The sequence below is a fragment of the Ambystoma mexicanum genome, chromosome 4q (genome assembly GCF_040938575.1).
Source record: "Ambystoma mexicanum isolate Mex_15411 chromosome 4q, UKY_AmexF1_1, whole genome shotgun sequence".
Taxonomy (NCBI): Eukaryota; Metazoa; Chordata; class Amphibia; order Caudata; family Ambystomatidae; genus Ambystoma; species Ambystoma mexicanum.
Window position 1 is genome coordinate 349,015,064 of NC_090928.1, and position 288,358 is coordinate 349,303,421.

The following is a 288,358-nucleotide window of genomic DNA, read 5'->3' on the forward strand; positions in this document are numbered from 1 at the left end:
CAGAGTAAGTATATATTTCCTTGCCTTCACCTGCTGTCTCCTCCTTGGCTACCTTGCCCTTTCCTCCTTCATCTTCTGCCCCCCCCCCCCGCCGGCCTTCATCTATGCCTCTGCAGGGCGTACCTCTGATTTGTACTCCTCCCCAGAAGTCTCCATATTGCCACTCTAAACTCTCGATCAGCTGTGGATGTCCTCGGGCTCACCAAGAGATGGTTCACGGCCAGCTCTGTCTCAAGCTTTGACACTCTCCTCCCTGATGGCTACAAGATCCTCTCTGCGCCCAGATCCAGCCATACCAGAGTGGGTGTAGACCTGATCTTCCCTGAGTGGATTCCTGCCTCTCTCATTCCTACGCAGGCCTACTCCTCTTTTAAATGCCTCGTCTGCAGGCTCTCTCTCTCTCCTGGCCATTCCCTTACTGTGGCTACCATTTATCGGCCACCTGGTCAGATCTCCTCCTACCTCTCTGAGTGGGTGGATCTCTCTTTTTCCATCCTGGTCTCAACCACTCAACTTCTCCTTTTTGGAGACTTCAACATCCACCTGGATGCTACCTGTCCTTCCACTGGACTCTTTCATGACCTCTGTGACTCTCTCTCACTCTCTATTCACCCCTATAGCCTCACTCACTCTGCAGGGAACACCCTGGATATTCTGATCTCTTCAGACCTTACCCTTTCGATCCCTCTAATGACTCCTCTCTCCTGGAGTGATCACTTTCTCATTTCCTCCCATATCACCCTCTCTACCCCTTAAGCCAAGCCAACTCCAGCACTACCACCTACCTTCTCAGTTATCCGACCCATGAAGCGTGTGTCAGTTGAGGCTTTCGCCACCACTCCCCCCCCCTTGGCTGACTCACACCATGACAAGGCAATACCTGCTCTCCGTTGCAACCAAGAAGAGAGCATCTCTGCGGCATCTAACAACCCGGCTGAACTGTTTAAAATCTACAAGAAGCTGGCCAATCCTGCTGCAATCGCTACCTCGCCTGTCACCTCTGCACGGCCCTGGCTTCTCATTTCATCTCTAAAGCTCAGGACATCCTGTCCTCTCTCACTTCCTCTCCCTCTCCTCCCTCTACTCCCTGATCATCCTCTGTCCCTTCTTCATCCAGTCTCCTCCCTCCTTCTCTTCTTTTCCCCTGTTCTCCACAGACAGGGTTTCTAGACAAGTCTGATCTATGAAAGTCTTGCTGAAACAGATACATCCCCGTTCCTCCAAAACCATCAAGGACCAAATTGACACCTTGGCTTCTGCTCTGGTGGATTTCTGCAACCACTCCTTCGACACTGGAGTTTTCCCCTCCCCCTGAAGCACTCCCTTGTGCACCCTCTTCTTAAGAAACTCTCTGCCGACCCTCCCTGCCCGGCTAACTATCATCCAGTCTCTATCACTCCTTTCCTGGGCAAACTCCTGGAACAGCTGGCCATCTCCAAGCTTAATCTTCACTCTGAATCTATTGGCTGTCTCCATGACCATCAGGCTGGCTTTAGAGCTGCCAGAAGCATGGAAACTGCTCTGCTGAACATCCGTGAAGGCCTGATCTCTAAACTTGACTGCAACACCCCCTGTGTCCTCATCTTACTTGATCTCTCTTCTGCTTTTTACATGGTCAACCATCCCATCCTGCTCAACCGTCTACGTGATAACCTGGGTATCACCGATCAGGCCCTGACTTGGTTGGCCTCCTTCCTCTCCAATCGACCCTCCCAGGTCCAACTTGGGCTTTTCCTCTCCTCTATCTCTATCACAACCTGTTGTATTCCCCGTGGGTCTGACCTCTGTCTCTGGCTGTTCAGCCAATATATGGCACTTCTTGGCCACTGCACTGCTGCTCTCTGCCCTTTCAGTGCTATGCAGATGACACTCATTTTCAGGCTACCTTCTGCCACTTCTTCTCCTTCTCTCATCTCTCACTGTCTGTCCGTCATCCAGGAGTTTTGCACCGCCAATGATCTCTGCCTTAAGACTGAGATTCTCCTCATTGACACACCTGTTCCCTCGCTTCCTGTCACTCTTTGGCCAGCCTATCTTGGCTCTCTTCCTGCTCCCGCCTATGAGGCTAAAAACCTCAGGGTCATCTTTGACTCCACACTTTCCTTCTCACCTCACATATCTGACGTCTCTAAGAAGTCACACTACCATCTGCACATCCTCAAAGGTATTCTTCCCTTCCTCTCCTTCCCCCAGAAGCTCACTGTCTCCAGAGCTCTGGCTGTCACTAGGCTGGGTTACTGCAACAGCCTCTTTCTAAATCTGCCCGCCTCTACTCTCCGATCTCTGCAACTCACCCAAAACAGAACTGCAAGACTTGTCCTTGGCCTCAAGCCCAGGGAATCGTATCTCTCCAGGACTGAAATCTCTGCACTGGCTCCCAGTGGCAGCAATGATTAAGTCCAAACCCCTCTGCATTGTCCACAAGGCCTTCTGGGGTCTGGGACCCCAATACCTTCAACTCTCTCTTCCTAAATATCTTCCTTCTCGAGCTCTTCGCTCACAGAAGGTGGATCACCATCCCCCATCAAACTCATGGCGTCAGAGGAGACCTGCAGCAACGTACTCCATTTGGAGAGTATTGAAGGGGTGGGAGACATGGAGACGGGAGCAGCAACATCGGATGATGATGGTGAGTGTCCCTTACCATAGTCCCAAAGTCACACCACACAACTCCATCCACAATGCCAATGGCGAAGTCCAAATGTCAAGTAGGTGGTGCCAGATTCCTGCTGCATTTGCACCCACCGAAAGCCACCTTCCACACAAGTACAATGTAACTTGCACAAACACAATCAACAAACCCCACTGACACACTCCACATGTCCCCTGTATTGCCGACACAAGTACCATCTGCATGTGCACACACACATCACTGTCCAACTGCTGCCATCAACACAGTGCCACCTCATGGCAAGATGCACACATCAACAGAACCAGTTACATACCTGTCAAACCCAGCATGTCCATACATGCAGAGTAAACATAAATGCATTAAAATACAGATGGGAACACATCAGTTCCGCAATGAAACACCACATGGCACACAGTCCCTGTGGCATGGCCACAACACCCAAACCCCTACACACCGGTACCCCATCTAACAGACACTGTGCACAGCATGGTCGCACCAGAAGTATGCTCCGACACTGCACCCCCCCCACACACATTCTTGTGTGCACCATGCCAGGCCATCCAACATGTCCATGACAATGCACATGACTTGGAATGTACTAGCATCAATGTATGTCAGATGGAAGAATAAGACCCTATGTTCCTCTCCTACCGATACAAAGTAAAATCCTGGATATTCTCAAAAGCCAACTAATTATTGCTTGGCACTTTTATCACTCCTGTAGCTCTCATGTACATTCCTGTATATTACCTATGTCACTATTGTATATGTAGTTGCCTGTATATTACCTATGTCAATATTGTATTTCTTGTATACTTCTTGTTTGTACATTATCTTGCTCATTAATGTAATTCCTATTGTATGTATTCTGTAACCACAATGTTACTCAAGCAAAGCACCCAGATACCCACGGGTTCGGTGCACTGTATAAGCAAACTAAACAAAACAAAAAAACAAATAATGCCCTGCCTCACTGTCCCCAACAGGGACAGACAGCGAGGCAGAACATGCCACCACACCCTGGACAGCCGCTGCACATCAGCGCAGCCGCAAAGACACCGCCTCCAGCCAGGAGCCGGCCACCTCCACTGCAAGACACAAGCATGCCACACCATCTACGGCTGTGGGGTTAGTGGAAGAGGGGGTGTGGGGGCAAATCAAGGGGACAGTATTGTTTGGTAAAGAATGCACATCTGTACATAGTTTTTCCTTTTTGAATACACTTGGTGTAGCACAAAGAAATGACTGGACATTGCTTCTTGAGTGTGTGTCCCTTTAATCATGTAAAGTGTCCAGTGTGACCCATCCCTAGTGCTGTGTATGCTACAGTCCATCAAAAGTAGTGGTCAATTAAATCTTGCCATGATGCATGTCCATCATTGACATTGTGGCGCTGAGGGATTCCGGCATCTCCCTCACCCTCATCCTCATACTCAGGTGTCATCATGTCCATGTCAGGGGGCAGGGGGTTGTTGCAGCATGGCACATACTAGAACAATTTTGCCCACCTTCTCAGGTCCGTAAATCAGGGCATCCCTGACCTGCTGAGGCAGCAGAACTGGGCCTTCAACAGGCCAAATGTCTGTTCGATTGTGACACGGGTGCGTGTATGTGCACGGTTGTATGCCTCTTCGTGCCTGTTGTGTGGTTGCATGATGGGGGTCATGAGCCAACCGATCATGGGATACCTGGCATCGCCTGCATGGGAGCAAGAGAAAGGATACTTGTGAATTATTTGGTCATTCCATGTTGGCACTTGCTGTACATTGTACATATGAAATGCAAATGAGCACAGGGATTCAAAACTGTACATGGCATGTGTCATTCTGCATGGGCCGGTAAGTTAATTTAGGGCTGATCCATGGGTGGGTGCGTCGGTGGGTGCAGTTGCTGTCACACGGCCCTTTGAATGTGGACACCCACAAATCAAGTGCAACAGACCACAATGGTGTCAGATTTAATTGATGTGTTACCTATGCAAATGGACTGTGCATATACAGTGAGAACTCACAAATATGCCTAATTTGGTTCATTTAATACAGTGATATGCCCACTATGCATTCTACATATACATGTCTCCATGAACACATCCATCGACACCTTCCCCCATTTGACTAGGTCAGATGTCTATTGGTGGTATGTTTCACGAGTGAAGGGTTGCGTTACTGTAATACGGCTGGGTGGGTGTCAGCATGGTGGAACAGAGCTACATTGGATGAGTCCTGCACCTCTGATTCATATCCTGGTGGTAGTCAATCATGGTAGATTTTTCAATGTTCATTCTTGGCCCATTGTACTTGGAGGTGTCCATTAGGGTGTCATGACAGGCATACGGATCTGCGGTGTATCTGTATATTGAGTGCAGTGACTGATTTTGTCTGGGTTGCAGATGGTATTCTCCCTGGCAGGGCCGCATGACTTGTGAATAGCTTTGCTGAGATCATGTATTTCATGCATTCACACTACAGAGCGGTGCACTGTGGTACATGTGGTTCATGTTTTGTGATGTCCCTGATACATGTGCCGGTGTGTGCACTGTGTATGTTGATTGCATGTAGACACTGCTGTGAAGGCCTTACAGGCATGCATCAGTTGTGTTGCAAATTCTGTTTCATTTACAATGGTCACAGTTGAAGGCACCCAGTACGTTGTGTATGGTGTAGTGCCATTGAATTTGTGTGGTTTCATGCTGTGCTCTTTGTGAATGATGTGGTTACTCATCCGACTAAGCCTTCTGTCGCCCTACCCAGTTGTCTCTCTGCAATTCATTGCATACCTGGTAATGTTCCCAGTTTATTTAAGGAGTTATGATGGATGTATGCATGCAGTGTGCACTTGTGGTCATCATTAATGCAATCCTATGCTATGCTCCGACAACCCTCATGGCCCTGTGGTCAGACCCACCGAGCAGACAGGTTGCCTATTATGTTGACAGCCCCCCATCAATCTACACCCCTCATGACTCACCCAGCAGACAGGTTGCCTGTTCTGTTCACAGCCCCCCCAATCAACACCCCTCATGGGCCACGCAGTGACAGGTTGCCTATGCTGTTGATAGCCCTCCCAATCAACACCCCCATGGACCACCCAGCAGACAGGTTTACTATGCTGCTGGCAGCCCCCCCCCCAATCAACACCCCTCATGGCCCACCCAGCAGACAGGTTGCCTATGCTGTTGACAGCTCTGCCTCAATCATCACCCCTATGGCCCACCCAGCAGACAGGTTGCCTATGTTGTTGAAAGCCCCCACCCCAATTAACACCCTTCATGGGCCACCCAGCAGACAGGTTGCCTATGCTGTTGACAGCCCCCCCCAATCAACACCCTTCATGCCCCACCCAATAGACAGGTTGTCTATGCTGTTAACAGCCCTTAACCCCCAATAAACACCCATCATGCCCCTGTGGTTAGATTCACCCAACAGCCAGGTACGAAGTCCAGCATTTCGTGCCATGTAGCAGGGCAGCATGGAGTTCCGCAGCACCATGGAGTCATGTGTGGAGCCAGGGAATCTTGCACAGCAATGGGTAATAATTTTGAGTGCATCACACACTATCTGGACATTCAGGGATTGGTACAGCTTCCTGTTGCAGCACACTACCTTCACAGCCTGCCGGACAAACAGCTCAACATGTGTACAGTCAAGCGCACCAATGATGTTGGGCATGCCTGCAAGTGCATAGAATGTTACTTTGGTGGCATTCACCTCCTATGCAGTCCGTGGCAGGCTTATGTAGTCACGTTCATGGGACAGGAGTGCATCTAGCACCTGGGAGAGCACATAGGAGAAACATGGTCTGAAATTTCCATGTAGCTGCCCCACTGTGTGCTGTTAGGTGCCTGTGGCAAGGAAGTGTAGCAAACATACTACCTTCAGCAAGGAGGGGATGGCTGTCTAGATGTTGATTAAGCTCACCAGGTCATCATGTATAAGATCCACTACTGAGGTGATGGTGTCCCTGTCCAGCCAGTGAAGGGTGTGGATCTGGGCAGGGGTTAGGTTTAATGGGCTGGCCTTTAGGCAAGAGATTGGTGGCTGCCTGCGGGGTACAACTGCCTGCACATTTGGTATGTGCTGGCCCATTGTCGCCCTCCTTGTCCTGTTGCGCATCCGCTGCATGCTCTGACTCACTGCCTCCTCCAGGAGTAGCTGTGCAGGATTGTCCTCCAGCTCCAGTACTGCTAGTGCTAATGGTAGTATCTTGCATTTGGGAGGAGTGTGGTGTGTGGGAGTGCTCCTTTCGTGCTGTGCCAGACTCCATTGCCTCCACCAATGCTGATTGTGACCACCAGTGACAGGTTTGTACACACCAGATCCCCATTAATGGTTGCTATGCAATGCCGGTGTTTACGGCATCATTATTACCTATGCCGGTAATGTCATGTCCCTGCACCTCTTGATGTGGCCCTAATTGCTGCATGCCGGTGTCACTGGCAGGGCTGCCGCGTGTCAATGCTGTTAGCGGTAACAGGGTACCCGGCCACTGCGGATCCCTGCCAATGCCGGTAACACCGGCATCACGTGTTGGAATACTCCAGTCGGGTAAAGGATGCTGGTAGAGTAATACCGGCATCGATTTTACCGGACAGGCAACCTTGTAATGAGGCCCAAGGTAATTGTGCATGGTACAGAGGAAGTTGACATTAAATGGCAGTATGTATTATGCATTGACCCAGAACAGCACCTGACAGACTTGACTTACGAGCAGCTTTTTACAGACGATGATGATATTGGGGAGATGGTGTTTCAGATAAGCATACCATGTCAGCATACCATGTCAGCTGGTTGTAGAACAGAGACCGTCACCCAGATGTACTTCCAACTAGAACACTATCAGCACACTTACAAGAGGATTTCAATAATGACTAAAGAAATATGGACCAGTGGTCCCCATGATGTGGTTCTTTTAAAAGGAATAGGAGCTGCTCACATCACACTGAAACCAGGGGCAATATTGCCCCAGGTCAAACAATACCCTTTGTCACAGGAAGCAGATGAGGGAATATATGAAACAATTGTAGACTTGTGGCGACAGGGCCTTATCCAGCCCTCACAATCCCCATGTAACACAGCCATATACCCAGTGAAAAAAGCAAAAGGGGGATCTTGGAGGATGGCTCAAGACCTCTCCCCGTTAAACAACATGGAAGCAGAATTTCCAATGGTGCAAAATCCAGTCACTATTATGTGTAATATACCCACAGAAGCAACTTATTTCACAGTAGTTGACTTGAAGAACACATTCTTTTCCATTCCATTACACCCAAATCCATAGAACCTTTCTGCGTTTATCAACTGTGGATAAAGGTTCCAACACAGTTCGTTACCAAAAGGGTATTGTGAATCACCAAGCATTTTCAAAAGAGTGCTACAAATGGACCTAGGCAACTTGCAAATACAGAGTATAGTTATACAATATGTAGATGGTGTCTTGGTGTGTAGTACCTAAGCAGAGCAATGTAGAAATGATTCAGTGACACTCTTGACATTATTGGCAGATAAAGGGTACAAGGTTGACTGCAGTATTGCCAGACAGATGTAGTGTACATAGGGCAGATAATATCATCAGCAGGGAGAAGGGCTACCACATAAAGAGCAGCAGTGGTGTAAAGCTCACCATAGCCAAACACTGTGAATAGGATGCAGATGTTCCTGTGCTTGTACAATTACTGCCGGGCATGGATTTCTGATTATTCTACTTACACTGAGCCCCTCTTACAGGGGTTGAAGGAAGCACAGAAATTGAAGGGCCCCATTATTTGGACACCTGAAATTATTAAATCATTCAAATAATTAAGGAATGCTCTCAGTAACATACATGTTTTAGTGACACCAATTTATAATAAACAATGTATTCACATTCCAATTGCAAATATGATGGTTGTCCGCCCTATTACAGTGGTCATTTAGATACTGTCATGCAAGTACATTTTCTGTGTGAAGAAGCACTGACAACAGCAGCAGCATTTGCCATCCAAAAATCATCCACCATTACTATAGATTGCCCAGTGACACTATATGTGGAGCAGACAGTGTTTGCTATTCTAGAAAAATCCAAATCTACACTTACCATTCAAGTTTCTGGATATGAAGTCATTAAGACCACTCCCTCTATTCACATAGTGAGGTGTCACATTGTTAAACCAGCAACATTTCGTACAAACCCAGTGCAGCCAGGTAATCATGTGCATGACACATTAGATGACCTGACTCATATTAAGGAAGACTCCTTAGAGGAAGGAGAGATACTCTTCGTTGTTGGTCATCAACGATCAATCAGAACACAGGCTGCAGACACACTGGGGCAGCAGTGGTACGATATGAGAATGGGCAGTTCGAGGTCATGTCAACAATGACACTTCCAAAACACTATTCAGCACATGCCACATACATTGTGGCATTAGTAACAGCAGTAGAAATGGGTGTTATGTCACCATTTATTCAGATTCAGCCTATGGTACATCCACAGTGCACTGAGGGTTGTCCAGATGGAAGAGGAGGGGGTTTAAACAATCACACCTGTGCAACATGCAGATTTACATTCCAAATGTATTGAGACACAACCCCTTCCTTCAGCATTAGCAGTAGTGAAGTGAAGTGTGCAGCCAGGTTCTATGTGATTTTACCAAATTAAATTACATTGAATGATTTTACAACAAAACTTTAATAACGAAAAAATATATTTGTTTTATTTTTTATTTGGGGATAGCCCCCAATACCCTGTTTCCCTATGATTTTAAACCCACTTCAACCCCCTCCCAACCCATTTTAACCCCTTACCCCACACCATATATATTTTTTTTATTCTATATTTTTTGTTATTATTGTTTCATTATTATTATTCTATGTTTTTATTCATTAACCCCACTGGATGCCATGTAGCCCACACAGCATATACATGCTTAACATCTCAGGGCAATGATGTAGCAGACCCAACAGTAAAAGAGGCATCACATTTACCATACATTACAGATAATGCTCACTTGTTCACTAACCTTCCACAACAGCAAGTACAAAGTGCTGAATGTTACAATGCCCTACCCGTGGCACAAATTATATAGTTGCAGGGACATGATCCTCAGCAAGTGCAAGCACTATGGACAAGGAGAGTGTGTACTTTATCCCCCACTGACTTAATATGGAGACACAACATTTTAGGTAAACCTGTTATGACACAGGAGTTACTTAAAATTGGTCTTCACCAAGTGCATTATCAGCCCACACATCCAAAGAGGATATTGCGGCCAATCGACAGCAAGATTGGTTTGTCCCAAATTTGCAGGAACTGAAGGCATAGTTTATTACCAATTGTGAAACCTAACGGCCCCCTCAGGGCCAACTGGGGTCTGTCCTCTCTTCTATCTCTCTCTCTCTCTAATTGGGGTCCATCTGTGGTGTCATCTTTGCTAAAAAGAACTTGTGTCAGTCTGAAGGTACAGCATGTACTACATTTTGAAATGCATTAGAATTGGAGTGCTTGCTGAACATGCAAAGTAAAACTTGAAAAAAAAGATTAATGAATTAGCTGTCTATACAAAACACAATTGCCCCTGATGCAATGCATTTATTAAATAAGCAAAATCAAAAACGCATGTGCGTAATGCCAACCTTTTCAAACTGTGACCAATTTCCCAAAACAATTCTGAAAAAAGAGATGCAATGCTTAGTCCACATCAACTGCACAGACAAACTAGAAGTGATGGCATGGCACTCGCTATGCATAAACAAGCTAGAGCACGACTAAAACACCTAGAAAAATCTATCCCAAAAACAGCTGTCATGGAAAAATTATTCACTCTCTGCCTAAACTAGAAAGTGATAATAAAACACAACCTTGACAAGAAACATGGTTTAGTAAATGGAACAATTGGAACAGCTGTTGGCTTCCAAACATATTCAAACAAAAACAATATCCAGTTTGTCATAATACATTTTCACAAACTTGAGCAAACCAAGCATGTTTCTTTCTTTTGAAAATTATGCATGTATTCAGAGAACAATTAGCTCTGTCTACTGTATATGCACTGCACAAGGCCCAACTCTCAACCACACACTTCTAGATATTGGCAGTACAGTCTTCAAAGAAGCCATGAGCTACATAGCACTTTCACGTGATTATACACTCATTGGTGTATTCTTAGTTAGATACAAACAAAATGAACTCTGACATTCCTTGCAACCTAGAATTCAACAGCCTGTGTGCACTGTAGACTCCACATGTCGATATGTACCTTTTACATTAAAAAAGAAAACAGTTAAAAGGCAAATAGTACAAACAGAAACCATAGCAGATATCCAAATAATTCTGGTTAAAAAAGAAAAACAAATGCAGACCTTCAAAATAAAGAGAGAACAAATTATCTGTCCTTTTAAATTCAGCAACATAACAGGAGTAAATTGCTATGCAAATGTAGCAATCAATCTTCTATTCCAATTGCCACCAATTGCGGAAAATATTTACTTACATGGCTCAGAACAGTTGTGTTTACAAATCCACACTCTGCATAGAAATGCCACTAACAACCCTTACACTAGCTAAAGTGTTGCATAGATAAGACAGGAATTGGGCAACTGTGCCCCAATTGTTCAATTCACCAGAAACACAAAGGATGATCCACAAGATTTTCTTATGTACTTTTGTAATCTTGGGAACATTACATGAAGTCTCTGCAAACATGTTCCACAAGAGCATGTACCCAATGAACAATGTTTGTATGTATAAATACCAATTTGTAATTACATTTGATTCCAACAACTTCTCCAACATGCAAATCATGACATAATATGCTAATTGTTCAATTCAGACAATCTTTTAAACATATAAATAGATTTGAATGCCCAACATGTAATATTAATGTTTTTAAGATGCATTGCAGATGGCACTAACAATAACTGTTAACTCACTAACTTCACACATGGCCATGTATCTCTTGGCAAGAAAACATTCACTATAGGCATAATATACCATGCTTGTGCCACAACCACTTTAGTCCACTACACTACAAATGTGAAAAAAGAACTTTGTGGCTACAGGCCATATCTAGAATAGTTGGACATGGTAACAAGGGAACATTGTTTGGGGCATGGTTGCATGGATGGTGATTATAATAGTAGTAGTAATTATAACAAAGAAATGGTTGTGGTCATGGCCAGTGGCCACAATAGTATGTTTACTTTGGGTTGAATACCTGCAACAATGTTGCTATTGTCCATGGCTAAAATAGTGCTCAACAATACATATTGTTGTAGCCCGACCATGCCCCTAACATTGAGGCCACTGCCAATGGCCACAATAGGATGTTTACTTTGAGTTGAATGCCGGAAAACATGTGGCTACCGGCCATGGCTAAAATAGTTATTTTAGTCGTACATGATTGGACATGGTAACAAGACAACATCTGTGTTTCTTTTTCTGTAAAGAAAAGAAAATATAGTTAGTTATATAAAGGGGCAGGAAAGATATACATGCTTAAGGTTTTACACATACGTTTTTGACCCGTATAAGTAGTACATTGTATGCACTATGTTTGTTTGTCTACATCATATGTGTATTATACACTATTGTTATATTAACATATTATAATCATTGGATCATGGGGAAAAATCCAAGGTGCATTGAACAAACCCATTTTATACATTTACTGTTAATAAAATGTCCCACTTGTTAAAACGTTTCTACATTTTTTCAGACTATGAAGTTTATGAAAGGCGATACACATTTTGTATTTCTAGAAAGTAGTATTGTGGGAGATTGGGTGTATTATGTAATTACATACATAATAGCGTGTTTTAAGAGCAATGTAATCAAGACATTTGCATTTTGTGTGTTTGTTTATATTTAAAGTAGTTAGATGCCCAGTGGAGTATTCTAACTGTATAGTATTTTAATTGTGAATATAACGAGTAATGTAATGAAAATAATTGGGTTTATGGAATATTAAATAGGAATCTGTTAGATGTTCTTATAACTTATGTTTTTGAGTAACAGAAGTGTTGTTACATTCAATCCAACCACTTCTTTATTTGACGTTATGTTATGATAAAGGTTGTTTTACCACACAGTATCACAACATGCGTTGTTCCCATGGCACTCTGGTTGATCTGAAAAAGAACAGGGTAAGGTCTGAAGGATACATTAGTAGAACTGAGCGCTATAAAAGTGCAAGAGAACTGTTTGCTTTCGCTGAGCATAGGTGGGAATTTTTGGTCGTTAGCCATCATTTGTTGTTGTGCAAGGCTTTGTGTGGTTTGTTTCATTGTTGCAGTGTTGTGAAGTGTGTAAGATTTGTTGTGCTGTAGATATATGGTGGTGTTTAGTTCAGAATTTAAGAGCTGTATGCAGAGGGATGATTTATTTTTATGTTATAATGGGTTGGTTAGTGTAGTTACCTTATCGTACTCCCTCAGTTTTGGCCCCCTGTGGGACATATCCCTTTCAATGTCATACATTGTGGTTCCCACTCCTATCACCTGTGCAGAGGTGTGCGTCATTAACAGGGTCATTTTAGTGGTGGTACCCTCTCCACCCCCCCTCCCCTGTTCAGAGTAATGGATGTTAACATCACTTTATCCCGTAGCACATCCTGGTGTACAGCAACCATCGCCTCCATGGGACCCTTTAGGGGCACATATGCAATATAGTGATCTCAAAGTGGTTGTGGCAATAGTGTGTTCGATTATGCCTGCTGTTGTGAATGTTTATTTGCCAAGAGATACTTGCCATGTGTAAAGCTAGTGAGCTTACAGTTATTTTTAGTACCATCTGTATTGTATTTTAGGAGCATTAGCATCACATATTAGCCATGTGAATTTATTTGTATGATGGAGCGATTGTCTTAATTGCAAAAAGAACATAATATGCCATGATTTGCATTATGCAGAAGCTGGTGAAATGGAACACATTCAGAATTTGGTATGAATACATATACAAAATGTTCATTATGGATGTACTCTTTTGTAAACGGTGGTGTTTTGTACCTCAGTCATTGCTAATTTTTTTAATTTTAATTTTACATTTATAAAGCGCTCACACAGCCCGCAGGCATCGAGGCGCTGTTACAGGAATTGTTTATTTTTCTTATCTGCGTAATTGTGTTTTTTTTTTTTTGTCTTAGTTACGTATTTATAACGCGCTTAAACACTCCGAGGTTTCTAAGCGCGGACCCGGGGATCGAACCTGTTGTTGCTCCGTGTCGTCTTGCTTCCAAGACGCGCACGCTGCCGCTGTGCTATCCTCCCGAGACAATTCTGCATCATTTTGAATGAGTGGTTCTGCAAGTGGTTTGTGACTTCCTATAAGAGAAGGGAGACTGCCTTCATGTCACAGGTAATGCATTTTTGCACACATTGCAAACCAGTGGCATCACTTTCAAACACATGTTTGGGAGCATGTTTTATGCACAGAACCATGTGGATGTGTGGTGCTCCTCTGGATAGATATTCTTCTCTCCAAAAGACGTGTTCTACTTCTATGAGTGGAGGGGTAGTTTTATTGCAGATGAAGTGCAGCATGGCAATGATGCGAAGGTGGAAGTATCTTGAAACATTGACAGGGTAAAAAGAACAGAGTCCTCTTGGTGTTTTTATGTCTATTCCCTGTATATTTTGGTTTGTAGTATATAAGAAATCATGCAAGTAATCCCATGCATATTCTGCACAACTTAAAGTAACAAACCATGGGGGTGGGCATAGGTTTCTTAGCGTACAATGTACATCATGTGACATTGGAACCAGTATTCTTTTTCACCATGCATGTTTGCCAAGAGATTTGTCATACTTGACTGCAAAACCTAATCTTTGTCTTTCATATTTTGAAGCAGTTGGGTAGCTGACATGTTTATGAAATGAGAGCCTGTTTTTAGTATGTTTGCAACTCCATAACATAGAGTTCCTAGTTCACTGTATTTATGTATTTATTTATTTATTTGAACATTTACATAGCGCACAAAACCCAGAGGTATCCAGGTGCTTAATCTTATGAGATTGGTTACAGGCATAAAATTCAGCTTAATCAATGAAAGGTTAGATAGGCAGGTTGGAATCCTGAGGTGAAGGTTACCATCTTATCTTACATTGTTATCATACAATATCTTACATTATCATACACTATTTATAGAATTTACACAATTTACACAATTTACACACATTACACAGATAAGCAAGGCCTGATTTGTTGCAGGATTTACAGGAATTCCTTGATTCTGCATGTGGAATCCTATGCTAAGTGAGGGGTCCTAAGATAAGTGATGGTTAGTTTGCATCTTGTTTGAACAGCAATGTTTTAAGGCGTTTTCGGACGCACCACAACAATGTCTTAGTTCTCAAAGATGATGGCAAGGTGTTCCAGAGTTTGGCAGCGATCACTGGTAAGCTAGAACCGCCAGCTTTCTGTCTCTTAAATCTCGGTGTAGAGATTAGGCTGTTGTAAGAGGACTGGATGGGTCTGTTGAATTGCGATTTGGCAATTTGATTGCTGAGGTATGATGGGGCATTATTCGAGAGGCATTTGTGAGTCAGTGAAAAGACTTTGAATTTGATTCTGTCTTGTACTGGGAGTCAATGGATGTTGCCTCTGGTAGATGAGATGTGTTCATGTTTGGGTATGTCAAGTGCTGCTCTGATTGCATTGTTTTACACAACTTGAAGTTTGCAAATGTTTCTTATTCGGATCTTGAAACAAGTGAGTTGCAATAATCGTTCCTAGAGAGGATCAATGCTCTTGCCAGGGTAACGCAGTTGTCAGATGAGAGGAGGGGTCTGCTGGCTCTAATTAATTTGGATGTATATGCTGGAGAAGAGACAATGGAATTGACCTGCCTTGTTAAGGTAAGTGTTGAGTCGATGTATACACCTTTTTATCTCTTTGACAATGTTAATAGTATTGCCATCAATGTTGAAGGATTTATAGAGGTGTTGTAAATTATTTAGTGTAGATGTGCTACCTATGATGAGTAATTCAGTTTTCCCATCATTGAGACATAACTCATTTTGTGCCATCCAGGCCTGGATGGTGAGGTAGATTTTATTGATGGTGTTTGAGTCAGTGTCGTAAGAGCCTGTTTCCGTACTGTGACCCGGACGGAAGTCACACTGTCTGAGGCCTAAGAGATTGTTAGATTACAGAAACTTTTGAATCTGTAGATTTTTAATAGAAATGGCACTGTGGTGATGGAGGAAAAATGATTTGGATGTTGAGATACAACGTTGGTTTTTTTAGGAAATGTAGTACCCAGGCTCCTTTTAGCTCGTCAGGTACTTTACAAGGAGCAAATGAGCTGTTGATAAGTGAGGGGATGAAGGGATGAAGTCTTTAATGAAGGTGTCAGGACAAGTGTCTCCTTTACATCTTGATCGTTTAAGTCCTTTAATAATTCTGATAGTTTCTGGTGCAGTCAGAGGTGTGAACGCAAATGTGTGTGTGGTTTGAAGCTCTAAGGTGGGGGCATCTGCTGGGGTCAAGTCATGGTTAAGTATAGTTTTCTTGACTTCAATTTTATTTTGAAGGAGCGTAATTGTGTTGGCCAAGGGGTTTGGACGTTGAAGCACCATTGCTGGTCCTTGATACAATGGTCAAGGGTGCGGGCAGGTGATTCCAACTCACCAAAGAGCAAGTGGAAACTATATTCTACATTTTGTCTGAAATGTGGGTCTTCAGAATACATTTGTAAAGAACAATATTCTGATGCACTAATTTGTGTGGCTCTTTCATCATATTTTCCTCCCTTTCTTGTATGAAAGAGTAGAGGAAAAGAACATGCTTGGCTTGAGGCATTTGATATGTTTCTAATGCATCCTCTGTGGTGTATTTAGAGTAACCTGGGTGAACTGAATACTGGTATAAAATGTTGGCTGCAGTAACAGGATCTACATGTTCAAATTTTCCAGTTGCTGGTGAATATTACATTATTTGGGTGGTATCTCTTAAGTTTTCTTCTTTTCTTTAAGATATTGTAGGGCTTGTCTAACTTTTTTTCAGCCACATTTGTTTGTCTTTTTTTGGTACCTCATTGACTAGTAAAATCAAAGATTGCTCTATTGAAAGTCCCACTCCTAGAGTTTGTACATTTTCTTTAAGATCTAATTGTAAATATAGCACTTTGATATATGATATGATATGCCATTTATTATGCACCTGTACACAAGTGTTTCTAGGTGTGACAAGACATGGAGGGGGAAGCAAAGGAAGGACAAAACAACAATCTGACTAGGGCTTGTGTCATTCAGATCATGCAAGTGCAGGGAAGAGGGAGGGGGGAAGTGCCAGGGGGAAGGGGAAGGGGAAAGTGCAGGCAACACAATAAGTGCAGCCAGCGGGTGGCTCATAAATGCATAGAAAAGGGACTGTAGGGTTGCAGGTACAGACCCTTAAGTTCCGGGGAGCCCGGAGACAGTGAAAGGGCAACTGGACATGCAGGAGCATAGGCCCAATTTCAGAGAGTAGCCAGGTGACCAGTGCACAGAGCAGTCAGTGACATCAGCAGGGGAGCTGAAGAGAGAAAGCGGAAGTGAAAGAGAAGGTCTTGAGTTGCTTCCGGAACCAGAAGTGGTTCTGCTCAAGTTTGAGAGAGGCAGCGAGGCTGTTCCAGAGGGAGGCCCCAGCTGAGAGAGATCTACCCCACTCTCTGTTTTCAGAAGAGTCTGACCCTCAGAGAGTTGGAGGTGGATGAGCGAAGAGCTTGAGAAGGAAGATATTTAGGAATAGTAAATTGGAGGTAGTGCAGTCCCAGGCTCCAGAAAGGCTTTTGGAGGATGGAAAGGGTCTTGAACTTGATCCTTGCAGCCACAGGGAGCCAATAAAGAGATTTCATGGCATAGTGATACGATCCCTGGGCTTGAAGCCGAGGACAAGTCTCATAGGCCTGTTCTGGATAAGTTGTAAAGGTCGAAGAGTAGAGGCAGGTAGTCTTAGAAAGATGCAGTTGCAGTAGTCCAGCCTAGAGAGGACCAGAGCTCTGGAGAAAGCGAGTTACTGGAGGAAAGTGAGAAAAGGAAGTAGACCTCTGAGGAGGTGCAGTTGATAGTTTGACATTTCCTGGAGATGTCAGAGATATGAGGAGGGAAGGAGAGGGTAGAGTCAATGATGACACCACAGTTCATATCCACAAAGGAAGGAGCAGGAAGACAGCCCATACTGGGCAGCCAGAGAGAGAGAGGAAAGGAAGGAACAGGTGTACCAATGAGGATGTTCTCAGTCTTACCAGCATTAAGGGAGAGATCATTGGCAGGACACCAGTCTTGAATTGCGGCCAGTGAGTCTGGTATGAGTGTAGGAGCAGAAGTGGCTGAGGGGAGCCTGAAGGAGAGCTGGGCACCATCGGCATAGCACTGGAAGTTGGAGCAGAAAGTAGCGATCCCACGGGCAAGAGGTGCCAGGAAGCAGGGATCCACTCTGGGAAAATCAAGGCTATACTCCCACCAGGACGGTTTGGTTCTGGGTACGGAGAGGATCTTGCAGCCAAATCAAGCTCTTCCAGGAGATAGAAGATGTCAGAGGAATGTTTGAAAGCTGGGCAAGAGTAGTGATGTGGAGCAGGTTGCCACATTTGAAGGACTTCTGTGGAGGGGTACAGGCCAGTGTTATTCCCTGCAGAAGTGTTGGAGGTGCCCTAGGATGGGCAGAGGAGGGGGGAAGAGAAGGCAGGGTAGACAGAGAGGAACACGAGAGTTCCAGAGGGGTGGTAGAGGAAGAAGGCAACAGGGTGGCCAGAGAAGCAGAAAGGGGTGCCAAAGAGGTGGCTGAGGAAGGAGGCAGTGAAGAAGCTAGAGAGGGGCAAGAATGAATAGCAGGAGAGGAAAGTAAATTGATAAGGCATGGGAAGCGTCTGTGAAAAAGGAGGAGATTGGACTGAGGGCCCTGGGACAATACTTTACCATTTAAGTAGACATTGATGATGGTCTCGGAGGAGTGTAAGTGGGCCAGGAGGGCCACCCACCAGGTGCCACCATCAATGGTGGAAAGAGAACGGAGACCATATGGGGGTTCCGTAGGCCTGTACAGGGAATGACAAAGAGAATCTCGGTAACGGTCTGTCTGGAGGAAGGGAGGAAGCGCTGCTGTAGGTATCAGTGATAGGGGGGCCTGGGCTGGAGACCAGGATGTCCCTTTTGAACTTCTTCCTTCCAGACTTAGTGAGAAGTATATGATAGGAGATAGAGTAGCAGAAGATGGCAGGAACAGCAAGCACTGTAGAGGGTGTGAGGAGGAAGGAGACTGGCCTGAAGGAAGGGAGAGAGATACACAGCTTAGTGACACACAACTCGGGATGCACAGTGTGGGGACGGGGTCACAACAAAGGAAGACACTGCAGGAGATCAAGTAATTCACAACAGAGACCGGCAAGCCTTGAGGGGGGGATCTAGGCTAAGAGGGAGCCCAAAGCGACCCAGTAACAGTGTCACAGTTCCCACAATGCAAAACACCCAGATTCACTTTCCTAGAGGAAGAAAAAGGCTCTGTTTTTAACACAGCACAATGCAGAACACCCAGATTCAATTTACCTGGAGACTTGCAGCAGGTTGACGGCTGTAGGCCTCATGCTACCATGGCAAACACTGACAGACACCATCAAGAGCTTCTCCATTGGAACAGGGTGGCTACGAGCAAAAACAGCAAAAAATAACTTTACATTCAGTTGGGGTATGCAGCTCTTACAACTTTAAAGGCAAACATGGACAATATATTCCCCAGCTCTCATGAGCAGAAACGCTCCAGCAAGACTCACTGTGTGTTTCAGCCAGCTAATGGCAAATGCTGGGCTGGAGCCATGGACCGTCGAGGAGGCATCTGGGTGCTACGGGCCAATGCCCAATCAGGGCCGGGGCAGGGAGGAGGAGGAGGAGGGATGAGGGGAAGGCGAAAGAAGGGAAATGATGGCTTGAGGCGGCTACAAGAAAAAACTGCCCAAAATAACTTTACATTAAGTCGGGGTATGCAGCTCTTACAATTTTAAGGCAAACATGGACAATATATTCCGCAGCTCACACAGGCAGAAACACTCCAGCAAGACTCACCATGTGCTTCAGCCAGCGATTGCAAAAATGAGCCACAAATGCCTTTGAGTAGCGCGGATGGAGGCAACTCGGATGGAGGCACTCAGACTACCTTGGATGGAGGCAATTTGGCAGTTTTGGTTTGAAGGTTTATTATGGTTTAAAATGGGTATACTGGTTGAATTATGATGCTCTCAAACAAGATATGTTGTTGGCAAGCTTTTGGAAGTGGGAAGATGTATAATTTATTAGTGATAGCTCATGATGGTATTTTGTTATTGTCAAGCTTGGTATTGCAGTATGAGCAAACTATTTAGGGGTCAGTTATTTTGTACTTATTTTCTACTATTAGATATAAAGCTGATTGGAACCATTGGGATTCCTCATTGACATGTATTTTGCAGGCCATATCGACTATTTCTGTACCTTTTTATGAAAAGTTCTGTGACAACAGACACACAATTTGTTTGGTATTTCAGCAGATGTGTTTTGAAGCTTTGGTATTTCTTTTTTTTTTGTAAGAAGGTTGGTGTTTGTGAGGGGTTTACTGTTTTCTAGAGTAACTGAATTTTCTACGTAAATTTCAGTTCCAAAATATTTACTTTGGATGTGTTCCATTTGTCGAAGGAGTTATTTGGCTGCTCAATGTAGGAGAATGTTATTTAATGTTTGCACTTCTAGAGCAGAACTTCTTACATAACACAATCTATGGACAAGGTTTCGCATAGCTGTATGATGTGTTGCTAACATTTTCATCTGTTGTAAGGTGCATTTGCAACCATTTCCAGAAATGCATGCGAATGAATGTCCTCGCAGTCCAGTGTGGATGGGTACTTGGCAGGAGTCAATGGTTTGGAAAGATGTAATTCTACTTTTGTCTTTTCGTTTTTTACATCGTGATTGAGGAAAAGGTTGTGAACATTTGAATACTTTTTGATGCACATTAGATATTGAGCTGCAGGTCCATTTGCACACTGGACGACTTGTTTGGACAAAAGAAACATTTGGTTGTAAGTTTGTTGGGGAAGATTTTTCTATAACGTTTTCTTTTGCCATAATGGTGTCAGCTACCACTTCACAACCTCACACATTATTGTCTATGGCAATTGGGTATATTTGTTCTTGTGTATAAGCCTCTTCTTTGAAATATGTTTCTGTGCTGCTTGTGTTAAACCATTCACCTTCACAGAAGTAGTTTTCTTATGTATTGTTGAATTTTTTGATTAGTGGTTTCATTCTGTTTGAAATCAATATAAAGAACTTTTTCATTGGTTTAAATGAACTGTCAATGAGAGCTTCAAGGATTATTTTTCTGTGGTCGTGTTTAGGTGTAGAAGGTGACTTCTTAGATTTCTTTACAGTGGGACATTTTTTGTAAAATTAACTTTTTTTAATTTTGTAATGTTTTATGTGGCTACGTTAAAGTTGCTAGATATAGTTTTAAGTTCATTTTTAGGTCTAGTTTCGTTTTCCAATTGTTTTTACTTTTATTTTTTTAAAAGGGGCTTATTTTTTTAGTTCTGACTAGTTTAGTTTCATTGAGTGAGGTTACAAGCTCTTCTGTCGGAATGTTTTGTATACAATGTTTTAGTGGTCGATGACTACATGGCTTAGTCTTATTTTTATCTGCTGTATATATAAAAAAAAAAATTCCAATGGAGTTGGTTTTTAGTTGCCAAAAAGTGTGTGGTTGAATGTTGTGGAATGTTTATGCATGTGTTATTGTATAAAAATAAAGGGTGTGTGGGTCTGATTGTAAAGGATGAAAAAGAGTGCTGTGTGATTGTATAGTGGGATGATAGGTGTGGTTGAGAGTAGGATGTTGTATAGGTGTGATGGGTTTGGGTAAATATGACATTGAACTTGTGTGGTGTTGTATAAAATAAGTATATTTCTGTGATGGGAATGGGTGATAAATGATTGATTGTACTATGTTTTGAACAATGCTGCTGTTAGTGAGTCATTGGGGGTAATTCATAGAATTTAACGCACAGAGTGCGCGTGTGGCAGTCTGCGCCAGCCGTATGCGCCAAAACAAATTTTAGAGCACAGGGTATTCATGGATACTTACATCCATTACCAACCGTGCCGCAGAGTGGCACAGCGACCCTGCAGCAGCACCAATTACGCCCCCAAGCCCGCCCCATGTGCCAAAAACATCGCAAAAATCCAAATACATGGCACAAAGGCCAGTGGACCAGCATACAGCCCCCCAACCACAAAAATACATGGAAAACTCCTCAGGCACCCCTCGGAATATGCATACCCTGCTCGCGCCAGTAAAATCGCGTGTAAAACACCCCGCGTACCCCACTCGCACCAGCGAAATCGCGTGTAAAACACCCCACGCACACCTCGGAATACGCATACCACGCTCGCGCCAGCAAAAAAGTGTGCAAAACTCCCCGTGCACCCCTTGGAATACTCGTGCCCCACTCGCGCCAACGAAATCGTGTGGAAAACACCCTGCGCACCCCTCGGAATATGCATACCCAGCTCGTGCCAGGTAAATCACATGTAAAACTCCCCACGCACCCCTCGGAATATGCGTGCCCCACTCGTGCCAGCGAAATCGTGTGGAAAACACCCTGTGCACCCCTCGGAATATGCATACCCCACTCGTGCCAGCGAAATCACATGTAAAACACCCCGCGCACCCCTCGGAATACGCGTAACCCGCTCGTGCCAGCGAAAACGCATGGAAAAAGTCCCCCCTGTGGTGTGGGTTGCCTGCGGAAGATGCCCACGGTAGATGGGCTCCCTGCGGGGCATGGTCAGGGTGGATAGGCGGCCGATGGGGCATGGTCAGGGTGGATGGGATGCCTGTGGGAGTTTTACACGTGATTTTGCTTGCGCAAGCGGAGTACGCGTATTCCGAGGGGTGCGCAGAGAGTTTTACATGTGATTTCGCTGGCGCAAGCAGAGTATGCGTATTCCGGGGGGTGCGCGGGGTGTTTTTACTGTGATTTTGCTGGCATGAGTAGGGTACGCGTATTCCAAGGGGTGCGCGGGCAGTTTTACACGCATTTTCGCTGGCGAGAGCGGGGTATGCGTATTCTGAGGGGTGCATGGAGTGTTTTATACGCGATTTCGCTGGTGCGAGCATAGTATGCGTATTCCAATTGGTGCGCGGGGAGTTTTCCACGCGTTTTCGCTGGCGTGAGTGGTGCACGTGTAATTCGAGGGGTGTGTGGGGAGTTTTACACACAATTTGGCAGTGTGGGCCTTCCCCATGCCCCGCAGGCAGCCCTTCTCCCATGACCATGCCCTGTAGCAGGCCACATGTCACCATGTACTTGGGAGGCCCGACTCATGTAACCCTGGCCCCCCCACCCACCCTCATTGACGGGCACCTGCCAGCAGGCCCTGACTCAAGTCCCCCCAGCCCCTCAGACACCCCCATTGATGGGCACCTGCCAGCAGGCCCGACTCATGTCCCATCACCCTCCCACCAACCCCCATTGACGGGCACATGCCAGCAGGCCCCGAATCATGTACCCCCACACCCCCACCCACCCCCCATTGATGGGCACCTGTCAGCAGGCCCAGACACATGGGCCACCAAACAACATGTCCTAACAAAACAAACTCATGGCTCTAATACCAACCCAAATCCCCCCTGTCCCCTAGTACAAGCACGCAGCCATCCACTGCACCCACTCCCAAATTACACATGCCATGAGAGTATTAAAAGAACCAGCATTGCCATGCATAAATGCACAACAGAGCCATACAGTGGCAACACATGACTGAGGCAATGTTAATTGAGACATGCACAAAACCAATGATAGTACACAACACCAATCATGAAGTAAAACGAAATGTATTAAAAAACATAATGAAATAACATAATGAAAATCAAACTTGCAAATTAAGAAATAATGAAAGCAATTCCAAAAAAAGTAAAATCCAATGAAAAACAAAAATACACGACATGAAAAAAGAAAAGTGTTCCATCGCCAATGTCAATATGAATTAAATAATCAGAAAAAAGAAAACCATTGATCCATGGGAATTGTAAAAAAAGAAAGTATGTACAAGTCTTGAACTATATACAATGCAAGTCCAAAGGGTCCATGATCCCAAAACAAAAGAAAACCTACAAAAAAGTCCTATGAATAAAAAAACTATATACATAAAGTGGAGCAAAGTCCATGAACTCCAAAAAAAAATATAAAACAAAGGAAACCTAAGCCTAAAGAACTATGTACAATGGCGGCGGGCAAGTCCTACGGCTCACTTTTTGATGTTCCGGGACAGGACATCATCAAACTCCACGTCGATGTTCTAGAGGCGGGCCTCTTCCCTGGCCACGAGGTTTCACAGGGATGAATCCATGGCCTCCTCCAAATCCTGCGAGTTCCCTCGAGGTACTCAGCCCGCCTCAATGCCCTGTGCATCCAGTTCTCCGCCCTGATCATAGTGAGCCGTGCCCTCTCCGCTCGTTGCCTCTCTGCATCAATTTGCTGGCCCAACCGCTGCCACACAGAAGACACTCCCAGTCCGGGGTCCTCCTGCCCCTCGGCCGATGCCTGCCCCTGGGGCGTTGATGGCCCCGAGCCATGATGCCTCCCATGCTGAGCCTGCTGCTGCCTCTGAGTCAACTGCCTCTGCCACCACTTCGGCCTCCAGGCTGATGGAATCCTCCGCCACCGTTGTTGCATATGCCCTGCTTGATGATGCCGGCACATCCTCCATCTGCTGGGGTCCAGTTGGTGTAGTGGCCACCCCCGCTGGACCTCCGACTCCCGACTGTGTCACGGGTGGGATCTCCACCAGGCTGGCTGCGTTGGTTGGGGCAGGTCCAGAGAGGGCACTGGTGGCATCTGGGCAGGAGGACGGCACGCAGAACAACTGGCGTATAGTGTGCGCAGAGGAGAAGAGGGCCGCAAGACTAGCCGACACATGGAGGATACCCCCGACCATGGTCCCTCCCAACTTGGCCACGTTGGCACAAAGCTCTTCGTGATGACATGCGTGGTTCCCCCAGGAAGCACACACGTCATCACGAATGTCACGTGTGCGCAATGTACACCAATCAGGACGGACTCAATCCGGTCATGGGTCCCCACGTCCGCAGGTAGAGGAGTGCCAGATGATGTGGACCTCCCCCCTACCTGTAGACGGGCCTGAGACGGAGCATCCCTGCTGGTGCATGGTGATGCAGTCACAGTGTCAGGGACAGTGACATGCACAGGCCCCTCCGTGGTGACCTGTGCTGCCTCCTGACCCTGCCCCTGGACTGCACCACTTGCACCAGTGGTGCCAGCCCCACCAGGCCCCACGTGCGGCTCTGTAGCAGCCTCCTCCGTACACACCACCAACCTGGATGGCTCTGTACCGTCTTCCCCCATTGCAATCCCCTGTGGGGGCTCACCCGCCCCTTCCACTGCAGCCGTAGTGGCAGACCCGGCACCAGTCCACTCGCTCCCGGATGATGGAATGTCCTGGGAGGATGACTGGGCCTTGCGTCGCCGGCAGGTGGAGGCATCCCTGCCGCTTTCCTCTACAGCGCCGTCTCCGCCCTCTTCCGCACTCACCGCTGTATAAAGGGAGACATTGAACACAGGCATCAGGGTACTGTACAATAGTCCCCTACACACAAAGCAATAGCACATGAGTGGCACTGTCAAATGTCACTTCCATCATGTCCCTCCACAACACATGAGTCAGTCCAGGCAACACACATGCAGGAACAGGAATGGCACATGCAACAAACATTTGCATCCATGTCCAAGGTACCGCAGAAACATCCAGTGGTGGGCTGAAACTCACATGCATCATGGGACATGCTGATCACATGCACACACATCACCGGAGGGTCATGCATTTGGCCCGTATACCCCAAGACACAGTGGATACAAGAATGACTAGGCTGAATCCGTGAATAAACACATCACGGACATGTGTCATGCATCCATGGCATTTACCAGTCACTCACACACTACTCAGACTCACGGACATGTACACCATGCATGTCCATGACAGCAGCACCTATCTCTCATACCCAAACATGTCCAAGTACAAACATAGGCATGCATACACACGTACATTTGGCATGCTGCTCCGCATCATGCATTGTGACACATACACCATCCATGTGGGTCATGCCTGACTGCACTCAAAAGCAGCACCATCATTTTCCTGCACACACACATCCATACATGACCCATGTCACACACACAGCCAAGTAGCTAACTACCACCACACTGCAACATGCACTGTTTTAAACAGGAATGCATGGGAACTTACCGCTCGACTCCAGACAGGACTGCATCCTGAGGATCTGATGGTGAAGCACTGGGCGAATGCGCTCCAGTACCCTCATCTGCTGGGTGGTAAGCTGGCCAAGCGCCCCACTGCATCTGCTGCGTCTAAGAGGCGCCGGGCCTTCTTGAGGGTCTTGGACATGTAGTCCACCCAGCGCTTCTGGACATGTTTGATGTTGCGGGTTGCCACCCCCTCCGTGTTGATGGCACCCACTATGTCCGTCAAGTTCCTCCTCCGTCCTTCCTTGTCGGCGCGCGATGGTGTGAAGATAGCATCACAATGCCCCAGGACTTGCTCCACCAGGATGCCAACTTCATTGGCAGTGAAGCTGGCAGCCCTCTGACTCTCTGCTGGGGGGTTGCCACTGGTGCCAGATGGTGTTGCTTCGGACATGGCAACCCCTGAGGCAGGTGTGGGTGGGCAACTGGGTCCTGGGGCTGGGCTGTGGAGTAATGGAACACCAGTCGGCAGTCTTCTGTTCCAGCAAGGGTGGTCACAGCAACTGGACCCCTGCAAATGGCAGATGTGCAGGCACCAAATGGCAGGGCACGGTGGCAGCAGGCAAGCAGGCAGCAGCAGATGGCTCGTGGGAGGCAGCTTGCGGCTCTGGGGGCAGTAATTCAGCCTTCTGGGCAGGAGCGTGGTCTTCCGTGTGTTGTCGCGTGGCCAGCTTGATATGGAGTGATTTGGCACATGAAAAACTGCACGTTTGCGTGAATTCCGAGGAAAGGCCCTTAGCGCGTAAGCGTGTAGGTGATGTAATGTGCGCGTGGGCGTTTCCCTTGGCACGGGCTAAAGGTCCCACGTGGGTTTCCATCGCTCTGTATGTGCTTTTGGTGGAGAGCGGTGCATGTGTTTTCCAGATGTTGGGGTTCACACATGATTACTTCACAGCGGCTACAGTGCATACTTCATCTTTTGCTGTGGGTGTTGGCTACGTGTTCTTCTTCTATGCGCAAGGCAGACGGTGAGTCACACACACTATTTTTCCAAATGCGGGTGTGCCTGTTTGTCGCATACCCCTTTTTTCGGGTATACTAGCCTGCATGTTGATCATGTACGCATTTTTTGTGTTCCCGGCTGCCACAGCATACTGCGTGTGTTTTTTTACATGCACGTGGGCTACAGGGGTCACGTATCTCTTTTTCTTGCTTTTTTGGGATGCCTGAGCGTTGCGTGACCTGTCATTTTTCCTAAGGGGCCACAGGCAGCCTTGCAGGAGCACAAGGTTGCTGTTTGCATCATGTACTTTGCCCCGCTCACCCAAGTTGCCCAGGATAATTGTGTGCACATCCCATTGGTACTAGTACATCTGTGCCATGGTTGGGAGGCCACAAAAGGTGAGGGGCGCCTCAGTTGGGCAGCCTCCTTGTGCCCATTCCCCTCCCATGCGCAGCACCTGTGTGTGTGGTTGGGGATGTGGGGGCACCATTATGTCCCTCATGATCCTGCACACTACTCGGCGTGCATAGAGTAGCTGACCGCCAGAGCTGTCAAGGGTGCAGAAGTGTGACTTGAGCACTCCAAATGTGCGCTCCACTATGGCCCAGGTTGCAATATGGGCTGCGTTGTATCTTACCTGTGGTGGGGTGGTGGGGTTCCGTATTGGCGTCATCATGTGGGAGCTCAGGGTGTAGGCACTGTCCCCTGGGGAGGTGATAATGGTTGTCATTAGTTTGGTATGTGTATTTGTCTGTGTGTGACATGCATGCATGTACACAGGCATTTGTACTCGCCAATGGTCCATGTGTTGGCATGCTTCCCAGCTTACAGGTCCCGACTCAGGGCAGACATTCTGTATATGAAACTGTCATGAGTGGACCGTGGATAGTTAGCATTGACAGAGGTGATGATCCCCTGTGCATTGCATATTACCTGCACGTTGATGATATGCTAGTGCTTGCGGTTGTGGTGGATATTCTCTGTGGCCCTAGGTGGACGTAGGGCAACACGGGTGAAATCTAGGGCACCGGGCACTTTGGGGAAGTGTGCCACCCTGTAAAAGTCCTGGACAATGGCCTGCCTTTCTGAGGGTGTTCTGGGCATGTATATGTGCCTGCAGACTTGTTAGAACTGATATAATATTGTTTCGTCCTCATTGTATATGTTGGCCTATGCCCAGTCTCTTTGCGAGGAAATCCGTATTTCAAGGTCGTGACCTCAAGTCAATCAAGCCTCCATTTTAGGTTAGACCCGCCATTTTAGCTTATTGTACAAAGTCACCCTGTAGTCTAAAATGGCTGTTTCGTGTGCTCTTGTTCTTGCCTTAACCTCTTCAACCTCTGTAGGAGGGTTAATGTCCAACCTGCATTCAGGCTACATGTTAGGGTCATGTAGACCTTGTCCTTCGTTGACCTCGGGATCAGGGGATTACTTGAATCAGCAATGTTAACCTACAAGTATACAAGAACAATAATGCTAACCAAATACGACATGCGAAACATTTGTCTAATCTGTATTAAAGCAATGTGTAAAGAGTGTAACGTTAAATTAGAGAATAATAATTTTTGTTGGTAAATGTATTTAAAAGTAAACCGCATGCACGAGATATGTAAATTAGGAAATCTGGCGCGACCCTAGTCCAGTGTATAATTAACTAGTAAGAGGCTGGACATCATTATAACAAACTGTATAAATATGCTGATGTCCAGCTAGCAAATTCTGCTCACTGCTCAAATTGAACCACTGCTCATTGTCTCTGTGATTTATTGACAACCAAATAGCTATTTGTGTACTTTGTTCGATACTGTTCAGTTTTGTAATAAAGATTCTGGGATTCTTTACAAGCCCGTGTCGGAGTATTTTCCTTTGCATGGTGTAAAAGCCTTAATATTGTATTTTTATGATTCCACAGATGGCGCCCGAATAGGGACCTTCAAGATCGACTTCGTCTCATTGAAGGTTGGCTCGGCTAACGGACCGGGATCGGACGGTGCCAAAAGAAACAGCCACTCTAGACGAGAAGCGAATTCCTCGACAAAACTGCACGATCCGATCCCTGAACGGTGAGCTGTAGCCCGAGACGACGTCTTGACGAGGGTCCATATATCGAGGTGGGTAAATTTGCCGAAAATCACCAGATACGTGGGTCCTTAGCATTGTCCTTAGTAACCCGATCGGGCTCCCAGTCCTTTGGTCAGGTGAATCGTGTCCCAATTCTTAATTTAACCCTGACAATTCGAAATTGGCGCATTGTACTCGCAAGCACTATTACTTGACCAGGTAACACCAGAACTTTGATATGCCTGGGAAATTGCCTGCCTGCTTTAGGGCATTATTCCACAGCGACAGACAATCTTTGAAGATAGCCGTCCCACACCACAGGAGGGGTCGCCGGCATGTACTATGTACTGTAAGAAAGGCTTTGGTAGTTAGCATTTAATGACATTTGGCACAGACAGACCAGACATAATTCTAATCTTTGGTGGCCAACCAATGGTAGTTTCGAAATCCCTCGTATAGAATATCTAGAGTCAGTATTAGTAAAGAAAAAGGCTAGACGTGCAGCATTTGACGCATTGCATAGTTGGAAAACAGAAGCTTTGCAGCAACAAAAGAGTAGAGAGAAACATATGCGTAGACATATGACAAGTGTCGAAAAGGCACGGTTATATGATCAAAATAAACAGCTGGAGTCAGTTAGGAATACAGACAGGGCGTTTCAATTAGGCAATCAGAAAATCTACCTTTCAAAAGATTTTCATACGTCAGATGAACTGATTAATAAACTTTTGCATGAACGAAAAACCGATGCCTCCGCGCCACCTCCGTACGTCCCTCCTCCTGGTGCTTTGCCCCTTCCCGTTGTTATTCCCCCTCCTATAGTTCCTCCGGTCCTCCCTGCTGTTTTTCCTGTTCTTCCGGCCGTCGCTCCTTTGCCTGCCCCCTTGCCTCCACCTGTCGACATTCAGAATGTGCCTACTCTTCTTCTTCCAAATGATTCTGCATCGCTTGTAGTAGACCAGGGAGCGTGACTAAGGGTTGTGACTCGTAATACTGTTCCCCAGACAAAAAGAATGAATTGATTGCTTGGGCTAAACATTGTATGGAGAAAGGTGAACAAGCTGATGTTTTTTCCACACTCGAAAATTTAAAAGGTATTCCTGAGAAAAATGTTTTTATTGAAGGATTAGGGACTCATTTGAGTATAATGTGGAATATATTAAACAATGTAGATTTCCCATAGGGGTTACAGGATTTGAACGCCTTAGCGTTGTCCAGAGATACTACGGAGAAGGTATATGAGCATGTTGAGAGGATTTTTGAGTATAGGAAGGAGTTGGAAGTGTTACAGAACGAGGAAGTATATGACACATATAGTCAGTATACATTAGAAATGCAAAAGAAGGTGATACAGGTGATGGTAGAGTACCTGCAGAATGAGTGTGTAAAAAGAAAGATTTGTTGTCCCGCAGAATTGTTGAGTGTTTATGAGAGAGCCTTTTCGATTGATACTTCTTCGACTGCCTTAGCGCTTGATTTGGCTCGGTTGCTTAGTAAGCTTTCAGAGCTGCCTACTTCTCAGTTGCCTATGAGAGAGGTCCCTCCGACATTTGTCCCGAAAGTTGAGATTGCGGCCGATGCTGGACGAGGAATACTTGCAGGAGAAATTCCTGCACATTAGGTATCACAGTTTGTTCACGTCCCGTTTTCAAGACAGGAAGTGAACACCATGAAGCAATCTATTCCCGATATAAGAAAGAATCCGACCAGGTTCTATAAAGAAATAGAGTCGGTCTTACAGTCGTCGGTATTCACCTTAATTGATATTGATTTATTATTTCCCGTACTCCTGCCATTCCATTTGTGGAAACAGATTAGGACTATAGATGACATACCTGGGTTGGGAGATACATGGGATAACATGGTTAGGCTAGATAGAGAAAGACCAGCTGGCGAACGGCCACCTCAAGCGATATTAACTTTGCCTGATAGAATTATTGTAAAATTGAAAACTATAGTTCCTGAAAAAAGAATCATTTGGGACAAGCTTACAGCCTGTGTCCAAGGAAAGTCTGAGGGTGCTACCGATTTCTTCAATCGGTTCGAGCAGGTATTTTCAGATTTCAGTGGACAAGACTCAGGCACAGAGTCAGGGAAAAGGCTGTTTGTCGACAAATTTGTACGTGGATTGCTGCCTGACATCCAGTTACAGATTATGTCTTCTGAAAGTGCTTGGCAGGTGAAGTCTCAATCAGAAGTACTGCATATGGCTCAGTACTATGAAAATCGTGTAAATACTGAAAAGGAAAAACTTGAGAAAAAAAAGGGTGACCTGAAAACAAAACTTTTATTACAACAGATTGTTAGAAGCCCTAGAGGGGTAATCAATTTAGAGGTCAGTACATTCCACAGGGAAGTGCGCCCTTGGCTCAGGTAACCATTAACCAGTGTGCCTATTGTCGGCAGGAGGGCCACTGGCACGCACAGTGTCCGACCTTGCAGCAAAGGTCATTTGGGAACATGGGTAGATGATCCAGAGGTCGCCCAGGTGCAGGGGGCCCTGGCAGAGGTCAGTTTGCACCAGAATCACAGCAATATCCTTCACAAGATAAGCAAGTTTCGAATGTGGATAATAGAAACATTTTTGATCACCCTTCTACCGCGTACCTCTCTGAAGAGCTTCCTTTTGATAATATTCTGTTTCGCTAGGATTGCCCGAAGCAGGATTTGGAACATACGCCTATTCCCGTTCATCAGAAAGGCCCCTACGTTGAGATGGCGGTGGGAAATAGGAAGCATCTATTTTTAGTAGATACGGGAGCACAGAAATGTTCCATTGATCATTCACGGGTTCCAAATATTCCCCTGTCAGGGCAGTCCAACGTTTCCGTAGGGTTTTCAGGCACACCTGTAGTTTGTCCGGTCTCTTTGCCGGTACCGATAACACTGGGTCCCTTCACGGAACAGTGTCCATTTCTACTTACCACAAACTGTGGGGAGAACTTGCTGGGGCTAAAATTGTTTGCATGTAGTAATACATTGTTCTCCGGACGGAGTTCGATTAACAATTTCTCCTCAGCAACCACTCGCCTCTCAGTTTTTGACTCGACCTTTACCGCCAGAATTCAGTAATGTTCTAGAATGCTTATGGGCAATTGATGATAATGATGTGGGCATTCTTCAAATTGAACCTGTTAAAATTATTTTTAAAGATGGAGTAAAATTGCCTCATATCCCGCAATATAAGATCTCAGTTGAAGGCGAGCAGGCTTCGAAATGTATAGTTTCTGATTTTGTACATCGTGGAGTAATTGAGGAAATTACGGGTAGCCTATGCAACAGCCCTATTTTGCCAGTATACAAAAAAGGTGATAATGCGATTCCCTTTCGGTTTATAATTGATTTACGCGCTATTAACAAAATTGTGGCTCCTCAATTTCCTATTGTACCTGATGTTACAACGATACTAACCATGGTTCTGGCTTCTGCCACTCATTTTAGCGTTGTTGATCTTAAAAACGCGTTTTTCAGTATTCCCATACACCAGGATAGCAGGTATTTGTTCGCGTTTACCCTAGGTGGACGCTTGTTTACATTCACTTGTGCACCACAAGGGTACACTGAGAGTCCAAGTATTTATAGTAGGGCATTGAAAGAGCAGCTCGATACACTCGAGTTGCCTACTACTTGCACATTACTACATTAAGTAGATGATCTCTCTTGGCTGCTGATTCTCAGAGCGCCTGTAAAGAAGGCACCGTGTGATTGCTTTGTCATCTAGCCAGACATGGCCACAAAGCTTCACTTAAAAAATTCCAATATTGATGTCAGGAGGTCGCCTATTTAGGCTACCTCCTGTCAAAGGAGGGAAGATGGTTGACACCTGAACGAATAAAGACTATTTCTGGCATGTCTATCCCAAATACCCAGAAGGAAGTTAGAGCCCTGATAGGTATGGCTTCTTACTGTAGATTGTGGATCCCTAACTTTTCGTTAACGAATAAACAAATGCTGGCTTTGACAAAGAAGGGCATTTCTTTGCCATTGCCATGGACTTTGGAACACCAGACAGCATTTGATTTGCTCAAATCTGCGCTGTGTTCAGCGCCGGTTTTAGGAACTCCGAATTATGACAAGGCATTTGCATTGTTTGTGCATGAACGTGATTGATGTGCTTTGGTTGTATTAACGCAGGAGCATGGAGGGAAGAATAGGCCGTGTGGGTACTATTCCTCCGCCCTTGATCCTGTAGCATGCGTTTTGCCAAGATGTTTGCGCGCTGTCGCTGCTGCTGCTGCGTCTGTAAAACAGAGTGAGGGTATGGTCCTGGGACATGCGTTAACTCTAATGGTACCTCACTCTGTGGATATTTTATTGAATAGAACTCAAACGCAACACCTCACTTCTGCACGATTGACAAGACATGAACTAATCTTGTTTTCCCCCCACATTCAAATTCAGAGGTGTTGTGTATTAAATCCGGCTGAACTTTTACCTGTCCCGCAAGATACTGTTGATGGTGATGAAACGTCACACGATTGCCTTTATGTGACAGAAAGAGAGACTACAGGCAGAATCAATCTGAGAGACACGCCTTTGAATAGCCCACAAGGAGAGCTATTTTGTGATGGCTCTTGTTTTAAACTTCCGAATGGTACATCCACGGCTGCTTATGCCGTTACTACTTTAAGCACGATTGTGGAAACCAAAAGAATTATGCATAATTCCGCGCAGGCCGCAGAAATTATAGCGTTAACTCGAGCTTGTGACCTCTCTGAAGGGCTTACCGTAAATATATATACCGATAGTCAGTATGCCTTTGGGATGGTCCACAACTTCGGTAGACTTTGGAAAGAACAAGGTTTCTTGACCTCGCACGGAACAAAAATTCAGCATGGCACTTTAATAGTGCGATTACTTTCAGCACTCGCACTCCCTGTTCAGTTAGCTATTATAAAATGTTCAGCGCATCAAAAGGTTACAGATGATGTAGGAAAAGGGAATGCTTTCGCTGATCAGATAGCTAAACAAACTGCCACTGATTGCAGTTCAGAAATGTATGCTGTAAGAGAAACTGTAAATATTTGCACTTTGGGTGAAAGTATTGATTCTGTAAAAGACATTCAAGCAGATCCTACCATAGAGGAAACTAAGAGATGGATTGAGGGTGCAGGGAGACTGGATGATGATGGGTGTTGGGTGGACAATATTGAAGGAAAATGGTTACTCCCTGACGCCTACATTACAATGATGTTTATTATGGCTCACGGTCCGACACATGTTTGTGCGCGTAAATTGACTAAAATGCTACACAGTGTATGGGCCAATGATAAGATTTTCAAAACTGCAGAGCGTTTTGTCCAAGGGTGCATGGTCTGCTTGCAGCACAATGTAGGAAAAGGTACCTCGACTCCTAGAGGAAGTTTCGCTCCACCTTCTGTCCCGTTTGAGGTTATTCACTTTGATTTTATTGAAATGGAACGTTGTAACAATCTTAAATATGTGTTGGTTGTCATTTGTGCCTTTAGTAAGTGGGTTGAGGTCTTCCCGGTTAGAGATGCAATGGCCATAACCACGGCAAAAACTCTGTTGAAAGAGTTTTTTCCTAGGTTCGGGCTGCCGAGAGTCATCTGGTCGGATAATGGGCCACACTTTATCGCTACTGTAATCTCGATGAGAACAACCCCTCAAACTAAGACTGGGCTCTCTCCCTTTGAGGTGGTAATGGGGAGACCTGCTAATATTTGGGGTTTGCCAAAAAGCAGTTCTTTACGGGATATAGAAAATGTGCTTCTTTCAGATTACTGTAACCAGTTGACTAAAAATCTCATTACCTGTACGTTACGAGGGTCCCGGTCACAGTCTACGACCGGGGGACTGGATCCTCACAAAGGTTTTTGAGAGGTCATCTTGCCTTGTACCTCGGTGGAGGGGTCCCTACCAAATCCTGCTAGTCACTCAGACTGCTGTGCGGGTAGCTGGCCATAAGAACTGGATCCATGCAACGCACACCAAACGGATTCTGCAGCCCGTGCCATACGATACAGAAGACACAGAATCCCTTCCCACTGCTGTAACGAACGTGCCTGAAACAGTAACAACCGACAAGAGAGTATCAGAGACCGTTCCAGAATTTGCAAGGCCAGACAAAACGGCCATCTTGTCTCCGCATTCTCCAACAGTGGAACTTCCAGATCAATCCTTTTCTGATCCCATTTCCGTTCACTCGCTTCCTCCAGGAGGAAGTGACGACACTTTGTTCTCACCAGAAACTGTGAAATATAATTTGCGTCCAAGGAAATAGACGTACAGCACGGTCTGACCGTGCGATTGTGAAAATCATTTGAGGGCTTTCTTGTCTTTAGGCCCGACTGTACAGACGGATTCTGTTGGCTAAGGGTTGTGGGAAAGACATTAAGAAGACACGCGACTGGAGTCACCAGCAAACAAACAATTGGTGTTTTTCGATTGAAGACTACAATGCCTGCACCCGCTACCGCTTGTACCAAACTTTTAGATAAAAATATGACTAGCAGAGACAATGATCAAGCATGTAAGGGGACCCCCAAAGTGTATTGTCGCCTTTTTGTAATAATAACTGGATTTTTAGTAACTGTTGGTTTTGGGTTATGGTATCTGGAGGAAGCATATCCGCTAGAGGACTTTTTACCTATTGAAAATGTATCTGTTATCCCCACTCCTTCCGGGCAATTGCATACTTTATCGCCTAGAGATTCTTCGCATAGACGGAACTATCAGAATAATACCCTTTTGTTAATTATGAATGCCACTCATGCAATTTTAAATAGAACCAATTGTTTGATCTGTTCACATCTACCGCAACATGGGGATAAGGGGTGTAGGGTATTTTGTGGAGATTTGGGGCCTGACGGTATTTTCTTACCGCCGAAAAATAACTTAGCAACAATCACTCCTTGTATTCAGATTGGGCCACGTACAACAATAATACAGTGGACATGCATTATTTCAGCACACAGACATGCGTATTTGGTATGCGTGGTTGGTATGCGTGGTTGGTATGCGTGGTTGGTGGTATTTTGGTGAGCATAATTCCCTTGTTTTATTTGTGGCCCCAATATCCAGAACCCCTTATTTTTGTTTAGATTTTTCGTGTAATCACTAGAGAGACCTCAGGCTTGCATTTCAAGAACACCACATTTTCATTTTCAGTGTGCTGCCATGGGCAATTTCTCTCTGTCTCATCTACGGCAGCGAGCTATCATGTGGTATTTTCACTATCTTATATAGGGTAGTGAACTATGTCCCGGGCCTCCCTTTTTTGCCGACTCATAGACCTCCGACAAACTACAACACACACAGTTAGTTATAATTGCTCATACTGAATTACATTGTGCACACGGCTGCCGCCAAATTTGATGTTTAGCTACCTTGAAAATGACAATTGCACTGTCTAAACATCTCCCCACATCATCAGCACTGTATTGGTAAATATAAAACACACCACCCGTCTGCTTTCAAATATTTTTGTGTATTATAAAAGTTGCATTTAAACACGATCTCACTTTTTACAGAAATAAATAAAATAGCACAGTAACAGCATTGTCTGTGATACACTGAAAAGAGAGTGGCGGAGACAAGAACTCAATTTGCAACATTAAACATGTGAGTAAAGCACAGGAATCTCTTTTCCTACACTGACTGAATATTCTCGTACACACTCAGCCCCCACACTTCTGTAATTACCTTATCTGTTCAGCATGAGTTTTCTCCAGCTGTTCCCTTTCTGAATTTGGCTCCCTTGAAGATTAACCCCAGTGAAAACAAGCGTCTTTTGTTCTCAAACCGGGGTTATTGCCTGGAATTCTCAGCTTTTGCAGCAGGAAATCTTCAGCCAGGAAACAGGTCCTTCTCCCAGCTCTGCCAAATCTCGATTGTCCTCCCCCTCTCCTCAAGCTCCCCCAGCAAAACTCTAATCACTGCCTCTAGCATGATACTTGCTATGACGCTGCTCCAATCAGAATCAATCATGCCATCTCCTCCCTCACTACACAATGGCTCATTTCTACAGTAACCATTTGTAACCAACTGATTTCCTGTTCCTTCGAGCCCTTTGCTTCCTGTAGATATGTGGACAGAGCAGCAGAGAAAAAGAAAAAAAAATGAATGTGCGTTTAAAAGTTCACTTTCAGAGTAGGCCTAATTCTGCAGTGGAGACACATTTTTATTAGTGGGTTATGTTAAATGCAGTTTTATTAGTCAGGTTAGTTATTAATAAGGTTAGTTATTAATTTTCAAATGTGTCTCTTGCACCATAGGCATTTCAGGTGAAAAATAGTGTGCATTTAACTGTAAAAATAGATTTGCATCTTATATGTTAAAATCGTTTTTGACTGAATAGCCTGTCTTTACTTATATGTCCATGTTAATCTGGCAACACATATAGCAATGCACCACACCCATGTGGTGGTGCTGCATCAAAAAAAAAATTGCTACCTGTGCAGTAGTGCTGTACTCTGTGCTGTAACACGCCAAATATCCTTACATACCCTCCTTTTGTTTTTAGAACTTGGCTACGCTCCAAGCCAATTCCTAAAAACAACTTGTTCTTTTTTTTTTTCTTTTAAAATGCATGTGTATTGGGATATCTTTCTCTTACTGACGTAGCTAGTAAAATCAGTAACATTTTCATTTTTACTGATAGCACAATCAACCATCCACCCATGATTAGCACCAGGACAGCCAAACCCACTATTGAGCGTTCCCCCCAGGTTCCCCAATTAAATCTTTCCACTTCTATTATCCCCAGATTACTAATTGTAATATTGTTTTTTCTCAAATTCATTTTTATAACATGTCTTTCTTTGTGATTCAATAAATATTCCACATCCGGATCTATTGGAAAAGTATCCCTTTGAAAAAAATCGATATTTTCCACTTGGCTTTCCCAAACATCATTTGTTACATGAAACAATGTTAACCCCCCAATTGACACAATTGTACCTTTGGAACCTGTAAATAAAAAACATTATATTTCACCTGTTTAACCACGTATGTTCCAGGGTTTAAATGTACTACCGTCATGTTCTTTAAACAGATGCTGACCAACCATTTACCTCTGACCATCTTAGCCTGTGCCATTTCTTCACTCCCCATATTGCTAATAATCACTTCACATCCTTCTGATATACTTGGGTCAGATTTCAAACCACAAATAGCTTCTGTGGCATCAGGGACAAACGGTTTACCTGGACACATATCATTTTGTTCTTTAAATTTTACACATGTTTCCAGGTTTGGTATTAAATAAACTTCAGGTTCCCATGACTGAAATGCCACCACTTCTGGAGTCTTAATCTTAATAAATTTGTCCTCTTGCCAAAATCCCACGTTGTGTACCCACTTCGTTTGATAAATAAGTTCAGGGGCTACATATGGGATGCATAGCAAAAATCCGATCTCTAGTCTTTCCAAGTCCACATATAACGCATTGCATTACCCATTTCGAATGCAATTTTTACCTGTATTATATCAATTTCCCTCCTGGTCAATCTTTCTATCATTTGACGAATAATATCCTGCGAAACAAAATACAAGGGGATATGTCCTTGAATCAATTGTGAAACTGCAGTTTGAACTTCTCTCATATAATTCGTTAATAGTCTATCAACAGGACTCATTATGTTCAATATTTCATTTAAAGTCCTGTCATGCTTAAGTATTATTTCAGTCGCCCGTTGCATTACATCCGCTTGTTCATTTAGAACGATTACAGTTTCATTTATGAATCTTACTTGTTCATCCAGTCCCCCTCTAATTCCATCTAATGTTTTTTTTATTATTTCTAGGTCAATACTCAGTTGTTGTGCTTTAGTACTCAGTGTTCCTACCGAAATAGAATTGGCTGTTGATATTGTGGTACCTATTATGGCTCCAATTATAGACATTACCAATGATATCGCGAGCATCACCGCACCTCTCTTTCCTCTCCTCTTCTTAATGTCTGCTGAATTCACGAATGTTTTTTCCAATTGCATTAATATATCTCTTATTGACTGCTTAGTGTCCTCTTTTCTTATTTCCAGCCACTCTTTAGTCAGTTCAATCTTAATTCCGGTATTGTTCAAGTGTTTTTCAATCAAAATCTCAGGATTCAATGGTATGTATATATTTTGGAAAATCATCCTTCTATCACTCATGATGAATCCTGGTGCCTCTTCCACCGCGATACCAGATGCTGGTCCAGGTTCAATGACAACCTGTGCTTCTGAATTCTTGAAGATCCCTCCAAATATCATCATCATTACCCATATCATCGGTATCATCTTCAATGCTGATCGCTTTGCAGCCTTGGTCTTCACCCCTCTTTGGGGCTTTCCCGGAATCCGTCCACGTGGGCTCCAGGACTCCATCGTCTCCCGTGGGCTCTGATCCCGGAACCTCGGACCAAATAATGTTAATTTTCTAAATCAAATAGAAAATAAACAAATTAAGTACATAGCACAAAACCAACTTCACCCTTTTGCCAAAAATAAAACATGCTTGGTAAAAATATTTCGTTTTTTTTTTTTTTTCTGAAATTAAACACAAGTTAAAAAGAAAACAAGCACATATAAAACAGCATTCAATATTTAATACATTTTCTCTCTGCACACCAACCATGAGCTTCCATTATATATATTTATTTATTTATTATATATTTTTACATATATTACAGTGTTTATGTGCCATTATAACAATCAACTTTTTAACTTCTTTGTCACTGCCTCCTGATTGTACCCATTAATTTTCTCTTTTTGTGTTCAAGGGACTTTATCTGTTTCTACATGCTCAAGCTGCCTGATCTCATGCCTGGGATGGCATGGTTTGATTTGATTTACATGGACAAACTGCTCTATTGCCGTTTCACCTTCATTTTTCAAAATTTTATAAACTACAGGAGAGACCTTATCTATAATTCGAAATGGCCCCTGCCAGGCTGCTAGAAATTTAGAATTTTTCTGTTTACTTTTTCCAAAATGAAACTTGTACACCTGATCCCCTACACTGTATTCCTTTACTGATGTCTTTTTGTCATAATAAGACTTTGTACTGTCAGCAGCTCTTTCCAGATTTCTCTGCACAAAAGCAAATGCATGTTGCAAATGCCTCCTCAGTTCATCAATATATTCATGAACTGTGGATACACTCACAAGTGTCTGCTCATGTGTTCTGTATAGTAGGTGTTCTGGTAAAACCATTTTCCTACCTGTCAAGACCTCATGGGGGCTAACACCTGTTGCTTTGGCAGGAGTTGATCTAATTGCCATCAAAACCAATGGTAAACGTAAATCCCAGCTGGAACCTGCTTCTGCCACAAATTTCTTTAAAATATCCACAACAGACCTATTGCTTCTTTCAACTGTACCTGAAGACGCTGCCCGATATGCGATATGTAGTTTCCTTTTCACACCTAGTATTTGCCATACCTTACTCATTAGAGTACTTGTGAAATGACTTCCTCTGTCTGACTCAATTCTTTGTGGCAACCCAAACCTTGAGAACACATGGTTCACCAGCAATGTGGTTGCTGTTTGCGCACTACAATCTGGTGCAGGAATGCATTCAATCCACTTCGACATCAAACATACCACACTCAAAATATAACGGTTTCCCCTGCTCGACCTTTTTAAAGGACCTACATAGTCTATTTGCAAATCTGACCATGGGAGAGTTAGGCCTCTTTTCATCAATGGTGCTCTATGCATTGGTGAAGCAGGTTTAAATTGGGCGCATACTAGACATCCTCTAGTATATAATTCCACATCTTGGGACATATGTGGCCAGTAAGCATAACCTTTTAGTATTTCTAATGTTTTTTGTGAACCTCTATGGCCTGCAGTTATGGCATCATGTGCATGGTGTAGCATTAGTCCTCTGAATGAAAGGGGTACTACCCACTGTATTTGTCCTGTTATGGACTCTCTAATCATGAGTCCATCCTGTAATCTAATTCGTGTTTTGTTCTTTAATAGCACCCTCAACTCTTCTTTTCCCATACAATCATTTTCTGTTAAAGAATTTTGTTCGGGATCTATCAACTGATTATAATAGATTCCCAAAATTCGATCATTCTTTTGTGCCTCAATCAAATCTTGGTCTGGCGTGTCATGACTCCACTGCACCACCGGTTGAACTACCTTATTTGGTGCTTTAGAACGTGTGACTGCATCAATTTGTATTTCACCCATTAAATAATCAATAGGTAGCAATTCTCCCATCACAGCCCCAATCTTAGCCAAGTGGTCTGCCTTATCATTTCCCTCCTTATCCTCTCCTGGTGTTTTTAAATGCCCACGAATTTTTCTCCAGTATATTGTTAAATTATTCTCTGACACCAATTTGTTTATGTAACCATGCCTCTTGCTTTCCAACGAGGCAAATACTCCACAAAGCTATTCCGTGCATAGTCAGAATCAGTCACCAGGACAATTTCACTGAACTTTTTATCAACTGCAGTAGCAATTGCTTTATAAATGGCTGCCAATTCCGCCACCTGACTGCTCCTATCTCCAATCCTCATCCCTATACTGGGGACGCCTTCACATTTCAACCAGACATTTCCTATTCCTGCCACCAACTGTTTATTACTATCATTTTCAATGTGAAAAGCACAACCATCCACATATACAGTTGGCAAATCCTTGCATGTTTTTTCATCAAAAGCTTTGTGTGGTGATTGTTCAAATTCCTGCAAACTAGTTTCCACTTCCATTTCATTTGGTATTTGTTCAGCTGCACAGTCATGTAAGTCAGCTAACCCTTGAGCAATTGGGTTCTTTTTATTTTGTCCATATCTCACTTCTACGGGAAAACCTTGTAATGCCAGCGTCCATGAAGTGATTCTGGATTGCGCTAGATTACCTGATCTAATTCTTCTACTCTCTAAAAATTGCAAAGGTTGATGATTTGTTTCAATAATCACCTTTTCTCCCTGAACAATGGGGCGGAAATGTTGTAGCGCCCACACAGTGGTTAATAGGGCCTTTTCACATTCATTAAATTTCATTTCAACTTGGGAAAATGCCTTACTTGCATAGGCAATGGTTTTGTGATTCAAATCGTGTTTTTGTGATAACACTGCTGACATACAATGTTCAGAAAAACCTATTTCTATAAAGAAATCCCTGTCCTTTATGGGGTATGCTAAACATGGTGCCTTTACAAGACATTCCTTTAATTTAGCCACTGCATCATACTGCTCTTTTTCCCATTTCCAGGGAGTATTCAGTTTAAGCAGTTTAGTCAATGGTTTAGTGATTTCTGCATAATTTTCAATGAACTTTCTGTTATAGCCTGTCATCCCTAATACACGTTTTACTCCTTTCACATTTTTAGGATCTTTTAATCTTTGTATGACCTCTATTTTCTTCTTTTGTGGATTTAGCCCATGTTCAGTCACTTCATGCCCTAGAAAGTTCACTTTTTTCTTGCACCATTGTGCTTTTTGCAAAGATACTTTGGCGCCTGCTTTCTGCAATTGGCCAATTACATGTCTTATTTCATCAAAATGGCTTTTCATGCTTTCATTTTTTATCAGGACATCGTCCACATAAACTATTGTTCCTCTTTCCGCTGCATCCGGCATGGCCTTTCTCAAAAATATGCCAAATTCACTCCCACTATTGATGTACCCGAACGGAGCTCTAAGCCAGGCATATTGAGACCTGTCAAATGTAAAAGAAAATAAATGTTGTATCTCCTCTGCCAATGGCACGCACCAATATCCAGAGGTGAGATCTAATGTGGTAAATACATTTGAGCCATGTACCTGAGCTAGGCCCTGATCAATGAATGGCAGTGGCCATCTAGATACTGGTACTCTTTTATTTAACTCTCTCAAGTCTGCACATAGCCGCCATTGACCATTTGGCTTTAACACACCTAAAATAGGTGTATTGGATGTGCTATGAATGGGCCTGATGATTCCCCGCGATTCCAAATTTTTAATTATCTCTGCCAATGATTCTAAACATGCCAGCTTTAGTCTATACTGGCGTACAAACACTGGATTTCTGCTACACCCTTCTGGTAGTGTGGCCACATGTAAATCAGTTAAACCACAATCATAAGCATCTTTTGCAAATACATCCTTAAACTCCATAAATATCTCCCTCAGATTGTCCCTATCCTCATTGCTTTCACACGCATCCGTTAAGGAGATCTGCTCTTCTACCATTTTGGAAAATTCTGGAAAATCTTCTGGTAAGGGAATATCGGCGCTTTCCTCTGTGTGGCTGTGTCTTTTTGTAAAGCTGCCACTTTTAAATATTTTGGCATATCAGCTTCCACTTCAATGGGCTGATTTTCTGTTTCATTTTCATTTAAATTAAATATTATGCAATCCTCTCGATGGCAGCACACTGTCTCATTTGAATCATAAGGATACACAGAATGAATTTTAAATATTCCTTTGGGCTGAGAGTCCAGGTGTTCTGGCAACTCACCCTTGGCATCTACATACTTTTCAGGAATATTTCCAATCACCATGTTATTTAAATCTGCCGTATAATGTGATTTTTGTATGGCCATTCCTAATGGGGAGTTTTCCTCTAAATGAATATCCTGACAACCTTTATTATTTACCATAATTTTTACAGATCCTTCACCAATGTCTACCAATGGAATGTATTCATAATACAGGCCTTGCTGTTTTATAGATTCATTCAGGCAACAAATGCATCAGAGCCTTTCATCTGCTGTCCATTTTTACATTTCAGTGTTATTGCAAACTGTTTTGTAAATGCAGGAATAATAGTATCTTTCCTCATTTGTAATTCGATTGCATAAGGAACCAGTTGTGCACAATGATAAGCCCTTCTTTTGTCTTCAAATTCAGGTGCCGGACCACCTAGGCGTGGCCACATTTTTTGATTAAGGAAATCTAACACCATACACATTCTGTGCATTATGTCATTGCCCATGTAAAATTCATTTTGTGCTCCACTCACTATCCATACATTATGGTAAATTGTTTTCTGCCCAATGCTAATTTTAAGCATGCATCTGCCTGCAATTCGGTTTTCAAAGTCTGGACTGTCCAACCCAGAAACATATTGGTTTTTAATCCTAAATCTCGGGATTTCTTCCCTCTCCATTATTTTTGCAACAATTTCTCATTAATGAAACTCCTTTCATGTCCAAGCGCTAAAGTGGCTTTTATTGTTTTAAAATAGTCATTTATACCAACATGAACCCATGGTTGCTCATCTTCCATGTGTATTTCTGCCAGAGTGGTAATGTGTTTTTCTGAATCTGTTTTAGGAGCAATATTCTGTTTGCATGTTTTCTCTTTTAAATAAAAACGTAATGTGTGCTCATCTATGGCAGTCTGCCAATTTTTCCTTGGGTCCAAGTATATTTGTACAGGTAGTTTTTCATTGTCGCTCTGCATTTTGTCTTGACACATTAATATAACAGTGAAACTAGGTATGCAGCTATTCTGGAGATATACCTCCACAGCATCATTTGTTTTGGCAACGGTGTGACATTCATTTATATTGCTGTTTTGTAATTTTAGTTTCTTAGGCCTCAATGGTTTTTTGGTTAAGACCACAGCACTCCATTCACCCCATCTATTAGAGGAGACCATCTTTTCAGGCAATCTGTCCCCATCAGAAATGGAATTTCACAAATAGATGTGATCAATACCTCTTGTTTCATTCTGTGCTTTCCTATTTTTATGTCAACCTCAGTTACACCTATGATGGGCACCTCCTCCCCATTAAAGTTATGCAATGGGCCTTGATTTTCCTTCACTGTGATCTGACTTTGTGGGGGTCTCCCTTCATTGATATTCTTTACCAGCTCCTTGGACATAAGTGTGGCCTGTGCGCCAGTGTCAATCATAGCAAAGGTGTGGCATTTTTCTTCTACAGTGATGGGTGCATAATATCTGTCCTCAACTTCCTCTAATACACATAAGAAATGTGAATTCTTACTGATTTCAGGGCTCACCTTTCTCAGGTCTTTTTCACTTTTGGCTAAACACATTGGTAAATGGAAAGACATTTTTCCCTCCTTTTTACCCATTTCTGCGCGAGAGACTTTATTAATTTCTCCATGATCAGAGGTTTTTTGGAGTGTGGCCACTGTTCGCCCATCCATCTGGGTAACATCAGAGACCACATTACAACCTTCCAACTGAACATGTGTAACAACATCATTCAGCAATTTGTCATTTTTCAATTCTGTGCATTTGTGATCATTTAGTGTGATACCAGCCCTTTCAGCCTCTTCAAAAATATGTGGCTCAAAGAATTCTTCAGGTGATTGACTTGTACCCTCCTTTTGAGTATTTCCTTTTTCTGTCTGTGTTTGGTCATTGTTTTGCTTGCCCAGGGAAGGAGCTATAGCATCCCCACTTACTCCCTGTCCACTGGTATTCCCCATGCATGAGTCATTTTTCTTAAATCTGTCCCTTTGTTCTTTTGGAATTCCTAATGTTTCTTTTTCATTTGTACAAATCTTTACTGTTTTATTTAGCTCTAGGTTAAACCGTACCTCTTTTTTAGAAGTATTTGCACTTTCTGTCACAAGTTCATTTACTGGCACTTTCACATTTAATCCATTAGGCATCTCAGAGTCGTTATGCAAAATTATATCAGAGCAATCTGTCATTTTGGCACTGAAGTTATCATGAGTACTTAGTCACTTTTCGGAAGCCCCCCCGGTCATTGCTATGGCCATCAGCCCCCTCTTTGGAAGGTTGTTTTTGCGCTGTACAGAGCTTTCCTATTTGCTCAGCTAACATTTTCACTTGGGCCTCAAGGCACTGGAACCTTTCCATCTCTCTAGGATCCTCTTTCTGTGGCCTAGGTCGATATTGGTTGTTTTCCCCCTGATTGGATCTATTCTGATACCTCTCAGGTGATTGATGTCGGTTGGGATGGTTTCTGAACTCTTGATTCATTTGTGGAGGGGAGCGGGTTGCACCCATCCTTTGATTATAGTCCCCTGGTGGGGAATCATTGTACTGACGTGGATTGTAGTTCACGTTTTGCCTCATGTCCTGTCTCTCAGATTGTGGGTACTGGCACCTAGGTTGATTTCCATTATCAGTAAATCGATCCACATATCGGGGCCTATCCTGATTACCATATATCATGGTGTTGGGATCAAATCTGCTCTGTGTCCCCAATGACTGGTAGGGACCATCATTTCTTTGATCTTGATTTTGTCTCTGGTTATTGTTCATACCTGCCATATCAGGCCGATATCCTACCCGGGGTCTGTCCCCTAAATACCTAGGGCTGATGTAGCTCTCTCTATTACTAGGATCATGTGATTGGAACATTGGTACAGGAAATGGCGATCTTTGTTGATTACCCCTTTGTTCAGGTGTCACATTATTTTTACCTTGGCTTTGAGCAGACTCAAGGGACATTTTGGCTGACCTGATTTCCATTACTGTGGCTGAGGGTTCTTTAGATTTAGGTCTAGTATCTTTCATTTTATCACTTTCTCTACCCTGGCAATAGAGTACCTAATATAGTTTTGTGCTTTGATGTACAATCCAATCAAGGGACTTGTCACGGTCAAATTCACGGACCAATTGGGATATGATGTCTTTCTGTAGCCCATAGAAGTATGCAGTTTTAAACTCATTGGAATTTGAATCAAAAGATACATCAATGCGAGAAAATGCTCTTTTTAAGTCTTGTAAAAATTGGCGAGGGGATGTATTAGGTCCAGCAGTAATTGTGTAAGCGACTTTCTTTGCCTCCTGCAATGACTGAAAAGGAGAAAAATGGTGCCTAATTTCTTTTTCAAACTCCAACCAGGTCATATTCTGCTGTTCATTTAATCCCCTTATGATGCTGGCCGTCGGGGCATCTAAAGTTAAATGAAAATATTGTCTGTACTGTTCCTTAGGTATCTGGAGTGCTTTAAAAATGTCATGCACCGCTTCTAAGTGATCCTCAATGCAGCATTCACCTCCCTTTTTAAATGGTTTGATCAGGGCTTTAATGGATTTCATTATTTTTATGGGGCTACTTGTTGCAGTGCATGGAATTGCACTATTTTGTGATTCAATCCTGTTTTCAGGTGTATGAGATTGGTGGCTGCCCCCAATGGGAGTATCAAATCCCCCAAGGGCGCTGCAACCAAGTTCAGTCACCGGCCCAGTCACTGGAGCACTAGCTCTTTGGGCAGAGCTAGAATTCACCTCCACTCCATTGAATGTGGTACCCTGCCGCCTCTCCTGGGACCTGGGAATGCACATTTGCTGTTCTAAGTCCTTACACTTTTTAAGGAGTCTGTTTGCTTCATTTTGCAAATAGTTGTTTTCATCACTCATCTTATTAATCACCTCCTGTATGTCGCACATTTGCATTTGGCATTCATTGAACTCTTTATTTCTCTTGTCTCTTTCTTGAATCATTTTAATCATTTCTTGTTCTGCACTCTGGAGATCACATTCTTTTTCACAATGATCTTTTTGTAAAATCTGCATTTCTGAAAAAACCTCATCTTTATCCTGTCTAATGTGGTCCTCTAAGGCTTTTAAGTGTACCAATTCTTGCTCACTATCCTCAAATTGTTTCTTGCTTTTGGATAACTGAGCATCAAAGTCACTGCATTTTAATTGCATGTCTTTTTGGCATACATCCAATTCTGCTCTTAACATTTCCTGATTTTTTCTTGCCCCATCTAATTCAGTCTTTAACCTGTTAATTAGCTGAGTATCATTCTCCTGCATTCGCAGGGATTTATTCAAAATAAACCATATTTTGCCGCATAGCCGTATTAAACAGTCTTTCTCTGCACTTTTATCGGCTGCATTCAATAATCTTGTAAGGCAGACCTGAATTATGCTGCCTTCTGCAAAAACATTGTCTAGTTTTTCTTTCTGCACCTCACCCTGAATGCGTTCATGCCATTCTAACGTGCTATTCGACGACCAAGTCCCATGTGCAAACAACTTTGCCTCTAAATATTGCACTAGGTCTGAGAATGTGGTTTCCCTTTGTGACATTCTGAAATTCGTTTTTAGTGGCACACTGCTATTATAAAATGGGTTCCCTTTAATGTGCAAATGGCAGTGTGAGACACGCTTGCCACGCCCAGTAGGTACTCTATGATCACTTTCCCGGCCTGCAACGCATCATAAATATGTAGGGTATTTTGTGGAGATTTGGGGCCTGACGGTATTTTCTTACCGCCGAAAAATAACTTAGCAACAATCACTCCTTGTATTCAGATTGGGCCACGTACAACAATAATACAGTGGACATGCATTATTTCAGCACACAGACATGCGTATTTGGTATGCGTGGTTGGTATGCGTGGTTGGTATGCGTGGTTGGTGGTATTTTGGTGAGCATAATTCCCTTGTTTTATTTGTGGCCCCAATATCCAGAACCCCTTATTTTTGTTTAGACTTTTCGTGTAATCACTAGAGAGACCTCAGGCTTGCATTTCAAGAACACCACATTTTCATTTTTAGTGTGCCACCATGGGCAATTTCTCTCTGTCTTATCTACGGCAGCAAGCTATCATGTGGTATTTTCACTATCTTATATACGGTAGTGAACTATGTCCCGGGCCTCCCTTTTTTGCCGACTCATAGACCTCCGATAAACTACAACACACACAGTTAGTTATAATTGCTCATACTGAATTACATTGTGCACACGGCTGCCACCAAATTTGATGTTTAGCTACCTTGAAAATGACAATTGCACTGTCTAAACATCTCCCCACATCATCAGCACTGTATTGGTAAATATAAAACACACCACCCGTCTGCTTTCAAATATTTTTGTGTATTATAAAAGTTGCATTTAAACACGATCTCACTTTTTACAGAAATAAATAAAATAGCACAGTAACAGCATTGTCTGTGATACACTGAAAAGAGAGTGGCGGAGACAAGAACTCAATTTGCAACATTAAACATGTGAGTAAAGCACAGGAATCTCTTTTCCTACACTGACTGAATATTCTCGTACACACTCAGCCCCCACACTTCTGTAATTACCTTATCTGTTCAGCATGAGTTTTATCCAGCTGTTCCCTTTCTGAATTTGGCTCCCTTGAAGATTAACCCCAGTGAAAACAAGCGTCTTTCGTTCTCAAACCGGGGTTATTGCCTGGAATTCTCAGCTTTTGCAGCAGGAAATCTTCAGCCAGGAAACAGGTCCTTCTCCCAGCTCTGCCAAATCTCGATTGTCCTCCCCCTCTCCTCAAGCTCCCCCAGCAAAACTCTAATCACTGCCTCTAGCATGATACTTGCTATGACGCTGCTCCAATCAGAATCAATCATGCCATCTCCTCCCTCTCTACACAATGGCTCATTTCTACAGTAACCATTTGTAACCAACTGATTTCCTGTTCCTTCGAGCCCTTTGCTTCCTGTGGTTATGTGGACAGAGCAGCAGAGAAAAAGAAAAAAAATGAATGTGCGTTTAAAAGTTCACTTTCAGAGTAGGCCTAATTCTGCAGTGGAGACACATTTTTATTAGTGGGTTATGTTAAATGCAGTTTTATTAGTCAGGTTAGTTATTAATAAGGTTAGTTATTAATTTTCAAATGTGTCTCTTGCACCATAGGCATTTCAGGTGAAAAATAGTGTGCATTTTTGAATGTGCACGTGTGCTCTTAACTGTAAAAATAGATTTGCATCTTATATGTTAAAATCGTTTTTGACTGAATAGCCTGTCTTTACTTATATGTCCATGTTAATCTGGCAACACATATAGCAATGCACCACACCCATGTGGTGGTGCTGCATCAAAAAAAAAATTGCTACCTGTGCAGTAGTGCTGTACTCTGTGCTGTAACACGCCAAATATCATTACAGGGCTAGGTTGGTATATTCATCCTTTACATTTGACAACTGCCTGTTACGCTTCTCTTAGAGCACTATTCTTTGGCCGATGGAATGACAGCATCTTAGGGAACTTTGATGGTACAAATTTAAATAGTTTTGAAAAACATGTGTTGCGCGCAAGCAACAAGTGTATTAGGGCATAAAATATACGCCCCAGAGAAGGTTTCCAAAGAGTATGTGTTAAAAGAAACTCTGGTGTCTGATCTAATGGCAATTCATATGTCAGACAATGATTCGGGATGTATAGATGTTGAAATGTTGAGTTAGTCGCAAAGTGATTGAAGGTAGTTTAGCGCTTGGCATAGGCCAAAAGAAGGGTTTGTTAGAACTGATATAATATTGTTTCGTCCTCATTGTATATGTTGGCCTATGCCCAGTCGCTTTGCGAGGAAATCCGTATTTCAAGGGCATGACCTCAAGTGAATCAAGCCTCCATTTTAGGTTAGAGCCGCCATTTTAGCTTATTGTACAAAGTCACCCTGTAGTTTAAAATGGCTGTCTCGTGTGCTCTTGTTCTTGCCTTAACCTCTTCAACCTCTGTAGGAGGGTTAATGTCCAACCTGCCTTCTGGCTACATGTTAGGGTCATGTAGACCTTGTCCTTCGTTGACCTCGGGATCAGGGGATTACTTGAATCAGCAATGTTAACCTACAAGTATACAAGAACAATAATGCTATCCAAATACGACATCCGAAAAATTTGTCTGATCTGTATTAAAGCAATGTGTAAAGAGTGTAACGTTAAATTAGAGAATAATAATGTTTGTTGGTAAATGTATTTAAAAGTAAACCGCATGCACGAGATATGTAAATTAGGAAACGAACCTGGTGCGACCCTAGCCCAGGGTATAATTAACTAGTAAGAGGCTGGACATCATTATAACAAACTATATAAATACGCTGCTGTCCAGCAGCAAATTCTGCTCACTGCTCACATTGAACCCTGCTGGTGGTCTCTGTGATGTATTGACAGCCAAATAGCTATTTGTGTACTTTGTTCGATACTGTTCAGTTTTGTAATAAAGATTCTGGGAATCTTTACAAGCCTGTGTCAGTGTATTTTCCTTTGCATGGTGTAAAAGCCTTAATATTGTATTTTTATGATTCCACAGACTGAGGGTGGCGCAGTCATGATTGTCAACAGCTGGTGTAGGCAGCGTGACTGCGTGCGCTGTGAGACCCCCCCCACTATGGCAGTAGTCTGCTGAAATGACCCAGTGGCCATGAAATGCAGTACATTGAGCACCCTTTCCAAGGGGCTCAGTGCTTGGGAGCACAAGGTGGGTGATATGAAGTGGAAATCTATACCTGCCATAGACCTGGTCATCACACATCCCAAAGAGGCTGTTCCTGGGCAAAAATATGTGGGGCCTGGCTATTCTCCTCCTCCTGCGGTGTCCCAGGATCAGTGCTGCGAGAAATGGGACATTCAGTGTAGCTGTATGTACGTGTTTGTTGTTTGCAAGCATTTTTATACTGCGTGGGGACGCTTCCGCCTGCTTTCGTGTGGCAGACGTGTTTAGGCCTGTGCGTGTCTTTTGGCGTGCACGGGTTTCCCCTATTCAATACCATGAATACGTGTAGTTCGCGTGCATGTGGGTGTTCCGTGTACTTCCCTGCAGTACTTCCCCAGTTATGCCCTTATTTTCACGCATTGTTCCCCATTCCACCTGTTCTGCCCCGTGTTCCGTCCCTTTTTTGGTTTGTGTGCTAACATTGTTCACTTTCGCTGTGCTCCCGTGTGCACCTCCCGCGGATTTGGTGCACATCCCGGGGAAAACATGTGCACCATTGAGTGGTGTTTTTCTTTAGCAAGTAGGATATTATGCTCTGTTGAGGAGAACTATGGTTGCTGTAATGTTGTGATTTAGTGTACAGGTATGAAGGTATGTAGGTGTAATTTAAAGGGGTGAGGAAGTGTGAATGGGCGGTAATGTGTGTTAGCCATTTGGAATGCAATGAGTGTGATAATTTTGGGGTTTGAATGGAGGACATGAGGTGGATAGGAGTATGGAAGAATACAGACACAGGATTGTTGTATACAAGTTTATGAGGAACAATTGTGTTGCTAGGCAATACGGAATTGGCGGTGTACTGAATAAAGAGCCATGTTGAGATATAATTAGTAATAGTGTGACTGTTGCAAAGAATGAGTCAGAGTGAAATACAATATTGTTGTGTAGAAAATAATGATTTAATATAGGGAAATTACGTTATTTCAATTAGAGCGACATACATGCAATATTAATATACTTACTTTGTAGGACGTGAATAGTTCTCTTTGTTCAGTATCCGTGTTTGTGAATCTTCTTTTCTCCTGTATTTGCAAAAGAAAGTTAGTTGTTATATGTGGTAATAGTTAAGTAGCATTAGCTGCAAAGCTTAATATATATTCAAGTAGGAGCAGTTATTGGAACAAGGAGTGAATACAGTTCAGTTATGTGTGTAGTCATAAAACGTGTTCACTATGTTGTTAGAATATGGGGTGAGAAATGTTTTATTTTGCACTAGGGCTATTTCGATTCTGGTGCTTTTAATATGAAAACTGTACTTGCTGTGGTGCAATGGATTTGTAATGTGGTCCAGTGTTTTTTAAAAATAGAGCAAACTGTGGCCAAGTGTTAATACCGTGCAACTTTGCAGTTGCAGCAGTGAATGTTGTCTGTATATGCTGTGTTATATTAGTGGTTGGAAATTACAACTTTTTAATTTAAGCAAAAGTGTTGTGTTTAGGATTGTCTTTTTTTAGTAGGACTGTATTGAAAGGCTAACAATGTACAGATTCATTGGCACTTCCACTATGATTCTTTGTGCCACTATGTTAAATGTGGTAGTACTGGGTTTAAAACGCTGTACATTTATATGTATGGAAAGCTGATGCGGTTTAGTAATGCCAGTTTTCATTTGTATTTTAATAAGAAATGTAAAGGTGTGTAGGTACAGCAATAGTACGAAAATGTTCATTTTTTTTTGTAAAGGAAAAGAAAGGAAATGCAGTTGGTAAAGACCTATATGGTACTATTAAGTGGTAGTTGATGTGAGCAGGTGGAGAATTGTGGCACTATAAGGGATGTGGTAGCAAATGTTGGAAAAGGTTCAATTTATACATAATGAAATATGCTGCAGTTTTTTTAAAAAACGCTCTTTTTAGGAGCATTTTATTGAAAACAAAAAAATCCATATGTGCATTTAGAGCTGCACCATTTGTAAGGGAAATGCCATTGCAAAAAATAGCAGAACACTCTTAAGAGGCAGTTGCTGTGAGGAAGTTCAATATGTTGGCAGTACATGTAAGTAACTGACACTTCATGTGAGCAGGTGGAGAAGGTTGCAATATATGGCATTTGATATCAGTGGTTTAAAAAGAGATCCTGTATATATATATTTTTAAAGGAGTGAAAAATATAACTTTAATACATTCAGCATACCTGTACATAGGGCCTAATTGCAAGTCTGTTGGTATGGAAATAAGTGTGCTGGTAGCAGCATACCAGCATCCTTTCCGGACCGCCAGACTATAAGTATGCCTGCAGGGGCCCTTGCGCCTTGTAAATCTGACCTGCCGGGGCACCAGCCCCTGCAGGCATGGTTTTCGCAGAGGTACCCGCATTGTTAGCAACAGGCCCGGTGCTTCTGTGACCCGATTCACATGGAGTTCTATCGGACTCCATGGGAATGGGGACTTACACTTTCCACCGCCTCACATCCCTGGACTTGTAATGTCCCGATGGCACTGGGATATCTGGTGATGGAAAAGTGTTACGGGTTCAGTGGCAACCCTTACCACCAAACTTGTAATGAGGCCCTATTTCTTGTTAGATGCAAATATTGTTTAAATATGCACATAGAAATCTGGCAGGAGGCTCTGAATGACAGGAGACATGTACTCAGAGAGTTGAAATGTACAACTGAAGTGTTGAACTGAGATGACAGGGTTACATTTAGAGTTGTTGGATGTGTTTGGTGGATGCATGTCTGACTGTTTGAAAGTAGCCAATGAGGGAATATTATACAGATGCAAGTAAAAAGGGTTGAAGGGTTGCCCTGTGCGACGGTGTCTGCCGATGTCTATGATAGTCTGCGTGCCCACACGTGCCATCTGGGACTTTTAAGGATGTCCTGCATGGGACAAGGACTGTGGACACCACAGTCAGTCGCATCCGTTGACATTGGGGATTGGCCAATTGGATTTCATGGTTGTGGGGGAGAAGTTGAAGTGTACAGGAGCATGGGGTGGCAAGAGTTTTCTTTGTTGTATGACCGTTTGTAATGTGAAGTAGTGGACGGATTGGATATGGCTATAAACAAGCAGAGAGTTTGGATTGTGGGAGATTCATGGATGCACTGGTTGAATGTTTACGAAGAGCAGCTTGACATCTCTGATAATGTTGGATTAGAAGAATTAGAGGTGTCATGGCATGGAGTGCATGGATTAAACTGGAAGGGATTATTAGAATTGTGCCAGAACATGATTTGGTTTAAACATCCAGACATCATTATAGTACATTGTGGAAGCAACAGTTTGTGGTATATGAGTGGAATATCCTTGCAATTTTCCATGAAGGATTAGTTCAAAAGGTTAATGGAACTGTTTCCAGCTACGGAGATAATTATTTCACAGATAATTCACAGGCAAATGTGGAAAGGTTCAAACTTATTTTGTTTCCAAATTGAAAAAGGCAGGCAGAATGTAAATAAAAGCTGTATATCCTTTTTTTACAAGATGCCATGGCATCTTTCAACATGGAAAATATAAAGATTTATGGAGAGAACATTTTTCTCACAGATGGAGTACATTTATCAGATGTTGGAAATTAAAGTTTGACCAATGTTCAGAATGCCTTCAAATAGTTTTTGTGAACACAATTAAAACGTAACATGTACAATAGCGAGTTAAGCATCTGCTAGAAGGTATAGTATATAAAAAATAAAAACACAAAAAAGTGTGGTGTGCTTTTTGTAAAACCTATAAAAAACAAGAAGTACAGTACACCATTTGTTAGTATAGTACATACAATCAAAAACACCAAAAAGGATGGTTCTTTTAAGAGCCACCACTGTACAAAAAGAAAGTAAATTGAGTTTAAACCCCCACCCCCTTCATTCTCTGAGATGTCTGCAGAGCGTAAAAGGGGCCGCGGTCCATATGCTGTAGAAAAGGGGGTGAGTAATTTTTTGATGGTAGTGTAATAAGAGTGGGAAGTGTGCAAGCCATAAATAATGGCTGAACACGTCCTATGCATGTTTTCTTTCTTGGCAGAGTTACAGAGGGAGGAAAGCAGGGAGGAATGGAGGGAATGGTAGCAACCACCAAAAGGGTTGGACAGGTGGACAAAGGAAGATGTAGGTCCTGCAAAAATAATAAGGTAGATGTAATCCTTTAATGTGCCTTCATAGCCGCCTCAAAGGTGCTTCGGATTCCCTCCCGCCTGCAGATGATTGTGTCACAGTACATACAACGTACTGTTAAACGTGCAAGTGATGGTTCAACAGCCTCCTGTTTGCCCTGTGAGACATCAGGAGGAATCCTCTGGCCCACTGCAATGTCCTGAGTGGTCTCAGGATTGGTCGAGGAGGGTGTAGTGGCCGAAGTAATCCTACTTTCTTAGTAGGGAATCTCCTTTCACAGGGCAGCCGGGTGGAAGGTGCGGGTGTGGTGGCACACCTGACGTAGGAAGCACTTCATCCACTACATTACATGTGTCCGCTTCTTCCTGCATGTCATCTACTGCAGGGCTCCTGTTCTCTTGGTGAGGTCGTCCTCCATCTGGTGTTGGTGGTGGCCCCTGGGATGAGGGATGGCTATTGCAGATGCAATTGTAAAGTTTTTGATGCTCTCAAGATAAAGAGGTCATCTCTGATGGTGTGCAAGATTGATAATGACTAACAGAAATGGATGGGTCCCTTCAGAGGAATTGCCTGATGAAATACTGTGCTGTCCATGAACTTCAGCACCCAAATAAGACCTTGAAAAGTTGTGAAAAGCTTAGGAATGAGTAAGAATGGAACTAGGACCAGTGGATGGGCAGGGTTTTAACTTGGAAGTTCCTAGAGTGGCTGAAAATCAAATTTAAAGATGTTTGTGAAGTGCAAATACTGATCACGTACATATCATTGTGATCCGCAGGCACTGTCACATGATCACATCTGTGGTCACATCATGACGTCTGTGAAACTTCCACTTGACCTATGGCGTAGTGTATACACAGTATATCATCCTCACCCAGACAGTGACGTTAACAAAAAAAATAAATGTATGTAGTTTGCTCCACGCACTAGGCGGTGTGTTCACGGACACTGAAACATCCATACTGCATATTGGTATCTAAATATGCACACACAAATTGGTGCTTTAAAAAAACTTGTTTAGAAACATTGCAACATTATATTTTTGTATTTACATTAAATACTTACAAAGAAAAATATTTCTGGGACTATCATAGAGATTACATTTATAATTATTTATTTAAACAAAGGGCTGGCGAATTAGAGCTGGATATAGGGGAATTTGGAGGTTGAACATTTTTATGATTAGGCGAATTGGGGGTACACATTTCATCAACCAAACGTTTATCATAATAGCGTTCTGGCAATGATTGGGCTGATTGTTCAGGAAAAGCGTCAGAGGTACATGTGGGGCAATGACAATCAATTTTACGGATCACACCATTCTTTATGTGATTAAACAGTTCAGCAACTTGATTTTTTAAATCAGACATCTCAGTGCATCATTTATTAATTTATCTTTCAACAGTTTCTATTTGTCCCTCGTTGGCATTTAGAAATCCTTCTTCATGTTTACTGTCTTTTTTTTCTTCTTGGATTTTGTGTAGAATACATTATATGAAAAAGATGTCATTTAATAACTGATTGTAAACATTATTTCAGTGCACTCTAATATATATTGCCTATTTACCATTATTAGATTGATCATTGCTCATGTCATCTTTAGGGAAGTACTCTCCCAGCCATTCAAGTGTGCTTGTCAATTCTGTAGAAATAGACAATGGGCCTCATTATGAGGTTGGAGGTAAGTAACGGTCCTTACCGGCATGGAGCAATTACCGTGTCTGTGTAGTAAAGAGCCCGCTAATAGTGGGCCATTACGAGTTCGCAGGCACAAGCTTTGCGCCATGCCGATAAGGACATTACCGCCATGCCGCTAAAGACCCAAAAATGGCCCTTAGCGGCACCAAGGGAAGCTCTGATAGCACTACCGCCATCCATGGATCCGGCATTAGCTGTGACTGCTATTAGCGGCCACCGCTAATAGCGGTGACTGTAAATAAGCGGATCCGGAAATAGCGTCATCGCCCAGGAACGAGAAAGAGCATGGCGGCCATCTTTAAAAACACAATCCATCGCCATCCTCAGCATCCAGGACCTGCATCAGCACTACAGCTGCCCCAACTTCACCCAACACCATATCAGAATGCCCAAGGCCCTGAAGAAAGGCGCTGCGCACAAGCGCAAGTTCCGCTTCTCGGTGGAGGAGCTAAGTATGCTCGCCGACACTCTAGCTGCAAATGCAAAGGTTGTGTTTGTGAAAGACATGCGGCGTCCGCCCAGATAAGAAAGAAGGAGATCTGGGAGGAGGTGGCACGCAAAGTCAGTGCGGTGGTTACCACCCCCCGCACTGCAAAGGACGTTGCAAGCGCTGGGATGACCTGCGCCTACATGTCCGGAGTATACTCGCAGCCAATCGGAGCCAGGACATGAGAACAGGTGGCGGAGGAGGGTCCCCGATCAAGATAACACACTGGGAGGAGACATGGGCCAGCACAATAGGCATAGAGACAATTGAGAAAGTGGGTGAAATGGAGCGTGGTTTGCCGTCATCGGCTGATGGAGGTGAGTGTCCACACAAAACACTGTAATGCAAAGCATGACGATGTTCCCCAAATGTGACACTGAAATGAGCCAATGCATGTGGCATCACACACATGTAGACAACCTTGCCCATAGGCTGTCCACATCCACATCACATCCCCATGCATGCAGCCCCTCATACATGTCTCACCCAGACGTATGCCTGTATGACCCACCTATATGGCAAGCAACCTGTATGTCACAACTCAGAGTCCAAATGCATAGAACTGCAGCAATACCAACATATGCATGATGCACGTAGAACCATCACCAATGCTGTCCCTCCCTTGGTCCCCCACAGGCTCACAATCTGACAGTGAGGACCAGGACTCTGCAGCACAGGCCACAACCCCAATGAAGAAGGCCAGGGGCATGGAAGGAGGCAACAGGCCTAGTACATCAAGGGACACTGACAAACCAGGAATGCTGCAGAAGGCGAAAGCCACACAGGATGATACGTCAACAAGGCGTGAAAGAGGTACTGACAATGCAATAGCACCCACACCTGTCGCACCCAAAACACTGGAGCGAGTGGCAGAAGGCTCACTGCCTGCTGCCAACAGTTCAGTTGGAGAAGCAGCTGCCACGGCACCCCTCCCGGATGTAGAGGGAACATGCCAAACACCCATAGGACAGGGCACACCCAGCCCGCAACTGTCACCCCACCTCAGCCCACGCCCCACATCCATTGCCAGCAGCCATGAGCTGTCTGGTGGAGAGTCATTGAAAGGGAGATAGAGCCCCAGGGAGAGCTCACCTGATGGCGGACCCATGTCGGAAGCTGTGCCAACATCAACCAAAGGCAGGGACAGAGACCAGAGAATCAGCCTCATCCAACAGCACCAGGAGGAGCTCACTATGCTGGTTGGGCAGCATGTGAGCGATGGTGCCCGGGCGAGGGAGGAGTGGCATGAATACGCTACGGGCATAAAACTGGCAATTGAAGCCAGTAGAACACGCATTTGCAATGAGTTGGCAGCTGTGAGGCAGGTCCTCAGCTGCATTGCAGATGCAATGAAGAGCCAGCATCCCGCACAGGAACAGGAGCAAATAGGTACCTCCTCCTCTGCCAGCTCCAGGCAGACCAGCTCCCTGCGCAGGTCCGCACGGACCTTGCGCGGCCAGACATGCAACCACCCAATGCTGGAAGAGGACATGGCAAGTAGGGGCAGACTGTTATTGTTGACTCTTGAAGACAAATGCTGCACTGAAGTGCACACCATGTGCAGGGGAGTTGTGGCGGGAGGGGGGAGAGGGTGTTTGGGGAAGTTGTGGCGGGAGAGGGGAGAGGGTGTTTGGGGGAGTTGTGACTGGAGGGGGGAGAGGGTGTTTGGGGGAGTTGTGGCGGGAGGGGAGAGAGGGTGTTTGAGGGAGTTGTGGCAGGATGGTGGAGAGGGTGTTTGGGGGAGTTGTGGCGGGAGGGGGAGAGGGTTTTTGGCATAGAGGGTTCATGCACTTCCTATTCACTTTATGGTTAATACACCCGTTGTGTCAAGAACAATCACATGACTGGACATTGGTTATTATGAATGTGTGCTTTATTGGTGAAGAGTGCACATTGTCCATGTCCCCCCAACACCCAGTGCCCTGAGTCCCACATCCATTGCAACCTCCGCATCCATGTGTATTAGAAATATTGGTCTATCAGATTCTGGCGCACAGCACGTCCCTCCTGTGCATCGGCACCTGCCTGACGTGCAACCCCATCTTCTTCTTCCTCCTCAGCCTCACCAGGCAGTTGCAGTTCAATGTCAGGGGGTTGAGGCACATTCCGTCTGATGCACATGCTGTGCAGAATGACACATGCCCTGATGACCTTGGCCTTCTTCTCATGCCCGTACAGGAGTGCCCCACCCGACCTGCTGAGGCATCGAAACCATGCCTTTAAAAGGCCAAAGGTCTGCTCAATCACCACTCGGGTATGCATATGTGCACGATTGTAGTCCTCTTTGTGCCTGTTCTGGGGGTTACGGACAGGGGTAAGGAGCCACCTCGTCAAGGGATAGCCAGCATCACCTACATGGGTGCAAAAATTGTTCTGTGTAAGTGATCTCATCAAATGTAACCTGTACTTATCACACACAAGCCTGCATTGCTTTCTTGCTCACATCCACAGATCCCTGCAAGAATGGAGATATTCAAGGTAACGGCAATGTGTGAATTCACATTATCCACAGGTGTGCGTCGCATTGTCTAGTTGATGCAGGAGTGTCCTATTCCTTTCTAGTGTTCATGCACTGTGGTTGCCTACGGCAGTTGTTGACATTATCTAAGTGATGTGTAGTCAATCGTATGCTTTGATCCTGTCACCGTTGGTAACAGACTCTTGATGATCTGTCATTTCGCGCTAGATGTCCACATGCTGGCATGCTGCACTTATGTGGTGGTGTGCACGTGCCATTCTATGTATTGGCTTCATGTGATTTCTTTGTACGCACTCATGGACACATGTCCGTTGTGATGCTATTCAGTGGTCATTTACATTGGGCATACTGTCATGTCACTGCATTGCATTGCAGAGGGCATGGTCTGATTATGTGCAGGGTACATGCGGATGGATATGGTATGGGTGCTGTACTGGCTTGTTGTTATTGATGTGTAGCTTACTTCTTGCATATTGGTTTCAGGTGTCAGGTACAGTCTGGGCTGGCTTGGTCACAGTGTATTACAGTATGGGCATTGTTCAGTCTCACAACTAATGCCACCCAGGTGAAATATGCATCTCCCCCCCCAATCTCACCCAGGTGAAGTATGCATCTCCCCCCCCCAATCTCACCCAGGTGAAGTATGCATCTCTCCCCCCCAATCTCACCCAGCTGAAGTATGCATCTCCCCCCCAATCTCACCCATGTGAAGCACGCATCTCTCCCCTTCACACTGCCATATGCTTGCCCTGCAACTCACCAAGTAGCCAGGAACGTTGTCCGGCATGTTGCTCCATGTAGCGTGGTATCGTGGAGTTCGGCAGGACCATTGAATCATGGGTTGATCTGGGATATCGGGCACAACAATGTGTAATGATCTTGTTTGAGTCACATACCATTTGCACGTTGATGGAGTGGTATAGCTTACGGTTGCGGTACACTACCTCCATGGCATGTGGGACCACCCATTCCACATCGGTGCAGTCGAGGGCACCAATGCAATTTGGGATGCCTGCCAGTGAATGGAAGGCAATTTTGGTGTTGGAGACCTCCTGGGCTGTCCGTGGTAGGTATATGTGGTTGCTTTTGTGCTTGAGGAGGGCATCGAGCACTTGGTTCAGCGTGCATGAGAATAATGGTTGTGATATGCCATGCATCTGCCCCACCGTGTGGTGGTAGGTGCCTGTGGCCAGGAAGTGGAGCACAGACACCACCTTCAGTAGAGAGGGGATGGCGGTACGGATGTCTATGAGGCTGGCAATGTCATTGTGTATCATGTCCACAATGGTGGTGATGGTGTCCCGGTCCAGACGGTACTGGGTGTGGATCTGCTCAGGGGTTAGGTTGAATGGACTGGCTCTGATGCGAGGGATTGGGGGCTACCTGCATGGTACAACTGCCTGCACAGGTGGGGCATGCTGTGCCTGTCTCACCCTCCTTCTCCTCCTGCGTCTCCTCTGTGCTGCCTGTTGTTGTTGTTGTTGCTGTTGTAGCAATGCCAGCATGTCCTCCAGCCCCAGTATAGCTACTAGTATTGGAATCATTTTGGTGTGGGAAGGGGTGTGGGAAGGGGTGTAGTGTGCTCCTTTTGTGCTGGCCCAGTGTACATTGACTCCACCTGTTCTGATTGTGTGCACCTGTGGCAGTTGAGAACACTGCACATGGCAGTTTACGGGTGGTTCGCGATGCCGGCATTGCCGCCATACAGGTATCCACTTTTAGCGCCTTCTTCATGCCGGTATTAGCATGCCCGCCTGACTTGTGATGTCCTCCTGTTTACGCCATGCCGGTATTGCCGGCATTAAGGGTCGCGTGCCCGCACCCATGCCGCTATTAGAGGCACCATTATTTACGGTATGATATGATATGATATGATATGGCATTTGTAACGCACCTATACACAAGTGTTTCAAGGCGCGACGAGGCAGGGAGGGGGGAACCAACGATCCTACTAGGCCAGGTGTCATTCAGATCGCACAAGTGCAGGGGTAGGGGGAAGAGAAGAAGTGCAGGGGGAAGGGGAGGGGGGAAGTGCAGTACAAAGTAAGTAGAATAAAATAAATAAATAGGGCCAGCTGGTGGCAAGTGCAAGGTAAGTGCAGACAAGCTGGGAAGGGGGTGCTGTATGGATACAGAGACAGTCCCGGAGTGCAGGGGTTTCCAGGGAGGCAGTGCAAGTGGAGAGTGGCTGGGCCCAGGACCAAGGTCGCTGAGAGTGGCCCAGTTGCAGATTCAGTGTAGTTTCAGTGAAAAATTTAGCAGGGGAGAGGGAGAGAGAAATCAGAAGCAAAGAGGAAGGTTTTGAGGTGCTTCCGGAACCGGAGATGGTTCTCCTCAAGTGTCAGGGAGGCAGGAAGGCTGTTCCAGAGGGAGGCCCCTGCCGCGGAGAGAGATCTACCCCCAGCTAATAGCGGCTTGCCAGGTCAGAATGGCCTGGAGCATTAAGCGATGCCGGTAATCCTTTACCGGCATCTTTTTTCCCTTACCTCCAACCTCGAAATGAGGCCCAATGTGTCATTTCAGTTATTAATACATTAGTATTAATGTATTTAGTTCCTATGGTAAACATATTATATGATAAAAGGCCATATGTATGTTTGTCTGAAGCCGCCCTGCCCGCTTTGCCTGTTATTAAGTTCATCTTCGAGGAAAACAAAATGTGAATTTCAACAATAATATACAATTTGCTGCAAAAAAGGCCCAATACAGGGATACCACTTTAACAGCATACCTCAAGTTGTCTACACTAAGAAAATATATACATTTTTTAAAAAAACAACTAAATATAAATTCATTTGATTAAGCACTATTTCTATAACAAAATAAAGTTCAAAAAAGTCAATGTACTTATGTATTATGTCATTATTCATTGTAATATTTCTTTGTATGTATTATTATATCAATAATATTCTTAATGTAAGTTTTAAAATTAATTTACATTCAATTTAATTCATTTCATAATCTCATATCTACTTCAATTCATGCTGCATGTGAATTGTATCACCCTGACATCCCTCAACATTATATATTTGAGTCTAAAATCTGCAAGTGGAATCCAAGACAATGAGGAGCAGATACAATAATTGGCTGTATGTGCTATGTTGAACAGTCAACGGATCCTGTGAGATTTTGTTTGTGGTTGCTACTGCTCCTCATAAAAGGAGCAAAATCCTTTACAATTTCTATTAAAATAACTTATGTTAAACTTATATAACCATTTCTAGTCCCTGTTTCATTAATGCCCATTCTTTCTCATTACTGGCATATATTATTAAGGTTGCATTTCTTTAAAATGGCATGAATTTATAATCCAGCCTCGTATCAACATACCACTGAATAATTAGGTGAGAACCCACTTTATTTCATTTTACATCTGTTAAACACCACTATTAACTTTTGGATTAGGTTCTTTAATGACACCACCTGCACTACACACCGTTTTTATCCATAGCTTCATTGTCCCTGCGCATAATTCACCTAGTATTGCATTATCACACCAAAACAACACATTTTGGGTGCTATAGTAATAGTTCTCTATTACATATTTTTAACAGTACAAATCAGTGTGACACACACTGGTTCTAGCATATGTCAATTTATATTACTGCAACAATCCACCCAATGCCAAAAGGTGTCAACCTAGTGTTTTATCAATAGGGATATGCAATATGCAACAAAATATTGCTCATTATGTTTTCTCTCTTCTGTTTGCCTCTGACCTGCCCCTGTGTCCACAACCAACTCCAGCAATAATTGGGTATGTGATTGACAACATACTTTTAATTTGATGTATGTGTATATTTACAAAATCTGACTGTTACTTTCCTATTGCACATGTATTCTCTTTGCATAACAATGTTTCCTTTGTGCACTTAATGTCAGCTTGGGAAAGACTTTTAGTCGAAACACGTGTTGGCTGACTTTTCGTGGATTTTCTCAGTAAATCTTTACTTAAACCTTACTGCTGTTCAAACTTTGGACATTATATATTAGAATATCTGAGTGGAATCTGGGAAGAGTGTGGCTGTTCAAATTATCTATTTTTCCAGGCAACTAGTGGGTACCTGACCTGACATTTGCAACGCAGCTCAATCTTATCACTAAAGCCGAGTGTGCAGAGCACATGCATAAGCTTTTACTCACTACCTACACTGTTTATATGTTAAAATACACCACATAATATATTTACACCATGAACATGTCTTCGTTGGTGCACATTAGTTTGTGTACACAAGCTTTTCCACAGGTTTACAATAAAAGGGAACGGAATATTTACTTACTAAGTTCAAAGAGTTTGTTTTCTTGTGCTGTGTTCTTGTGATTCAGTTCAGGTTTTTTGAAGTACATTGTTTGCATAAGGAGTACAGTTATGGTTCCAATTACTTACTAGTACTACTGTTACTTAGCTGCGCATGTTTGTTCTACTAATTGTCTATTCAAAATGTTTCACTGTTTATTTTAGACATTCCTGCTCCTCCAAATGCTTACTCAATTTGCATCACTGTTCACTATGCACTGTTTAGATATTTACGCTTGCTTGGAACAATGATCCACACTCACTCCTTTAATGCAATGTTAAAAATGAAACTTATTACCTGCTTATTATATTACATAGTCCTGTATACCAGTGACTTCGTGAACTCCATCCCACGATCTCCATCGACCATGACCCCCCACAGGACAGCCATAATTTGCTCCAAATGGCTTGTATATCCATTTAGGCACAGGCCTGGCCTGCATTGGGTGTCCTAGACACGATCCTCACCCTTGCCCCACACCCTTTCTGCCTCAATCAACAGCCTTCTCCTCCTCAGCCAACTTCACTTCCACTAACGCACAGTCTTCTCCCAAATACATAGTAACCTCAGAATCTATGCACTCTTCCTGCCCCCCAACTTAGCAAGTTGCACCATCCTTTCTTCCATTAACAGATCAGCCACCCCATGCCTAGGACCCACGCGTCCGATGCACCTTAGCTCTCAAACACAAATGCATACCTCCTCATTCACTAGTCACATACTGGGAGATTTCAGGAGACATAGACTGTCTGCACGTACTTACCAGCACCTATCCTTTATACAGAAGCTGAGCAGCTCACCTTCCACTCCCTTACCTCCCCCAACGACAACACACTCCATCAAAATAAAACAACACACTCCTTCAAACCAAACCCCTCACCCATAAGCAAACCTCCATCTCTAACTCGTGTCAATGCAAACCACAGAACTCCCACTACAAATTACAGCTTGTCGGCATAGCCACCTAGATCTCCGCCATCACAACCCACACCGCAAAACTCCCCACAACATGTTCTGCAAAGGTGCACTTCTCAATGTGCGATCTTTAGGTGCACATGCCATCGATACACATGACCTAATCCTAGAACACCATCTAGATTTCTTAGTCACGACCGAAACCTGGCACCACCCTGCCCCAGGTCCCCTACTTGACACTAGCTATCCCTCAGGATTACACCATCTTGAGAATCGACCGTCTAGATACTACAGGAGGAGGAGTAGCCATTATTACTAAAACCTCATTACAGCTCAGAGTTTGTAAAACAGACCAAATAGACAGATACAAGCTTCTGGCCTTCAAACTCTCCACTGACCCTAAAACTACCATCAATTTCCTGATAGTCTTTAGAGCATCCAATTCCACCAATCATCCTGATATAGACATTGGGCCTCATTATGAGTCTGGTGGTAGCCGTGCCGGTAAATACCAGCACAGCTGCCGCCGCAGTCATTTTTTTCCAGCGCCTGGCAATGGGGACTTATAGGGGCATTACAGCCCCGACAGTCCTGTTAATCCACTATTGCTGGGCGCTGGAAAAAATTACTCCCCATTCCCATTCGAGTGCCATTGGACTCAATGGGAATGAGGAGGACGGAAACACCGGCACCATTCATGAATGGTGCCGGTGCATCCGTCAAGGTCTACAAGTGGGTGCCGTTCCACCCGCCAGGTCAGACCTCAGAGTATGCCGGTCTGGTAACAACGGTAGCTTACCTGCACCTTTGTTACTGGACCGGCACACTTGTAATGAGGCCCATTCCCTTACTCATCAATCCTCTACTTAAACCTAAAACCAAATTTATTCTACTAGGGATATAATGATGAGCGTGACCACAAAGCTACAGTCTTCCATACTGCAGTACAAGAAATGCAGTTCTCCCAAATTGTCAATGCTCCAACTCATGATAAAGGCAGAATCCTGGATTGGATTCTCTCCCTCAATAACAAAATATCCCTTGAAGACATCACTAAAATTTCCTGGTCTAAACATTTATTAGTTTGCTTTAATGTCGAAACTACAGAAGCCCACGATTCACCCATGCTAACACCCATTCCTACTATGGGGAGAAATACTCGTAATCTCACCTCAGACAACCTGGCTCCTGTCCTCACCAAATTACTTGGAGTACAGCCTATTTTGGATACATACCCTGACACTATTGCCCTTTTCTATCACACCAGCCTAAAATCAGCTATTGATGAAATAGCCCCACTCAAGGCAAAATTAGTCAGACCCGATAAACAAAGTAACTCTTGGTTCAATGAGGACCTGATCAACCTTAGAAGAAACAAAAGAGCACTAGAACACTTAACTAGAAAAAACCCTTCCACAAAGTTGAAAGACGAGCTACGGGCAATCACTAAAAAACACAAAATCGCATTCATTACCCACAGAGCCAACACTTTGAATCTACGTATCACGAATGCTGCCTCCAACAGTAAAGAACTGTTTCGGATTTTCAGAGATTTGGAAACACCCATCCCCTCTCCTAGCCACTCTATCACCAGTAAAGCATGGTGCACCACCATCCAGAACGCTCTCGCATCCAAAATCAACTCCCTCCAAGACAAAATTTCAACTAAAAGAAAACTATTGCCTAACTCCTCGGAGACCCCCCCAAATATATGACTGACAATATAGCTACATCAATCCAGTTCAACTTCACGCTGGTTACCCAAGACCACATACTCCCCTACTGAAAAAACACACACTCGACCCAACACTACCTACCAATTGCAAGCCCATTACCACGGTTCCCTTCCTTCTCAAAATAATCGATAAAATTGCATACACTCAGGTATAAGCACACCTTGAAAACAATCACCTATTAGGCGATATACAATATGGCTTTCACCCTAAACACAGAACTGAGATAGCACTACTAGATATAAATAATCAGATGGATGCCATCAGAGATTCAGGGAAACGTTTCATCCTTCTACTACTCGATGTGTCCGCCACGTTTGACCTAGTCGACCATGACAAACTTTGCTTAGCTTTATCAAAATAAAAATCAGTTTTCAAATTAATCAACCTCCTGGATTAAATCCTTCTTATCGGAGCACACTTCTAGAGTAGCCATTGGTGAGGTAGCGGCCGCCCCTTTTCCAGTTCCTCTAGGTTTACCCCAAGGATGGTGGCTCTCCCCTACTCTATATAATGCCTACACAAAACTTCTCTTTGCAGCATTAAATTATATGGGTGTAATGTATATAAACTTTGGAGATGATACACAGATACTCATCCCGATCATCGGCAACCAAGACCAGGATTCCACCCTCATTAATAAAATCTACTCTCTCATTCAAAATTGGATGGCAACTTACAGCCTATGCCTTAACAGCGAAACGACAGAGATTCTCATTGTAGGCTATCCAGCTCGATTGCAAACATTACAGCTGGACTACACTTCTATTACTATAAACGGTACTCCTATTATTATTTTAAACCAAGTCAAAACCTTAGGGGTGTACCTGGACTCAAACCTCACCATGAGCAAGCTTGTCAACTCGCTAGCCTCTTCAACGGCCTCTACAGCTAAACTCATTGCTCTCAGTCGACAATTTCCAATCCTCAGAACTGCATTACCCTAGCAAGAGCACTCATTCTGACTAAGTTAGATTATTGTAATGAACTATTGCTAGGTACCCCCAAAAAGAACTTGGCGAAACTGCAATTACTGCAAAATAAAGCTCTCAGAGCCATATCTTACAGACTAGGAGAGAAGTACACTGGCTACATATACAAGCTAGAATAATACACAAAACGCTCACCACCACACACAAATGCATCTCCCAAAATGCCTCTACCTATCTTAATCATTGCCTCACTCGAAAAACCTCAGCCAGATACCTTAGATCAAATTCCAGCACTCACCTACTCATACCTCACTTCAAGACATCAAGGACAGGAGGTTCCAGTCTTCCTGTAGCAGCTCCTAGAATCTGGAACTCCCTTCCACTGAACATAAGCAATGAGCCTTCTCACACTCACTTCAAGAAATTGCTAAATACTTGGCCATTCAACACATTCTAATCTGTTTAATTATCAAATACATTCATAAGTGCCCCGTTCAGGACTTTAGTGTAACTATGGTAACCCCATTCTTTCCGTCATTATGTACTTGCACCGTAATGTTGCAAATGTAGTTATGCTCATCTGTTTTTGCTTCCAATGTAACCAGAAAGCTTTATAGTAACTTTTTTACCTACACCGTGATACCTTCGGGTTTGGGCGTATTACCAAATGCAATAAATAAATAAATAGAAAAATCCATAATATTGTGGAATGTGTACAAAACATAATGTTTACATTTGGAGACATACAATTGTGTGTAAATGTATGTTTCAGTTGTATTAATTGTTTGTAATATTGGTGAATGTATATTATTTGTGTGAAAAGGAATCACAAAAATGTAATTTTTGGGTTGGGTCATGCCACCTGCTTCCAGGTATGTCCGTGAACAACATAGATAGTCTGCAGCCTTTTAAACTGCTCGATTGTGGGTAGAATAATTGTTTAATGTAAAGGATGTTTGCAATACTTTAATATATGTTCAAAGAGGAGATGTTAATAACTTCCACTCACTGCTGTAACATTATGAAATATTTTGATTTATAAAAACCATTGAAATTCAATGAAATCACTTTGTTAAAGGAGCATTATGGTTAAATTGCATGAATAAAAATTCAGTGAAAAGAATTTGATAAAAGGATGTTATAGTTAATCTGCACTAATAAAAACCTATGAAATTCAGACAAACAACTTTGTCAAAGGACTATGTAGCCATAACTCACACCTCTACCATGAACTGTTAAGACTAACACCCAGGACATCAAAGATCACACGGAAACAAACTCTCAACCACATTGAGCTAATTCGCATCAGCAACACACTGAGATTTATTCATTTTTACAGCCTTTCTTTCTTTACTGGCCCGCATAAGGTGCCTGTGCGAGATTTTCTCCACGACACCCAGTAGGGGGACTTGGGTTTCCCACAGCAGGGACGATGAAGTATAGTTATGCTACCATTTGAATGATGTGAGGAGCAGGGGAAGATAGGAATACCTATCCATGACCCATTGGAGGCGCTGTTCAGTTGAGCAACTGTTCAGAGCCAACGTGACCGATGCACTTTTGAAAGCAATTAACACCAGCAGCCAGTAATGATGAACACATTAATAGATTAAGGGAATTGTTGAAACTAGGAAGGAGGAGAACGTAAAATACCCTTCTAAAGAGCTCCATAAAATATTACAAGACCATTTATTCTTGTTATACAATTGTCTCAAATAGTAGATTGTGGATTTAACAAACAGTGGCTTGAACCAATTCTGTCATATCCATGTACATATGTGTCCACTCTGGTGGTTCAGCATTGTTTTCTGCCACTGATTGAGACTGTGGCATATCTATGTAAATGATTTTCCACTTAGGTGGTTTAGTACTGTCTTTTGCCACGGATTGAGGGTGATTCTGTTTTTTGCACATTAGGTTTTTAGGGCCATTGTTTGGGAAATTCTTCATATGGTACTTTTTGCACATTGCAGTTTATGAGAATTGTTCATATGTATATTGTCAAGGTGGTTGTATCTGTATGATTGTGTCCACAATGTGTTGCTGTTAAATCAAGAGTCAGCTGAGGTAGCTTTTTATATAGAATATGTTTAAATAAATTAAATGTTTCTATTGACATTGTATCCTCGTTCCACAATTGTTTTTTTATGTACAAATATTGGCCATATCTTTAATAGAGTATGAGAATCTAGATATCTCTTTTTTTCCAAATTGAATTTCAGTGAATTTTTTTAAGGCATGTCACAATTTCACATTTTCAGTCAAATCAGAAGTGGATTGAACAGCAAAATGGATGATATTCAGATTACAGGAGGAAATAACATGGCCATAGACTTACCAGAGCACTTCAAGCACTGTCCAAGGACAGTAATACTCTCAGGAAGCAGGAATTTCACTGTTGAGAAGAGTCCATAGATTATTTTGGTAGACAGGCTGAGCACAAAAGGGCTAAAGCCAAAAAGGGAATTGGTGGCTGCCATCTTGGATGTGGAACCACCCTATGATAGGCAGGCGGTCATGTAATTTCTAGGGATTGTAGAATATTACCCAAAGTTTGCCGACAGAAGAGTGTCAGAGTTGTGTAAGAAAGGTGTTCCCTAAGGAATTTTATGATTTTTGGCAAGTCATTGTGACTTTGCGAAAATTTGACACGAAGCGTGAACCATCTGTCATGACCGATGCCAGCGATTCTGGAATGGGTTCCATTCAAGTGCAAAGGCAGGGAGGGTGCAAAATGGTGATTGCTTTTTCATCCAGAGTTTTAAGGTTGACTGAAGTATTCCACTCTGTAATTGAGAAGGAGGCCTTCAGTGAGGTATGTCGGTCACAACAATGAAGACCTTTCTACCGGGAAGGGCATTCAAGATTTACACTGATCATAAACCTTTGGTGAGTGAGATCATGAGTAAGGGGATTGATGGTGTTTTTCAAGAGGCTTGACAGGTGGGTGACATCAATTCAGGGACATGAGTATGGTGTTCAGCACCTTCCGGGGAAGGAAAATCTGTTGGCAGATTATCTGTCCCAATCTGGGCACAGGAGTCATAATAGTGAGGTGGAGAGCGAGAATGTGAGGCAGAACAACTATTTCTTGTGTGTGAGGATGCTATATCAGAGCACAAATGGAGGGAAGCAGTCATGATTTTAATAGAGTGATGGTGTGTGTGGGCGAGAGTTGGAGGGGATGGACTGGTGATGATGGGCTTAATGTGTTCCATAAGATTAGGGATTACTTTATTTTGGAGGGTGAGTTTCTTTTCGAAGTGGGGTGTCTAGTACCAGCAGTAGGTGTCAGAGCCAGATTGTTGCAGGTGTGTCATGATGGACACCTTCAAATGATGAAAACCAAAGAGAGGCTCAGAGGCAATTATTGGTGGCCAGGGTGTAATGCAGAGGTAAAAATGATGCTTAAGTAGTGTGGGGTATGTGTAGAACTGATTGAACACCCAGAAACTACACTCAACCAATTACACCTCTTGAGTTATCCGTTATGCCATGAGAATATGTTGCCCTAGCTATTCCGTGGCTGGTGGTGGGAGAAAGGGGGAGAAGAAAATACATTATTGTTCTCATTGATTTATATTTCAAATTGGTGGAGCTGGAGATAGTTCTCGAGGCAGACTCAAAGGCTGTGATGAACTTTCTTGATAGGGTGGTCCAGAGGGAGGGCTCTCCCAAGAAGGTGCTTATGGGCAATGGTGTCCATTTGATATCTAGGGTTATCGAGGCTTTCTTGTGGGGTATGGTGGTGGCTCATCACAAAACAGCTCTTTACCACCCATAAACGAATGGGGTGGTTGAACGCTTCAACCACATCCTTATGGAAGGCATCAGTATGTCTTGCGAGGCAGCAATCTGCTGAGAAGATACTCTTGAGAAGAGGGTTGTGCATATAGGTTAGGCCTGCATGCCACTACAGGATTGGTTCCATTTGAAGTGCTGAGGAGAAGGAAGAATCACACTGTATTCTATCTGCCGTGGCTGTGTAGGGCACATTTTACAGACTTGCATGAACATAGGTTGAGGATGGTAGTAGCAAAGAAGGGCAAAAGGATGAAGCAGAGGTATGATCAGCTTCATTGTATTGTAAAATGGATCTGGTGGATGGTGACTGTGTGCGATTTAGAAGATGTGGTATAATAAGGAAAGGACAATGCCAGTTCAGGAAGTCACAAGTTGTAAGGAGTGTGATGGATAATGGGAGAGTGTGGAATAAAGGGAGCAAGGACTGGAAAAGGAGGTAGGCTGTAGGTGAGTGTCCAATGTTGTATGTGTGTGTGTTTGATGAATGAGGGGAGATGTGTAATGGTCTATGTTGACCATGGTGTACATTTTGTATATAGTTAACTGCTGTTTGTGTTCTGTTCTGGAACGATGCTGGCACTGAAGAATGTTCAGTGTTTTTGATGTTGGAAAGTGTCAGTTACAAGTGTGCACTGTGAGAAACCTGAAGCTGTCTCCCTAGCTATCTAGCTACCTGGATGACAGATCCCCAGGGATCTGTCATCCAGGTGACCAGGACATGGCCATCGCTATTGGATCCAGTTGCTGGGGGTGGAGCAGTGATGGAGGATCTCCTGGATGGGGGTCCTTGGGAAGTGGGAGTAGGACACCGATGGGTGAGATGCAGTATCCCCCTTCTTTCAACACCCTTTCCCCATCCTATCACGTAGGATATTCCAAACCACTGCCCCCCCCTTTCCGACACAAATACTTTCGCAAAACATGAAAGACAACAGACTAACACCAGAGCCGTTTACCTGAAATGTCCTGATACAAGGGTAAGTCAAAGACAGGCAATTGAGCAGAATTTCACACACCTGACAGCCCTTTCCCTTCCCCACAGGGAGAAAAGGTGGAGCACAAGAGCACAGCATGGCAGTTCAAGAGTAGGTGAAAGACGGCAAATACCGAGAGGGTGACAAGGAGAGAAGTGACCTTGTCCTTTCCGACCAAGGCCTGTGCAACCTCCGCAGACAGAAATATAAGTCTGCAAACAATAGCCAGCCCGTGTTGCAGCAGATGTCTACGGTACATGAGATCCTCCTCCGCTGATAACCAAGCCAGAGAGAGACGCGGGTCTCTGAGGTACCAACCTTGACTCGAAGGAGAAGAAAGGAAGGAGAAGAAAGCCAAGCAGTCCTCATAGCCATTGAGTTGAGGGCTAAATTGAACTTTAAAAAATGAAAAGAGGGGGGAAACCAGCAACAGAGGGGTTCAATATAACGTGACTGCTGAGGCAGGATTACTCTGGGCGATTACCCAATGGTAGAAAGACTACCCTAACAAGAGGTCATTGGGAAGAGATGAAGAGAGGTCAAAGTGATCATACAGTGGTCTTGTAAAATCCTCTGTACCGTTGAAAATCATTGACTGGCAGATGATTACGAAAGCTAAGGGAATTGTATCCTGCATGGTGAACATTAGTATTTGAACATTTTGTTGTAAAGGTTGGCAAGAGTGAACCCAGCAGAGGGAAGCCAATAAAGTTGTGAAGTCCATAAGAACTGTTTAAAAAGACATGAAGATTTGTGAAAGTAAGAAAGGGGTCCGAGCCTGAAAGAGGGAGAACCGGGATGCCAAGTTGACACCCAAAGTGCATTGAAATGGAACTGTTGAATATGATTTTGTGAAGGGTCTATGCCCGGAATAGGGGGACCGAGGGGTGAAACCATCACCCAAGGTATACGTGAAGCAGAACTTTATGTTTGTTTGTTTGTTGGATAGATCAGGCCTCGAAGGCAAGAGACTTTTCATTGAAAAGAGACTTGGCCCTCAAAGAACCCGACAGCTGATGCAGAACTGTTGACTCATGCTGAGAAAGCTGAAGCGCATGCTGTGCTCCAAGGTCCCACCTTGTCCTGTGCTGAAAACCAGGCAATTATATCCTGATTTGTGATTTGAGAACACTTCTTTCTTTATGGGAACCTTAGCCCACACTGTTTCTGTAAGGATTGGCAATAGTTTTTTTTGGTATAGGCCCTTTTATGTGACACAACACCACTAGGACTGCCCTTTTTATCTTTTGATGGTCGACGGTTGCTCCCATCTTAGATGTAGGTTTAGGTTAGGCGTTTTTCCACCCTGCATTCATTGTTCAATAAACACCCTTGAACTGTGATCACTTGTGTCTGTCTTTACTGGTGCCACCATGAGTTCTTTACAGTACATAGAAATGAAAAAGAGAGGTTAAATTAATTTACATGAAAGAGATTATCCAACCAGTTTGAAATAAGTAAACAAGTCTAGAGTTTTTTTTGTTCAAAGTTAGAATATCTTTTATGTTAGGTGGGCATGTTTCGTGGTACATTTAAGCTGTTCTACTTAAAACTGCTTTGTATTTCCTTCTGATCTGTTCTTAGTAAATGAATAGATTAAGTATTTTATTATTATTTATTACTTGATTTAATCGGATTAGCGATTTTTACAAGAAAACGTAACTGTTGCAAGTAAAATGATTTCTCAGATAAAAGATGAGTCCAAATTGTACCTATGTGTTGCTTCCGCTTAGAATTTGTCTCAAAATCTGTGCAGTTGCTATTACCCATGTGTTTTTTTCCCCCGCCAATTAGTCTTTCCCACCACAAGGATTCTTTCCGGATGTGTGCGGAAGCCCAAAGCGGCTGCAGGTACTTTACTCTTGTGGTTTGAGTTCTAGGGCAAGTCAAAAGCAGGTGCCTTAACGTTTCAATCTGATCGACCCTTTTACAGAAACTGCATTTGTTCATACTTGCCAAGCCTCTGACCGCTAGGATCATGTTGGATTCTAAGAGATTGAGACGGGCTCTCAGAAAAATGTTCCTTAGTGGCTTGTTCGCCAACTTTCTTGGGTAGTTCTGAGCACAATTTAATTTCCTAATTTGCGCCAGTAGGTGAGCTGTCGATTTGAAGTGTGTGGCAGAGTCCATGGTATTGATCCAGTCCAGTTGTTCCATTTTCTTTTTTATCGTTGTGGGGTTTTGAATCAGCTCTTCCTCACCGTCTTGTATTTCTTTCAACTTCTTTTTGCAGCCTTGTTCACATGATTTAAGCATGCTGCACCTTGTTCTTGTCATTTCCAGTCTGATCACGTTAAGTATGCGGGGACAGTCGTTCAACAAGGTTTTCCTATATAGCATAATGCTATTTCTTTCAATTGTGGCTTGAAGATATAGGAGGCTTAGTATGTGTCTAATTAGTACCATGGATGACGATATTGGTAGATTTAGCACACTCTAGAAGTACCCTTCCAACCGTGGCCATATTTTTTCCAATGTTTGGGGCATGGCTTCCATGCCATATGTTATGGATGGCACGACCTTGGATCTGAAGAAGCTGATCACTCGGACTAAGGAGAAGAAACCACATTTTTTGTCCATTGCTCTCGCTTGCGCGGTCAAGTTTCTTATTTTGTCTAAAAGAGCTTGTTGCATAGCCATATTTGTTTTTGAAGAGTCAAGGGTCACACCAAGGTACTTGAATTTGTAAACCTTTTCTATTTCGGTGCCTTCTAGGAATCATTTCAATCTTTCTTTTTTTGTTGAGATTTTTCCACAGACATGATCTTTGTTTTGCCTATGTTGATTTCCAGGTTGTTTGAGCATATATAGCAGGCCAAGTTGTCAAGCTGGAGCTGCAGGCCGATAGGTGTATGGTCCATTAATATCATATCATCCGCATACAAAAGGCGAGTGGTTTTTATCGTTCCCATTGTGGGAGGAAAGGATCTTATTTTTATCTCGGAGTCTTTAAAGTCGCCTATGTGTGTAATGAAACAAGCTGGCGCCAAAGGGCAGCCCTGTTTGACTCCTCTCGATGATGGTATTTCTTCAGAAAGCCAGCCCTGTTGGCTCAAGCACACCCTCATTTTGGTGTTGTCGTGGAGTGCGCGGATGGGTTGTAGGATTGCGGGCGGACATTGCCACAGTCTTAATTTGTCTCATAGCCTTTCACTTTTGACCTGGTCAAAGGCTTGAGCCAGCTCAATAAAAGCCATGAAGACTTGTGCGGCCCCTTCTAGGATCTTACTCTTCAGGGCGCTCATAAACATGATGTTGGTACTTGTCCCAATGGTTTTTGTGAATCCTGTTTGAAAGGGATCTGCACACAGCGCAGTACTAGCCCAGAGGTGGAAGCGCTTCAAAAGCAGCGTGCCAAAGACCTTGCCTATCACATCTAGCAGCGCAACGGGGCGATAATTTCTCAGGTCCTCTCTGCATCCCTTTTTAAAAATAGGGACCACGATAGATGAGATCCAAGATGTTGGTATAGATTTCGCCTCCGTACATGTCATGAAAACCACGCTAATAAAGACGGCCCATTCCTCTGCGTGCTTTTTGAGGTCAATGTTTGTAATGCCATCTGGTCCCGGGGCTCTTGATGGTTTCAACTTACAGATGGCTTCTATGATTTTGTCTTTGTCTCCTAAGTCGGCCCATTGTTTGTTTGCTTCTTCCTGCTCAATGATGGGACTGGGTGATGTCCTGTGGAAGAGTGTTTTAAAGAACTTCACCCACGACTCCTCCTCAATGTTGTTCAGCATGCCCTCCTCCACTGTGGAGTCCACAGATCTGATTAAGGCCCAGAATTCACGTGGGTTATGGCCACTCACTTTTCTTAGTATTTCCTCAGAGTCCTGTTGGTATAGTGTTAGGCAGTGGTTTTTAACCCACGAATTGTACTTCTTTTTGGCTATGAGCAGGCGATCCTTATTTAGTGTGGAATTTTGTTATTGATCCAAGCGCTTAAGTTTCCGGAGTTCCCGTCTTTTTTTCTACAAGGATCTTACTGTAGGTGCGACTTAAGGGAATCTTTGATTTGTTGGCGCTGGCCTTGTAGGTAACAAAGAGTGGTTGGTCATCCGGAGCTGATAAATTGCCTGTGACGTAGTTGTCACCTCACCCCTTGATGTAATTTTTTGTAAGATCCGTGATAATTCTAACAGTCAGTTTGGGACAGTTTCTTTGGGAGTTACATTCCATTTCATTTTTCATTTGGAGTTTCTGGATTGAGCAGGATTTCCATGTGAGAGACAAGAGGTTGTGATCGCTTGCATTAGTCTTAATGACATTAAACGAGACTATTTGAGGTGCCAACACCCTTGTTGCAAAGATGTAATCAATGTTTGCATGGGATGTATCTCTTTCCCAAGTTGGGACACGTTTCACTTGTGAAAATATGTCTCCTTCGTTCAAAATGTCTCTCAAGGACATAAGGTCAGTCCACTTGTCCCCTCTCTCTTCCTGTTGGGATTTGGGAGAGCTCTGCTTTACCATTTCTTCCTGACTGTGGCAAATTGCGTTTAGATCCCCACAGATGATCACTTGGGAGACCTGATGTTCGATGTAAGCTTCTTATTATCCATGGCTTGTGGGTTTCAATATGTGTTCATGATGATCATGGGAGTTGATAGCACCTTGTTGGATGTGCCCATGTGTTGATCCCATCGTACTAAAATGACCAGTAAATATGAATTGGTGATCAGTGTTTCTTGTAGGTGAAACCCACTACCTGCACGTATCGCTGAAATTAAGCCTGAGCCCCTTTTTTGCAGGGACAAAAGTTAAATCGTAGCCGTCCATGAAAGGCTTTTCCATCATCCAAGACTCTTGTAAGCACAGTATGTCAAAAGTGCCCAAATTTATACGGCCCTCTATCACCAGATGGCGAAAGCCCCGCGTGTTCCAAGACCTTAACCTCAACACCCTGTACAAGGAGTTTTGTAGTTTTTTAAGTTCCTCCTTTTCAAACGGGTGCAGAGGCCCGTCGCATTGCTACTTTCTCCGATTTGAGGTTAGAGCTTTCGGAATCCAAGACCAGAGCTGTTGAAGAGGTGTGTGCTTTAAGTTTTCTTGAGTTGGAGCCCGGTCGCTTAGGGGGACTTGGGCAATGGTTTGTTGGATCCTCTCTAAGGGCACCAGCGGGAATCTGCCTACCCCTAAGGGGTTGTTGTAGATTGTGCTCTCCACCATCAGCTAAAGGTTCTGTTAAGAAGCTGTCGACCACGTATGATGCTTAGCTAGAACTTTACTGTAAGAAATAAACCTCATAGGACCCCCCAGCCCAGCCAGATTACCCAGAGGCACAAGTCAAGATTCAACTGAAACTAGTGGAACATAAACAAGGACACTCTGAAATGCTTAGAACCTCGATCCAAGAACAACTCCATGTGAAATCATATCATTCCGCTCAATTCACATTACAACACATCTTCCCCCTTTTAATGTACACAACCACACACATGACACCTTACACCTGCCCAATCACAATATTACGCACCACACCTTCTCACCACAGCAATTCTGTCCTTGTTCCAAACTTGACCACCCATAACTTGTACCGCTCCCTTCTAAACGGCAACAACCATCACAGGATCTGAATACAAGGAGTCTCCTTTTCTCTTTACCACACTCTTTTTGATCTTTACCCAATCACCACATTCGACTCACAACTCCTTCTTGCCTCTCTTCATATTCTCACGCATTACCCAATTCTCTTTCTGTTTCTTCAACTTCATTCTCACCTCATCCACTACCAAATCTGACTCTCTAATCACACCCAACCATGGAGAACTCACCATTGAATTTGGTTTGTGACCTCTCATTAACTCAAAAGGGCACAAGCCGGTGGTGTAATGAGGTGCCATGCGCAAAGCCCACATCTTATTCTGTAACGCTACTTTCTTATCATATCCACATTCCTGCGCCATCCGAATACTCTCCGTTACATTGCTGTTCATTCTCTCGACCACCCCATTAGTCTCAGGATGGCACAATGCTGATCTCTTATGTTTTACTCCACACTTCTTCAAGTATTTGGTGAAACAACCTCCAGTAAATTGTGTGCCATTATCAGTCAGGACACTTTCCAGGATACCTTCAATTGCAAATATCCCCTGAAGCACACTGACCATACTCTCAACCAAAATTTTTCTTACGATCCTAAAATCACACCATCTAGAAAATAAATCCATGACGACTACGACGAACTTGCCTCTACCATATCCCAATTCAACAGGCCCAAGAATGTCCATGGCCACATCACGCCACACCGCTTACAGTACACTGGCATCTATTAGGGTTGTTTCCTTGCTTCACAAATCTTACCCACTTTATCACACATGAGACACTATTCAATCGTCTCTCAACATCCCTGTCGAAACCCGGCCACCAGTAATCACATCTCAAAATACCTTTCGTTTTAGAAATCCCAATATGGCCAATATGAGCTAAATCAATTACTTTAGCTCTAATACCTTCAAGGACCACTGCTCAACCCCACCTAAATAAGATTCCACCAGTAACAGACAACTCATCTCTCACCTCCCAATATGGTTTCTCCCTTTCCAACAATTCAATCCTTTTGGGCCACACCGATGTCACTACATACAATATCACACGGTTCATAACTAAATCGTTATCTACTTCTTCCAACCACTTAGACACAATACCATCAGAATTTACAAACACCATCTCTATGTTGTCTTTGTCAACCACATCATACGACGACACCTTAAGTCTTGACAAACTGTCCGAAAAAACATTCTCCCTTCCCGGAATCACTTCCATTTTGAACCGATGACATTGCATCCTAGTGACCCATCCAGCCACCCTACGTGACACTCTGTCTAATCCCTTATTCTCAAAAATCACTTTGGGAGGTTTGTGGTCTGTCCGAATGATAAAGTCCGATCCTCACACAAAGCTTTTGAACCTCTCAACCGCACAAGAGCATGCTAAGGCCTCTTTCTCTAATACGGAGTATCGCACCTCTGCACCCCTCAATCCTCTAGATGCATGTGCAAATATTTCTTCAGATCTATCTTCACGTATTTGTGAGAAGACTGCACCCACACCAGCTTCACTTGCATCCACAGTAATTGCACTGGTCCTCATAGTGTTGAAACACCCTAAAAGCTGAGACATGTTTATCTCATCCATTATCCTTTGAAATTCCAATTCACAACCCTCACTCCATACAAACTCAGCCCCTTTCTTCAATAGCTTTCTCATCACCACCTTGAGGGCATAATTCTCCACAAACTTTTGATATAACTCGGTTATGCCAAGGAATGACCGTAACCCAACCTTATTTGTAGGTCTATTCACATCCTTAATTGAGTTTACTAAGCTCGCTTTTGGTTTCACCCCATCTCCGGACACTTCGTGATCCAAATACTCTACTTTGGAAACTCCAAGCTCACACTTTTCCTCTTTCAAGGTGATAGCTCTCTCTTCAAATATTCTCAATACAATATCCAACACCTTATTATGTTCCTCTCTTGTTTCGCCACATATTAAAACGTCATCTTGAAAGCTGAAATCCCCTATCATGTCTTTCAACAATCAGTCCATCACCTTTTGAAAAACTGATGAGGCAGACGCCAACCCAAATGGCATCTTTCTGAATTGCAATACCCCTTCATGGGTGATGAATGCCGTCAGTTTTCTACATCCTTCCTCCACTCTACTTGGTGTTACGCAGACGCCATGTCCAATTTCGTAAATACCTTGCCCCGCGCCACACTCGTCAACATCTCTCCCATATTTGGAAAGGGGTGTCTGTCAACTAAGACACACTTGTTAAGTTCACGTAAATCGATACACAATCTCAGCTCAACAGACCCTTTTTTATCAACCACTACAGGTGAAGTTCACTCCACCCCTCCTGCCCTTTCAATCCCTCCCAACTGCAACAATATTTCTAATTATTTCTTAACACCATCCCTCAAAAACAAAGGAACAGGTCTTAATTTGGCAACAATGGGAACACTATCCTTTTTTATTAGTATCTGATGCTGAACTCCTTTTACCTTACCCAAACTTTCCTAAAGACTTTAGGATGGTTTACACTAGGTGTATAATCCACCTGTAATACTTGCTCTTCCCCATTGGGATCAAGCCTAATCCTCAAATTCTTCTGCTCTCTCCAACCCAGCAAAGTGAGGCCCTTTTTGGTGATATATAGCTTTCCTTCACACCAACGTCCTTTGAAGTCAAATTTTCTTACAACATAACCTAACAACACTATCCTGTCCTGGTTATAACCTCCAGGATTAATGTCTGGCTTCAATAACCCATGCATATCACCCTTCAACTCCTTTTCAAATAAATCCCTTGACATCAATGTCATTTTAGAACCTGAATCCACCATCATGCAAACATAATGCCCAGTCACTCTCAGAGTAGCAAACGGATGCTCACACTCATCCACATTATTCCACACAACATTTATGGTATTAACAATGACATTCTGTAATGTTGGTTCAACATCATCATCCAACGATCTCACTTCATCTTCCTCATTGAGGTACAGGACTCTCCTTTGATTAAATTGACCCATCAGATAGTTCTTGCAACAGTTTGAAAAGTGCCCCTTTTTCTTGCATTTTGCACAAATAGTTCTTCGCCCTGGGCACACCACCGAAACTGCAAAATAACCGCTGCTCGCACATCGGAAGCATAGTTTATCATCCTTTTTCTCTGTTCTCTGAAAACTACCTTGTCTTCTTTTATCCTTATAATCATCCATGCTTCCACGTGTAAATTTCTTCTCCTTTCCTTTCTTCTTATTTTTAGCATCAACTACTATTAGAATTTCCCCTTTTCCTTCCTTTGATTCATTGGTTTCTTTTTTGGCTAATCTCGCCACGCAGGATAACAAATGTTCCACACGTCTTGCGATGTCCAATACCTCGTCAAGGGTGGGCTCATCCCTCAACCATAGCTCTTCCCGGATTTTGTTCAAGCTGCAATGGGTCATAAATTGGTCTCGAATGTGCTCATCAAATGACTCTTGGAACATACACGACAGAGCAAGATGCCGTAAAGCAGTCACATACTCCTCTACCGATTCCCCTTGTTCCTGCATTCGCATCCGAAAGTTGAAACGCTCCAATATGGTGCTTGTCTTGGGATTAAAATGTAAACCCAATTTGAGAAGGGCCACTTCAAATTAATTCACAGAATCACCACTTCCGTCAGCGGTGGGTTGTGGGAGAGTTTCAAAAATTCTTTGCCCATCATATTCCAAAAAATGTAGTAAGAGTGCCAACTTTCTTTCATTGGAGTAAGAATTACCACCAGCCGCCGTAAGGTAATGCATGAATCCTTTGCACCACTGAGCCCATAATATTTTTACGAGACCCGGTGTGGGCATAAAAATTGGAGGGCCCGCTATGCCCGGTAAGGCCATTTTGCTCCAGCCACACAAAGCTTAGTGAACAATGACCGACTGTCTCTTTCCTTCTTGGTAGGCTGGTGTCGCCTTGACACTTAGGAACCCTGGATGAACTCCAAGAAAGAATAATGTCCAATCCACAGGAGCTCCTTCTTATTATCAAATATTATCAAATATTGGCTTAAAGTCTCTGGCTCTAGTTTATATATATAGCTCCTTATAACTATTTTTGTACGCACTGTGCATTAACACAGAGAGGTTGCACCAACCCTTTTGAAAACTGCTTCTCCCTGGACCAGCTTGAATGGATGCAACTTAAATGTGCCCCCTTTTGAGTGTGCCTCTCCCTTTCCTTTCTTGTCTTCTTCTTAAGCAACTTAATTGCTTGGTTGGCTGCTTGGGTGAAGTGCAGCACTATTAACTGCTGCGTCTAGGAGGCGTATACCCCGATCCGTGTGCACCTCATGACAGCTTAATATGGTAAAGGCCCGGCACTTTTCATTTACCTTGTGTGCAGTCTTGCGTGTCGCATAATTGATGCAGCTATGGGGCATTATATGTGCGCCTCTATATCACGAGGTACGGTAAAGCCTGGCACATGCTTGCAATGCTGATTCAGTGGTCGTGGCTGCCCTCAAACGCTGCTATTGTTATTCAAGGAGTTCTCGTATCGGGTTAAGGAGTTAAGGAGGGAGGGGCCAGGGGAGCACTTACATCTGTGGCGATGTGTTAGTAAACAACACTCGCTGCCCGATCCAACGTCGGCCGCTACAACGCCTGTCTCATGCGGAGCGGCTTTACTGCTGCTGGGGGTCCCTTTCTTCTGACATCCTCGTCATAATGTTAAGAAGCTGTCGACCACGTATGATGCTTAGCTAGAACATTATTGTAAGAAATAAACCTCATAGGACCCCCAGCACAGCCAGAGTACCCAGAGGCACAACAAGTCAAGATCAACTGAAACTAGTGGAACATAAAAAAGGACACTCTGAAATGCTTAGGACCTTGATCCAAGAACAACTCCATGTGACATCATATCATTCCACTCAAGTCACATTACAACAGGTTGTTTGTTGTTGAGGGGGGAGGGCCCAATCGCAAACTGGTTGTCTGCTATTTCCAGCAGGTCGAACCTCAGTCTCAAAACATTTTCCAAAGTGTCTCCAATCATAGTTTTCATGACTGGAGAAGTTATGTGTAGTTATGCAGTCGCTTTGGATCCCTCCTGGGCTGGTTCAACAAGTTCAAGGTCCTCTGTTCTCAAGAAGCACAAATTTGGAATACTTTTGCACAGGTTGAGAACTGATCTCCTGTTCAGGATAAGGTATTCCTAATTGTAAAAATGCTGTTCCAAGTTGAAGATGTGTTTTGTTTTGACTCGATTGGTCCTACTAGGTTTCTCAAGGTTTGGCTTGGACCTTAAGTGATGGGTGCTCATTTTAGAATAGTGGTATCTGGACTGGGGATAAGTCGACCAAGAGCAGCGAGAGCCGGACATGGATCCGCCACAGTATTTCTCGCTCTTTTCAGTGTGCCCGGGCGAACGATTTCGCTTTGCCAAGTGTCTTCCACAAGACAGAAGAATTACTTGAGGACGAGTTCCTTGCTTCTGGCCTTTCCCTTCTCGAGTCTCATTGAGGGGTCGCAATACTCTCAGCCAAGCCCTAGGTAGATTTGGCGATTCGTTTTTTGCAGTGATCCTCCAAGGCCTGGAACTGCACTGTCTTCGGGCCTGCATTTGGCAGTGGAAATGGTTCTAGAAAGTCTAGGTGGTTTGTCACCCTGGTTGATAACCCCTCTGTCTTCTACCTCCGTTTGAGGGTCTTGCTCTTCTTCCTCACAATGGAGGTGTTCACTTAGATTTATCAGATCGTCAGCGGCCATGAAATCGTCCACAGTTCTTGGAGATTGTGGAGGGCACTTCTTTTTCTCACAGTCTTTTGGGGTGTTTAGCGTTTCTCCTTTGTCTAAGGCATGGCCAGGGCCTGATGTTCTTTGTGTTGATTCTGGCAGCGGAAGCCAGATTTTGAGCCCCAATTCCATACTGGGGTGCTCCCTATCTAGTGGGGGTGGGGGGGGCTGGCAGTTTACTGTCAGTTCTTTGGATTTTATAGCATCGAAGACAGCAAAATCTTTGTTGATAAATTCTTTGGGAGCTAGGTCCACACTTTGTGTGTTGGACGAGAATGGCAAAATAAGGATGACATCATCATTAATTGCCCCTTCAGTGCGACCTCCCGCTGGATTTTTTTTTCTCGCAATGTCTTTTTTTTTATGGGACTGCTCTCCCGGGAGCTGAACCCCTTGTTCAGTGGAAGTCTGGGTGCTTGTTTCATAGGTTATAAGATGTCTTTTTCCTGGTAAACCCAAAGAGTTCACTGCTTCTTCTTGGATATTCCCTTTGGAAAGGGCTTGAGTGCACCTCCCTTCATTTTCTAGACGTTTATACATGGCACTTATATGCCCTTCCAGGTATATTAGTTTTCTGTGCATCAAAGTTGAATCGGATGTGTGGTCCTTCAGAGTGTCATTGAGGGACTTGTAGAGATTGAAAAAAGGGGCTAAGGCAATTGTTATCGCTGACATCACAGAAAGGAGATCAGATATCTTTGACTTCGATATATTGGATGTAATTTGCTGAAGCGTCTGTTCATAGGAGAAGAGAGTGGCAAAGATGCTCTGGGGTTTCTCGGTTCCTGGGAATGGCCCGTGCCCCAGAACAGCATCACAGCCGGTTGATCCGCCGAACGAAGAAGGGCATCTTAGAGTTCTCACAGCGATGGCGGGGGAGTGCCCTAATAAGTTTGCCAAAAGTGGGGATTCTCCAATTTGTGAGTCGGTGCTTCTCTTTTTGGGTTGCGTGCGTACCGGCATCGGGGAGTCCCTGATTTCATTTGCTGCTGCCTTGAAAGGTGGCTCTGAGTGAAGTGGCCTTCTTATTTCTTTGTCAACCGACCCCATTCCTATCAATTGAACCTCCCTGCCTGCCCCTGAACTCACTGAGACCAGCCAGGGGGCCAACCGGGGGACAGGCGCGTTAGATGGATGGCTTGAGGGAATAGCATCTTGTGATGTTCTTTCCATGACTGGAGTCAGAGATGCCCCCCCCCCCGGCTTGTTTTGTTCTCCCATTTCCAAATCAACCGGCAAGGTTTTTTTTCGACCAACTCGAAAGCCTTTGAAGTGGGTCGATGCAATCCAAAATGCCACCTGATCGAAGGAGAGTGTAAATCCAGTACCTGGTTCTTTTGGACCGAGATGGGCATTTCATCTGCACCCTGTGAGATGTCGTCTATTTTGCATTGTGTTAGAGAGGTCTGATCTTGGACCGCATTCAACATTTACACATCTGATAGTTCACCAGTTTTTGTGAGCGTTCTTTCTGAATGTTTAGAGAAGAAATTCACAACAGATGATGCCTGTAGAGAGCTTGGAGCGTCCCCTTTCATTGAGGACTCCCTTTTTTCCTTCTTCTTATTTAGAAACAAGTCCGGTCTTCTTGGGATCATACAGGGAGGCGTTTTTTTTTTCCTGACTTTTGCCTTAGATGGGTGCTGCACTTGCGCCGGGATGGCGCATTTTTTTGTTTTTACAGCCGTTGATTTGCAAATAGATACAAAGGTTTTTTCAAAGTGGCAGGTTCATTTCTGTCATTGATGAGCTTTTCGAGGGGCCTCCCCAAGTTATGTTTCTCACTGATAATGTCAGTGTGCGTCGGGTCATCTAAATTGATTTGGTCCGGCTCGAAAGTAGGGATAAGCAAGCAGCCTTCTTGCGGACTTGCATGTATTTGAATGGGAACCACTAGCCGATTTTTGTTAGGTAGGTGGAGCTCTGGAGGCATGGTCTCCTCTCCTGATCTTGCACCTTCCTCCAGTCGATGGCCTCTGATGGTGATGTCACCTGGACCGGACTCAGCCCCCCCTTGAGAGGGGGAATCGAGTACTCCTCCCTGTGAGGCACCAGGGGCCTGTTGGATTTAAGCCCCCCCGGCATTCCCACTATCCTCCCTGCCACCACACCCCCCCTTACCGGGGTTAGCCAGCGCAGCCTCTCCTCCGAGGGGTGGAGCCGGCCCTACCAACTGTGGCAACGGTTGAAGGGTAGAAGCAGCTGAAAAAGCGGTAGTGGCGGGGACACCAGGTGAGGTGGGTGTAATTCCGGGCTTGCTTGGTCGATTATAGCTTGTAGAAGGGGCCAGCCGGCCCTGCCGAAGTTGGTGTGAAGGCATCTCATTCATGGGCGGCGCTTGCACTTCCCTTTACACATCAATTCCTGAAGCGGGAAGGGCCGCACCTGCTCCCAGCAGGACACGGCGCCCCCCTCCCAGACTAGATGAGGCGGGAGCCTGCTGACAAGAGTAGAGACCATTTTCTCATTGTGCCGATTGCATGAACTCCTCAAACGGCAACCCTCTTCTTCCAGGGCAGGACTTAAGGGGGCCAAATGAATCGGGAAATCCATCGCAGGAGGCCTGCGCTGCCGTAGACTGAAGAGACTGCTACTCTGTAGCTACTCCGCAGCCACTCCGCGGGATGAAAGGTTTCTTGAGCAAGTCCAACCCTCAGAACAATAGCAATAGCAGAAAGACTTCTCCCAGGCAGCAGTCAGCAGGAGACAGAGGCACTCGTAGAGGGTACTGCAGAGAAATACTATTTAATATTAGTTAATTAGATAATTTAAAAGTTCTTATTTAGTAGCTAATTGTTCGTATTGAATACATGTTACAGTATTATTAAGATGCATTTTCTAATATTGAGAATTGTTTATATAACAAACCTTACGCAATTTAAACATGAATGAACACAACATTATAGTTCACAATACACAACGGGCTTCATTATGAGGTTTGGCGGTAAGTGGTTAACGGCGCCGGTAATGGTGCCGGCTCCATTAACCCCTTACCGCCCTATTACGAGGTCTCCTTGCGGGACACGCAAAGGGTGCATGGAAAAACCAGGCGTCCTTAGCGGGTCCCGCGAGGAGACCAGAGAGCTAACAATGAGCCCATTATTAACAGGCCCGTTGTCAGCTCCCTCCCCATTCCCATTGAGCCCTATGGGGGCTCAAATGGAAATGGGGAATGTATCGGGTCCGGGTTCCTTGAATGAGGTCTTACCGGGTCCTCCAAGGTTGGAATGGCCCGGTAAGTCCTCATTTGAGGAAGCCCGACCCGGTATACGTTCAGGAGGTAACCATGCCACAAATTGCAGCATGGTTACCTCCAACCTCGGAATGAAGCCCAATATATAACACATGGCCTGCGGTAGCGGCCATGTAGTTATGATTAAGTTGCTAACCCCATAGGAAGAGCACTTTTTGGGCGGCTTATAACTTCGGTCCCCATGGATGAATCCTCACCAAACTTTGCAGAAAAAGTATATGACCCACTCCGAATTTTTTTGCAAAGTTATGGTGAGGTTTGGTCAAGGGGGGGGCAAAGTTATAGGGGGGTCCCAACATTTATTTTTTTCCCATAGGCCGAATGGAGTAAAACTTTGCTCACGCCGACAGCCCAAACCGCTGGACGGATTTTCACCAAATTTACAGCAGGAGTGGCAGCTTGGTCCCGAAAGCATGCTTTTGTTAATTTGGTGTAATTCCATCCAGTAGTTTTTTTCAAAATGACCAAAATGTAAGTAACAAAATGTGTGATATCTATGTCCAATCCGCTGACACACTTCCCTGTTCGCTCCTCGGACAGGACTCTGATTGGCTTAAAAGGCAACGTGGTATCCACGGAAATTGGAAGCGCCCACTGATTGGATGGTGAAAAGCTTGAAGTGCGTCGGATTTTTGGAAATGCCTGCATCTTGGATTCGCAGACAGCAGCCGGTGTCCGCAGGCAACATGGTACAAACATATTAAAAAACACAACACTGTACTTGTCAAATTTATCAAATAATCTCTGGGGAGTTGAGGGGTGATGAAGATGGGATGGGATATGGCTGCACGAAGCAAAAATCTTGTCCTTTTTGCAGCAAATGTCTGCAAACAGTCCTGTGAAGTTCGCGGGCAGCTCTGCATTACAGGGATGTGGAAAAGCAGTTCTTGGATGGCTTATAACTTTGGCACCACTTAATTAAACTACATGCACTTATATTCTTCATCTGATTCCGAATGGGTGTGCAAAGTTTGGTTCGATTCTGTGAAGAGGTGGCAAAATTAGAGGGGGGTCCCAAAATAATATAAAGGCTTATAAATTATGTGCCATTTGACGAATCTACACCTAACTTGGGGAACTGATTATAGATTTATGTATAAATGCTTTTGCAAAGTTTGGTGGGATTTTGTAAAGAGCGGACAAAATTAGAGGCGGTTCACATATTATTTTAAAGGCTTATAAATGTGGTGCCATTTGACAAATCTACACAAAGGTTTGTACATAGATTATAGATATAGATATACATGTTTTTGCAATGTGTTATGGGATGTTGTCGAGAGGGGCAAAATTAAAGGGGTCCGGGGTCCCAAAATATTGTAAAGGCTTATAATTGTGATGCAATTTCATGAACCTACACACAAGTTTGCAAAAAGATTTTAGATCTAGATACAAATGTTTTCATAAAGTCTGACTGAATTCTGTCAAGTGGGGATAGGTTGTATGACTATTGTATGTGCATACATTTGACACTTTTGAAAAAATAAAACATGTGGATTTCCAGCAAACTTGTGGAAGGTGCATTGGCAAAGATGTGTAAACATGGTTTTACAAATGTGCCCGTGTTTTATTTTTGAACAAATGTCATAATGTAGTTACAAAAAATAGTGATATACTTTTTTGGTGACTGAGGTATAGCCGCTAGCCATGGGCATTGGCCAGATTGTCTGGGTCATGGAATAAGGTCATGATCCGGAAAACCTGGCTACTGTCCATGACCATGAGGAACAACACATGGGGTTAAAGTGCCCATGTCCACCTGGGACCGGCTTTGTGGTAAAGGTCTTCGAAATTGGGATAGGTTTGAAAGGGAAGAAAAATGTGCTTGTAGTAATTTGGTCAAAGGGTTTTCGCTTCGCCTTTTGCAGGCTGCCATGGAAAGCGAAGAGGGGCCCTGTATGCAACCAGTCCCTTCCCTTTCCTTGGTGGCCATCTTGGAAAATCCTTTTTTGACACCGCACGTTCCTGCTTTGAGAACCTAGGGTGCTAATAGCCTTAATCCCTCAGTACAGGGGCTGGAATGGGGGATAATGGTACGGAAAACTTGTTATCCACCCTCGCTTGGCTTGGGCTGATAACTTGGGCATCTGGGCCGGTATCCACCATTCCAGTCCCTGGAACGGAGGATGAACGCCACAATATTCCCATTAGCATTACTGAGAAATGTAAAGTAGAGGGAGTCTATGGGCCTCATTACGAGTAGTGCAGTAAAAATGGGGTCATTTTCCGGCATGGAGGTAAGAGCGGGTCTGTGCTCGTATGACGCCGCTAATAGCGGGTGTTTACGAGTGCGCAAGCACGTGCGAAGCCCCATGGCGGTAATGGCCATACCCGCATGCCGCTAAAGGCCCTCCAACCCCCAGATAGTGCCATCATGGGACCCGCCGATACCGCCTCCGCCTAGGAGGAACCCCTTAATACCTACCCGGTAATAACATGCTAATACCAGGCTCGTAATACCGGACCCGGAAGTAACGTCATTGCGTCGGAACGGGAAATGCACCGGCGGCCATCTTTAAAAACACAATCCATTGCAATCCTCCCAAACCAACAGTTGTTTACAGGAGAGACCAGTGGCAATACATGCACCATGTCGAAGCCAACCCGGAAGACTTCCCCCCACCTGCGGAGAAAACACTTTTCTGATGCAGAATTGAACATGCTTGCAGACACCCTTGCTGCACATGCTGATGTGATAAAAGACCAGGACCTGAAGCGTGAGGTACAGCAGCGCAAGAAGGAGATCTGGCAGGAGGTAGCCCACAAGGTCTCCGCTGTTGGAACCAACCCACGGACAGTGGGGGATTGCAAGAAGAGGTGGGATGACCTCCGCCTCAGGGTCTGCAAAATCCTTGCAAGTAACAGGAGGGAGGCCATGGCTACAGGCGGGGGTCCCCACTCTGCTGCCAAACTGACCACCTGGGAGGAGACGGCAAGCACCTTCATCAATCTGGAGTCCATCGAGAGATTTGGGGAGATGGATACGGGTGCGGCAACATCAGCAGATGGAGGCGAGTGACCCTGCTTATCCCTGTAGGGGAAACCATGACGCAGCACAAGTTATGTGGAAGAGAGTATAGGCAAGGCAATGCATGTCCCAACACACACATTAACATATTCTTGTCCAGATGGAGGGGTAAACCCTGCCACACTGAAATGCATGCTGAGTGCCAATCCCATTGCCAACACACAGCCAACAAACACGGACCTTGCCCATGTAATACATCACACAAACCCCAACACAACGGCATACCACCTGCCATGCAGCAAATGCCAAAATGCCCCCTCATACTACCCTGTGTGACACACCTGTAAGACATGAATGCATGATTAATGAGATACTCCACAGCACCATATAATGCATCTGGCATGTAACACCATCACTGATGCCCTGCATCTCTTCTACCCCCCACAGGCACCGATGGAGAAGATGCCAGCCGGGATACCACCACAAGGGCATCCACGTCCCGGCAACAGGAAAAGGGCAGCCCACAGCTACACCCAGTGCACCTGACACTGTGGACACCCACCTGCCCACACCTACACCAGTGGAGGTTGGGGCCCTACAACCACTGGCCACCACCGAAGATGACGTGGAGGAGTATGTGGACCAGGAAGGAGTCTCGCATGTGGGATGTCCACAGTCCCCATGCCCCGTTTCCACCCCCCAGCCCCAAACTCAGCCCTCACCCACCTACAGCAGTGCAATCCCTGCCTGGACGATTCTGACCTGAGCCCCATCCATGAGGACAGCACTGATAATGCAGGCCCTGTGACAGCACCCTCGACCACTGCTGCACCCACCAACAGCCTTGAGGTACGGCTGGCGACGGTGGAGGCCAGACAGGAGTCGATGTTGGACCTGCTGCGCCAATACATCGCGGATGGCGAGGACACCAGGTGGGAGATAGCCACAGCCATTGCAGGGACCACAGCCGCCATAATGGCCAACACATCCGCAGTTAATGCCTTGGCAGTGCTGATGAGAGACTGTCTGGGGACCATCACACAGGTCCTGACATCCATCCTGCTGCACATGCAGCGGCCACGACTTACAGCAGGCGTGGAAATCCCCACCGACTCCTCACCAGCCACCACACCTGCTTCCTCTGTCCCCACTTCCTCTGGACCCCCAAGCCCTGTGCGTCCTACAAGAAGGAGTGTGAGGCACACTGAAATGCTGTCCCCGGACAGCAAGAAGTCCCGCAAATATTGTGGGAGAACTATGGGAGGGGCTCAGATGGTGTTGGGGGTGAATGGGAGCATTAGGGGGAGTTCACTGGGGGGGTTTGGGAGTTTACTGGGGTGCTTTTGGAGTTTACTGGGGGTTTGGGAGTTCACTGGGGTTTCGGCGGGGGTTGTCACATTTTTGCAGTTTGAATCAATACACCCGTTGTGTGAAAAAACATTCAAAGCCTGGACATTGTTCATTTCGTGTGTATCCATTTAATGTATGATGGCGTTCAGTGCCCAACTCCCAACATTCCCTGTTTGCATGTCCACATGGACCCCGTGTGTCACTGACACATATCTATCAAAGTCCCTGTGGTTCAGAAGTATTCGTGAATCAGTGATTGGCATACTGCATGGTCATCCTGTGCATCACGTATTGGCAGGGGTGCTGCTTCACCTCCATCTCCATCCTCATCATCCTCACCAAGTGCATGCTTGTCAATGTGAGGTGGCAGTGGTACATTTCTCTGGACGCACATGTTGTGCAGCATGACACAGGCCATGTTGATCTTTGCCACCTTCTCAGGCCTATGAAGGAGTGCTCCACAAGATCTGCTTAGGCAGCGGAACTGCGCATTCAACATGCCAAAGGTCTGCTCAATCACAACACGGGTACGGGTGTGAACCTGATTGAACTCCTCTTCATGGCTGTTCCACGGGTTCCGCACAGGGGTAAGTAGCCACGACTTCAAGGGATACCCTCCATCACCTGCAGGCAAATACAAATAGGTGTGTGTCACTCTGAGCTGCCACCTTCAGGATTCACAGTCATGCCCACAGCTATTTAGTGTGGACATGCACATGTCCCTGTACATATGCAACAATATTATCTAGATGCATTCTATACTGCTATGAGGTGTGGTAGTCTGGATGACATTGAATAGATGATGCAGGGTGAAATAATGCATGCTGAGGCGGATGTCCTGGGTTTTTTGACAATGTTTCACCTCCCATTTTTTCTGTGTATACTACACTGTGCATGGTCACACTAGCCACATTGGCACAGTTGCGATCCTGTTTAGTCATGCATTGCTTGACATACACATGGTGGCCAGGTTGTGCATCTTACATGTGGTCATTTATATACGTTAATGGTCAGATGTGTGCCAATGATGTGTCATGTTGAGGTTGGGGGGTTCAGGTCAGGAGTCATTAGCTCTGCGTGCATTCTCCACTCACCGTCCATTGCCACCCAGGTGGAGTATTCATCCTCCCCACCCCCATTCCCAACCAGGTGGAGTATGCATCCCAACACATCACTACCCCGATGCACTGCCATGGGCCAGACAGGCAACTCACCAAGCAGCCAGGCACGTGGTCCAGCATGTCACTTCATGTGACAGGGTAGCGTGGAGTTACGCAGCACCATGGCATCATGTGTTGATCTGGGAAATCGGGCGCAGCAATGTGTGATGATCTTGCTGGAGTCACATACCATCTGCACATTGATGGAGTGGTACTGCTTGTGATTGCGGTACACCGCCTCTACGGCATGGGGACTAAAAATTCTACATGGGTGCAGTCCAGGGCACTAAAACAATTGGGCATGCCTGCCAGTGCATGGAAGCCTACTTTGGTGTCGGCTATCTCCTGGCCAATCCGTGGTAGGGATATGTGAGTGCTAGCGTTCTTCAGGAGGGCATCCAGCACTTGGGTCAGCATGCATGAAAATAGTGAAATGCCATGCAGCTGGCCCACTGTGTGCTGGTAGGTGCCTGTGATCAGGAAGTGTGGAGCACAGACACCACCGTTAGTAGCGGGGGGATGGCAATGTGTATTTCTATGAGGCTGGCAGTGTCGTTGCCTATCATGTCCATTATGGTGGTGATGGTGTCCCGGTCCTACCGGTACAGGGTGTGGATCCGGTCAGGGGTTAGATTGAATGGGCTGGGGCTGATGCGGGGGATTGGTGGCTGCCTATGAGGTACTACTGGCTGCACTGGTGTTAATTGCTGGGCCTGCCTCACCCTCCTTCTCCACTGCGTCTACACTGTGCTGCATGTAGTTGCTGCTGTAGTTGTTGTTGTAGTTGCTGCTGATGCTGGAGTTGTAGCAGTATAGGCATGTCCTCCAGCGCCATGATTGCAACAGCTAGTGGTAGCATTTTGGTGTAGGAAGGGGTGTTGTGTGTGGGTGTACTCCTTTTATACTGGGCCAGACTCCATTGAGTCCACCTGTGGTTATTGTGTGCACCTGTGGCAGTTAGCTTGATTGCTGATTGCTGTTTACGGGTGGTCCGCGATGCCTGTATGGCCGTCATCATGCAGGCCCTTATTACCGGCTTCGGGTTGCCGGTATTTGCATGCCTGCGTGGGTTGTGATATCCTCCTATTACCGGTATGCTGGTATTTACTCCCCAAAGGGGCGCGTGTACGCGCCCATGCCGGTATGTGGGGGCACGGTACGGGCGGTGCTGGTATTGGCGGGTTGTCGGGTCGGAATGCCCCGGACCTGTTAACGATGCTGCTATTACCATTCTGCCTTCCTTTTTTCATTACCTCCATTCTCGTAATGAGGCCCAATACGTTTGTTTTAGTTCTATTTTTTAACTGTGATCGGTAGTTCATAATAGAACATTTCTTTTGTTGTTTTTGGATGTATTTTTTTTTTTTGGCAGCAGAGCTAAGAACAAAAGGTGGGGAGGGAAATGAGGGAAGGGGCACCAAACATTAATATATAGGGGCAAGTGGACAGGGGAAAATGTTTCGCGTGTGTTATTTCTAAGTTAGGGGGCAGTGTTTCTCATGCTCCTTGATTACAGCAGTGGTGGTGACTCATGGGGAGGAGGGATGGCAATAGCTGATGCCATTTTTAAATAATTAGCAGGTTTCCTAAAAGTATGTACTGTGTACTAGATTGTTAATGGAGAAAGAGTAGGCATGGGTGTTGGAGCTGTGAAAGGGAAATTTTGAAGTTGAAAGTTCCTAGATCAGTAGAAAATGCAGTTCCGAGCAGTCTGCGAAGCACGGATTTTATCGTGAAGTGCGGACGGGTTCTCGGACACGTCATCATGCCGTGTGCCAGCGTATGGTCATGTTGCACTGTCTGGAAAGTCTGCAATGAAGTCAGATGTTTGTAGGCGTCTACGGATGCAAAACTAGTTGAAATAGTTGCAAAAAGTGTATAGAAGTGATAAAAATGATTCTAGAAGGTGGGAAATGGCAGAGTTATAAGGTGACACTTTGTAAATTGGACCCAAATATTGTTATATTGGGTAAGTATGATATTAGTAACTTGTAGGAAAATAGCATGCACTGGTAAAAACCCATCAACTTCACTGAAAACACGTTGTTAAAGGGACATTATGGTTAAGTTGGACTAATAAAAACCTATGAAATTCAATGTAAAAACTTTGTTAAAGGGACGTTATGGTTAAGTTGCACTAATAAAAACCTATGAAATTCACTGAACAAACTTTGTTAAAGGGATGTTGTGGTTAAGTTGGACTAATAAAAACCTATGCAATTCAATTAAAAAACTTTGTTAAAGGGGTCGTTATGGTTAAGTCGCACTAATAAAAACCTATGAAATTCAATGAAAAAACCTTTGTTAAAGGGACGTTATGGTTACAAGTAAAATCGAAAAAACCCTGAAATTCGCCAGTTATGGTAAGCTAAGCAACCATAACTTGTGCCACCACCGTGCACTGCTAAGACTAAAACCGAGGACATCCAAGATGACATCATAAATATCATTGATGACATCACTGATGACATCACATGTCTAGCCCCTTCTTTTTTGTTCACTGCCATATGAAGGCCAGATGGTTTTATTTACTGACAGTCAGAAATGTAACATGCAAAAGGTATTACATTTATTTGTGTTTATTTTTATTACAGTTATTTTGGGGATTGAATTGCAATTACCACGGATCAGGCTGGATGCCATTAGTAAATACACACATGGGGCCAGATTACAGAAACCTTGCACCAGTGCAAGTGCAAAATTGCACGGTATTAGCACTAGGGCAAAGTGTGCCCTATTCATATTAGAAAACTATTGCATCATGACAAGTGCAATTTGGCATGGTGTAGGCATCAGGGCAAAAACTGCTCTTGCGCAAAAAAGATAGATTTTCACAGCATTATCGCAACAGGGCAAAGTTTGCCCTAGTGCTAATACGGAATGGTTTTAGCACTAGGGCAAACTTTGCCCTGGTGAAAAAACGCATCCAAAATGTATCTTTCTTGCCCTAGGGCAATCTTGTTCCCAGGTGCTTATACAATGCCAAGGCACAGTTGTCATGGTGCAATAGTTTTCTAATATGTCCCAAAGTTTTATAAAATAGGGCACACTTTGCCCTAGTGCTAATACCGTGCAACTTTGCACTTGCACTGGTTCAAAGTTTCTGCAATCTGGCCCCAGGTGTCCCCCCTCCCTTCGTGGTCTCCTACAGGTGCATAGGCATTTTGGACAGCGCTTGCTTATTATCTAAGCAATCCAGAAGCATATGTAGATGCTCGATAATCAAAGGAGCATCCGACGTCCTGAAGAAAATAGTCATACCAACATGAGCTACTGAAACTGGTCGGCCAAAAGCATTCAGGGATTTCCCAGCAATAATGGGACACCCCATGTTAATAAATATTGGTACTATTTTGGTCCACGTTTTTATAAGCAATTTTTGTTTTCTAACAGTTGTAGTTCAACAAATCTGGAAGGTTAAGGCAATTGAGGTTCCTGCTGGTACAAAATGTCTCACTGTTCCTTTTAAACGTATTTGAGCAATAGGGTCAGCCTCTCTCTGTCCCCTCACCCTAGATAGGTGGCATACCACCGGCACACAGGGGCAGCAAACACTTTGAGAGCTCAGGACCATTTAGATTAAATAAAGCTATATGTTGAATAATAATTAAGTACTAGAATCTGCCAACGCAGATTTATGCTTGTTCACAGTGGCATTAATTGGTGGTCATTTTTCAACCAATGTTATACTTTGATTGTTTGACATTGACTATTCAGGCATGCAAACTATCACAAACCCCATCCCTTACCGCACTTTGCAGCCTATCTGTAGAAATGTGTTTTATGTGTTTAACTAGCTTTCCCCGTACTCTTCCTTTTCTTTGAATATCTTTTCCGTACCTTGGCAGGCTAAGGTGGTGGCATCATAAACCACTCATCGGACAATCATTGACTGGCACATAAAAACTCTTTGTGACACCACATAAAGTATGTGAGCATTCATAAACCGCAATGGTTTTCTAAATGGGATAACACAGGTGTACGATATATTCTGCTGTACTAATGTGATGTGCAAACTGTACCATAGAAAATATGCCTGGGATGCAACACTGGGTGGAATATTCTAGCAGGTATTCAATATGCAGGCTAGGACTTGTGGTCCCTAATCCACACATCAAGATCACAAGCCACTTTATGGTAAAGAGCATTTTTGTTTTAGAGCAGATCATACACTTGAAAACATATCCTAAAACGAACTTTGGCCCTCGTGCCATGCCAAGAGAATTGGGTTAAACATATTTCTATTTGGTTATGAAGGGACACAGAATAAAATCACATTTCACACACATCAAAGCACTGCAGCAGTGCACAGAAAATCAGTGTTAATCACTTACACTGCAAATTGACCACTACCGTGTTCACCTCATTGATGGGAGGCATTACAGTACAGTTGCACAGACACAAAAGCTATTTTTACATGAACAGCCCCATTAACCCCAGCGCAAATGCACTTGTGCTGTATTTGTGCTGAGTGTATGTGGTGTTTTGCACTGGTGCAGATGGGACTGATTGTGTGCATAAATCATTTGCTCTTGTGCTGATCTGATTGCACGTGTGCAGACAGCATTTGTGCATGTGCAAATGTGTTATAATTCCCTTAGTGATGTGTTATATGACTTTCCAAACAAAGACTTTCGACAATATTAACTGGTGAAAATGTGCATTTTGAAGTAACTTTATCTGCGGTTATGAGTGACAAAAGGCTCTTTTCCTGATTTTATGTTACGTAATTGTACCTAAAGTACTACCATCCTAATTTGGAAAAGGATTTTGTTTTTCTTGCTAATTATGTTTTAGCAGCTACGGTAAAATTCACAATGCCCATTATTGCGTGCTGTGGGCAGCTGATTGCCTGCAGGTGTCCAATTTATTTAAATGGCAACCAGCAGCAAAGGGAAAGGACACCATACAGTATGCCCTGGAGCACCAACCACTAACTAATGCTGCCATCTGACGCTGGCTTTTGCGTTAATTAATTAGATGCTGTTCTTAATGCAATCCTAATTCCAACTTTCAGTGATAGTGGTTGCTGGCCCATGGCTGCCAGATTTAATCTGCATGATTATTTAAAATAAAATAAAAGGCATATCATGAAAGTAAGTCTGGAATAACTAAATCTATATATAACAGGGCCTGCACTAGCGGCCCTGTAGTTAAGGTTAAGTTGCTCAACTCTTAGGAAGAGCACTTTTTGCATAGTTTATAACTTTCACCCCCTGGACGAATCCGTGTAAAACTTTGCAAAAAAAAGTATATGGCCCTCTCGGAATGGTTCTACAAAGTTTGGTGTGGTTTCTTCTGGGGGGTGAGAGGGGCAAGGTTATAGTAACGGATACTGCGGTGGGGAAAAAGTCTGGAAAAACATTTGGTGAAAATATGGACCTATTTTTCTAGGTGAAAAAAGTGGGTGTAGGTGCTGCTCGCTGCATGAACACCTTGGTAGTCCGTGAACAGTGCCATGAACGAACAGCTTGGGAAACTCACTTGTGGTTATATGATGGATGAAAGATAGTGTGGAAAGGGTAGGGGAGTGGATAAATATGACATGGGGCCTCATTACAGGTCCGGCGGTAACCCTGCCGGTGCTACCAGCGGTTTGCCACTGGACCCGTAAGAAATTACCAGCACCTGACTTCCTGGTGCCACCGGGCCATCACAAGTCCGGCGGCTGGGAAGACAGGTGCCGTAATTGAGTTAATCCCCACTCCCATAGTGTTCCATAGGACTCTATGGGAGTGGGGACACAGAAGCAGTGGCACTGTTGTTAACAGTGCTGGTGCTTCTGTGACAGCTTTGCTTACTATTACCACTGCACTTGGCAGGGTCAGACCTGTCGGGCCCAGCGGGTGTTTGCTGGTTCAGAAACAAGGATGCCGGTGAGTTTAACATCACCCTTATTTCCGGACCAGCAAACTTGGCATAAGGCCCTTGGAGTTGTTTATATAGGTGAAAAAAGGGTTTGCAGATGATGCTGAGTCTGCAGCCAATGTTGGTGTCTGCAGAAATTATTTCAATTGTAGGGTGTCAGGATGAGTTTTGTTATTTGAAGCTGTATAGTACGTACTTGTTATATGGTTTAATTCCGTTGTGGTGGTTGTGGCCAGTGGCCAGATTCATGGGGGCAGGTCCATAGGATTGAGGATCTTATTGTGTGTTGATGATAAATGTTACCATTACTGCACGGTAGTCCAATTATTGCTGTATACCTGAGACACTGTAAGTGCTGTCAGGATTATTTGTGGCATTTCTATGAAGGACGTGCATTTGCAAACACAACTGATCCAAGCCATTCAATTAAATGTTGTGAACAATTGGTGGCAATTGGAAGAAATTTAGCAATTTTCTCCAGTTGTGTCACTGAATTTAAATGGACCAGAGAGTTGTGTCTCTGCATTGTTTAACAGACCTGCAGATTTTTGGGGAGAAGAGATATGTGCTCTTTGTCTACTGATCAACGTGCAGTTTGTAGAAGACAGTTTCGTGGTTGTATTATTTGATGGCGAAGCTGTTGGTCATAGTTTCTTTAGTGGTATTGTTGGGAAATCTGCTATAAATTCTGTTTGTATTATTTTCTTTTTAAAGGTTTTCTTTTTCGCGGTACAGTGCACATATCTAGAAGGTTGTGTACAGTGCACGTAGCTTGTTGTATTTTAGGAAGCAAGGATGTCAGTGTTGTCTTTGTTTGCATCAAAGTTAATAAGGAATAGAACATTGAGTGTACAGAGACGTGAAACACCTTCTTTAAAGACTGTGCTGCCAATTTCAATCAATGCGTGATCTTGGGTTATACCTTGCGATTTGTGAATAGTGAAAGCATATGCAAGAGACAGAAAAAAATGTTCTCTGCATACATAGATTTCTTTGAAAAGAAGGAAACATACTATTGTGCAGGCAATTTCTTTAACTTCTGACAATTTGGCAAACTGGATGTTGACAAACTGAATGTTGTTGTCATGTGGATATATTTGGTAGCCAACAACTGAACAAATTGCTCCATTGACTTAATCTTGTTCTACATTAGGGTTACATTTTAGAATTACTCTACAGTTTAGACACAAAGTTAACATTTTTTCCAAACCAGCTGGGTTGGAGCTACATTTTTCTAAGCTATTTAGTCATGCTGTTGTTTGTTGACACATAGTGACTGTCATTCCGTGCACTTGTAGTTTGTCTGTCGAACTGATATGCATTATGGGTTGTATTTTATCTTTTAAAATTGTCTTGTTGAATTGACTACAGCTTGCAAGGATTGGCATTAAGGACATGCATTTCATATTTTGCATCTTTAGTAAGCAAACCAATTTTAATGCTTTTTTAAAAGTTAGCATAGATGAGGTCTGCAGACTGATGCATGTTTTATGTTAGTTCTCTGTGTTGAATATGTTGCCAGACATTTACATTTCCAATGCTGCCGAGTGTGTTGCTGCATTGTTTATGTCCTAATGTTTTGAAAATAGGCTGACCTTTTACTGGTGTGAAATAGCTGTAGTTGTAAAGTTACACCTCCTTTGTTGAAGGCAGCTAAACATTTGGGTGTTGTTGCAGCAGATGAAAGGTTGTTGTGTGCTAAGTTTTGTAGACATTTGCTGATTATTTTAATTAAGAATGATTTTTCCAGAACCAGCTTCCCCACGTACATACAGGACGTCAGGAAACAGAGCTCTGGCACTGCTAAGCATCCATAACAGACTGCCAAAAGCATTAGGAAACCTCAGCTCGGTAATGTCATGACTCACAGTGCTTCCTCAAGATGTTCCTGGCACTGTTCCTTACCCATTTTGCAGCAGGTTTTCTTCACGGGACGAACCTGACTAATGGAAAGCTGCCCGGTGGCATCTTCGAGCTTGTGTTCACGTGATACATAACTCCGTGTCACATGACCTCGGTCTCCTAAGCCGTTCCAAACTTGGGGGTGGCACTTCTGATTGAGCTGTTTCGCTATTTTGTATCCTGCCTTGTATCTTTATATTCTTGACCTCAGCTACGTTTGTTTGGATTGCTTAGTTATTTTCCCTCATCTGCCTGCAAGTTACCAACCTCGGATAACGTTCGGATTGCCTTTGTCTCGCTTCCTTGTACTTCATTGCCCGCAAATTGTTGACCTCGGATAACGTTTCTCGGATTGCATTTGCCTCTCTTCCTGGTACTTCATTGCCCACAAGTTGCCAACCTTGGATAATGTTCTTCCGACTGGCTTTGTTTTGTGCCCTTGTACTTCATTGGCTGCAACTATTTGACTTTGATCCACGTTCATTGGGTTTCCTTACCGACTCCATTGTTACTCCAGTCACTGTTTTTCTGCGCTTTTGGACAAACGCTTGGACTTTCCACCCTACCTGTTTTAGGCATCCGCGTGCTGTCGGGTCTGGTGGTGGACTGGGACTAGAGATTTGCCACTTCAGGTTCAGGCATCCGTGTGCCGTCGGGTTCGGTGGCAGACTAGACTAGAGACACGCCACTTCATGTCTAGGCATCCTCGTTTTGTCGGGTTAGATTCCTTCTATCCAGACCAAGATTCCAGCTTCTGTCAACCGCTCCTGCTGGTAAGCCCTTTTTGTATAGTTTCTGTGTTACTAACTATTTACCCAACTCATAAGGGTATCTCACTGCTAATTTATTGTCTTGCAGGGGACACTCCCCCAATGTGACATAAGGCCTTTCTAACTGCAGCCTGCAGTTCCTAACCTATTACTGCAGGTTAGTCCATGTATTTTTGGTAACCTTTATTTACGACTGCAATCGATACTCCTCTGATGCCTATATGCCTTGTTTGCAGGTGTTGAATGCCTTCTGAGCCATCATTGGGGTGTCATTGGGGTGTCCTTGTGCAGTTCCAACTAGTCAGAGGTCTACAACTAGTGTTCCTCTTCTGGTTAATAGCCTTCTTTGGGTGTTCTTATTTACCACTCAAGGAAATGTATTATCTTGAAGAATTCTATGGCTACACCATGTGTTCAAGAGCCGCTGGATTCTAACAGAATCAGAAGACACTTTGGACACCAGTGAGAACTTCTCGGGCATCATGCAACTGATGGCTGACTTGTACGGATATGGCTGCAGCACATAATGTCACACAATGTTGTATCAATGAACTCCAGTCAGCCATACCCTCCACCAGTTCTGTTGTTCCTCTGGGAGTCGGGGCCTCGGCTTCGGGGCTCCCACCCACTAATTCGGGACAGGGTACGGTGTATCTGATGGCTCAGTTCCCACTCACTTCGCCTGAAAGGTTCACCGGAGACCCCAAGGTTTTCTGGACTTTTGTAAACCAGTGTCGTTTGCATTTTCTGTGTCGCCCAAACTCATTCCCTGACTCGACCACCAAGGCCGCTTTTGTGCTCTCCCATTTGGGGGGCACAGCGGCAGCTTGGGCCAACCCTCTACTCAAAGAGGGAAGTCACATGCTATATGGTTCAGACACCCTCCTGAAGGCCATTAGTCAAGTTTTTGCCACCAGGTACAAGTCACAAGCTACAGACTTAGAATTGCTAAACCTCACTCAGGGCGATTCCACTCTGTTTTCGTATCTGGCTAAATTCAATCAACTGACTGCTGAAACCAACTGACCTGAGGAGAAGAAGTCCTTTTTGTTCTATACAGGCTTGTCTTAACCATTGAAAGACATCTTGGCCACAGTCCCTGTTCTTCCTACAGAGTTTCCTGATCTCCTTGATCTTGTGCTTCAAATCAGTGCCAGGCGCTCCAAAGGGAAAGGGGAGCAAAAGACTCACGTCCCTGTGCCATTGTCTATACCAACCTCTGTATCTGGAAACCAGTTAATTGTGGTTTCGGGGCCTTTAACCCCTGAAGAAAGGGAGCAATGCACGAAATACCATTTGTGCTTTTACTGAGGTTCTCCGGACCACGTGCTACGTGCTTGTCCAAGAAAACCCAAGAAACAGGGAAACCTTAAAGCCCGGCATTAGAAGGGGTCCGATTGTCAAGCAAAATGTCTTGAGGACCCTGTGGCTTCCGTGGCCTTTACGATCCTGACCCAACTGGAGACATGGGCATACCACTGGTTCCCAAGACCCAACCGGAACTCGTCAACGCCATAGAGGGAACTACCCTTGTATCTGGTCTGGCTACCGAGAAGACCATCCCATTGAATATGACAACCAGTATGGGTCACTTGGAAAGCATGTCATTGCTGCTCCTCAGTTCAAGATCATACTCGGTTTACTCTGGTTGATCTTGCATAACCCTTGTATTGATTGGCAGTCTGGAGAGGTACTTTTCGGTTCTACTCACTGCGAGGTGACGTGTATATCTTCCATTGTTACCCCTACTACTCCTTGTCGCCCACTGCTCAAGATCGCACTTACAGTTGGTGCTGTTACAGCAGGCTCTTTACCAGAAATATATAGAACCTACCGAGATATTGTCGATGCCAAACGAGCAGAAGTGCGGCCACCACCCAGGGCCTGTGATTGACCGATTTATCTCATTCCAGGAGCTAAGATACCTGCATGTCGAGTGTATTCCTTGATGGTAAAAGAAGATGCACTTATGAAGGAATACAATTCGAAATCCCTTAAATCGGGAATCATTGGGCCTTCTCGCTCACCCACCGCTTCACCTATGTTCTTTGTGCCAAATAAAGAGGGTGATTTGAGACCCTGTTTTGATTACCGTGAATTGAACGCAGTCACAATCCGAAACCAGTACCCGATTCCGCTCATCTCTGTTCTTCTTGACCAGCTTGGTTCCTCTGAGATCTTTATGAAGCTGGATCTAAGGGGTGCCTATAACCTTGTTAGAATACATCAAGCAGATGAATGGAAGATGGCATTCAAGATGCGATATGGTTTGTACAAACACTGTGTAATGCCATTTGGTTTATGTAACGCCCCAGCCACATTCCAGCATTTCATCAATGACATTTTCAGGGACATGCTGGATGTTTTTGTGGTGGTTTACCTAGACGACATTCTCATATATTCACCTTCTATCGAGACACACATCCAACATGTGTCATCTGTCTTCTAACGAATGCAGTATAACCGCCTCTGCGCAAAGTTGGAGAAGGGTATATTTCATGTAACCAGTATGGAATTCCTGGGCTATGTCATCACAAACAGAGGGATCCGTATGAGCAACTCAAAAGTGAAAGCTGCCCTTGAATGGCATGTTCCGAAGGACATGAACACTTTGTAGTCATTTCTGGGGTTTTTGAACATTTCTAGATGTTTTATATGCTCTTTTTCTGCCATTGAAGCCCCATTGACTGCTTTAACGAGCAATATGATGTGTTTTGCGTGGAACGCTACAGCCCAAGAGGCTTTTGATGTCTTAAAAAAGGCTTTTACGACAGCCCCGGTTCTGCAGCACCCAGATCCTACCCTGCCTTTTGTAGTGGAGGCGGATGCATCAGATGTAGCGGTGTGAGCCATATTGTCTCAAGCATGTCGAGATTCTGGGGTACTGCATTCAGTCAGCTAACAAGAGCTACAAAGTCCTCTTTTTAGGGGCTGTGTGGGTGAGGACAGTTAAACACAAAATCTGCAATGTCCCACAAACCAGGCATAGAATGGGTTTGAAGTGTCAGCTTCTCTGCCATATATGTGAAATTTATAGACATAGATGTGATTTTTAGAATTACTTCTGATCACGATGTTGATTTTATAGAAATATATTGTAATGTGTAATGCGTTCCGATTAAAATATGTATATTTTTGATAACCACATGGTTATTTGCCCCTTTTTTGGTTAGGGGGTGAACATGACTAAGTTCATATGCATTTAAATCACCCACCCATAGCAGAAAGGAAAGGACGCTGGTTTGTGGGACATTGGAGATTTTGTACTGCCTTAAGTAGCATTCCATTCCCGTAAGATCAGTCCCTACGAAAATAATTACTCAGTCATGGAAAAGGTGTTTCTTGCAGTTCGGCATGCTTTCCTTGTTTGGCGTCATCACCCATTGGCTACCCCTACGCCAGTTCAGGTCCATACAGAATATAGAAATCTTGTGGCTTTACGATATGTGAAATACAGCACTGCCCGTAATGCCCGATGGCATGAGTTCTTCTCGACATACCATTTTGTTATTACCTATCGTCCGGGTTTGCAACATTCCAATGCAGATGCACTCGCCCGCATCCATGATCCCAAGTCACAGTCATCCCCCGATTGTACCTTCGTGCTTCCTCATCAGGTGGCTGGTGGTTGTGTGTTGCAGCCCTTGTTGAAGTCTGCTTTGCAGGAATGGGTTTGTTCATGTCCTTCAGAGATTACAGACTATAATATGGACCATGTGCAAGGCCTGCCCTATGTCCAGGATTGGGTATACCTGCCAGATGAAAAAACCCATACCAAGGCCCTCCGCTGGTGTCATGACTCTAAAGACGTGCTGCATCTGGGTCAGCGAAAAACCATGGATCTCCTCATGCAATGGTGTTGGTGGCCATCCATGAGTAGGGATGTACATTTTTATCTCGCCTTCTGTGCCATTTGTGTCCAAGGAAAGGGCTCTCACATTAAACCCATGGGCTTTCTTCATACGTTGCCAATCCCCGAGCTGCCTTGGGCCATGGTATCCATAGATTTCGTTGTTGAGTTGCCATCCATACAGGGTTATGATACATTGTGGATTGTGATCAACTACTTCACGAAAATGGCCCGGTTTGTTCCCGGCAGTGGCCTACCTTTGGCTCCTGCTTTGGCTGATTTATTCTTGCAGAATGTGTTCCGTTCCTTTGATTTACCTAGCATCATCGTGTCTGACAGAGAGACACAATTTACCTCATGGTTTTGGAGAGCCCTTATTGTCACTCTCGAGCTCAATGACAAATTCTCCATTGCTTACCACTCACAGATGGATGGCCAGACAGAGCACCTCAATCTGACGATGGAACAGTACCTCCGGTGTCTCACGTTGCAATACCATGACACTTGGCTGTCTGTCTTGGGGATGGCATAGTTCGCCTACAATAACTCCCTGAATACATCCACAAATGTGTCGCCTTTTTATGCTCTTTATGGTTTTCACCCTCGCTCTCTTCCCATTGTATCTGCGCCCCTGCTTGCCCCACCTGCGGCTTCTGCTTGCATGCAAGACCTGACGAAGCTGTGTGACAGCTTTAGGCAACTTTTATTACACGCTTAGGCTTCTGCCAAGGAGGCGGCAGACTGACATCGCTCTCCCTCTCCTGGTTCTCAGGTGGGCTCACAGATTTGGTTTTCTACCAAGCACTTGAGGAGACAAGGTAGGACAACTCTGTTGCCCTGTTTTGTGGGACCGTACCCAATCATGGAGGTGCTCTATCCTGTGGTGGTGCAGCTGCAACTGCCGGACTGATGGAATAGCCACCCGGTTGTCCATGTCTCCCTGATAAAACCCTTCTCTGCTTCCACTCGCATGCCTTCCCATCCGTGCCCTGTCCGGCGGGTTTTGGACACTAAAGCTTCCAGAGGAATACAGTACTACTTTATAGACTAGAAGGGTTACAGTCCGGAAGACAGGTTCTGGGAATCTATAGGCAATGTTCATGCTCCCAAGTTGGTCTCCCAATTCTGGGCCTCCAGGAGAGTGGGGCTCTATTTGGGGAAGAGAACTGTGAGGAAACGGAGCTCTGGCACTGCTAAGCATCAATGCCAGACTGACACAAGCATTAGGAAACCTCAGCTGGTAATGCCATGACTCACTGTGCTTCCTCGAGACGTTCCTGGCACCATTCCTTACCCCTTTTGCAGTGGGATTACTTCAGGGGTCGAACCTGACTAATGGAACGCTGTCAGTTGCCATGGAAACTAGGGCAGTCTCTTCGAGCTTGTGGTCTGTGTCACGTGATCTCTGCTCTTGAGCCATTCCAAACTTGGGGGTGGCGCTTCTGATTGTGCTGTTTGGCTATTTTATATCCTGTCTTGTATCTTTGTAGTCTTGACCTCAGCTAATTGGTTTGGATTGCTGAGTTATTTTCCCTCATCTGCCTTTGCTCATGCCCGCAAGTTGCCAACCTCGGATAACATTCAGTTTGCCTTTGCCTCACTTCCTTGTACTTCATTGCCGGCAAGTTGCCGACCTCGGATAACGTTCCTCGGATTACCTTTGCCTCGCTTCTTGGTACTTCATTGCCCGCAAGTTGCCAACCTCGGATAATGTTCTTCAGACTGCCTTTGCCTCGCGCCCTTGTACTTCATTACCTGCAACTATTTGACTTCGATCCACGTCTCTTGGGTTTCCTTAACTGCTCCATTGTTACTCCAGTCACCGTTTTTCTGCGCTTTTGGACAAATGCTCAGACCTTCCACCCTACCTGTTTTAGGTGTCCATGTGACGTCGGGTCCGGTGGTGGACTGGGACTAGAGAATCACCACTTCAGGTCTAGGCGTCCTTGTTTCATCACAGAAGATTCCTTCTATCCAGACCGAGACTCCACCTTCTGTCAACCGCTCCTGCCGTTAAGCACTTTTTGTATAGTTTTGTGTTACTAACTTTTTAAACAACTCATTAGGGTATCTCACTGCTAATTCATTGGGGGTCATTCCGAGTTTGGAGGCAGCCATGGTGCTGTTAGCACCATGGCTGCTTACAAACCCGGGTTAGGGTTCTCTGAATGTCGACTTACCAGGTCATTCCAACCTTGGAGGACCCGGTAAGTCCCCGTTCAGAAAACCATTCCCCATTCGAGCCCCCATAGTGCTCAATGGGAATGGGGAAGGAACAAATAACGGGTCCGCTAATAGCGGGCCCATTATTTGCTCCCTAGTCCCTTAATGGGTCCCGCTAAGAACGGCTGGTTAGACCAGCCATCCCTCGTGGGACCCGCTAAGGGACCACGGAATGTGGCGGTAGGGGGTTAACTGCACTGGCATCCTTACCGGTGCAGTTAATCCCCTACTGCCAAACTCAGAATGAGACCCATTGTCTTGCAGGGGACACTCCCCCACTGTGACATAAGGCTTTTCTACCTGTGGTCTGCAGTTCCTAACCTATTGCTGCAGGTAAGTCCACATATTTTTGGTAACCTTTATTTACACCTGTAATTGATACACCTCTGATGCCTGTATGCTTTGTCTGCAGGTTTTGAAAGCCTTCTGAGCCATCATTGGGGTGTCCGTGTGCAGTTCCAACCCGTCGGAGGTCTACAACTGGTGCTCCTCTTCTGGTTAATAGCCTTCTTTGGGTGTTCTTATTTACTACTCAAGGAAACGTATTACCTTGAAGAATTCTATGGCTACACCACTTGTTCAAGAGCCGCTGGATTCTAACACAGGAGCAGAGGTTTATAATCTGTACAGCTACAAGTTTTTGTTTCAAGTTTAAAACCATGTTCAATTTCTTCAGTGACTTCTAGATAAATGGTAAGTTGTTCATCATTTAGCTGTGATTTCAGCACTGACAAGTCTTTTTCAGATTGTTCAGATTGATACATGTTTTTTTCTACCTCAGGTATGGCTATTTCGGCTTAATTTAGAATGAGGGGTTCTCCAAGTAGTATTGGGCATCCTGTAAGGGAAGGCTTACTACCCTCAAGAGTGTCTTTAAGTAGTTGAGCTTAAATTTCTTCCTCTTGTTGGCGTTCATTGTCGAACATTTCTGTGTATTGTTTGAAATTGACATTTGTTATACTGCTTTCATTTGCTTTGAATGCAGCTGCAAATGAGTCATATACCCTCATTGCAACCCCAGCGCTATTAGCATCATGGTTGGTGCCGGTGTTGTAACGAGTCCGCCATGGTGAAATGGGGAAATACCGCCCCATTCCAAGGTTGGCGGGGCGGTATTTCCCCATTTCACCATGGCCCTTCCCCATTCCCATTTTCGCCCCATAGGGCTCAATGGGACTGGGGAAGGCGCTAAGTACGGTACCGCAAATTGCGGTACTGTAATTAGCACCGTGGTCCCTTTGCGGCACCCTACTTTAACGGCTGGTAAAACCAGCCGTTAAGGTCGGGTCCCGCAAAGGGACCTCGTAATCAGGCATTAAGGGTTTAACGGCGCCAACACCTTTTACGGCGCCGTTAAACCCTTAACGCCAGGGTCGTAATGACCCCCATAGTCACTTAATGATTATTCTTCTTTTATCCAAGGTTTAAAAGTTGGAGTATGGCCATGTAAAGCAGTTCTCTATGTTGCAGAAATAAATTTAAATGATAACTTTATGTGATTTATTATGCTGGGTTTAATATGTTTTACTAGGCTTCTTTCACAAGCTGAGACTGAATATTTTTGTTATTTTCTTATTACAATCATATTTGTACAAGATCTGAAGAAGGTCAAAGAAGAAAGAAGAAAACACGTTCAAGGTTTTCATAATTACACAAAGTCCAAAGATTCATAGTAAGAAAGATAATTCAAAGAGAAGAATCTTCTGCCAAGTTTGAGCAGGCTTTTATCTTTTCCAAGGCGCGGTCCAAAATCTTTGCCATGGCAATTGTCCATCTCATATTTTCACCCGAAATCAGGCGGGTCCACCAAACCTCCTCTTCAAGGAGTTTCGAATCCGCAAAGAGCGGTGTCACTCACACTGTTCTTTCCTGCCTAGTTTGGGGGCAGGACATCAGCAGGTGTTTTAAGGTTTCTGGTTGGTTCTGGTCCTCAAATAATCTGCATTTGTTGGAGCTGGTGGCTGATCTAATAGCCAAAATTGTGTGCGTTGGCAGAAGATTTAATCGCACCCTCATGAAAGTCTTCCTCAGAGATTTGTCTGGGAATTTGGCACAATACGCCTGTGGGACTTTCAGTTTGTTGGATGTCGTCAGGAGGTGATTTAGCAATTTGTTGGATGTTGCTAGTTCGTTCATTTTGATCCAGTCCAGGTGTTCCATTTTTGCTTTCACTCTTTGATGATTGAAGATCAAATCTTCCTCGCTACAGACTATGTCATTCAATTTGCTTTTTTGGGCTGCCACCCACGAGTTTAGCAAGTCGCAACAACCACTTTTGGTTTCCTCTGCGATCAGCTGGTGTACTGGCAGACTACCAGTCATCAGAGTTTTCCTAAAAAGCTGCATACTACTCTGCTCTACTGTAGCTGCCAAGGAGAGTAAGCCAAAATCACATCTGATGGCTGTGATCAAGGTGGATTTGGGTATACCAAGACTGATTTCCACAAGTAGCCTTCCAATTTTGGCCATAATGAGACTGGTTTGCTAGGAGTAGCGTTCATCCCATGTATAAGGATGGCACCACTTTTGATTTGCAAAATTGAATTGCCGGTAGCAGTGGAAATCTTCCATATTTTTTATCGATAGCTCTAGTTTGGGCTGTTAGACTTTGAGTTTTGTCCCACAGGGTCTTCTGAATTTTCGCTTCCTTTCAGGAGCTATCGATCAAAACTCCCAAGTTTTCGAAATTTGCTACGATTTTGATTTTAGTATTGTTTAGGGACCAGTATAGCCTCTCATTTCTCTTTTTATTTTTTTCCAGAATCAGGATTTTCATCTTCGACTTGTTTATTTCGAGATTGTTTTCCTCTATATATTGCGCGAGATTGTTCAGTTGGTGCTGAAGACCGATCTGAGTTTGATCCAGCAGTATCAAGTCGTCGGCGTAGAGGATACGAGAGAAAGCACATTTGCCTATTTTCGGCAGAAATTATCTTATCTTCTTTTCTGTTTCTTTATAGTCTCCCAAAAAGGTGATGAAGAGGGCAGGAGCTAAAGGGCAACCGTGTTTTACTCCTCGTCCTGATGGTATTTCCTCTGACAAGAGGCCTTGCTGGCTCAATCGCACTCGTAGTTTGGTATTTGTGTGTAAGGCAATCATGGGTTCCAAAATCGAAGGAGGACAGTTCCAAGCTTTAAGTTTCATCTAGAGTTTCTGTCTGTCATCTTTGTCAAATGCCTGGGTCAGGTCGACGAACACTAAGAAGACTCTTGGTACGCCAGCTCTGATGTTACTTTTAATTATGTTTAAGAGCAAAATGTTCACCGTCGTACCCGCGTTTTTTTGAATGGCCGTTTGGAATGGATGGGCACTGGGCAAGGCTCTAGCCGACTTCTGAAATATTGTGAGCAGTAGGGTTGCAGAGATCTTTCTGATAATGTCTAAAAGAGCGATTGGCCGATAATTGGCAGGATCTTCTCTGTTGCCCTTTTTGAAAATCGGAACCACCACCGCTTGTGTCCAAGAATTTGGTATTGACTTTGCTTCCATACACTGGAAGAAGATCTTGCTGATAAAGACTGTCCACTTGTCAGGGTGCTGTTTTAAGTCGATGTTGGTCAGGCCGTCAGGGCCTGGGGCTCTCAAGGATTTGAACTTGAGTATTGATCTTTTAATGTGATCCTCATCTGTTAAGTCTACCGACAAAGCCTCCGATTTTGACTCTGGTACTGGAGACCGGTTTGTGGGGAGGTGAAACAGATTTGAAAATTATCTCACCCAGAAACCTTTGGATACTGAGTTTGTAAGCTGCTCATCAGTTTGGAGATCTGTTTTCTTGCTATTTAAGATCTTTAACATTTCCTCTGCATCGTTCTGGTAAAGTGTTAACCTATGGCTTTTAAGCCTTGATTTCTACTTCTTTGTCTCTTCGCGCAGAGCGCTCCGGGTTGCTTCGGTATTGTGGGTTATGACAAGTCTTTTCAATTTCCTTAGTTTCCTCCGTTTCTGCACCAAGGTCTTATTGTAAGCATGTTTGTTTTTTGTATTTGCTTTTTTCTGGTACGGTCCGCCCTACTTTATAAGTCAATAGCAGTAAGTAGTTTAATCTAGATGGCATTTCGGGGTTGATTGCTCCAGATGCTATGATTTTGTAATTTTCAATTAGGTCTGTTATTTCTGACGCTGTCAGGTGAAGACACGTTTGCTGATTGTTTACTTCAATGTTCGACCTGTAGATTCTTTTCTGAGGACATCTGGTGGTCCAAGACATGATCAACAAATTGAGGTCGCTTTCTTTGGTTCTTATTACCTGAAAGGTAGAAATATGCGGGAGCAGAGTGTGGGCGACGAATATGTAATCCAGGTTTGCAACTGTATTGTTGAGTTCCCAGGTTGGTAGATGGGACTGAGTGTCCTGTAGCCATGCCACGTTATGAAAATTTTGCAAGTTCATTATATTTAGCCATGCCGAACCCCGTTCCTCAGCTTAAGAGCTGGTTGATTGTTTATTCACGTTTGAACTGGGATCAAAGCATTTTGAATTTAGGTCCATGCAAATAATTATGTGAGTTGTCTCTTGTGTAGATTTGGTCAATGGCGTCCGCCATAGATGCACAGAAGTTTTTAGAAGTGGTTCTTTGCGGGTTCCAGTAGAGATTGATAATTGCCATCTGCGTGGTGACCCAGGACTTTGAGTCCGGTTTGAGATGCTGCCATGATAATAGGACCGCCAATAGTCCATACGACACCACCAGTTTTTTTGTGATGCTGATCCCTGAGCCAGAACGGACATGGTGGTAGAAGGCCAGATGATGGATGGCCCATCAACCCTTTGGAGGCTGGAGATATCTCAATGGAAAAAACGTCGAGAGAAGGCTTCTCCACCAGCCAGGCATCTTGGAGGCAGCACAAGATGTGAAAAACCCCTATGTCCTGGCTCTCTGGTTTTGTCAAGTGCATGTGGCCTCTAGTGTTCCAAGACCCCATGATCAAAGTTTTCATGGGAAAGATGTCAGGTTCTTGTTTTATTGTGTTGTGCGAAAGTTTGTCAGAGGGTTGTCATTGCTATCTCATAGCTTTGTTGTTTAAGACTGCTTGAAACCACTTCAAAAGGCCCCTCTTTATCTTTTCGTCATTGGGATTCAATCAATGTGTTATTTGGAAGTGTAGTATGGTTTTACAGTGAAATAATGTTATTTATAGTCACAGAATGTTTCAACAATGGCAAGTTCAACTGGTTGCTTGCCCTTTTTGGGTGTTCATTTCCACTATCGGACTTCTGTCTCTCGGTTTTGCTGTTTTCATTCCAACTGCATCAATTTTGTCTATGGGGTTCTGACCTATCAGATTTCAGTCGGTTTGTTCTATGCCGACTGACTTGAGGGTATCTAGGCTTTTTCTCTCATCTCTTGTTTTTATAGAGATCTTCAGTTCTTGATATGTATCAAAGTTTTTTGATTGCCATTTCTCCACCTCTTGAGGGGTTTCGGTTTCAAGGTGTTTCCCTGGTAATTGTTACGCTCACCTGGTATCCACAGGGATGCCACCCAGCTGGGGTGCTCGCTGGTATGCTTCTCAGCTTTGCCCTGATGTGGTCTGCGGGGAAGGTTCTGCCTTGTGGTAGAATTAGGCGTGCTGTCCATCCTGCCTTCTTTGCAGGGGCGCGTTGTCTTTCATGGGCGAGTGCGGTCCAGTTACTTCACTGACGCCGGCCCGTTTGATATTGTTCAGGTAGGTCTTATTGCTGTTCTTTAGTTTTGTTGCTATCCTGCATGCCTTTCTTTGGTTAAAATGTCTCTTTTTTCTCCCTTAGGTATGTGGAGCTTCAGAACTGGCTTGGTTGAGCCCCGCTGGTAAATGATGGCGCATTAAGAGCGCTATGATGCGGTAAGCAAGCGCTATGTGCAGCGCTGCAAAGTCTTGCCTTTGCTAACCTGTGTTTTCCTTCCTTGTAGGTTGCAGTGTTCTTCAACGCGAGTGGAATGTCCGGAGTGGTGCCAGCCGAGAGGCGATCAGCCAGGTAAGCCTTTTGAGCAGTTCGTAATTTGTAAATATCTCTACAGCTTTCTTTGATGTTGCCTCTATCTTCCTCTTTCAGGTCGTTCTGTCCGGGAGGCCTGCAGATTTGAGGAAGCTGTTCTCAGTAGCTGCGAGTGTTTAAAGATGAAGACTGCAGGTAAGATGCTGCTGCTAATCATGTTCCTTTTGTCTCCTTGCAGGTTCTGCTTCTCTGAGGTTTGAGGGAATAGCTGGACACGGTGAGCGTCACGTTTCAAGCTGCAAAGTAACATGAAGCATGTTCTGCAGTCAGGGTGTGGTTTATATAGCCCAGGTAAAGTAGTACCAGAGAAAGTAGTTCCAAGCCTGCCACACCCAAAACACTAGACCACATAGCTTGGTTCTTAGGAACCAAGCTATGTGGATGTCTCCATGTTGGCTGACAATACAATAAAGTAGTTCCCAAGCACATAGTTGTTCATTGTGTATGAGCCTGGCACCGTAGGCGCCACGACTGGCCTCATGAGGGCTTTTGAAGAAGATGCCAGGCTCTAGAGGCCCAGGTCCTGACTCCACCTGGCCAATGGGTTTGCCAGTTGGGGTTTTGGTTGAGGGTCGTGACAGCACTCCCCTCTAAGGCCCTTCCCATGGTGTTCCTTTTGTCTGGCCCAGGTTTGGTTGGGAAGTTCCGATGGAATTTCCTGATTAGACGTGGTGCGTGGATATTCTCACTGGGCTCCCGGATCTATCTTGTGGTCCAAATCCTTTCCAATCGACGAGATAATATAGCTTGGTCCTAGAGTATTTAGAGTCCAAAATATCTTTGACTTCGAATTCTGGTTCTCCATCAACAAGTATGGGTTTAGGTGGTGTCCCAATCCGTGTGCCGGGTTGCATTGGTTTCAGGAGGGACACATGGAATACCGGGTGGATGTGTAGATTAGGTGGTAAATCCAGTTTCACGGCTGCTGGGTTGACAATTGCATTAATGGTATAGGGTCCTAAGAATCTGGGATGAAAGGTCCGGGTTCCCTTGATGGGTACGAATTTAGCGGCTAACCAAACTTTGTCTCCTACATGATAATCAGGGGCCTTTTTCCGGTGTTGGTCGGCGAATCTCTTTTGTTTTTCTTTGGCATGAATAAGGTGTTCCTTTGCCCTTTTGAAAGCCTGAGTAATGGTTGTGTGTAGAGTCTTTACCGCTGGCATTTCCAAGCTGTCTGGAAGGTCTAGTTCAGAGGTACGTGGATGTCTGCCATGAAGAGTATAGAAGGGTGTTTGTCCCGTGCTTGAATGCAAAGAATTGTTACATGCATATTCGCTATCCATAGTAGGTCTTTCCAATTCCTTTGTTCGTGGTGCAGCATGCACCGTAAATATTGCTCAAGTGTCTGATTGGTTCTCTCGGTTTGGCCGTCCGTTTGGGGATGGTGACTAGTAGATAGCCGAATGTCGATCTGCGCCATTGCACAGCATGTTTTCCAGAAGTTTGAAACAAACTGGCGGCCTCGATCAGAGACCAGAAACGAAAGGGAAGCCATGTAGCTTAACCAAGCCCTCCAGGAACACTTTTGCTAAAGTGGCTGCGTCTGGGAGGACTTTGAGAGGAATAAAATGGGCCATCTTTGAGAGTAAGTCCATAAATACAAGGATGGTGTTGAACCCTTTGCTTGGAGGTAGATAAGTGATGAAGTCAAGGGAAAGAGTGTGCCCTGGAACTGGAAGAATGTCCAATGGTTGTAGGAGACCAGATGGTTTTTGTTTCTGTGATTTATTTTGTGCGCAGATACCGCAGGACTGAATATACTGAATGATGTCCTTACACCAGGTAGGCCACCAAAAGTTCTCTTCACCTTAGCTAGGGTTTTGGCGATCCCAGCATGCCCTTTGATCAGTGAATTGTGATAGTTTGAAATAATATGCTGTTGTAATTCCTTCTTGGGTACATATAGGCGATTCCTAAAAAAGGGTAGGTGGTCTTTGGTGGTATATTGTTCTCCTTGAGTTTGCCATTTGAGGTAGGCATCAGGATTAATTGTCCGTTGGATTTCTTTTCATAGTTCTGCTTGTGTTAAGGCTGTCATGAGACCCAAGAGTTTGTCTTCAGGTATAATAGGTACTGGGCCTGGAGTTGTATATACTATTTCATCTATGCCCATACGAGATAAGGCATCCGCCTTTCCGTTTCTGACTCCTGGTCAAAATGTGATTACATAATCATATTCGGCGAAGAAAAGGGCCCACCATAATTGGCGCGAGAACTGGGCTTTGGCTGTTTTGAGATATTGCAGGTTTCGGTGGTCTGTGATGACTGTAATGGTATGTCTGGCCCCCAGAAGGTAACGCCTCCAGGCTTTAAAGGTGGATTTGATAGCCAGGAGTTCCTTGTCCGTAATGGCATAATTAATTTCTGGAGGTCAGAACTTTTTCGACCAGAAGGCCACAGTAGCTTGCCAGTTTCCGTGTCGCTCTGTGAAAGGACAGGCCCCATTGCGAGACTTGACGCATCAGTTTCAATGACATAAGGGAGATCTGGACGAGGATGTCGCAGGATTGGAGCGGAGGTAAACCTTTGTTTAAGTTCCTGAAAGGCTTCTTCTGCTTCTTCGGTCCAAGCAAACTTTTTATTGTTTTTCCGTAATAGTACTGTGATTGGGGGCACAACCTGAGAGAAGTCTGGCATGAACCGGCGGTGGAAGTTCGCAAAGCCCAGCATGCTTTGTACCCCTTTCAGAGACGGCAGTGAAGGCCATTTCAGATTTGCATCTACCTTGTGCACGTCCATCCTGATGCCTCCTGCAGTAAGGATAAAACCAAGAAATTCTACTTCGGTGACTTGAAAAAAGCATTTTTCAAGCTTTGCAAACAAGGGATGTTGACGGAGCTTGGTGAGGACTGAACGAACGTGCCTGACATGATCTTGTTCCGAGGCTGAGTATACTAATATGTCGTCTATGTACACTAAGGCGCACACATCAATTAACTCCCTTAAGACGTCATTCATGAAATATTGTAATGCCGCAGCAGCGTTGCATAACCCGAAGGGCATGACTTGATATTCAAACAAGCCATATTTAGTACGGAAGGCGGTTTTCCATTCATCTCCTTTTCTGACTCGGACCAGGTGGTACGCTCCTTGAAGGTCCAATTTGGTATAAATCTGGGCATCTTTAACTTGGTCTAGCATCTCAGGGATAAGTGGCAAGGGGCAGCGGGTCTTCACGGTGATCTGGTTCAATGTGCGATAGTCAATACAGGTTCTCAAGTCTCCTTCCTTTTTCGGTACGAAGAACAAAGGACTGGCTGCAGGGGAATTCAAAGGATGGATAAATCCATTTGCAAGGTACTGGTCTAAATAGGATTTCAAATTGAGGTTTTCTGGTTCTGTTTGTTTTTTGTATTTGCTTTTTTCTGCTACGGTCCGCCCTACTTTATAAGTCAATAGCAGTAATTAGTTTAATCTAGATGGCATTTCAGGGTTGATTGCTCCAGATGCTATGATTTTGTAATTTTCAATTAGGTCTGTTATTTCTGATGCTGTCAGGTGAAAACACGTTTGCTGATTGTTTACTTCAATGTTCGACCTGTAGATTCTTTTCTGAGGACATCTGGTGGTCCAAGACATGATCAACAAATTGAGGTCGCTTTCTTTGGTTCTTATTACCTGAAAGGTAGAAATATGGGGGAGCAGAGCGTGGGCGACGAATATGTAATCCAGGTTTGCAACTGTATTGTTGAGTTCCCAGGTTGGTAGATGGGACTGAGTGTCCTGTAGCCATGCCACGTTATGAAAATTTTGCAAGTTCATTATATTTAGCCATGCCGAACCCCGTTCCTCAGCTTAAGAGCTGGTTGATTGTTTATTCACGTTTGAACTGGGATCAAAGCATTTTGAATTTAGGTCCATGCAAATAATTATGTGAGTTGTCTCTTGTGTAGATTTGGTCAATGGCGTCCGCCATAGATGCACAGATGTTTTTAGAAGTGGTTCTTTGCGGGTTCCAGTAGAGATTGATAATTGCCATCTGCGTGGTGACCCAGGACTTTGAGTCCGGTTTGAGATGCTGCCATGATAATAGGACCGCCAGTAGTCCATACTACTCCACCAGTTTTTTTGTGATGCTGAACGCCGGAGCCAGAACGGACAGGGTGGTAGAAGGCCAGATGATGGATGGCCCATCAACCCTTTGGAGGCTGGAGATATCTCAATGGAAAAAACGTCGAGAGAAGGCTTCTCCACCAGCCAGGCATCTTGGAGGCAGCACAAGATGTGAAAAACCCCTAGGTCCTGGCTCTCTGGTTTTGTCAAGTGCATGTGGCCTCTAGTGTTCCAAGACCCCATGATCAAAGTTTTCATGGGAAAGATGTCAGGTTCTTGTTTTATTGTGTTGTGCGAAAGTTTGTCAGAGGGTTGTCATTGCTATCTCATAGCTTTGTTGTTTAAGACTGCTTGAAACCACTTCAAAAGGCCCCTCTTTATCTTTTCGTCATTGGGATTCAATCAATGTGTTATTTGGAAGTGTAGTATGGTTGTACGGTGAAATAATGTTATTTATAGTCACAGGATGTTTCAACAATGGCAAGTTCAACTGGTTGCTTGCCATTTTTGGGGGTTCATTTCCACTATCGGACTTCTGTCTCTCGGTTTTGCTGTTTTCATTCCAACTGCATCAATTTTGTCTATGGGTTTCGGACCTATCAGATTTCAGTCGGTTTGTTCTATGCCGACAGACTTGAGGGTATCTAGGCTTTTTCTCTCATCTCTTGTTTTTATAGAGATCTTCAGTTCTTGATATGTATCGATGTATTTTGATTGCCATTTCTCCACCTCTTGAGGGGTTTCGGTTTCAAGGTGTTTCCCTGGTAATTGTTACGCTCACCTGGTATCCAAAGGGATGCCACCCAGCTGGGGTGCTCGCTGGTATGCTTCTCAGCTTTGCCCTGATGTGGTCTGCAGGGAAGGTTCTGCCTTGTGGTAGAATTAGGCGTGCTCTCCGTCCTGCCTTCTTTGCAGGGGCGCGTTGTCTTTCATGGGCGAGTGCGGTCAAGTTAATTCACTGACGCCGGCCCGTTTGATATTGTTCAGGTAGGTATTATTGCTGTTCTTTAATTTTGCTGCTATCCTGCATGCCTTTTTTTGTTTAAAATGTCTCTTTTTTCTCCCTTAGGTATGTGGAGCTTCAGCGCGGTGAACTGGCTTGGTTGAGCCCTGCTGGTAAATGATGGCGCATTAAGAGCGCTATGATGCGGTAAGCAAGCGCTATGTGCAGCGCTGCAAAGTCTTGCCTTTGCTAACCTGTGTTTTCCTTCCTTGTAGGTTGCAGTGTTCTTCAACGCGAGTGGAATGTCCGGAGTGGTGCCAGCCGAGAGGCGATCAGCCAGGTAAGCCTTTTGAGCAGTTTGTAATTTGTAAATATCTCTACAGCTTTCTTTGATGTTGCCTCTATCTTCCTCTTTCAGGTCGTTCTGTCCGGGAGGCCTGCAGATTTGAGGAAGCTGTTCTCAGTAGCTGCGAGTGTTTAAAGATGAAGACTGCAGGTAAGATGCTGCTGCTAATCATGTTCCTTTTGTCTCCTTGCAGGTTCTGCTTCTCCGAGGTTTGAGGGAATAGCTGGACACGGTGAGCGTCACGTTTCAAGCTGCAAAGTAACATGAAGCATGTTCTTCAGTCAGGGTGTGGTTTATATAGCCCAGGTAAAGTAGTACCAGAGAAAGTAGTTCCAAGCCTGCCACACCCAAAACACTAGACCACATAGCTTGGTTCTTAGGAACCAAGCTATGTGGATGCCTCCATGTTGGCTGACAATGAGGGCTTTTGAAGAGGATGCCAGGCTCTAGAGGCCCGAGCCCTGACTCCACCTGACCAATGGGTTTGCCAGAGGGGGTTTTGGTTGAGGGTCGTGACAGTAATTCCGAAAGACGGAGGCCCATGTGTTCAAGTTCAGTGTAGGCTTCCTGTGAAACATCTCGCACTGAGGAAGCTTTTATATGTAGATACGCTTTGGCTTTCTGATCTCTATGATGGGGCTCGATCAGTGTGAAATCGTTTGTATTTAAAGATCAAAGTTTCTGTACTTTGCCAAGCAGTTTGAGTACTGTTTTCTGTTCAGGACCATATATTTATCTTTACCCGATATTTGCTCTAGTTTGAAAATTCGAGTCACTCCCGTTTGTCAGTGGGAGGTGTTGGAGCATGGATAAAGTTGCTGGCTGTCGACCTGGTCTTCTTTTCTTTGTTGTTTCGCCATGTGAGGAAGTTCAGTTGACGGGTTCAATGTTATTCGAGCTTCACAACTTGTACTTGCTTGGCTTGGAGATAATAGGTTGTTCTTCTTAGAGACTGGGTCAGTGGGTTGAGGGTTTGTAGATTTAGTGCAAGGGGAGGTCCGCACAGCTGAGCAGGAGGTGACTTTACACTTAGATTCAGGAGTTGACGCTGAGATCGCAGGGCTTGCCAGCATTTGGTCTCGCGAGAGGTCGACCTCTGATGGACCTTCTGGTCCCTCCACTAGGTCCACATGTGTTATGTCCATCAGTGATTTGTCTGCCATAAAGTCTTCAACTGTTGTTGGTGATTTAACAAGATCCACCACCTCTAGGTCCGGCTGACGGTTGTTCCGTAGGGCAGTGGGGTTGCTAGGGGCCTTAGTCTTGGATGATTTACAGGATGTCTGAGCACTCGGCTGCCACAGTTTGGCTTGGGCTGAAAAGCCAGTTGCGGCTTGATGTGATGCCACTTTGCGCTCATTGTTTGCACCCAGTTCAGAAGTCGTCTTTGATCGTTAGGTACTAGGTGTCGGGAGCGAACTTGTGACATGAGTCACATTGTGGTTTGTTCTTGTAGGAGAAGGAGCGGTTTCCAGGTGGAGGTTGTCAATGGATGTTTGTGTTTCTTTCTCTATTTTATTTGTTTGGGTTGGGATGATGAGTCTTTTAGGATTTAGTTGTTCTTTAAGTGAAGCAAATCTTGTTTCCCATAGAGCTTGCTGTTCTGTCCTTTTTTGCTCCAATGCTGTTATGTATCCTTCCACAAAGATGAGTTTTGAGTGCATAATAGCTATGATGGTTGAAATGTCTTTCGTAGTGTCGTTTATTGCCTCATAGAGCTTACCAAAAGGTGCCAGGGCGATTTTCACTGCTGACCTGATGTTCAAAAGGTCCGTTTTTTTTGTTGGAGAGTCCTTTTGGGATGTCATTGGTATTTCACTCAGTCTTCTGTTTCTTGGTGTTGTGCACACCACTTGGGTACAGTGCTGAGTTGGTAGTAAATGGGGAATTGAGGCTATGCCCTGGCGTCTAGCCTCTGTGTCCGACGTTGTTGGTGGCAGGAAATTTTCAGCCAAGCGTATATTGACAGGGGCACTCCCCGGGATTTTGCCAATTTTTCCGTTGGAATCACTCAAGCTTATTGCTTGGCGTTCCTGCAATTTGGCACCAGTGGGGTGTTAATTTAGGTCGGTAGTTTGGCCTTCAATCGGAGGAGCCAGGTGAGTTGGTGGTGAGGCCCCCCCTACTACATGATTTCTTGGTGGGAGGGGGCAGTTGTGTGAAGCTCCTTGGCCATAGCTGTGTTTAAGTTTTGTGTAGGTACCGGGCTGTTTGTTAACTGTAAACTTGTCTGTGCGGGGCTTGGATCGACTCTATGTTTAAAGCTTTGATAATCAGGTGGAAATCTTTTGATTATTGAGTTTTGGGAGGAAGTTGGTGGCAGCAGGTTGGCTCGCTTGCCGAATTTGTCTTCTGTTTTCTGTGATTTATTCACTGGGAGCATTTCTTTTATAGTCTCCAATATTTCGCCATTCTGATAATTCTAGAGACACGTCTATTTTGTGCTTATGCTGCTTCTTGAAGAAGTCTTTTAAGGTGCTTGAGATCAGTGGGTTTGGGAAAAAATGTCTTGCCCATTTCGGTTTTTCTGTTTGGCGCCGCCTACTTCGTTCTCGGGGCTTTAAGTGCGTCGTCATTTTTTGCTTGTGTTCCACACTTTTCCCCATTTGACAAGGCATGGACTTTCTCTTTCCCTCTTTTTTTGTAGGGGATATTTTTTCGCTGGCCACGGTCATTCTCCTGCCTTTGGGAGTAGTCAAATCTAGGTGCTGCCTTGGAGTGACATAATTCAGAATTTCCTTGCTTATACTGTTGGTTGATGGAACGTCACCTTGTTATCTAAATCCGGGGCCAATTTCTCTAATTCAGATTCTACAGTAGGCAATTTGGGCAACGCACCAGATTTGTTTTGGTGTTTTTGAAAATTCCCTGCTGAAACATGTGGCAGCTCGGGGTGGACTAGAGCCGCTATACTCTGTGGTAGTCCGTCTGCCCGGTAGCTCACCCGGCCACACTACCCAATAGAAATATATTTTCCCAATGTGATTGGCTGGACAGAGGAGCCTGCCCCGTTTTGGGCCTCTCTGCTGGATTCTGTTCTTGGTGTCCATGCGGCCCGTCGACGGGGGATTCCTGTCCAATGTCGGAGGATTTTTTAGCACTGCTCCAACTCCCATTCCCCGCGTCCACCCTGCCTCCGAAACAGGCTCTGACAGAGGCCATCCTTCGATAGTCTCGTTCAGAACGCCACTTGCCAAAGCAGGGGTTCGGTGGCGGGTGCAAACATCTAGATTGGGAGCCACAGGAGCAGGCTGTTCGGGTGGAACAGATGCCGCAGGCAGGGCTCCGTGAGCGGATCGGGAAGTGACTATGACCAAGCTGCGCCCATGACAGGCTGGCACCATCCCATTTGGGCGCTGGACCTGCCCACTTGCGTAGAGGTGTGTAAGTAGGGCTCCTTTTTTTCTGTATCGGGTCTGGCACCTGAGAGATGGTGCCAGTCTCCATGCCAGTCACTATGCCGCCTTCTGTGATCTGGCAAGACGGCTGTCGCTTGTCGGCAGGGGTAGATGATGGGAAAATGCCCATGTTAGAGTCAGAGGCAGAGAGAGTCTTACCTCTGCGGGCAGGTGATTTCTTTTCTGCCTGGGTACGGTAGCTTTTCAGGCGGTGCCTGTCCATTTCATCATCGGGTGGGTAATTCTTTGTAAAGTCCGTGTCTATGTCCATTTATGCATATAAGGCAGCGGGTTCCATCGACTTCCAGGGACTGCCAAGGACTGCAGACACCTCGGCAGACAGCTCAGCGGCCCGCTATGCGGTACAGGTGAGGTTAAGTGGGTCCTCCCACACAGCAAAAACAGCAAGAACAGACTCTCTGGAAACACTGCCAAACTCACGTAGCAAGACTGCCAAGACTGAATATTTGACATTTGTCTCATCTGGTTTGACATTGTTTTTTCTAGGAGTAGTTTTGGGCTATGTCGTACAGACACATGCTTTCCAAAGCAGTACTTTTGTTAGGGTAGTATGTGTCAGTTAAATTGTTTTTTTTTTATAACCTGGCTGTTGGGAACATTTGTGGCTATTGTTTCTAATTCTTGGTAGGACTTTTTTACTCTTTCATGGGTTGCAAAACAGTGGCATCAGTATCCTGGGCAAATTTGGGAGCATCTTTTATCCACAAAAGCATGTGGATGTGTGGTGCTCCTCTGGATTGATATTCTTTTCTCTAAAAGAAATGGTGCACTTCTCCGAGCGGAGGGGTCGTTTTATTGCACATGAAGTGCAGCATAGCAACTAAGCGATGGTAAAATTACCTTGTTACATTGAAAGTTTCAAGAGAACAGAGTTCTCCTGCTGTTTATGTACATATTCCATATTTATTGTGTTTTGCAGTGCATAAGAAGTCATGCAAAACATCCGATGCGTACTCTGTATAACTTAAAATAACAAACCAATGGGCTGAGGTTCCATTACATACAACATACATCAGTGTGACGTCGGAACCAGTATTCCTTTGTACCACGCATGTTTGCCAAAAGACTTCTGATACATGACTGCAAAACTTCATTGTTTTCTTTTATTTTTTTAAGCAGTTGGATAGCGGATATGTTGAAAATATTAGAGCCTGTTAACAATGTGTGTGCAACTCCAAAGAGTTGCTAGATCACTTTTGAACAGGAGGTGGAAAATGTATTCTACATTTTGTCTGAATCTGGGGTCTTCAGAATACATTTGTGAAGAGAGATATTCTGATACTTTCATTTGTGTTGACCTTTCAGCATATCTGCCTTCTTTTCCCGTAGGAAAGAGTAGAGGAAAATAATTTGATCCTACTCTTTTTTCACATATGCTCATTGGGGATCCTTTGGCTTGACACATTTAATATGTTTCTAATGCATCTTCAGTGCTGTTTTTGGAGTGTAGTGGGTGAATTGTATACTGATCTAAAATGTTGGCTGCATTAACAGGATTGGCCAGATGCTGGTGAATCATCAACTATTTGGGTGGTTTCTCTTACGTTTTCCTTATATCTTTGTAGTAATCATTGTTTTCTTTCAGATATTGTAGGGCTTGTCTAACTTTGTTTGAGTTGACTAGATGTTGCCAAACGTTTTGTCTTTTGTTGGTACACCATTAACTAGTACAATCAAAGATTAATCTGTTGGTCGTTTTACTCCTAGAGTTTCTACATTTTATTAAAGATTTAATGGCAAATATACTACTTTACCACAGATGCCCTTTAGTAACTCAGATGGAGGTAATATGGCTGTTTTCGGTTGAAGGAGTATTATACCTTGAAATGGAGGTACTGTTTGGATTTTAATGCTATCATACAAGTTAAGTTGTTGAAGAGCCTTTGAAAGTGAGAATATTTCTAAGTTATTAGTGATAGAACGTATCAGCATTTGGTTATTGTCAAGCTTTGTGTTGCAGTACATGCAACATATTGAGGGTTCAGTTATTTTGCATTTATTTTCTGCAGTTAGGTATAAAGCTGATTGTCCTCTCTTTTGTAGGCCATATATACTATTTTTGTGATCTTTTTTATAAAAAGTTCTGTGACAACAGACACATACTTGGTCTTGTATTACAGCACATGACTTTTGAAACATAGCTATTTTTTTGTTGTATGTGTTTGTCAGGAGGTTGATGTTTGTGAGATTTTCGGTAATGTTTACTGAATTTTCTAAGTCAACTTCAGTCGCAAAGTATTTTCTTTGGCTGTTCCATGTAGGACAATGTTATTTAAATTTTGAAGTTCTACAGCAAGATTTTTTGCATAGTATAGTCTAAGCAGAAGAGCCCTTCAAGCCCTTCAAGCCCAAAGTGTCAGAGTCAGAGAGAGTTTGCCTGACTTGAAATACTGGATGTCGGAACGCCCGTTAAATTGGGCAAATTGACTAACTCCAACTATAAAACAACATCATTGGATTTCATGGAATACTCTGGGCTTTAGCTCTTTCCTGACACATTCAGAGGGCAAAAATCTACCAGAGGCGACAGAAGTCTTTATTTTCCAAGAAACTTGTTGTACCAAATAGATTGCTATTGACACCTTCCATATTCTCTCACAAGCAGCAATTCCCTCAAAAAAAGAAAGGGCCAGTGGTGGCTTGGCAATTGGGCCAAATCAAGTTTAAACTTTACTCTTTTCCCATATTTCCTCAACTCATGATGTGTTGGTTTATGTTTAAACTCATGTACAATTGAATGTGAAAGAACTTTAATCATTAATCTCGATGACCCACGGGGGGCCTATTTAAAAAAATGATTCAAGACATTTTAGAAAGTTCGATCGGCAAATGGTTGAAATGTCCCTTGCTGGATGTTTTGTGATTGCCAGGGACTTTAATAAAATAGACTTTCATTTAGCCACCACAACAGAATTACTCACTCCTAGCCTTTGGCGCAAACAAATGGTCCATTTTGATTTAACGTTTCTTCTATTGGCCCACAAACGAATAATTACACTTGGTCTAACGGGATCATCAGATCACACATCGATTACATCTTGACGACCTTGGATCTAATGACCAGATTGTAGCTCCATTAAGTTAACGCATAATAGGTTGAGTGGCTTGCAGTTCTTGGCTGGTGAATGGATGCTCTAGGCCAGTCTAAGCACATTTTTAGAAAGCTGGATATTTCCTCCAACGTTCAATGTAATCTTCTGCATTGGTATGCCAAGAACATTAAAATTACAAATTCACTTTTATCTGGTGATCAATCAAGCTTGGCAGAAGCCTTGAGCTTGGCTTACTGGGATCTGGGTAAAATGGTCACTACCAAAACACAGTTTTTGCCAATAAAGAACCGGATAAGTAGTACTGATAACATTCTTAAAAACAACACTCCCTTTGACTCTACTATAGATGGAAATCTGATTTTACTTTCAAGGAATAAAGCCGCTATTAGAACCAATATTAGGGTTGAATCACCAGACAAAACAAAAAGTCTTAACAAATCTGACTACAAAATACAGAAATTGGCTCAAACAACATAAGTATTTTATTGTATTGTATTGTATTTAGTCATTTATATAGCACTCTTTCCTAGTATGTTTCATCATAAAGTAAACAAAGATGAAGGTTGCACCTATATTTGAGAATTCTGTACGGTGGGCAGGAGGCCCAGGTTTCAAAGTGCAGGAGGACTCAACATTTAACAAACAAACAGAGGAGGCTACACCTAGATTTGAGAATACAGTAGGTTGGGGGGTGGGCCTAGGCTTCACAAGATCGTAGGTTTCAGCCTATTGTACAGTAGTTATCCGAAATGTAACAGTCATCAATAGTTTGTTGCAACTAGATTTGGGAATACATTTGTAGTGGGAGATTGCTGGTGTTGAGAGAGCTTCCCTGAATGCATGATACAGGTTAACAGTGGTGGTGATTGCATTGCAATGGGTGTGTACTACACTGGGCTAATTATTTAATTGTTTGACATCTCTCATGTGGGTTGGCGGCCCGGGGAGAGGTGAGAATGTTACGAGTGTGGCCACAGCGAAGGCTGCTTGTCGGGTGGGAGTGTTGTTGTGGGTGGGTTGATGGTGGAACAAGAGTGCCACAGCGAAAGCTGCTGGCTTGCCTGGAGTATGAGTTGGCTGGCAGTGCTGTTCAGCGATATGTGATGGTGTATCAGGTGCAATCGCTGCGAGAGCCCCTGAGTTGTGATTGAAGCAGGGGAGTTTATTAGTGGTATATTCACGGCATGCAGAGGTTTGGGAGAGTATTGGGAAGAGCCAGATTTTAAGGGTCTTCATGAATTTCAGGTGGTTTTCAGTGTTGCAAATGTGTAAGGGAAGGGAATTTCAGATGATTGCCACTTTTACGGAGAAGGAGCAACTGCCAAGCCTTATGGAGCTGTGCGTTGGAATCACTAGGTGAAATGCTGTGTGAGATCTGAGGTTCCTGCACGGTTGGAATGGGACAATTTTGTCTCAGAGGAATTCAGGGCCGGTGTTGTGGATTGCACGATGGGTGATACACATGGCTTTGTAGGTGGTGCGCCAAGCAATAAGGAGCCAGTGGAGGACTCTCAGGGTTGGGCTGATGTGTTCTCTGGCATGCAGGTTAATGAGCAGGCGTGCTGCACATTTTGGATTCTTTGGAGTCCTCTATCCATAGTTCTAAATGGCTAAAACTGTTTAAATGGCTAAGAAGCTTAACGCAAGTACATTTTGGTCGCAATACAATGACATCTGTAAAGCATTATCTGCTATCGAACTCAATCCCATATCTCAGGAGGTATGGTTAAATATATACAGGAATTATATTGTACACCAGATAATTCAGAACTTGACCCTCTGAATGACGAGCATGGTAAAATACTGACAACTGTAAATATGACAAAGTATTTTTCCAATCTAGATTTTCAAGAGGAAAACTTTTTAAAACTAATACGTAATACTAAAGCTTCTCGGGCACCTGGCCCAGACGGTGTGCCCAATATAGTGTTTGAAGAGCAGCCGGAACTATTGGCAAAAATACTGAAAGTCCTATTCATACATATATAGGAGACTACCACTATTCTGTAAAGTTGGAGAAAATCAGTATTAGTTCCAATATTTAAAAAGGCAATAGACTAGAGCCATCAAACTACCGCCTATTGGCAATGATGGACTTGAGTCAAAATATATTTGCCAATATCATTCTGGAAAAAAACACGATCTGGCTTGAAGACAGTAAACTCCTTAGTGTTTTCAGAAAATCCTTTAGTACTATTACAAATATTAGTACACTGAAATTCTTAATTTCAGAATATGACTCTGTGATAGGCTCTAACCTTTTTCGCTGGTTTGTAAATTTTACCAAGGCCTTCAACTTTGTCTCCAGACCTAAACTTTGGGTAAAATTGAAGAAATGGGGAATAGATCCTCTGTTGCTACAATACATCCATCAGCTATATTCCAACACCTCTGTTTCCATATAGCTCAGTAGCGATGGCTACCATTCTGAATGTCACCCACCCAACAAAGCGGGAACTGAAGCAGGGATGTGTGTTGGGCCCTATATTGTATAATGCTTACACTGCCGATATAGAGCACAACTTGCATCAGTTCTGAAATTTTCCACCAAATATTAACGGTACAAAGATTTTCTGGTTCTCGTATGCAGACTATAGTAAACTCTTCGATCAAACATTGATTGGTCTGCAGTGCTCAATCTCAGCACTAGCGACATACGCTAAAGAAACCGACATGACAATTAACAAATTAAAGAAGAAGAAAATGTGCTTTGGGGAGACCGTTAAGGCCTGCAACGCCTTTAAATGGAGTATTGATAAAACCATATTTGAAAACACACAGGAATTTTTGTATTTGGGCTTTCCAGTAAAAGTCGGTTCCTCCTCTTACTATGAGATCCTTATAAAGGAGATAATTGTCATAAAAAATGATATAATGCATCGACAGGGCATTTTAGGCAAGATTTAATTCAGTACCCTTTGGGTGCACTACAACAACCCTGACATTCTGGCAATAGGAACCCAACCTTTGGTATTAGCCTGTACTACACAGGTTGGTAGTGTGGTCCAGTAGCCAGGCTTATCTCAAGAGGGATCAATGTGAGCTGTAGGGGAGTTACACTGAGATTCACAGTGACAAGTATTCAAATAAACTATTACACACAAGGTTTCTTGATTAAACAGTTATTCATTTATTTAACAGTCGGTTTGAATAAGCCTTCTTCAAAGGGGGCAATATAATGTAAAACCCAAATACACTTAATAAAATACACACTCTTAGTTTTCTAAATCAGCAAATTCCCATTTGGGATGGCTCAAAAACACTACATACACCCTCAGGTGACTTCAATAGCTAAGGTGTTGTGGACATTAATATATCACTGTTGCATTTAGAATGTATTTGAGAGGAGTGCCAAAGAAAAGAGGTTTTAGAATAAGACAAGTATTCATACAATTATTCTTACCTTGGTAAGTACTTTAAAAAACAATGCAAAGTCAGTTAACCTTTTCCTGGAATGAAGGCAACACACATCAGCAGAGGAGAGAAGAGTCATTCAGGCAGCCAGGCCAACCAAGGTTAAATTAGCAAAAATCAAGGTGAACTGAAGCAATGTTAAGCAGAATTATATGCAGTACCCTTTGGGAACACCACACACAATTTATTTAGACTACAAGTGACAGTACAAATTCATCTTTGGTACAAGCATGTACTACACAGTAAAGTGGTAGCGATGGCTGAGCAGCCAGACTTATCTCAAGAGTAAAGTGAGCAGTATCAATAGTTACACAAAGGACAGCAATTACTATGATTCAAACAAACACTGACTCAAGGTTTCTGAGTAAAAGAATATACATTTATTTACACATCAGTTATAACACATTTCACTATTATAAATCAGTTGAAAAATCACACTCTTAATACACTACACCCAATAGATTCTGGACAAGTTAGGCTCAAAATGAAGTGTGAGCAAAATGGCACTCCAGTAATTTAAAAAGGAGGGAAAGACAAGGTTAGACAAGCATTGAGCAGCACCAACAAGTAAATAAGCAGGATAATCTAGAAAAAGGAACTACAGCTAGGAAATCGAATCAAGAGGCCTAGCCCAAAATCAATGAACCAACAGTCTTTACAGAGGATCACACAGTTCAGGGTAGTTTGCGGTTAAGTCTTTGCCAAGAGTTCAGAACAAAGTTGGTCGGACGATAAGTTACTTTACAGAATAGAGAAGGACATGCCCTCGGATTGCCGAAAGATTTCACACACTTTCTCTGCGGCTGGACGAAACAAACAACCGGGTTAGCACAGTACCTTTAGAGCAGAAGAATGTTGTAGCTGAATCAGATGTTCTTGGCAGGTCCTGCAGGCTCATGGTTCCTGAAGCGACTGTCGGACTGAGAAGAAGGAGGAAGACTGGAGTGTCTTACACTGCCCAGGGAAGGAACCAGCAGCGGAGCAATGTGACAAATCAAAGGTGTGCTCCTTAAAACCCAAGCAGGGTTTGATCCTCCTGGCTATCCGGTTCACTATAGCTGTGCACAGCAAATTCGACCAGAGGAGGGAGGCCTGGCTTGCAGTTTGGCAAACTGGTTGTTCCCACCAGCTCAAGGGGAGAAGATTTCTTGCAGATCTTCTCTGTAGTCGAAGTTTGGAGATTCGGACCCACAGCAGGGCTTCAACAGGAGGTTCTGTCATGGTAGAGGTCCACTTCTGTCTTCTTCTCTTCAGTTCTCTCGATCCAGTGGCGACTCTGCCTTCTCTGTCCCAGAGACCTGCTTTTTATGCAGTTATTCCCCATTCACAAAGCCTGGCTGTCAATCAAACAGCAGGGTGGCTGTCCTGGCGGGACAGTCACCTAGCCAATCAAACAGGTGTGTGACTTGGGTTAGCAAGGGAACCCATGGCAGGGGTCCTAAAACAACTTCCTCACATCCTGCCTACCCAGAGTTTCAGATGCCTAAGGAGGGCTTCTGTGCAGAAGCCCGCAAAAGGTTGGTGAACAAAGGGACCAAACCTGGTTTGGTGCGCAGAGTAAAACAAGAGAAAGAACTTTACAAAACGAAATGACGAATAAACCAAGCCGGAACCAAATAAAAACATATATGGTCCAGCTGGTTTAAGTTCGAGTCTACTAAGATAGCCTAAAACAATACCAAGGATATTTAAAATATAATTGCCATTTTGGAGAATTCTCCCTAACAAGAACTTCTTGCAGGTAAGTAAAAGTCTTGCACAATGTTTAAGAAATCTTGTTAGAAAAAGTAGAATCAAATGTAGGGTCACAAGCTGTTAGGCCTGTGAGTAGTAGAAGATGCAAGTAACTCGACAAGAGCAACTGAGACAAGTCTCAACTGAGATCAAGCAAGGTGGCACAACAAGAGGTAAGTTCTCTTAGACTGTACAGTACCTTTAGGATGAAGAAAAGTGCAACAGATGACTTCTGTTCCTCTGCAGCTCTGCAGATCCTGGTGTTCCTGTGCCTCAGTCACAGGGACAAGAGGGAGGACTTCTGGGGACTCCTGCACTGCAATGAGACTGTCACCGACCGCAACCAAGTGGCACTTCACTGTTTCGGCTCCTCGCGTCTACCGCAAACAGCAACATCACTGTTTCTGGCTGTTTAGATGGGCTTTCCTTGCATCTGGGGTCCAGCACTCCATTCGAGGTGGCTCAAGCTCAGTCACTCCTGCTTCCTGGGAGTCCAGAGGATCTTGCTGGACCTCTTGACCAGCTTAAAAGCAATGTACACCATCTGGTGTTCTTCTCCCTGGCTATTCGGTTTAAGCAGCGACTACAGTGGAAATTCAACCAGCTTCGAGAGAATGTCCAGGTGGCTTACTTTGGAGTTGTTTGGTCCCACCAACTTCAAGGGGGAAGTGTCCTTGCGGGGATTCTCTGTCAAAACAAATTCAGTGCTTCAGCATAGCAGCAGGGCTTCACCGTTCAAACCAATGGTCCAGGAGTTGCAGCAGGCGTCTCTTCCAAGTTCCTCTTCGGATTCCTTTGTGCAGTGGTCGACTCGGCCTTCCAAGCTGATGCAGGTTTCTCCCATTCATTCCAGCCTAGATGTCAGTCACCCAGCAGGGTGGCTGTCCTTGCCATACGGCCAGCCGGCCAATCACATAAGAGTGCATTCCTGTCTCCTAGAAGACTTAGCAAAGGGAGTTTCTGTCACCTCCCTCGCTTCCTGCCCCCACCAGACACCCTGGAGCCAGAGGCGGGCATCACTCATGAATCCCACCAAAGACAAAATTAACAAAGGGACCAGACCTGGTTTGGTGTGCAGAGTAAATCTCAAGAAGGACCTTTCCACAATGAAATGGCGAATAAAGAAGACCGGGACATTTTGACAAAAATGGCATCCTTGGGTGCTTTACTGCAGCTGGGAACGCAGCCCGTGGTAAAAGCACACCACGGTAGTTAAAATTAAACAACTAGCACCAGCCATTCATCGAGGAAAGGGCAACATAAAAATGTTACATTAGAAACTAGTCACAGGGGATACTAAGTAACCCCCTCTAGCTATCTTTTGTACGATAGTGTGCGCTGGGTCTAGAATGTTACACATGTAAGTAAAGTCAATTTCAATTTACTGCTCTTGGAAACAGTAGTTTATCCAAGAGAACATATTTAAACCTTTGGGAAATCTGATACACTTCCCTGTGCCACTGTACTGAAGGTGCTGTGTGACACAATGTAAAATATGATGCTTATGGAGTTTGTCAGACTCCACAACCAAGAGAAACACAGTGTTCAAAATCACATTAAAATACATGAGAGAGTGGGAAAAAGGGTCTCACTCTCTCCAGGTTAAACATTAAAAGTCCTAAAATCCAGCAAAGTTGCTGGGGGTCTCGAAGGTAGAGAGGAATTAGCACATTTCTGAGAATTCTCCCTAACAGGGAAATAATATCAAGGGTTTCATTGAGATATACAAAAACAAGCTTTATTCCTTCCATAATGTGCACATTTGAAGTTCTTTGCGGAGCACAAGTGTGTTGGCTAAGGAAGCTTGAGGCAACATTTTTGGGCTATGTATTAAATCTCCCCAAGGACGTTCCAATTGAGGCATTAAGACTTGAATATGTCCTTCCATGACTTAACTCCTTGTGAAATACTCAGAGTATTGCTTTATGCTAAACTGCAAATGCACGATCATAGTTCTAATCCACTGCAACAGCTTTTGGAAGAAAAATTGGACGTAGGGCAGAACAATTCATTCATTTAGGATTTAAAAACCTTTACTATAGACCACCTAGTAAATTTAGGAATTGAACCTGACATTTTTGATACAAGTCCTAACTATTAAGTCTAATTAAGTCTAAAACTCAACAATGGGATGTAGCCTTTAATATCAATAAATTACACAACTATAAAAGATATAGGGAATGTCACAACCCCAGCAAGATCACCAAGCAGACACACCAGAAAACAAGGCATTTCCCCCTATGACAGTGTAGGAAGAAGCTGGACATGTAGGATGGCTGGCTGGCACACGCGTTTGGTGGGAGCTGTCTTGACCCACGCCAACATGGACGCCAAGACAGAACCTACTATGGAACTTAAGATGGCCCCCAGCAGGTCCAATGATCTGACATCCCTGGTGGTTTAGTGTTTACATGGTGCAGCCAGAAGCTATAAAACCACGCCCTGGGCCACACCCTGCTCTTAGCGTTTCTCCTCCTACCTACCCGAGCAGCGTAATGCTTACCGCTCCTGCATTAAACGTGCACAGAGACTTTAGCCTACCGGTGCATGCCCAGACTCATCTGCAGCCATACTTACCAGTCACTTCAGCGTAAGAGTTCTGTTTTATGCCTCTGTCTTGAATTTCACTTGGAACCGCAGCTCAGATTCACCTGAAGCTGTATATTCTTGCAGACTTCGCCATAAGAGTTCAACTACCTGCTTCTGTCCTGATACGCATTTGGGATCATCGCTGAGGAAGGTCCGCCACAATCGCAGCTTCGACAACGAGTAAACAAACAGTAAGAGACTGAATTTAACTGCCAAAACCCACCCAAGTTCCCCATTTAGCACAACCTTACCTGAACAGACGATCAGACTCTCCACTCACTTCTTGTGCTGGGGTCGACCTATCCAAATGTATCCTATGAGACCCGCATCTGGGGAAAGGATTGTAGAGACTTGTTAGAGCACACTGCTCCACCCGACAAGAATAAACAGCATGAAACACGCTGCGTTCAGCACTGCAAGCTGCAAGCCTCTACAGGGACGGTGCTGCACTGTACAAAGACTTACCTCCATTCCTTCAGCATCCAGTGCATCGCAGCTCGCCTGAACCACTACTTACAGTGAAGCAACTGGAGTCGGATACTTACCTGATATCTCCAGCCTGTCCACTTCATCCAAATACGAAGAGCACAACTGCCTGCGCGCCAGCAAGCTTATCAAAGGCGAAGACAAGGGTGAGAAAGGGGGAAAGTTTTGGAGACACATACTGAATATCTGCACTTACTTAACTCTAGGTCTTCAACCCGATCCCCATTGCACACCTTGCGAGAGGTTCCCAGTTCTACTGGGTCCCTCCCAAACCTCACTGATCCCTGTGTTTTGGTTCTTCAGTGGACCAGTGGGGGAAGGAGTGGCTTTGGCATTCACCATATCAGAGTTATCCTGTGGGGGCAACACTTCTGAACAGTCAAGACCAGGCACTCTTGCAGGGCAACAGAGGTAAGCGTTACAGCAATACTCTCACCAGAGGTTTACTGGTAATAAACCAAGTAACTACCTAACTAAAATGTGCAATATTGAACTGAATCACTTCACTATGTATCTCTGATTTAATATCCTCCCTACTAAAGAATATGTTAACTCCTGGCATTCCTCTACAACACAAGACCTCCTCTGTAGACTTTCTCAAACAAACATTGAAACAAGTTGTCATATTCTCACTGCTTGTCCAGCTATAAACTAACATTACCAGATTGGATACAGAGGGTATGTCAGCTGTATTGAAAATATACTTGATGACCAATTTTGGTCCACACTATTTGTGGCCCAAACTGTAGAGATTACTGCTGCTGCTTTTGCAATAGGGAACTGTAAGGATATTTGGCGTGTTACAGTACACAGTACAGCAATACTGCACAAGTAGCACAATTTTTTTTGCAGCACCACCACCACAAGGGTGCGGTGCATTGCTATATGGGTTAGCAGATTAACAAGGAAAGACAGACTATTCAGTAAAAAACGATTTTAACATATAAGATGCAAATCTATTTTTACAGTTAAAAGCACACGTGTTCATTTAAAAATGCACACTATTTTTCACCTGAAATGCCTATATTGCTAGAGACACATTTGAAAATTAACAGCTAACCTATTAACCATTAACCTGACTAATAAAACCTTATTTTAATATAACCCACTAATAAAATGTGTTCTCTACTGCAGAATTAGGCATACTCTGAAAACCATTTAAATGAGTGTGCAGATTTTTTTTTCTTCTCTTCTCTGCCTGATTATCCGTGTTGTTGTGCACAGTAACGGCAGGAAGGAGGAAGTCAGATTTGCAACAATTGCAAATGTATAAGCGAAGCTATTGTTGAAGAGTAGGAGGATGAGAGATGATGGATTTCATTGGGACACGTCATAAAGAGGGCTGAGAGGAAAGTTTTAGTGGGCAGTAGCAGGGAAAAAGACAGGCAGACATCTTTCTGCACTACTGGGGAGAAGACCTGGCTGTGGGGTCCTGACTGAATGCAGATTCCTGTGTCCTGCTGCAGTCGACATTGGGGGAGAGCTGAAAGAAAAACCTGTCCACTGGCTGAGGCAGTCCTATCTGAAAAAGCTGAGAATTCCAGGCAATGACCCCGGCTTGAGAAGGCAAGCGTTCCTTTTTGCTGGAGTTAATCCAAGAGAGCCACATTCACAGAGAGAAGCCTCTGAACAGATAAGGTAATTACCTAACTGGGGGAGCTGTGTGTGTGCACGGAAATATGCAGTCAGTGTAGAAAAATGAAAGTCCCGTGCGTGTCTTAATCAAGTGCTAATGTTGCAATTTAAGTACTGTTCTCCGCCACTATAATTGCAGTGTGTCATAGAAAATGCTTTGATTGTTCCATTTTATTGCTGTAAAGAATGAGATCGTGTTAAATACAACTTTTATAATACAGAAAAATATTTGAAAACAGACGGATGGTGTACTTACTATTTATCATTACAATGCTGATGATGTGGGGAGATTTTTAAACAGTGCAATGGTCATTTTAAGACAGATGTGTGCATGTCAGAATCAGTATGAATAATTGTGAGTGACTGTAGTATAGCTTGTTGGAGGTATATGAGCCAACGGGAAGAGAGACTCTCTGAACATAGCTCCCTACCGTATATAAGGTAGTGGAAATTACCACAAGACTACCACATATAGCTCTCTGTCGTAAATAAGTCAGTGAGTTTGCCCATGGTGGCGCACCAACACTATCACTGGAAAATGTGGTATCCCTAGAATGCAGGTCTGAGGTCTCTCTAGTGATCACACGAAAAATCTAAGCGAAGATAAGGGATTCTGGACATTGGGGCCACAAATAAAACAAGGGAATTATGCTCACCAAAATACCACCAACCACGTATACCAAATAAGCAGGTCTGGGTGCTGAAATAATGCATGTCCATTGTATTATTGTTGCACATGGCCAAATCTGAATACAAAGAGTGATTATTGCTAAGTTATTTTTCGGCGGTAATAAAATACCGTCAGGCCCCAAATCTCCACAAAATACCCTACATATTTATGGTGCGTTGCAGGCCGGGAAAGTGATCATAGAGTACCTACTGGGCGTGGCAAGCGTGTCTCACACTGCCATTTGCACATTAAAGGGAACCCATTTTATAATAGCAGTGTGCCACTAAAAACGAATTTCAGAATGTCACAAAGGGAAACCACATTCTCAGATCTAGTGCAATATTTAGAGGCAAAGTTATTTGCACATGGGAATTGGTCTTCGAATACCACGTTAGAATGGAGTAACCGCATTCAGGGTGAGGTGCAGAAAGAAAAACTAGACAATATTTTTGCAGAAGGCAGCATAATTCAGGTCTGCCTTACAAGATTATTGAATGCAGCCGATAAAAGTGCAGAGAAAGACTGTTTAATACGGCTATGCGGCAAAATATGGTTTATTTTAAACAAGTCCCTGCAAATGCAAGAGAATGATACTCAGCTAATTAACAGGTTAAAGACTGAATTAGACGGGGCAAGTAAAAATCAGGAAATGTTGAGAGCAGAATTGGATGTATGCCAAAAAGACATGCAATTAAAATGCAGAGACTTTGATACTCAGTTATCCAAAAGCAAGAAACAATTTGAAGATAGTGAGCAAGAATTGACACACTTAAAAGCCTTAGTGGATCACATTAGGCAGGATAAAGATGAGGTTGTTTCAGAAATGCAGATTTTACAAAAAGAACATTGTGAAAAAGAAGGTGATCTCCAGAGTGCAGAACAAGAAATGATTAAAATGATTCAAGAAAGAGACAAAAGAAATAAAGAGTTCAATGAATGCCAAATGCAAATGTGCGACATGCAGGAGGCGATTAATAAAATGAGCGATGAAAATAATTACTTGCATGATGAAGCCAACAGACTCCTTAAAAAGTGTAAGGACTTAGAACAGCAAATGTGCATCCCCAGGTCCCAGGAGAGGCGGCAGGGTACCACATTCAATGGAGTGGAGGTGAATTCTAGCTCTGCCCAAAGAGCTAGTGCCCCAGTGACAGGGCCGGTGACTGAACTTGGTTGCAGCGCCCTTGGGGGATTTGATACTCCCATTGGGGGCAGCCACCAATCTCATACACCTGAAAACAGGATTGAATCACAAAATAGTGCAATTCCATGCATTGCTACAAGTAGCCCCATAAAAATAATGAAATCCATTAAAGCCCTGATCAAACCATTTAAAAAGGGAGGTGAATGCTGCATTGAGGATCACTTAGAAGCGGTACATGACATTTTTAAAGCGCTCCAGATACCTAAGGAACAGTACAGACAATATTTTCATTTAACTTTAGATGCCCCGACGGCCAGCATCATAAGGGGATTAAATGAACAGCAGAATATGACATGGCTGGAGTTTGAAAAAGAAATTAGGCGTCATTTTTCTCCTTTTCAGTCATTGCAGGAGGCAAAGAAAGTCGCGTACACTATTACTGCTGGACCTAATACATCACCTCGCCAATTTTTACAAGACTTAAAAAGAGCATTCTCTCGCTTTGATGTATCTTTTGACTCAAATTCCAATGAGTTTAAAACCGCATACTTCTATGGGCTACAGAAAGACATCATATCCCAATTGGTCCGTGAATTTGACCGTGACAAGTCCCTTGAATGGATTGTACATCAAAGCACCAAGCTATATGAGGTACTCTATTGTCAGGGTAGAGAAAGTGATAAAATGAAAGATACTAGGCCTAAATCTAAAGAACCCTCAGCCACAGTAATGGAAATCAGGTCAGCCAAAATGTCCCTTGAGTCTGCTCAAAGCCAAGGTAAAAATAATGTGACACCTGAACAAAGGGGTAATCAACAAAGATCGCCATTTCCTGTACCAATGTTCCAATCACATGATCCTAGTAATAGAGAGAGCTACATCAGCCCTAGATATTTAGGAGATAGACCCCGGGTAAGATACCGGTCTGATATGGCAGGTATGAACAATAACCAGAGACAAAATCAAGATCAAAGAAACGATGGTCCCTACCAGTCATTGGGGACACAGAGTAGGTTTGATCCCAACACCATGATATATGGTAATCAGGATAGGCCCCGATATGTGGATCGATTTACTGATAATGGAAATCAATATAGGGGCCAGTACCCACAATCTGAGAGACAGGACATGAGGCAAAACGTGAACTACAGTCCACGCCAGTACAATGATACCCCACCAGGGGACTATAATCAAAGGATGGGTGCAACCCGCTCCCCTCCACAAATGAATCAAGAGTTCAGAAACCATCCCAACCGTTATCAATCACCTGAGAGGTATCAGAATAGATCCAATCAGGGGGAAAACAACCAATATTGACCTAGGCCACAGAAAGAGGATCCTAGAGAGATGGAAAGGTTCCAGTGCCTTGAGGCCCAAGTGAAAATGTTAGCTGAGCAAATAGGAAAGCTCTATACAGCGCAAAAACAACCTTCCAAAGAGGGGGCTGATGGCCATAGCAATGACCGGGGGGCTTCCGAAAAGTGACTAAGTACTCATGATAACTGCAGTGCCAAAATGACAGATTGCTCTGATATAATTTTGCATGACAACTCTGAGGTGACTAATGGATTAAAAATGAAAGTACCAGTAAATGAAATTGTGATAGAAAGTGTAAATACTTCTAAAAAAGAGGTACGGTTTAACTTAGAGCTAAATAAAACAGTAAAGATTTGCACAAATGAAAAAGAAACATTAGGAATTCCAAAAGAACAAAGGGACAGATTTAAGAAAAATGACTCATGCATGGGGAATACCAGTGAACAGGGAGTAAGTGGGGATGCCATAGCTCCTTCCATGGGCAAGCAAAACAATGACCAAACACAGACAGAAAAAGGAAATACTCACAAGGAGGGTACAAGTCTATCACCTGAAAAATTCTTTGAGCCACATATTTTTGAAGAGGCTGAAAGGGCTGGTATTACACTAAATGATCACAAATGCACAGAATTAAAAAATGACAAATTGCTGAATGATGTTGTTACACATGTTCAGTTGGAAGGTTGTAATGTGGTCTCTGATGTTACCCAGATGGATGGGCGAACGGTGGCCACACTCCAAAAAACCTCTGAACATGGAGAAATGAATAAAATATCTCGCACAGAAATGGGTAAAAAGGAGGGAAAAATGTCTTTTCATTTACCAATGTGCTTAGCCAAAAGTGAAAAAGACCTGAGAAAGGTGAGCCCTGAAATCAGTAAGAATTCACATTTCTTATGTGTATTAGAGGAAGTTGAGGACAGATATTATGCACCCATCACTGTAGAAGAAAAATGCCACACCTTCGCTATGATTGACACTGGCGCACAGGCCACAATTATGTCCAAGGAGCTGGTAAAGAGTATCAATGAAGGGAGGCATCCACAGAGTCAGATCACAGTGAAGGCAAATCAAGGCCCAGTGCATAACTTTAATGGGGAGGAGGTGCCCATCATAGGTGTAACTGAGGTTGACATAAAAATAGGAAAGCACAGAATGAAACAAGAGGTATTGATCACATCTATTTGTGAAATTCCATTTCTGATGGGGACAGATTGCCTGAAAAGATTGTCTCCTCTCATAGATGGGGTGAATGGAGTGCTGTGGTCCTTAACCAAAAAACCATTGAGGCCTAAGAAACTAAAATCACAAAACAGCAATATAAAAGAATGTCACACCGTTGCCAAAACAAATGATGCTGTGGAGGTATATCTCCAGAATAGCTGCATACCTAGTGTCACTGTTATATTAATGTGTCAAGACAAAGATCAGAGCGACAATGAAAAGCTACCTGTACAAATATACTTGGACCCAAGGAAAGATTGGCAGACTGCTATAGATGAGCACACATTACGTTTTTACTTAAAAGAGAATACATGCAAACAGAATATTGTTCCTAAAACAGATTCAGAAAAACACATTACCACTCTGGCAGAGATACACATGGAAGATGAGCAACCATGGGTTCACGTTGGTATAAATGATTATCTTAAAACAATAAAAGCCACTTTAGCGCTTGAACATGAAAGGAGTTTCATTAATGAGAAATTGTTGCAAAAAATTATGGAGAGGGAAGAAATCCCGAAATTTAGGATTAAAAACCAATATGTTTCTGGGTTGGACAGTCCAAACTTTGAAAACCGAATTACAGGCAGATGCATGCTTAAAATTAGCATTGGGCAGAAAACAATTTACCATAATGTATGGATAGTGAGTGGAGCACAAAATGAATTTTACATGGGCAATGATATCATGCACAGAATGTGTATGGTGTTAGATTTCCTTAATCAAAAAATATGGTCACGCCTAGGTGGGCCGGCACCTGAATTTGAAGACAAAAGAAGGGCTTATCATTGTGCACAACTGGTTCCTTATGCCATCGAATTACAAATAAGGAAAGATACTATTATTCCTGCATTTACAAAACAGTTTGCAATAACACTGAAATGCAAAAATGGGCAGCAGATGAAAGGCTCTGATGCATTTGTATGCCTGAATGAATCCATAAAACAGCAAGGCCTGGATTATGAATACATTCCATTGGTAGACATTGGTGAGGGATCTGTAAAAATCATGGTAAATAATAAAGGTTGTCAGGATATTCATTTAGAGGAAAACTCCCCATTAGGAATGGCCATACAAAAATCACATTATACGGCAGATTTAAATAACATGGTGATTGGGAATATTCCTGGAAAATATGTAGATGCCAAGGGCGAGTTGCCAGAACACCTGGACTCTCAGCCCAAAGGAATATTTAAAATTCATTCTGTGTATCCTTATGATTCAAATGAGACAGTGTGCTGCCATCAAGAGGATTGCATAATATTTAATTTAAATGAAAATGAAACAGGAAATCAGCCCATTGAAGTGGAAGCTGATATGCCAAAATATTTGAAAGTGGCAGCTCTACAAAAAGACACAGCCACACAGTTAGAGGAAAGCGCTGAGATTCCTTTACCAGAAGAGTTTCCAGAATTTTCCAGAATGGTAGAAGAGCAGATCTCCTTAGCGGATGCATGTGACAGCGATGAGGATCGACGCAATCTGAGGGAAATATTTATGGAGTTTAAGGATGTATTTGCAAAAGATGCTTATGATTGTGGTTTAACTGATTTACATGTGGCCACACTACCAGAAGGTTGTAGCAGAAATCCAGTGTTTGTACGCCAGTATAGACTACCGCTGGCATGTTTAGAATCATTGGCAGAGATTATTAAAAATTTGGAATCACGGGGAATAATTAGGCCCATTCATAGCACATCCAATACGCCTATTTTAGGTGTGTTAAAGCCAAATGGTCAATGGCGGCTGTGTGCAGACTTAAGAGAGTTAAATAAAAGAGTACCAGTATCTAGATGGCCACTACCATTCATTGATCAGGGCCTAGCTCAGATACATGGTTCAAATGTATTTACCACGTTAGATCTCACATCTGGATATTGGTGTGTGCCATTGGCAGAGGAGATACAACACCTATTTTCCTTTACATTTGACAGGACTCAATATGCCTGGCTTAGAGCTCCATTCGGGTACATCAATAGTGGGAGTGAATTTGGCATATTTTTGAGAAAGGCCATGCCAGATGCAGCGGAAAGAGGAACAATAGTTTATGTGGATGATGTCTTGATAAAAAATGAAAACCTTAAAAGCCATTTTGATGAAATAAGACATGTGCTTGGCCAATTGCAGAAAGCAGGCGCCAAAGTATCTTTGCAAAAAGCACAATGGTGCAAGAAGAAAGTGAACTTTCTAGGGCATGAAGTGACTGAACATGGGCTAAATCCACAAAGGAAGAAAATAGAGGCCATACAAAGATTAAAAGATCCTAAAAATGTGAAAGGAGTAAAAAGTTTATTAGGGATGACAGGCTATAACAGAAAGTTCATTGAGAATTATGCAGAAGTCACTCAACCATTGACTAAACTGCTTAAACTAAATACTCCCTGGAGATGGGAAAGAGAGCAGTCTGATGCAGTGGCTAGATTGAAGGAATGTCTTGTAAAGGCACCATGTTTAGCATACCCCATAAAGGACAGGGATTTCTTTATAGAAATAGGCTTTTCTGAACATTGTATGTCAGCAGTGTTATCACAAAAACACGATTTGAATCACAAAACCATTGCATATGCAAGTAAGGCATTTTCCCAAGTTGAAATGAAATTTAATGAATGCGAAAAGGCCCTATTAACCACTGTGTGGGCGCTACAACATTTCCGCCCCATTGTTCAGGGAGAAAAGGTGATTATTGAAACAAATCATCAACCTTTGCAATTTTTAGAGAGTAAAAGAATTAGATCAGGCAATCTAGCGCAATCCAGAATCACTTCATGGACGCTGGCATTACAAGGTTTTCCCGTAGAAGTAAGATATGGACAAAATAAAAAGAGCCCAATTGCTCAAGGGTTAGCTGACTTACATGACTGTGCAGCTGAACAAATAACAAATGAAATGGATGTGGAAGCTAGTTTACAGGGATTTGAACAATCACCACACAAAGCTTTTGATGAAAAAACATGCAAGGATTTGCCAACTGTATATGTGGATGGTTGTGCTTTTCACATTGAAAATGACAGTAATAAACAATTAGTGGCAGGAATAGGAAATGTCTGGTTGAAATGTGAAGGCGTTCCTAGTATAGGGATGAGGATTGGAGATAGGAGCAGTCAGGTGGCGGAATTGGCAGCCATCTATAAAGCAATTGCTACTGCAGTTGATAAAAAGTTCAGTGAAATTGTCCTGGTGACTGATTCTGACTATGCACGGAATAGCTTTGTGGAGTATTTGCCTGGTTGGAAAGCAAGAGGCATGGTTACATACAACAAAAAGCCACTTAAACATGGAAAAATGATACAAGCCATAGACAAATTGGTGTCAGAAAATAATTTAACAATATACTGGAGAAAAATTCGTGGGCATTTAAAAACACCAGGAGAGGATAAGGAGGGGAATGATAAGGCAGACCATCTGGCTAAGATTGGGGCTGTGATGGGAGAGTTGCTACCTATTGATTATTTAATGGGTGAAATACAAATTGATGCAGTCACACGTTCTAAAGCACCAAAGGAGGTAGATCAACCGGTGGTGCAGTGGAGTCATGACACGCCAGACCAAGATTTGATTGAGGCACAAAAGAATGATCAAATTTTGGGAATCTATTATAATCATTTGATGGATCCTGAACAAAATCCTTTAACAGAAAATGATTGTATGGGAAAAGAAGAGTTGAGGATGTTATTAAAGAACAAAACACGAATTAGATTACAGGATGGACTCATGATTAGAGAGTCCATAACAGGGCAAATACAGTGGGTAGTACCCCTTTCATTCAGAGGACTAATGCTACACCATGCACACGATGCCATAACTGCAGGCCATAGAGGTTCACAAAAGACATTAGAAATACTAAAAGATTATGCTTACTGGCCACATATGTCCCAAGATGTGGAATTATATACTAGAGGATGTCTAGTATGCGCCCAATTTAAACCTGCTTCACCAATGCATAGAGCACCATTGATGAAAAGAGGCCTAACTCTCCCATGGTCAGATTTGCAAATAGACTTTGTAGGTCCTTTAAAAAGGTCGAGCAGGGGACACCGCTATATTTTGAGTGTGGTATGTTTGATGTCAAAGTGGATTGAGTGCATTCCCGCACCAGATTGTAGTGCGCAAACAGCAGCCACATTGCTGGTGAACCATGTGTTCTCAAGGTTTGGGTTGCCACAAAGAATTGAGTCAGACAGAGGAAGTCATTTCACAAGTACTCTAATGAGTAAGGTATGGCAAATACTAGGTGTGAAAAGGAAACTACATATCGCATATCGGGCGGCGTCTTCAGGTACAGTTGAAAGAAGCAATAGGTCTGTTGTGGATATTTTAAAGAAATTTGTGGCAGAAGCAGGTTCCAGCTGGGATTTGCGTTTACCATTGGTTTTGATGGCAATCAGGTCGACTCCTGCCAAAGCAACAGGTGTTAGCCCCCATGAGGTCTTAACAGGTAGGAAAATGGTGTTACCACAACACCTACTATACAGAACACATGAGCAAACTCTAGTGAGTGCATCCACAGTTCATGAATATATTGATGAACTGAGGAGGCATTTGCAACATGCATTTGCTTTTGTGCAGAGAAATCTGGAAAGAGCTGCTGACAGTGCTAAGTCATATTATGACAAAAAGACATCAGTAAAGGAATACAATGTAGGGGATCAGGTGTACAAGTTTCATTTTGGAAAAAGTAAACAGAAAAATTCTAAATTTCTGGCAGCCTGGCAGGGGCCATTTCGAATTATAGATAAAGTCTCTCCTGTAGTGTATAAAATTTTGAAAAATGAAGGTGAAACAGCAATAGAGCAGTTTGTCCATGTAAATCAAATCAAACCATGCCATCCCAGACATGAGATCAGGCAGCTTGAGCATGTGGAAACGGATAGAGTCCCTTGAGAAAATAAATGGGTGTGATCAGGAGGCAGTGACAAAGAAGTTAAAAAAAAGTTGATTGTTATGATGGCACATAAACACTGTAATATATGTGAAAATATATAATATAAATAAATAAATAAATAAATAAATAAATAAATAAATGCACATATAACGGAAGCTCGTGGTTGGTGTGCAGAGAGAAAGTGTATTAAATATTGAATGCTGTTTTATATGTGTTTGTTTTCTTTTAACTTGTGTTTAATTTCAGAAAAAAAAAAAAAAAACGAAGTATTTTTACCAAGCATGTTTTATTTTTGGCAAAAGGATGAAGTTAGTATTGTGCTATGTACTTAATCTGTTTATTTTCTATTTTGATTTAGACAATTAACATTATTTGGTCGGAGGTTCTGGGACCAGAGGCCACGGGAGACGATGGAGTCCTGGAGCCCGCGAGGACGGATTCCGGGAAAGCCCCAAAGAGGGGTGAAGACCAAGGCTACAAAGCGATCAGCATTGAAGATGATACCGATGACATGTTTAACGATGATGATATTTGGAGGGATCTTCAAGAATTCAGAAGCACAGGTTGTCATTGAACCTGGACCAGCATCTGGTATCGCGGTGGAAGAGGCACCAGGATTCATCATGAGTGATAGAAGGATGATTTTCCAAAATATATACATTCCATTAAATCCTGAGATTTTGATTGAAAAACACTTGAACAATACCGGAATTAAGATTGAACAGACTAAAGAGTGGCTGGAAATAAGAAAAGAGGACACTAAGCAGTCAATAAGAGATATATTAATGCAATTGGAAAAAACATTCGTGAATTCAGCAGACATTAAGAAGAAGAGAGGAAAGAGAGGTGCGGTGATGCTCGCGATATCAATGGTAATGTCTATAATTGGAGCAATAATAGGTACTACAATATCAACAGCCAATTCTATTTCGGTAGGAACACTGAGTACTAAAGCACAACAACTGAGTATTGACCTAGAAATAATACAAAAGACATTAGATGGAATTAGAGGGGGACTGGATGAACAAGTAAGATTCATAAATGAAACTGCAATCATTCTAAATGAACAAGCGGATGTGATGCAACGGGCGACTAAAATAATACTTAAGCATGACAGAACTTTAAATGAAATATTGAACATAATGAGTCCTGTTGATAGACTATTAACGAATTATATGAGAGAAGTTCAAACTGCAGTTTCACAATTGATTCAAGGACATATTCCCTTGTATTTTGTTTCGCAGGATATCATTCGTCAAATGATAGAAAGATTGACCAGGAGGGAAATTGACCTTATACAGATAAAAATTGCATTCGAAATGGGGAATGCAATGCCGTTATATGTGGACTTGGAAAGACTAGAGATCGGATTTTTGCTATGCATCCCATTTGTAGCCCCTGAACTTATTTATCAAACGAAGTGGGTACACAACGTGGGATTTTGGCAAGAGGACAAATTCATTAAGATTAAGACTCCAGAAGTGGTGGCATTTCAGTCATGGGAACCTGAAGTTTATTTAATACCAAACCTGGAAACATGTGTAACATTTAAAGAACAAAATTATATGTGTCCAGGTAAACCGTTTGTTCCTGATGCCACAGATGCTATTTGTGGATTGAAATCTGACCCAAGTATATCAGAGGGATGTGAAGTGATTATTAGTAATATGGGGAGTGAAGAAATGGCACAGGCTAAGATGGTCAGAGGTAAATGGTTGGTCAGCACCTGTTTAAAGAACATGACGGTAGTACATTTAAACCATGGAACATACGTGGTTAAACAGGTAAAATATAATGTTTTTTATTTACAGGTTCCAAAGGATGCAATTGTGTCAATTGGGGGATTAACATTGTTCCATGTAACAAATGATGTTTGGGAAAGCCAAGTGGAAAATATCGATTTTTTTCAAAGGGATACTTTTCCAATAGATCCAGATGTGGAATATTTATTGAATCATAAAGAAAGACATGTTATGAAAATGAATTTGCGAAAAAACAATATTACAATTAGTAATCTGGGCATAATCGAAGTGGAAAGATTTAATTGGGGAACCTGGGGGGAACGCTCAATAGTGGGTTTGGCTATCCTGGTGCTAATCATGGGTGGATGGTTGATTGTGCTATCAGTAAAAATGAAAATGTTAATGATTTTACTGACTACGTCAGGAAGAGAAAGATATCCCAATACACATGCATTTTAAGAGAAAAAGAAAGAACAAGTTGTTTTTAGGAATTGGCTTGGATTATAGCCAAGTTCTAAAAAAAAAAGGAGGGTATATGTAAGGATATTTGGCGTGTTACAGTACACAGTACAGCAATACTGCACAAGTAGCACAATTTTTTTTGCAGCACCACCACCACAAGGGTGCGGTGCATTGCTATATGGGTTAGCAGATTAACAAGGAAAGACAGACTATTCAGTAAAAAACGATTTTAACATATAAGATGCAAATCTATTTTTACAGTTAAAAGCACACGTGTTCATTTAAAAATGCACACTATTTTTCACCTGAAATGCCTATATTGCTAGAGACACATTTGAAAATTAACAGCTAACCTATTAACCATTAACCTGACTAATAAAACCTTATTTTAATATAACCCACTAATAAAATGTGTTCTCTACTGCAGAATTAGGCATACTCTGAAAACCATTTAAATGAGTGTGCAGATTTTTTTTTCTTCTCTTCTCTGCCTGATTATCCGTGTTGTTGTGCACAGTAACGGCAGGAAGGAGGAAGTCAGATTTGCAACAATTGCAAATGTATAAGCGAAGCTATTGTTGAAGAGTAGGAGGATGAGAGATGATGGATTTCATTGGGACACGTCATAAAGAGGGCTGAGAGGAAAGTTTTAGTGGGCAGTAGCAGGGAAAAAGACAGGCAGACATCTTTCTGCACTACTGGGGAGAAGACCTGGCTGTGGGGTCCTGACTGAATGCAGATTCCTGTGTCCTGCTGCAGTCGACATTGGGGGAGAGCTGAAAGAAAAACCTGTCCACTGGCTGAGGCAGTCCTATCTGAAAAAGCTGAGAATTCCAGGCAATGACCCCGGCTTGAGAAGGCAAGCGTTCCTTTTTGCTGGAGTTAATCCAAGAGAGCCACATTCACAGAGAGAAGCCTCTGAACAGATAAGGTAATTACCTAACTGGGGGAGCTGTGTGTGTGCACGGAAATATGCAGTCAGTGTAGAAAAATGAAAGTCCCGTGCGTGTCTTAATCAAGTGCTAATGTTGCAATTTAAGTTCTGTTCTCCGCCACTATAATTGCAGTGTGTCATAGAAAATGCTTTGATTGTTCCATTTTATTGCTGTAAAGAATGAGATCGTGTTAAATACAACTTTTATAATACAGAAAAATATTTGAAAACAGACGGATGGTGTACTTACTATTTATCATTACAATGCTGATGATGTGGGGAGATTTTTAAACAGTGCAATGGTCATTTTAAGACAGATGTGTGCATGTCAGAATCAGTATGAATAATTGTGAGTGACTGTAGTATAGCTTGTTGGAGGTATATGAGCCAACGGGAAGAGAGACTCTCTGAACATAGCTCCCTACCGTATATAAGGTAGTGGAAATTACCACAAGACTACCACATATAGCTCTCTGTCGTAAATAAGTCAGTGAGTTTGCCCATGGTGGCGCACCAACACTATCACTGGAAAATGTGGTATCCCTAGAATGCAGGTCTGAGGTCTCTCTAGTGATCACACGAAAAATCTAAGCGAAGATAAGGGATTCTGGACATTGGGGCCACAAATAAAACAAGGGAATTATGCTCACCAAAATACCACCAACCACGTATACCAAATAAGCAGGTCTGGGTGCTGAAATAATGCATGTCCATTGTATTATTGTTGCACATGGCCAAATCTGAATACAAAGAGTGATTATTGCTAAGTTATTTTTCGGCGGTAATAAAATACCGTCAGGCCCCAAATCTCCACAAAATACCCTACAGAACCTTGCTTTAAAGAAAACTGAGTTGTTGGAATATTTGTTTTTGAACCTTCTTATTTTTCTGATGACACTGTGCACATTATTTAAATAGTTCTATTTCTGTTATAAAGAAATGTGCTTAAAGTGTTGTAATTATACTACATGCACAATAAAAAAAACATAGAGTTGCTAGTTCTCTTTCAGACAAGAGGTAGAACATGTATTCTATGTTTTGTCTGAATCTGGGGTCTTCAGAATACATTTGTAAAGAGTGATATTCTAAAGCACTAATTTGTGTAGGTCTTTCATCATATTGTCCACCTTTCCTGTAGGAAAGAGTTCAAAAAAAGAACGTGCTTTGCCACTTTTCTCCCATATGCTCATTGGAGATCCTTTGGCTTGATGCATTTGATATGTTTCTAATCCATCGTCTATCGTGTCTTTGTAGTGCAGTCAGTGAATTGTATACTGGTCCAAAATGGTGCTGCAATAATAGGATCTACATGTTCAAATTGGCCAGTTGGTGGTGAATCCTCAATTAATTAGGTGGTATATGTAAAGTTCACCTCTATGTTTATATCTCTGTAGTATTCATTGTTTTCTTTTGTAGGGCTTGTCTAACCTTGTTTAAGTTGACTAGTTGTTGCCAAATTTGTTGGTCTTATGTTGGTACACCCATAGCTTGTAACTTTTGTTTAAGATCTAATGGAACATCTACTTCCACACATGCCTAAAAATGCCTTTTGGTAACTCAGTTGGAGGCAATGTGGCTGTTTTGGGTTGCAGACACATTATAGTTTGAAATGGGTATAGTTTTAGGATTATAATGCTCTCAAACAATTTAAGTTGATGGAGATCCTTTGGAAGTGGGAAAAGTTATTAGTGACAGCATGTGATGATATTTGGTTAATGTCAAGCTTTGCATTGCAGTACCTGCAAACTATTGAGGGGTCAGTTAATGTGTATTTATATTCTGTTGGTAAATATAAAGCTAATTGGAACCATTGGGTTTCCTCATTGTCCACTATTTTGTAGGCCATAACTACTATTTGTGTGTTTTGTTTATAAAAGGTTCTGTGACAGCAAACACATACTTGGTCTGGTATTTCAGCAGATGTGTTGTGAAACTTTGCTATTTCTTTTTGTTTTGTGTGTGTGTTAGTAGGTTGTTGTTCATAAGGTTTTCACTCATGTTTTCTGAAGTTACAACATTTTCTAAGTGATTTTCAGTTCCAATATATTTACTTTGGATGTGCTGTATTTGTTGAAGGAGTTCTTTGGCTGTTCCATGTAGGAATATGTTATTTAAATGTTGCAGTTGTAAAGCAAGACTTTCAGCATAATGTAGTCTCTGCACAAGAATACGTATAGTGGAATGGTGTGTTGCTAACATTTTGATGTGGTGGAAGGCGCTTTTGCAAGCATTTCCCAAAATACAGTCTAATGAATGTCCTTGCAGTCCAGTGTAGTTGCGCACTGGACAGGAGTCCATGGTTTGTAAAGTTTTTATTCTACGTTTGTCTTTTAGTTTGACATACTGATTGAGGAATTGTTGTAAGATTTGAATGATTGTTGGCGTACGTTAAACATTGAGCCGAATGTCCATTTGCACACTGGTTGGATTGTTTTGGTGAAAGGAACAGTTGGTTGAAAGTTTGTTCTGGATTTTTTCTATAAGTGTTTCTTGTGCCATAATGGTGTCTCCTACCATTTCATACCCTCTGCCATTATTGTGTATGACAATTGTTTTTTTTTGTTATTGTCTTTTAATGGAAATAAGGTTCTGTGCTGCTTGTGTGAATCCATTCACCTGCACAGAAGTTTGAAAAGGTATCTATATTGACCTTGTGCATGCTCAGAAGTACTTTTAGTAATTTACTGTTTAATATAGTTAGTTGTTTCATGTTGTTTAAAATTAACATAAACAGCATTCTTTTTCACAGAAATGCACTGTTAATTAGAGCTTCAAGGATTAGTCTTGTGCAGTCATTTTTAAGGGTAGAGCATGACTTTTCAGCTGTTTTCATAAGATTGTCAAGAACTCTCCTGTGGAACATGTTTTGTAAAATTATTATTTGGGAATGGTTTACTGGCGCTACACTATATAGTGTTAGTTTTATACGTAAGTGTGCTTTTGTTTATACATTTTTTTAGTTTAAGTTTTTGTTAGAATATTTTCTACGAATTGTTTTAGAGGTGGATGACTATATAGCTTTTATTCTTATCAGCTCTATTTTTCTTTGTTTTCTATGTAGTTGCTTTTTAGCAGGCATTTGGTTCTGTCTGTTGGAAAAAATAAAGTGTGGGTTTGAACGTTGTGAAATATATATATGGATGTATTGTGAATGGGTGTGCAGATGTGATGGTAGAGATAACGACAGGGCTGTGTGATTGTGTAATGGGATCATAGTTGTGGGGGGGGTTGTAAAAGTAACTGTATGCGTAGATGCATGAAGGGCTTGGGGTAGTGAGTTAGAGAGTGGTGGCGTGAATGAATACGTAGGGACATTATGATATTTTGAGGAGAGCAGTGGGTGTTATAATGATGTTGTTTAGATGAGAATGGAAAGAGTGTGCATACTGAAATATAATGAGAAGAGTGAAATATATGTTGCTGATTTCAAAGAAATACTGTAGGGTAATTTATAGCAGAAGTGCATTGCTACCATAATAAAGACATTAATAGTATAGTAATGTACTTACTTTGTAGGATGTGAGGAGCAGTTTATTCTCCTGGTTGGTGTTTTCCGTAATTTGTTTTTCCCTGTAAATATAAAAGAAAGTGAGTGGGTATACATGGGAATGGTGACATACTTTTATTAAGAGAGGTTGTTATTTATGAATGTAGGAGTAGTTGTTGCGAAATAGAGTTAATTAAGTTGTGTTTTGTATAGTTTACTAAAGTATGATAACTATGTTGTTAGAACGATTGAAGTATGGGTAGTGCTGATTGGAAGATTAGAAGGAAAGGGGAACAATGGGTCTAAGGAAAAAAAAATGTACGTGTAGGTTACTTTAATGCTGCTGAGTTTAATGAAAGAAGTGCTGTGTCTGTGGTGCAATGTATTTGCAATGTGTTACAGTATAATTAACAAATAGGGAAACTGTGGCCTAGTGGTAATATAATGGTGGATCGATCTTGCAGCAGTGTTTGGTGGCTTATAGTAGAGGTTGGAAAAGAAATGTACTTTATATGTAAGGTGAAGTGCTGTGTATAGATACTTTGGCAGTATATACATATGTGCACGCTGGTTTAGAATGGTGGCAGTGTAAGGGATGTAATGGGTGAGGCTGGAAAGTGTCACATTAATGTGGAATGAAAAAGGGAACATGATGAGCGTGTAAAAAGGTTTGTTTTTAGGAAATTTTTAATGAAGGGTAAGAAATACATAAGAGCATTTATAGCAGCATTGTGCGTAGCTGTAGTAAACATAAAATAAAACTGGAGGTTAAAGATGTGTAGAACATGTTAAAGGGGTACTTGGTGTGTGGAGGTTTAAATGTTGGCAGTGGGTGAATACTTGTAAATATAATATGTTGCAATATGTAGGTGCTTATCAAGCCTTGTTTTTTGCTTTGCATTCTGGGAGTTGTAGTTGCAGTTTTATCATTAGAAAATTTGGACTACAAGTCCCAGAATGCAGAGAAACAAATAGGACTGTGTAAGCACCTGTCGATTGGAACGATTCAGGTTAGCAAGTATGCATGTACTGTCAAGATATTAAACATGCACACACTAATTGGCACTTAATATATTGTGGAAATCTTTTGCATCTGCTTTTTGTTCCTTTTCTAAAGAAGTTATACACAGTACTGTTTTAAAAGCATATATACATTTTTCAATTTTAATTGAAATGGTCCTAAAAATATTTTATTTGAAACGCACAACATTTTCCATTCCATATCAATGTTATGCTTTTGAATCATCTTGCGTAGTCCTGTGTTTTATTTGTTTGCTTACATTCAGGGAGTTGTAGTCCAAGATGTGTAATGGCATTAGTGGTATTACAAGTCACTGAATGCAGAGAAAAATGCATGATTACATAACCACCTATAGATTGGAATGCTTTATGTTGGTTGGTATGAATGTACTGCCAACATATTCAACTTCCTCTTACCAAGTGCTATTTTAAAATGTTGTAGACCTCTTGCAAGCTACTTTTCCTTTTTTTATTTAGAAAAAGTAGCACACAGTGCTGCTATAAATACACATATGAATTTTGTAACTTTCATGGAAATGTTTTTAAAAAGAAATATTTTTAAAAGTACTGCATTGCAAGTAAGTGCGCTGAATGATGCAATACATGGTTCGGTAGAGTGGATACAAAAAAGAATATGTTGATTCAGAAGGTTATTAAAGGTAAGTAGAAGAAACCCTGTATATATATTTATGAAGATGCTGAACACAATTAGTTATAGGCATACCTGAGTATGTCTTGCTAGATGTAGATATTGAGGCATCTCGACATAGTAATCTTGGAGGGGTTCACAGTAGGTTTTGAGGCAGGTGGCTGTGAGTAACAGGAGATATGTACTCTGAGAGTTCAAGTGTACATAGGAAGAGCTGAACTGAGATGACATGGTTAGGTGTAGAGTTTAGATGTGTGATGCTGAAAGCAACCAATGAGGTAGTGTTACAAACATGAAAGTGGAAAAGGTAGAAGGGCTGCCCCTGTGTTACGGGGTCCGTGGATACTGCAGTTGTCAATGGACGGCACATGCCATATGCTGTTCTTTTGAGGATGCCTGGCATGGGAAGGGGTCTGTGGCGTCTAGTCAATCAGGTTTGATCGGTGTGGTGTTTATGATGAATAGTTTGTTGGAGTTTTGTTTGTAGGAGTTGTTAGAGAACTGAAAATGGCAATAGTTATGTGTTTCAGAAGGCAGAATGTGTGGATTTTGGGGGATTTTTCTATTCAGTCATTGACGGTGTATGATGGAAATCACAGCATCTTTAGAAGTATTGGATTGGAAGAAGTGGATATTTTGTGGCATGCAGTGTGTGGCTTAAACTGGGCAAGCTTGTTTTCATTCTGTGAGAGTATGGCTCACTTGAAATGTCCAGACATTGTAATTGTAAAGGAAGATGTAGAGTGCACAGTACTACTGTACATAACAGCAAGACAAAGGAAAAGAAAAGGTGTTTGTTAACAAAGCCTCAAAAAGGTTTCTTTTCAGATCCATAAATAACTTAAATTGTGTTTAATTCGCCCCACCCTCCCCTTTTAACTGTACAATCTGTCCGTGGACAAAGTGGTAGTCCACGGATGGCACTTGCCACATCCAGGTCTTCTAAGGTTTCCTGGCATGGAAATGATGTCTGTGGACATCTGACAATCAGCCAATCAGGTTTCCTGGGTGTGGTGTAGACGAACAGAGGGTAGCAGGGGTTTTGGCAGTACAAGTTGTGAGAGGCCTGAAAATGGCCATGGCAATGTCTTTTAGAAGGCAGACTGTGTGGATTTCAGAGGACTTGTGGGCCCATTGGTTGAAGGTGTATGCCGAATACTGTGGAATCGCAGAAAATCTTGGATTCTCTGAATTGGAAGTATTGTGGTATGGAGTGCGAAGCATGAAGTGGATGGACTTGCTCCCATTTTGGGGAAATTTGGTCAAGTTAAAACATCTGGACATTATCACTGCTCGTTGTGGAGGGAACAGTTTAGGGTATGTGACTGGAATTTAATTGTAGTTGGCAATGAAGGAGACATTTGGAAAGTTGCAGGAAATGTTCCCCAATTCACGAATGAGTTTTTCTAGCATTGCCCAGAGACAGATCTGGATGTGCTCGAGTTCATTTGGTCAACAAATGGAGAAAGTGAGGTGAAATGTCAATAAGGCTGTCTGTGCTTTTTTGCGAGATGTTGGCATGATGTCTTCCCATAATGAGAATATTAAATTTGACAGTGCCAACATTTTCCAGAGAGATGGAGTACATCTTACTGAAGTGGGTAATGGGATTTTTTGCCAAAACGTTCAGAATGCTTTGAAGCAGTTTTTGTAAATATACTTAGCTTTCTTCAGTAGGTGCAAAAAAAAAAAAAATGGAAACACTAGGAAAAAAATGTCTACTTTGTATGAAAGTTTAAAAAAATAGTTAAGGTAAATAAAATGTTGTTTTAGTTTATTGAAAAATAAAAATAAAAATATAAAAAATAAAAATATTTAAAAAAATTCTTTTAAGAGCCACTATTTTCCCATGCAAAGAAATTACAATGGTTTTGATGCCACCACCCCTCGCTTGGAATGTTTCCAATGTCCGCGGTAACCGTACTGTCTGCGGACTCTGCAAGCTGTGTAGGGGGCTTGTAACTTTATTTTGTACCATTTTTTTTCAGGTGAGGCAATGTAGTGGAGGGAAGGGTGGGAAGGGGTGCCAACCACAAAGACAAAGGGGCAGGTGGAGAGAGGAAGATGTTCCATGGACCTTAATCAGGTATGGGAGAGTATTTCTCGTGCTCCTTGAACGCGGCCTCAAAAGCACTCTGGATCTGCTATGCCCTACAGAGCGGTGTATCACAGTGCATACATAGCACTGTGACCCTCAAAAGGTAAGTGTCAACAGTGTTTTGTATGGCATTTGTGATGTCATCTTTGATGTCCTGGGTGTTGGTCTTAGCAGTGCATGGTGGTGGCGCAAGTTATGGTTGCTTAGCTTACCGTAACTGGTGAATTTCAGACTGAGGTTTTTCAGTTTTACTTGTAACCATAACATCCCTTTAACAACATTTCTTCAGTGAATATGCATGAAACTTCTTATATCTTGTTAAAGTACTTCCATAGAATTTGGTTTGACACATACATACACATACATGTGGCAATAGGAATACCTTAAACACACTATTCAATTGTGCCCATGATAATCAATGCTAATGATGCCTCATTACGACCCAGGCGGTAAGTTACCGCCTGGGCCGTGACTTTACCACCATGGCGTAAACTACGTTTATGCCATGGTGGTTGGCGGACTTACCGCCCCATTCCGACCTTGGCGGGGCGGTAAGTCCCCAATCCCCATTTACCCTTCCCCATTCCCATTTTTGCCCCATAGGGCATAATGGGAGTGGGGAAGGCGTTAATTACGCCACCGTAAATTACGGTGGCGTAATTAACTCCATGGTCCCTTAGCGCCATGGATTTTAACACCTGCTAAAAGCAGGTGTTAAGTCCGCCATGGCGCTAAGGGACCTCGTACTCAGGCGGTAAGGGTCGGCGCTGTTTACGCTGCCGTAAACCCCTTACCGCCTGGGTCGTAATGAGGCCCATTGTATTTTTTTTGTTGCTGCTGCTTCTTTCTTCTTTACTTTAGATTCCCTCTATGTGGCTCTAATTTGTATGCAAATGATGGAAAATCTGGGAAAGTGACTCGCGTTAGAATACATTTGGTTCAGAATTGAAAATTGATATGGATTCAAATGTATAAAACATGTATTTCTATAATAGGAGGAAATTATTCCATGTTGTGGACAGGCGAAACGTGTTTCGACCAACTGGTCGGTCTCAAGGCTGTGAATTATCATGGGCAAAACATTAGGTATAACACAAAACCTAAACAATACTTGAGCATCCAATTTGTGCATTGGAACAATATAAAATCATAAATATATAAATGATGATACCAAACAAAATTATAAAACCAAACCCAACATACAAGATTTCAGTAGGCAGGGAGTGGAACAGATTGGTCAACACTGAAAAAAATATAACATTACACAAATGAAAGCAGAGTAAATCAAGTATACAAGTTTAACATAAACATCAAATTACCTTCGTAATGTTGTCTCTTATATTAACCTTGTGCCAGGTTAGAGAAATATTCAAGAAAGAGAGGAGATGTGAAACCAACTGACTTGCCACTTTAAATCACCATGATAGCTGCCGGTAAGTGTCTCAGTGTCAATGTATTATGGTGCCCGTAACATTGAATGAAAATCACCCATGCGTGTGAGCCAAGTCATAATACATAGGTGTCCATTGTGGAATCATAAAGCTGGTGATCATTCCATGTTGGAATGTTAAACTGATCAAGATTAGAATAGTGATAATGTTATGTGCATTAATGCTCAATAAATGTGGTTTACCCTATTACTGAAGCATATGATCCAATCTCCTGAAAACATGAGGAAATCATTGAGAGAACTGGACAATTTCCAGGAGTTTGATTAATTCAATACTTCTTAGGTGAGTGGATGGCATTAAAATAAAAGACATACCTGGAAGGACTGTCTAGTCCTAAACGGGTAAGATTTGTCTTGGGTTAATTAGTTCAAAAATGGATTACAAGTGCCACCTGGTTAATGTCACCTCATCTGTAATGTAACCATTAAGCATGGTAAGAATCATTGGTATCTCTGTTTGAAATCATAAAATGATGTCATTGACTAGATCAAGGAACATACCTGAGACCAGGTTGAAAACTCATAGTCACATTGGATAGTGAATGTTTTAATCAAATACAGTTATGTTGGACAGTGGCTTGTTACTCCAAATCAATGCGAGGTTGTATCCATCATTCTATAATACCTGAAATTAAAGTGAAAATAATATGTGCACAATATAGTTGATGTTCGACCTGTGTAGATCAATCTGTCCTATTCAACATCATAAGACAAGGTCCAGCAAGTCGTAAAGGAAAGAAGCCCCCATCTGGAGCCTGAAATATATATATTCATTGTAAAATATGCTCAATTCGCCAGAAAAGATAAACAATAACTGCCCGAGATCCTGGGCCATATGCACCTTATCAGTATCAAAAAACGTCCAAAATGAGCAAAACGGTGTTTATCGCAAAAATGTGTTAAAATCCCCATCATAATCCTATGCCGTGCATTAAAATAAAATGAAGTATCCTGACATTTAGTAGGTGGAAATTGAGGTATGGGAACAAAACAAGGAGCAGTAATGGTGGAAACGTAGTCTTAGGTAAGCAGTCTCATTTGCGAGGCATCTTTACCTCTAAGGATCATCACGTACAATGACGTCATGCGTATGAAATGCATGACGTCACATGTAAACATAAACAATGCGTCTGTTGCGGTTAAAGTAATGGTACACAATTGTCTTAGTGAAGTGAAGCTGAAGTTAACTGTAATATTTGTGATATTTTAATGTGAAGTGTGAGGAAATAGTATGACGCCTTGGAACAAAATTGAAGCAAGCAACGTCTTGTATAGACTTCCTCATAACCAAGGCAACCTTACCTGTGCGGACCATCACACACAGTGACATAAGAGCGCGGTGACATTATGCGTATCTAACACATGATGTCACTCAGTTTTCGTACCAAAAAATAATTTCACTAAGTTAGCTACTAATAACAATATGTCAGCATGTGCCAATAAAGTTATCGTTCATGGTCTGATGGAGGAGGGTCCTATGGAAAGTTGAGAACTATTGTGTTGAAAGTTATGTCAACATGATTAAGAATATGTAATCTCAATTATGAATCAATGTGGTCCCTATTGGAAAATGATAAGAGCTATCTTTGGGATTGACTTCAAAAACTCCCCTAACAAAATTAATTATATGTGTTGACTAGTAACCAAAAAGTACAGTAGTACCATGTGTATGTGTATGGTGCATGGTGTGTGATACTGTAAGTGTCTATTGATATTAGTGTGCAAGTCAGTGTGGCCTTATCAATATCAGGACTTTCAATAAATTGTTTTATCAATATTTATTTATTATTTATTTATTTATTTATTTATTGGATTTATAAAGCGCCCAGCAGCCCGGAGGCATCGTGGCACTGTTACAGTATATTCACTTGTGTACATTCATATTAGATACATTTATTTTACTCATGCGCAGTTATAGGACAAATACAAGTACAAGCGTAGCAGAGGTTAATGTTAGAAAACAGTGTTGTGGGGTTGTTCAGTGGTTAACGAATGAACAAACTTAGACAACATCAGATGCACTCTAATTGAATAGCTTCGGTTTTAGTGCCTTTCTGAAAGCTATGAGGGAGTCCTCATTTCTTAAGATGAGTGGGAGGGCTAGCACTTCAAAGCTGGTGCCCCCCGCTTTAGCTCTGTTGAAGGCTGGAAGCTATGATGAGGACATCAGTCACCCAGGAATCCTGACTCGATCGAACACGAAAAAACATAATTTTGATGTCCCTCAACCAAGACACCATTGAAGACTCGGATACAATTTGCAATGACCTGGAGGTTAAGGCTAGACATTTGGAAATCAAAGAACTCAAACTCTAATCTAAATTTACTCTGCAATTTTCATCGGAAAATGTAATTGAATCCTTTCACAAGGCAATCATCAAAGACTTTCATGCTCATTTAGACATATCTAAGAAGAGTAAGAAAAGACACAGATCTAATCTCAGTAGAGAGGAACCCAGGGCTCTGGAAGATCTTGCAATTTACAGTAATATCACTATTAAGGATTCAGACAAGGTAGGTAACATGGTTGTTCTTAAGAAATCAGATTATATTGAAATGGGTATGAAACATCTAGCCACTCCCAACTGCTACATATTACTCAATTCCAATCCAACCAAGAGGGTTGTGTCAGATCTACCAGACCAAATACAAGAGTGGTACAACAAGGGGTAAATGACAAATGATGAGAAATGATTTTTGACCATAACTGAACCGACCATTCCCACGTTGTATTTTCTACCAGAAATTCACAAACCATACCACAAAATTCCCGAAAGTGAGACCAATCATGAGCAGCATTGGCTGGGCTGTGGAAGGGCTGTCACAGTATCTAGTTGATGCCCATAAACCACATGTTTTGAACATTAAATCTTACATAAGAGACAATACACATGTCTTGCAGTTCCTGAAACCTTGGAATGGGAATCTGATTTCATGCTTGCAACTTTAGATGTAACATTGTTGTACACCAGTATCGATCATTATTTGGTGGTTAAAACCATAGATTACACCTTTTGCAATTCATCGGCATTGTACCTTAAACATGTGGATATGCTCAAGAGTTTTTCTGAGATTCACCTTGTGTAATAATGCCTGTTTATTTAAATGGTCAGTACCACATACAAGTAAAGGGGGTGAACATGGGTGCGAAATGTGCGCCTTCCCTGGTGAATTTCTTCATGTCACAATATGAAGAGACACACATTTATAACCAGGAAGTCTTTTGTCACAATATGATTGCTTGGAGACGATTTATTGACGAAATTTTGATTATTTGGAAGGCATCACAAGAATCCTTTGATAATTTTGTGACACACACTAACAACAACACCTCTGGCATTAATCTAACTGGCAATGCTATTATATCACAGATTGATTGATTGGATTTACACATTTTCTTTGAAGAAGGCTCAGTACAGACTAGAACGTTTCGAAAAACTACAGAAGTAAATTATGTGCTCTATGCCCAGATTAGTCATCAACAGGCTACTATTAACAACATACCGGAGAGTGAGTTCTATAGGGCTAGAAGGAACTGCAATTGTGATACTGATTATTTCAAAGAATGTGGTATTCTTACTCAGTGGTTTTTGAACAGAGGCTATCAGTCTGACATTATCAAGAAAGCATCTGACATATTTAACAATACTAAACAATCAGAACTTCTAGTGGAAAATAACAAGCAAAGAGATCAACCCCAACACATTGCAATCATCACCCTATTTTCCAAAGATTCCTCTACCTTGTATCAATTGGCTGTGAAACATTGGCACATCCTCAGACTCATCTGTTACCTTTTCCGTTTGACTAACCTACCTTTACTTTCCCTAAAACTCACAAAAACAGAAATTCAGCCCATCTTTTCTTAACATCATTGACAAAGGTTCTAACAAAAAATGGCTCAAAACAACAAAATATTTTTTAAATGTGGTAATTGTAATCTATGTAAATATGCATATGATCATTGCCAAGTTTTTACTGCTATCTCTAGTACAACGGTCAGGATAATTGACTTCATATAATGCAAAACATGCGATGTTGTATATGCCATATTATGTGTTTGCAGTAAATTGTATGAAGGCAGTACCATCAGGCAGCTGTGAGTCCAGATTAGGGAACATCTAGCGAGCCTTAGGAGTACTGACCCTAAATTACCATTGGCTATACATTGGCAACAAGAACATCAGTTCGCCAATAAAGATGATTTATGATATATTGGACTTGTGGAAGCTAATATGGGGAAGACAGGTGGGAATATTCAGCTCAAATTGAGGCAATTGGAATCCAAACTAATCTGTTTTTTATGATGCACCACTAGTGGACTTAAAACTGATCATGAAATTAATGTCTTTTTATAATTTCAATCAATGTGACAGTATTTCAATGCTCAATTTCAGATAACATGTCAGGTATATGTGACACTATTGAGAAAACTATTTATTGAATGTCCTGATAATGATAAGGCCACACTGACTTGCATTCTAATATCACATACACACTTACAATATCACAAACCATACCCATGTCACTACTGTACTTTTTGGTTACTATTCAACACATATAATTAACTTCATTAGAGGAGTTTTTGAAGTCAACCCCTAAGATAGCTCTTATCATTTTCCAATAGGGACCACATTGATTCATAATTGAGATTACATATTCTTAATCATGTTGACATAACTTTCAACACAGTATGTTTGTTTGTTTGTTTTAATATTTATAATGCACGCCAGACCCGAGAATTTCTGGGCGCAAGAAGCAACAAGAACGTTTTCAGCTTTGGTTACATTGCTGTGCAGTCATATACAATATATACAGGATGTGTGAAAGCATGGAATTTTTCAGCTTAGGTTACACTGCAGTGCAGTCATATACAAAATACATAAAATATTACTGATGTGTATTAAAAAAATAGGCAAGGCAGGAGCGGTGATGTGAGGTGAAGTGAGGCAGTGGGAGTTAGCGGTCATTTTCCTTGATCCACTGGATGAGGTTGAGCCTGAAGTGTGGGTATGACTGATCTACCTTCAGGGACGGGGGGAGGCAGTTCCAGTGTTGGACCACTTTAACCGGGAAGCTGCTTCCTCTGGATTTGACACCTTTGAATCTGGGCACAGTCAAGAGGTTTCAGTTTGCAGTTCTAGTGGGGCAGTTGGAGGATTGTGTCTTGAATCTGGCTACGAAGTATTGTGGGGCAGCGTTGTTAAGACATTTGTTTGTGAGTGAGGCAACATTTAGTGAGATTTTGTCTTTTGGGGTAAACCAATTGTTAGCTCTCTATATGTCAAAGATGTGGGCTTTTTTAGGAATGCTCAAAGCTGCTCTGAGAGCATTATTTTGTAAAATCTGGATTTTGTTGGTGGTGTATGTATTGCTCCCTAAGTATAGGGTGTTGCAATAATCCAGTTTTGACGAAATAAGGCTCTAGCCAGTGTGGTGCAGCTGTTAGTGGAGAGGAAAGCCTTGGCTGCTCTGATAAGTTTGCATGTGTAGGCGGTGGAGGAGGCCATGGAATTGACCTGTTTATTGAATGTAAGGGTGGCGTCTAGGTAGAAGCCTAGGGTTTTGACTTCCTTGGCCACTTTGATATTGTTACCATCTATTATGAAGTTGGCGTAGTTGTGGCCAAGTTTGTTAATGTTGGCGGAGGTGCCGAGGATCATGAGTCCCGTCTTGTCATCATTCAGGCATAGACCATGAGAGGCCATCCATGCCTGGATGATGAGGTACACTCTGTTCACCAAGGCCAAATCCTTGTTGTAGTCTTCCATCAACGGTATGAGGATCTGGGTATCATCGGCATAATTGGTGTAGGCTATACCAAGACCATCGAGATCATCCAAAAGGTTTTTTTTGAATATGTTGTACAGGGTAGAGGATACACAGGATCCTTGTGGCACTCGGCAGGTGATGGGTATAGGGTCGGCTGACGCTGAGGATGAGAAAACGTGGATGGTCCTGTTGTTTGGGAATGATTGTATCCATCCTATTGCTTCTTGCGAGAAATGAGCAGCTGAATCTAAGTGGTTACAAAGGATTTTGTGGTCTACTAAATCAAACGCCGCTGATAGGTCGAGGAGAAGTGGTAGTGCTGCTTTGCCATTGTCTCTGAGTGTGTCAATTTGTGCCTCTAAGTCAATTAGCGCTGTTTCAGTCCCGTGTTGGGGTCTAAAACCGGACTGGCGGACTCCTAGGAGGTGGTTTTGTTCTAGGTATTGTTGTATTTGAAAGTATGCTACCTTGTCTAGAATTTTAAGAAGGAAGGGGACTGTGGTGATGGGTCTGTAATTGGTGCACATGGAAGGGTCAAGTGTTTGCGTTTTGAGTAGAGGGAGAACCCACAACCCATTGAGGTTGCTGGGGATGGTGCCAGAGGAGAAGAAGGTGATGATGAGTGTTGAGATAAATGGTGATAGGTCTCTATCTGCATCCTTTATGATTTGGGCTGGGTAGGGGTCACCTTGGCAGTTTGATCGTTTGAGTGTAAGTATCACTTTTTCAACCTCTAGAATGGTTAATTTGGAGAAGCTAAAGCGGAGTGGAAGTTTTTTAGATGGTTTTGGAGTGGCTGGGGGTTTGGTAGCCAGAGGGGTGGAGAGGTGGAGGGTTTCTTTTTTGTTGGCAATCTTAACTTGGAGAGTTGCTACTTTATTGGACAGGGCATTTTGGATGTTGGTGCACCACAATTTATCCTTCACACAAGTATCAGATTAGGAACTGGGATGGGGGTTTCCAATTCTTTAAGGATGGTGAACAATTCTCTTATGCTTGAGTTTGCGTGGGAGATTCTTTGGTCAAAGGAGTTTTGGTTAGCAAGTATAATTTCTTTCTTATAGAGGGAGGTTAACTCTTTGAGGTTGGTTTTGTTTTTGTCTGTGGCAGATTGTCTCCATATTTGTTCACGTTTTTATTTTTCCAGTCTGAGTGTTTTTAGGTGCGGGAAAAACCAAAAGTTCAAGTGTTTTTTAGGTTTGCTCTTTCTGAGTTTTAGTGGAGCTATGGTGTCAAGGGATGAAGTCATTATTTTGTTATGCTCATCAACAAGGATGAAGGGGTCAGTAGAATCTGATAGTGAGTTCAGCGTCAGTAGAATAAGGGGGGGTCAGTTTTTCAGCTGTAATGTTTCTTTTATTTCTGGTAGGAATAGCGGGGGCTAGGGGGTTGTTCGGAGGTATAGGTGAAATGGCCTCTAGATTGATGGTTATCATGTAGTGATCATACCTCGGTTGAGGAGATATGGAGTTGATGGAAGCCTGACAGTTGTAATCAGCAACCCAATCAAGAGTCCTCCCTTTGTTGTGGGTGGGTAAGGTCACTTTTTGAATGAACCATAGTTCTGCCAGGGAGTCAGCAATTTGTGCTGCATGCTGGTCTGATGGGTCACTGAAGCCTAAGTTGAGATCACCTAGAAGAAGGCGTTGGGATGTATTTTTTAGATTGCCAGAGAGGATGGTGGTTAGGTCCTCCTCGAATGTCCCTAGAGGGCCTTGGGGTCTGTACAAGAGGTGAATGGTGAGAGTTTGGGTAACAGTGATAGGTAATTTAGCTGTGAGGGATTTGCAGGATTCAAAGTTGAGTGACGGGGCGAGGCTCAAGGCTAAGCTGGTCTTGGCGATTATGGCGAGGCCTCCACCTCGGGTCTTGGTTCTGTCTACTCTAAGGAGTGTGTAGTCCTCCAGGATCGCTAGCATGAGAGCGGGACCTGCTGCTGTGTGGAGCCAGGTTTCTGTGATTGCTAGGATGTCCACTTTTTCTTGCTGTAGAAGGTCAGCTATTTCTGTAGCATGTTCTATTAAGGAGCAGGCATTTATTAAGGCACCTCTGATATTAGGCTTATTGGTTTCAGTAGGTGTATTCAGTGGTTTCTGATTATTATGATTGTGCTTGGGACTGGCATTAGCAAGTTGATTCAGTTGAGGGTTCTTGGACAATATAATGTAGGAAGGGGCGGTTGAGCTGAGGGGGGAGTTGGTGGACTTGGAATTTAGGTATGGGTTCCTGGTAGTTCTTGTTTTAGTAAGGAGTGAGGTCCTGGCGAGGGTTTCAAAGAGTTTGGGTAGCCTGGCACAAAGTGTAAGGTTTCTCTGGGTGGGGCTGCATGGACTGAGGTTAGGCTGGTGCTGGACGACGGCATTGAGCGGGGGTCTGTGAACAAAGGTCATGTTCTTAGGTGGTGGTGCTGTAGCCTGGCCTAGTGAGATGTGTACGTTTTTGGGAATGGGCATACAGATTAGGTTAAGGATGGTCCTCAGTAGGACTGCATAAATAGTTGTCAGATACATTATAAAATGGGTTAGGCTAGCAGTCAATGTCAACAGGGAGGGCAGTTTACAGTTGACTCTGAACAGTTGGGGTAGTGAGCAAGCAAATGCATACATCCAATACCAGTGATAGGCTAGTTCCAGGTGTACTAGGTGAGTGGAATATGATGCTAGGTAAGTACAATACACTATAAAGTTTGGTCAATCAAGGAGAATGGCTTGTAAAGTACACGTATACAGTTTCAGTGAGGGCTAAACCAGGAGTAAATGCAGTATAGTGCTGGGTAAATATGGTACATAGTTCAGTAAATACGGTAAAAACGATACACATGGTAAGTGAGGTACATAGTTCAGTGGGGTCGGTTAGTGTGGTAGCCGAGTTGGGTGCAGTGTACAGTTTCAGCAATAGGCTGATTCAAGAGTAGTGCAATGCACTAGTCGGTAGGCAGGATTAATGTGGGCAGATTTGTACATACATACACTGTTTGAGATAAAGTGTTATTAAACGTTCATTCAATATTTCAGAAATCTTTCAGAATAAGCATACATAGTGAAATAAGTAAATCATCACACAGTTTGGTAAATGGATACACGACCTGGGGCCAAGCCAAGAGCTCACTATGCAGACATTGGGCCTCATTACGACCCAGGCAGTAAGTTACCGCCTGGGTCGTACCTTTACCACCATGGCGTAAACTATGTTTACGCCATGGTGGTTGGCGGACTTACCGCCCCATTCCGAGGTGAGTGGGGCGGTAAGTCCCCATTAACCCATTTACCCTTCCCCATTCCCATTTTTGCCCCATAGGGCATAATGGGAGTGGGGAAGGCGTTAATTACACCACCGTAAATTACAGTGGCCTAATTAACAACAAGGTCCCTTAGCGCCATGGATTTTTACACCTGCTAAAAGCAGGTGTTAAAACCTCCATGGCGCAAAGGGACCTCGGAATCAGGCGGTAAGGGTCGGCGCTGTTTACGCCGCCGTAAACCCCTTACCGCCTGGGTCCTAATGAGGCCCATTGGGTCTGAGCATACATACAGTTTCACAGAGAAATGAGCTGATTCAGCGAGCAGTTGCACAAAATAATAAGCTGAGTGCACAGAGTCACAGACTGAGTTCAGTACGCTCTTGTTGTGACCATTTAGCTATAAGAGGAGTGTCGATAGTGTAGCGAGCGAGAGTCAAGGTAATGGTTGCAGATACGAGGTAGGTCTCTGGGTCATGTAGGATCGTAATCGTGATAATGCTGTAATTGTAATGAATGTGCATGATACCGCACACAAGTATTAAAGAGCAGAATATGTGGACACAACGACAGGGCGGGAGCATATGAATAGAATGGTCTACACACAGTAATAGAATGAAACACATAGTATACCGCATGTGAAGGATTACGGTGGCGCTTCAGGGCAGTATCGGCCTCTGTGGACTCTTGGGCCGCGGGTCCGTATGAATGTCAGTGGGGCTCTGGACAACATTATGCAGCAATTAGGAGAGCGTTGAAGAGTAGGGTAGTAGTAGTAGTACTTCTCAATTTTCCATAGGACCCTTCTCCTTCAGACCATGACCAATAACTTTATGGGCACATGCTGCCATGTTGTTATTAGGAGCTAACTTAATGAAATGAATTGTTGGCACGAAAACTGAGTGATGTCATGCGTTAGATATGCATAACGTCACTGCGCTCCTTTGTCACTGTGCATGATGGTCCGCACAGGTAGGGTTGCCTTGGTTATGAGGCTGCCTATACAAGACGTCGCTCGCTTCAATTTTGTTCCAAGGCGTGATACCATTTCCTTACATTTCACATTGAAATATCCCAAATACTACAGTTAACGTAAGCTTCACTTTAATAAGACAATCGTGTACCATTACTTTAACGGCAACCAACGTGATGTTTATGTTTACATGTGATGTCATGAGATTCATACGCATGACATCACTGCGTTAGGGCGCCATTGTACGTGATGATCCGTAGAGTTAAAGATGCCTCGCAAATGAAGCTGCTTACCTAAGGACTACATTTGTGTCTTTACTGCTCCAGGGATTGATCCCATATCTCAATTTCCACCTACTACATGTCAGGATACTTCATGTTATTTCGATGCAGGACCATAGCATTATGATGGGGATTTGAACTAATATTTGCATTTAATCGATAAACCCCCTTTTGCTCATTTTGGACGGTTTTTGATATTGATAAGGTGCATGTGGGCCAGGATCTCTGGCCGGTTATTATATATCTTTTCAGGAGAATTCAGCAGATTTTATTATGAATATATATATTTCAGGCTCCAGATGGGGGCTACGTTCCTTTAGGACTTGCTAGATCTTGTCTTATCATGTTGAATAGGACAGATTGACCTACACAGGTCGAACATCAGCTATATTTTACACATATTATTTTCACTTTAATTTCAGGTATTAGAGAATGATGTAGATACAACCTCACATTTATTTGGAGTCTCAAGCCACTGTCCAACACAACTGTATTTGATTCAAACGTTCACTATCCGATGTGACTGTGAGTTTTCAACTTGGTCTATGGTATGTTTCTTGATCTAGTCAATGAAATAATTTTAAGATTTCAAACAGAGATACCAATGTTTCTTACCATGCTTAATGATTACATTACAGATGAGGCGACATTAACCAAGTTGCACTTATAATCCATTTTGGAACTAATTAGCGGGAGACAAATCTTACCCATTTAGGACTAGACAGTCCTTCTAGGTACGTCTTTTATTTTATTGCCATCTACTCACCTAAGAAAAAAGACGTAATCAAACTCCTAGAAATAGTCCAGTTCTCTCAATGATCTCCACATGTTTTCAGGTGTTTTAATCATATACTTCGGTAATAGGGTAAACCACATTTATTGAGCATGTATGCACATAGCATTAGCACTATTCTAATCTCGATCAGTTTAATATTCCAACCTGAAATGATCTGCAGCTTTAAGAATTCACATGGGACACCTATTTATTATGACTTGGCTCACACGTAAGGGTGATTTTCTTTCAATGATATGGGCACCATACTACATGGACACCGAGACACTTATTGGCAGATATCATGGTGATTTAAAGTGACAAGTCAGTTGGTTTCACACCTCCTCTCTTTCTTGAATAGTTCTCCAACCTGGCACATGGTTTGGTTTTATAATTTTGTTTTTTATCATCATTTGTATATTCATGATTTTGTTTTGTTCCAATGCACAAATTGGATGCTCTATTATTGTTTTGGTGTTGTGCCATACCTAATGTTTTGCCCATGATAATTCACAGCCTTGAGAACGACCAGGTGGTCGAAACTCATGCCGGCTGTCCACAACATGGAATACATTACTCCTATTATAGAGTCTGTTATAAGTTTAAAATTGTTAGCTATTTATTCCATGTTTAACATCACAAAACTTTGATATGGTAGCATTTATTATTTTACTGTCTGAAATTTCCAGATTAAAAATATTGTACTTTTTTGATACATGTTGCAGCCATTGCCTATGTGTATGTATGATTAGGTCCCTGTATGAACAACAACATTCTTTAGATGAGAACATTCTTTAATGCATCAAGTTGTTTATGATAGATCTCCCGATCACCCATAGCATCTTCTTACCAATATTATAAACACTACCACTTGCAGGGACTGTTCATGAACATTATTTTAATATGTGATGTCATCAATGACATTTGTGATGTCCTGGGTGTTAGTCTTAGCATTGCACAGTGATGGCACAAGTTATGGTTGCTTAGCTAACCATAATTGGTGAATTTCTGGGGTTTTGCGCTTTTACTCGTAACCATTACGTCCTTTTAACGCTAAGCCACTTGATAGCTTGATCATATATCATACATGCACGCAAACACATTTACATATGTAGATTTGAGCAGGCCAGTGCATTAACCCTATATGCATACATATAACGTATAATGAGTAGTCTGTAAAATTAAATCAGCTTAATTTTCTATGTTAGAGCAATAAACAGCATCTAGCTAAGAGAAACAACTCGATGATGGGTCCTTGAATTAGGGACATTTATGACCAGTAGATAAATTGGCTTGAAGCTGTGAGAGATAAATCAGCCAGAAGCTGACAATTGATAATTTGGCAGCAAGCTAAGGGGGGGCAACAGACATTTTAGTTTACCTTAATCCTAAAAAGAATATGGAGTTACTTCTAAAACACAGTCAGAAGCAGGGAATTTTTCCACCAAGTGACTGCATTTATGGTACAGGGGAATTTCCAAGCGAGGGGTCCTATAAATATCCTGCTTGCCCAAAAGCCAGGGCTGCAGCTTTTGCTGAAACTATGCCAGGTGTTGCATGGGGTGTAAGCTCTGAGCTACACCTTAAAAACCTTATATTTTCTTTAATATGTAATGGATTCTTTCTTGATTGAATACTGTGTCGTTATGGCCTTTGATGCTGTTATTGTCTGCTTTGCATTGGATGGATAGAGCGTTTTGTATTGGGAATGTAAATTAAGCTACTAGAAGAGTGTATTGATTTTAATTGTTAAGTTAAAGAAAAGTGTTGTCTTACCTACCATGCAGATGTGTTTGAATCTTATGTTACACTAGTGAGAGCTTTGAAGATGATAAATATGTTTGAGCAATGTGGTGATTTAGCGAGATGAACTGAAGGATTCATATTGTAAATAAAACACTTATTATTACACAACAGTAGACATTATTGACTCAGTGATATATTGGTACAGTTACAAATGTATCAACAGCACAGGATTATGTCTTGCAATTTGCATCTCCCTTTTGTCGATTATCTATATCCCTATGTGTGCATTAGGACGTGACACGAGAAGTGATGTGGAATGCTTGTAGAACTCGTGAGCAGATGCATAGCTAGGATTGCCTAACAAGTGGGGCCTGAAGAATTAGGCATTAGAAGAATGTTAGACCTCACTCTGGGCTGGGCTGAGCTCAGCGTGAGGGCAGAGTTCTTACAAGCCGGGTTGGTGATTAGAGGTGACATGCAACAGTTAGAGGAAGTTGAATCACTTGATGTTATGTTAGGAACTATTACATAGTGTAGGAAGTGTAGTAATTATGTTCAAGCAATGGTGGCAGCAGACTTTAATTGCCAATTTTAACGAAATGCCTGTACTGCCTGGAAAAAAGCATTTGAAAACGAATATTGGTGTATTCCCAATTTACATTATTTATTTATTTATTTTGGTATTTGTATAGCGCACCTAACCTGGAGGTATCTAAGTGCTTTGCCTAAGGAAGGTGGTTACATTGGAAGCTTGCATAGGTATTCAGGTACAATGGTTACTTGCATAAGTTGCATGCATTAGTTACATTCAGTTTAATACAAGCATTAGACTGAGGTCGTATATGTTTGCATGCACAATTTGGAAAGCCTCGCCTCATGGTATGGGGTGCTACATCAAACATGCAGTTACAGGTAGGTGGAGAGCAACATAAGTTTGGGTGCATAATTTGGAAAGTTAATTTGGAAGGTCTTGCCTCATGGTATGGGGTGTTACATCAAACATGCAGTTACAGGTAGGTGGAGAGCGACATAAGTTTGGGTGCATAATTTGGAAAGGCTTGCCTCATAGCATGGGGCATTACATCAAACATGCAGTTACAGGTAGGTAAAGAGCGACACAAGTTAGGGTGCACAATTTGGAAAGCCTCGCCTCTTGGTATGGGGTGCTACATTAAGCATGCAGTTACAGGTAGGTAAAGAGCAACATAAGTTAGGGTGCACAATTTAGGAAACCTCACTTCATTGTGTGGGGTGCTACATCCAACATGCAGTTACAGGTAGGTAGAGAGCGACATATGTTTGGGTGCATAAGGTTCCCTAGCACCCTCTAGCATCCTTAGCTATTTGGCAAAAAGATAGTTAATGTTTTTAACTCCTATGGTCTCAAGTCCTGTAATGGAGGGGATTTCCTGGCTCATCCCTCCTATAAGACTAGTGTCTCTGAGACTAATATTGACTATATTTTGGTTGCCCTGGAACTCATTTCATTGGAAGTAACTAAGAGACCAGAGAGTGACCATGATCATTTAGTGCTAACAGTAATTCTGGAAGGGAATACTCTAGTGAATGATGGTACCCCAAAAGAATTATTGCAGATATTAACTGACAATGTGCATGCTGGGCCTTTAAATAGCTTTCTGACTTTTATGATAACCTGTCTGTTTTTGTTTGGCAGATCATGACTCGGGCTATTAGCGCTCACCGAAAGAAAATGGTTTGATAAATATGGTAGGCTAGTAAAGGCGGAGCTGCTTTCAACATTGAAGAATCCTAGGGGAAGAGAGCATGATCATGTAGCACATACACATTTAGAGTGCAAAAACCTAAAATCTACAATTAAAGAAATGTTTATTGAGAAACAATGGAAAGCACTAAAACCAGCATATTACATAACCAGAGGGATTTCAGGAGGCTAATGGTATGCGCCCAAAAACTGTTGAAACATCGATTATGGGATCCAAATGTTAGTATCTTATATTTAACTGACCAGAGTAAAAGTGAGAGGATTGTGAAGGGTGTCAGTGATGTGGGGGAATGCAACCGATTAGTAGGTTCCAGGAGACAGAATGTATTAGAAACTATGGTATTTACTTTACAAGAGGTTCTGTTAGAACTTGATGGTCGTGAAGATTATGAAAACCTCTGTCCCCAAGTACCACACAGGGAGATACTCAATAACTCCCTGTGCGATCCTTGAAGCCACAGGTATTAGGTGGTGGAGTGCCAGGAACCAGGAACGCCGGAAACCCCCAACCGCTGAAAGGCAAGCATATAATTACCACAAAGCCAAAACAAGCAGTAATCAGAAAAGTAAGCTATGAACCACTAGCCTACAGCACATACTCGGGTCTTTCACGTCACGTGCTCCGTAGTGTTAACACCTGGTCGGATCTTCTGAGTCACGTGATGCGGAACTGACCGGAGCTGACACCCGACACGGCCCCTGAAGAGTCGTCAAGGGAGCTGCCAGTGGAGAAATGGACGCAGGCAATTCGGGTGACGGTCACTGATGCCTGTCCGCTTCCATCGGTGATGCCAACGGGCACCAAACCGCTGCCGCCCTAATCGAGTAGGAGTAGGTATGTGTGCAGAAGGGGCATTCGAGGGAAGTGCAGACGGAGAACTTAGAGAGAAGGGAATCAGAATGCATGACAGGTTCAGATCGCCTTAACCTAACCAAAATGTATTAATCCTCCTTGACATGATTTCCTGCCAATACATCTATTTAGGAATGACCACATGTTTGGATTCCTTTGCTGACTACGTTTTTTTATGATCGTAATATAGCAAAGAAATCCCAAGTTAGTAGGGATCAATTATTATTCCCATTTACAAAAATGGAGGTCAAAATAATCCAGTCAACTATTGACCTCAAATAAAATGCCAAATGGTGATTATAGGTGACATTGTACCAGAAGAGATGATGAGCTATGATTATTCTGGCATACAAGTACATAATACAAACAAATGGCACACCCAGATTGAAAAATCTGTCACTACACTGGCTAGGAGGGGTTTGTCTGTTACACATTGTTGTAATTATTATGGAGGCAGGACCATCTCACACGCAATGGAGGTGTAAAAAATGCAGGCTATGCCACCTTTGGCACCGAAATCAGGGGGCATTGCAATAGTATATAACATTTTTAGTAAAGGAAGAAAATAGGATCTTGAAATGGCTTCTGACATACCAAATAGTGCACCAAATATTGCAATGAAATTCAAGTTGGGATGTATTGAATATGTAATGAAATGGTAAACGTTGCTTTATTGATTGAAATTATGGTATGTACCAGAACTATATGATTCCCATGAGGGGTTGGGGCATGTTTTAAATCAGCACAGGATTTTTTGATTCCCATGTTTTTTTTGTTTTTTTTTAATCAAAGAAATGTCAAAGAAATTGAAGTTACTGTTGAATGGATCATACAAAAAGTTAAATTGGGGTAGTCCCTTAAAGCATACAGTGGATTGGGACATTGTGAAATGTATTCAATGTTAAACCAGAAGTATCCAGTATGCTGTGTAAAAGAAAAAGTTATAGTTGAATTCAAGGCAACTTAATTTGTTTTGTATCCTGTACCACAGATATCAGTATTATTTTTTGCCACTACATTTTTTTCCCTCTGAGAACATTCCTTAATTTTGTCAATGTAATTTATTTTGCATTTACAAAAAATGTACATAAATGTGAATATACAATCTCAAGTGATAAATCAGAAAAAAAGAAAACAAATTAAAAGAGAGACATTTGGTTCAATTTTTACAAATAATTGAATGTAAACAGCGAATAAACCAATAAGTTATTGAATACAAATAGTACAAAAATGAAAAAACAAATTTCCAAAATAACAAAGGGAAATAATAACGGCCCAAAATGCAATATAGCAGGTGCCGCTAGTTCATGAAAGCAGGTCTGCCAATAAACCAATAAGTCATTGAATACAAATAGTACAAAAATGAAAAAACAAATTTCCAAAATAACAAAGGGAAATCCTAACTGTCCAAAATTCAATATAGCAGGTGCCGCTAGTTCATGAAAGCAGGTCTGCCAATAAACCAATAAATCATTGAATATAAATAGTACAAAAAATGAAAAAACTAATTTCCAGAATAACAAAGGGAAATCCTAACGGCCCAAAATTCAATATAGCAGGTGCCGCTAATTCATGAAAGCAGGTCTCCTGACGTGGTGATGTTTAGAGATAGGAAAAAGACACCCTACGCGTCTGCACAAATATATTAGTGCCTGGATGGTTGCATTGTCCAACATTAGTTTGAAATTAACTTTGAAATAAGTTCCAAAGGACAGGGAGTCTTCCTATCATGGATGGAGTTAGAACATCCACTGTACGTTTCGGATCAGCCCCCTGCTGGGCATGTGAATTTTTTCTGAAGCCTTCCTCAGGGCGGAAACACGAAAAGATAGGGAACCAACTTAACCCTGTGTGGAGGCAGACAAGAAAAAGATAGAAAAAGAAAATGTGTTTTAAGGAATGTTTTCAGTTGGTGTGGCATTAGTCTAAATCTAAAAGAATGTTTTAGTTTTGCAACAAGAATAAAGACCCAGTAGGGATAGCGTCCTTACCCTGATTCTGGGCACGGACCAAGTCAGAAAGAAACCCCACTTAGGCAAGGGTTGGGGTTTTCCACTGGTAAGAAAGGTGCATCATGGAACCCGAGGTCCCCAGGGCGAAACCACTCGCTGTCCTTTATACATTTTCTAGGGTAGAATAGAGAAAATAAAAAATAAAAAATCTATCTCTTTCACGGTTCAAAACTGGTTAAGGCTAGAAGCGGTATTTGAATGAATTATCTCATACCTCTGATGGAGAAGGTCGTGTCTGAATTAACTGTATTTCAATTGATCTTCAAACGTCCTGAGTATGTGTGTGGCATTAAGTTCAGCTGTACTCTCTGTAGTGCACGGGCTGGAGGGCCCTAGTGAGAAAACAAAGGGACTGGGTTAGAGTGTTGTTATACACTTTCCAACCTGTTGGCAGAATTTGTTTTCAATGTCTTTCAGTATGAGCGACAATGATAAATAAGGGTTCGTAAATTACCTAAGAACAGCGTGCAGAATGGTAAATTCCTCACTGTTACAGCACGCCTTCGCAGTGACCGTGAGTCAATGCTGCCGAAGATATGTTCAGCGTCCTGAATGCTGAATCATGACAGTCAGGCGCGAACACTGCCGTAGCTTCTATAGGTGTGTCACGCAAGTCTGGTGCTCAATTGGCTGAAAATAGACTGGGGCAGCACTTCCTGGTTGATTCTGTATGAACGCACTATGATTGGTGCATTAAGGAGTCTGTTTGTGAATGCCGTGGAGGTGTGTCCTTACGGCATTGAAACTTGCACAGCGCTCGATCGCTCGATTGCTGGTGTTCTTAAGAAGGAAGTTATGCAAACTTTCCCAGTAAACGTGGGTAGTCGCACCTAACTTCAAATATTGCACCATTACATCAAGCCCAGTATATTATTATGCCGGAATGTTAAAGCAGAAAGTAAGTATTGGCAATTTCAGAGTGGTGTTCCCACTTCTAACTGTCAGGACCAAGCTGAATTCAATATCAGCTTGTGTGTTGCAAACGCTTGTATATCAGATCAGAGGTACATATTCTTCATTTAGACCGTGCTAATGACTAGAAAGTCTATGAATCCATCTCGCTTCTTTGAGCTGGAGACTGCGTGATGTATTTGCGGAGTCCTTGACTACATCTAAAATCCACCACTTGATAACATTGGGTGAGTGGTGTTTTTCCACAAAGTGATTCACAAGGGGTGCGGATGTATTTTTGCATCTGATGCGGGACCGGTGTTCAGAGATTCTGGTATTGACCGATCTGCTTGTCTGGCCTACATATCTTAGGCCGCATGGGCATTGAATGCAGTAGATAGCTTGCTTTGTTTTGCAATTTGTCATGAGGTTTAAGTGCCAGGTCTTCGTCCCATTGGTAAAATTTTTCATTTTGCAGGTAAATTGGCACACAGAACATGAATCACAAGGAAAGTGTCCAACAGTCGTCCTGAGGTCCCAAAGTCCAGTTCTTGAAGCAGGTTTTTTGAATTTTGAATGTACTAAGGTGTCACATACGTTTTTAGCTCTTTTGAAAGCAAAACGTGGTATAGGGGAATCAGGTAAACTCAGTTTAACAATGGGCCAATATTTGCAAATTAGTTTTTTGATCTGAAAAGTGTGAGGGCTGTGTGTAATTACACAGGTCATTTTTTCAAAGTCAGAGGGCCTCATTACGACCCAGGCGCTAATGGGTTAACGGCGCCATAAAAGGCTGCGGCGCCATTAACCTATTAGCGCCTAATTACGAGGTCCCTTTGCAGGACCCGACCTTAACGGCTGGTGTAGACCAGCCGTTAAAGTAGGGACCCGCAAAGGGACCTTGGTGCTAATTACGGTGCCGCAATTTGCGGCACCGTACTTAGCGCCTTCCCCATTCCCATTGAGCCCTATGGGGCAAAAATGGGAATGTGGAAGGGCCATGGAGGAAGGGGGAATTACTGCCCCGCCAACCTTGTAATGGGGTGGTAATTCCCCCTTTCTCCATGGCGGAGTCGGTAACTTACCGGCATGGACCATGGTGCTAATAGCACCATGGTCTTCCGCCAGGGTCGTAATGAGGCCCAGAGTGTTCCCGGGCATTGTGGCTTTGTGATAGCAAGATTTATCTGTCTGTGAATCTTGCCCTTTTCTTAGAATTTGAGACCAGTTTCTTCGGGTAGCCTATTTTTTTACTGTTGAATGGAGCAACCCAAATGTATATGGTCGCCACTCTAAAACTGAGTTGAGGCGTTCTTTTGAGCAATGATATCTTAAAGATGTGTGCAACTCTAGCATAAATAAGAAGCTGGTATTAAATTATCTAGAATTAAAGTGCAGTACTGAATTTGAGAAATACTTCGACATACCATGCCTTAAAAATGTGAAATCAGCTTATTGGATTGCAGGTCACTTGGGCAATTGCAAATACTTTGAAATTTGGGAGGAATATTTATAATTTCTTCTCTGTCTAAGAGTCCAAGAAGACAGATTGTAAGACCTAAGTCTAAACTCTATATAGTAAATACTATTAAAGAAGCACTGTGGTTATTAAAAAAACATGTCTGATGAAAATAGTCTAAATAGTCAAAATGAAATTTTGAGCTTCCTTGGCATAGCTTGGGTGATTTGTATATTTCTAAAATAGAATCCTGAAGCTTTTCAAGTAGATCTACAATGTAAAAGTAGTTGTATATTTTAGTTTATTTTATTGACTTAGTTATGAATTAATTTTAGTAAATGTTTTACTGTAAAATTGTATTGATTGATGAATGTATTAAATACAGTATAGCTGTTGTTTTTATGCTTTTTTGTAAATCTTTGATGGTTTTGCCAAACTTATACATATATACAAAAATCTAGGGCAGAATTAGTAATCGGTACTTTAACGCAGAGACTCTGCCCATGTTCATAGTCCAGCCATTAGCATATGTTCACACACTACATACATCCATTACAAATAAACAAGGCGATTGTGTAGGAAAGTGTGCAAAAATATTGTACCTCATTGTTGAGCTTCAGTGAAATAAAAGAACTAAATCCAACATGTGCATGTGAAATGGTACAGATGTGTCCTGTTTTCAGCGTGGGGGTGGGGATCAGATAAGACCATAAGCCCATGCCTCCTATTGATGGTGTGAGCATGAAAGGAGCACACAAATGCATCAATCTTAAATGATTTTGGGAGAGAAATAGTGAAATAAGGAACAATGTTTTATGCAAAACATGCACTCTGGTCCACATCATGGGAAACGGGAAAGAGAAAATGCTAGGTCACAGTACAAAAAGTGGAGAATCACCTAAGGCTGTGAGGAAAAAAAGAGGTGAACATTGAGCAGTGGCAAGGAATCTGCCATGTCGGTGTGAGCATAGAAGGTATGATAAGTCGGATAGCACAAAAATGTAATAGGTGTAGCTTAGAGAGAACATGACACAAAAACATGACAGAAGAAAAGAAAACACAGAAAAATAAAAACAAGTGAATGAATAAATGATTGATAGGGATGACAAACCTTTGGATGAGTGTGGGCGCTGGTTGGATTCAATAGTCCAAGAAGTTGCAGTTTTGCCTGTGGTATTTAATCATGATCGAGTCAAAAAGTTGTTGGTGCATGTGGTTTTTTATTTATGTTGGTTTACCAGAACCAAAAATCATCAATGTGGCAATTATTGCCAGTTGGTCCACATTAATGTGTGCAAACAGCGACGCGCGTTTCGACCTAAGTCTTTTTTAAGGCTGTGAATTGTGAGTTGATTGGGTGGATAAGTGATAAGCACGGCGCAGTGACATTATTTGAGACAGCCATTAAGTGCGACATAGTCCAACATGGATAAGGTATTGCAATTATGATCACATGTTATTAATCAGGTTTTGCATATGGTAATTGTAATTGCAGTGATGATCGATGAACAGTAGTATGTGGTTTGAAAAAATAAGTGGTGGTGGTGAGTCGTGGTGGTAGTGGTTACATAGTCATGATATATAAGTTTATTTAAATGCGTTTTAACATTATTGACAGATTGTACCATTGTTTGAGATAGAGCATGAACAAAGTACCAAGGGAGAGAGAGAGGAACATGAGAACAGTTAGTTTTAGGTGAGAGCCAAGCTAGGTTGTAAGGCAATGAGGTGTGGAGGAAGGGGTGGTTAAGTCTTACCCAATTGAGTATTGTGGTTGGCTCTAACAAGAGCTGGTGTCTGGTCTTCCCATGTCCGCTTGGCAGTGGGGCTGAGTAGCCTAGTCTGTAAGGATGCAGGGGAATAGGTTACTTGATTGGTAGAGGGAAGGTTGAGTCAGATTAAAGCACGCATCCGGATCGAGGGTGCTGAAGGGGGAGCATGGTGGGGTGGGGAGGCCCAGGTCGCAATCGTAAGCGTGGCGGTAGCATGCCGTGGCTGCCACCGGACACGTGCATTCTTTTGGTGCCTGGCTCCATGGAAACACTGGGGGATTACGACCCCGGAGTTCCTGGTGGTCAGGCGCCAGAAAAATGTAAATACCCATTTCCATTTGAGTCCTATAGGACTCAATGGAAATGGGAATGAGGGAAACACCGGCACTGTTATTAACGGCGCTGGTGCTTCCCAGAAAGTCTGCAAGTGGTGCCGTTCCTCCCACTAGGTCTGACCTGGTGGGAGGGACGGCACACGCCCGCAGACTCGTAGTGTGCCAGTCCGGTAACAACAGTACCGGTAGGCTTACTGGCACCGTTGGTACCGGACCGGCACACTTGCAATGAGGCCCAATGACAGCTACATGAGCCTCCGCAGAAAAGCACTGCAGCATTTAATTAAAGACATAAGCGTTACAAATTCCTTTCTTGTAAAAATAGATTTGTGGACACTTTACAGCCATTAACCTATAAGGGACTGTTTATGGTGGTATGTTTATTGTGTGCACAGAGTTTACCGCATAAGAGCAAGAAGCTGCGTGATATTACCTACTTGCACACACAACATGAAAAGGTTTTTAGATGCGTTTTATTAACTGCTTGAACTATTTTTTGCAACACATTAGAAGCTGCATATAAGATTTTATTTATTTATCCAAACATATTCGACAATGATTATATGAATTAGCAAATCGAAGATTTCTTACACTGCATTAAGCAAGGGTCCAGGTAGTCAATGGGTGAATGTATATGGCCATGTATTATAAGGAAAATGTACACCACGACATATATAAAAAAATAAATTGTAAGTCATATCGGAGTTATGTGACCTTAGAAAGGAAATCAGCCGCTGCCCTTGTTCTTATACTTGGCCACGGAGCGCCTAGGTGACTAGCATTACCTTTATAAGAAAAAGTAGAGGGTACTTTATAGCATATAATAAAAGTGATTTCTCACATAATGACTTGCATGCAATAATAAGTTGACGTCAATGCCTAACTTTAATAATGGATTCCAGAATTCATTACATCACTGACAGATTGCATGGCTCTCATCATTATCACTGGGCAGCAGAACACACCAATTGCAATGTAGGAAGGAGCTGTGTAAAACTGTCACGGCTCGCCCCCTTTGTTCCCATTCCCGCCACTTGGGGGCATGTTTTGGGGTTTATTCCCTACTGGACATTTCCTCCGAACCTTATGCTACAGTGCTGTGATGAATTGGGAGCAATAAAACCTTATTTTCCAAGTTACTTCCCTTCCGGATCCATTCCAGGTTTTTGGCAACCAGCATGCTACTTTAGTCTAATGACTATGCTTCCCAGAATGCCTGGCTCACTGCTTCACCTCCTCCCTTGCAGGACAAGGTTGGGTGGAGGATAGGCAACACCTGTGGCTGCAGGTGCAGCAGGCGGCACACCTGAGGGGTGTGCTCGTTAAACAGCTTTAAAAGCCTCAGTTTGCTTCAGTCCAGCGCTGGTCATTGTTGCAGTGTTCCTGTTGTGACTGGTCCCTTGTCCCTGGTTCCTAGCTTTTGTGCCTAGTTCCTAGTTCCTGTTTCTTGTTCCTCTGCCCTAGATTTCGAATTTATGTGCTTAATTGATTTCTGCTTTCTGGATTTCCCTTTCTGTCTTCCTCTGTCTGCAGGCAGCCTTTCTCTGTGCTTTACCCTTTGATGCAGCCCAATTAACCTGTGTTTGCTGTTTCTTTGATGCTGTCTTTTGCTACTGAAAAACTTGATGCATTAGTCTTTCCCTTTATAGATTTAGCTTCCTGCCTTTTCTCCTTGGATGGGTGGGAAAGGTTTCCTTTTGTGATATCATTTTCCCTGCTCCTGATCCTTACTTTCTATTGGGATCCATTCCATGTTTTCCATTGCACTTCTGCATTTATTGCCCATTGATTATTAGGTGTGGGGTGCTGTTGTAACTAGCCCCTGTGTGAATGCCTTTTGTTTTCCTCACTATTCTATAATCACAATTCTCACTTGCCCCTTGACTTGGGTCTTGTGTATTTAGTCATCCTCCACCCATTGCTGTTATAGCCTTCTGGGTCCCTGTTTGATCAACTGGGTTCGTGGGTTTACTGACATTCAAGTGGTCTTTCCGGTCCTCGTGAGTACTGTTTCTAAGTTCCTTATTCAGTATCATCCAGAGTGTCAGCTCACAGATCCTGTCCTTGCTTGCCCTCTACGTGGGCTTAGCGCTGTCAATATCTGTAATAGCATAGTGGGTAAGGAATTTGCCGACTTTCCTTTCAGTCATAAGGAGGTTCTAAGTGCTTACCCCACATCCCTTTTCATATATTGGTATTATTGTTTCACTCTATTTGTACTCCTGGGTTTTAGTATACACGAGCCTTGGGTATTGTATGCACGTTTTTAGATTCAAAGTTGTTCACTGTGCGATTCTGTGCACATTTCCCTTGCCATATTCATTGCCTTCCTCCTTTCGTAACAAAAACAAGCTTGAACAACTTCTATCAGAACGGTCCTGCCAGGCAATGATCACCTGCTCCTATTCTCACCAAAATGCAACCTGCTCTAGAAAGTGTCTTACCAAACTCGACAGAAAGAAAATATATTGAAACCGCCGTAAACCTATTATGCTTCTTCTTACTGATAGGCATTCTTCACAGGAAGTGCTACAGTCAATACACACATAACTCTTCTAGGACATAACGTAAACCGTTATGTAAATGATAAGGCACCGTTGCTCAACACACCCATTTCAGGCTACTGCTGAAACGTTATCACCAGTGGCAGCAGTCGATGATTTACAGAATTTAGTACAGCATTATATATGGGTATCATCTCTGTCAACTGACTACTCTGGGGACACACTTTATTACTGGATGATCAACAGCAGTGTCAGTCACCCAAGCATGTCCCTCTAGTTTTCTGCAATATGTTAAGTGCATCCATCCAGATAAACTAAGGTTGCTGCCTGACAGTTGTATACGTGGTCATGCTTCCGGTAAAAGACTGCAGTTCGCCATGTGCTGGAAAATCCTGTTTTGAGGAAACACTCTGTTTTTAAAGGGATACGTCACACAGTGCATGGAACAGACTTCTTTTGAGTTGCATCAAAGCCCCTGTTTGTGAATACCCTGAATGCCTTCAATAGACTACTAACGGCTGGTTAATCCTAAGAGATATGAGGCCTAATTTGCAAAACAAAGTACTAAGCCTGCGCTAAGCAGTTAGTGCGAGCAAGAACATTGAACCGAACAAATGCACTGCACTGGGAGCCCAATCATGGAATGAATCAAAAGCTACCAGAAACCTGCAGCACAAAGAAAAGTGAGTGGCACCTGGCTTGCTAACAACACGCCCCCATAACTGACAGATCATATCTCAGTCAAACAACTTTTTTGGCAGACCAGGCAAGAAAAGTAATCAAGGATTACTTACGTGCAATCACCATCACTTCCACTCGTCTCCTGCAACCGACAAGTCCTCGTCCCTGTACCCCCACTAATCTGCACCCCTACGCCCAAAATTAAGGCAGCACCCACAAGTCTGCTCTTGTCCCAGTACCCCAACTATTTTGTGTCTCAACTACCTACGTCATGGCAGCACTCACAAGTGCGCCTTCCTCCTAGTACCCCCACTAACTGCACCCTATATTAAGAGAGCACCCACAGGTTCACATTCGTCCCAGGGGCAACTAATCTGTGCACCAACCACCTACATTAAGGCAGCACCCACACGTCCGGCCTTGTCCCAGTACTCACACTAATCTGTGCCCCAAAATTTGCATTACTCCTCACCCACTCCTCTCCCACACAGTTCTCACCCCAATAAGGTGCCACATCACAATAATTCACCCAAATACATGTCACCCCAATGCCTACTCTTACCCTTTCAGTGCACAGTACTGACACCAGGAGGTGGATGAAAGGTAAAATGACCTCCTTGCTTGCAGAGGTCCATGATGAATACCCTGTCCACCTAAGTAGACAAAATACACCTTCACACAATTTGGCTACAGAACACTTGGATGACAACAGAGCACTCGATGTCTCCCCATACCCTTTGCGTCTATGCACACAACGACCAGATTCCCACAGATGTTTAAATCTTGTTCTCCGCTGAACAGACAAAACAGTATGCTGGCACACACTCATGATCTGTTGTGAAATAGTACAGTCACATACCCAACAGTAATGAATACCCACACCCAGTCGCTGTCCCTAAAAGGTGACAAACAGGCTTGCATTCCTTGTTCTGTATGATGGTGGGGGTTAGTCTTACAATCGTTGGAACAGCAACAACACTTGCCAGCTATGCATCTTGAACACCTATGACCCAGTTCACTGTGAAGCACTTACCTACCTCAGCTCCTTTCTGTCTTCCACGAACAACTGCTCCAACATGAACAGTTGGAAGCAGTGCAGGTGAATCCAGTACAGTCATCCCTTCCTTGGCTTCCTCCTGGACCACATTCAGCTGCACAACAAGAAGCAACCCTAATGTTACTGCAGCTAAACTTTGGTCCCTTGATGTTCAGGTGACATAGACCACATGTGAGTTGTGTAGCCCAGTGAGTCAGAGTGAGACCACATCCCTTCTCGTCATCCAAAATAACAATACACTGTACCTGTCTTGGAAGTGTGAGCACATCCACATGGACAAGCAAGTGCCATAGGGCCACCTAAAGAGCTGTGGTGCATAAAGGAACAAAACCTAAAAGAACATAAAATCTTGAGAAGTGAATGGGTCGAGGTGAATGAGCTGCCAACAGATACCGCAAACATCCCTGCTCTGTGGCACATCTGTACAGACACCTAAGCAAATGAGTACCCATCCTCAATAAGAGACCCAATACATAATCATGGAAACTACAGCTCATCTCCAAATGTCTCCCTACATTGCCACTATTAGACAGACACATTGAAAACATATTCAACTAACACTGATACACTGACAGCAAACATGCAATGCCACTGCACAAGGAATGGCAACAGACAACCATACCTTACTATTCCCACCCTTTTAATGGTCCCGTCCCTACTTGTAAAACACGTATTCACAACTCCATATGGGCAAGTCAATCAAAGTAATGAAAAAATGCCTACCTCAAACAACCCCCTACATGACTCAACACCCATGAACACCTGTAAAAAGGAAGTGCCCTGGCAACCACAGCATGCCTGGTTGACACAGCAATGCACAACATTCACATTAATTACCAACATGCCTGCACTGCAAAGCATGGAAGTAGCCTATAAACTATGCATATGACATATGATTTGCTTGAACAGCATCATGGAGAGATGCCTGCTACCTCAAACTACCCACCAGCATTGGCAGCCACATTATCCAGAAGTGCAGGCTTTATCTGGGTGGAGGCATTGGTAAAGGTAGGTAGTTATGCAGCAGATGGCCCTGGGATAGGAGGTTGTGCTGATCTCATCCATGGTGGACTGCATAGCCTCCTCTCTCAGTGGCAAGTATGCAGCTTGCAAATCCCCCTCGGTACCCCTACCTGACACCGTGGGCTGGCCTATAATGGCCCCCTCCTCCATCAACCCAGACATCTCTAAAGAGGTCACCATGCCATGGTGCCCCTGTGCAGTAAATTCCCCACCACCCTCTCCCTCTGCTGCTGAGGTACACACTGTGACAATGGGATCCTGGGCCTCCCCCTCAGCAGCATTGCCATCTTAATCGGATGCTGACCCAGGCACATCACCCCCAGAGGAGGTGAACATAATTTGTCATGCCTGCGATTTGTACTTGCATCTGGAGCATTTGCCCCTGGAATGCAACTCCACAGGACAGTTTGCACCCTCTGCTACAGCCACAACAACTGTGGACAAGAGAATAAAGAACATAGGCATCAATCATATGTACCAATGCTTGTGTAATCCACTCAATTGCATCAGTAGCATGCTGTCAACATTAGTCAACAAGCAACTGCCTCACATACAAGCCCTTGTCAGAAATCTGAAAGAATCCTGTCTCACAATTGAAGGCAAGTTGATAAGTCTCAATGATGAGATATGCATATGTGAGCATAACACAATTATGACTGGCCACATGCACATGACAACGACTTATTGCACATCACAATCACAAAGAAGCTGTACTGCATGTGCTATGGAAAGGGCCCCTGTCCCATTTTTTCATACCAATATAGGCACATCTCCATCCAGCCTAAACTACCAACAATTACCTCTGACAGTCCAACATGAAAGCATGCACCACGTACATGCACCCGTTGTTGAGGTTCAAGCAGCATTGCTCACACACCCTTCCTGGAATCAATCATCCCCCAACATACACATGTGACAAGTGATTGGTAAAACAGATTCATGCAGGCCAAGTCACAATGGCATGGCATCAAAGCACAATGACCGAATGTGTGCCCACGACAGAAGCAAACATACCAAAAATGTGTCGTACATCCACAAACAATGGTCAGGGGTATCACAGCCTGAGCATGGGTGAGCTGGGTAGAAAAGAAAAGTTTGTGAACTATCTCAAGACCGATCCAGGCATGGGTGAAGGATAGGGCAGTCAGAGAGTGCATGACTCACAGAGACTGTTGAATTGTGCACCCACAGTGGAATATAAAAAATGGGCAACTACTGTATTCCAGTGTCAGTGGTTGAGCAACACCTGCGAGAAGGCATTCTGTGATACCACATGCTGCTCAAGGTCTATGCAGGACATGCGTGTTACACAACAATAACAAAGTCATTTGCTATGACTGTGACCCTGTAAAACTCACACAGTCAGGCCACCCCCCTCCACCCCAACCACAGTGAAGACAAAAACAGAGAGATGCAGCACAGGTCAAAGGGAATACAATTATATAGAGTACACCCATCCTTCTACTTGACACACCACCACCTGTCAGCCACCTGTGCACCATGCCATTGCCAAACATTCCCGCAACTACAATGCACAAGCATGTACGCAACCAGACTCCCGATGGAGAGAATCACGGCCCCAAAAAAGAAATAGTAAACAGGTCCACACCCAAATGAACATCAAGAAGCCCGGAATTCAACTAACAAAAAGATATATTAACTATAAATATTTACAACATAAATTCAAAAAGCCCCAGAAAAAAGTTTCCATGTAAATTTTTTTAAAAACATACTATTTACCGCACAATAACTATATGCAACCTAAAATGTAAAGTAATGTCAAGTCTGCTGCAAACTCTGCTGAAAAACCAAAATAATAAATGAAACTTACACCTAAATAACTGTACAAACTAAAAAAGGGGAGTCGTGTTCAAATAGTATTTGGGCATAAAAAATGAAACCGACAGCTAAAAAAATATACAGTAAAAAAAGAGTAATGTTCAAATATTCTTTGGGGATAAAAAAAAAGGAAACCTGAACCTAAACACAACTATATACTTTAAAAAGGGGACTAATGTTCAAATAGGGCCTCATTACAACTCACCCGGTATGGAAGCAACGGTGGCGGTAAAACCGCCGCCACCGTTGTTTCCATACCGGGTGATCACGACTCCTGCAGGCGGAGGCGTCAATCCCATCAGGTCGGACCTGGCGGGTTTAATACCGCCAGGTCAGTCCGGCGGTAACCAGGTGGTTTTACCGCCTTGGTTACCGCCAGACTTGTAATGAGGCCCATAGTCTTTGGGGATAAAAACAAGGAAACCTACACTTAAACAACTATATGCAGTAAAAAATTGGACCAATGTTCAAATAGTCTTTTGGGATAAAAAAAAGAAAACTACACCTATACAACTATATTCATCAAAAAAAGGGGGTAATGTTCAAATAGTCTTTGGGGATAAAAAAGAAAGGAAACCTACACCTAAATAACTATATACACAGGCATAGGGCTAGTCCATCTCCTCCTCTCCATTATTACTTAAGCTCTCCAACAGGGCATCATCCAGCACTGTGTCCACTTACTCCAGGCAGGCATCCGTTGTTTCCTGGAGGGCTTGGAGGGCCTCCAGCATATGTCTCTCCAACCCCTTTTCTTCCCTGCACGTTACCTCCAAGATGGCAGCCGCCTTCCTGCCTAACACATTGCAACTTCTGCCCTGGCCATCATCACCCATGTCTCTCAAGCCTGCTGCCTCTCTGCTCCTCTATGCTGCCTGTAACACATCAACATGGACGACATCCTTGTATGTAGGTCCACATTTGCAGCCTGCCTGATGCCATGTACCTACCCTCTCGTGATGTTATTGTCATGACCTACAGAACGCGCCCCTTTAGGACTTCCTGGTCCTTGTCTCAATGGGGCTTACACTCCCTGGTACTCCCAACATGGCCGTCCAGCCTGAAACACCTTACTCGCTCTACACGTTGGACGTAGCGTGTTCTACCAATCGACCACGCCCCCCGCGGCTCCGCGCGTCTCAATGCTATTGTGAAGTAGCGACCAGACGTGTGCGCCGTAGCTGGCGGTATTGTTTCCCTGATTCTGTCCCTACTAACTCCATTCCTAGTCCCTCTCCTTTCTTTCTTACTTCCTGGACTCGTGTGCTGTGTAGTGAACTTTCTTAATTTCCCGGATTCCTGGATCATTGCATCCCGGATCCTTTGAACGCACGCTGGAGTCAGAAGAGACCCGTGCAGCCTTATTCAAGACCCGATCCGTCCGCAAGAAGGCATCGACCAAGAAATCCAGCAAAGATCGGACTCAGGTGAGAAGGGGGGAACTCCTTGACAGTTTGAGACGCCACCCGACCGAACTCGATATGTACATGTAAGCGGCGGTTCAGGTCCTGATGCGTGGCATGCAAGAACTATCAACCGAGGTACACAATCTCAAGGCGGAAAACGCTGCTCTAAAACAATTGGTTCTATCCCGTGATTCTGCCACAAAAGAAAGTGTGTTGCTGGGCGGCATTGTTGATAAATATGATGGATTGGCAAAAACCCTTCGTGGATTCCTGAATTCATGTTTGGTCCACTTTATTTTTAAGCCCTACTACTTTTCGACTCCCAGTGCTAAAGTGGGTTTCACAATTTCTCACCTTTCAGGAAATTCATTAACCTGGGCTACACCCCTCGTTAATTCCGGCGATGCTCTCCCAGATGACTATGATGGGTTCATACAGGCCCTTAAAACCATGTTTGATCGACCAGAGCAGGTCTATAGTGCCTAGGAACGCCTGTTAGACTTTCAGCAGGGATCCCAGGATATGCTCACCTTTGTAACCCGATTCAAGCAATTAGCCAATGAAGGTAATTGGTCCCCTGAGGCGAGTTTTACCCTTTTCAGGAGAGGACTGAATGAGGAGATTAAGGATGAGTTGGCCAGAGTGGCTCGCCCAAACTCATTCCAGGCACTAATGGACCTTGCCATGCAAAAATACTTTCAAATCCAGGAAAGGAAGGCAGAGAAAATCCAAAGAAGATCCTCCGAAAGTGTCCTTTGAGAGTACCACCAAGATGGACACAAACCCAGGCTCAGTCACTGAACCAGAACACATGCAGATAGGATTCTTCTGTGGACCTATATCCCCGCAAGAAAGGATGAGAAGGATTCATACGGGGTTGTGCATGTATTGTGCCTCAGATAGACACTTGGTTAGGGAGTGTCCTCTAGCCCCTCCTCAGTGTTCTGGAAACGCTAGCTCCCGATCCTAGATGGAGCAGAGGGGGAGCTTGCTCCACATCAATTCCATTCTTGAACTCTCCTGGACAAAACAATTTGGTGATACTACAGGCCTTCCTATCGCCCTCCAAGAATAAGACCTATTCCATTTTGGCCTTGGTAGACTGCGGAGCTATGGGAATTTTCATTGATCAAGATTGGGTTGTTAGTCATCATATTCCATAGGAGACACGAAGCACCATGCAGCCGGTGGAAGAAATTGACGGAAGACCCCTCACTTCAAGGCCCATAAGCCTGCAGACTAAAGAGATCCAGCTTTCTATAAACCATCACCAAGAGCGGATTAGATTCGACATCATTAAGTCAGATCATTACCCCATGGTATTGGGTATGCCCTGGTTACAGAAGCACAATCAGTACATCAATTGGAAAGCAGGATCACTATTCCTAGGCTCAGAGTTTTGTATGTCTCACTGTCTATTCCTGGATCCCTCCTTGACACCCCCTAAAGAACCACCAAGGGACCAGCAAACACCACTCATGGTTTCCAATATCATACAAGTCCCTGAGGCCTATCAGGGATATGCTGATGTATTTTCAACTGCCATAGTCCAGGCCTTACCCCCTCACAGATCTGAAGACTACGCCATAGATACAGATCCCTCAGCAGTGATTCCCTCCGGCAGAATGTTCATCCTTTCCGAACCTGAGAAAAAGGCCCTCTGAGAATACCTGGATACCATCCTTGAAAATGGCACCATAAGACCTTCTAAATCTCCAGCGGGTGCTTCGTTGTTCTTTGTTCCCAAGAAGGACACCAAGGAACTCAGACCTTGCCTCGGCTATCGTGGCTTAAATCAATGCACCCTCAAAGACCGGTACCCATTGCCCTTGATCTCGGATACCCTAGAAGCTGTGAGAGGTGCCGTAATATTCACAAAGTTGGATCTCCAGGATGCCTACCATTTGACCCGTGTCCGGGAAGGAGACAAATGGAAAACAGCCTTTAGAACACCCTTTGGTCACTATGAATATCTAGTCATGCCCTTTGGACTAGCTAATGCCCCCACAGTTTTTCAACGTTTCATCGATAGGGTGTTCTCTGACATGCTATTCCTCTTCATCATTGTCTATCTGGACGACATATTGATCTTTTCCAAGGACCTTCAAAAGCATAAAGAACATGTAAAGGCAGTATTACAATGACTCCGTGAACACAAACTTTTAGCCAAACCCGAAAAATGCTTGTTTCACGTTACTTCTGTTCACTACCTAGGATTCATTCTTAGCCCAGAAGGAATTGGTATGGATCCTTCAAAAGAAAAGGCATGGCCCGCTCCCACGTCCGTGAAACAAGTTCAATCCTTCCTAGGGCTTGCCAATTTCTACCGGAAGTTCATATCCACCTTTTCCGAGATCGTTCAGCCGATCGTTGCTCTCTTGAAGAAAGACACCCCCTTTATCTGGTCTACACCGCAAGATAAGGTATTCCTACGTTTAAATGCAGAGTTCACGCAAGCTCCCATCTTAGCCCAACCCAACGTAAATCGACCATTCCTAGTGGAAACGGATGCCTCTAACTACTCTATAGAAGCGGTGTTGAAGCAGGAATTTGAGGATAAACTGGAACACCCGATTGCTTACCTTTCACGAACCCTGACTCCCAGTGAGACACACTACTCTGTCCTGGAAAAGGAACTGTTAGCCATCCGCCAAGCCTTAACTGAATGGCGACATCTACTTCTGGGTGCTAGACTTCCAGTTCAGGTCTACACGGACCATCAGAATCTTCAAATTCTACAGTCATTGGAATGTAGGAACAGTCGTCAGGCGCGTTGGGCCTACTTCTTTGCCCAGGACCAGTTCCACATCACTCATGTTCCCGGATCACAAAACCTGATTGCTGATGCCTTATCTCGACGTCCTGACTATGTAACTACTGAAGATAGGGCCTACCCTAAAATGTTTCCCCACACGATCTTTGTAGATCAAGCAGTCAATCTCCTGGAAGAAATTTGAGTGCAAACCCAATCCTCTGATCTGTGGAAGGATATTTCAAGGAAGAATCGATGGAATCTAAGAGTCAAGGAAGGATATTTATTCAAGGACACTGCACTGGTCATTCCCACACAGAAATTACAACAAAGGATAATAAACCTCTGTCATGATACCTTTCACTCCGGACATCGTGGCATAACCAACACCCTCCGCCTCATACAAAGACAGTTTTGGTGGCCTGGAATGAAGACAGACGTACAGCAGTACATCCAAGCTTGTGCTATCTGTAGTCAAAATAAACATGATAACAAGAGACCGGCGGGTCTTCTACTGCAACCTACACTGCCAACAAGCCATGGGAATTCATTGCTACAGACTTCATTGTGGAATTACCACCTTCCCGAGGATACATGACCATCATGGTTACCATTGACTTGTTCACTTATATGGCTCATTTTACACCCCTGTTTAAGCTAGCATCCTCGTCCGAACTTGCTGGAAGCTTTCTGGAACACATATTCCGTCTACATGGACTTCCTTCCAAGATCATATCTGATCGAGGACCTCAATACGTCTCACAATTCTGGAAACATCTCTGTCGCATTTTAGGAATCCAATGCGCCCTCTCATCAGGTTATCATCCCCAAACCAACAGGGCCACAGAACGTGCTAATCAGACCCTGGAACAGTATCTTCAATGTTTCGCCACCAAAGTTCAGGATGACTGGTCGTTCCTGATACCCGTGGCTGAATTTGCCTACAAGAATTCCGATCATTCAGCACTTAAGACCAGTCCCTTTTATTGTAGCCAAGGTTTCCATCCATCGGTTCTACCCTCTGTTCTCCCTCATCCCACACCGGTACCTACTGTCAACGCCTGCATCGAAACCCTCATCAATGTACACCAGGAGGCCAAAGAACTTAGAGAAGGCCAGAACACAGACTAAGAGGTATGCGGATTCCAAAGACCAGGGCCTTCTTATGCAATTGGTGATCAAGTCTGGTTGTCCTTGAGCTTACTACCCCGACATCTACGGCCAAAAAAATTGGCCCCTCAGTACTATGGTCCATTTCCTATCATGGAAATTATAAATCCAGTCTCATACCGGATCAAACTACCAGACTCCTGGAAGAAAATTCACCCAGTTTTTCACACATCCTTATTAAAACCCTACCTCCAATCCTCCCGGAAATCCTGTAGACCCCCTCCTCTGCTAGTCGACAACCAACTGGAATATGAAGTGTCCCGGATATGCAACTCCAGGTATAAATGGGGTCAGCTTCAATACCTGGTTGAATGGAAGGGATATCCTCCTAGTGAAAGAACCTGGGAACCACTTTATAATCTCAAGATCCCTCGACAGCTCAGAAAATTTCACCTCATACACCCGGGCAAACCTGGAGGAACGGGTTTTCGGAAGAGGCATGCTGTCATGACCTACAGAACAAGCCCCTTTTGGACTTCCTGGTCCTTGTCTCAATGGGGCTTACACTCCCTGGCACTCCCAACATGGCCGTCCAGCCTGAAACACCTTCCTCGCTCTACACGTTGGACGTAGCGTGTTCTACCAATAGACCACACCCCCTGTGGCTCCGCGCCTTTCAATGCTATTGTGAAGTAGCGACCAGACGTGTGCTCCGTAGCTCGCAGTATTGTTTCCCTGAATCTGTCCGTACTAACGCCATTCCTAGTCCCTCTCCTTTCTTTCTTACTTCCTGGACTCGTGTGCTGTGTAGTGCACTTTCTTAATTTCCCGGATTCCTGGATCATTGCATCCCAGAACTTTGAACGCACGCTGGAGTCAGAAGAGACTCGTGCAGCCTTATTCAAGACCCGATCCGTCCACAAGAAGGCATCGACCAAGAAATCCAGCAAAGATCGGACTCAGGTGAGAAGGGGGGAACTCCTTGACAGTTATGCCCTGAGAAAAATAACTCTTCCTTAGAGCCTCCTTAGAGCCTGCTGCTGTCATAGCCATGGTGCCTGCTTCATGTGTACACCCTCGGGCTGATGACGGTACCCGGGGGTGTACGGCCCATGCCCTGCTCGTGGGTACCTGCTGTCCCTCCATTGCTGATGTTCCTGTTGGTGCTGGATCGGCACAGTGACCACTTCAGCCTTTTGACCCTCGACTCCCAGCTCAGGCAGGGATGTTGGCTCCACCAGATGGGGTAATCTGGATGGGACTGGTGCACAGGGAGCCCTGGTGGTATCTGTGCAGGAATGTGCCCTGGAGGATAAGTGGTGCACAGAGGAGAAAGATGAGGAGGGGGTTGCATTACTGAACAGTCCACGAAGCACAAACAGGACCAGGAATTTTGTGAGCCACATGAGGAGACGCCATATGTCATTGTGATGACGTGCAAGGATTCCACAACAACACCAACCTGCACGGGTACCACATTTTCCTGAATGGCAACAGCCGATTGCATTGGGGTGTCGGTCTATATATACACACCCGACACCTGGGGCTGGGTTGAGGAATGCCGGGAGTGCATACAGCTGCATCTGCTGGCCTAGGGAGAGGAATTTGCACAAGCACCGCAAGGGTGGCCTACACAGCCTCATGCCCCAGGGACAGGACTGCAGCAGTCACGCCCACCTCATCACCCGTGCCCGACCACACCGGCTGTGTTTCTACGGCAACCTCCTCCCCCTCCTCGCCGCCAACCTGGATGATTCCAGAGCACCTTCTGCGCTGGATGGCCCCTGTGTTGCCTCACCTGTCCCCCTGCTGCTGAGGAGACCACTAGCACCTTCGCACTCTTGGACTTACCCCAGGATCATTGCCTGATGGTCCCAGTGTGGCACCAGCCAACTTGCTCCCCGCCGATGTGCTGTCATGGGGCGTGACTGTGTCTTGCACCTCTGCCTTTTGGAGGCATCCCTGCTGCAATGCTCTACAGCACTGAACCCACCCTCTTCTTCCGATGCAACTGTGGAAAAGGAGACACAGAACACAAACATCAGTGTATTGCACCAATGGGTGCATGGCAATACAAACATTCACGTGAAGTTCACACTCAAGGGAGCAACCATCACCCTCCACCACCACACACATGTACTTGCAATCCACACACATGCACATACATGCTTGTCCATCACAAGAGACATTTACATCAGGGTACATGCCACTCTCGCAAGCAATCAATTGCATATGCACACACACATGAATCATGTGCTCTAACACATGTCATGCATACACATCAACTGAGAGTTCACAAGCTGTGTGATGAGCAATCACATCAGCGTCCCGTCAACTGCAATCCTGCAACATGACAATGTCACACATTGAAATGCATGTGTTGTATTCAGTCATGAGTGATGGCCATTCACAAATTCCCATCTTTAACACATACACATGAACACCATGCATGCACATAATGTGGCCAGCACTACCTCAACTGTTACACTTGTCACACCGGCACGTCTTAGACACAAGTAACACAACACGTGCACGGTCTGAAAGGCAGCAGTACAGCACACATGCAAATGACACCTTATTAAAATCACATATGGTTCACTGCACACATGGAGAGCATTTTCTGGGTCATGCATGTAGACATCCGTATCAGAAGCATACTTGCTGTAAGCCTAATGTGCTCATTCCCAACATGCAGGAAATGCGCATCCACTGTGGAGCCTAGCAACACATGAATACTCATCTGATGTCTCCAGACGTTGCCGCATCTCGCTGACCTGGGTGTGCACCGCCGGGTAAAACATCTCGAGGACCCACATGTTGGTGATGTTCAGCCGGCACCTGTGCCCCTCTATGGTGGCCTCAGCATGGAGGAAGCACAGGGCCTTGCTGTGGGTCCTGGATTTAAGGTCCTCCCAGCACTTGTGCACATGCTTGAAGGACCGTGATGCCATCCCCTCTGCATAGATGGCATCCAGGATCCTGTTACAGATCAGATCAGCTGATGTCCTTCCTTGCTGCGTTGCGTCGCTGGTTTGAAGAGGGCTTCATAATTCCCTGGGACCTGCTTCCTTGGCAGTGAAGTTGACAGCCCTCTGCCTCGCTGACATGGGGTTGCCACTCTGGTAAGTAGATGATGGTGCTGACATGGCAACCCCCTGAGGCAGGTGTGGATGGGCAAGGTGGTCCTGTAGATGGGCTGTGGAGCATTGGTGATGGTATGGAATGTTGGGTGTCTGGTGAATCAGCTGAGGTGGTCACAGGGCCAAGGACAGGTGCACTGGCAATGGCTGGACAGCAGACACTCAAAAAGTAGGGCATGTGGACAGCAGGCACACACAGTGGGAAGCCGGCAGTAGATGGCTCGGTAGGAGGCAGCTCAGGGCAGTAGGAGGCAGCTTTAAAGATTCTTAGGCAGGATCATGGGTCTTCTGTGTCTAACGACTGGGCAGCCGGAAACAGAGTGACGGTTACTTTAAACTTACATTTGAAATTAGCACGGACACGGTAAATCAGAGGAAAGGCCATCAGTGCATATCTTATGTGACATGCCCTGCGCACTGGCATTCGTCTCGCCCGAATCAGGATATAGAAGTATGCATAGAAGCAAATCAGACCATACATGCGATTGAGAGAAGACGGACGAGTGGTTTACTGCAATTTTTGGGGTGCCGCGCAATTCGTTTACTTCTGGGACAGTACAAACTTCTTTTTTTGGTGGGGGATTTGCCTCCATGCATACGTGCATCTACTTTTCTTTTTTCACAGGCTAACAGTGAGTCACGTATGCATTTTTCTTACTCTGGGTCCCCCTGTGTATCGCGTACCTCCTTTCTTACCATTACAGTAGCTTTCCGGGCTTCGCGTAGGCATTTTTTGTGTAGCTGGATGTCACAGCATATCGCGTAATGCTTTTTCATTTTAAGGGAGCTATCAAGGTGTCACATACTGATATTGTTTGATTTTCGGGGTGCCTGTACATTACTTGTCCTGTATTTTTGTCACCAGGGGTACTTTTGAGCCTTGCTGGACCACAGAAGTATGTTTTCCATCATGTACACTGCCCCCTGACTCGAATTGCCCAGGACAATTGCTTGGTGTGCCTTCCATTGTTCAAGTCCACCTGGACCATGAGTGGAAAGGCCAAGAGGGAAAGGTGGCAGAGGTTCCTGGGGTCAGGGACGTGCAGTGAAAGGTACTGCCCCCCAGGGTTGGGGACTTGCACTGGAAGCTGATGACTCCCAGGGTCTGGGACATGCACTGGAAGGTGCTGCCCCCCTGCCAGGGTCAGGGAGCTGCAGTGGAAGCTGCAACCCACAGGGACAGGGAGCTGCAGTGGAAGCTTCCCCCCCCATGGTAAGGAGCCTGCAGTGGAAGCTGCTGCCCCCCGCAGGGTCACGAATATGCAATGGCAGCTGCTGTCCGTGTCCCAAAGGGTAAGGGGACATGCAGCGAAAGCTGATGCCCTACCTGCCGCGGTCAGGGAGCTGCAGTGGAAGATGCGCCCCCCCACACAGGTTCAGGGAGCTGTAGTGGAAGCTGCGATCCCCTGCAGGGTCAGGGATCTGCAGTGGAAGCTGTGCCCTTCCCCACGGCCAGGGAGCTACAGTGGCAGTTGCTGCCCCCCCCGAGGGTCACAGACATGCAGTGGCAGCTGATGTCCATGTACCAAAGGGTAAGGGATGTGCAGGGAAAGCTGCTGTCGCAGCAGCAGTGGGTGATGCCATGGCTTAGGCCACTTGCGGTCCAGCATCACTTTTTAGTGTTTTTACCACATTTTTTAGCAGTGGAAGTAAGTGTGGGTGTACTGAAATACCAGTTGGCGTATTCTGGCTTTTGATAATAATACGCCTTGAAGGGCTTCCTCAGAAGAACTTTCATTTTTGCTGGTGGATTTTAAATTGTGAATTAATGGGAAGTAATATTGCAATATTATGGTTGTAGTTAGATACCAGTTGGCGTATTCTAACTGGTTACAGTTTCACAGTCTGCAGGGTATCTTTTAAAGCACTTTCATTCTTGTTGGTGGATTTCTATTTTCCACTATTGCACAGTGCGAATGTAGTCTTATGGGTGCAGTTAGATGCAGTTGCGTATTCATTGCAGTGATATGGGCACAGTTAGACAGCCGTTGGCTTAATCTCAAAGTTGGTAGTTTTACAGGGTAGTGAGGACATTTTGTAGACCCTTATACTCAGTACTTTTCTTTTAAACTACTATTTGTGAAACCACTTGTTTTTTCTGTGCCTATAATCATTGGGTCATTGGGGAAAAAACTGTATATCAGTGCACACGATGTACTCATTGGCCAATTGGTGTATGCTAAATTGTTAGAGTTTCACAGGGCAGATGGTTATTTTTTGTTTGCAGTTACATACTGTTGGTGGCTATTGGGAGTAACCTAGGCTACTTTTGTATTTTGATTTCAGGAATATTAAGTTGGCATTTGCAAGATGTTCTGGTAATCTCTGCTTCAGAGTAATAGAAGTATCATTGCATTCAAACCACCCACATTTCTTGTTAATGGATGCAGTATAGTGGCATGCACTGGTTCTGGCACCCGTGTGGTACATTTTACCTACTGTTGTGAACGTTTTCTTGCCAAACGATACCTGCCCGTGTGTGAAGCTAGTAAGCTTGCAGTTGTTTTTGGTACCATCTGTGTTGTATCGTAAAAACATTACTATTATTTATTGGCTATGTGAGTTTATCTGTAAGGTGGAACGATTGTCTGAATTGCAAGCAGTACATAATATGCCATGATTGCATTTTGCACCAGCTGCTGAAATGGAATGGATTGACAGATAGGTATAGATACATGCATAGAGCGCTCAATAGGGACTTGCTGCTGTGCAACATGGCTGCTGTGAGTGCATATATGTTTCCACATGTATGAAATCTGGAAGATTTCATTTATAGGTATGTTACTTGCAGTAAGTACATAAGAAATTCTTTTGGATCTTCTTGTGGGTTTATGGTGAATCTCACCATTCCCGCACAGTAGTCCAATTCCTTCCTTATTCCTGAGACACTGTAATTGTTGTAAGGATTGTTTGTTGTATTTCTATGAAGGAGTAGAATTAGCAAAGACAACTGGTCTGCACCCTTCAAGTAAATGTTTTCAACAATTGGTGGCAATTGGAATAGAACATTGATTGCTACATTTGCATAACAATCTTCAGCAGATGTATTGGAACATTTGAATGTGCCAGACAGTTCTGTGTCTGAGTCCTTTGCTGGAACTTCACTTGCTTGAACAAATACTTCTCTTTGTTAGTGCAGTTGGATGTGCATTTGCCTTTTCGCTACATCCTTCTGTGGTTGTAATAATTGATTGAGTAGCAGCTGCTTTCAATTTCTTTAGAGTTACTGTTGGGAGATCTCTTATAAGTTGTGTTTGCACCCATTTTCTTTTTTTACCAAGTTTTACTTTTTAAGGAACAGCATACATATTGAGATGGGGTGTGTAGAGTGTATACAGAGTAGACACTGTATAGCATTATCAAAAATGTACTCTCTGATGCAAGGAATGTCAGCCTGGACTTTGTATCAAAATTAGCTGGACATAGTCCTTCAAGTATGCGTAGGCACGTCAGTGCTACGTAACCCATGTCTTATTTAAAGACAGTGCTGCCAATGTCAATCAATGCCTGATCTAGGGTTAGACCTTGCGATTCATGAATAGTGACTGCATATGCAAGAGCCAGAGAAAACTATTCTCTGCGTACATGCATATCTTTTAAAATAAGGAATCAGGCTGCTGAGCATCCTATCCTTTTAACTTCTGAAAGTTTGTCAAAGTGGATGTTGACAAACTGGATGTTGTTGTCACGTGGATTTGTCTGGAAGCCAACAACTGTACCAACTGCTCCTTTAACTAAACCTTGCTCCACGTCAAGGTTACGCTTTGATATGATATAATATGATATTTTATTTGTAACACGCTCGTACACGAGTGATTCAGAGCGTGACAAGGCAAGGGAGGGGAAACAGGGGAGATAACAGAACAACGATCTTCCTTGGTCCAGTGACATTGAGAATGTGCAAGTGCATGGGAAAGGGAAAGGGGAAAAGTGCATGGAGGGGGAGAGTGGAAAGTGTGGCTCTGCAGTTTAAACAGAATGTTAACATTTTCTCCAATCCAGCTGTGTTGGAGATAGAGTTTTTTAAGCTGGTTAGTTGTGCTGTGGCATGTTGATACATAGGCAATGTCATACTGTTTGCCTGTGGAGCTAATTTGCACTATTTGTTGCATTTCTTTTTTCAACATTATTTCATTGGATTATGTGCAGCTTGCTAAGGTTGGCATTAAGGACATGGATGTTTGTGTATTGTTCCATGACATCAGTAGCGGATGTGTTATGCCAGTATACTCATAAATGAGTCTGCTATTTAAGATAGACTGTGCTTCCTTAGAAAGCACACCAATCCGAATGCTTTTCAAAATGTTAGCATAGGTGAGGTCTGCAGACTGACACATGTTTTGAGTTAGTTCTCTGCATTGTCAATGTTGCCAGAGATTTACATTTCCTATGCTGCCAAGTGTATTACAGCACAGTTTGTATCCTAAGGCATTAAAAATAGGTTCACCTTTCACTGGTGTTAATTGAAGAACATCTGTGAAAACAATAACATGTTATCCTCCAAAGAGTTCTTAGTACTTCATTTTTAAGGACCTCTTGCAATCTGAGGTGAATCATAGCCAACATTAGATTGGAGACCATGTTCACCTCATCTATTAGGAGCATATTAATTTTTTTCAGAATTCTGCGTAGATCCATAGCAGTTTCTGCTGAAAGTTTGTATTACTCATATTTGTTTTGGTGTTCTACTGTAAGGAGCAGCAATTGGTGTAAAGTAGCACCACCTATGTTGTAGGCAGCTAAACCTGCGTGGGCAGTTACAACAGCTGAAAGCTTGTTGTTTGTCAATTTTTGGAGGTACTTGCTGATGATTTTTTGCTTTACCTGAACCAGCTTCACCACTTACATACAAGAGTACACGTTTATATTTTTGACAGCTACAAGTTTTAGTTTCGAGCTGCACACCATGTTCAATTTCTATAGTTGCTTCCAGGAAAATGCTATGGTGTTCATCATTCAGTTGTGATTTCAGTAGAGCAAAGTTTTTTCTCAGATTCCTCATACGGCACATGGTGTTTTCTACTTCAGTCATGGCTAATTCTGCTTCATTTACTATGAGTGGCTCTCCAAGTGGTTCTTGGCTTCCTGTAAGAGAAGGTTGACTGCCCTCAGCAGTGTCTACATTTAGTTGTGCTTGAAGTTCTTCCTCTTGTTGGCGTTAATTGTCCAACATGTTTTTGTACTGCTTGAAATGTATATCTGTTAAACTGCTTTCACTTGCATGGAAAGCATCTTCATAAGATGCTTGGATGTCCAATAAATCGTCTTCTTTTCTCCATGGTTTCAAAATTTGGAGTAAGGCCATGTAGCAACGTTCTCTATGTTGAGAAGTTTTAAATGATGGCTTCATATGATTAATCAGGCTGGGTTTGGTAAGTTTAACAAGGCTGCCTTCACAACTTCTGACTCTGTATTTACCTTTTTTCTTATCTGGTTCAATATTAATCTTGTATGAGAAATGTTGGGCTATGTGGTATAGACACATGGTTTCTAAAGCAGTACTTCTGTTAGGGTACTATGTGTTCAATAAATTGTTTTTCAAAATGTCCTGGCTGTTAGGATGGTTTTTGGCTATTGTTTCTATGTCTTGGTTACGATTTGAGCACTCTTTTTTCTGGATGCAGCAGGACCAAGGCATAGCCAGACTAGCGGCCTCATTCCGAGTTGGGCGGTAAGGGTTAACGGTCACCGGTAAGGAGACCGGTGTCGTCAAACCCTTACTGCCCAATTCCGAGGTCCCTTAGCGAGAGCTGCAAAGGACATGTCGTCTGACCACACATCCTTTATGGGTTCCGCTAAGGGACCAGGGCGCTAATTACGGGCACGTAATTTACATACCCGTAATTAGAGTCTTCCCCATTCCTATTGAGACCTATGGGGGCTCAAATAGGAATGGGGAATGGTTGGTTGAATGGGGATTTACCGGGTCCGCACAGGTTGGAATGTCCCGGTAAGTCCCCATTCAACCAGACCGGTGCCAGACCTGGTTTTGGAGGCAGCCATGGCACAAATAGCGCCATGGCTACCTCCAAACTCGGAATGAGGCCCTATGTTTTCAGATTTCCGATATAAGGCTGTGCCTGTTAAACGGTTTGCAACTTTGTAGCAACCACATTCTGTATGGGAGAGCATTTTTATGCCAAAGCTGTACCATTTTTGTGACACTGTTTTGTCAGATGATATGTCATCCCAGAGGTCTTTCAGCTTTGGTTAAGTAGGCTGTGGCATATCGTGCAACAGCAGTGGAATTGTCTGCAATGTACTGCACATCTATGTTTGCATTCCACAAGAGGGCAATGATTGCATGGTAATCATTGATGTACTTTGATGCTTTGCTTCTTTTAAGGAAGTATGTGTGCAATTTGCCTTTCACACTGGGCCTCATTACGACCCTGGCGGTAAGGGGTTAGCGCCAGCGTTAGCTGCGCCGACCCCTTACCGCCAATTACGAGTTCCCTTTCCGCCATGGCGGTTTTTACACCTGCTTTTAGCGGGTGTAAAAAACCATGGCGGTAAGGGAACTTGGTGTTAATTACGCCACCGTAATTTACGGTGGCGTAATTAACGCCTTCCCCACTCCCATTATGCCCTATGGGGCAAAAATGGGAATGGGGAAGGGTAAATGGGGATTGGGGATTTACCGCCCCGCCAAGGTCGGAATGGGGCGGTAAATCCCCTTACCGCCATGGCGTTAACGTAGTTAGCACCATGGCGGTAAAGTCACGGCCCTGGCGGTAACTTACCGCCAGGGTCGTAATGAGGCCCACTGTGTTTTATGGAAGGCATGAATCTGTTCACCTGTCCTTTTTCTGAAACTGGTCTAGAGAAACCAAAGCAGCATTTGCTGTAGTATTTGCCTTTGTTTTTACATCTGTGTCGACAATACTTGCCACATTTATGTCTTTGAAACCGCAAAATGTGTGCATGTAGCTCACTATGTTGGCTTTCTGAAGGGATTTTGCAAGTGACATATTTGTGAATGAACTGCAAAACAGTGGCATCAATGTCCTAACAAAATTTTGAAGCATTTTTTTTAACCACAAAAACATGTGGATGTGTGCTCCTCCTCTGGGTTGATATTCCTTTCTTCAAAAAAAGTGCTGCCCTTCTCTGAAGGGAGTCATTGGGGGTCATTACGACCTGGGCGCAAAGGGATACCGGGCACCGGTGCCAGTAATCCCTTTGCGCCCTATTCTGAGGTCCCTTTGCGGGTCCCTCCCTTAACACCTGGTTTTATCAGGCGTTATGGACGGGACCCGCAAAGGGATACCAGGGTCAATAACAGTACCGCACTTTGCGGTACCATTATTGACACCTTCCCCCTTCCCATGGGAATGGGGAATGGCTTTTCAAATGGTGATTTACCGGTCCCGCAAAGGTCGGGATAGACCGGTAAGTCCCCATACCACCAAGTCGGTGGCGGTACCGGTATTGGTGCTAGTCATGGCGCTAATAGCTAATAGCGCCATGACTAGCACCAACCTCAGAATGAGGGCTATTGTTTTATTACAGATGAAGTGCAGCATGGCAATAAAGTGTTGATTGAGGTACCTTGACACATTTACAGGGTCAAGAAAGCAAATTTCTCCTGGTGTATTCATGTCTGTCCCTGCTTTGTTTTCATTTGCTATGCATAGAAAATTGTGGAAGTCTTCCCATGCAAACCCTGTACAACTTAAAGTGCCAAAACATGTGGGTGGTCCAAGGTTGCGTATCATACACCATTCATCTGTGTGACATTGGAACCAGTATTCTTTTGTACCATGCATGTTTGCCAAGAGATTTGTGATACTTGACTGCAAAACGTCATCTTTGTCTTGCACCTTTTGAAGTAGCTGTTTTCAATGTTTGTGCAACTCTGTAACATAGATTAGTTATTTGCGGATAGTGGATAGCGATTTTGTGTTCGGTGTGTCGGAGGCGGCCTCTATGAGAAGTTGTGCTGGAGCAAGAGGCGCGGCTTGACACGCAAACCCTCGTCAGTGGGTCCTTTCCTCGAATCTGACTCGAATCTGACTCGCGTCTCGAGTGAGTGAGCGAGCGGACGGGTAAAACCTTGCGGGTGAAGGAGGGAAGGAACGAAGGAGAAGGAGAGGCCCAGGCAGCAGGGAGAAGTGCAGGCAGGTGCAGGCAGGTGCAGGCAGGTGCAGGCAAGAAGCAGGTGAGAGCCCTGGAGGAACGGAATAGCGTGGATGATTGCCGCTGAGCCGCGCCGCACCGAGATACGAAATTTATTCGGCTGATGTAAATATTGCGCGGCACGGCGGCTTCCTGCGGCTCCCTGCGGCACCTGTTTCCAACAGGCTACCCGGTCACGGTACGCAGTTAGCTGCTGGGGTATCTGGTGATTGGCTCCAATACTGCAAGGAGCCCCCCTGAAAGAGGTGGGCACGGCCTGGATTGGCCTCAGTAGTGCCCACTTCATAAATAAGCGTGAGAGTATATACTCACTGGGTGCCTCTACCCCAGTGGGCTTCTCTCCTTGATAGGAGGAAGGGGGCAGGGATCAGAAGAGGCAGTGAGTCCCCCATAAGTGTTGGTTGCAGTACTGGGAACCGTACACCCTCCTCCGGCCTGGCCACCTGAGCTGGTGGCGGTCCCGCTTTGGTAGCGCGACCCTTTACCTTGGAAGTAAGCTGGAGCTGATTTGAAGAAGAAGGAGAACCTGCTAGTATCTCCCGGAGACTGTGGGCTTTGGCCTTTGATCCGGGCTAATAAAGCTCCCTGGTACACTATATTGGTAAGGGAGGGTCTCAGGGAAAGGTGGGAAATCCATTCATCTCACCAGTGCAGAATAAGGGGAATTATCTCTGCATATCAACACCAGCCCACTTCACCACCCCTGTCTGGATTGATGTATACTCTCTGGGCTCTGAATCGAAGTGAGTTACAACATAGACATGCAGCAGGGTAGAAGAGCTTCCCACTCGATATATAACTTACGCAAAAATAAGTCTCAACCCAAAAAGGAAACTAAAGAGCCCCATAAGAAAGGGGGTAAAGCTAAAAAGAATGCCAAATATGATTTGCCGGTGGCGCAAGGGGCCATAACCGAGTTTTTTTTCTGTGAATCCTCCCCTGGCCACCAATTCCACTGTGATTGAGGAAATGGCAGCACGGATAGATAATGATGGCATTTCTTTAAATACCATCAACTTCGACGACATAGACAACAATTCCCTTCTAGATCTCTGCCTGACTATACAGAGAGGGATGTGGGTACAAACTCCCCTGAGGCTATCTAGTGGTATAACATCCTTGAAAGAAAACAGCATGAATAGCATTACGGGGGAGCATAATGCTGTGGGAAGCAGCGGACGCTTGTCTGCTTCTCCTAATCTAGTAATGGCATCGATGGAGGATGACCAGATAATGAGATTGAAGATAATACCGAACAACACCCTAGCTCAGCAAAGATAACTGAGCTTCAATCATCGGTGGCTGCTTTGCAATTTGCCCTTAAGATACTCCTACAGATGTCGGGACGTATCCTGGCCAATACTAACTCCATCACCTTGGCATTAGGTACTAAGGGCCTCCCTCGAGAAGAGGCAGAAACTAATCTATCAGCTGCATTGCATATAGCCGATGAGATTGACTAGCAGGAAGTGCTGATGGAAGAGGGCGAGGTGCAAAATGTACCTAACAGCAATAGTATAATGGAGATAATCCCCGAGGAGGCTGACGATCAGGAGTGGGAGCATAGTCCCCGGTCCCCTCCCACACGGAAACAGCGTAGATTGGCAAAAAAGGCACTGAAAAATAAGTCAGCTGCAAAATGTGCCCAACTGCCTATAGCAGGACCTAATCCAGCACCTGAGACCCGATCTAAAAAGGCCAGGAAAAGAATGGTGAGAGCAGCCCAAAGAGCAGCCAAGGCAAAGGGCCCTCTATCAGACTGGTTGATACCCGAAGAGAAGCCCTCGGGAGCGGACGTAGATGAAGTATCTGTGATGTTTTCTGAGCCTGATCTGGAATCCAGTATGCATATACAGCTGGAGCATATCCCTGAGTTACGGGTGCTAGAAGAAGCTGTTGAGCCCCCATCATTGCGCCAGAAGAGGTCAGTGAATGATATAAACACGAATCGGATTTGCTTCATCAAGAACCTGTATCCCAGTCGCAAAAATCCCTGGTTAACACGCTCAGAGTTACTAGCAAGACTATATCATACACCTCAACTCCGTGTTCTAAAATCTGAGGATTTCCTATTCATTGAACCCCTGGAGGGCCCAAATCCCAATGTCTCTGCTATACATTGTACTTTTCCGACTACGGCGGCTTTAACTAGAAAATACAAAGAAGATCTGTTAGCTGTGGACATAGATATTGATGTGGACCTACTGGAGAAGGTTCTTTTGCCCGAACCAGTAGATACTATGACAACGGCCCCTGCGGCTAATATGCTTAAATCTGGAGGAGGGGAAAACCCTGCTCTGGCTGAAATACAGCAAGTGCTGAAGTCGCTCCTAGAATCCATTCCGCAACTGTTAAAGAACCATTGGTGCTTGTCACTTCTCTCCTGGAACTGCAGAGGTTTCTCACATCTTTTGAGGTTGGAGTGCTCTGTAGACCTACTGTCTCAATATAGCTGCATTTGTCTCCAAGAGACATGGTCTCTGGACCCATTATTACTGGACGGTTTTGTTATGCATCAATCGGTGGCTAAACGGGGCAGTAAGGGTCGCCCATATGGTGGCTTACTAACTGGGTTAGTGAATACGATCACGTCCCGCAAGATTCAGTATAAAGCTGAAGAGCAGCTTTTGGCAGTAGAAGCAGAATATTATGATGAAAATGGTTTGGGAAGGTTCATACTAATCAATCTTTATAACCCCCCAGGAGAGCTGGTTCGTGACTCACTTCAAGTGGCAATACAGGACTTATTGTCCTCTTGGTGGCTGAGAACGGGCAATGTCGCCGTGGTGGTCATGGGGGATTTCAATTGTCAGATGATAGATGAAGCATTTATATCCTCTAATCCTGATCTTAATGTAAGGTGTTCAATGACCCATGGAAAGAGGGAGGCTGAAGGATTAGGCTGGCTGCAATTGCTTGGAGCTTGGGATATGGCTATGATTAATGGCCGTACTTTGGGAGATCGCCCGGGGAAACACACCTGGTCTAATGGATCATCATCTAGCACATTAGATTACATATTTATGTGCCCCGAGCTGCAGGCTAGAGTGGTCGACATGGCCGTGAAGCCTAATGTATGGAGCGACCATGCGTCGCTGCAGTGCACATTTCGTATCCCCAGCCCTAGCCCTACCTCAGCGCCTTTGAACATGGGTAGCATCCAAGCCAACTGTGCAGGATCCAGAATAGTGTGGTCCGAGAGAAACATAAGATTGGCCACTGAAGCTCTTGAACCTATTTCAGCTCTAGGCTTCTGTGACTTCAAAATTATGACGATAAATGAGATTGAAGATTGGATCACCAGGTTCTCAGGTCAGCATGCCACGGCTAATAAGAGACATATGCTAAAAACAGGGGGGGGTTACACTCCTGTTCAATAGAGAAATCATGGATGGCAAGAGAGGATTAAGAGCGGATATTCGAGGTCTGAAATTTATGAACCTATCTAGGGCCCTGTACCGCAAGGAATTAAGAAAAATTAAAAATCGATACAGAGCAGAGATTAAGACCATTAAGATAACAGAGAAAAACTTTAGACACCAGCAGTTGGTACAAACTATCTGCTCTAGAAATTTCAGCGGCATTTGGTCACTCCTAAATGAGAACAGAGAGAAGGCCAAAGGCCCCTTAATTAATCCAATAAGTAAGGAGACATGGGAAACATTCTTATTAGGCCGAAATTCAGGAGGAGTGGAAACCTTGAATAGATCTTCGGAAAAGGCCCCCACTCAGCTGTCTTTCGATGTCTCAGCTGAGGCAATACGGAATAAAATATCTGCTCTTAAGTCCTCTAGAGCCCCTGGACCCAACGGGCTAGCTAACGTAGTGATCAAGAGTCATCCTTTATTCTGGGCTGATTTGTTCTCCCTACTCTTCAACAAGATCTTAGAGCAGGGGATTATTCCCCAGTCCTGGCAAACAGCCATTCTAATTCCTGTATTTAAAAAAGGAAGTCATACTGACCCTAATAACTATAGGCTTCTATCCATGCTGGATATCTCAGGTAAACTGTTTGCCTCACTTTTGCTTGGCGAGATGCAGAAATGGGTAGAAAATTATAAAATACTCAGAAGATTTCAATGCAACTTTAGGCGGGACGTTTCCACCTCACATAACCTTTTGGTCATGGATATACTCCGTACACGGGCACTTAGTAAGGGGCAGCCCCCGTTGTACGCCCTATATATTGATTTTAAGGCCGCATTTGACTCCATCCCCCGAGAGAGGCTATGGGCCAAGCTAGAGAAATTGGGATGCCCGTCAGGTATATTATATTATCTGAGATTACTCCATCAGAATACTACGGCGTGCCTTAGATTGAATCAGGAAGGAAACATGACCCGAAATGTGATCCAAGACAGTGGGGTAAAACAGGGATGCGTCACAGCACCCCTGATTTACAATCTCTGCGTGTACGACATCCCTGCAGTGTTAGCCGAGGTTGATAACTGCCCTCCTAAAGTAGGTGAAGTATCGCGCGCGGTATTAGCATATGCGGACGATCTGGTTGTCTTTGATAATACCATAGGCGGCTTGAGGCGTTCTGCTTCCGCCCTATGGGATTATGCCAAGATTAATGGCTTGACCATTAATCTGGATAAGACCGAGGTGCTAAGATTTACTAGGAGAAGAGTATCGCACGTGAATCTGATAGTACATGGAAATCTCATACCCTACGTTCCATCATATCGCTATCTAGGAGTCGAAATTGAGCCCATTGGCGATTACTCACTCTGCAGACAGGGTCGAATCACTAGGGCCATGCAAGTCACCTCACTAATTTCCTCTTTTACAAATAAGCAGGGTGGTTTTACCCTCCGGGGGACGCGCCATCTTTACATCCAAGTGTTTGCCCCCATGATCATCTTGAGTCACTGCATACAATGGATCTTGCGTGGCTGCAAGTGCTGGAGGGCAAGTTCTGGAGACGGATTTTAGGGTTACCCCCCGGGGTACCGATGGCCCTGATTAGACTAGAATTGGGCCTCCCCTCTTTGAAAGCAATGGTACTGAGGAAAAGATAAGGGTTTCACCTTAAGATGATAGGTGGCACTATTAACCCCTTATTAACTGTGATCCATCAGGAGGTGACCAAAAAATATACTACTTCGCCCCTACATAAAGATATGACTCAATTTTTCTTAGACATTGGATGGATACATGGAGGGGCAACTGTCACCAAGGAAACCTTAAATACACTAGGAAAAAAAGTAGACCTCTGGGATTGGCTTGAGAATTTCGCACACATAAGTAGCCTTAAGACCTATCATTTTGTGAAATATAGATTGTATAATTTAATGAAACCTCAAGCCTACCTATACCTCTGCCCCTCCAGAAGACTTAGACGCTTCATCATCCTGTTTAGATTAGAGCAATTGCCTACTTTGTACATTAGAGGTGCATGGGAGAATATCCTGGTTGATAAGCGTTCTTGCCGTCTCTGTTAATCCTCAGAATGTCTAGAGACAGCCAGACATCTTCTCACTGAATGCCAGATATTGAAGGACACAATTTCACATTACTTGAGTGAATTCGTACATGATGTTGCAACCATACGCAAAACGTCTTTCTGGCGCTATTGCACTAACACCAGCAATATGCATTTATTCATTGCACTTTACAATATCTGGCAACAGGTTGAACTTGCTTTGGAGTGTGGACGGAACTATCCCAATATTGAGGAGATCAAGGAATGTATATAGTACCCTATTTGAGACAGAAATTGATCATTATTCCTAAATATACTCACTCCAAAGTCATTACTCCGATATGATTGTTTGTAAATTCTATAAGGAAAGGTGATGCGTAACTGTTCCTTTTTAGTTGCTGTTTTTATATTTGAGATTTACTTATGTTTTTATATATCTGTGCATATTTATGATCTAAGTTTAATGCTTTGTAATATGTAAATTGTAATATGTGTAAAGTTTGAATTTATTTTCATTCTATACCACATTAAAGAATTATTATTGTAACATAGATTTGCTAGTTCACTTTGAGGCTTCAGAATACTTTCGTAAAGAGTGGTATTCTGATGCTGTTATTTGTGTGCATCTTTCATCATACCATCCCCCTTTTCCAGCAGGAAAGTGCACAGGAAAGACTCGTGCTTCCATACTTTTTTTTCCCATATGCTGATTGGAGATCCTTTGGTTTACCAGCTTTGATGTGTTTCTAGTGCATCGTCTATGCTGTCTTTGGAGTGCAGTGGGTGAATTGTATACTGGTCTAAAATATTGGATGCTGTAATAGGATGTACAAGTTCAAATTGGCTGGATGAGTAATCCTGAATTATTTTATTGGTTTCTCTCAGGTTTTCTTCATTGTTTATTTCTTGGTAGTATTCATTGTTCTCTTTAAGATATTGTAGGGCTTCTCTAACTTTGTTTAAGTCTACTAGTTGCTGCCAATCCACCATTCACTGGGATAATCAAATATTGATCTATTGGTCATTGCTATCCCAGAGTGTCTACATTTTCTTTAAGATCTTATGGAAAATAAACTACTTTGCCACAAATGTCTTTCATTAATTCAGAAGAAGGCAACTTAACTGTTTTCGGTTGAAGGTGTATTATTGTTTGAAATGGGTGTACTGTTTGGATTATAATGGTCTCAGCTGTTAGAGTGGTTTTGAAAGTGGGAATATTTACAAGTTATTAGTGACAGCCCGTGAAGGCATTTGATTATTATCAAGCTTTGCGGTGCAGTATGTGCAAAGTATTGAGAGGTTAGTAATTTCGTATTTGTTTTCTGCTATAAGGTAGAGATCTAATTGGAAACATTGGGATTCCTCATTGTCTTCTATTATGTACGTTATATTTACAGTTGTGGTGCTCTTTGTATAAAAAGTTCTGTGACAACACACACATACTTGGTTTGGTACTTCAGCAGACATGCTTTTAAACTTTTCTATTTGTACATGTGTATTAGAAGGTTGTCATCTGTGAGTTTGTTGCTAATCTTTTCTAAAGTTACAGGATTTTGTAAGTGCTCTTTACTTCCAAGATTTTGCCTTGGATGTGGTCTATTTCTTTAAGGAGTTCTTTGGCTGTGCCATGTAGGAGAATCTGATTTAAATGTTCCAGTTCTAAAGCAGGACGTTTTGCATAGTACAGTCTCTGAATGAGATTCCGTGCAGTGGAATGGTGTGTTGCTAACATTTTGATGTAGTGAAAGGTACTTATGCAAACAGGCCGGAAATGAAGGCTAATGAATGTCCTCTCATTCCTGTGTATTTGCGCACTGGACATGAGTACATGGTTTACAACATCTTCATTTTCATTTTCATTTTCCCTTTCGCTTTCACATAGTGATTGAGGAATTGGCATAAAGATTTGAAGGATTGTTTTCATACATTACACATTGATATGCAAGGTCATTTGTAGATGAAACAGATTGGTTTGGTGGAATGGAGAGTTCATTGTAAATTTGTTGGGGATATTCTTTCAATTAGCGTTTCTTTTGCCATAATGGTGCTGTCTACCATTTCATACCCTCGGCATCCTGATGTGTATGGCAATTGGGTTTCTTTGCTCTTGTTTGTATGACTCTTCATTGAAATATCACTCTGTGCTGGTTTTGTGAATCCACTCACCTCAACAACCTGAACAGAAGTTTGCAAACTTATCTATGTTGATATTGCGCAAGTTGCGAAGAACCTTTTGTAGTTTAATAATTCATTTTGTTAATTGTTTCTTTCTGTTTAAAATGAATATAAACAATTTCCTTTTGAGGAGCATTGCACTGTCTATGAGAGCTTCCAGGATCAGTTTTCTGTGGTAAGTTTTAAGGGTTGAGGGTGATTTCTCTGCTGTTTTACAAGGTTTTGAAGGACTCTATGTGTTACATTTTTTGTAAAAGTAATTTTTATGAATGCTTAGCTGTGGCATCCTTAACATTGGTAAATGCAGTGCTAGCACTACTGGTAGTTGTATTCTTCTTAACACATTTCTTTGTAGTTTTACATTTTGGAAGATGGGCCATAGTGGTTTTTTCCTGCTAGCTGGTTCAGTTTGCTCAGTGGCTATATTAGCTGTTTTGTTTTCACATTTCATACAAAGTCTACTAGAGGCGGATGACTATTTTGCATGCTTTTAGTTTTATCTGCTATTTTTTTCTTTCTTTTCTACAGAGTTGCTTTTTGGAAGGCATTCCTGTTTGTCTGTTGGAGAAAAAGGAAAGTGTGGGTTTCAAAGTTGTATAATGTATTTGCCTGCACTGTGTATGAGTGTATGAATATCAGGGTAGGCATACTTAGAGAGGTGTGTGATTGTGCGATGGGATATTACTTCTGGTTGGTAAGGCTGTACGGGTATGTGTGAAAGGTTTGCTTCAGTTTGTATGACAGTATACTGTGCATGAGTAAGGACATTACAATGTTTTGACAAAACTAGTGGGTGTTACGAAACTGGTGTTCACATGAGAATACAAGAGTGGACCTGCTGAGGTGCAATGAGTAAGAGTGAAAGAAATTATGTTGGGTTGCATAGACTTTGGTAGGCTACAATACAGCAACGCTGCACTGTCTGAGCAACAGGAAGAATACTAGTACAGTACTGCACTTAATTTGTTGGATGTGAAGAATAGGTTTCTTTTGGGTTTTATCTTCCAGTAGAGACATGTCTATGTTTCAGGAGGTTGTTCTTCACTGCAATTGCGAAATAAGGAAGTTAATGGGTATGTATGGTAATGGCACAATAATTGCAGTATGAGAACATAATATTACACATTGTAGGAGGATTTGTTGGGAGGCAGAGTTAATAATATAGCATGTGTTTACGAATACCATTGTAACACTGCTGTTAGTCCAGACAGGTTGACATTATATGACTGAAAGTTGTTTGGAAGCAAGCTTCCCAGAGTCACTAAGATATTACAGGCCATGTTGGCCTGGAAAGTGAGGCGTTGGCAAATATTAGTCCGTATGTGTGTGCAATAGAACAGCACTACATCGGAATGGGGACTTGGGAGCATTAGCATTATTGGTATGGGGCAAGTGATGCAGTGATATGTATGCCCTACGGGGCTGTAGTTTTTCAAGTATGTGAGTTGTTGTTGCACTGCTTGCATTGGAAATGGAGTAGTGCAAGTAGTAGTAGGGTGAAAAAAAGGTAGAAACCTAGATACATGTACAGATTATAAAGAAGAATGTAAGTGTAACACATTTTATTAACTTTCCCACAAATAAATGCTTGCTACATGAGTGCCATTGCAGTATGTTGCAGACATTTTTTCTTGTTGCTTTCATTTAGTTATCACACTTTACAGCTAGCACTGTTGCCACTGTAGACATGCATTTGTTTGCTTTCCTTCAAATGGTGGTGACATGCATACTTGTAAATGCAGTGCATTTTGTTAATTGTGCAATCTATGAATTTGCCATGATTTTGTAACATACGTGCCGTTTTCGTTTTCTGTATGCATTCTGGGCATTTTACAGCAGGCGTGTTAGTGGGAGAAGTGGTTGTAAAAGAAAAAGAAGGAAAGAAGAAAATAACAGTTTGCACTTTAGAATGGATGACATGGGCAAACAGGCATGCTGTGGTAATGTATTGAAGTTTCACATAGTGTCTTGCTCTTGCAGTTGTTCTGCAAATGTTCCCAATGTGCTTTGCTTTTTTCTATACAAAAGAATCACAGAGAGTGCTGCTAAAAGTGAAATATGTGGTTTGCAACTGTTATGCAAGTGAGCTTTAAAATAAATCTTTGATAGCACACAGCATTGTAAGTAACTGCCATTTGATGTCAGGAGATGCGACAAATGACAGGATGCTTATTTAGTAGGTTATGCAGGGTAAGTGGCAGGCAGTCTGTTCACATGCATTTGTAACAGAGTTGCAAATGTACTCTACAAAATATATGCATACCTGTAGTTTGTGTTGATGGATGCAGAGGTGGATGAATTTGGAAGCAGAAATCTTGGAGAGCTTTGTAACACTTTTTGATGGAGGTGCTTAGAATTACAAGAGATCTGTACTCTGAGTGTTCAACAGTACATCTAAAGTGTTGAACTGTGATGACAGAGTTAAATGTAGAGGTCTTGGCTGTGATTGGTGGATAGGTGTGTGACTGCTTAACAGTAGCCAATGAGGGAGTGCTGGAAAGCGTGAAGTGGAAAAGGAAGAAGGGCTGCCCCTGTGCTACACTGCAGTAGTCTGCGGACAAGGCATGCCACAGCCGGGGCTTCTCTGCATGCCTGGCATGGAAATGGGACTGTGGGAATTAGCCAAACAGGTAGTTGAGAAGGTGATTCATAGGGAGAGATGATAATACTTGTTTTCATTGCTGTGTTGAGTTAGAGGGCAAAGGTGCAGAAAGTGAGGGTGTTTGGTGGTTTGTGATTTATTTGTAAATGTTTTGGAGAGGTATGCCAAGACAAGAGGCATTGATGGCAATTTTGTTTTTGAAGGAGTGGAGGCTTTGTGGTGCATTGTGCCTGGCTGCAATTTCCAAACAGTGCTTGCAGTTGCAAAGGTATGGACACTTTCACCACTCCTGATATTGTAGTGCTGCATTGTGGTTCACTGCATTTGGGGTATATCAGTGCTCCCAGTTTGCTTAGTGCACTGAAGGAGTTGGTGATGGCACTGATAGTGGTACTTCCAAGTGCAAAGGTGGTTTTGTCTCAGATACCCCCCAGAATAGTATGGGACAACTCCAATGTCCTCTGTACCCAGCAAAATGCCCAAAGGTGTCTGGTCAATAGAGGCATTTCTGCTTACTGCTGGGATGTTCTCTTTTGCCAATGAGAACAATGATTCCCTTAATGTGAAATATTTCAGTGCAGATGGTATTTCTTTCTCTATCCTTGGAAATGCAATGTTGTTTAAGGAATGCTTTACAGAGGTAAAAGTAAGGCTGTAAGGAGGAAAAGAAGAACAAAAACACAAACAATACAAAACAAGACGTGTTTGTTTGCTAGAACCTAAAAAAATGAAATAAAAAAGTGTTTTTTCAGAGCCACCACTATAGGGGACATCTCCTACACTGGGTTAAATTTATCTCCAACCCACTTAACTTGGCCAATTTATCCACGAACACTGCAGTAGTTTGCGGATCGCATATGTCACATCCGGTACTTTTGAGGATGGGTGGCATGGAAATAGTGACTGTGGAAGCCGGGGGTTTGGCCAATAAGGTTTGCTGGGTGTGGTGTACAAGGACAGAGTGTGGCAGATGGTCTGTTTGCTGAGAGGAGTGCAGATGGCTATGGCTGTGTCTTTTAGGAGGCAGAATTCCTGGATTTGGGGGGACTCTTGGATACATTGGTTGCAGGTGTATGCAGAGCATTGTGGAGTGGCTGCAAATCTTGGATTCCATCATGTGGATGTGCACTGGTATGGAGTGTGTGACATGAAGTGGCTGGATTTGGATCCTTTTTGTGCCACTTTGGTGACTCACCATCATCCAGCAATTATTATTGTTCATTGTGGAGGGAAAGATTTAGGCCATGTGACTGGAATCTCACTGCAGTTTGCGATGGAGTCACTTGGTAAAGTTATGGACATGGTTCCAAACTCCAGAGTAATTTTTTCTCGGATTGCCCAGAGATAGATGTGGCTGCACTCTTCTTCATTTGGTCCGCAAATGGAGAAAGCAAAGTTTTAGGGAGAATTCTCAGAAATGTGCTAATTCCCTCCACCTTAGAGACCCCCAGCAACTTTTCTGGATTTTGAGGACTTGATTTTTTAACCTGGAGAGAGTGTGACCCTTTTTTCACACTGTCTCATGTATTTTAATGTGATTTCTGAACTTTATGTTTCTTTTGATTATGAAGCCTAACAAACTCCATAGTCATTATCCTTTACATTGTGTCACACAGCACCTTCAGTGCAGTGGCACTGGGAAGTCTTCCAGATTTCCCAAAGGTTTAAATACCTTCTCTGGGATAAACTACTGTTTCCCAGACCAGCAAAGTGAAATTGACTTTATTTACATTTACAACTTTCTAGACCCAGCACACAGTATCACACAATAGAATGTTTGAGGGGTAACTTAGTATCCCCTTTGTCTAGCTTCTCATGTAATATTTCTATATTACCCTTTCCTCAATGAATGGCCGGTGGCAGTGGTTTAGTTTTAACTACTGTGATGTGCATTTACTGCAGGCTGTGTTCGCAGCTGCAGTAAAGCACCCAAGGGTGCCATTTTTGTCAAAATGGTCTGGTCTTCTTTTTTCACCATTTCTTTGTGGAAAGGTCCTTCTTGAGATTTACTCTGCACGCCAACCCACGTTTGGTCCCTTTATTCGCTTTGCCTTTGTCGGGATTCACAAGTGAAGCCCGCCTCTGGTGCCAGGGTGTCTGGCGGGGGCAGGAAGTGAGGGAGGTGTCCAAAACTCCCTGTGCTTAGTCTCTTAGGAGAACCAAATGTACTCTGTGGTGATTGGCCAGCTGAATGTCCGCAAAGGACAGCCACCCTGCTGGATGACTGACAGCTAGGCTGGAATAAATGGGAGAAACCTGAACAAAAGGTGAGGCTTTTGGCTTGGAAGGCAGAGTTGACCACTGTATGAAGGAACCAGACACAAACTTTAAGAGGATGCCTGCTGCAACTCCTGGGCCATTGGTTTGCCTGGTGTGCCTTGCTGCTGTGCTGAAACTCCAAATTTTTATCGACAGAGAAGCCCCTGCAAGGACGACTTCTCCCCTTGAGTTAGTGGGACCAATCAACTCCAAAGTAATCCACCTGCACATCTTCTCTGAGTTGGTTGAATTTCCACAGAGTTGCTGCTGGAAACTCAATAGCCAGGGAGAGAAACACCAGATTGTGTGCATTGCTTTTAAGTTGGCCAAGAGCTCCAGGAAGATCCTCTGGACTCCCAGGAAGCGAGCTGTCTGAGCCTGAGCCCCCTCAACAGAGTGCGGACCCCAGAAGCATGGAAGGTCCATCTCAACAGCCATGAACTGTGTTGTTGCTATTTGCGGTAGTCACGAGGAGCTGAAACACCGAAGTGACACTTGTTTGAAGTTTGACAGTTGCGAGCGGAAACCGTCCAATTGCAGTGCAGGAAGTCCTCCCTCTTGTCCACACGACAGAGGCCCAGGAATAGTGAGATCTAAAGAGATGCACAGGAACAGGAGTCATCTGCTGCACTTTTTCTTCATTCTAAAAGTACTGCAAAGTCTGAGAGAACTTACCTCTTATTGTAGAGTTGGTTGCATCTTTTACTACTCACAAGTCTAAACAGCTTGTGGCCCTACATTGATTCTTCTTTTCTTCGAAAACATTGTACAAAGACTTTTCTACTTACCTACCAGAAGTGCTTCAGCTCATAGACACTTTTGCCCATTGACTTTGGCTTAACCTGTAATACTGAATGACTCTGCTTAGGGGATCCAAAAGTATTTGCCTGCTTAAGAATATTTGTGATAGCTTGTTTGTTTGAATAACCTTTTCCTTTGACCAATTCCTAAGAATGTTCTAAATGCTAGAATAAGGTATTGAAGTCCCCATCACATTAGCTACTGAAGTCACCTGAGGCTGTAGGTGGGCAACCCCAAAAGAGTCTTTACTGATTTAGAAACTCAGAGTGTGTAGTTTTGGAGTGTATTTGTGTGTTTCTTTTATATTGCTCCCTTCTGAAGAAGGCTTAGTGTAACTGACTGATAAATTAAGAATTGTTTGTGCAGGAAACCTTCTGTGTACGTATTTATTTGAATACTTGTCACTTTGAATCTCTGTGTAACTCCCCTACAGATCACTTTGACCCCTCTTGAGATTAGCCTGGCTGCTCAACATGCTACCAACCTGTGTAGTACAGACTTATACCAAAGGTTGGGTTCCTATTGCCAGGAGGTTAGGGTTGTTGTAGTGAACTCAAAGGGTACTGCATACAATCTTACCTAACACAAGGCGCAATGTCAACAAGGCTGTTTGCACATTTTTGTGAGATGTTGGCATGTCCTCCTTCCACAATGAAAACATTACATTTCGTAACACCAACATTTTTTGCCGAGATGGAGTCCATCTTACTGATGCTGGCAATCAGATTTGTTTTGCATGTATAGTAAGCATTTATGCAGTAGGTATTAGCCACATCAAACCTTCCAAAAACAAAAAAAAAGGTTATGTTCAGCTCCAACACTTTCTCCCAGAAAAGAGTGCAATCTTTTTGATGGTGCCCCCCCTCCTACATTTTGTGAAATTCCACAGACTACCGAGCTAGCCGCAGACTTCGCGGACTGCGCAGGGGACTGCACCATTTCATTGGCACTTCTATTTTCAAACTGTGAAAGGTGGCTCTGAGAAGAGCCGTTATTTTGTGTTTTTTGTTGTTTTATATTTATGTTGGTGTTTTTCAACATGACACACAAGGAGGGGAAGGGAAGGGAGGGTAGGGAAGGGGCACCAACCACAGGGACGTAGGGGCAAGTGGAGAGAGGAAGATGATAGGTGGGCCTCAAGGAGGTAGGGGGCTCTTTCCCTCGTGCTCCCGGACCGTAGCCCGAAAGCACTCCAGAATTGCTGACCCCTGCAGAGTACCGTGTTGCAGTATATACACAATACAGTGACTGTTGAAAGGTAAGGGTCTGCTGCGGGGTGTATGGGCTGCAAGGCTGGCTCAGGAATCCGCTGCCCCACAGAAGTGTCCCTTGTGGTGACAGGAGCAGATGCAGAGGATCCTGCAGAGGAACTCAACCTGCTACCCTGTTCGAAGGGGACGACCCTCTGAACTGCTGCCTTGTGGTTCTACCTCAGGTGTCGCCACATAGAGTTGGTCCCGTAGCTGTACAGCCCAGGTTTGCCGCAACTGAGTACCTCATTGCAGCGAACATTAGCCGTACAAGCCTTGGATACCCCTCCAATGGTGGTAATCGGCCTCCACACCCAAGACTCATGTTGACAGCTGGTAGTGGGGACTTCCACTACCTCTTCCTCTTCTTCTTGTTCCCCCTCTACATCACCACACCTGCTGCCCTCCCCAGGCGCCCCAGAAGGTGGTGGTGATGGGGGTGGTGCTAAGGATCAGCAGCAGCAGCCATGGTTGCCATTTGTATCAGCAGACACAACACAGCAGAAAACGAATTCCTGCAAGGAGCCAAAATCACTTCAAGCAAGGTGCCAAAACCAGCAAGGAGCCAAAAGCAATTCAACATGGAGCCAACAGCAATACCAGCAAGGAGCCAAACACAAATTAGCAAGGAGCCAAAGAAAATTAGCTATGAGAAATCTGGAGTACTGCTCTGTCCTGGGTATCCAAAAACAGAATGAGGAGCAGCACTGGGGTTTGGCCTTTTACAGGGGTACAGGAAAGAGAGCCGCAAACAGTGACGTGCTCCGCAGACACTTCAAACCCCAAGCTGGGCTCAAAAAGTTGCAAAAAGTCTCTATATCACAAGGGACATGGTCTGGAACCTCTGCAAGGTTGACATTTCACCATAAAATACCTTGAATTGCTCAAAAAAGCATGTTTTGGGTGTTCGGGGGCCCGGACAGTGTTTGCGAATAAGGTCTGATGTTGAGTGTGGGTGCGGTCACATTGTGACGTCGCAAACAGTTGTGGATGGGACTGCTGTCCGTAGGACATCTATTGCATGGTATGCAGTGTGCACATGCACCTAGGTAGCCGTAGGACTGAGCTGGGATCCCGAACTTGTGCAGCGGACAGATGCAGACAGGCGTGGTGTTTCAGAGGGCACAGGGGACCCTAAGCTCATGCGCTCGGGTGTCCGTAGGGCATGGGCGGTATCCCTGAAGGAAAGAAACTATGTCACACTTCTGCTGACATATGCAAACAGGGGCGTTGTCCAGAGGGCTCATGAGAATGGATGTGCATGCAACCCAGTGTCCGTAGCACAGGGGCGGGATCCTTGAACTAATTAAAAGTGCAACACAACTTTACTGACTTTTGTGGCTCAGACATAGTGTTCGGAGGGCACAGGGGATCGGATGCGCATGCGCCCAGGTGTCCACAGGACAGGGCCTGGGGCCCCTGAATCATATAAAGGTGCTTCATAATTTTGCAGACATGTCCGGACAGGCGTGCTGTCTGTAGGACACCTCCATTTTGATTGCAGACAGTCCGGACAGGTGTTGTGTCCGTAGGACACCGCCATTTTGATTACGGACAGGCTAGGAAAGCCGCACGCTCTGTGGACCCCTAACAGGGCTTTTTAACACAGCAAGAGTAAACACATACAATTTATTGGAAGACATCAAAAACATTCAATTAAGAAAGGGAAGGAGTAGCGGAATGGGAAAAATACAGAGGGGAAGTGGGGTTTTCCACAGGCTGGTTATCAGGGAAGGAAGGGAAGGAGATCTCATCATAACGTCTCTGAGTGCAGGGAATGTGTGGGGATGATTGGCTGGTACAGGTGGAATGGGTACAGGTGCAAGTGGTGCAGTGGTACTTTATATTTCACATTATATGCCTCTCTACAAATACTTTTAAGTCGCCAAAACTGTTGTTGAATTGGTCAATTTTTTCCCCCCAGGCTCACTAGTTCATTTCCCACACTGTCAGTTTGCATTTGTATTTGGCTTCCGGGCAATTCCCTTCATTTATAGTATGTACTGTTAAAAGAAAAAAAAAATCAGTTACATGTGAAGCCATGTGCATTAATTTTCCTACTTTTTAAATTGCACTGTTTACCATTACAGTTACTATCGTCATTCATTTCATCAAGAGAGAAATTCTCCTCAAGTCACTCAAGGGTGCTTACCATTTCTGTGTAAAAAAAAAAATGCTTTCATTAGCCCAACTTAACCATAACGTCCCTTTAACAAAGTTGCTTCATTGAATTTCATAGGTTTTTATTAGTGAAAATTAACCATAACGTCCCTTTAACAAAGTTTTTCAGTGAATTGTATAGGTTTTTATTAGTGCAACCTAACCATAAGATCCCATAAACAAAGATTTGTCATTCAATTTCATAGGTTTTTATTAGTATAACTTAACAATAACGTCCCTTTAACAAAGTTTTTTCATTGAATTTCAAAGGCTTTTATCACTGCAACTTTACCATAAAGTCCCCTCAACAAAGTTTTTTCAGTACATATTATAGGTTTTTATTGGTGCAACCTAACTATACCATCTCTTTAACAAAGTTCTTGTCAGAGAATTCCATGGGTTTTTACCAGTGCATGCTATTTTCCTACAACTTGCTAATTTCATACTTAATCCAATATATCAACGTTTTTGCCCAATTTACAACGCTCCACCTTAAAATTCTACCATTTGCCACCTTCTAGCATTATTTTTAACACGTCAATACTTCTACTGTTTTTGATTCCGTCGACATCCGTGAATGACGTCATTGTGGTCCTTTCAGACGGTGTCACGTGACCATGTGCTTACGCGTGGAATGATGACGTGTCCATGAACGCGTTTGCACTTCGCATTCAAGTCCTTGCTTCGACAACAGTTCGGAACTGCATTTTATACTGATTTAGGAACTTTCAAGCTCAAAATGCACCCTTGCACAGCTCCTAAACCTATTCTTACTCATTATCCATTAACAATCTAGTACAAAGCACATACTTGGAAAAACAGTTGCAAAACTGCTATTTATCTTAAAAATGGCATCATCTATTGCAATCCCTCGTCCCCAAGAGCCACCACCACCATCACAGCTGGAGGACTGATACAACAAAAAAGCACAGTATTTCCAAAGACAAGGAAGAGGACCAAAAAGATGAGGTAGAGGAAGTGCCTACCTCTAGCACCCAGAGAGAATCATGGGTATGACAGTTCTTTACCACTGTTGGGAATGTACCAAAGGCTAAAGCTACTAAAATGAAATGCACTGAGTGCAACTTTGCACTCAGTCGCGGACTACCTGGACATTACTCCTAAGGGACCACCTCCATGCGCCGCCACACCAAATCCAACTACTGCAATGCTCTCAGAAGGATTGTTCCTTTCTTAGCCAGTAGTAGGCTGTCCTCCTGCATATCATCTTCCTCAACCGATACTGTAACCACACAGCCTACTTTTGTGGTACATAAAATCCCACCAGCTACATTGCAAGCAATAAAGGAGGCTGTTGATCCATATCTTTGGAAGACAACAGTTTTCGGTTTATACTGCAAGGGGGAATCAATTTTGACGTATTTTTGAAGCTGTAATCAAGAAGCATGAGAAACACTGCCCACTACCATAGAAGTAACACACGTGCAAGATCTTCCCCTGTCCACCTGACCCTCCATATTAGTGCTTGGGGCCTCTTCCCTCATTACCCTCTTCACCTTACGTTCTAACCTCTCTGCACATTTTTATTTTAAAACAAACCAAAAGTTCATTTTGCAGTTAAAGAATAGAACTAAAAAAAAGTCTTATAGACTCCATCTACTTTACATTTATCAGTAAAGTACATAGACTCAATACTTTTTTCAAACATTTCCATTAGCATTTTGAGGTATGAAAATGGAAATAATGTGAGATTCATACACTGTTCCAGGGACTGAAATGGGGAATAATAGACTGGCAGCCCAAGTTATCGGCCCAAGCGAAGTGTGTCTGTGTGAGGCCTGATGCCTGCAAGCTACAGCACATTATAAATAAATAAATAAATAAATAAATAAATAAATAACGAGGGCTGCAGATCATTATCTCCCATTGCAACCCCTAAAAAGGGGATAAAGGCCATCAGCACCCCTGGTTCCCAAAGCGGGGAACCCTGGGTGCTAAAAAATAGACGTTTCTTTCCTTTTCCGAGATGGCCACCATGGAAAGAGAAGGTGGGGCTCTGTACAGCCTGCAGAAGGCAAAGTCAGAACCATATGACCATATTACCGCAAGCACATTTGTCTTCCCTTTCAAACATATCCTACTTTAGAATTACTTTACTTCATAGCCGGCCCCAGGTGGACATGGCCACTTTAACACAATTTTCCGTCCCTTGAGGTCATGGCCAGTAGCCAGATTGTCTGGATCATGAACTTATAACATGACCAGTGGACAATCTGCCCATGGCCACTGTCTATACCTCAGTCACCAAAGGTATATCACTATTTGTTTTACCTGCATTATGACACTTATCAAAAAATAAAACAGGGGCACATTTGCAAAATGATGCTTTAAGGTCCTTGCCAATGCTCCTTACACGAGTTTGCTTGAAATCTACCCATGCTTTATTTTTTCCAAAATGTATCTACATACAATAGTCATATAACTTAGCCCCACTTGACAAAACCCATTCAGTCTTTACACAAACATTGAAGGTTGGGTCTATAGTCTTTCTGAAAACGTTTGTCCACATTCGTCAAATGGCACAAAGTTATAAGCCATGGTCGTTTAAAAAAAAAAAAAACGAATGCCGCTCCTGGTGAAAATTTGGTGTAAGTTTATCCAGCTGTCAGCATCAGTCAAATTCTGGAAAAAATAATATTTTGGGAGCCCCCCCTATAACTTTGCCCCCCTTGACGAAACCTCACAAAACTTGCCAACATAATTCAGAGCGGTCCCTATATTTTCTTGCAAAGTTTGGTAAGGATTTTTTAACCACTGCTATCAAATGGCACGTATTGCTACATTCTGCAATTCTGCACCTGGTCACCTCAAGTGGCATTGACTTACATGCACTGCCAACATATTAAACTTCCACACACCAACTGCAACTTAATAGTATTCTACTAATTTTTTGCAACTGCATTTCCCTTACTTGTAGAAAAAAGTAACAAACAGTGTTGCTGTAAATGCAAATATCCATTATGTTACGTTTAACACAATGCTCTTAAAAAGAAACAGCATTTTTCCTTACGTATAAATGTCATACTGTCCAACCTTTCTCATCACATCCCTTATAGTGCCACTATTCTCCACCTGCTCACACATATGTGTATGCTGCCAAAGTATCTATGTGCAACACTTCTTACATACAAAATACTGCTCTTTTCTAACCACTAATATAAGACACCATACACTGCTCCAACTTCAACTGCAAACTACCGTGTATTTTATTTATTTATTTTATACCTCAACCAGCCCACTGGTATATATTGTGTGCATACTCTGAATTAGCCCATTACTAGACACTATGTGCATAGCCAAACTAGCCTACTTTGACAAAGTGTACGGTTAGCTTGAACCAGCCGACTGCTAGATACTGTAGCCACAACCGAAACTAGCCTACTAATAGATATATTGTGTGCATACTCTGAATTAGCCCACTGCCAGATACTGTATGCATAGTCTGAGCTGGACTAGCTCTCCACACATCAAATGTATAACTTGAACTAGACAACTGCTATATAATCCTATGCCTACACACCACTATACCTCTACACCCCCTACATCACTGCCTATACCCTAACATGGCCTCACTAAGAAGAGTGACTCACCATGGCCACCATCCTCCCTCTTTTCCACAACATTTTGCCTTCCAACCTCCCACCTAACTCATGGGACAAAGCATCTCCATCTTTACCTATTGAAGCTTTGCCCAGCCCACAACCCCTTCTATCACCAACAGAATGGATCGCCAAATATGCCACCCCACCCACATCCCTCATCCCACTACCCACATATCTGAGAAATGTAAGTCTAGGCTCCCGCTCTGACATGTCTACCCTTACTAACCTCGATTTTGCATGTCCCTTGTATCTGAGAAATGCTAGACTAAGGGACCGCACCAACCTCAAGTATACACCCCAGAGAACCCCCCTACTCACACGTAGGGAACATCAAATCACCACCTACCGCCTCACCAGCTTTCTGTACTGACAAAGTCTATGACTACAGCCTCCCCGCGTCACAGGATCTCCTGCATGATGATCTAGCTGCTCAAAACGTTTCCTCAATCAAGGGTGCCCTCATCAATGCCCGCTCAGTAGTAGCCCATACTCTTGATATTGCAGACGTGATCACATCTAACATCTTGGACTTCCTCGCAGTAACAGAAACCTGGTTACACCCTGCTGCTGAACCTTCACTCTCTACTGCCATCCCAGAGAACTACTTTATCATCCGAGCAGACAGAACATCCAGGCTAGGCCGTGTGGTTGCCGTCATCGCAAAGTCCAACCTAAACATTAGAGCGGTCATCAAGACAGACATATCTTCTGCAGAACTCCTTTCCTTTAAACTCCCCTTATCTAACTCCCAAACTATACTCCTTCACCTCATATATAGACCTCCAGGCACAATCACCTCATTTGAGGATGACATCTCCCACCCACTAATGGGCAACTTTAACCTTGGCCTTCAGGATCCTGATGATGCCAAAGCATCCTTGAATAATGACACTATCACTCAACTAGGCCTGACACAACGCATCAACAAACCGACTCATGCCAAAGGTAGAACTCTGGATTGGCTAGCCGTTGTTAACTGTGACATCTCACTGACTGCCATCACACCATGCGCCTGGTCAGGCCACTATCTTATCACCTTCATCATACCCAAAGTCACTAAAGAAAGTGTTCCTACAATGGCTGTTTTGCAAACTCTAGCCAGGAACAAACGCGATATCACCATCGAGAATCTCGGCCCCCTTCTACATCCCATCACTATTGCAGATCACACTGCAACTAATACCAACCCCACATCCGTGGTCGAACTTTACTACGCCACACTAGAACAAGCCCTCAATCAAATTGCACCACTTAAACTAAGAAAAGTCAAACCTACTGCCCATGTGAACAAATGGTTCTCAGCAGAATTAAAAGCTCTTCGTAATCGCAAAAGAAAAGCTGAAACCAGATGGAGAAAAGCCCCCTCCATCTCCACAAAAGAAAAGTTCTCCTCGCCAGCTGCCATATACAAAGCTGCTATTATGAACGCTATAAAAGAGATAATCAATACTAGAATCCACAATGCCAAATCTGGAATGAAAGAGATAATCAATACTAGAATCCACAATGCCAAATCTGGAATGAAAGAACTATTCTCCATCCTAAGAGAATTGGAATCACCTGGCCCCTCTCGGATGATTGCGTCAAGGGCAAAGTCTGGTGCAACAACATCCAACAAGCCCTCTCCAATAAAATAGCTCTATTGCAAGCAAAAATAGAGTCTAAAAAAGCTAACCTCGCCGCCAAAGATCATACCAGATACATACATAGTTCTCCCCATCCTGACTGTCCCCTCTTCCACTTCTCACCAGTCACAGAGGATGAAGTAATCAACATAATTGTCAGCATAAAACCCTCTAATGAGGTGACTTATGTCCTGCCTCAGTTATCAAGGATGGGGCTAGAGGTCTAGCACCCTTTATCACCACCCTGATTAACTCCTCATTCAAGAATTCTGCAATCCCAAATAACCTCAAAGGGGCATGGGTCCTACCTCTTCTCAAAAAACCCAACCTAGACCCCAACACACCAACAAACTATAGGCCTATCACAACCGTCCCCTTTCTTTTAAAAATACCAGACAGAGTAAAATACCTCCAAATAAAACAACATTTGGAAGACAAAAACCTTCTAGGCCTGAGACAATCTGGCTTTAGACCCAGGCAGGGGACGGAAACGGCCCTCCTGGACGTAAAAATCCTAATGGATGGAGCCAAAGACAAGAGAAATCAGGCCATCCTGCTCTTGCTGGATCTGTATGCAGCCTTCAATCTAGTCGACCACAAAATACTTACCAAACACCTCTCTGCATCTGCTGCATTCTCCCAGCATGCCACCAATTGGATTCAGTCCTTCCTATCAGACAGAACAACCAGGGTCTTTGCCCCCTCAGGGGGTGCTGCTGCAGACCCTGTCCCTATCCAATGTGGAGTCCCCCAAGGATCATGTATCTCCCCCACGCTCTACAACATCTTCACAAAGCTCCTCTTCGACCGCCTTGATGACCTGGGCGTCATATAGACCAACTACGCTGATGACACCCAGGTCCTCATCGAACTCACGGGGAGCTATGAGGACAATGTTGCAAAGCTAAACAAGATTTACCTTGAAATCCAAGCATGGATGACCACCCACAGCCTCTGCTTAAACGATGACAAGATGGAGATACTTATCGTCGGTTCCCAAGCCTTTCTTAACAAACTCGACATAAGATACCAATCCTTCACCATTGTTGGCAATCTCATAAAAGTGTCAAAAGAAGTCAAAACTATGGGTGTCTATCTTGACACCACTCTTTCACTTAAAAAACAAAACAACACTACCATCTCGTCCACAGCCTATACCAATAAACGTATAAATGCCTGTAAACCATTCTTATCCACCAACAGTTGTCTCACACTGGCCAGGGACCTCATATTGTCTAAACTGGACTACTGTAACACACTCTTCCTTGGCTCCACTAGCTATAACCTCAACCTCCCCCGCAAGGCCCACATTTCTAGCTGCAGAAAGGAGTCTCACTGGCTCCCTATCCATGAGAGAATCAAACTAAGAGGACTTGTCATTTCGCACAAATGTCTCTATTTTACAGCCCCACGCTACTTATCAGACATATTCACCAGACATAACTCTACCAAACCAACCAGATCCCCATACTTACACCAACTTAACATCCCGAAGTTCATACTGAAAACGGCAGGGGGAGCAAGCTTCCCGGTGTTAGCAGCAAAATGCTGGAATGCATTACCAATGACAATCAGAGCTGACACCTCATTCTGGTCGTTCAGAGCTAAGGGGAAGGAACTGCTCATAACTCTTGCATCATATGTGTGTTGCGACTGCAACAGGGTGACCTGTTACATTTTCACCATGCTCTCTTAGCACTGACCATTCTGTAACCTGGTCCTCATACTATTTATTGCACTGTATCATCCTTTGCTATTTTCTGTATGTGCAACTCTCTGTAACCATGTTGCTCCTTAACGTTAAAGCACCCAGTTACCCTAGGGTTTGGCTGCGCTATATAAATAAATAAACAAACTAAACTAAACTAAACTAAACTAAACTAAACTTGACTCCTATTTTAAGCATACAAGGTGTGGTTTTGCACAATCAGAGAAGCGAGCTATTAATTCTGATCAGAGCTGAGAAGTCAAGGAGCAGGGAGCCACAGGGAGAGAAGCCTGGATGGTCTGGAGGAGAGCAGTGTGCCAAGATGCTAGCCCAGTGTTTGTGGGGGGCTGCAGCATGACTAGGGAGCTGTGTCTCCCGAGAGCCGGAGGGAGACAGCCTGTGTTCTGCTGGTAGTGCGCGGAGGGGATATGTGCCAGTCCCAAGGGGGTCTGAGGGGCAGTTGATGATACCCTGACCTCAATCCAATATGCCCAGAGAGACCGCTCACGACTGCAAGGCTACCCAGTGAGTTTCAAGTCAGTAACTGGAGAAACTCGCAATTGTGCAGCTAGCTGGAGCGGGACGGGAGAAAGCAAGAGAGAATGCAGAAAGTGAATGGAAAGTGAGAGAAAGGTGCGAAGAGAGCAGAAAGAAAGCAACAGGCTTGAAAGTGAATAAGAAGGGTGAGAGTGACCTCAAAGTAAAGTAAAAGTGCAAGTGAGCACTGAAAAGTGAAATTAGTGTGCACTAGGCATGATAAGGAAAAGGACAGGTGCAAAATTGTACAAATGTAAAGAAGTAAATGTGCAAGTGGCACAGTGAAGAGAAAGTGAATCAAGCGAAGGTGCCAGGGGCATGACACGGTGAAAGAAGAGAAAGCCAAAGACGGTGCAAGTGTGCACAGAAAAGTGGAAGATAACAAAGGGGTGCAGGAAGCACCTGAAGATGAATGGATAGAAGAGAGGCAAGTACAGGAGATACAGCAAGGATCCAAAGATCAGAGTGATTGTGCTTGGGAGGAGCAAAGAACATAGTATTTTCGAAAGTATCTGATTTGACCCCATGAGAAGTGTATGTGCTAAATTAACTGTAAATCCTGACATGTTAGATTTTGTGTTTGAAACTGAAGGGGCTAAGCTTAGGGAAGGGAACCCTGAGAGGCCTAAAAGGAACTGCGTTATCAAGCTGAACTTGTGTTTGAAACAGAAAGGCTAATGGGAGCCATAATAGGCCGAACAAAAGTGAATACTTATTTGGTGAAACAGGGAGGCATAAGCTTGGGGAAGGGAACCCTGAGAAGCCAAAGAGAAACTGTGTTATATTTTTGTTTTGTCTGAAACTTTAAATGATTGAAACTGGGTTAAGGGAATCCCAGTGAACTAAAGATATCGGGAGTTTTTTAAACAGAGTGCAATCAGTTTGTGGATAAGAGTTAACAACAAGCTCTTTTGGATTGTGCTGAACTTTGATGATACTGACCAAGCCTCACCTGAAACCAGCCTTGGGATATATTTCTTTTTGAATCACTATTGTTCTTTAAAGAGACTTCCTACCACATTTTATCAAAGAGTGAGAACACGTATCGATTTAGACACAGGCAGATTTTGGTTTTGGACTTTCAGACATCGACGGCCCTTAAAAACATAATTTGAGAGAACAATCCTTTTAGAGTTAGGGGCAGTTAGGCATTACACCAACCCCAGCATTAAATACAGGTTTTGAAACTATAACACTTGAGTCTGTGACTTTTTGATACCATGCCTGTCTCAAAATGCCCATGTTTACCCTGTTCATTATAATGTCCCACACAGGACTAGTCATAGTCCAATTGTTCTAACAACATAACTGTATTCACTCTTTTTCCCAACAACCCCTCCTACCTTTGTAAATAACAACCTCTCTTTGGAGAACTACTTCACCATTAACACATATACCAACTAACTTTCTTTTACAATTACAGGGAAAAAAAGAAGATTGACAAAGACAGCTACCAAAGAAAGAAAACTCTTAACACCTACAAAGTAAGTACACTAATATACCATGTATATTTCTCTAATTGTAACAATGTACTTTCACTATATATTAGCCTAGCATATTATTTTCTACTCAACAATATTATATTACACTCTTACTCATTTTATTGCAGCATTCATGCTCTTTCTATCCCTATCTAAACATTTTTCCGTATTCAATACAACACAAATTCCTTACTACCTAACAATACATCCATCCCTTATCAACTTCTGTACCACAATTTAATTTCCTTACTCTTTCATAGCCCTATCCATGTGAGGTCCTAATTCCTACCTAACAACTTTTACACTCATACCATTCCAAATCACTAACACATATTAGCTCACATACACACACTTCATCACCCCTTTTCAATTACAACCGCACAAGTCTAATCCCTAAGCACTAAATCACACCATTACAGCAACCACTGTTTTCCTCAACCTGTAATAATATTCCTACTTATTCAATCACACCACTACTCCCTTACTCACTAGTACTAGTATTCCTCAACACATTCTTTTATTAATAGTTTCTTACCCAATCCCCATCACATAACTATAGTTATTTTATACACCACCAATTTTAATCTCATATTTACCCAAGCCCATCACACCTATGAAGCCTCTTAATCTTACAACCTTTCAAACAACAACTATCTTCCCACTCCACAATAGCAGACCACTCTATTCATCTGTACATTAACACCCACACACCCATGCATAATACATGCATAAACATTCCACAACTTTCAAACACAATCTTTCTTTTTTCCTGACAGAACAGAATGCCTGCTAAAAACCAACTTTGTAGAAAACAAAGAAAATATAGAGCTGATAAAAAAAACAATTTATAGAAACCATTAAAACAGAACAGCTAGTAACCTTACTCAATGAAACTAAACCAGCCACCACTAAAAAAGCAAGGCCCCTCTTGCAAAAATGAAAAGTAAAAAAAGATGTACAAAAAATCAGCCCAATAAATAAACATAACACTATATCCACCAATGTTAACGTAGCCACATTTAAACATTCCACAAAATCTATTTTACAAAATAATTTTCACTGTAGAGTTCTTAACAATCTTATTAAAAAAATTAAAAAGTCATGATCTACCTATAAAAACTACCACAGAAAGCTAATCCTCAAAGCACTAATTGACAGCACATTTCTACTAAAGAAAAAGTTGTTTATATGAATATTAAACCAAATGAAACCACTAACTAAATTAATAAATACATTACAAAAAGTACTTCTAAACATGTGCAATGTCAACATAAATATATTTTCAAACTTCTGTTAATGTTAATGTATTCACACAAGCAGCACAGAACCATATTTCAATGAAGAGGATTAAAAACAAGAACAAAAATAAAATTGCCATAGACAATAATGGCCAAGGCTATACAGTGGTAGAGAGACATATTAGGGCAAAAGAAAGCTTCATAGAAAAAACATCCCCAACAAACTTTTAAACAAATGTTCCTTTTGCCCAAGCAAACCGTCCAGTATACAATTGGACGTGCAGCTCAATATGCAATATACGCCAACAATCATTACAATATTTATGTCAATTCCTCAATCACTATGTGAAACTAAAAGACAAAAGTAGAATCTAAATTTTACACACCATGGACTCCTGCCCAGTGCCCATCCACACTGGACTGTGAGGACATTCACTAGCCTGCTTTTCAGGAACCCCTTGCAAAAGCAGCTTCCACCACGTCAAAATGTTAGCAACAGACCATTCCACTATAGGAAACCTTGTGTTTAGACTGGTGTGAGAAACCTGATGGTATTCTCCCACCCACTCCTTCGAGATCTTCCATTTAGGTGGCCAGGGAAGGGCCATTGCTTTTGGTTCCCAACCGTGGGGGTGGACAAGCGAGGGAGGACCATCTGAGTGGAGGGTCACAAGGGATTGGGAGGAGGATAACCAAGAGCAAGACATGGTATTCCCCATTCACAAAAATACCCCAACCTACTCTCACTCAGCCTTTATGGGGTATGCAAATAAGATCAGAAAAGATCACCCATAGAAATGACATGGGGGAAAATAAGGGAAACCTACTCTAGGAAGAAATACAGTTGTCCCACTAGTAGATTCAGGCAGGGTTAGGCATGTAGTAGTGATCATTCACACTTGACTCCACTTGACTGGGTTTTTCACTATAAAAGGTGTGGTCTTGCACAGATGGATGAACAAGCTGGGAGGCATACTGGACCAGAAAAGCCACAAAGCTGGGAGCTGCAGTAAGAAGGACCCAAAGGAGAAGGTGTGCTGCGACGCTGGCTTGGTGCTTGAGAGGGACTGCTGCGTGGCTGAGGAGACGTGTCTAATGAGAGCCGGAGCGACCCCAAGTGTGTCTGAGGGGCTTTTAGAGAGACCCTGAACTCAACCCTTGCATGCCCTAGAGGGTCCTCCTCTCAACGTGACGCTGCCCAGTGATTTTCATGAAGAATCTCAGAGAAACTCAGGAACATGCGTTTGGATGAGATCAGACTGGGAAAAAGTCGCTAACAGTAAAGTGGCATAGAATTAAAAGGAAAGACATTTATAGAAAAGCTAAATTTGCAGCAGAAAGCAAGAGAAAAGCAGAAGGTGTAAAGTTAACAGAACAGAGCAGAAAGTAAAGCGAAAGGCAGATCAAGTAGAAAGCGAGCAAAAGACTGATCAAAGCAGAAAGTGAGTGAAAGTAGATAAAAGCAACAGTGCAAGTGTGCACAGGGGTGTTAGTGACCAGTAACAATAAAAAGGGGGTGCAAGATAGCACAAGAAGATTAAAGGAGAAGTGCCAGGGACACGAAAAGAAGCAAGGCAACAATTCAAGTGTGCACAGAGGAAAGACAAGGTAAAGGGGTGCAAGAAGTACCTGCAGAAGACAGAAACAGAAAAAAGATATACAGAGGTGGTTCTTAGGTCGGAGTGATCCTGCTGAGGAGGACCCAATACCCTAGCGTTCTCCAAAAGCTCAGACTTCATCCCATAAGCGAATGATATGTGCCAAGAACTGTAGGAAAAAGGCAAGGTTCATCCTGACAACTTGAACTGAGTTATTGAACTTGTGTTTGAAGCTGGAAAGGGAATCCTGAGAGGCCTATTGAAGAAAGCAAAGTGCATCTTGAGAAAAGTAAACTCTGATATATTTTGCGTTGCGTTGAAAGCTGGAAGAGGTCCGAGCTTGGGAAAGGGAACCCTGAGAGTCCTATTAAAGAAATCAAAGCGCTTCCTGATGAAACTGATTTAATAAGTGGAAGTTTGGGGAAGGGAACCACAAGGAACTCAGAGACACTGAAGGGGCCCTGTTGAAAAGGTCTTATGCACAGCCTTGTTGATTGAAATCATTTTTTGACTTTGACCAAACTTCACCTGGTAAGAAGACCACCTGAAACCAACCTTGGCTTCCCATTTTTTTGATGTTTCACTATTTTCCTTTTTAAGAAGACATCCTATCACATTTTGTGTAAAGAGAGAGGGCCAGCACAAGTTCTGACAGACTTTTAAGTTGCTCTGTTAGACAGCAATGGCCATTAGAAACATCAGTTAAAGGAACCATCCCTTTAGAGTTGAGGGCCAGTCAGGAATTTCACCAACTCAGGAAACCTAGTAAATAAAGGTTTTTAAAAAAAAACTATCTCACACTGTAGTGTGCAAAAAGTCCTGCTCTAGAACTGCAAAATGTAAATAAGAGACTCCTACATGGAACAGCCAAAGAACTCCTTAAAAAAATAAAAGCACATCCAAAGTGATATTTTGGAAGTGAAGTTGACTTAGAAAATTCAGTAACTTCAGAAAAGATTAGAGAAAACCTTGCATACCGCAACCTCCTTATAAACACATACAAAAAAGAAATGACAAAGTTTCACCAACTCTGATGAAATACCAGACAAAATATGCGTCTGTTGTCACAGGTCATTTTAATAAAAGAACACAAAAATAGTAGATATGGCCTACAACATAGAGGACAATGAGAAATCTCAATGGTTCCAATTAGCTTTATATCTACCAGCAGAAAATAAACACAAAGAAACTGACCCCTCAATAGTTTGAAGGTACTGCAATACAAAGCTTGACAATAACTAAATGCCAGAACATGCTATCACTAATAAGTTAGAAATATTCCCACTTCCAAAAGCTCTCCAACATCTTAACTTGTATGAGAACATTATAGTCCAAACAGTACACCCTTTTCAAGTTATAAGCCTTCAAACGAAAACTGCTAAATTACCTCAATCCGAGCTACTAAAAGGCATGTGTGGCAAAGTAATATATTTGCCATTAGATCTTAAAGAAAATTGAGAAACTCTAACAGTACAAGGGCCAATATTTCAATTTTTCATTGTACTATTAAATGGTGTACCAACAAATGACAAAACAAACAATTTGGCAACAACTATTTGACATAATAAAGGTTAGACAAGCCCTACAATATCTCAAAGAAAACAATGAATACTGCAGAGATATAAACAAAAGAGGAAGACTTAAAATAAACCACCCAAATAATTGAAGATTCGCCATCAACTGGCCATGTGAACCTGTTACTGCAGCCAACATTTTAGACCAGTATACAATTCACCCCACTACATTCCAAAGACACCATAGATGAGGCATGAGAAACACATAAAATGCATTAAGCGAAGCACGTTCTTTTCATCTACTATTTCCTACAGGAAAAGAAGGAAGACATTATGAAAGAGCTATACCAATTAGTTCATCAGTATATTGCTCTTTACAAATGTAATATTAAGACCCAAGATTCAGACAAAATGTTGAATACATTGTCCACCTCCGCTTCAAAAGTGAACTAGCAACACTATGTTATGGAGTTGCACACACAATAAAAATAGGCTCTAATTGCTTAAACATGTAAGCTACCCAACTTCTTCAAAAGGTAAAAGACAAAGATGAGGTTTTGCAGTCAATTATTACAAATCTCTTGGCAAACATGGGTGGTACAAAAGAATATTGGTCCAACCTCATGCTGATGAACATTGTATTCTAAGGAACCTAGGCCCACCCACATGGTGTGTTACTTTAAGTTGTGTAGAATACATATGGGATGACTTGCATGACTTGATATGTACTGCAAACAAAAATAAAGAGGGAAGAGATTCAAAAACACCAGGAGAATTCTATTCTCTTGACCCTGGCAATTTATCAAGGTACTATCACTATCGCTTCATTGCCATGTTGCCCTTCATCTGCAATAAAACTACCCCTCCACTCGGAGAAGTGGAAAACTTCCTTTGGAGAAAAGAATATCAATCCAGAGGAGCACCGCACATTGTGGATACATGATGCTGACAAATATGGCCATGACACCGATAACACAGTTTTACAATTTATTGAAAAATATATTACTTGTGACATTGATTGTTAAAACACACATAGTGACCTGTGTACACAAATATTACGCTTCCAAAAACATAAGTGTGGAAAATACTGCCAAAATCAATATAAACACAAAGGTACATACTATACCCAATGCTGCATTGGCTTCCGTAGACCAGTTTCCACAAAAACACAAGTAAATAGCTTGATGTCTTCTGTTAGACACAGTGTAAAAGGGAAATCCACTAATAAACACATACAACTTCAATAGGGGCGAAACATCCCAGTATATCAATGATTGGAATGCAATCATTGTCCTCTTGTGGAATGCAAATATAGACATACACTACATTGCATGCAAATGATTCCACTGCAGTTGCAAGATGTGTCACGGCCCATGTCAACAAAGCTGAGAAGACAGAGCTAAAAGACCTTTGGGATGGCACATCATCTGACAAAACACTGTCACAGAAATTGTAAAACTTCAGAAATTAAATGCTCTCCCATAGAGAATGTGAGTCCTATGAAGCTGCTGATTGTTTAACAGGTACACCATTGCACGGGAAATCTGAACACATTGTCTAACCATGGTCCAGCTTCATCACAAAAAAGGGTACTACAATCCTACCAAGAGATAGAAACACTAGCCACAAATGATCACAACAGCCAAAACATTTAAAAAAAATGATTTGGTATAGTATTTACCTTTGTTTTTATATTGATTGTGGCAGTATTTGCCACACTTAGGTTTTTGGAAGCAAAATATTTGTGCATATAGGTCACTATGTGTGGTGTCTAAAGGATGTCACATGTAACATATTTTTCAATAAATTGAAAACAGTGGCATCACTGTCATGGTCAAATTTGGGAGCATCTTTTATACACAGAAGCATGTGAGTGTGCAATGTTCCATTGTATTGATATTCTTTTCTTCAAATAAGTGTTCCACTTCTCTGAGTGGAGGGGTTGTCTTTTTGCAGATAAAGTGCACCATGGCAATGAAGCGATGGCGAAAGCACTTCGATACATTAACAGGGTCAGAGGAGCAGAGTTCTCCTGGTGTTTTTATATCTATTCCTTCTTTATTTTGGTTTGCAGTACAGAAGAAGTCATGCAAGTCATCCCATGAGTATTCTGCTCAACTGAAAGTAACAAACCTTGTTTGTCAGTTAGTCCGTTTTTAATAGGCATTCCGTTCTGTCTGTTGCGAAAAAAGAAAGCTTTTGTTTGAAAGTTGTGCAATGTTTATTCATGTATTTTGCATGGGTATGTGGATGTTTTTGTACAGATGAATATAGTGGTGTGTGATTGTGTAGTGATATGATAGGTGTGGTTGGGAAAGTTGTGAGAGTAAGAGGCTATATAGGTCTGATGGGCTTGGGAAAATATGAGATTGAAATTGGGTGGTGGTGTATAAAATAAGTATATTTATGTAATGGGGAATGGGTAATAAATTATTCATAGTAAATACATTGAGCACTACTGGTGTTAGTGAATAAGGGAGTGGTTGTGTGATTGAATAAGTTTGAATTGTATGATGTGTTAAAGAAAACAGAGGTTGCTGTAATGGTGTGATTTAGTGCATAAGTATGAGGGTTGTGTGGGTGTAATTGAAAAGGGGTGAGGAAGTGTGTGTGTGTGTGCTAATGTGTGTTAGTGATATGGAATGCAAAGACTTAACCGGTATATACCAGAACTATGCAATCCTATACAAACGACTCTGAACCATTGACTTTGGCCCAGGCCTGTTGAGAAGAATTGCTGGTTGTATCTAACTGAAACCCTTTGCCATGCCTATGAATGTATTTAGGCTGTCTATTCTTATAACCGTGTCTTTTCCCTCCATTATTAAGTATCTGAAGTGCCATTTTGCTCCCACTTCATTTTGAAGCTAAACTTGTTCATTTACTTACCGGTTGGATTTTTGTGGTGAATTAGTGTGTGATATTGAGCTGCTTAAGCTAGAGTAATGTTTTATAAATGACTAAGTAAATAAATGTATATTCTTTTACCAAGAAACCTTGAGTAAGTGTTTACTTGAATCACTGTATTAGTTGGTCCGTTGTGTAACTTTTTCTACTGCTCACTTTAAAACTCTTGATATAAGTCTTGCTGCTCAGTCATCGCTACCACTTTACTGTGTAGTACAGGGTTGTACCTAAGGTGAAATTGTGCTTACACGTGTAGTACTAATTGCCTGTAGTGTCCTAAAGGGTACTGCAGGTGATTCTGCCTAACATGGACCCAGGGAGTGGTTTGTGGAACCAGGACGGAAGGCCTGGCTTGAGTCAGTGGCTGCTGGGTGCTGTTGCCATGACCCAGTGCCACATCTGCTGCAGTGTCAAGGTCTGTTACCGACACAGTCCTGGCTGGCAGACTCACAGCCAGGGTGGTGTTGGCTGCATCTGCCCATGCAGGTATCACCACCTGGTAGTTTGGGGCAGCAGATGTCACCACTGCCCTAGACACGTGTGCCTCTGTCACAGCAACCCTGGACACACATGGCCTGTGCTTCCTGACCACCTGGATTTTGCCTGGGAGTCGTCATGCGCTAGCCAACCATGAGCCTGGGTGGTGGTCACTACAGCTGCACCTGAGGCTACCACTACCGGTGGGCCCCTGACAGCAGATGCTACTGACTGTCAGGTCATATGGGTGCCTGGGTCAGATGCAACAGCTGCATCACCTGGAGCCGCAGTGGGTGGTGACATGGCTGCATCAGTACATGGCTGGACATCCTGCCCCAGTGGTACACCACTGCCTCTTCCCCCTCTGTGGCCATCCTGGACTCCCTGTACCCCTGGTCACCCTGGCCACGTCCCCGACCACGCACAACACTGGGAGGACGCCCAACTTTGATACCCTGTACCTTTGGTGGCCTCCCAACCATGGCACAGATGGTATATTGCCAATGGGAGGTGCACTCAACAATTGTACTGGGCAATTGGGGTAAAGAGGGCAGGGTACGTGATATAAACGCAACCCTGTGCTCCTGCAAGGCTGTTTATGACCCCTGGTGATGAATCACATGTCACACAATGCTCAAGCACCCCAAAAATGATGATAAATGTGCACGCGACCCCCGGTAGCCCACGTGCATGGAATAAACCTCCCTCAGTACGCTGTAGCACCCAGGGACACAAAAAACGCATACGTGTGGAACACGCAGGCTACTATGACCTCGAAAATGGGTACGCTATACGCAAAGGCACCCGTAGTGGGGTAAATAGCATGCACGACTCACCGTCTGCCTTGCGTGGAAAAGAAAAACACACGTGCTTCTGTGCGTAGGCAATATCCCCGCCAAAAGAAGAAGTACAAACTCTATCCGCTGTGAAGTAATCCCGTGTGAAACCACAAGAAGAGTAAACACACGAGTCAGTCTCCATGAAAAGCACGTAGAGTGAACTGCTGCCCTTGCTCACCTTTAACCCATGCCAAGGGAAATGCCCACGTGCGTAACGTCACTCACACACTTACACACTAAGGGCCTTTCCTCGGATTTCACGCAATCTCACGTTGACATGCTGTTTTTGCACCTGTGGATTCACTCTGCATCAAGCTGGCCACGTGACAACACACGGAAGACCACACTCCTGCCCAGAAGGCATTTACCTACCCCCAGAGCCCCGGGGAGCTTCCTACGAGCCAACTGCTGCCGCCTGCCTGCCTGCTGCCAACGTGCCCTGCTATTTGGTGCCTGCACATCAGCCATCGCCAGGGGTCCAGTTGATGTGACCACCCCTGCTGGAACAGAAAACTCCTGAATGGTGTTCCATTGCTCCACAGCCCAGCCCCAGGACCCAGTTGCCCAGCCACACCTGCCTTGGGGGTTGTCATGTCCAACACAACACCATCAGGCACCAGTGGTAACCCCCCAACAGAGAGGCAGAGGGCTGCCAGCTTCAGTGCAAAAGAAGTTGGTATCCTGGTGCAGCAAGTCCTGGGGCATCGCATGCTGGCCGACAAGGAAGGATAGAGGAGGAACTGTGAGGACATCGTGGGTGCCATCAACGTGGAGGGGGTGGCACCCCGCAACTTTAAAAATGTCCTGAAGCACTGGGAGGACTACAAGTCCAGGACCCTCAAGAAGGCCGGGTGCTTCTTGGACGCAGATGATGCAGTGGGGCACCAGGGCCAGCTTACCATCCAGCAGATGAGGGTCCTGGAGCGCATTCGCCCAGTGCTTCACCACCAGGTCCTCGAGATGCAGACCCGTCTGCAGTCGAGTGGTAAGTGCCCATGCAATGTTGTACATCACAGTGCATGTTGCAGTGTGGAAGGAGTTTGCAACTTGGCTGTATGTGTGACACGGCCATGTATGGATGTGTGTTTGCAGGGACATGATGGTGCTGCATGTGAGTCCAGTCAGGTGTGTTCCACATGGATGGTGTATGTGTTGCAATGCATAATGTGCAGCAGTATGTGAGAATGAACACGTTTGCATGCCTGTGTCTGTACTCGGCCATGTTTGGGGTTTGAGACATGGATGCTGCTGTCACCGTCATGGTCATGCGTGGTGTACATGTGCGTGTGGCTAAGTAGTGTGTGTGTGTGACTGGGAAACGGCATGGATGCATGACACATGTCCATGACGATGTGTGAATTCACTGATGTGGCCTGCTTCTCTGTGAATCCACTGTGTTGGGAAGTAGACATGGCCAGATGCATGACTATCCGGTGGAGTGTGTGCATGTGATATGCATGTCCCATGATGCATGTGAGGTTCAATCCCATTGGAAGTTCCGACGGTGCCATGGACATGGATGCAAATGTCTGTTGCATGTGCCATGCTTGTTTCTGCATGTGTGTTGCTTGCACTGACCCATGTGTTTTGGAGGGTGATGATGGAAGTGACGTCTGACAGTGCCACGCATGTGCAATTGCTTTGTGTCTAGGAGACTATTGTTCAGTACCCTGATGCTTGTCTTCAGCCTCTCCCTGTCTACAGCGTCGACTGAGGAAGAGGGTGGAGACGTTGCTGTGGAGCAGAGTGGTGGGGATGCCTCCACCAGGCGGGACACATGGCCCAGTCACCCTCCCAGGACATGTAATCTTCTGGGAGCGAGGGGACTGGTGCCGCGTCCAAGACCTGGCTTGCCAAGGGGATGCCCAAGAGGCGGAGTTTGGAAGTTGGCTCCAGCGGTATGGGCAGGTGAGCCCACACAGGGGCTGTCCACAGCGGAAAATGGTGCAGAGGCATCCAGGTTGGTGGTGGGTGAAGAGGAGGAGGAGGCCACCTCAGACCCACACATGGGGCCTGGTGGGGATGGTTCCACTGGCGCAAGTGGTGCAGTCCAGGGGCAGGAGCAGGAGGCAGCACAGGTCACCACGGAGGGGCCAGTGCATGTTCCTGTCCCTGATACTGAGTGTGCATCACCATGCACCAGCAGGGATGCCCCGTCCCAGGCCCGTCTGCAGGTAGGGGGGAGGCCCATGTCAACCGGCACTCCTCTACCTGCGGACGTGCCGATCTGTGACAGGGTTAAGCCTGTCCTAATCAGTGTATTGTTGTGCACAAGTGACATTTGTGATGATGTGCATGCTTCCTGGGGGACCCCACACGCCATCATGAACAGATGTGTGCCAACATGGGCCAGCTGGGAGGCTCATGGTCGGGGGTTTCTTCCATGTGCAGGGCACTCTTGCGATCCTCTCCTCCTCTTTATTCACTATACGCCAGTCGTCCTCCATGCTGTGTTCTGGTCCACATGCCACCAGGACCCCCTGTGGACCTGCCCAAGCCACCACAGCCACACTGGTGGAGGTCCCATCTCTGTCACAGTCGGGAGTTGGGGGTCCAGCAGAGGTGGTCACCCATCAACTGGACCCCAGCCAGTGGAAGATGTGCAGGCACCATCAATTAGGGCACATGCACCACGGCCCCGGTGTTTCCATCTTCCCGGGGGCAGTTATGGTTGCAGAGGCAGTTGGCATTGAGACTGCGGCAGGCTCGACGTGGGAGGCATCAGGTCTTGGGGCCATCTACATCATGGGGGCAGGCATCGGCTAATGGGCAGGAGGACCCTGGACTATGTGTGTCTTCTGTGTGGCAGCGATTGGGCCAGCAGATAGATGCAGAGCAGCGGCGGGCAGAGAGGGCACGGCTCACAATGGTCAGGGCAGAGAACTCCATGCACTGAGGTGGGCAGTGTTCCTTGAGGAGACTCGCAGGGAGTTGGAGGAGACCATGGCGACGTCCATGCGAGCCCTCGAGGACAGTGCCCAGGCCCGCCTCTGGGACATCAACATGGAGCTCGATGATGCACTGGCCAAAGACATTAACATCAAGAAGTGAGCCATAGTACTAGCCCAGCACTTTTGTAAATAATTGTTTAGGTGTAAGTTTCCTTTCTTTTTTTTTAATTTGGAGTTTTTGGACATTGCTCCACTTTCTGTAAATAGTTGGAATTTTAATGGAATTTTTCACTGGATGTTGTATTTTTTTGGGATCATGGACGCTTGGAGACTGAACATGTATATAGTTCAATGTTTTGCAGATTTCAATTTCACTTTTTGCCATGACGTAATGGTTTTATTTTTTCTTTCATTGTGGATATGCGGAGGTGCTGAAGGACGAAGGACCTTGTTTTTATTTGGATCATTTTCCATAGATTTTTCAACATTGCTTTTCATTCACATTTTCATGAACTTTTTTGTTCCTTAGCCAAGATTCATTTCCATTTCGTGATGTTTATTTATTTTAATACATTTACTTCATGACCAGTGTTGGTTTGGTCTGCTCTCATTTGCTTGGTGCATGTGCCAGCTGTCATTGGATCAGTCATGTGTCACTGCTGTGTGTCTATGTTACACATGTCTAGGGGTACTTGCATGTGTGCTTCTGGGATTGACGTGGGGTGGGGCATGTTCTGGGGAGTGCAACAATGGATGGTCATAGATTTCCATTGTGGGGGGTTACAATGGGGTTTGTATTTGGGTGTGGATTCGATACTGGGGTCTGTGTTTCCATTAAGGGGGTGGGGATATATGAGTCTGGGCCTGCTGGTAGGTTGCTGTCAGTTGTGGGGGTGGGAGTACATGAGACGGGGCCTGCTGGCTGGTTGTCGTCACTGATGGGGGGACATGAGTCAGGGCCTGCCTGCTGGCATGTGCACGGGTGATGGGGGGGTCCGTTGTGGTGTGAGCTGCATGCTGACATGTGCATGGGTGATGGGGGGCCCGTTGTGGTGTGGGCTGCCTGCTGGCATGTGCATGGGATATGAAGGGGTCAGCTGTTGCGTGGGCTGCCTGCTGGCATGTGCACTGGTGATGGGGGGTCCATTCTGGTGTGGGCTGCCTGCTGCCATGTGAAGGGGTATTGGGGGGTCGATTGTGGTGTGGGCTGCCTGCTGGCATGTGCACGGGTGGTGGGGGGTCTGTTGTGGTGTGGGCTGCATGCTGGTATGTGCACAGGAGATGGGTGGTCTGTTGTGGTGTGGGTTGCATGCTGGCATGTGCACAGGTGATGGGGGGTCCATTGTGGAGTGGGGTGCCTGCTGGAATGTGCACGGGTGATGGGGGGTCCATTGTGGTGTGGGCTGCATGCTGGAATGTGCACAGGTGATGGGAGGTCCATTGTGGTGTGGGCTGCCTGCTGGCATGTGCACGGGTGATGGGGGGGGTCCGTTGTGGTGTGGGCTGCATGCTGCCATGTGAACGGCTGTTGGGGGGTCGGTTGTGGTGTGAGCTGCCTGCTGGCATGTGCATGGGTGATGGGGGGTCTATTGGGGTGTGGGCTGCATGCTGGCATGTGCACGGGTGATGAGGTGGGTCCGTTGTGGTGTAGGCTGCATGCTGGTATTTGCACAGGTGATGGGGTTTCTGTTGTGGTGTGGGCTTCCTGCTGGCATGTGCACGGGTGTTGGGGGTCTGTTGTGGTGTGGGCTGCCTGCTGGCATGTGCACGGGTGATGGGGGGTCCTCTGTGACGTGGGCTGCATCTTGGCATGTGCATGGGTGATGGGGGGTCCATTGTGGTGTGGGCTGATTGCTGCCATGTGAACAGGTGTTGTGGGTGTTGGTTGTGGTGTGGGCTGCCTGCTGGCATGTGCACGGGTGATGGGGGGTCTGTTGTGGTGTGGACTGCCTGCTGCCATGTGAACAGGTGATGGGGGTGTTGTTTGTGGTGTGGGCTGCCTGCTGGCATGTGCACAGGTGATGGGGTGTCCGTTGTGGTGTGGGCTGCCTGCTGGCATGTGCACGGGTGATGGGGCAGTCGGTTGTGATGTGGGCTGCCTGCTGGCATGTGCACGGGTGATTGGGGGGTCCGGTGTGGTGTGGGCTGCATGCTGGAATGTGCACAGGTGATGGGGGGTCCGTTGTGGTGTGGGGTGCCTGCTGGCATGTGCACGGGTGATGAGGGGGTCAGTTGTGGTGTGGGCTGCCTCCTGGCATGTGCACAGGTGTTGGGGGGTCTGTTGTGGCATGGGCTGCTTGTGAGATGCGTTCGCAGGTGATCTGAGCATGCGCAGCCTTTTTCATGCGATCTGGTTAGCGGGAGCGGGCTATGCGTATTTCGAGGGGTGCGCGAGGAGGTTTACACATGATTTGGCTGGCGCGAGCGGGATACGCGTATTCCGAGGGGTGTGCAAGGAGTTTTACATGCAATTTGGCTGGAATGACCGGGGTCCACGTATTCCGAGGTGTGCATGTGGGGTTTTATTGCGATTGGGCTGGCACGAGGGGGTACACATATTCCGGTGGTGCGTGAGGAGTTTTACATGCGATTGGGCTGGCATGAGCGGGGTACGCGCATTCCGAGGGGTGCGTGAGGAGTTTCACACGTGATTGGGCTGGTGCGAACGGGGTATGCATATTCCGGGGGTGCATGAGGAGTTTTACACATGATTACGCTGCGCGAGCGGGGAACACATATTTCGAGGGGTGCGCGAGGAATGCGTACCATGCTCACGCCAGCCACATCACATTTTAAACTCCTTGCGCACCCCTCGGAATACGCGTTCCCCGCTCACACCAGCCAAATCTTGTGTAAAACATCTCGCCCACCCATCGGAATACGCGTACCCCGCTCGCGCCAGCCAAATTGTATGTAAAACTTTACATGCAATTTGGCTGGCACAAGCAGGGTACACAAGCGTTTTTAGTGTGATTTCATTATTGGGGGGCTTTATGCTGGTCCACTGACCTGTGCACCATATTGTGGATTTGTGCAGCTGCTTTTGCCGCAAGGGGCGGGATTAGGGGCGTAACTGGCGCTGCTGGATGGTCACTGCACCACGCTGCACCACGGCAGGATATGCATGGGGAAATCCATGAATACGCGGTGCGTCAAAATGGGATTTAGCGCACGCGGCTGGGCACGCTCTCTCTCTGCGCCAGCCGCGTACGCTACTTCTGTGCTGAAATCTATGAATTACCGCCTTTGTTTTTGGTACATTCCACAACATTGTATGCTAAATGAAAAATATATTTGTACATTTCTAAATGTCGAATATGTACAGATGCATATTTGGGTGTGTTAAATATTAGAAATAATGGTTTATTTATATGTTTTTGTTATTAGATGGGTATAAAATGTTGTGTTGTCACCTGCGCTTCTGGGTTTTGTTGATCCTACCTGCTGTCTGCTACTTATTAAATATATTGTGCTTTTAGTTCAAATAACTATTTCACATAATTATCTTTCATTACAAAACATTCACATCATCATTAAAATCTATTTATAAACTTTCGAGCATGATTCACATTTGCCTTTACAATTCCTCTGAAAGTTCACTTACTACTTTCCACACATTATACAAGGCAATCAATAATCGGTTATTACCAGAATTGATACAGTATTTGCAAAAAACATCAAGAGCAATTTTCATAAGGTTATGTACGAAAAGGCCCAGCAACCGCACATATACGCCCCACAGAGCTGCTATATTGGGGGTGAGTATGATACTAGGTAATTGAAGCAAATTAGGTTGCACTGCTAAAAACCTTTCAAATTCAGTGAAAAAAAATGTTGTTAAAAGGACGTTAGGGAGCTGCTACATTGGGGGTGTGTATGATTTTAGGAAGTTGCTGCAAATTAGTGTGCACTGGCAAGTTGTAGAGAATGCTTCATTTCAGAAGTAAATTGAAGGGTTCAGAAGGAATTAATTGAGAAGTGTTTTGTGTTGCTCTTTAGTCTGGTGACTGCAATGTCGATATGTTCATCAATATTATGAAACATACTCTTGGATGAATATAATTGCTTTGAGATTAAATATATGTGTATGTATGTGATTGGGCAGTTTTGTATTGTTCATTGTTAACCAAGAGAGAGATGTAATTTGCAAGTGGGCTTTTGGGACACACAATCACAGTCATACTATAATATGAAGTGAATACGGGCAGGGTAAGTGTGTCCTACAAACATTGCAAAGGGTTCTCCATTTTATAAATATTGTACTTTTTATATCATGGGGCACACACTGTTTGCCATTCCAAGAGACTGATTCTCAGGGTGTTGTTATGGGCAAGGTGGATTCGCCTGATTGCATCATTGAAGGCCCTCAGGGGGGTGGCTTTACTGTGTGTGTCCCACAGGGGTTGCAATTCATGTGAAGTAGGTTTGTTCTACCTGGTTGCATTTGTCCTGGCCCTGTGCCCTTTGCCCTGCAAAGGGAATGGGTAGTTCCTGTGGATGAGGGCAGAGGCCTTTCTGCATATCCTCTGCTATGCCACGACATGGGGCAATGTTATGCAGGACACAACTTGCCCAAATGATTTTGCATACTACAGGCAGTGGATATAGCAATATGCCACCTGAGTGATCAAGTGAGTGGATGCGTGATTTGAGCACTCCGAATGTTTGCTCCACTACACACCTAGTAGCCATGTGTGCTGGGTTGTAGCACGCATCACCTTGGGTAGCTGTATTCCTGATCGGTGACAATAGCAATGGTGACAGCGTGTATGCACTGTCACCTACAAAGGAGAAAATGGTTGTTAATTGCATGTATTGTAATTTCTTGTGTTCCTGTGTGTCATTTAACTGCTTGTGTATGTGTGATAGTTGGTACTAAACCACAAGCCAGGTGTTTTCAAAGGTTCCTGATGAAAAGGCCTTGTATATGGAAGGATGTTGGTAGATGAAGCTATGATGTGTGCATCCTAGGAAATTGGCATTCACACACACGAAGTGTCCCTTGGCATCACAGGTGAGCTGCACATGGATCGAATGCCAATGTTTCCTGGTGTGATAGATGTGCTCTGTCTCTTGGAGGGGGTTGCAACACTATATGGGTGCAATTAATGGCTCCCAGGACTGGAAGAAAGTGTGCAACTGAATAGAATTCATGGCACACTCTCTGTCTTGCCTGCAGTGTGTGTAGCATGTGTTTGTGCCTATGCACATGTGCTAGGATTCAGCACAAGACCTGGTGGAGGTACCTTCATTGTGTGGGCTGTGATATACCCGTTACATGGACTGGTATGCTGGAATGATCCAGTGGCCAAGAGGTGTAAGTCTGCTAGCTCTTTGACCAGTGGTATCACAGCGTGTGAGCACATGGTGGGTGATACCATGTCCTTCTCCCACTCCCTGACCAGGTCTCGGATGATATGGGCAGAGAAGCGGAACCTTCCAGGCACCACCTCATCTGGCATCCAAAATATTGTTGTTTGAGGATGGAAGATTCTGCCCCACCTCCTCCTTCTCCTTCTTCTTCTGTGTAGCAATATCAGTGCAAGCAATGCAGGATCTTGTATTGTGGCAATTGTATGTTCGTTTTGGTTGGATAGTGCATTTCATGCATGGGCTTTCATTGCGCTGTGTGCTTTGCATTGTGTGATAGGTGGCAGTGTGATCATCCCTCTTTGGAGTCACAGGGATATCACAATGGTTTCCGTGAACCGTTTATGGGGTGTGTTGGTTGTGTGCATGATGCCTCCATCCCCCCACCCATGTTCTTCCTCATTTACCTCCTTTAATGAGGATTTTGCAAATTCCATCCTCTATTTTGTGTTTTGTGCTGGCCCTTCGTTCGCCTTGTGTTCAATGTCATACAAAGCACTCCTGGTCCGCGCTAAGTGGGAAGGTCCAGTGCAACGTCTGATCAGTGAATCAGCAAGACCCATTTAGCACTTCACAAATTGAACGTTTGTGGTGCAAAGTTGTTTTGCCCACAGTAAACTTTTTGTAAATTAGGTCCATAGTAACCTGCATAGAATTGTGGGGTTTTACAAATTTTGAAAAGCCTCAGCCTCCTCTTTCTTAGGACTAGGGCCCTCACCTGTGATATGATGGCCCTGAAAATAAATGTTGTTCTGCACCACTATGATTTCTGAAGAAAGGAATAAAAGGACTGCTGTCACAGCATAGCCCATGTATGGTTTCCAGAAGGTTTTTTTCATTGTTTTTCTTTTTATTAGTAGGCCATCATCATGGGCCATGTTTCTTCTTCCTTCAAGGTCAGGCATGTCTTTATGGTACAATATATTGAATATGTTCACACTGTTTGTTTATGCAGCGTCTACAAGTTCACAAATACTTCTGCCCTAAAGGTTTGTATTGGTGCTTATTGTGTACCAAGGCAGTCCAATATCAGTTTGTTAAATCAAGAGCAGACTATACTTTTGGAACTTAGATAAGTGCTGGTTCCTGATCAATATAAGTGAATTACAACTTTTACCTGTATACACTCTTTTTCAGTTCACCTAGTTTTGTAGATGGATTTTAATATTCCTAGTAGTGATTTATTAAAGGTGTTATCGAGTGGATTATCCTACAAATGTTTGATCATCTCTGTGAGTGATTCTATGGATATAACAGTAAACATGTAATATCCTACTATTCTTGGAGCCATACCACTTTCCATAGTTATTTTTGTTTAATTTAGAGATATATGTCCACATTCATAGAAAGATGAGGGAATGTTTTCTAGATGTACAGAAACATGGGATTAAATTGCTGTCTTGGTTCATCTGTCGCACAGGTATTAGCCAGACCAATCTGTTCTTTGACCATCTGACTGAAACCTGACAATATCTCTGGAGTGGCAATTTCTGAAAAATATTGAAGTTGGATGGATAGATCTCTATTTATGGTATCTACCTTGATGTATACTTCCTTAATATCAAACTAGTTCTGGTAACTCAGAACACTATTTTATCTTCCATGGAGTATGCTGTGAAATGCCCCCCTTTTTTTGTGTATAACGATCTCTGGTCTGATATCAGTGTTATTAAAACAATCTTCATGTATCCGATTAATGGAAAATGTTATGTCCATTTGAAAAGTAAGTAGAATCAACTGCCGTTCTTATAGAAGTGCACGGATGCAAAATGACACTTTGGAGATCATTTTTGTCAACAAAAATTTGAATTGTATCATCTTTCAAATCTACTAATACAGTGTGATTCAGAGAGAGACCTTTTGTTGAAGAACAGTATTTAAATTAATTAAAGGTTCTCCATTAAACAAGGTTTGCCCTTTATTAGCAAAGTGTATTGTTGGCTATTTCCAAGATGAACCAGTCCATCTTTCATTTTGATTTCAGCAGTGCATGGGAGCATGGTAGCAGTTGATCTGACCAAAATACGTTCTCAAGATCATTAAAATCGAATGGGTCTCCCTCAATTCTGGACCAAACTTTGTAATTAATAAAATCCAATCTAATTGCTTATCAGTGTAATTTATTATTTTAGTTCCAAACATGACCAGGTGTTTTGAATCCACAGCATGAAGGCGCAATTCCGATTTATCTAGCATATTTATTTTGGACATATTTTCATTGTTTCATAATCTTCTAAACAGTTTTTCACTGACTAAGGTTCTTTCTTGAGTCAAACAGCATTATAAGGGAACAGCAAACTTAACTCCATTAATCTGAATGATGAACAATGTGCTCGTATTTCATTTGTATAGTAATTGGACGTTCTATCTTACCTCCAGAGTTATGCACCAGTTGATCTAGACAGTGGCTGATGTTCTTTCATGGATAGAGCTTCTATCTGTTTCCATCTTGCTTGTAGCACCACTCATTATTAGGCAAAGAATATACGTTAAAGATTCATTGGCAGACTTTTCACTATTATTTTGTTCTTCCAAAGATATTATAGTGATGTCAGGGATGGCTTTTTTGTATTTGGTCCTCAAATATTCAAAACATAAAATAATCTAATCTTAAAAGGTAAAATGTAATACTTAAAACATATCCATACAATCTGTTAAAAAGAGACATCTCAAACACATCACATTAACTATATTTCACAATGTCAAATACATTACATTATTTGTATTTCATTAACTATATACTTGTGTGAATGTCCTCTCTAAAAATTCCCAGAATTCTACTGTTGCTAAAGTCTGTGACACTTGATCTCCCCTCAGTATCCTCCACCAAAATTGAAAGTCCAAATTGCTTGCAGTGTGCACATGTCTCAGAGTTATTAATGTATTGTTCTGTTAAAACCTGACGTTCTGTATAAAGATGCTTAAAGATTCTATTTGAACAGCCTGTCTGAAGAGTTGGCATATTCTTTTGTGTATCATAATATTTTAGAAATTAATTTTCATTTTGCCTTGATACTTTTAAATTAGAAGCCAAGTACTTTTTAAACGGACATCATTGGTATTTCTATTTAATTTGATCGGGCAATGAGATTGGATCCATAGTACCTGGTCCAGTCAGTCTTTCGAAGGCAAAACCTTTCTACGTAAATGTTTCCCCTGACAGAAAGCTGTGACCTGTGGAGCTACAAATATTATCAGATGGTGAATCAATATCACCTGAACTTGATTTCTAATTTGGTGACTCCATCTATTTAGGGAAATTAGAGTAATGCAACAATGTTCACCTCTTCCTTCGTTCAAAGTGTGAAATACCTCACAAGAGGTCAAGGTCACCTTAGACCTTGTACTTAAGGGAGCCAATACGTCAAACTGTCCCTGAACCTGACTATGCTCGAACAAACTCTAATTTTTCAATTCCAATTTACAGAGAAAGTCTGAATTAGTGGGAAGTTCTGAATGTATTATTCTCGTGTTTGGAGTTTCAGGAACTTGACATTGGTTCATCATCATTATAATCATCATTTGTATACTGCCTTTCACCATTCCCAACGAGCTGTAGGTTGAACGCCTTTGTGGGACCGGAGTCCAGGTATGGGAAGATTCATCAGAGGAATTTAGAATGTGTGTGGGCATTTTAGCCAAAGCAAAATTGGGTAGGAATAGCCAGGTCCCTACTAGCTACCCATGTCAGGCAGGCATATGGATGAGTGCTTTGAAAAAGATAAGAGAGAGTGAGAGAAATAGAAATAGATGGTTTAGGAATCTTCTTTAAAAATGGGAAATGGACTTCTCTACCTTCCTCTTGTCCCAGGTCACTGCCTCTGCTCGAACCCTGTCTCTAGAAAAACATCGAGTTGAAGGAATGTGCTCTTTTCTTAAACATTCTCATTATTTTCTAACGTATATTGCACATGCCTTTTACATTTTATTTGCTGGCTTTTTAAATGTTGCAGTCCATCTTTGAAAGAGAGAACTCTTGGCTGTAATAACACTGAGATATTTCCTTTCTCATATTTGTCTCTTCACTGACCTTCACTTTCTTGTTTTTATTTGCTTTTGTCTTAAGGAATGTAAGGCGCTATTCTGGCTGCCACCAATTTTCCAAAACACTCTGTGATATTTTCAAAGAGTGAAAAATAAGCTGTCTCTAAGACTCTGTATCTCTTCCCTACCATATCCCATTGTTCATCTACCCCCTGTGCATTTTCATGTGTAAAGTAATCCTCTTGGTTTTGACTACTCTGACCTATTGATTCTGTTTGGACAGTATTTCAAGGAGCACTAGTATTTGGATTTAGCTGTTGGGATCACATCTTTTGACCAATACTCTCTGTCAATGAGTTTACCTGTTGCTCCAGCTCAGAAAACATTGCTCCATCCAGTTGACTGTGGTTAGGTCTTTTATCATATCTCTGTTCCTCTATTGAAATATAATTGCTTCTTCTAGGGAAGAAATTCAGGTAATTCTTATAGCTGTTGTAGGTATTGCTTGGCCTCCACTCACCTGGGTACTGGCATCTTTTATCCTGAAACCTAGGAGTATAAGGAGGAGAAATTATATGTTCTTGCTTAGTTCTAGTAGGTGTGACATTTTTGTTTTTCCTAAAGTAATTCTGTCTTGAAATTGCCAGGGAACTTGATCTTGGGTTATGAATATCGCTCTCTGGTGGAGGAGTTTATTTTTCACCCAGGATAGTCCTAAAAACTAAGTATCAAGTAATGATGTATGTGTCTTATCTCAGGGGATCTGTATTTTGCATAGCAGAGCATTTGCTGTATTTTACTATCTTTATATTGTAAGGAGTAGGCCTTTCAACCCCTGTACCTAAGTCCAGTTTAGGAGTAGACTTTGCATAAGAGCGGCAGGGGACCACTACCGTGTTGATAGTAAGCGGTACAAATATCCTTTAACATTAACCTTAACATTAGCTACATCAATGGTGGCTGGCACAGGCATCTGTTTGGAGTTCATTTCTTTATTTGTCAAATATGTTGGGTTCTGTACCTCATATATCCTTGTAGCATGGGTTATAATCCACTCCAATGATCCTGAGTCAGCAGAATTTTGGATTAACTAAGTCACTGCATATTTTGGAAGGACATATAAGAAAGCAGTTTTAAAGTTCCTACTTTCAATATCGACAGGTCTGGAAACGTGGGCAATTGATGCTTAGATGCTTGGAAGAAAAATAGGGCCCTCAAACAGACTCTCAGCATCTCGAACTTCAGAATGGGTTAATTATCCAGGGAATCAGCTCACTCCAAACTCACCATGAAATAAGTAACCAAAAATCCATGATCTCTCTCTCCCCTGTCCTTTTCAAAACCCTCCTTCAAATCTTGCTTACTTGTACTTTATTGTCTTTCTCCAATATGTTTCAAACAGCCTATTGGTTCCAATATTTCATACGATGTGACGTGACCCTTTAACTTTAGCAACCGCCATTCTGTTATGACAAATGAACAAAGCAACCCGTTCCATTGTCTTCTCTTATTTGTCCTTGAACCATAACTGTATAATTTGCTGGCTTCCTCCTAACAGCTACCATTATCTAATTTCTTCCGTCTTGTGTCATAATTTTGAAAAGAGTTTCCTAATACTATGTAAAAATGCTTCGGTTTCAGTGTTTTTTTTTTTATTTTCTAACATCATTAACGCAGTAAGTGCATGGGTGCATTATAGTCTCAAGCTAGAATCACATCTTGTGTCCCCTTCAAAAGTCCCCTTTATTTTTACACAGGCCCATCGCCTCCATGAATGTTCATGCCACTCCTCCGGTAGGCAACTGCCCCACTTGACTCCGATGACATGACACTTATTTTGTGCATTGTCCTTTCACCACTGCCAGCCACCATAGAAAGGGGGTGCATTTGCTCCAGTGGGATGTGCCTGTCTCCCATCTCCTGAACAGTCAGCTGTGGCTAAACCCCTGATTTGTTGATCTTTGTGTGTTAGGAAAAATGGGCAGACACAAACATATTTAGCATGGGGGTAATTCATAGAATTTAGCGCACGAGTGGCGCACGTGGCTGGCGCACAGAGGGAATGTGCGCCAGTCTGCGCCAGCCGCGTGTGCCAAAACACATTTTACTGCACAGCGTATTCATGGATACTTATATCCATAACCAGCGTGGAGCAGAGTGGCGCAGCGACCCTGCAGTAGCACCAGTTATGCCCCCAAACCTGCCCCATGCGCCAAAAACTTCGCACAAATCCCCTGCATGGCGCAAAGGCCAGTGGACCAACATACAGCCCCCCAACCACAAAATCGCGTGTAAAACTCCCGCGCCCCTCGGAATACGTGTACCCCGCTCGCGCTAGCAAAATTGCATGTGAAATTCCACGCACACCATCGGAATACACGTACCCCACTTGCGCCAGCGAAATCACGTGTGAAATTCCCCGCGCACCCCTCGGAATACACGTACCCCGCTCGCGCTAGGGAAATCGTGTGTGAAAGTCCACGGGTACCCCTGGAATACACGTACCCGCTCGCGCCAGCGAAATTGCATGTAAAACTCCCAGCACACCCCCAGAAAAAACATACCCCGCTCGCGCCAGCAAAATCACGTGTAAAACTCCCCAATCACCCCTCAGAATACGTGTACCCCACTCGCGCTAGCGAAATCGCGTGTGAAAGTCCCTGTGCACCCCTCGGAATACACGTACCCCGCTCGCGCTAGCGAAATCGCGTGTAAAAGTCCATGCGCACCCCTTGGAATACGCATACCCTGCTCGCGCTAGCGAAATTATGTGTGAAAGTCCATGCGCACCCCCGGAATACACAAACCCCGCTCGCGCCAGCGAGATCACGTGTAAAACTCCCCACGCACCCTTGGAGTACACGTACCCCGCTCACGCTAGCGAAATTGCGTGTGAAAGTCCACGCGCACCCCCAGAATACACGCACCCCGCTCGTACCAGCGAAATCACATGTAAAACTCCCAGTGCACCCCTCGGAATATACACACCCCGCTCGCGCAAGCGAAATTGCGTGTGAAAGTCCACGCGCACCCCTCGGAATACATGTATCCCGCTGCGCCAGGTAAAATGCATGGAAAAAGCCCACCCTGTGGTGTGGCCTACCTGCAGGTCATGCCCAGGGCTGATGGGCTGCCTGCGGGCCACACCCAGGGGTGATGGGTTTCCTGCGGGCCATGGACTGGGGTGATGGGCTGCCTGCGGGCCATGGGGAGGGTGGATGGGCTGCCTGTACATATTTCAGGGGTGCGCATAGACTTTCACACGCGATTGGCAGTGTGGGCCCTCTGGGGTGTGCCCCCCTCCCCATGCCCCGCAGGCAGCCCATCACCCCAGACCATGTCCCACAGTCAGCCCATCACTCCAGACCAAGACCTACTGGCAGGCCACATTGCACCATGCACTCGGGAGCACCCACACATGTCCCCCACCCTCCCCCATTGACGGTCCCCTGCCAGCAGGACAACGACTCATGACACCCCACACCCCCCACCCACCCCCATTGATGGGCACCTGCCAGCAGGCCCCAACTCATGTCCCCCTACACCCCCATTGATGGGCACCTGCCAGTTGACCTCGACTCATGTCCCCCCTCACCCTCCACCCACCCCCATTGACGGGCACCTGCCAGCAGGCCCGACACATGGCCCACCAAACAACATGTCCTAACAAAACAAACCCATGGCCCTAATGCCAACCCAAATAACCCTTGCCCCCCAGTACAAGCATGCAACCATCCACTGCACTCACTCCCAAATGACCCATGCCATGACAGTCATAAAAGAACCACCATGCCCATGCATAAATGCACAACAGAGCCACACAGTGGCAACACATGACTGAGGCAATGTTCATTGAGACATGCAAAAAACCGATGATAGTACACAAAACCAATCATGAAGTTAGAATAAATGTATTAAAAACATAATGAAATAACATTAAAAAAAAATCAAACTTGAAAATCAATAAACAATGACAGATATTACCCAAAAAAACAGAAAATCCAATGAAAAACAAAAATCCATGGTGTGAAAAAAGAAAAGTGGTCCATTGCCAATGTCAATATGAAAAAAAAGAAAAAAAAAGAAAACCGTTGATCCATGGAAAATGTCAAAAAAGAAAGTATGTACAAGTCTTCAACTATATACAATCCAAGTCCAAAGGGTCCAGGATCCCAAAACAAAAGTAAACCTACACAAAAGTCTTATGAATGAGAAACTATATACATAAAGTCGAGCAAAGTCCATTAACTCCAAATAAAAAGAAAAAACAAAGGAAACCTAACCCTAAAGAACTATGTACAAAGGCAGCGGGCAAGTCCATCGGCTCACTTGTTGATGTTCTGGGCCAGGGCATCATCGAACTCCACGTCGCTGTTTCGGAGGCGGGCCTCTTACCTGGCCTCGAGGTCTCGCAGTGATTTGCATCCATTGCCTCCCCCAACTTCCTGCGAGTTGCCTCGAGGAACTCAACCCTCCTCAATGCCCTGCGCATGGAGCTCCCTGCCCTGACCATAGTGAGCCGTACCCTCTCCGCCCGCTGCCTCCCTGCATCTATTTGCCGTCCCAACCGCTTCCACATGGAAGGCACTCCCAGTCCGGGGTCCTCCTGCCCGTCGGCTGATGCCTGCTCCCAGGGTGTTGATCGACCCGAGCCATGATGCCTCCCATGCTGAGCCTGCTGCTGCCTCTGATGCAACTGCTTCTGCCACCACAATGGCATCCAGGCTGATAGAATCCACTGGCGCCGTCGTGCACGTGACCTGCCTGATGATACCGGCACATCCTCCATCAGCTGGGGTCCAGTTGGTGGGGTGCCCACCCCTGCTGGTCCTGCGACTCCCGACTGTGGCAATGATCAAACCTCTACCAGGCTGGCTGCGCTGGTTGGGGCAGATCCACAGGGGGCCCTGGTGGCATCTGGGCCGGAAGACGGCACAGAGAACGACTGGCATATAGTGTGCACAGAGTAGGAGAGGCCGCAAGACTGGCCGACACATGGAGGAAACCCCCTACAATGGTCCCTCCCAACTGGGCCACGTTGGCACACAGCTCTTCGTGATGACGTGCATGGTCACCCCAGGAAGCACGCACATCATCACGAATGTCACGTGTGCGCAACGCGACACCAATCAGGATAGACTAAATCCGGTCACGGGTCCCCACGTCCGCAGGTAGATGAGTGCCAGATGACGTGGACCTCCCCCCTATCTGCGGATGGGCCTGGCACGGGGCATCCCTTCTGGTGCATGGTGATGCAGTCACAGTGTCAGGGACAGAGACATGCACAGGCACCTCCACGGCGACCTGTGCTGCCTCCTGCCCCTTCGCCTGGACTGCACCACTTGCACCAGTGGTATCACCCCCACCAGGCCCCATGTGCAGCTCTGTAGCGGCCTCCTCCTTCTCTATACACACCACCAACCTGAATGCCTCTGCACTGTCTTCTTCCATTGCAAGCTCCTTTGGGGGCTCATCCGCCCCTTCCGCTGCAGCCGAAGTGGCAGACGCGGCACCAGTCCCCTCGCTCCCAGATGATGGAATGTCCTGGGAGCGTGACTGGGCCTTGTGTCGCCGGCCGGTGGAGGCATCCCTGCCGCTTTCCTCCACAGTGCCGTCTCCGCCCTCTTCTTCACTCGCCGCTGTGTAAAGGGAGACATTGAACACAAGCATCAGGGTACTAAACAATAGTCCCCTAGACACAAAGCAATAGCACATGAGTGGCACTGTCAAACGTCACTTCCATCATGTCCCTCAACAAAACATGGGTCAGTGCAGGCAACACACATGCAGGAACAGGCATGGCACATTGAACAAACATTGGCATCCATGCCCAAGGCACCGTACATTCATCCAATGGTGGGCTGATATTCACATGCATCATAGGACATGCTGGGCACATGCACAGACATCACTGGAGGGTCATGCATCTGGCCCCGTATACCCGCAGACACAGTGGATAAAAGAATGACTAGGCTGTATCAGTGAATCAACACATCGTCACGGACATGTGTCATGCATCCATGGTGCACACACTCCTCAGACACACGGACAAGTACATCATGCATGTCCATGACAGCAGCACACATCTCTCACACCCCAAACATATCAAAGTACAGACACAGGCATGCATACATGTATGCATTCCACATGCTGCTTCGCATGATGCATTGTAACACATACACCATCCATGTTGGTCATGGCTGACTGGACTCACATGCAGCACCATCATGTCCCTGAACACACACATTCAAACATGACCCATGTTAACACATGCAGCCAAGTAGCTAACTACCAGCACACTGCAACATGCCCTTTTTTAAACGTGAATGCATGGCCACTTACCACTCGAATCCAGATGGGCCTGCATCCTGAGGATCTGGTGGTGAAGCACTGGGCGAATGTGCTTCAGGACCCTCATCTGCTGGGTGGTAAACTGTACCCGGTGCCCCACTGCATCCGCTGCTTCCAAGAGGCGTCGGGCCTTCTTGAGGGTCCTGGACTTGTAGTCCTCTCAGCGCACCTGGACGTGTTTGATGTTGCCGGATGCCACCCCCTCCACGTTGATGGCACCCTCTATGTCCTTCCAGATCCTCTTCCGTCCTTCATTGTCAGCGCGCAATGGTGTGAAAATCGCATCATATTGCCCCAGAACTTGCTCCACCAGGACACCAACTTCCTTTTCACTGACACTGGTAGCCCTCTGCCTCTCTGCTGGGGGGTTGCCACTGGTGCCGTAAGGTGTTGTGCAGGACATGGCAACCACCTTGGCAGGTGTAGGTGGGCAACTGGGTCCTGGGGCTGGGCTGTGGAGTGATGGAACACCAGTCAGGAGTCTTCTGTTCCAGCAGGGGTGGTCACAGCAACTGGACCCCTGCAGATGTGCAGGCACCAAATGGCAGGGCATGATAGCAGCAAGCAGGCAGCAGCAGATGGCTTCTGGAAGGCTGCTCAGGACTCTGGGGGGCAGTAATTCAGCCTTCTGTGCAGGAGCGTACTCTTCCGTGTGTTGTCGCGTGGCCAGCTTGATACGGAGTGATTTGGCACGTGAAAAACAGCATGTTTGCGTGAATTGCAGGAAAAGGCCATTAGCGCGTAAGTGTGTATGTGACGTAATGTGCACGTGGGCCTTTCCCTTAGCACGGGTTGAAGGTCTCACGTGGGTTTCCATTGCTCTGTACGTGCTTTTCGTGGAAAGTGGTGCATGTGTTTTCCAGATGTTGGGGTTCACACGTGATTAGTTCACAGCGGCTACAGTACGTACTTCTTCTTTTGGCGTGGGCGTTGGCTACGCGTTCTTCTTCTACAGGCAGACAGTGAGTCACACATGCTATTGTTCCTACTGCGGGTGTCCCTGTTAGTCGTGTACCCCTTTTTTTCTGGCATACTGGCCTGCATGTTAATCACGTACGCATTTTTTGGGTTCCTTAGCTGCCACAGCATACTGCGTGTGTTTTTTTGCACGCATGTGGGCTACAAGGGTCGCATATCTTTTTTTCTTGCTTTTTTGGGATGCCTGAGCATTGCGTGACACGTCATTTCTCCTAAGGGGCCACAGAATGGGACATTCATCGTAGCTGTATATATGTGTTTGTTGTTTGTGCGCCCTTTTGTACTGCGCAGGGACGCTTCTGCCTGCCTTCATGTGGCAGTCGTGTTTAGGCCTGTGTGCGTCTTTTGGCGTGCGCCTGTTTCCCCTTTTCCATTCCATGAATACGTGTAGTTCACGTGCGTGTAGGCGTTCTGTGTATTTCCCAGCAGTACTTCCCCAGTTACGCCCTTATTTTCACACGTTGTTCCGCATTCTGCGTGTTCCGCCCCATGTTCTGCCCCCTTTTTGGTGTGTGCACTAACATCGTGCGCTTTTGCTGTGCATGTCGCGCACAGCGTTTGGGATGTTGCAGTGACTTGTGCGCCCGTGTGTGCCACGTGCGGATGTGGCACACAACCCGGGAAAAACATGCGCAGGGCCTTCCATGAATCACACACGTGCAAATCGCACGCATGCGTCGGCTTTTTCACGCTTGTGCCAGCTCGCGCCACTAATTTTGGCGCACATTTATTGCATGAATTACCCCCCATATGTCTTCTTTAAACACTCTGCCTAAACTTGCATCTCGGTCCCTTAATCTATTGATGCGGTAAGTATCAGATGTCTTATGTACTGTACCAATCAAGCAAGCACCTTGTTCTCATGGTTAATGCACCTATGCCTGTAATGAAAAACAGTATTCCAGAGGCAAAACATAGCAACTGTGATGTATTCCCCATGGGAAAACTCCCAAGCAAACTAGACAATAATACTTCAATCCTTTTAATGAAAAAAGTATTTCAACTAATTTAAAATTAATTTGAATTTGAATGATAGCTGTTTTCCAAATTGATCATTCTACACTTAAAATAATGGAGTTGTTGTTTTAGCTTTACAACGTGGAGATGTATTTCTCCTGATGGAGAATATTGATCCAAGTTACTGACTTAAATCAATGAAGAAAAGGAAGTTACAAATATGTATAGTGTGTTATTGTGTTGCTGGGAAACCCTTCACCTTGCTTTGTAAGGATTGGAGACGTTCTACACTTTTTACAACTTCCTTCATGACCCTGTGTTTAAAACATTTCATTGGTGCAGAGCGCGCGTTGTGCACACTGTGTTGCTGGTAAAATCTTCACCTTGCTGTGTAAGAATTGCAGTTTTTCTACACTTTTTACAACTTCCTTCATGACCCGGCATTTAAAACATCTCACTAGCGGGGAGTACCCAGTGTGCACATTGTGTTACTGTGTTGCTGGGAGACTCTTTGTCTTGCTCTCTAAGGATTGCAGTCTTTCTACACTTTTTACTACTTCATTTGTGACACTGCATTTAAAACATTTCACCTGCGCTTAGCGCGCGGTGTGCTCAGTGTGTTACCGTGTTGCAGTGGGACAGTGAACGGTTGGACCCAGGAACTTCAAATAGTGAGTAGTTGGCTGCCCCTATAACTGTTTGGCTGTTACTTTCCTGCAAGTTACAGGCCGCTTCTTGAGCTTCGGGTCTTTGGTCGTTCTGATTGTCTCACTACAACACAAACTGCTCCCCTCCCCACTCGCACATAAACTGATGGGGGAGGACTGTTGGGTGACTGTAGGTCTTGAGCCTTTGAACCCTGCAGCCATAGTTTGAGAATACTATCTATATTGATAGAAGAAACATAGTTGGTACAGGGAGACAACCTTAACTTTGCTGGTGGCTGAGGAACTCCCTGGATATTGTGCATTTACTCAGGTTGATGAGGGGGCACTATCTTTTGTCCCTTAAATGGATCTGAGGAGCACAGCAAAAACTCTTCCCTCACTTCAGCCATCGGAACTTGACGCATCTGCGGCCTTGCTGTTTGCAATGGAATTACCTCTTCCAGCCACCCCTGTACATGATACTCTGAACTCAGATGTCTCTGTACATGATAGACTGCCCTCAGTTGCACAGAATCTCACGCTGGTGCAGGGCAACAGGTGGGTGGGGAATTGGTGGCTATTCCCACACTCAAAAATAATACAATAAAGGCTACAACTTGATAAATTGATTTATCACAAAATTGCAGAAGAACAACACACTTGACTGCTAAATCCCATCCACGTCAGGGGTTACTATGGAACAATCTATTACACTCACAGATCCACTTCAATAGATGGAAACAGTTTTCAGTGTTGATCTCACATCCTGTGAGGAGACTGAAGTGCATGGCACAGACAAAGACTTCTTTTTAAATTCTCCTCCGATATTTTCAGAGCTCAAGAATCAGATTCAGATACCGACTCATCCATCACCTCTTATGAGTTAACACATGCACCCAGCACAACAAAGGAGGTTATCTCTGGCGATTAAAACCTTAGATCATTCCGCAATCTGGGCATCTGATTCTATGTTAGTAGAACTAAATCAGGTTCTGAATTCCTTTCTATCCTTATTTGAGAACTTGCAGAAAGACTTCCAATCCCATGCCGCCCTGCTTGATTTAAAATGGGGAAAACTGCAAAATGTGTCTGTAATAAATATTGCTGAGAACCCCTCATTACAAGGGCATTTGATACTCTTGGAAAAGCCTCAGGTCACTCTGTTCCTGGTAATTGTTGATAATGACCCTGAAACAGCTATTTTCCATGAGGTCCACGTGGTGGAATCAGGGATGGCTGACGAAGCATGCTTAAAGGCTGCTCAGAATAAGATTTAGCCACCTCTTAATCTAAAGGCCAGAACCAAGGGTAAATATAGCAAAATAAAAAAAAAATCTTGAGTCAAAAATCCTGAACTCTGTCTTTAATGATTTCTTTAAATCAGTTTCCCTCCCTTCGCGGAGGACACTGATAAGAAACCCTTTGGGCAAGCATATTAGCATTTCGACTCAAGTAGGGATAACCTGGTCCTTAGATCCCTCCATAATCCCCAAGACCACGCATAGTGGTATTTCCCCGGTGAATACTGAGAAGAGTAGAAGCACTGAATCCGCAGTGCAAACATATTTTCCTAAGGATAACAAAACACAGTGTGACCTTCCCTCGCCCACTACAGCAGGGTTATTCCTCAAGGATGTTGTGGCAATGGGAAATTGTGGGAATACCACTCACTCGACCTTTCCATCCCTCTGTAATGGTGTGTGGGATATGGTGGTGGTATAAGAGGGAGTCAGAGGGGACAGTGATGTAAAACACTCAGCCCACCATATAACTCTAAACAAGGTGGAACATATGTTTTGATTGAGGATAAACAGAATAAGCATACTGGTACAAAGTTCAAAGTCTCATGTACTGTTCACGAGAAGAGGACATTTATATTGGACTGAACAGGTATCTTCATGTTGCTCTCCCAGGTTTTAACCCTAAAGGCAATATCATCCAGGGATGTAGATAAAATTGAATTTCCATTTAGAGGAAGAACTGATGTTGTATTACTAACGTTTGTGTCACAAATTGTATCAGACCTGATTCTTTACTTCATTTAGGATATGATTTTATAACAGAAGAACCTGGGAAGGGCGATAATTGAGTTGAGTGAATGATGACATACTGCATGATAAACTGCAGGAATCCCTAAGCTTGTACTCAGGGAAAGAATGATCAGTTTAATGCCATTGAGGAACATGGGGAGAGGCACGTAATAATTGGATTGAGAATAAGGAACAAATCCGGTTTTCAGATTGTGATTCCAATACCCAATATCCGAGGCATCAGAACAGGTACTAGCAAATGCATTATTTAATCCTGGAACAGCTGTGACCACACTCTCTTATTCACCAAATCAGATTTGGGGACACTCCTACAAGAACACATGAACATTTTTATTCAGGAAAGCTGGTCAACTTATGCACCAGCAGTGTACAGACAGTTAAAGGCTAAATGGAGAGGCCATCAGGTCGGCTTCTTACCCTAATAAAAGTGAGTGCTGGATTGGCGGTAGACGATATGGTAATTTCAATCAAATGTCTCCTTGGGATTCAGATGCCCCTCTTGTTAGGAGGTAAAACACATAAGCTTTTATTGCTCAATATATACTGGCATAATACGTTGAGTAATATTCAGTGTATTCCTAAGGAGGTGGTAGAACTAGTCTCAAATTGGTTGGCTATTTTGAGGCAGGGCTATGTAGTTTTGGGGGGACTTAAATGAATTCTGCTTCTCTAACTTTAGCCCATTCAGTCCGATTCCCTTCTAATGCTCTAAAATGGCTTGAGAGCCTTAAATCTCTTGCCTAGAGCATTAAATCTCTTGCCTTAACCCGGCTGAATGGTTTTGTGTAAGGAGATTTACTGTGCCAGAGCACATGGGCAAGGGGCCCGAATACAGGCGATTTTAGATTACATCTTTGTGGATGCACTCAAGCTTCAAGGTTCGTCCGAGCGATTTTAGTAACCACGACAAGATTACAGCTGAGGTTGACTGGACCCAGGAGAAAGGCTTGGGGGCCTGACTCCCCTTATTGTCCGTAAATCAGGGGTCAAACAGAATTTCTTGGAACCTGCATAGAGCTTCACTGGTGAATGGTAAGGCCAAAATGTTATTAGCCTCTAGCTCTTTAAATGCATAATTTTTATCTTAACCTTTTTGACTTTTTTGTGGAAAAACTTCTTGACAACACTGAATCTAGAAAGAAGAATGTTTCTAAAAAGCATATTCTCCAATTTGATCGGACACTGTTGGTAAGAAAAAGGGAGATGATGGAGAGAATTAAGGTAATCAAGAGTAACTGTACGCCAATTTACTGTCACGGTTGAAAAAGAAAAACAATCCTATCACCAATGGTGTAGATTGCATGAATGTCATCTACAGTAAAATGATGCTGAATGTATGATGAACTCACTATGTCAAACTACAACCTCTACATTTTGGCATCTGATAAATCATCTAGCCAGAAATCAGGTGGATTTACAGCTGAATCCCATTGGTGAACAGCAGTCGGTATCCTACTATGAGACCAAATTCTGACAGAATTCTACTCTTAATATCCCCCCTCTTGTTCTCTAAGATTTGGATTCTGATGATTGGAAATTACTAATAGACTTTGATGAAATATCAGAAATCATGAAGGGCATTAGTGACTCTATGGCACCAGGGCCAATAGACTTTCAATATGCTTTTTAGGAACGATCCAGCATCCTGGTCAAATATTCTGGCCATATATTTTTGCCGGATTTTAAAAGATCAAATCTTGCGTGAAGCTAGCAAACAGTGTTTCTAATTCTGTTCTATAAGAGGGGAGATCGAAACAACCCAAGCAATTATAGACCTATTTCTGTCCTGATGCAGACACGTAAGTCTTTGCGTTATTGCTGCTTAAAAATCTTGAGGCATGGGCGGTCCAGTCAGGGAGTATCAAAAAATGGGAGGTGGGGTTTCAGAAAAACCATAGCACAAGCGTTAATGGCCTGTTGATAAAATACTTTAAAGGACTAGCCCGGAAGGGCAAAGCACATGCATCTTATGTTGTATGTTTCAACCTCACTTCTGCATTTGATACAGTGAATGGAGCTCTTTTATGAAAAAAAAGCTTGTAAGTTAGAACATACCCACTTGTCTTTTGAGATTAATAATAGTTCTCCATGATCATTCCAAAATGAGAATAAGATTGAATGGGGCCGGGTGAGAAATCTGCACCCATTAAGACCACCTCAGGAGTTAGACTGGGATGCATGTTGGCCCGGTGCCTATACAATATGTGTATGTCTGATGCTGGAGAGACTTTAGAGAAATCTGCATTTGCTTCTCCAAGTTGGAACAATCAGCACCTGACATGGGTCTCATATGCAGATGACTTCCTATTGTTTATCCTGACCCCACAGGGTTAGCAGAAAGTGATTGATGCCTTTGTAACCTAGACCAGGTCATATGACTTGGCTATTCATTGTTATAAAACAAAGGTTATGGTATTTACAAAGAAAAACTGCACAACATTGCTGGGTGGAGAGTAAACAATTGGAAGTGGTGGATTTGCTTGTTTATTTGGGATTGCACATACTGATTAAACCCACAAAGCATTCCTGAGGGAAATCTCGTGAACAAAACCATAGGTTTATGTTCCCAGCTTTAAAACGTTGATGGGAAATATGGGATGTTTTCAAGCCTCCCAGTGTTAAAATGATATCAGGGTAAAATTATCCCAAAATTCAATTCAATTCAAATACTTCATTTCGATCCAATAAATAGATCATAAAAGTCAAACACTGATTTTACAGTGTAACAAATCACACAATGCATTGAAATAAATAATTAAGACATTAATAAAACACTGTAAAATGTGGCACTGTTGTTCCAAAAATCAGAGACCGCAAGTTTAAAGCAAAATGTACAAACACAGAGTTACTGATTTTAGGCTGATGATAAGGTGACGTGTTTACATCTCACCCTCCAAGCTCAGAACAAATAATTCCACAAATAATTGGTTACCAGCTCGCAATCCCCTGTCAACCAAAGGCCAAGCACTACATGAATTCTTCTAAAGCAAAACTGATTAAATAGCAGTATTAAAAATTATTTTCCTAATGTGAGAATAATTTTGCCAAAACAAAATAAAATGCAATACTCTTTCAACCTCATGTGGGCAGAAAGAGCAAGCTGTTGGTATACTCCTATTCCAGTGGTGCCTGACTTCAGCTAAAGAAAGAGACCCCATGCGCAGTTTCATATACAGTGCTTTCATTGGTTACAGTTTCATTCTGTCCAAATAATCATCAAGACCAGGATATTCTTTCCTGGACAGGTATAGGGCCAGACCGGCAGACCTTATGAGTTTCACTTGGGTTCCCTCAACCATTTACTTTCGTAGGCTTTTTTACCAGTGTTTTGGGGTTCTCCATAATAGTGTCCGGGCAAGACCAATAATTCTCAATCCCCAAGGCAGTCAGTGGTGGAGAATCAGGGTAAATCAGCTCCCTCTGGCTGAGACAAAACATCTTTAACAGCATTTCTGTACTTGCACAAATTGTCGCTAGTCCAGAGTCTCACCCAGTAAAACACCGACCTCAAGCAACATAAGAAGCTGATGCTTTTCTGACATAAATCCCAGAAAACTGGGGCATTCAGAGTGTTTGCTGGTAAGCCCAGAGATGCTTTAAGACATTTCTGCTCCAAGACCCGGAGTGCGTCTGAATTGTGAGCACCCCACAGCTCAGCCCCATGCATGGCGGCAGGTCTGGCACTTATAAAGCTGTAAAGCAACGCTTAACAGGCCTGCTCCGTGGGTCTGCATAAATCTAGACATAGCCCGACAGTGACTGGTCAGCTTCAAGCCTGCCCTGTTCACATTGTCCTTCTAGACACAGTTTCCAGTCAACTGGATACCCAGATAATCACAGCTTGTGACCTATTCAATAACCCCACTGCCTGAGCTAATTGTTAGCCTAGGAGCATTCCTGGCCCTTTTTCTACTGAACACCATTGTCTTGTTGTTTTAAAACTTTTATTGAGAGCACATTACTTTCACAGAAACTCTCAAACATTTTAAGTTGCTTCCCCAGTGCGGCCTCTTCCCGCTCAGTTCCCTACGTGGGCTCTCCGGACTTCGTGTCTTCCTGCCCTCCTCTGCTGCTCGGGGCTTCCAGCAGGCAGCGGCAGGAACCGCTGCTTCCTACACCCCGGTCAGCTCAGGGCTTCCATCTGGAAATGGCGGGTGCCGCTGCACCCTGCACCGGCGTCCAGTCTTGACTCTTCGGCTGGACCGCTGCCTTGGGACTGAGCCTCTGCCCGCGTCCTCACCATTACGGGACCCTCGTCGGCTGCTCCCAGCTTGGCCCCCCGGCGCCGCCTCTTACCACTCAGCTGCCTTTGCGGGGTCTCCAGACTGTCTTCTGTGTCTGCCTGGATGTTCCCAGCCCCGCCCCCCGGTGCGGCCTCTTCCCACTCAGCTGCCTGTGAGGGCTCTCCAGACTGCTGAATCTTCTGGCCCTCTTCTGTGGCTCGGGGATTCCAACGAGCAACAGCTGGAGCCGCTGCTTCTTGCGCCCCGCTCCTGTCTTGACTCCTCAGCTGGGCCACTGCCCGCAGCCACATCGGCAGACCTCCTTCAGCTGTTCCCTACTCGGCCCACCAGTGCGGCCACTACCCGCTTGGTCACAGAGGTGGGTTCTCTGGACTACGGTGAGGCTTCCCGCTCTCCTCCAAGGACCGGGGCCTCCATCGACCCATTCTGCCATCCTGATCCCGAGTCGTGACAGCTGCTGGGCCTCCTCCCGCTTCCTCATCGTGCGGGTTCAGCCAGGTTCACCCCCAAGGCTCCTTGTCGAGCCCTGCCCGGCTCCTTGTCTACTACACGCCGCTCTGACCCTGCTGCTGGGCTTCCTCCCGCTTCCTCTTCAATGCAGGTTCAGCTTGGTACACACTTACCTACCACCTGCTGCTGGGCCTCCTCCCACTTCCTCTTCAATGCGGGTCCAGCTAGCAACACACTTGCCCACAACCAACCGCACAGACTCTGCTGCTGGGCCCCCTCCCGCTTCCTCATCAACACGGTTCAGCTAAGAACACACCCATGGCTACTAATCGTGCCCTGCCTGGCTCCTTGCCTACCACCTGCCGCACAGACTCTGCTGCTGAACCTCCACCCGCTCCCACATCAGAGCGGGTTCAACCAGGCACACGCAGACTGCTCCAGCTTTTGCCCTACCAGGCTCCTTGCATGCCACCTGCCGCACAGTCTCAGCAGCTGAGCCTCTTCCCGCCTCCATTCCAGCGTGAGCTCTACCAATTTCTCACTGCCTTCTCCGGATCTTGCACGGCCTGACTCTTTACCTACTACCTGCCAAACAGCCTCTGCTGCTGAGCCTCTACCCGCTCTCTCTAGCCTCTACACCAGTGCGGGCTCAGCGTGGACTGCTAACTGCTCCTGATTGTACCCAGCCCGGCCTTGCCTACCTCTTGCCGACTGGTCTGAGTGCAGCAGGACACACCAATTCTTCATCCTGGCCTTTTCCCGGTCCTTGCTGCCTGTTTCTGTTTACATCTCGTCCCGGCCTCTTTGCTTGCAACCTGCAGCCTGCCGCCTATTTAATCAGTGGCTGGACCCCCCCTCCAACCTCACCACAGCGATTCTGCCTCGTCTCATCTGATCCCACCTGTCCCTAGCCGCCTTCCACCTTCAAGGCCCTCCACTCTCGGCTTCAGTCCCTGACCTGCCTCCTGTGATGCCTACCCTTTCAACTCTGAGGCCTCCTCTTGCCTACATAGTCCCTTAATCTTGCCATCCTATAAGATCAAATACCTCTAACTTCTCCTCTTGCTCTGCTACTCCTTCCTGCACTATTCCTAGTTTCTCTCCCCCCTCAAATTTGACTTCCCCCTTACACCTTTTCTATCTCATCCTTCCTTCTTCCTCCTCACCCACCTATCCTTCATTACCACCTTATTCCTTCACCACACCACTCTCATCCCCTCTGTTATGCGTTCTGCCAAAACTCTTTATCACCATCCTCACTTCCCTTCCCCCTCCCTCTTTCCCTCACCCCACCTTCCCCTTTCGCTCCTACTCTCCTCCTCATGCCCATTCCCCTCTTCAATCCCCTCCCCCACTCTTCCCGTCCTACACCTACCCTCTCTCACCGTCCTAATCTTCTCTACCCCCCCGCTCATGCCTCCAGCCTCATGAACATTGCTCCCTGGAACACCAGACCAATCCGCAATAAGACCACAGCCGTTTTAGACATGTTCTTTCGTCTCAACCTTCAATTCTTGTGTCTAACTGAAACCTAGATCCCCCCTCACAACCCTGCTGTCCCCGCTTCCCTAACCACCTCCTCGTCCTCCTTCTCTCATATCTCTCGTGCTACTGGCCGTGGCGGAGGTATTGGCCTCCTCTTCCACCCTTAATACCTTTCATCTACCTCCTCACCATCTCTTCCTTCTTTCCCTTCCGTCGAATATCTTTACAAATCTTTCTCCTCTCCTCACCCCATCTCCTTTCTAATCATCTATCAACCCCCTGGCCCTCTTTCTTCCTTCTATGATGATCTCGATCACCTCCTTTCACTCTTCTCTCCCTCCCCCTCTCCTCTAACTGTACTCAGTGACTTTAATCTTCACCTCCCTTCTCTCCCTCATTCCTCACCCCTTTTCTCCATCCTTGACTCCTACCTCCTTTCCCCTCTTCCTTCTTCTCCTACTGATTCCTCTGGCTCCACTTTTGAACTCATCTTCAACTCTTCCTGTCTCTAAGCTTCCTATCTATCTCTCTGATCATGCTTTACTCTCCTTCTCCCTTACTCCCCTTCCTCATCTTTCGTCTACTATGCCCTCTCCTTCCATATTTTCATGACGTGACCTTCGCAACTTTGATCCCTCCCTCTTTCTCGACACTTGATTTTCTTCTCTCCCCTCTCTCCAAGAATTCTCTTCACTGTCAGCCAATGATGCACTATCCACTCTCGCCTCTTCTATCTCCTCCTCTCTTTATCTACTTTACCCCCTTTCCTTCTTCCGTCAAACCCGGAAACCCTATCAACCGTGGCTCTCTTCTCAACTTCTCTCTATGTGGCGTCTCCTCTGACGTCTTGAGAGACTCTGGCTCAAAACTCCTTCGCTTTCCAACCAAACCTCATATTTCTCTTATCACTCTCTTTACGACTCTTGTCTCGCCTCGGCTAAATGCTCCTACTACTCTAATCTTCTCCACTCCCAAGCCACCCACCTTCGCTGCATCTTCCAAACTCTCTCTCGAATTCTCTCCCCTCCTATCCCTGATCCCTCTACCTTGTCCACCCTTCTTCCCTCTGACTTTGCTAACTTCTTCTCCTCCAAGATTCTTGCCCTTCAACAAAAAATCAATTGCTCCTCTTATTCTCCCCTTCTCCTTCTCCCCTCTCCCCCTTATCCTGCATGTCTGACTTCTCACCTGTCTCCCCTTATGACGTCTCCATTCTCCTCTCCAAAGACCACCCCACGTCTGCTCCAACCGACCCTCTCCCCTCCCTTCTTATCCCTAAAATATACCCTCTTCTTATTCCCTACTTAACTTCCTTCTTCAACACCTGCCTTTCCTCAGCTACCTTCCCCTCTGCTTTCAAGCATGCCACTATCATTCCAATTTTGAAGAAACCTTCTGCTCATCCCCTTCTCACCTCTAACTTCCGTCCTATCTCTCTTCTCCCATTCCTCTCTAAGTTACTTGAGCGCCTAAACTACTCTCAGCTCTCCACCTTTGTCAACAATCTCTCTCTCCTACCCCCCTCTCAATCTGGCTTCCATCCTAAACACTCTCCTGAAACTGCCCTCACCTACATCCTTAACTCCCTCCTCTCCGCTCGACACTTTAAGCAAACCTCTGTCCTTATTCTTCTTGACCTCTCTGCTGCCTTTGACACTGTCGATCGCCCCCTTCTTCTCAGCACTCTTTCTTCCATTGGATTCAAAGGCTCTGTTCTTAACTGGCTATCCTCTTACCTCTTCTCCCACTCTTTTACTGTTTCCTGGGGAGGCCAGTCGTCTCCAACCCAGCCTCTGGAATACGGCGTACCCCAAGGTTTGGTGCTTGGCCCTTTCCTTTTCTCACTCTACACCTCCCTCCTTGCCCCTGTTATCTCTTCGTTTGGCATTTCCCACCATTTCTATGCTGACTATACTCAGCTCTTCCTTTCCTTCTCTTCCTTCTCTACCGACATCCACCTGAAACTCTCTTCCTGCCTTACTGCCATAAAAAACTGGATGTCTTCCCGCTTTCTTTCCCTCAACACTGACACAACTGAAGTTGTATTCTTCCCCGCCAACTCTCTTCCCCCTCCTCCACCTTTCATTCACTTTCCTCCTTCTAATATCCCTATCTCTGCCCACGCTCGCAACCTAGGCATTCACTTTGACTCCTCTCTCTCTTTTTCCCACCATATCTCTCTCACCTCTCGTGCCTGTTGCTACCACCTCTTTAATATTCACAAAGTCTGCCCCTCTCTCACTTTCCATGCTACTAAACTTTTAATCTCCTCCCTTATATTCTCTCTCCTCTTCTACAGCCCCTCCTTATTCTTTGGACTACCTACTTCTCATCTCGCTCCCCTCAAATCTATCTACCATTCTTCCGTCTGTACCCTCTATTGCCTTACCTCCCGTGACTCCATCTCTGCTTCCCTTTCCTCCCTTGGCTGGCTTCCCTTTCACTCCCAACTAAAATTTCATTTTCTCTGCTTAGTCTTTAAATCTCTCCATTGTCTTGCTCCCCCTTTTCTCTCCTCCATCCTCTCTTTCTACACTCCCGCCGCTCCCTTTGTTCTGCTGACCACTTCCTTCTCACTGTTCCTCCATCCCCTTGTGCCCCCTCCCGTTTCCACTCCTTCCAGCTACTAGCCCCCCTTCACTGGAACTCCTTACCTCTCTCGAGCTGCTTTATTCCTACCTTCTCCTCATTCCGCACTTCCCTTAAATCTCTCCTTCTCCATTCCATGCCATGAAAACCCTTCCCCCTCCTTCCTTTATCTTTTTCCCTTGATCATCTCCCTCCCCTCCCCCACCACCCCACCACCCCACTCTTACCTTTTTCCCCTCCGTTTCCCTCCACCTTCTCCTCCTCACCCCTCACTCTCCCTTCAGTCCTACTGCACTACTCCCCTTCTTCCCTTCAGTTTAATTGCTGTTGTATGTTATATGTATCAAGTTGTTAAATGTTCAGCGCTTTGGTGTAAAGCGCTTTATAAACAAAATAAATACAAATACAAATCAGCAAATAAAAGGATCGGGATTTGTTCACTGGCCAATGATGGGGAATCAGACATGTCGGCCATTAGTAGGTTAATAACCCCATTTATAAAAAGGGAAAACAGAAATGGTGCCAGGGCATAGCTCTGCTTGACTACAACATCAATGTTTATTCCAGCACTGTTTTGGCCCTTTGTCCCGTATCTGATTTTTATGCCAAGTGGTACCCCAGACTTAATGCATTCCACAATTTGCTTCTTGGCACTCTATTGAATGCCGTTTTTATATCAACAAAAATTGCATAGATGTTCATGGTCCATAAAACAATATACTTGTCTAAAATCAGAAGCAGCCTTAGCACTGGTCCACTGTACTAGTGTTATGCTGGAATCCAGCATGGACGTGATGCAAAACCCCTCTCTGTCAACTTCATGCATCCAAGTGGGCCAATACTGCCTTGGCAAAACTCTTGCCCCCAGCATCAGAGAAAGCGACAGGCCAATCATTTTCTGGGCGGCCCCTCACTCACTTCTTGTATATGGGGACAAGTATTGCCTGGGTCCAGGAGTATGGAACTCTGTTTGCTGTTGTGAAAATATATGTTTTTTTTTTTTTAACACCGAACAAAGCAATTAAGAGTTTTACTAAATATGGGAGCCATATATCCACCTTACTGTCAGTACCAGTCAATGGGGACCAAATACGGCCAGGGGCCTTCCCCTGCTTCTGTGACAACACAGCCACCTCGATGTCGAACGAGGACAAAACCAAGGGCATATTATCACCCAACTTGAACCTGCCGAGGGCATCCTTGGTTTTGCTACAGGGATCATACGTTTCCGCTTTGTAGAGGTTTCCAAATTGGGCTAGCCAAATGTCCACAGAAATGTCATTCTGGGTTGGGGGTTGTTCCCCCACCTGCTCCCTCCCCAACATGTTGCCAAAAAACCCTTGAGTGTGCCGTCTCAGAAGTCTGGAGGAGATTGGCCCACAAGTGATCACAATGCTCTGCCTTTTTGGTTTCAAGCAATTTGCAGTAAACTGCCCTGGAGACAGCCAGAGCCTAAGTGGCCCCTCTCCCAGGTGCTCTTGCAAGCTCAATCAGGACCTTTTTTGCGGCACAGAATTCATGTTGTACCAGAGAGCCTTGAGGACTGGCCTGGTTCCCCCAGCTGGTCGAGACCCGCTCAATCAATTTTCCACTATGCTAGTGATTGATTCATGGGCTTCTAACAGATAACCCACATTATCAGCATCGCAGAAACAAAACATCTCAAATGGACACTGCATCTTTGCATAGATAATGGGTAGCTTAGTTTCTAAATCCAGCAGCAGTCATTTAATTGCTCGTCTATCACCACCTTTTCACTCCGATATTATAGTTTTCCCGTTTTTGCCACCCTCACAACCCCTCAAGCCAAACAGTGCCCCAGCCCCCATAAGCACAATAGGGTTGTGATCACTTTCCAACCTCTTCATCACCATAAAGTCCTGTAAGTAGTGCCAAGCTTCAACATTTACCATGATGTAGTCAATCAGACTAGATTTTGAAAAATAACCAAAAGTGCTACTCGCTGGGCGATCCCTGCGGAATCTTCCATTACATGCTTTGAGACCCAGAGCCAAAAACACTCGGGCAGTTGCCTCAGCAGACCTATCTTTCCTTGCTGTGGTTGTTGCCACCAGATCCCACACACTCCATATCCCATCCTCCTCATCAGTCAGCCCCAACATGCTTTCCAATAGTTCCAGTTGAAGATTTAAGTCACCAAAAATCACAATTTTTAGCAGACCCACTTCAATGGATCTCCACTGGGTAATTCGTCCCTCCACCAGAATTGCATACATCTTTGTCTGACCAATTATACAAGTTGATCAGCAGGAGATTAGATCCATCATGACAACGCAAATGGATTTCCCTATAATCTGCTTAAACAGTAGAATACATGAACGTAGTCAAAAATAACTTCGCCCCACTTTCCCTTTGATTACTGGAATGTGGAAAGTTGCAGAGCCCTGGATGGTGTGGGCCACCAGAGACCAAGTTTCCTGCAAAGCAATGACAACATAACAACCCACCCGGTCGAGCCAAACTGGGTCGCACATATGTTTCTGGAGCCCAGATATGTTCCATGACATCAAGCGTAATGAATCACATTGTGCACACGGGTGGGTTTGGGATGCTGTTGCAAAGGTTGAGACTTGACTGGCTTCATAAGTAGATATAGGGGGTTTGTTGTTGTCGACACCCCAGAGATCATGCTGCAAGCATCAGCCCTGGGCCTTACTTCCAAATGTGCAGACTCAGGGTAGTTAGAGCATCAATACTTGCTCAAGCTATACCATGTGGTCCACCCATGGTCACATAGCCCCTGCCATGGACAATAGCATTCCATCCTAAAATTACTCTATGGTGTTGAAATACAGGACTTTTCCCTGTTGGATCTCATCCCCAAATTTGACTCCCTTCTATGGAGGAAACTGTTTTGTATCCCTAACTCCCTTCCCCGGATTATGTTGAGATATGTATTAGGAATTCAATCACACTAATCAAGGGGAATGTGGTGTTTTCTGAATCTGTATTGTAAAATCTTATCATTAGATGATTCTTCACACTATGGAGATGTCCTTATGGCAATGTGATCTTCACCAAAATCTGGTCTATTTTTGTTTGGGAAGGGGTGTGAAGACCTACTCCTTAAGATAGGTTTGAACCAAGAAGAATTAAGAAATACACCACAGTATACCAAAGACCACCTGAGACTTTGGAATTGGATCCAAACAGTTGAATTACTATTTCAGTTTCCATCTCTTTCTCATGTAAGCACTGAGCATAAGAATCAAGGAGTGGTGGCACCTTTTTGACCTTGTATTCCAGCAGATCTGTAAGAAATGAATTTCTTAGGTTTCATTGGAATCTTATTTGTACCAAGGAAACTCCTTAGGTATAAAATGATCAAGCCCGGAGACTCGAAATATAGGTTGTGTGGTGAAGTAAAGGTCAAATCTATAAGACACATCATGATGGAGTGCCCATTGTTGCAGTGCGCTTGTCAAAAATATTTTAGTAAATATTGTGGCTCTGAAGACTCATTTGATGGATAAGATGTCTGGGTGGTTTTAGTAACCTCTGACATACATAATATCAGTCGTCGGCTTCTTAATAGCAGCTATAGATTTGAGTTAAAATTATATGTTTTTTAGGATTTGTAATATTTGTATACATTTTATGATGTTTAATTTATCTTAGTTTAATTTGAATTTTATCAAAATGTATACATTTTATTGTATTCATCAGATTAATTAATTGTTATTGTCTATGATTTGTATATGAGTGTGACTTGTTAAATGCTGCATGCCAGCTGTAAAACAAAATTAAAACAAATTATGGCAAAATAAATATATGTATAAATCATTTTCACTTCTTGAGAATTGTGAAGTGATAAATATATTTTTAAAGATTTCTGATATTCTTTTGTGGAGCCACCAAAGTGGTTTTATTCCTGAACTCTTTTGGGAGATTTCCCACATAATGCCAACAGTTTTGATCTGTGGAGCGACTGTTTTTTTATTACAGTCTTAGGTGAATTAACCGTGAGCATAAGGTGCTAACTTGAATGTGACAGTACATGAGAATTAGGATACTAACAGCATGCATGCATTAAGGGACACAGATGCAGGATTAGGAAGAGTGCTCTAAGAATGTGAGTGTATATTGCTCAAAATGCATATTTAATAACTGCCTAATGTTTGTATGGATAACTCAGTGCTCATGTTGTTGAAGAAGTAATCATTCAAGACATTAGAATATACTTCTGAGATAACAGCTGATACTGTCATTAATATTAAGTTGCTCTGAAAGATTATGTTAAGTTCCAGATACTTAACACATGAAACGCATAACAGTAAATGGCAAATCATTCAATTACATTATACTCAGAGCAATGTCTTATTGATATGGAAATGAACAGCCATTATCATCATCAATGTCACATATTCCCTTAATAACTCACAGAGCCTCAAGGGGGAGTTTTATTTTCAATGAATAATGGTGTAAGGTGTACTTATTGTTATGGTAATCAATTTGTGATTGTTCTGCAGTAAGGTAGGCAGTTCACTAGAGTGCACCCGACTCAAGAAGAGGTTTGGAGGGTCTTGCCAAGGGTCGTTCCTCTCTGTATCATCTAGGTGCACCTATCTCTCCAAAACCCAAGTGTGCCTAATGCCCGGATTAGTTTATACAGCCCGTTTCTCCATACTTTCTGTGTTCTGCCTTGTCTAGGAATGAGGGCCTAAAGGCAAAAGCCTTATCCATCTACTCTGCCTCAGGGGCTTCTTAAACTGGCCGAATCTATCAATCTGTTATTTCTGTAGGGTGATGTATGAATGTGCCATCATACACTCAAGCGCCACACTGTCTACTTACTAATGCTTTGCTCCATCCAACTCCACCTATCTTCTTTCCTTCATACGTCTCTCTGCTCTGTCCCACCCATTTCCCTCACTTCTTTTACCACCTAGCTCCACCTCATGAAGTTACTAATGTCTGTCCTACCTCTCCCCACTCTACTACTACTCTCCCATCTCTGCACTATTACTACTCTCCCCTCTCCAAAATACGATTCTCCCCTCTCCACAGTACTACTAATCTCTACTCTTCAGAGTACTAATACTTCTACTCTCCCCTCTCTACCCTATTAAACTCTCCTCCATGCACTACTACTGACCTCTCTGTGCATTACTATTACTCCCCTATCTGCACCACTGCAACTCTTTCCACACTACTAGTACTCTCCTGTCTGTACACTACTGCTACTCTCTCTGAACTACACCCCCCTCCTCATCCCGCAATCAGAGGTATGGTGCCCTGCTCACCCTTCCATGCATATAGAGACTTGCTCACTTTCCCAATACCATCACTATCACTATGCTCATACCCTCCACTTCTCTCCTGCACATTTCTCCCCGCAACCTACTCCTACACCTCTTGCTACTACCCTTACTCTTTCCCAACATCATTCCCTCTAACTTTAGCTACTAACCGCACTCCCCTATATGCCTTTCTATCTCTAGCTTACTTTCTCTCTCACTTAACTTTCACATAGCCCCTCACCCTTTCCTACACTACACTACACCACACAAACTACACATAAGACTGGTAGCACTCTCTCACAAATACCTCACCTGCACTCTGCTTAAATTCTGTCATAAACTCACTCCACTCCTCCATCTGTCCTCCGCCTGTTCTCTGGGTCCACCTTCCCTCCTCTTCCCTCATGCCAATAAACCACACTCTACATTTCCATCAATCTCTTTTTATACTGTGGTACTGGTTGTTCTGTCTCCTCTCGTCCTTGCATTGGCTGCAGTACTAACCTGACTCCATGCACCAATCAGCACCTGTTTCTGCAGGGACTGTTTACCACAGGTGAGAGGTTTAAAAAGAAACTCTGAGCTCCTCCCACTTTCCCAGCACCGTTTTAGATGCAGTCTCTGATGTGGTAGCAACCAGGGGAACAGGCTGCTCATTCTCTATGTGGCTTTCCTCAGGTATTGGAGAGTTTTGTTGCCATTTCGGTTTAAGGGGTGTTTCTGTGTCTCTTCTGGCCCCCTGCAGTCTCTCCTCCTCCCAATTCGTTTTCTGCTGGGTCCCTATTCGCCTAGGTCCATCTGGCAATCCCAGCCGGACCCAGGCAAATAGGGACCCAGCAGAAAACAATTCAGGTCTGGTGTCAGGTGTCTCATCTCTGTTTTACAGGGAGATTCTCTGTCCATTCCCTGGAAGTTCTTGATTCTTCCCTCCTGTGGGCTCTGGTCTAGTTTTCATTTGTTGCTCCAAAATGTATTTTGGAAGTTGGAATGCTGAAATTGGAAAAAGATAATATTGTCCAGAAAATGGACTGGGAGGTATTGGGTGATCAAGATCGACACTATTGATGGCCTTTGTGGCGCGTATGTTTTTTTCGTTAACTAGGTCTCTCCAACTCAAGCACCCTCCATCAGGGACATGGATGGATACTGTCTGTAATGGTGAGTCTCCTGCCCCAAGTTGAGGGGGGTTCCTGATCACCTCCCTCCCCCACCACTAGGGTCATTGCCCTTAGTCTATCAGATCACTCTATAAACAATATCTCAGACCAGTAATGTAGTTTCTAAACTTTTACTCCGCTTGTCATTATACAGTATGATGGGTAAAGGCATGTATAACATAAACAGTTACAAAACCTGACTTGACTGAAAGTCACTGTTTATTTCTTTGATAATTAAACATGAACATTTCTGAATCCAATAAAGTTCTCTTTGAAACATTATTTTGCTCAAATCTCTTCTAATATGTAATGGAAGTCCCAAAATAGAATAAGACAAATCGATCCAATGAGGCAAAAAATAATACATGAGATGTGAGAAAAGCAAAACTTTATTACACACACACAGCCTAGGCTGTGGAATTACCAAAAATGCATTCAAAATGGCTTTGGCAAATGGCTACATTATAGTAAATATCAGAAAATAAATTACAACAAATGGTACAAGTTATTCACAAATCCTCAGTCTCTGATTGGGTATCGCCATTTGTAATATTGGTGAATCTATACAATTCCTAGCCCTATTGGCTTATTCTACATTCATAACCATGGCAAGATATCCTTTTGTTAATTAATTGACATTGAGATGATCTTCATTCCCATGATGCTGATTGGATGCTACATTTTATACTTTGTATACTCTAAACTTAACAGTTTTTTGGCCGCTCCAGGAGGAGCATTTGGGGGTGAGTGACTGTTAGGCAAAGTTTGTATGCAGTACCCTCTGGTACCACCACACACAACTAGGATTATAGTTGCAAGCAAAACCAACCTTTGGTATAAGTCTGTACCACACAGTTTTTGGCAGCGAGCTGAACGGCCAGGCTTATCTCAAGAGGGAATGTAAGCTTGTAAGGGTGTTACACAGATGTCTACAATTACAAGTATTCAGATAGACACTTATACTGAAGGTTTTTTGGTAAAACACTTATTAATGTATTACACAGCCAGTTAGAAAACATTCACTAAAAAGGAAGCAATCAATATCACACAAAAATATATTACATTACTACACACTAACCGCTTCTGAAACATTTAAACTACTTTTAAGTAGGAGCAAAATGGCATTCAGAGTATTTGAAGTAGGAGCAAAAAAGCATAAGTTAATAAAAACAAATAATAGAGTTACTTTAAAACAGTGCAAATAGTTTGAGTTCACCAGAGGAGTTGATTCAATGCAATAGGTAGACCAAAGTCAATGGACTAGTGTCTTGTATAGGTAAAAACGGTTCTGGTATTTAAACGGAAAAGTCTTTGCCGCGGTTCTCAGAAGTAGTTCACAGAAAAAAGGTTAATATGTCGGGTCACAAGTTGACTAGGACTGCAAGTTGCCAAAGTTGTATGCACTTTCGCAGTGAGAGGTAAATTCTCTCGGTCTGGTTTTCACAGTACCTTATTTTGAAGAAAAAGGTGCATCTGAAGACTTCTGTTCCTGGAAGTTCCTGCAAATCTCTCTGTTCCTGAGACTCAGTCGTGGGGACAAGAGGGAGAACATCGGGGGACTCCTGAACTGCACGGGGACTGGTCACAAACCTGGCGAATCTTCGATTCTGGTAGCTGTCTTAAAGCACACAAACTGGTGTCCTTCTCCCTGGCTATTCGGCTTCCCGTAGTACTCTGAGGAAAATACAACCAGCTCTGAGAATGGTGTCCAGGTGGCTTACAAGTTAATTGGTCACACCAACTCAAAGCTTGAACGGCTTGTCTGTCGAGATGAACCTGGCAATTCGGACCTGCAGCAGGACTTCACGGTCCAGGAGTTGCAGCAGCCGTCCTCTTCCAGCTCGTCTTCAGTTCTTTTGTTCCAGTGGTCGACTCTGCCTTCCAAGCCAAGAGACTCGCCTGTTAAACAGTTTTCTCCCATTCATTCCAGCCTAGCTGCCACTCACCCAGCAGGGTGGCTGTCCTTGCCGGACAGTCAGCCAGCCAATCATGCCATAGAGCATTTGGGTCTCCTAGGAGACTAAGCACAGGGAGTTTTGGGCACCTCCCTCACTTCCTGCCCACCCCAGACACTCAGGTGCCAGAGGCGGTCTTCTGTTCTGAAGCCCACCAAAGGCATAGGAACATAGGGACCGAACGTAGTTTGGCACGCAGAGACAAACTCTAGAAGGACCTTTCCAAAAAGAAATGTCAAAAAAAGAAGACTGTGACCTGTTTAAACAAAGGGGGCTCAGACGCCATCTTGAAAAACATGACTCCCATGATTTTTAGCTACCGGTGTTCGCAGTCAGGAAAAATCATGGTAGTTTGTTGTAAAACCACTGCCACCAGCCATTATAATAGGAACGAGTAGCATTTGACTGCTACATCAGTTTATAGACATAGGGTATACTAGGTAACCCCTCCAGCACTCTATTGGAAGATAGGGTGTGCTGGATCTAGGAATTTAAAAAGACTAGTAACGCCAATTTAACATTACATTCTCTGGGAAACAGTAGTTTATCCCAGAGAAGGTGTTTAAACCTTGGGACAGCCTAAAAGTCTTCCCTGTGTCAATGCACTGAGGGTGCTGTTTGACACACATGAAAAGATGGAGTTGAATAAAACTCCATAATCAAAAAACACAACAGTAAAACACACATCACAATACATGAGAGTGTGGGTAAAAGGCTCACACTCTCTCCAGGTAAAACAATCAAGTCCTAAAAATCCAGCAAAGTTGCTGGGGGTCTCTAAGGTGAAGGGAATTGGAACATTTATGATAATTCTCCCTAACATTGCCCCACCCCAAACTAAGGGACAGGAGTATTTAAGCCACCCCTGGATGAATCTCTTTACTCCAGTTGGTCATACATTCTGGAGAGACCATCAGCATTTTGGTGGTTACACCCTGACCTGTGTTCAATGGTAAAATCAATCCCCTGTAGGCCTATTGACCATCTTAACAATTTGTGATGTTCCCCTTTCATCTGCATTAACCATCTCAAGGTTTGGTTGTCTGTCTGAATCACAAAAGTAGATCCATACGAGTATGGTCTAAACTTCTTCAGAGTCCACACAATGGCAAAACACTCACATTCTATAGTTTCCCACCTTGTCTAGGCTCCTTCATCTTCCTGCTGATGAAGCAGATGGGGTGTTCCCTACCTTTCTCATCCAGCTGACTCAGAATTGCACCTATACCTATATTGGAAGCATCTGTTTGCACAAATAAAGGTTCAGCTGTAGTCAGGAGCTCTTAAAACTGGAGCTTGACAAAGGGCTTTCTTAAGTCCTTCAAATGCCTTAGTGCACTCCTCATTCCATCTGACCTCCTTGGGGAATTTGGGTGAGGAGACCACATTTAAGGGAGATGCTATGGACCCATAGTTCTCTAGGAAGTTCCTATAATAACCAGTGAGACCTAAGAAGGCTCTCACTTGGGTTTGAGTAGGCCCATTCTTGTACAGCTTGTACTTTACTAGGCAATGGCCTTATTTCACTTCCTCCTCCCTCATGTCCAAGGTAGACCACTTTGCTCTGACCAATTTGAAATGTACATGCCTTTATGGTCAGATGGGCCTGCTCAAGAGCCTGCAAATCATATTCTAAGTGGTCAACATGTTCTTTCCAAGCAGGGCTGAACACTGCAATGTCATCCAAGTATGCCATGCAGAAGTCCTCCGTCCCATTCAGAACTTGATTAGCCATCCTTTGGAATGTGGCAGGTGCATTCTTTAATCCAAAAGGCATTACCTTAAACTGGCAGAGGCAGACTGGGGTTGAAAATGCAGTTGTCTCCTTGGCATTGTCTGTCAGGGCTATTTGCCAATAGCCTGACGTTAGGTCAAATGCACTGAGGTGCTTGGCTGAACCAAGTTTGTCCACCAGCTCATCTGTCCTTGGTAAAAGATGGGCATCAGTCTTTGTGACTGCATTTAGAGCTCTATAGTCCGCACAGAATCTCAACTCCTTGGATTCTGCCTTTGGTACTAGTACAACTGGATTAAACCAGGGACTTGTAGATGTCTGTACTAAACTGAGATCGAGTATCTTGTTGATCTCTTCCTTTATGTGGGTTCTTACATGGTCTGACATCTTGTAACCTCTGCTTTTAACAGGTAAACAGTGAGAATATCATGCTGACCCAAAGGGGTCAAGCCTGGTGATAGTGACAACAGGCAGGCAAACTGTTTTTAACAGAAACTTGCACTCCTCCTGTTGTTCCAGTGTCAGATTAGAAGAGAGATTAACTCCTTCAATATTCTCATCTAGAGGTTGTCCCCTGAGGAGATCAGGTAGAGCTTCACTCTCCTGCTCCTCCTGAGCTGAAGTTAGAAGCAAAGCTCCCACTTCTGGTCTTGAGACTTGGGTCTGATTACAAGCATGGCGGTCCGGGAACTATGGTACCGGTAAGCATGCCGGTACTGTAGTTCCCGGACCACTATACTACGAGCTGTGCTCACGGGCACCTGCCAGCCTGCCAGGTCTGGCCTGGCGGGCAGAGAGGCACCCGCAAGCACTGCAAGTCGGATGCACCAGCACTATTCTGAATGGTGCTGGTGCATCCAACTTCGCATTCCCATTCAGCCCTATGGGGCCGAATGGGGATGGGGATTCGCTTATTGCCGGCACCAGCGAATGGGCAATTACCGGGTCTGCCGAACTCTGCATGACCCGGTTGTTGCCCATTCGCGGGTGCCGGTAAAAATGCAACTCCGGTGACAGCCATGCTGATTTTGCCAGCATGGCTACTGCCAGAGTTGTAATGAGGCCCATAGGCTTTTAGACGGTTGATGTGAAAGACCCTGGGGGCCTCCTTAGGATTGCTTAAGTCCACCAAATAATTGACCTCTCCTAGTTTTCCCACAACCTTGAAGGGTCCATTCCACTTGTCCTGTAAGAAACTCAACCATGTTGGCCTTTTGGTCATGCCAATGCTTCACCAGAGCCTGACCTGCTTTCAAGTTATCAGATGCTTCTGTCATCATGTGTGTCGTTCTCCTCCGGAGAGCAAACACATAGTCAGTGACTCTCACTAGCCTGGGGGAAGGAGCACTCTCCAACCCCTCCTTAATTAGGGCCAATGGACCAATAACTGGGTGACCGTAGGGAAGCTCAAAGGGACTAAATCCAACTCCCTCCTGAGAGACTTCTCTATAAGCAAATAGAAGGCATGGCAGTAGAAGGTCCCACTTTCTTCTAAGGGGTTCTTCTAAAATACCTATTATGCTATTCATAGTTCTATTAAACCTCTCTACCAACCAATTTGTCTGGGGATGGTAGGCGGTTGAGAAGTTGTAAGCCACTCCACAGTTTTTTCCTGCATGTAGTGGGACATAAAGTTTGATCCTCTGTCAGAGGTGACTTCCTTAGGAAAACTTACCGTGGTAGAAAATACCAAGTAGGGCCTTAGCAATAGCCTGAGCTGTAACAGTCCTCATAGGTATGGCTTCAGGGTACCTAGTAGCATGGTCTACTACAACCAATATAAATTGATTGCCTGAAGAGGTTGGAGGGTTTAAGGGACCAACAATGTTGATTCCTACCCTCTCAAAAGGGACTCTGACCACTGGGAGAGGCACCAATTTTTCCACATTCTTGGCTCTACTCTTGCCAGATGTATGATAAGTGTGACAGCTCCTACAGAATTTATCTATATCAGACCCCAACTTAGGCCAATAAAAATAGAGAGAAAACCTTCCCTTGGTCTTCTTAAAACTTAAAGGACCAGTCAAAAGAATCTCATGGGCTAACTGTAGGAACTGTTGTCTTGTCTCTAGAGGCACTACAAGTCTTCTGTAGTCCACTGGGATAGACTCAGTTGGTTCACTGTAGCAGAGGCCATCTTCCCAGTACAACCTGTGCTTCCCTGGCTCTTGCCCGTCCAGCTGGGAAGTTGTCTGTTGGCAAAGTCCTTCAAGAGTAGGTCACTCTCTTTGACCTCTGCTGAAGTCTGCCCTACAGGGTCCACCTTCTGCCAGTAAAGACTGCAGCTTGGATGGTCTTTAGGATCCAGATCTCCAACAGGGTGAAGGTCTTCTTCCAGCTCTGAATCTTCAGCTGCTGATTCAACCTTTCCTGGTTGTTCCTCACAATCAGGCTCAGCTGGTAGAGTAGTCACAGGTTTGACTTTGGACAGTCCTCACAGGGATGTCCTTGTTGGAAGCACAAGAGTTCACTCTTGCTTTTTCTTGGAGACCTTGGGTTTCCCCTTTGCCTCTTACTTCTTAGAAATAGCAGTTGGTAGTTCCTGTGGGATAGGTGTTATAGACTCTTCTGTAACATCCTCTGGACTCTCCAAGTAAAGGTACTTTCACTGGCCTTCCTTGTCTGTTCCTGTTTCCTTTTGCTTGGAGCCCTGGGGTTGCTAGATACAACTCCAAGAGTATTTAAGTAATTCCCCAACAGGAATCTCCCAGGCACCTCACTCTGCACACTAACAGGCATCTTGACAGTCATGTTGTTGCACTGGAAATGAGCTGGTAATCTTGGAAGCATTTGAACAGGCCCTCCAGCAAGCTTAGTGAGGCCTGTGTGTGCCTTAGCAACATCCTCAGGTTTGAAAAAAGGTTCATCCACCACTATAATGCTGGCTCCAGTGTCTCTAATGGGAGGGGTCTCCTGACCATTTACAAGTGCACTGTCCGTATAATATCCTTTTGTGTTATCTGGAATTGAATTATAAACATCTAAATTCTGCTGTTCCTACAGACCCAGGGACACTAAAGACACACTGGCAGAGACTCCAATGGGGTCTTCAGCCAGTAGTTGAAAGTTTCCACTTGAAATGTGTACTTCTCCCTCTGGGCAAAAGGCTAAGGAGGCAGTGTGGACCCGTGAACCTTTACCCTTGCATCTGGGATCCCCTTTCACCTGGTCAGTAGACCCACAAGCATAACATTTTCCAAATGATTTGACAAATGGGGGTTTCTGCTGTCCTCCCTCTGGTTTAGCACCAGAGGTTTCACTAGCCTGATTCTGTTTCCCTTGTCGCTTACCCTTTTTCTGTTTGGGTCCCTCTTTTGGATTGGAGGTATTAGAATTCTCTTTGCCATCTGTCTTCTGCTTAGTTGCCGCAGAAACCTTGTGAGTAGCCCTGTTGACAACCCACAAGTCGGCAGCCTTTGCTAACTTCTTCGGATCAATTTCCTTAGAGTCAGCCAAGTGCTGTCTCAGCTCAGGAGGGCAGGCATCAAAAATAGATTTCAACAAAAATAGATTTCTCATTCCTTCAAAGGTGTTAACTCTGTACCCCTTTACCCAACCTTCTAAGTTCTTCAAACATTCACACACCCAGGTAGCCCATGGGGTACCATCATGCTTTTTGAGGATCCTAAACCTCTTAAGGTACTGGGAAGGAGTTTTCCCAAATCTAGCTATCATAGCTAGGATGACACGTTCATACTCCAGTCTTTCAAGTTCCCCCACCTCCATTACAGCATCAGTTGCAGCCTGAGGGATCCTAGACAAAAGCCTAGGAATCAACCGATTCCCTGTGAAACCCTCAATCCCTTAGTTATACTCAAAAGCAGCCAACCAATTCATAATATCAAGCTTCACCTCATACATACTCACAGCTTCCTTAGTGTTAGGGAGAATTCTCCAGAATGGCTAATTTCCCTTACCTGTCGAGTCCCTCAGCAGCTTTGCTGGATTTCTAGGGTTTAATTGTTTTACCTGGTAAGAGTGTGAGCCTTTTTTCCCACTCTTACATGTGTTTTTGCTGTGTGTTTTACTTTATGCTCATGGGCTATGGAGTCTCCCCACCCGATTGGCATCATCTTTTTACTGTGTGTCACCCAGCACCTTTATTGCAGTGACAAAGGGTTGTCTTCTCAGACTTCCCACTTTAAACTCCATTTTCTGGGACTGACTACTGTCTCCCAGAACCTTTAAAGTTATCATTGACTTTACTAGTTTTTTTTTTTAAATGTACCGACCCAGTACACCCTATCTTCCAATAGAGTACTGGAGGGGTTAATAGTTGTCCCCTATTTTCTGATTCTCATGGGACATTGTTATGTTCCCCTTTCTCTAATATTTGCCTGGTGGCAGTGGTATATACCATTTTTATTCTACTGCGGACTATGAAAATAGCCACGGTACCATTAGAGGCTATGGTGGTAGCCTCAAACACCAACCCGGTAATCCACATTTATTTTAACTTGCTTCTGGTCGAGTTCTTTTGCCATATCTTTTTGTAAAGGACTTTCTAGTGTTTTACTCTGCTCGCCAAACAAGGTTTGGTTCCTTTGTTTGCCGTCCTTTGGCGGGCTTCTGCAAAGAAGCCCTCCTTAGGTACCTGAGTGTGCAGGATGTGAGGGAGGGGTCTGATGCCCCCTGCACAGGGTCTCCTTGGAGACCCAAGTCACACTCTTGTTTGATTGGCTGCGTGGCTGCCCTACAATTGGCATAGGTATTTAGAGGGCCATCATATTTTGAGAAGCTACAGGTAGACAATGTCACAGGGGATTACCTAAACATTTCTAGTGAAAGTATTATTAGGCTCAAAAAGAAGAAATTTCATACAGAAATGCACAGCCATCTTCTCACTGAATATTTAAAGAAAAATATAAACCCTATTGGTCTATTGGTTCACAATGAACCTTGCCTTTTTGTCGATGATGCAGAATACAAACATGCATTTTCAGGTATTGGTACCAAATGCAGCAGGGATTGGATGCTATTGACGATAAACACAGCTATAAAAAAAGAGTATGTTAGTAGAAGAAGAAATTCAGAAAGCTGAATTAGCCTTTGCGACAGACAAAACCATATTGAATATCAAAGAAAAATTAGAAACTATAGAAAAACAAGTGAATGAGTTCATCAAAATAACAACAACTAAAAAGATGGAAAAATTGCCTAAGTATATCAAGAATTTCTCAAAGGAGCTCGCATATCCCTATTTGAGCCCTGACTATCAAGGACCACAATATTGGAAGGACCAAGACAATAGCACTATGGGTGCACCCACCAGAACTAAGTGAGTGACCTTCTCTGACACGTCTTCAGATGACGGAGATGGTTGCCAAAGGGGCCAAAGAGGCAACCAGTACAACCCTAGACAGAGAAATAGAGGGCGTGCGAGGGTGAGGCAGGAGAGGATTCCAGAATGTCTTCCCCTTTTTCCCCCGTAATGCTATCCCCAAGGGTTCAATATTCAAGGTCAAGGTTTGCCTTTTCCTCCCCAGAAACTCCCTTTTCCACCTCAGCAGGTAGGACCACCGCCTTTACAAAATGTGTTTGAAACAAGAAGAACGTCTTAGAGAAGGTAAGTTCACCTTCTTCAGTATTTAATCTCTCTAATAGAACACTTTCATTAGAAGAAAGTTCACTTTTGGAAAAGGGCTTCTCCTTTATCTCTATGAAGAACCCAAGCCAGATGGAGACAGAAATAGAATTCCAAGCCTTCTTGCGTAAAGTTAGACTTAAAGATTTCTTTGGTGCTAATGAAACAAATAGTTAAATGACAGGGGCTAAAACCCCATTTAAACAAGCTTCCTCCTTTATCCCCACTGTGAATATGATTTAAAAGGAGACAGTAACCTTTGAAAAAGCCGTAATACAGGACTTTGGGGCCATCTATGAAAAGAAAAATGGTGAAAAAAAACAGAACATAGTTTCAATTTCACCAAAACAGATTGGAAATGCCTGCAGTCTTTGAGAAATGACAAATCTGTGGTAATTAAAAAGGCCGACAAGGGAGGAGGAAAAGTTGTTTGGGATGCACATAAGTATGATGAAGAAATGATGAGGCAATTAAACAATACTGATATCTATGTCAAACTACAACGTAATCCTACTCAGTCCATTCTGAAGGACATCAGAGAATAATGCAATACAGCTCTAGAAAAGGGTATCCTAAACAAAAAAAAAATGTTTGTTCTTAACTCCTAACAAGATGAGGACTCCTTTAATATATATTTTGTCAAAAATACATAAGAGTACAACTAATGCCCCGGGAAGGCCCATCGTATCCCTTTGTGGGTCTATTTTAGAACCCATTGGTCAATATCTGGACTTTTTTATGAAACCCTTGTCCAGATTAACACCTACCTACTTAGCGGATTCTCCACCGATGTGATCAGAGCTGTGGAACTATTACCTTTTAACGTGGATAGTGACCTTTTCATCACTCTTGATGTTGAGTCTCTATATTCCAACATTCCGCAATTAGACTCATTAAGAGTCATTAAGAAATGCTTAGAGAAAAGGGCAGAGAAAGATACAGTACCTAGTGACTTCTTAGTTGAGCTTTTAGAGATTTCGTTGACTAAAAATTTCTTTCGCTTTAAGAATTTACATTTTATGCAGATTAAAGGTACTGCGATGGGGGCAGCATTTGCCCTAATTATGCAACATTATATATGTGGGCCTTCGAAGAGTGTAACATTTTGGCAGACCACAATCCTTTCACAAAAGCGTTGGAATTCTACAAATGATACATTGGGCCTCATTACGACCCTGACGGAAGAGTTAGTTACCGACTTCGCCATGGAGGAAGGGGGAATTACCACCACATTACAAGGTTGGCGGGCAGTAATTTCCCCTTCCTCCATGGCCCTTCCCCAGTCCCATTTTTGCCCCATAGGGCTCAATGGGAATGGGGAAGGCGCTAAGCAAATTGCAGCACCGTAATTTGCACCAAGGTCCCTTTGCAGGTCCCTACTTTAACGGCTGGTCTACACCAGCCGTTAAGGTCAGGTCCCGCAAAGGGACCTCGTAATTAGGAGCTAATAGGTTAACGGCGCCGCAGCCTTTTACGGCGCCGTTAACCCATTAGCACCTGGGTCGTAATGAGGCCCATTGACGACATCCTTATAATATGGGATCGAAAAGAAGGCGATCATCTTGCCTTCTTTAAGTGGATAAATGAGTTAAATCCTAACCTGAAATTCACAATACAGTTACATAACAAGGAGATCCCATTTTTGGATCTACTGATTAAAGAAGCCAATGGTGTTCTATTGGTGGATTTATATAGGAACGAGTCAGATAGGAACACCATCCTCCATCATGAAAGTTTCCATTCACAGATGCTTAAATCCAATATCCCATATGGTCAGTTTCTTAGAGCCCGCCAAAACTGTTCCCAATTAGAGGACTTTGGAAAACAATCTAATATTATTGAAAACAGATTAAAGGAGAGAGGATATCCATCTAAACTACTCAGAAACTCCAAAAAAAGAGCCAGGTACCAAAAACGGGAGATATTATCTAAAAAAGATAATGAGCAAAGACCATCAAATGACCAACTTGTATGTGCATTAACATTCAACACACATCAAAATAAGATAAAAAAGATTATAGCCAAACATTGGTATTTGCTTCAACTAAATCTACCTACCCTAGCCAAACCTATGTTTGCCTTTAAGAAAGGAAAGAATATAAATAATTGTACCTGCAAAGCAGATAGGAGTAGTATACAGGACAAACAACCATTAATTACTACTCTTTGGGGTATGCTAGTAGTTCTAGGCCATTACCCCTGTGGGGCATGTTGTAATTGTAACCTCACCACATCCTGTAAAAACATCACTATCAGTAAGAGGACTTGGGCCCAGAGGGATCATACTACGTGCAATAGCAGTAACGTTATCTATGCTATTGTATGCCCCTGCGGTAAAACATACATAGGTAAGACATCGCGGCCAGTGAAATTAAGAATCACTGAACATAGATCAAAACTAAGGAATAAACAGCTTAATGCTCCACTTGTGGCACATTTCATAGAATTTAATCATAACATTGATGCCCTAAAATGGTGGGCCATTAAGAAAGTAAGAGGCACAGATCTAGCAAACACTGCGAAAAAGGCTTTCGCAAGGGAACAATGGTGGATCTACCATACCAAATGTTACACTGACGGGCTTAATTCGCAGGAGGAATGGAGTTAATATATCTGCTATGGTTACAATCCTGTCTTTAGTAACGCTGCGAAATATCATGAACCGGTTTTGGCGGTCCTGTTGTTCCCTAATGATACAATAGACATTCAGACGTATGGACACATCCGGTTGTTTGCCTTTTGACGCTAGGCAAGTCCTTCTTAGATAGTGACAATTAAGAGGAGCTGCTCTCTCTCTTTAGGCAACAGCTGCTAGCCCCTCTCTCTCTTTCTTAGGCAACAGTAGTTAGCCCTTATATACCTATTTCTTTTTCTTTATTATCTTTATTTCATTTCCCATTCAATGAAACGTTGTTGGCTCTGTGCAGCATGCTGGGAGTAAGGCTGCTTTTTCCAGGGGGTGTTTTTTTCAAACATAAGATCCTTTCCTTAAGACTCTTTAGTATTTTTTCCTTTCGTAAGGTTTCCTCTCTGATTGAGGATAACCGCTAGCTGGGCTCCTTTATTCAGTTTATTCATTCAATCTATTTTCATTTTTTCAATTGTTTTTTTAAAAAAATGTATCTACATTAATGATTATACTTCTTATTTTTATTTTTTTACTAACTTGGGTTGTCCTTATCTTTTAGCCTTTATCGTATTCCATCTTTATGCATTAGAGAGCATTTTTGCTAAATTCATCTTGAATAAATAGTCAATTATTTGTTTCTATGAGTGTACCCTGAGCTTGGGTTAGACTGAGGCAATGCCTAGTCCTCTATCTATCTCCTTTATGTTTGAAGGAGCAGTCGCGCGATTGGCAGAGTAGAATGCAAGTTCCCCTTTAAAAGGAAGCAGGAAGTAAACCTAATGTCCAGTTCGGAACAGCTGACTGCTGCGGTTCTGTTTCTCTGCTGTTTTTCGTGTGTTCCTGAGTAGGCAAGGCCCTTCTTTTTGAAGCCAGCATTCAAGGTAAGCTAACCTAGGACCCTGTTTTACATTCAGATTATGATACTAAACAAAGGGCTAAGTCCATTGACTATCCTTCTTCTTCTTTCCCACCACCTTCCCTTTTTTAGTCGAATACTGGTGGGTGAATTTGACAGTGGGGAAGCAAGTGTGTCCCAGCGCACTGGAACACTTTTTGAAGGTAAAATGACCTTTTTTATGTAAAAATCTACACTAGCACTGAAAGATTTAAAGCACCCTTTCTCAGATGAATTCTGTTAAGCAAATGGAAATGGAATTATGGGATATGTAGTTTCACACATTAGAAATAATAAGTCCATTGACTATTCTTCCTTCTCTTCCCTCCTCTTTCTCTTGGTAGTTATTTACTGTTGAGCGAATTCGGTAACAGGGAAGCAAGCATGCCCCAGCTCGGTAGAAACGTACTGAAGGTAAAATTACTTTTTTCCTATGCAAAAATCAACACTAGCACTGGAAAGACCAAAAGCACAACAGTACTATACCATTCTTGTTAATCAGATACGGTACAACACCTAAATGGACGTTTAAAGGTACAAATGAGATTGCCTTGCTTTACAGATATCTCTAACCCTCCCCCTCTGTATGGTGCACCCTTTTGTGGCTTATAATTGCTTGAACTGACAGGAAAGTACATTAAGGGGGTTTTCTTGGTTTTTATTTGAAGACAGTTGGGGACTTAGTGGCCCAATTTTAACAATGGTAATTCATTTAACCCTGTTTTTTGCATTAGGAGGTTAACTAACCCGAGCATCTTGGGTCTGAGTTTACAACAAAATTGAAGTTTGATCCCCATTCATGAAATAACAGTAGCATACTGAGGGAGCTCAGAGATTGTGTTTTTTAACAATGTTGTTTGTCTATGTTTTAAGCATTATTTAATGTTTTAAATCATGGTGTTGTTGTTGTTTTATATGTTGTAGCACTGATAAAGCCTTTGAATAAGTCTACTAATACTGATGAAGATGTTGACCAATGGTTCTGTAAAATCTGGCCAATTGATGTCAAGTCAAAACTATACAAAAGGAAATCCAATGATGAGCGGAATACTACTATAATAATGTTGGATACTTATAGTTGATACATAATGGTGGACTGTCAAAGTAGGAATATTACTACTGTAAAAGTTATTTAAAATGTCTCTATACAAACTAGATTTGATTGTGAAGATGAATGGTAGAATGGTGTGTTAGTGATCTACACATGTCTACACAAAAATGCGCTATTTGCACAAAAAAACCTGTTCACAAAAATATATGTTGATTAGAAATGAATTGTTGTCTTATAATTGTTCAAAAATGATGTATTTTATGAAATTGTAACAGTATAAAATTATATATTTTTAATAAGAACACACTCTCTGGTCCTCAGCATGCGCTTTCTGAAACACATTTATTGAATTTTTCAGCACATAGGGCATCCTCTCTGTTTAGTATGTGCCCTGCCATGACAGCCACCCTGCTGTGTGATTGACAGCCAGGCTGTGTGAATGGGGGATTTGGTGCATAAAAAGCCAGTCTCTGGGACTGGAAGGCACAGTCACCACTGGAATGAGAGAACCAATGAGAATCTGAAGGAAGACAACTGCTGCAACTACTGGACACCCGGTGACGCCCTGTTGCAGGCCCGAATGAAACTGTGATGACAGAGGAGATCTGCAAGGAATCTTCTCCCCTTGAGCTTGGTGGGAACAACCAGC